The 228,079-nt window shown below is 44.7% G+C and overlaps 8 protein-coding genes, 1 long non-coding RNA gene and 1 pseudogene across 17 annotated transcripts in view; 7 read left to right on the forward strand and 3 right to left on the reverse strand.

The window, feature by feature from the left end:
* Positions 1 to 3,831, reverse strand: part of LOC136639693 (blue-sensitive opsin-like) — a 4,890-nt gene extending 1,059 nt beyond the window's left edge. Inside the window, exons 1-4 of the mRNA XM_066614105.1 lie at positions 3,444 to 3,831; positions 2,930 to 3,098; positions 2,550 to 2,715; positions 1 to 137 (exon numbers count right to left, since the gene is read on the reverse strand). The exon at positions 1 to 137 is cut by the window's left edge and continues 103 nt beyond it. Of these exons, the coding sequence (XP_066470202.1) occupies positions 1 to 137; positions 2,550 to 2,715; positions 2,930 to 3,098; positions 3,444 to 3,831 (860 nt within the window). The remainder of the gene's footprint in view (positions 138 to 2,549; positions 2,716 to 2,929; positions 3,099 to 3,443) is intronic.
* Positions 3,832 to 36,627: 32,796 nt separating this feature from the next.
* Positions 36,628 to 113,864, forward strand: MECP2 (methyl-CpG binding protein 2). Its single transcript, XM_066614414.1, has 3 exons — positions 36,628 to 36,694; positions 100,409 to 100,741; positions 103,631 to 113,864. The coding sequence occupies exons 1-3, from the start codon at positions 36,660 to 36,662 to the stop codon at positions 104,691 to 104,693; spliced, it is 1,431 nt and encodes a 476-aa protein (XP_066470511.1). The 5' UTR covers positions 36,628 to 36,659; the 3' UTR covers positions 104,694 to 113,864.
* Positions 113,865 to 122,689: 8,825 nt separating this feature from the next.
* IRAK1 (interleukin 1 receptor associated kinase 1) lies at positions 122,690 to 148,637 on the forward strand. 3 transcript variants are annotated; one of them, XM_066613810.1, is made up of 14 exons: positions 122,690 to 122,926; positions 126,972 to 127,139; positions 128,120 to 128,293; positions 132,357 to 132,454; positions 134,597 to 134,773; positions 135,196 to 135,260; positions 135,405 to 135,519; positions 135,627 to 135,739; positions 139,990 to 140,194; positions 141,369 to 141,437; positions 141,571 to 141,786; positions 143,595 to 143,808; positions 145,742 to 145,864; positions 148,210 to 148,637. In XM_066613810.1, the coding sequence occupies exons 1-14, from the start codon at positions 122,818 to 122,820 to the stop codon at positions 148,269 to 148,271; spliced, it is 1,908 nt and encodes a 635-aa protein (XP_066469907.1). In that variant the 5' UTR covers positions 122,690 to 122,817; the 3' UTR covers positions 148,272 to 148,637. The 3 variants fall into 3 exon arrangements, with proteins under 3 accessions (XP_066469907.1, XP_066469909.1, XP_066469908.1); XM_066613811.1 differs by lacking the exon at positions 122,690 to 122,926 and adding an exon at positions 123,455 to 123,523; XM_066613812.1 differs by lacking the exon at positions 134,597 to 134,773.
* LOC136643011 (5S ribosomal RNA) lies at positions 130,409 to 130,528 on the forward strand (annotated as a pseudogene).
* An 827-nt stretch (positions 148,638 to 149,464) lies between the features above and the next one.
* TMEM187 (transmembrane protein 187) lies at positions 149,465 to 160,534 on the reverse strand. The gene is made up of 2 exons (XM_066617292.1): positions 160,490 to 160,534; positions 149,465 to 152,145 (listed from the first exon to the last, which is right to left on the reverse strand). Exons 1-2 carry the CDS (start codon positions 160,532 to 160,534, stop codon positions 151,390 to 151,392), a joined length of 801 nt encoding a protein of 266 aa, XP_066473389.1. The 3' UTR covers positions 149,465 to 151,389.
* A 646-nt stretch (positions 160,535 to 161,180) lies between these two features.
* HCFC1 (host cell factor C1) lies at positions 161,181 to 185,561 on the forward strand. Of its 2 annotated transcripts, none has more exons than XM_066617606.1 (26): positions 161,181 to 161,900; positions 164,791 to 164,939; positions 166,205 to 166,365; positions 166,646 to 166,854; positions 167,036 to 167,120; positions 167,211 to 167,317; positions 167,399 to 167,578; positions 168,410 to 168,796; positions 169,827 to 169,987; positions 170,103 to 170,300; positions 170,523 to 170,750; positions 171,054 to 171,158; positions 171,512 to 171,731; positions 171,977 to 172,119; positions 172,201 to 172,339; positions 172,695 to 172,915; positions 174,724 to 176,551; positions 177,162 to 177,208; positions 178,836 to 179,364; positions 179,536 to 179,907; positions 180,484 to 180,605; positions 180,693 to 180,830; positions 180,976 to 181,161; positions 181,342 to 181,639; positions 182,721 to 182,784; positions 184,101 to 185,561. In XM_066617606.1, the coding sequence occupies exons 1-26, from the start codon at positions 161,681 to 161,683 to the stop codon at positions 184,138 to 184,140; spliced, it is 6,537 nt and encodes a 2,178-aa protein (XP_066473703.1). In that variant the 5' UTR covers positions 161,181 to 161,680; the 3' UTR covers positions 184,141 to 185,561. The 2 variants fall into 2 exon arrangements, with proteins under 2 accessions (XP_066473703.1, XP_066473702.1); XM_066617605.1 differs by having other exon boundaries at positions 161,182 to 161,900; positions 177,162 to 177,328.
* LOC136641639 (ras-related protein Rab-7a-like) lies at positions 182,347 to 194,732 on the reverse strand. 3 transcript variants are annotated; one of them, XM_066617607.1, is made up of 6 exons: positions 194,644 to 194,732; positions 194,355 to 194,423; positions 190,350 to 190,476; positions 187,008 to 187,226; positions 186,242 to 186,367; positions 182,347 to 182,989 (listed from the first exon to the last, which is right to left on the reverse strand). In XM_066617607.1, exons 2-6 carry the CDS (start codon positions 194,399 to 194,401, stop codon positions 182,894 to 182,896), a joined length of 615 nt encoding a protein of 204 aa, XP_066473704.1. In that variant the 5' UTR covers positions 194,402 to 194,423; positions 194,644 to 194,732; the 3' UTR covers positions 182,347 to 182,893. The 3 variants fall into 3 exon arrangements, with proteins under 3 accessions (XP_066473704.1, XP_066473705.1, XP_066473706.1); XM_066617608.1 differs by lacking the exon at positions 194,644 to 194,732 and having other exon boundaries at positions 194,355 to 194,626; XM_066617609.1 differs by lacking the exons at positions 182,347 to 182,989; positions 194,644 to 194,732 and adding an exon at positions 185,622 to 186,031 and having other exon boundaries at positions 194,355 to 194,626.
* LOC136641640 (uncharacterized) lies at positions 194,057 to 195,912 on the forward strand. The gene is made up of 2 exons (XR_010793899.1): positions 194,057 to 194,447; positions 195,470 to 195,912. It is a non-coding gene; the product is annotated as an uncharacterized lncRNA (long non-coding RNA).
* Positions 195,913 to 198,050: 2,138 nt separating this feature from the next.
* On the forward strand, positions 198,051 to 211,826 carry RENBP (renin binding protein). Of its 4 annotated transcripts, none has more exons than XM_066613736.1 (10): positions 198,051 to 198,298; positions 199,058 to 199,133; positions 199,641 to 199,716; positions 200,217 to 200,389; positions 202,258 to 202,482; positions 202,585 to 202,666; positions 204,125 to 204,300; positions 204,398 to 204,529; positions 207,619 to 207,706; positions 211,352 to 211,826. In XM_066613736.1, exons 1-10 carry the CDS (start codon positions 198,198 to 198,200, stop codon positions 211,438 to 211,440), a joined length of 1,218 nt encoding a protein of 405 aa, XP_066469833.1. In that variant the 5' UTR covers positions 198,051 to 198,197; the 3' UTR covers positions 211,441 to 211,826. The 4 variants fall into 4 exon arrangements, with proteins under 4 accessions (XP_066469833.1, XP_066469834.1, XP_066469835.1 ...); XM_066613738.1 differs by having other exon boundaries at positions 198,214 to 198,394; XM_066613737.1 differs by lacking the exon at positions 207,619 to 207,706.
* A 5,433-nt stretch (positions 211,827 to 217,259) lies between these two features.
* NAA10 (N-alpha-acetyltransferase 10, NatA catalytic subunit) lies at positions 217,260 to 223,824 on the forward strand. The gene is made up of 8 exons (XM_066613740.1): positions 217,260 to 217,381; positions 217,861 to 217,959; positions 219,411 to 219,469; positions 220,430 to 220,475; positions 221,061 to 221,176; positions 221,707 to 221,751; positions 222,673 to 222,757; positions 223,437 to 223,824. The coding sequence occupies exons 1-8, from the start codon at positions 217,361 to 217,363 to the stop codon at positions 223,686 to 223,688; spliced, it is 723 nt and encodes a 240-aa protein (XP_066469837.1). The 5' UTR covers positions 217,260 to 217,360; the 3' UTR covers positions 223,689 to 223,824.
* Positions 223,825 to 228,079: the final 4,255 nt, after the last annotated feature.

Genomic DNA, 228,079 nt, shown 5'->3' on the forward strand with positions numbered 1-228,079 from the left:
TGTGTCACTATCCACAATGAAAAGGAAGCATATGGCAGCCAACACACCAAAAAGCCCATCACCATCACGATTACCATCTTGGTCACCTCTCTCTCAGCCTTTTGTGTTGTGGCTGACTGCTCCTGCTGCTTGGCAACCTGGATGGGAGGGAATAAAAGATTTTATTGGTGAGAGTCACTAAAGACCAAGTGGCAGAGAGTGAGCGGCACAGTACAAGAGCTATCATATGGATGTGACCTGCATACACCTTGTTGGGGAAAGACAAGGGAGAACAACAGCACAGGGGTGGATTGGATGTGTTAGTTAAGCCTAAAATGGGCTGTTAGGTGCAACCAGTTATATAAATAGGAGTCAAGGGCTCTGCTTCTGCTGCGAAATAACCCACTACAATAAAATGCTGACTCCACTTCCATGTTGGAGCTTAGTATCCCAGCAATATATTTCTGAATGTACCATTCTTACCAGCAATCAGAAACCAGGGACCCAGTGGCTTATCTAGTTCAAACCAGGTTGTTCCTACCTACAACATCACCAAGAGATGGCAACCTTTTCTTTGAAACCTCCAAGACCATAGATTCCTCTGCTGCTTTTAGGATTGTTCCAATTTCCACTCAAAAAACCTCCCTTCTTAACACATTCCAGGTACAATCCTAACCTACTTTCCAGCACGAGACATAAAGGCAATGCCGCTCCAAGGTAAGGGAACAAACATTCCCTTATCTTGAAGAGGCCTCCATGAGTGCCACCCAATTGCAGGATGCAGCACATGTCCCGTTAGCACAGCTATGCCAAAGCTGGAAAGTGGGTTAGGATTTGGACCTAAACCTTTCTTTTCTTGTCCTATCTCATATGATACAGAGCATGATCCACTGGGAAGTTCTCCTGCACAAGCCCCGTTGAAATTAATGGGGTACTTCACAGTTGACTTGCCCATCATAAATATTGATTCTTCCTCTGCTCCCTCAGTTCCTTCAGATTTTCTTCATTGCACTTTCTGCTGTAGCCAGCAGAGGCAGAAACAGCTCAACTGAGGGAGGACAGCAGTATCAGGGGGGCCAGCTAGTGGCACAGATCTGCACACATTGGCATGCCCTCACAGGAATGTTGCATATGAAAGCAAGCACACATTGTCTCAACAAACCAGCAAAACCATCACTGTGGATGTAGGTGCTGTGCATGCTTGACAACTGTTGCTAATGTGCACCCTCTTGCCAGTTATGTGGCGACAAACAATTCAGTGCTTCTCCCCATCCTTGGATACAACCATATACATGCCCACCTATTTTCTGTTGACACCATATTTGCTTACCTCTTTTAAAATGATCTGATCTTATGTGTTTTTGATCAGGTGCAGTCCTGGAACATGCTGGAATCCCTAGCATGTATGCACTGCTGAAACAGAGACACCTGCGTTGGCTCGGTCATGTCGTGAGAATGGATGAGGGCCGAATCCCAAAGGATCTCCTCTATGGAGAACTCGTGCAAGGAAAGCGCCCTACAGGTAGACCAAAGCTGCGATACAAGGACATCTGCAAGAGGGATCTGAAGGCTTTAGGAGTGGACCTCAACAAGTGGGAAACCCTGGCCTCTGAGCGGCCCGCTTGGAGGCAGGCTGTGCAGCATGGCCTTTCCCAGTTTGAAGAGACACTTGGCCAACAGACTGAGGCTAAGAGGCAAAGAAGGAAGGCCCATAGCCAGGGAGACAGACCAGGGACAGACTGCACTTGCCCTCAGTGTGGAAGGGATTGCCACTCCCGGATTGGCCTTTTCAGCCACACTAGACGCTGTTCCAGAACCACCTTTCAGAGCGCGATACCATAGTCTTTCGAGACTGAAGATTGCCAACATGATTAACCAATCATTTTGGAGTAGAGTATGGAGCTGTCATATTTTACCCCAGAGTGAATTGGTTAATAGCACTTCCCTGGAAGGGGACTGAAACCCATACCTGTGGTTTCAAGAGGCAGTGCTCTTGACCACCATGCTCTACACGTCAGGCCGATGCAAAACATCTAAGATTCTAAACCATTCTAAAAGAGGTAAGCAAATAAGTTGTCAGCAGCATATATGTCAAACAAGCATGTGACTCCTGTTCTTCATGCAGCAAATGTTCAGTCCTTGACATTTCCCCCTTACGCATTGGTTCCCAAACTTTCTCAACTGGTGCCTCCTTTGACCTACTGGGCCATTGATCATGGCTCCCCATTAGGGCTACAGTTCTATACATTGTATAGGGCAGCAGGTTTTTCATGAGGATTCCAAGCTCCTCTGGCTGGTTTCTTTGGCTCCCAGCTCATAGTTTGGGAACCACTGCTCTAAAGGATCTCAGGTAGCAGACCTTAGAAAGATCCTATCAGAGCAGACAGTACTGAATTCAATAGACCAGGAGAAGCACCACCCATTCATATTTACTCCTATTGAGACACACTGTTTAGGTTTATCTGTTCACTTCACACACCTGTATATTTTCTCTCCTGTAGCTATGCCTTTCTTAGTACTGTGCCTCAACCTTAGGAGGGGGACTGGGAGGGAGGAGGGGTGGTACTCACAGCACGCAAAGTGAGGAGAAGACGACCATATGAGAAGACTATAACAGATAGTGGCACCCCAAAGCAGAAGCAGAAGAGGAACATCACGTAGGACTCATTGTTCCACTTGTTGTTGGTTGTATACCAGTCAGGGCCGCATGAGCATTGCAGCCCCTCAGGGATATACCTAAGGGAGTTAAACCAGACAGTACATTTCCTTGCAAACACTCACTGAACCTTTTCTACACATATCAGGCACTGCAAAGAAGTGAGAAATCTCAGGCACAGAAACAACATTGCCAACTCCACATATGCTACCAACTCACCTTTGCTACCCATGTCTCAAATCTCAACTCTTTCTGCACTCCCCTCCAAACATACCGTTAGTCTCCAACACATACCTGCTCCAGCCAAACAAGGGTGGTAATGAAGCTACCAAGCCAATGATCCATGTGATGATGCAGCCAACAATGGCATGAGTGCCTCGGAAGGTGAAGTTTCCCAGGGGTTTGCAAATAACAAGGAAGCGTTCAAAGGCCACCACTGCCAAGGACCACAGGCTCACCATACCTGATGGGAAGTGGGAGACAAGAGTCAGGGATGTCTGGCTGCCTGTGGCAGTCACAGAAACCATGTGTTGATGGGTTAGCAGATGCAGGCAGTTGCTACACACCTCTTCCATCCTTCCTTCAAACCTCGGTCTCTCCTTTTGCATCTCTGTTCTCAAGGTGCACTGTTCAGAATGATGCTGCCTCTTGCTTGCTGCCGATAAGTGGCCCTTAAGGACCCTGAGTCCTCAGAAATCCCCATCATCTCACATCATAATACTTCTGCTCTCCCAGTTCTGCATCCTTACTCTTACCCCCCCACTCCCCCCCAAGCCAGATATGCTGAATTCTTATTTTTCTTGCTTACCCCCCAAAGTGGCAGAAAAGCCCTCTATCTTGCAGGCAATAGGACCGAGGGCAAAGTACATCTGGCTGAAGCTGTAGAAGGCAGTGACAGATCCAATGCAGACCACCAGCAAGTTTGACACAGCAAGGTTGACCAGGATGTAGTTGAGGTGGGAGCGAAGTTTCTTATACTTGAAGGTGCAGAAGATGGTGAGGGCGTTGATGGGCACCCCAAGTACAACCAACATGAACATGAAGGCAGCCATGCCCATAAAAAGGCCTGGACTACCCAGGTGAGTCTGAGGTACCAGGAAAGGGCTGAGAGTTGTGATGTTGGCAACATCCAAGGGTATCGGGATGAAGAAATCATCAGGGAGGTCATCCCAGGTATCAGGCCGGCCTTTGTTCATGGTAGAGGTGAAGGATGAGGAAAAGAACAAAGTGGTGAGATTGGAGGGTTGAATAGGCAGTGGGATGCGTGTAAGATTGGAGGGATGGGATGTGTAAAGGGCTGATGGATGGGAGAGAGAGAAGGGGGAGATGGGCAGAGGGAGTCTGCTTGGGAAGGGATGGATGAAGACAGAGAAGCAGCTAAATGAGGCAGGACACAGACAATGCAGAAAAGCCTGGCTTCCCTTTACATCCCTTTGCTCCAGGTGGCATGGGCACTCAGACAGCCTGGGGTGCCACAGGAAACAGATAATGAGTCACAGAGTGGTCCTACAAGACCTTTTTATACCTTAGGGGTCCCGGGGGCTCTCCTGGCACAGCTACAAGTGAACTGTTCCACCTCCCTCAGCATTCCTGTCTTCCTTAATCGCTCTTAAGGCTGGAAAGCCTCAGCTAAGCCAAGCTTATCCTCAAGGACTGTGGACAAGTTGTAGCAAAAGGGGCTAGGAAAGACGGGTTTAGCTGCCTGCCAAGCTGCTTTGCAGGTCCATAATCAGACACTGGAGCCTGATTAACGACTCAAGGGGGGAGGAGGGCAGGTCAGATAAAGGGAGAGGCTAAGAAGCTGAGTTGAGGAGCAATGTAGAGATGCCCTTATTTTCTCAGCAATGCATCTCCAGCTGCAACTCAATTGGGTATCCCAAACCCATGCTGCAGCCCTTTGCTCTCTTAGACCCAAACTTTCTTCTGTTCAGCTGAGACACTCTAGGACTGACCCACTACTCCTCTACTATCCCAGCTGAAACTTCTTGCCTTGATGTGCGATGCACTTCTATCTTTTTCCTGGACTCTATTCAGTTCTAAGACTGGCACTCAGCTTATGTTATCATTAGTCCTACCACAGTCATACCTACATTGGCACTTTTGGGCTGCTTAGACGACTACTTCTGAAATGTAATGAGGATGACTTCCTTATTAATAACACTTCTGCCTACCAACACTAAGTCAGCAATAACGCTGGGCAAGAGTACACATATGAAGGAGCAAAGCAGGAATAAGAGAAATGTTGCTGTGGTGAAAAATTCTATTACTTCCTGTCCTAATTCCTCACTGCGGGAACTTCCCCTGGTCCCTTACAAATCAAAGGAGCAGTGAAACTGACCTGATAACAGTATTCTACTCTTCACAATTTTTCTTTGGGATTTTAAAAAGAAATGTTCTTGAGATGTGCAGCATTCCTGAGGGAGACAGAGCTTTGCATGAGTTCTCCAGTACCCTATTGTGTGGAGAATCCTTATTATACAAACATTAAACAATCTTTATTGTGTACAGTGCAAATCAGTTCCAAAATTAAAATGAGAATACATCTGTGTGCTTTATACTTCATGGGTATGTCACAGTGGGACAGACAAAACAATAAGGCTGCAATCCTAAATTAATTTATTCAGCTATAAATCACACTGAATCCAATGGAACTGACTCCCTAGTAAATGTGCTTAAGATTGTAACTTAAGGCTGCACTCCTGTGCACACTTATTTGGAAGTAAGCCCTCCTGAACTCAGTGGAACTTATCCAAGGCCAGTACAAGACTTCCTGATGGCTGAGGCAGCATGCCAAATGCTACCCCCCCTTACTCAATGATGTGCCCGTCCTCCTCCAGTCTCTACTGCCAACAAGCTAGCACCCTTCTCCCTTCCACATTTCCTCTTCCTCTCTGCCCTCTCTATCTTTTCCAATCCAGAGAGTAGGAGGAGAGGGAGGAGTAGGGGAGGCAAGTAGACTGATACAGACCAATCGGAGCCCCACCAATTTGCTCTCTGTGGTGACTGCTTCATTTGGCCTCATGGTTGGGCTGGCCCTGGACTTACTTTGTGTTGATATGCCTAAGATTGTACTGTTAGTCAGTCAGTCAGCGTACTATGGACAAGTCTACAGTATTCTTGTTACCAGTGTTTGAAAAGGTTTGGTATAGATAACTAATTCTCTAACTGTTTCTGAGACAGGATCCCCCTTTAACTTGTAACAATGGGATCCACTTTTTAAAAATAGTACAGGCATGTGCACATATCCGCTGAAGGTTCCATTCCAGAATCCACAGATATGGGGGGACGCCCCCCATCAGCGGCTTCACTAGGGGGTACAGGCTGCACCAGGTGATGTGTATTGGGGGTGACACCACTACTGGCCAAAAAATTTTAAATCATGGAATTTTTGAATAATACCATCATGTTCTATATCATTTGATGCATAATTTCATGCAGAATACAATGAAACAAGTTTAAATATCTCTATTCTATCAAAAGTTATTAAAAGTTATAGTCAAAAAGCCAGTAGCGGGCAGAGTGCTGCTACATCACCACACCGACCACCCAGGGTGTTGCCCCGCCCACTGCATGGGAGGAAGTCTATCATGGGGGTGATGTGCTGGCCTCCCACAATAGGTGACACAAACCCTAGTGCCCCCCATCCTCCAGAGACGAAGGGAACTGCGCTCACCTCCAAGGAGTCTTCTGAAAAGAAAAACACATTTTTATTGCCTTTAAGGTGTTTTGAGGCCCGGGGAAACCCTCTGGAGCAGTGTTTCTCAAACTGTGGGTCGGGACCCACTAGGTGGGTCGCGGACCAATTTCAGGTGGGTCCCCATTCATTTCAATATTTTATTTTTAATATATTAGCACACACGCACAATTAACATACCCCTGCATATACTTGTGTCTCTTATGTATGTATCCTATAATAACTTTCATTAGAGTTTGGAAATCTAAAGAATATCCTTCAAGAAAATAATGGTTAGAAACAAATGTGTCACCTATGGCAAAATGTATCACATATAGGGCGCAATCCTAAACAACTTTCTAGCACTGACATAGCTGTGCTCATGTGGCATGCACTGCAACCTGCAGTGGGGAGGGAGTCGAGGGGGCCTCCTCAGGGTAAGGGCATTACCTTACCTTGGGGCTGCATTGCGGCTAAGTCAGTGGTCAAAAGTTGGTTAGGACTGAGCCCATAGACAAGTAACAGAAGAGAGTAAAGGAATTTATAAAAGAGCAGGACATTAATTTTTCCTGCCAACTGTGCAGGCACCTTTTAAAGTGGTGTCCTCTTATATTTAGCAGAAGGAGAGCAACTGCCCCTTCTCGCCCCAGCATGGCATCTTAACCAGTGGCTGTTGCTAATGTCTCCTCTGTGTGTGTTGTTTTTTTTAAGTGTGAGCCCTTTGGGGACAGGGAACCATTTGATTTATGTAAACCACTTTGTGAACTACTCTTGTTGAAAAAAGGTATATAAATATAATTATTAATAATTTTCACTGATTCATTACAGCTCTGTTTAAACAAAGTATGGTATGTCAAAAATCTGAAATTTATGAATTGGTAAAATACATACATTATTTATGTTTTCACAGGGTTTTTCTTTTAATACAATTGCTGTTCTTTTTTTAAGCAAGAAAACAAACATAAGCTTGACTAAAATCTGAGAGATTTTTCCAAATGAACTAGAACATAACCCAGACCTAAAATCTCCTGACTGCATTGAACCTGAATTGGAAACAACCAAATTTCTTTCTTTTTTTTTTTAAAGTGAGAACTGGTTCAAAATAAGTGATTCACTAATCAGGCACTGAGTTTTCAATTGCATTATTAATGATTATTTTCTTTTTTTTTCAATTCTGTGATTTTTTTTTGCTTGCAAAATCTTTTAAAAAATTTTAAAATTAACAGTTTAAAAAATATTTTTTCAAGTTAGTTACCATTGTTTTCATTTCACAGAATTACAGCCCAATCCTATCCTCCTACCCCCCCCCCCCAACTGATGCAGCCACACCAAAATGGCTTGCACTGCAGCCTGTGGAGAGGGCACTCATGAAAGTCTTATCTGGGTACTTGTGGAGCGGTCTACTCGGATCTGCACTAGACCTGCATGAGAAATTGTTGGCGCAGGTCTGCATGGACCCAGGTTTCAGAATCAGGTCTGGGAAAAGGGTTTGGATTTGGCCGCCACTCCTGCTGCCAATCCACCTCCTTCCCAGACTCCATCTTCTCCCATTGCCTCCCTGTTCCACCCACCCCCACCCTCGTTCCGCCCTCCTCCCTCTGTCCCATTCCACCTTCCCCGCCATCCTACCTGGGTCAATATGTCTGCAAAAATTGTCTGCTGCTTGGGGGAAGATAGCGCTTCCTACCAGCACTTTGGGAGCATGCAACTCCACTTGCTGCTGGAAAGCCTTTTTCAACTGCCATAAGGCAGTTAACGTGAGCAGAACACTTGTTCTGCCAGCATAAGAGCCCAATCAGGCTGTTAGATTACTAGAAAAAGAGAGATTATTCTGCATGAAATGTATCTAGATGCGTTCAAACTAGTTGAAAATGTCTGAATTAGTTACTGAACAGCTTTTTAAAGTTAGTATCTGAACTGGAACTGAACCAGTAAACCTGTACCAGAACCGAACTCAAATTTTAACTGATTTGATTTCCTCATGTGGCCTTAGCAGGTTATTCTCAAAGGTTCAGGGTGTCTCTACAGCAGATACTGGCTGAAAACTGGTGTGCCAGTAACAGAGAATGAAACCTGCTTGTTTCTGTGGAGCCCTGTTCCTTCATCTCCATATCCCCAGCCGGTTTCTTGGTCATGGTATACCAGAATACCATAATGGTATTCCATTATGGTGTAATAATGGAATATTGACTTTTGGGACCATAGATGGATGGATGGATGGGGGGAGGGAGGGAGATGTGTAAATTCACATCTGCCCCAACTTAGACATTCCAGGAATAAATGGTTCTTTCCCAGCTCATTAGCTCAACTAAATATTTTTGGAAATGGATAAAAATTATAATTGAGCTTTGGGAATATATGTACCAATCTCCCTGACAAAGGGGATTAGCTGCTAAATCAGGAGTACATTCTACTTTGGTTTACTAAATTGAATGTTTGTGCCTTCAAAGTGGCTATTGGGATTGCTTTTGTTATTTCTCTTGTCAGAAAGAAACGGAGCAGACAGGCCAAACCCATTGACATCTAGGTAGCAATGGATTGGGTGATACTGACAGATTTGGGAATGAGCACAATGTAATGACGACAAGGTGGTTTCAGGTTGGGCTTGAATTAGGCTCACTTAGTGAATACAAGTTGCCTCCTCCATCCTTCTCCATCAAAGGTAACTGACATAAAGTGTCTCTAAATCAACCCACCATCCTATATCATTCCTGTAACTTCCATCTGCTGCTTCCTGGCCTACTTTACTGCCCCATGGGCTCCAAGCCAGAGGCTCAGGAATTAGCCATGTCGGTCAGTGCTGCAGCATGATCCATACCATTTCACCCTTCCTATGCTAGGTGGGGAACAGGAAAGGTGCCAGCAGCAAAAACTAGAGCAAGAAGATCTCAGGATTGAGGTCAGGGAACTGCGCCTCACACAGGCAAACATGCACTCACACCTCCCCCCCCCCCCCAAAAGAAAAGGAATGGCGGAGTTAAAATGACCAGGGATGGAAAGGAATCATAGGAAGAGCTGTGGTATGGGAGACCTGGTCTGCAGTTGTGAAGCAGGTTGGTGGACCAGGACAGTGGGTTTGGAAAGAAGGACACTGAATTGAAGAAGAGATCACCACCAACCACCAATAGGGGACAGAAAGTAGTGGGCTTGAGCTTCTCAAACTTCTTCTGCTTCACTCCCCTTCTCCTTTTTGAATCTAGAGAGTGGGGGCAGGAGAAGAAGCAATGGAGAAGGAGAGAAGGTGGGTATCCCTTGCCAACCCACCCTCTGAGGAGCCTGCCTCAGTTGGCTTCAGGGATAGACTTGCCCTGAATATTTGGCCCCACTAGACCTCAAGGGACTCATATTTCAGTTCTCTTAGTTTGCTCTCTTCTCAGACCAGAAAACCTTTCCACAAGTGTCATGAAAGTGGAGGGGGACTTCCAGCGACCACCCGCTAATCAAGGGCAGTGATGCCTAGTGCCAAGCACTCACTCCCTTCCCACCCCCTACTCTTCCAATCGGTTTAACGTGCAGCTTGGTGGGACCAGACCTGGTAGATCCAGTCTGCTGCCATCAGTCCAAGAGATCCAGTTCCCAGAGGGGCTCCTTGGGCAAAACCCCTCCCCAAGAATGCTATTCAGGGTCCTTAAAATGCTCTCACTCTGCCAGTAATACCTGCAGAGTGGGGAGGCCGACAAATCCACTGGGCTCATAACAGGCTGAGTTTTTCAGCAAAAAGGTTTTATTTACAGGTGGGGAAAAACATGATTTAAACAGGCTCAGTTCTTACCAATAAACATCCCCTGAATGGGGCTGGCCCTGCAGGGAAGCCTCCACTTGCAGGCCGAGAGCCCGGTCCCAACTTGGCCCAGCATGTGCTGAGGCAACTAAGAGCTCCCAACCTGTGGACAGAAAGGACAAAGAAAAATCAGACAAAACACCCCCGGCTTCTTTTGGGTCCCTTTTGTGCTTCCCTGGGACTCTCCCCAGCAGCCTTCACTCTGCTTACCAGAGAGGCTCTCCCTGCCCTGCCCATCTCAAGCATGCAGCAGGAGAGAGAGAGACCGTCTCTCTCAGGCCTGGAGATTGGCCTGCCTGCCTGCCTGGCTCGAGCCTGAAGTCTCTCAGACATTGGAAGGAAATTGGAGGGAAAATCCCACACAACTGAAGAAACTACAATTGTCTGTTCCAATCAAAGATATTTTTCCTATTCTATTATTGAAGAACCACAGCTACAAATGTTAGGTCTGAAAGATAGTTAAAAATCAGGATCAGAGGCGCAAGGCTACAAGGAGATTGGATCAGAGCTGATGGGGCACTGGCAGTGCTTGGAGGAGCAGATTGATACTGAAAGTAGAGTTGCCACCTTTTCTTCTGGGCAAGGTTCCTGTGCTTTTAACAACTGAACAATAGGCAGACATTCAAAAGATGAACACTTTCTCACCACTGCATCTCCATATCAGGAAATATTTCCACTGTTCAATTTCTGCCTGTTGTGCAGATGTCAAAGCACATGAACCCCTAAGGAAGAAAAGAAGGCCATCCTTCCTTAAAGGGTTAGCAACTCATTGACAAGTCTAACCAGTCTAAGAAGAGTAGAGGGGAAGTTACTGTAACCAAAGGAGAAATGGATTATCCTTTTCAATCCCCACAGAATGGCAAAGAACACGGGAAGAAATTAAACTTGGGGGATTAGCACACAGCAGCTGTCCCTGGTCCAATTAAAGCCTGGTTCATCCGAGCTTCACACTTCCAGGAAGGGGGGCTGAGGTTGACATGGAGGAAGCTACCCAAAGACAGAGCAGGGTCCTTTAAAATTAAAAATGGCCCTCACTTGTCAAGGGTGTCTTGAAACACTGCATTTTCAGCATGGTGTAGATGCACTATGCTCTTAAATGCACAAACAGAAAAGAACTTGTGCCAAATATTTAAATAAAACCCACATTTTGCAGTGAAAACAAAACTGATTATTTGCAAATGTGGACTTATTTTAGATCATTTGGGCTCCAGTAGAATTGTGGCCTTGTGCTGGTGGAACTTATGCTCTGGCAGCACAAGGTCCTTTATGGTACAATTTGCTTATCCTTTATCAGGACTGCTTGGGATAGGAAAGTGTCTGTTTTTTGGATTTGTCTGGATTTCGTAATAATTGCATAAATATAATGAGAAGTGCTTCCTCTTGTTCTTTTCACAGTTACCCATATGGGTGTCTGCTGGCCTCTGACATTTTTCAACAATTTCTGTACAGGTACACACCACAGAGCTGAAAACACTACACAAGTACTCCTTGTATTCACACTGCATCCACACTTGTGCCTTCTGCAGTCCACAATGTGCTGCCCACTTGGCCCCACACTTTGCCCATTTCTACACATCTAAGAGTCACAGAGTCACAGAATTCAGAGTTGCAAAAAAATCCCTGCAGGCTTGCTGTGCTGAGCCCACACAAAATTTAAACTGTCAGCTTAGCACTGAATCGTGCCCCACGATGCATCATGCGATGGTCTGCAGCCCGAAAAATTCCTTGCTTGGAGTGCACAAAAACTGCCTGCAACAGAAAGTTTACTTTCACCAGCCAGATACAGAGGGGGAAGTTTAAAAAAAAAATCTTGGACAAAAATGTCCAGATTTTGGAATAGTCCAGATTTCAGATATCTGGCTAAGGGATAATCTACCTGTAGCATGAAAGCTGAGCTGCTGTGATGTGCTGCCAGCCTGCTGCCACAAACAGAGGTGTGGCATGAGTGGTAGTACTTCCAGGAGGCTCCACAGAAACTGTTAAGTTGGTGGCAGGGGCATGGAGAGGAGGTTTGGAGGAATTCTGAGGTGGGGAGGGGAGGGCAGAGGATGGGGACTTGGCCAGAGGGGGAGGACCTCAGTGGTAAACCTGCATGTTGGATCTTATCCCTCATATTGTGGCCTGCCCTGCTCCCTTTGTCTCCTCGGACTCTCACCAGCTATATAGTGTAAGGCAGTGCTTCTGAAACTCCTATAAGGGAGTTTATATGTGTGCAGGGGAGGGGCTATGGCAGCAACACTATGTCCGGGATTGCGCTGCTGCTGAGGATGGGAAGGTTTTTTAACTTACTGGTAGCCAGCGCTGGAGACCTGGGCTGTCCTCCACACATGTAAAATAAAAAAAAATAAAAAAAAAAGGTCATTCTGGTTTCATTATGAAAACCAGAAGTGACCTTTTTTCTTTTATTAGATGCTTGGAGGCACAGGGAGTCCTGCAGAGCACCAGACATCCCAGGACTCTGGCATAGGCTGCCAGTAAGTAAAAAAACATTCCTCCCATCCCCAGCAGCAGTGCAAACCTGGAGATTGTGCTGCTGTCTTCCCCCCTTCCCTACCCCTTAAAGGAGCAGGGACAAGTGCTTTCCTGGTTAGTGGGTTGTGACCCACCAATTTGGAAACCAAACTGGTGTAAGGCCATCAGGGGGCCTACACAGAGTTAAGTAAAAATATTTTAACCTACCTCTGGCAGGAGTCGTGATTGCCCCTCCCCTCCACTGGATGCAGCATGTGCTCCACCAGCCCAGCTGCACTGGTGCCAATGATGGGGAATAGGATTGAGCAGTTACTTTGCTTTCAATATTAAGGCTTTCAAAGGCTTAATTGTTGGCTATTGAATGAGTGGGAAGAGAGAAAAATTATGATGGGGTATAGTAGGTGAAAGTTCATATACCATTGTGTAGCATAGTGTTTCCCAAACTGTGGGTCAGGACCCACTAGGTGGGTTGCGAGCCAATTTCAGGTGGGTACCCACTCATTTCAATATTTTATTTTTAATATATTAGACTCAATGTTACCACAATATGTGAACTGCATTTGGGGAAATGTTACAGATCTATACTTTTAATACGCTACTGTCTGTATTCTTTTTAAAAATGTAAGTAAATGGGACTTTTACTTGGGACTTACCCTGTGGGTAAGTGTGGGTAGGATTGCAGCCTAGGATTGTTAAAAATTTTCCTACTTGATGATGTCACTTCCAGTCATGACATCACTTCCGGTGGGTCCTGACAGATTCTCATTCTAAAAAGTGAGTCCTGGTGCTAAATGTGTGAGAACCACTGGCGTAGCAGATATTGGGTCAAGGCCCAACCTGCTTTCCACCACTGTTTACTGGAAGATGTCTGATACAGGCTGCAGAGAGTTAACTGTTAGTCAATTAGTTACTATAATTAATTTCATAGTCAAGAAAGACACCTAAAGCAGCTGTACATTTTTGCCAATGTACCCATTGATAGTATAGTCATAGGACCTATACACGTATTTATTTGTTTGCATGGAAAATTAAGAACATCAGAATCAGTGAGTAAAATAACTTGAAGAAGCTCACAAATGAGGCAGGATGACATCATGCACCGCTTGCTGTTGGTCTCCGGAGGTCATCAGAGGTGACAAACAGAGGTTCCCAACAGCTACTAATAGCCCTATCCTCTCTGGATGTATCTAATCCTTTCCAAAGCCTTTGATTCCAATGGCTCTATCAAATCCTGTGGCAATTAATTCCCTAGATTAATTATACACTGCACAAAGAAATATATTTGTCCCTCCTAGTGCCTAGTTCACTGGATGACCCCCCAACTTGTACAGCATGAATTAACCTTCTTTAGTGCCACATCAGACCAATCTTTCACTTTGTATGAGAGACCCCTTTCCTTTCACAGTTTAACCTGCAAAAATGTTAGCAGTTGGTGTGTTGTGCTCTGACTTTTGTTGTTCATGTTTAGTCATCTGATCTCCAAAGAGGACAACTCTTTTACCTTCCCTTTCCATGCCACCTAGGCTTCCTCAGTTGATTTAACAAAGCAGACCTGCATAGAGACACAACACTTCTACAGGAGTTTACTTTCTGGTTCAGGAAGCATAGGTCTCAGTCAAACACATGTTCCCGAATGAACACACACCCGGTTCTTTGGATTTTTGGAGAGGCAAACAGACAGGCGACAGGAGAATTCAAAGGACTTCTAACGTTTCACTCGTTTGCAAACGGGGCCTTCCACAAACACACACACGTGGAGAGACCGTGAACAATTACAATGATGCTGGTTTTATAGGATAGACTAGGTAGGGGAGGGGGGAACAAAAGAGCACACAAAGAGAGCAAAACACATCCATGGCAAGCATGGGAAAAATAACAGACCAACAGTCCCACAAACATTTGGCTTGGTTATCAGATCAACATCTTGATCCTCAGGATGTTCAGGAGGGCAATTCGATACGCATCGGCAATTTGTTTACAGATATATCCATTACAAAGGATCTGGTACTCTATGCATCCCTTTTTTTTGTTTATGGCTCTTATTTATGACTTTCTGTTTACCCTTGTGAACATACCACAGTTAGCCTGTTCTCTAAGAGGGATTTTTAGATGCTGGCTTTTGGTCAGAGAAGAGCCTTATGGGTGAACTGGGCATCTTGGGATATTTCTATATTGTGAGCTCAGCATATTGTTATCACACACATCCAAATATGCATCTGAGGGTGCAGTCCTAACCAACTTTCTAACACTTGTACTGCATCCTGCCGTTGGGGGATAGTCATGGAGGCCTCCTCAAGGTAGGGCAATGTTCGTTCCCTTACCTTGGAGTTGATTTGCCCTTATGTCAGTGCTGGAAAGTTGGTTAGGATTGTGGCTTACCTGTGGTGAATCTACCCTGCACTGCTTGAAAGGGACATCTGAATTATCCTATAGCTGTTTGCAATGTACTTGACTACATCTATGTACTTGGGTACAATCACTGTTAGCCTGTCTATCATTGGTTCCCAACCTGTGGTCAGGTACCACAGGTGATCTGCAAGACCCTGAGAAGTGGTTTGCAAAATCTCAGGGGGAAAAAATTGATCACTTCCAGCATGCAGATCATGGACCACCAGAGAGGGCAGAGAATGAATTGCCCACAGCCAGTAACAAAAGTGGCAACCCACAAATCTTCACTATAAATAATACATGTAATAAATCTCTAATTATTATGATTTTAATTGTATTTTTTGTGTGAAGGGGTGGGGGTTGCATACAGGACCCATTTGTACCCAGGCCCAAAAGGGTCAAAAAGGGGACCCAGGTGCGACCAGATCAAGAAAGAAACATCTGAATGTTGTGGTTTCTTGAAAGATAGAAACCTTCTTTCAAAATTGCAAAAATCCCTATGGGAATTTAATTTGCCTGCCTATGTAAACCGCTTTGAATAAAGTCTAAGGAGAAATCTGAGGACCAAGAAAGGCGGTATAGAAATACCTGTTTAAAAAAAAAAAAAAAAAAGGAGGCCCACCAGAAATTTCCTGGGATCTTATATTTTCCAATCTCACTTGGACTTGCTGCTGGCATGGGGTGCTGGGTGCATGGTGACTGCCGCAAGCCATATGTGCTGGGAAAGGAACGCACACTCCTGAACACTCAAATCTGGGTGGAAACTGGCCTGCTACAGTAGCTCTTTGGCTTGTGGATCTACTTACCATGAAAAAGTATATCAAGGACACTTCTGTGGAACTACAGCTGTTGCAGAAGTATGTTTTGGTACACACAGGACACTTTCCATTCTAGTGTGAGCCTAAATATGATGATCTAATTTTCTGTAATGATTTTCTATATTTAAAAATTTTTTAGAGACTTAGGAGTGTGTTTGGTTTTCTGTATTACTGAGCCAAGCTGCTGACAGTGTGAGCAGGTAGACCTGGGCTTCACATTGGGAAGCACAGTAAACCAGGGCTCCAAAGACTCTCCTTGCTGTTGCAAGCCTCCCCCTGCTCTGTTTTGACTCCTCCCCACCCTGTTCTGCCCACCCCTGTCGCCAACCCTGTTTCACCCCCTCCCCTTTTGGGAAGGGGCCCAAAAGAAACATTGTACCCCCTTAATAAAATTCTTCTTGGAGGCCCTGGTTGATTTTTAACAATCCTAGGCTGCAATTCTACCCACATCTTCCTAGGAGTAAGTCCCATTGACTATCATTGTTAAAAGAATATATGTAGTAGCTTGTTAAAAGTACAGTAACATTTCTCCAGTCACATACCATGGTAGCATCAAGTCTAATATATTAAAAATAAAATATTGAAATGAATGGGGAGCCACTTGAAATTGGCTTGCGACCCACTTAGTGGGTCCTGACCCACAGTTTGAGAAACACTGCTGTAATGGATTTGGGAGACAATTGGTTCTGAGGAGATGTGCCTGAGGTAAGCCCAGCCCAGGGGGAGTAATGATACAGGGGGAGGGTGAAATGAGGAGATGGGGCCAGTTGGCATGGAGAGGCAGTGGCAACCCAAGCAGCAACAGTGTGACGTCAATGATATTATGCAACGTAATGATGTCACATGGTGTCACTTCCAGGAGCACACATGTTCTCACACGGCGGCTGAAGTAAAATTCCTCCAGCCACTGTTGTGAGCTCCCATGTAGCAGGCATTCCTGTTGCTTCCCAATTTGGAAAGCGACAGGACTGAGCACACACTCACAGCAGCAGCTGGTGCCCGCCTTGAAATAGTGCCCAGGACTTGTGTCCTGGCTTGCCATACCATAGATACATGACTGGATGGGATGGAGGTCACCACAGTGGGGTACCTAGGGGGTAAATGCCCTGGGCCCTGGGTGCCACAACTGCGGGAAAGCACCACCAGCCTCACCCCCTGCCACCCATTTTTTATCCTTTTTAAAAAAAAAAAAAAGAGAGAGAGAGAGAAAGAAGCTGGAGAGGAAGGGAGGTGGACCAGAGTGATGTGGAATTGTGCTGGGAGTGGCTTCAACACCCGGCGCGATTATGGAAGTGCTTGTGGTGACATGATGACATCACTGCAATTACTTCCGGGTCAGGGCTGGGGGTGGTAAAGTGGGAAGTGGCCTTGGATGGAAAAAGCCCCAGGACCACCTCTGGGTCACCAGATCAGGCCAGGGAGGGTGGCAGGTTTGGCAGCAGCTCACTCTGAATCCCAACCCCCTTCTTCGTCCTGATCTGCCTGTATGGATCAACATGGACCTGTGCCAGTGGTATCGTCTGAGTTGACACATTGCAGCTGCTGAGGCTGGGGCAAGGAAGCAAATGTGGTGGATGGTATTGGGCAGGAAATCTAAAACCCCTTGGTTGCTTTGAACTTGAACCCCTACACAAGAAGTGGGAACAATTTTTTAAAATAAATAGCTCAATAATCAAGACACTCCATTTTCAATTGCATGAATAATTTTTATTTTCCTGTTTTGTGCCGTGTTTTCTGTATTTTATTTGTTAATCACTGTAAACATTCAAAAATTAACCATTTAAAAATATAACAATTTTTGCTAAAATGAAATAGTTATTGCTTTCACTGTATAGCATTACATTGCAAGCAAGAGAAAAATTATTCTGCTTAAAATGCATGTACATGAGAACATAAGAACAGCCCCACTGGATCAGGCCATAGGCCCATCTAGTCCAGCTTCCTGTACCTCACAGCGGCCCACCAAATGTCCCAGGGAGCACACCAGATAACAAGAGACCTCATCCTGGTTCCCTCCCTTGCATTGGCATTCTGACATAGCCCATTTCTAAAATCAGAAGGTTGCACATACACATCATGGCTTGTAACCCATAATGGATTTTTCCTCCAGAAACTTGTCCAATCCCCTTTTAAAGGCATCCGGGCCAGGTGCTGTAACCACATCCTGCAGCAAGGAGTTCCACAGACCAACCACACGCTGAGTAAACAAATATTTTCTTTTGTCTGTCCTAACCCTCCCAACACTCAATTTTAGTGGACGTCCCCTGGTTCTGGTGTTATGTGAGAGTGTAAAGAGCATCTCTCTATCCACTTTATCCTTCCCTTGCATAATTTTGTATGTCTCAATCATGTCCCCCTCAGGCGTCTCTTTTCTAGGCTGAAGAGCCCCAAACACCATAGCCCTTCCTCATAAGGAAGATGCCCCAGCCCAGTAATCATCTTAGTCGCTCTCTTTTGCACCTTTTCCATTTCCACTATGTCCTTTTTGAGATGCGATAACCAGAACTGGACACAATACTCCAGGTGTGGCCTTACCATCGACTTGTACAGCGGCATTATAATATTAGCCGTTTTGTTCTCAATACCTTTTCTAATGATCCCAAGCAAAGAACTGGCCTTCTTTACTGCTGCCACACATTGGGTTGACACTTTCATCGACCTGTCCAACCCCCCCCCCCAAGATCTCTCTCCTGATCTGTCACAGACAGCTCAGAACCCATGAGCCTATATGTGAAGTTTTGATTTTTTGCCCCAATATGCATGACGTTACACTTACTTACATTGAAACACATCTGCTATTTTGCTGCCCATTCTGCCAGTTTGGAGAGATCATTCTGGAGATCCTCACAATCACGTCTGGTCTTCACCACTCGGAAAAGTTTGGTGTCGTCTGCAAACTTAGCCACCTCACCACTCACCTCTGTCTCCAGGTCGTTTATGAAGAGGTTGAAAAGCACCGGTCCCAGGACAGATCCTTGGGGCACACCGCTTTTCAACTCTCTCCATTGTGAAAATTGCCCATTGACACCCACTCTTTGTTTCCTGGTCTTCAACCAGGTCTCAACCCATGAGAGGACCTGTCCTCTAATTCCCTGACTGTGGAGTTTTTTCAGTAGCCTTTGGTGAGGGACCGTGTCGAACGCCTTCTGAAAGTCCAGATATATAATGTCCACGGGTTCTCCCACATCCACATGCCTGTTGACCTTTACAAAGGTTTGTGAGGCAAGACTTACTCTGGAGTGATTGGACTCTTTAACTTCCCTTTCATCCTCCTTCTAACCAGCCTCCTCATTTGAGGGAAATCCGCTTGTCAGAAGTCAAGGGTTTTTGTGAGAGATTTGCCTGGTATTCTTCCCCCGACGTGCATGTTGAAACGCATCGCAGCATGATCACTGTTCTCCAACGGCTCCGTAACATTGACATCTCTAACCAGGTCCTGAGTACCGCACAATATTAAATCCAGAGTCACCTGTCCTCTGGTGGGCTCCATGACTAGCTGCTCTAAGGCACAGTCATTTAACATGTCAAGGAATCCGGTCTCCTTTTCGCGACCAGAACACAAATTGACCCAGTCAATATGAGGATAATTGAAGTCCCCCATGATTACAACTCTGTCCCTCTTTGTCACTTCTGTTTCCTCATTTCAAGGTCCCCTTCCGGTTTCTGGTCTGGAAGACGATAGTACACCCCCAGTATTACATCGCTCCTGAGGCCTGGTAATTTAACCCACAGAGATTCTATGGTGGAGTCTTCAATCTCTACTTTGCTGGATTCTATCTCTTCCTTAACGTAAACGGCTACTGCACCTCCAACACGCCCCTCCCTGTCCCTCCTGTAGAGTTTATAGCCCAGGATTGTGGTATTCCACTGATTCTCTGCATTCCACCAGGTTTCTGTTATGCCCACTATGTCAATGTTTTCCCTAGTCACCAGACATTCCAGTTCTCCCATCTTTGCTCGGAGACTTCGGGCATTTACATAAAAGCATTTGTACATGGATTGCCCCAGGATGAGCTGCTTATTAGCTCCTTTATCACCACATCCTCTCATTGTGCCAAACCGTCTATCACATCCCATCATGCTACCATTCCCAATTTCTTCTCCTACTCTGCCTTTACCTTGTTGTTTTCTAACCTCCCCATCCTCGTTCCATAGGGATGAGGAGTCCCAAACCGGATGCCCGTTGGCTCCTGTCGGCTTTCCCCCAGGGATCAGTTTAAAAGCTGCTCTGCCACCTTTTTAATGTTATGCTCCAGCAGATTGGTTCCATTCTGGTTCAAGTGGAGCCCGTCCCTCTTGTACAGGCCCCGCTTGTCCCAAAACATTCCCCAGTGCCTAATGAATCTAAACCCCTCCTCCCTACACCACCATCTCATCCATGCATTGAGACCACTGATCTCCACCTGCCTAGCTGGCCCTGCACCTGGAATAGGTAGCACTTCCGAGAACACGACCTTTGAGGTCCTGGCTTTCAGCTTCCTACCTAATAGCTTAAATTTGGCCTCCAGGACCTCCCGGCTACACTTGCCCATGTCGTTGGTGCCAACATGCACCACTACTGCTACCTCCTCCCCAGCACTGTCTACCAGCCTGTCTAGACGAGAAGTGATGTCCGCAACCTTCGCACCAGGCAGGCAAGTGCCATGCAGTCCTCACATCTGTCGCAAACCCCCCTCTCTATGTTTCTAATAATCAAATCCCCCACTACAAGAAGCCCCCGACCCCCCTCCCGCTGAGGAGTATCCTGAGTGCGTTCGGATATGGGCCTGTCCCCTGGAGAAGGGGTCCCTCCTAGGGGATTGTTTCCCTCCTCTCCAGGATGATGTCCTCCAGCCCCAAGACTTCCCACCCAGGCAGCTGAGGAGCTGCACGCCTGAGGTTGGGACAAAGCCTGATTGTCCCCGGAAGTCTCCCCACGGTCCTTCTCTGCCTGCCTCTGCTTCTCCAGGTCGGCCACCAAGGCTTCAAGGGAGCAGACGCGTTCCCTGAGTCCCTGGAGCTCCTTGCACCGAGGACACACCCATGACTTATGCCTCAGAGGCATATAGTCATACATGTGGCACTCGATGCAAAACACCGGATAGCCCCCACCCTGCTGCTGGCTGTCTGACTGCATTGTTTGTTTGTTTGTTTGTTTAGGGTTACTTAAAAACCCTTCAGTGGTTTGCTGCCCTCTTCTCAAGGGAAGAGAAGGACAGTGTCTGGGGCCCTGGCCTTCTTGCCCTGCTGCTGAACTCGCATTGAGGCTAAACTCACAGTGCCTTGCCTGGCACTTTGTTCCTGAGGCACTGGGTGTCCCAGAGGCCATGTGCGCTTCTGCAGAGGTAAACTACCTCAAAGTGAGTGAACTGGTTACTGAATCACTCTTTAATGTTCATATTTGACATATAACTGAATCAGGATATTTAAAAAAAATTCAAGAATCTGAACCACAACCAAATCCAAACTTTTAATGGTTCAGCTACCTGGATGAGAATCCTAAAAAGGTTAAGTTACTGGCATTTGCATTTTTGATGGATTACAGGACAAATCTTTCCTTTAGGAAAGAGGTACAGTTACCCCACTTGAAACCACTGCAAGGCCCCCAAAATCTTATAGGGCTTTGCTTAAAACTGTGAGTGGTACTGGACCCATCAGCAATGTTAATTCACACAGGGTGGGAATGCTCAGATGTATCTAAAAGCTGAACTTCACCATGTTGTCCTGCATAACTTTAAATAGCCCTGTCAGACTTTAACAGCAGCTATGATGGGATAATACTGCCCCCTGCTGCAGGGTTGGCTTATCAAAGCAGCAAACTGTATGCTACTACACAAACTGCAATCCTTCACACACTTTCCTGGGAGTAAGCCCCATTGAACACAATAGGACTTACTTCTAAGTAGCCATGCATAGGATTACTTTGAACAAATACATACAATTATGGGCGCAATCCTAACCCCTTATGTCAGTGTTTTCCAGCACTAAGGGCAATGCAGCTCTGAGGTAAAGGAACAAACATTCCCTTACTCTGAGGAGGCCTCTGTGAGTGACACCCAACTGCAGGATGCAGCACATGTCCCATTGGCACTGCTATGCCAGTGCTGGGAAGCACTGACATAAGGGGTTAGGATTGTACCCTAAGTCTTGTCTTTTAAAAAAAGAAAAAAAAGAATGAAAAATAACTTGGGGAGACCTCAATTTTGAGTGATGGGATAAGAAAAGAAAACATGCAAAAGTGTTCCGGAAGCTAGTTTTCTTTCTGCAGAATTCCAGAGAGCAGTGTGACTAACTAACTGTGAAAGGGCTCACTGCCCCAACAATGCCATTGCTGTTGTTTTGCATGAAGGACCCAAGAAGCCTAGAAGAGAATTCTCAGTTCGCACACCAGGTTAAGAGGGTCCTGCGGGGGTGCCTTGCACAAGGGCGTCCCAAATCCTGGAGCCAGCACTAGCCTACTGTTTACCATCAATATGAATCTGAAACTCTGTGGGAGGAAAAGCAACTGGGAAGATTTTGAGTGGAAAAATGCTGTCACTGCTATCCAGGAAAAGCTTAAGTGGTATTTCTTTCTGGCCATTCCACCTCAGCCTCCAAAGCAGCTCTTCATTTAAACAAACAAAAGAAAAACAGTAACTTCATATATGCTTGTGTGATCCATTGAGTTTTAAGGGCCCAATCCTAAACTCCCTGCGTGCTGGAATCATTTTGGCGCTGCTGCACCTGGCGACCCCGATGGAGATAGGATTGGGCTATAATAGTACTCGGCTTCAGCTAAGATTGTCTACTGTAATTGAAGCTATTCCTGAGAGTTGCTTGCCCAACATAATATAATGTGGGATACCCTTGGAGGCCCTACTGAAATCTCCAGGATTGCTTTCGGGAGACACCTGGGAATTTTCTGATTCTTCGACACTTCAACCTAATCCTGCATGTCTGGCAAATCATTGCAGAAAATTAGCATCATTGTATTTAGACTCACACTAGAATGGAAAGTATCCTGTGCATACCAAAACTTGCTTCTGCAACAACTGTAGCCTTGTAGCTGTGTCCCTGAGCTCCTATACGCTCCTTCATGGTAAGCAGATCCACAAGCCAAAGGGATACTTTAGCAGGCCAGTTTCCTCCCAGATTTGACACAGTGTTAAGGAGTGTCATGTATGCATTCCTCTGTCCAGCATAAGTGGCTTGCCAGTAGCTGCGGAGCACATTCGTGGTAGTGTCCCCAGCATCCCATGCGGGCAACAAGTCTAACTAGATAGGAAAATGTAAGATCTCAGGAAATTTTTGGGCCTCCACCTTTGGCTCCTGCATTCTCTTCTTGACTCTGGGCCTGGGTACAAATTACCCCCTTTACCCCCTCTCCTAGGCCCTGGATGAGGGAAAATTGACCTGTTCCAGCCGTAACAGTGTGAGGGTCCCAGAGCAGGACCTTCAAGTTGGTAGGGCACATGCTGTGAAGTTAAAAAAAAGCTGTGAAAGGAACAATTTAGAGTTAACTCACGTCTTTGTGAAGATAACATTGATTGAAAGGCAAATGACCCTTCCTTCCCCCTGAGCATGTGAAAGAAAGATAATCACTTTGCATTCTTTCCCAGAGTTGAGCTCTGGGTGAAGGGAAGGGTCACTGGCTCAGAGTGAAGACTTTCTAAGCACCTGGAGAGAGACTGATTGATGAATTGTCTGCCTAATGACTCTGTCTTACTTCACAAAGTAAACAAGGCTGTTTTTAAATCGCCTAGCAAAGGGACATTGTTTTTTAAATGGATTTGCTTTAATGTGATTTTTGCCATCCACAAGAGTTCTGGGAATGGAACTCTTGGAATAATGAGACTCAACCTTTATAGCTCTGATGAATATTCCCAATTTCATGGTTCATTTCCCATAAAGACTCAGAGTCCAATCTTATCCTTCCCGCCTCCACACTGCCACCGAAGAGGTACACACTGTATCCAGTGGGAGGGGACAGATTGGGAGGCTTCAGGGGGAAAGGTGGCATTGCTCCCAAAATGGCCACCGAGAGAGAGCTGCACACTCTGTTGGCAATCATTTTATGACAGAAGAACTCAGTTTTGAACTCAGAACTCAGAGAGCAGGATAGGGACTGGGCTGTAAATTATTCAGGAGTAGCCCCACTGATGTCAGTGAGCTTTACCCTCTCCATTTGGGCTGTGTGAGAGAGTGTGTCCCAGGTGATTTGCTTTTATTTGCATATAACTTCAACCTGAAATATGCAGCTGGTAAATGGTAGTTCACTACTTTTGTGCTAAGTTTCTGTCTTATGCAGGAATTTCTTCATTTTTCTTTTTCAGTGGTTTCATTTCAGAAGCTTCCTTTCATATTTCATTTAAGCCATTTCTGCCTAACATTGCATGTACGCAACAGGGACCAAATGTGTACATCTGTGGACTGGGCAAAAATGGGTTAAATAGACTCCGGTTACAATCCTAACCACACTTTCCTGAGAGTAAGCCCCATTGAACAAAATAGAACTTTCTTCTGAGTAGACCTGGTTAGGATTGTGCCCTCCAATCAATAAGTTTCAATAAATTGGTGGCATGTAATTTATCAGTACTGTACTGTAATTTGCATTTAATATTACAGTGCTTTGATTTTTAGTAATTCTCAAATTTTGATAATTTGATATTTCATATTCTGATGTTTCTGAAGCTTGTATGTCATGTTTCCAATATGTGAAATTTGCATTTATTTATATATTTATAACAAATGAAATTATTATATATATATATCTGACTCTTTCTCCAAGGACCCGAAGAGGTTATCTCATCTCCATTTTATCTTTAAAACAACCCTGTGAGGTATATCTGATTGAGAGGTGGTCACCCATTGGTTAGTCTGCATATCATATTTTGATAATGTTTTATTTTTGTGGTTCAGGAATTTAATGTTTTAGTAGTATATGGCACAATGCACAACCTATCCTCCCTATGCTGGAATGCCTTTTCCATGCCCAGCACTACTCTAAGCAACCATGCTAGATCCACCCAGAAAGCTTCATGACTAAGGGGGGATTTGAACCTGTATCTTCCACATCTGGGTCCACCTCCCAAACCACAACCCCGGCTCTAAATGGGACCTACTCCTGGGTAGGTGTGGGTAGGATTGCAGCCTAAGATTGTTTCAAATCGTCCTGCTTGATGATGTGACTTCTGGTCACGACATCACTTTCGGTGGGTCCTGGCAGATTCTCATTCTAAAAAGTGGGTCCTGGTGCTAAATGTTGAGAACCACTATCGTATTGTATTTAATTGCATCAAATCTTATAATATTGCATCGTGTCATATTGTTTCGTGTTGAATCATATCATGGGCAGTATGGTTCCTCCCTGCCTCCGGCCCATACTACAGCTGCCCTGCTCTTTCTCATTCTAAAAGGTGGGTCCCGGGGCAAAATTTGTGAGCACCGCTGACCTACACTTTTGTCCAAAACTCCCTTGGCGGAGCTTCCCTGTCATCCTTTTCCAGCTGTATTTTGTGTGGCACAAGGAGGGAAAGGGTTGGGTTGGCACATTCTGCACTGCTGCCTGACAGTAGGATGGAGGTGGGCACAGCAGGGGAGTGACTTCTATCACCTACATTTTTGTCCAAGAATCTCTTGGCAGAGTTTCCCTGTTGTCTTCCTGCTGGTTTTTAAATACATTTTTTTTTTTTTGCAAAGGGGTGGGCGTGTTTCGCACTGCTGTCTGACAGGTGGGATGGAGGTGGGCACAATGGCAGAGTGCCTTATCTCACCTACAGCTTTTTCCAAGTCTCTCTTCGCAGAGTTTCCCCATCATCCTCCTGCTGGTTTTTCAGCTGCGTTTTCTTTTGCGGAAGGGGGGGGGGCGTTCTGCACTGCTGCCTGACAGGTGGGGGGGACGATAGCAGGGGAATGGAAAGCTGAGACATGCCGACAGCCCTTTGCAGTCCTATTTCCCTTTGTGGAGACATGGCAGGCTTTTCTTGCTCAATTGCTCAGTTTGTACTCCCCCTGCCCTGCAGCCTGTGCCCTCCTGCCTGGCCAAGCTGGGATGCACCCTTGCTCCCTACCATGCCCGTGGAGTGAAGGGGGGGTGTTTCCTTTGCTGCAGCTGGTGCAGGGTCACGCGGGGGAAGTGAAGGGGTTGGTATGTTCCACACTGCTGCTGGACGGGAACAGCAGGGGAAAGTTGAAAGGCAACCCCAAAGTGCGTACACTGCCCTGCAGCAGCCCTGTTTTTTCTGTGGAGCCACGGCAGACTCTTTAATGGGGGGGGGGTGACTCGACTCGAGTCCTATTGAGTCACAAGGGGGCGACTTGGAAAGTGCTGTTATGACTCATTTTCAAGTCAAGTTGTGGGGGTGGTCACTTTAGACTCGAGTCTAGCTTGTGCTGGACGTTCACATCCCTGGATATTAGAAATTTATTATTAAAAGTAGTTATATGCTGCCTTTCCCTACCAACTAAGGGCCCAATCCTATCCAGTTTTCCAATGCCAGTGTAGCCATGCCAATGGGGCATCCACTGCATGCTGTGGTGGGGAGGTAGTCACAGAGGCCTCCTCAAGATAAGGGAATGTTTGTTCCCTTACCTCGGAGTCCCATTGTGGCTGCACCTGTGCTGGAAAGCTGGATAGGATTGGGCTCTGTGGGGGCTCAAAGCAGCTCACAAAATAAAAATAAAACAATGCTATTAAATGAATAAATGGAGCACTCAAGATGGTGTACAAAATAGAGAAAAAACCAGTAAAATACAAAAATAGGAATGAAATATAAAGTGCAATAATTGTAAACAATCTTAAAGAACAGAGTAGTAAAAAAAAATTAAAACGAAATATGGAATACACCCACAAAACCCAAAAGCAACTCACTAACAACAGAAGGCCAAGCTGAAAGTCTTCAGCCCTCACCAGAACATAATCAACAGAACCAACTATGAACAACAGTGGAGAAGCAGCTCATCTTAATCCAAATACTTGGTTTGGTATACCTATGAATATCGGGCAGGGTGCGACCATGCGGATGTCCTCTGGAAAGGAGTTCCACAAGGTAGGGGCTACAACAGAGAAGGCCCTTGTGTCACCATAGGCCTCATACCCACAAATGATGGTCTTTGCAGGAGAGTCTCCCCATAACACTATCTTCAAACATTCCAGAATGCAGGTATTTGACCAAATGATGGTGGTGAGGACTCTCTTCAGCACAGCCTCAAATTCCTCTTGCCTGTTATTTGCCTCAGGGCCAACCTTATCAAACTTTCCAGCACCGATGCAACCCTGAAGTAAGGGAACAAACATACATCTTGAGGAGGCCCATGTGACTGCCCCATCACAAGATGCAGTGTATGCCCTGTTGCATAGCTGCATCGGTCCTGGAAAATTGGACAGGATTCGGTCCTCAGATTCCTCTGTGTTCTATACGACTTGAAATAACTGAATGAATGTTTGAAAATGCACACAATCAAGAAACAAATTATTGTGAATAAAAACAAATTCACTCAAACCTTCAATTTTTTGAAGTCTATGAAGCACAAAGGGAACCTTCAGAATAAAAAGATATAGATCAGAAACTAGTACAGTACTTGATATTATAGTAATGTTTATCCTCTTATCTTTCCCCCTCAAATACAAGTTTATTTTGTTTCAGCATAATAATGCTGAGGTCTGTACCCTGTTCCCAAACTTATCTATTAAAACCTCAATTTGTTTACTACATTGTTGGTGGTTTCTATCTCCACCACTGTATTTGTTTTTGGGCCCAAACCTATCCAATTTTCCAGCGCTGGTGCAGCAATGCCAATGGGGCATGCACTGCATTGTGTGGTGGGGAGGCACACAGAGGTCTCCTCAAGGTACAGAAATATTTGTTCCCTTATCTCAGGGCTGCATTGCGGCTGTACCGATGCTGAAAAGTTGGATAGGATTGGGCCCTCAGTTTCCTATTTCCCCTACTAGCAAACATTTAAGACATACTTGGGTATCTAAGCAACTTGCAGCTCTATCCCTAACAGTGGCTATATTTTAATTATTGTTTGCTTTTTCAAAAATATACCAAGCAATTTTAAATTATACACAATATATTTCATATTACAATAGTACGTAAATTAAGGCTGCAATCTTTTATAGATTTTCCTGGGAGCAAGCCCTATTGAACACAATGGAACTTGCTTCTGAGTAGACATGCCTAGGATTGCACTGTAAGGGCCAAGTCTCATCCAACTTTCCAGTGCCAATGCAATCACAGTACAGTACCAAGATAAGGGGGCCTTACCTTGAGGAGGCCTCCATTACTATTGGCACAGCTACATTGACCCTGGAAAGTTGGATAGGACTGGGTCCTTGGTGCAGGTTTTATTTGTTTGTTTGTTTGTTTGTTTGTTTGTTTATTTGAGTGAGTGAGTGAGTGAGTGAGTGAGTGAGTGAGTGAGTGAGTGAGTGAGTGAGTGATTTTTATTCCACTTTTCTCCTTAAGGCACAGCTTACAACTAATATTTAAAAATATTAAAATATTTTAAAAATTTACAAATATCATATAGGTGTTTTTAAAAAATCATCCTCAAAACGTACATTTAAAGTAAAGAAATATAGAACAAGAAAATTTTAAAAATTATGCCTATGGCTGAGTTGTAAATACATTACCTTAGCTTTCAATTATATACGTAAATCTATTTTTCAAAGGAATCAGAAAGACTTAACCTACATGTTAATATCCAAAATAATATTTACAACAAATTTGCACATAGATCTTTCAGTTTTCCATAGGTCCTATGAACAATTTAAAAACTTGTTCTGTATATCTTCAAAGACCTCATATAAAACTTCAATCCAGATAAACAACATCATCCTCACTGGCCTCTAGTTCCTTCCAGTGTCTAAGATACATGGACCAGACATGGCCATCAAAGAGACTGTGAGGATCAGGTACTGTATATTTCCATTAATACTTTTCTGTTTACATTCATTGTATGGAATTGTTGATTAGTAACATTGGTGAAATGCATCAATCAGTGGCCTATACATCAATCAGTGTACATCAATCAGTGAAATACATCAGTCAATGTACAACAGGAAGTCTTCAACAATCAGTATATGGATATCATCAGAACTGCAGGGTCAGCCTTAGGAGCTGCAGGGCCCAATTGGAAACATTTTTTGCAGGGTCCCAGATTCGCAAGCAAAGTCTGCAGAATTTTAGAGATATAAATAAATTTTATTATAGACTTCATATCTTGATGATAGAATGCAAAGCAATCAAAATGTGCATTTTAAAACACATGTAAGTTAATGATCTAAGCAAATTGATCTAACATAAAATTGCTTATGTAAATAAATAAATAAATAAATAAATAGCGTATATGTAAGCCTACAAGTAAACAAAATGTGTAGATTATCTTTAAAAAGTCAATAGTTACAAAACCACTTGTTTTAGTGTCTGAGAAATGACTCAGGACCCAATCCTGAGGGATTGCACTGGGGGAGCCGGATGTTCCCATATCTTGAGGAGGACTCCAAGACTGCCTCCCCAGCAAAAGAAGCAGTGTATATCCTATAGGCACAGCAGCATTGACACTGGAAAATTGGATAGGATTGGGCCCTTAGTAAAAATATTAAAAAATTCTAAAGGTAAGTGAACAGCATTGCTGGGAAAAAAATTCTTTTTTGGATTTCTAAAAAATACTTAACATCAATAAATTATTCTTATTTATTTTTGCCGTATTATTTTTGCCTTTTATTATGAAAAAAATTATCTTTCTTGCTTTTTTCTCTGCAAAGTCTTTTCAGGATTTTTTCTAAGTTTAAGTTCCTGCTATTTTCAGATTCAATTGACATAATTGCCAAATTGTTGCCAAACTGTTGAAATGTTCTTGCTGAATTGTTATTTCAAGTAAGCTTTGATCAGTTTGAGCTTGGAAGAACCTATTTCTCCTGATGCTATAGTCAGTGGGACTGTCAAGAAAACCTGAAGAGCAATAAATACATTTGGAAACACAATAGATCTTTTGTTGCAGGCAAGGAATTCAAGCATTTTTATGGGGTTTTGAATCTCTGGTGGCAGCATTGGCTTTGTTCCTCCATTTTCTCACAAAGTATGTAACCATCTATATCAGCCAGTTTTTGTCATTTTACCTTTTATTTATCTGTGCCAGCTTAACATACCAATGCCACTTCCCGATCTGTCACACATTTTCTTATGGTGTCCTGGGACAAATCCTTAAAACTGTGCAATAATCCAAATAATCCATATATGTCTTTTTAACTTTTTCAGATAAATAAGTTTTGATGCTGTTCCATAATTAACATATTATGTAATTCAAGTACAGTAAAAAAAATTTCAAAATATAAATAAGTATAAACCAACATTACTGATTTTAGAGTTCTCAATAAAATCTGCAATATGTTAGGTATCTGTTACAATGAGTTGTTGTGTACAATTGACAAGACTAGATTACCCTAGTGTGTGTGTAGGTGGGGGGGGGGGAGTAATCCTTAGGCACAGAGCCCAATTGGGAGTAATTGGCCCAGCTGGTTTAAGGCTAGCCCTGCTGACCTCCTTTATAGTAGGAGATACTACTTTGTAGTAAGAGAAACACACTCCCATGAGATCATAGGATTCTCAATCTGTAGATGCACAGATTAGAAAGTAAGACACAATCCTATACACACCTGGGCATAACTCTCATTTAACTCAGTGGGGTTGATTTCTGAGCAGACCTGCATTGAAGTGAATTGTAAGTCTCACATATATTTCTATTTTCTCCAAAATTTGCGCTTTCATTTTGTTTTTGATGAAACCTGGAACTACTGCACTTGATGTTTCCAGTGTAGTTGTAAGGGGTTAACTAAACAATATGTGCAAATGTGTGTAACACAGCTTCAAAGCCCTATTGTTGTTGTTGATTTTTTAAAAGACTTGGAGGAAGGAATAATTAGGAGTATATGTACTTTACCCTATTCTTGTCCAATTTTTTTGTCCATTTCCTCACGCCCCCCCCCCCCCACAGCTTTTCACCCTGCAGGACGAACATGTCAGAAGTACAGGTAGTAATTTAATAGTTGCTTAAGGAAGATATGTTGTTATACTGTTGTTATATTTTTAATGTCCTTGATAGATTTGAATGGGGGGAAACAAGGAAGGTCAAATCATTCTGTATATGTAGAGTATTGCAAGCCAGATACTGCCATAGACAATTAAAAAAAGAAAAGAAAAAAGTAATATAACATGAAAATAAGCAACTTGCATCCCAATCCTATCCAATTTTCCAGTGCAGGTGCTGCTGTACCAATGGGGCATGCCTGCATCCTGTGGTGGAGGGGCAGAGATAGAGACCTCCTCAAAGTAAGGGAACATTGTTTCCCTTGCCTTGGGGCTGAATGATGGCAGCACCGATGCTGGAAAGTTGGATAAGATTGGGCCCCCAGATACCAAGAAGCAATTTAAATACCAAAACTTAACTCAAATAATTTTTAAAAGGATAATGGAACTTGCAAGCATGAAGTTCATTCTAATTGTTCTGTCTACTACTAAAGTTAAAGTCAGAGACTACAAGAAGTAGACATTACTGGTTGTTGTTTTTTTATTTTATTTTTTGGCCAAAATGGAAAAAATGTCAGTTTCCTGGGAAATTTCTTACAGAACTCCGGTGACCAAATTAAAGAAATATAAGACAGAAGCAACATCAATATAATCTGATAAATGTATCTGAACAATATTCATTGCATATTGAAACACTGCTTTCAAAATGTCAATTTCTGTTGATTGCAAGCAATACATTTTTACATGTAGAGATAACACAGTTTCAGTACATCACTTGAATCTCTCTCCCAAATATAATTGTCAGAATTGAAAATATTATATTAATCTATATTAACAAATGTGTATGATCCTGTACCAATGCAAGTTCATTTTCCACAGTATTCTGCTTCAAGCAAGCTTTTAAAATTTTCTTATTTCAAAGCCTCATGCAATGCTCTGTAGAGGAGAGAGCTGTGCTGAAAGTAATCTGAAAAACACTAGCTGTGTGTTTTGCACATAAGCCATGCTGCTGTATAAAGGGGCTATCTGAATTGGGGCCATTAGATGGAAAAGACACTTTCACACTGACAATGTACAATGACAGTGTGTCTTTTCACACTGTTTCCAGTAGGTAGTGTATACATGTTTTCTGAGTGCCCTCCTTATTTAGCAGGAAAAATAGCACATGCATATAAGAACAATTTTCTCTTTAGAAAGCTCTTGCCCCAATTTGCTTTTCTTAATTGGGTGGGTGTGTTAAATATCAGGTTCAGGGTGGAGCATCTCCTGAAAATTTATAATTTGTTTATTTTTTCACATTTCTCTACTGCCCTTCCTCCAAGGAGTTCAGGGTAGTGTACATAGTTTGTCTCCTCCTTTTGACCTCACATCAACCCTGTGAAGTAGGTGAGGCTGAGAGATAGTGACTAGCCCAAGGTCAACCAGGAAGCTTCATGGTTGAGCAGGGATTTGAACCTGGATCTTCCAGGTCTAAGTCCAACACTAGAACCATTACTATCCTGGCTAAAACAAACATTGGTTGTCCTCATGAACAATGCAGACATACAATAATTTAGTTTAACAGGTATTTTTTTAGCAAAGGAAAATACCACTATATATTAAAGAAGCTTTGGTTTGCTCTCTAATGAAGGACTCAGGATGATTGAGTGGCAAGAGGGCAAGCAATAAATGTTGGTGTTTTATAGGGTCATCATTAGCTGATAATTAAACATACATTTGTAATAAGTTTACAGCAGGAATTGTCAATTCAGTATTCAACATTACTTTTAATTAAGAAATCTAATAACTGGTCTGTGGCCTTCATGGTTTTGTAGAGTTCCCAAAATGACACATATCCATGTTGTGCTATAAAGTTGTGTTATTTTGGAACAAGGACAACTTTTCATAATAATGCCCCTTAAAATTAAGAGCACATGGCAAGCCTTCTCTGCACCAGTTTCTGGGTGGGGGGGGGAATCTGAGTCATTTATCAGCAGTCTTCATATTACATAAATTGAAATGCATCCTCCCCTTCAGTGCAGCAAAATGTGCTATCTGTAGACCACAATCCTGTGCAAAATAGACTGTGTAAGGGTGTTTTTTACTCATGACAAGGCAATTGAGCTGCTTTTCTTCTATTTGTGTGAATGTTTTCTTTTTAACTATGTTTTCCAGATTAATTCATTATGACAAAAATATTAGACTATCCTGCATTTGTTAATATAAAATAAAACCTAAAGGATTAAGGTTGTGTAAATATGATCTATATTACCAGTCTATTCTAGCTCATTACAATTATATTACAAAGATGGAGAAAGAAAACATGGCTTTTAAGGTTAAGCAAAAATGTACTAATACATTGATCCTGAACATATTACACAAAAGTAAAGCTCAGTGATTTTATTACAGTTTATTTAGGGCTATGGTGAAATGAATGAATTTTAACATAGTTAAAATGAACATAAGTGTGTGATGGACTGAAGCCATTGTGTAAAGACTGCATTTTACCGTAAATGTGTTATTCTGGTTAAAACATTTTCCATAAAAAATAAAAATAAAAAAGTTGTTCTTCTTGTCCATGGCAAAACTGGAAGCAAATTCATACACAAAATGGAAATATTTGTATAGAGAGCTGTCTCAATGTTTTGGTAGTGAATGGTAAGGCCTAGCACAGTCAGGAATGGGGTGTGCTGGAGAGTTAAATGCACTCAAGGAGCAACTGAACTGGATAAACTGTATTGTACAATTACATAGTATACAGTATTTGTACAGTTTTCCTCACCTTTCTTCTTTCATCACATGACATGCAGGAGCATGTGGGAGAGACATTTGCTTGGGAATTTATTTTTGTTTATTAACTCTGTCTATTAAAGTGATTAGATTTTAAAAGGGGACAAATAAGCCAAGGGGGAGGAAATGTTAAAATGTTGTAAACTGTGACTAGTTATGAAATAGGACAGATAATTAAAATACATAAAATACAATTGCTTTCATTTCCCCAAAGCCTGTGTTGAGGCAAAGTAGTATGGATACAACTGTGTGATTGTATTTGTGTGTGTAAACAGGTATTTTTGTGTGACTATAGTGTTATATTGTCAGTCCACTCAGTGACTAAGGACATGTATATGCAGAAATATAAGGTGAATCTGGCTCTGGTCACAGTGTGGCTGTGATTTTGTTGGGAAAAAAAACAATAACAACGATCTGGCATGACTGTGCAGTCACATTGGATGGAAAAGGCATAACTGTAATCAATAGGATGGCTTTGATGGCATCACTAGGATGGCAATAGGATGGCTTTGATATGTCTATGAAAATGCTTAACAAGAAAATAGAATTCCATCTCTTTTTCTAACAAGACTCCTCTGTGTTTAACAACTGTGTGACAAGCTGTTGTTTGATGGGTGAGGCTTTCCTCATATATATGGTGAAGGAAAATACCCACCTGCTACATTTATGCTTGTCACAATCTGTTAGAGGTGCAAAAGTCTTGTGAGGGGGAGAAAACATTGGGAACTGTGGCAAGGCGACTAGTGGGCAAAGGAAAATGTTGAGCTGCTTTCAAGAGTGAGCTGGAAGTACTGGGGTCAGAACTCAAATATCTAATGTGTACATCTCATTACTCTCAGTTTTAACATAATACACACCCTATCCAGAAGTAGAAGTGAAAAACCTCAACCCAAACAAAATATTGGGATAACTGCAGTTTGTTGTACGAACTATGATGGCACTGTAGGAATGGTAAGTTTTATATGTTTGTCTAGCTGTAGCCTTATTGAACAGGTCAGAAAGAAGATTTTTGCTGTACTTCTTGCCTCCATCCATAACTACAGAATATGCACTATTTCCTCTTAGACAACTGCCACCAAAGCCATGCTACCCCTGAATAACCATCATGTCCCTAAGCTTATAGTTACTTAGGTGTTTGAAAACGGTGTTATGTACTTTACTAAGAAGTAAGCCCATTGCATTCAGTAAGGCTATAATCCAATCTTACTCACTGGAAATAAATATCTCTAGTATTGGCCATCCTGATGTAGCTGGTACTGGTATACTCGGTACACCATATATATATGGTGTGTGTGTGTGTGTGTGTGTGTGTGTGTGTGTGTGTATATATATATATATATATATATATATATATATATGGCCATTCTGTTGTTTCTGGGACTTTCCAAAATTCCTATGCAGGTCAGCTAAAGTCTGCTGTGGATACATATATGTCATAGCTGTGTTAGCATTATCCATTATAAGGTGTTCTTCTTGTGGAGATGTAGCAAAGCATGGCATGGTGGAATTGGGATAATCCTTGCTATTAAGTGGTTAAGTGGCTATTTTAGGAAAAGAGAAAAAAAATTACATCATGAGGACTTAGTCCAGGGGTGTCAAACATAAGACTCAGGGGCCGGATGCGGCCCTGTGGAAACTTTTTACCCAGCCCTCAGGCTCTCAGCTGCTGAGCCATGCTGAGGTGTTACTGCTGAAAGTGCAGCCCACTTAAAAATTGAGCTCTCCCATATCTTGAATATGATCAAGATATGTATATTTTCTCTTCTGTCATTTGCAGCTAATGAGTTCCCAAGTAAGAAAAAGTGTTTATTTTTGGTCATGACCTGTTTAAAGACATCACTTCCTGCCTAATGATATCACTTTTGGCCCTCAGCAGGCCTCATGAATGCTATTTGGCCCTCTGTATGAAATGAGTTTGACACACCTGACTCAGAAGTAAGTCCCATTAGAGTCAATGGGGCTTATTCCCAGGAAAGGACTGGGCTGTGAGTCCCTTGGTGAGATCAGATACTTCTTCAGTACCACAAATATATTGTAGTAATTGGTCACCTTTGTATCATTATGAGCGCATTTCCTGTGTGGCTGGATCAGGGCGGGCAGATCCAATGGAGGGGCCTATGCCAGCGATTTCCAGGCTTTTTCATCTCAGGGCCCACAGACAAGGCACTAAAATTGTCAAGGCGCACCATCTGTTTTTTGGACAACTGACAAGGCACACTGTCCTGCCAGCAGGGGCCTGCATCCCTCAGTGGCCCAACTAGATAGATCCTCCCACCTGTGGCACAAACTTATGTGGCACACCTGCGGACCATCCGCAGCACACCAGTGTGCCATGGCGCAGTGGTTGAAAATGGCTGGCCTGCACCTTTGAGCACTGTTTAGAAGCAGGATTGTGGGCAGGTGCAGCTTTTTAAACCCTTCCACGCTGGGCTGCAGCTGCCCACACTCCCTCTTCTAGACAGGGTGAAAGGTGTGGGCACCTGCCCTCCATGGGATGTGGTCACCCTGGGCTGGATGAGTTCAGGCCTGTTTGCCCACAAGCGGCTTCAGTGAGAACCAGGCGCACTGACGGGGCCGCCTGACCCACACGCGAGGCGCAGGAGGAGGCCTGATGTCACAGGCTGCGTTGACCCCCATGGAGGGACCAGCCACCTAGTGCCGGAGAAAGGTGGCCCGGGCACCTCGGGGCCCGCACCGAGAGCGGCCTCGTCCCCCGAAGGAGCTCTGCGCGCCGAAGGGCGGCTGCCCGCTGCCCTCAGCGGAGGGAGGCCCTGCGAAAACAAAACAAAAACATGAAATCCGTTACATTTCAAAAGCCCTCAGCCCGCGCTTCGCCCCGCCCCCTCGCGGACAGACCGCTGAGGCCGCGGCCCAATCAGAAGCGGCGCGCACAGCACCCCCCCGCTCTCTCTCCATCCTTGTAACTGACAGCACTTCCCGCCAATTCTAACGGCCGCCAGGAGTGAGGCAGCCTTGCCCGTGGAGGAAAACGCTGGCCAATGGTTCCGCCGAGGAGTCCTAATCGATGGGTGTCGCCGGCCAATCGCAGTGAGGTGGGCGGGGCCTCGCTCTCCGGGTTTCCTCTCCGGTTCGGTCTCCCCCCTCCCCCCGCGGGTTCCTCGCTGCGAAGAAAATGGCGGCGGCGCCGAGCGGAGATGAGGAGAGATTGTGAGTGACCCGAGAAGAGGGGTGGGGAAGAACTGGGCCGGCCCATCGAGTCTCCTGCGCGGGGGGGGTCTTGGACGGGCCCATCTCCAGCGACGGTGACGGGGCTGCGGCTGTTGGTTTCTTCCCGCTCGCAGGCTCTCCTCCCCTTTTCTCCTGCGCGCACAGGGCCCCTGAGTGCGTCACAGCGATCCCCTTTGCCCAGCGGTGGGAGGGGCCGACCCTCGCCCTGGAGGGGGGAGGAGAGGGAGAGGGGCCGAGGTCAGAGGTGACGTGCGCCCGCTCCCCTGATGATGTCAGCTCCCCAGTGTGGCCCCACGCTGTGCCCCTTGGTCCTCAGCCTTTCGTGCCAGCCTGTGCTCTGGCCGTGCCCGTCCCTTGACAGTGCTTCCCGTGCCCACCTGCCAGCTTGTCCTTTGTGTGTCTTTACAGCAACTGGCCTGCTACATTTGTTTGCTGTGGGTCAGTGTGCGCTCCCACACTTTGGCCCAGGTGAGGTTGCCTAGGCCAGCTGCCATGAGGCCTTGGGGACTCCCTCAGGTTGTGCCCATTGTGGCTCTTCGTACCCTTTTTGCGCTTGGACTGCGAATCGTGATTGCTGCGCTCTTACTTTTTCTTGCAAACACCCTTTTGAGATGTTCGCCTTCCCATATGTGGCCTGAAATCTAGTGATGCGGTATTGCTCTTGTCCGTCTGTGGTCAGCTCCTGTGCCACCCCATTGGTGCCCGCTTCCATTTGGGCTTTATTGTTACTAGTTCTCTCAGATCAGGGGATTCAGATGTCACAACCGCAAAAGAGGACCAGGCGCCCCAAAACGTAGGCTGTCCAAGAAAAACGTAAGACATGACAAAATAAAGGCTGAAAACACCTGTATATTGATTTTGTGTGCTTAATTTAAGCGCTATATTAAATTAAAATTATTTAACTAATTATATTATATATAATTTAAGTGTTAAATGTAATTATATTACATATAATTTATTAATGAAAAGGCTATACGTTGCCCGCAGGGGCCCGCTCACAGGGGAAAAGCCTATGCACTTCCTGCAGGGGCCCGCTCACAGGGGAAAAGCCTATGCACTTCCTGCAGGGGCCCACTCACAGAGAAACGGAGGACATTTAGGGTTTTTTTCAGGACAGGATACTAAAAAACAGGACATGTCCTGGATAAAAGAGGACGTCTGGCCACCCTGTCTAATATTATGATGTCATTTTCGATTCCTTCTAGTCATCTCATGCCAGCTATTTTGTGTGAACCCAGAACTTCTGGTATAATCCCTTATTTCTCATATGAGACAGCGCCATCTGCTTTCCAGTAGCTGTTCTTTCTTAAATAGCTTCTGCCTTAAATAAAAATGGGTATATTGTTCATGTCTGTTCCTTTACCGACATATCTGATTCTTATGTGTATTATTGACATCACAGGTATATCTGTTCTCACTTGTCCTCTGCATAAAAGTCAGATTTTGGAGTATGCTTCACACCTGGGTACCTGCACCCAAAAGTCAAGTGTCCAAATGACTGGTTATCTGGCCTTACCCATTATATACTACTTTTTGCTGAAACTAAGTTTCCAATACTATTGCATGTTTACTGTTGCAGTGTTGTTTAACAGTTAATGATGTTTGTCACCTTCATCCTGGAGGTGTTTCTATAGTTTTTAAAAGAAAAACTTTAAACATTGCCGTGTACTGTATCATCTGCTCCATGCTGTTGTGCTCAGACCTTCAGGTAATCTTATGTGACTGTAGACTCTTTATCTCAGCTATAGTTTTGTACTGTTTTCTTTTGTTAAAAATTCTGCCGCACCTCATCTTGTGTTTCCCTTTGGCTTAGTTAGTAGTATGTCCTGGAACTCTTAGTTTATTGTTTGGTTGTGGTTTTGGTGTGGACTACAAGGTTGACTTATGTATGTCTAATTCCGGGGTGCCCAAACGCTGGCCCGGGGGCCACTTGCGGCCCTCAGGGATCCCCAATCTAGCCTGCGTGGAGCCCCCAGTCTCCAATGAGCCTCTGGTCCTCTGGAGGCTTGCTGGAGTCCGTGTGGGTTCAATGTGACTACTCTCAGCGTGCAGGCCAACTGTTTGACCACTTGCGAGAGCTGCGAACTCCCACTGCTGCTTGCTGTTTCATTTCTATGAAGCGGCAGCAAAGGAAAGGCCAGCCTTGCTTTGTGCAAGGTCTTTTATAGGCCTTGAGCAATCACGAGACCTTCATTCATTCATATAAGTTCCATCTCTAATATATACTTATGAAAATTTATGTGATTTAATTCAAATTTTAAATGTAAATAAAATCTTTTTTCCCTGGCCCCCAACACAGTGTCAGAGGGATGATGTATCCCTCTAGCCAAAAAGTTTGGACATCCCTAATTCATCAAATTTTTAAGGTTTTCAATATTTTTAATGCTCTGAAAGTGAGACAGAGATGAAAGAATCTATCTGCAGTATGCATCTCTTGTATGGAATGGTAATTCTTAAATTTAATCTGAACCCCATCTATTCAGGTGCAATTATGCCTTGCCTTTCATCCACTTGTCTGTTGTTGCTTTGTAATCACATTTCAAATTTTATCCACTTCCTGTACTCTTTTATCCAACCTTCAATGACACAGGCCTACAAAATTGAGGATCAGAAAGGTTTTTCCCAAACTTTATGGTGGTTTGATATGAATTTGGGGTGCCGATTCCAAAAATGGCATCCATTTTGCCCTATCACGTCTAGTTTTGGAGATAACCTCATTAGTGGTGTAGGCTTCCTCATGAGGAAGCTGCGTGAACCATTCACTAAAGAGGCTATACTATATCTCCAAAACAATTCCCCAAATATACCCAGGAATTGGTGTAACGTTTAAGGAAGCAAAATGTGTTTTGGCCTGTGTGATATTAGTTGACCTTCTCACGTATGTTTTTCTCTTATATCTGTTTATTTAGGTTTCGCAGTTATTCACATGCGTTATATAGTTATTCATGTTTTTAGCTGGCCAAAATAAATTTGCAAGCTAAATAAAGCTATGCTTTGACATTCATCAATTTTTGTCTTCCGTCCACGTTCTGGTCCTTAACCAGATGAAAGTGCAAGGTATTGCTGTACTACATTTTTGTGCGCATAGGTTTTCCTAATTTGTCTGAATGGGCCCAGTCTTGGGGAGATATATTAATGTTGTTAGGGAAATATCTGTTTTCTTCCTTTTAGCCTCCCAAACTAAAATACCTGGGAAAGGCATGATAGATGAAATTACTATATTGCGAATGTTATGGTAATAAACAACACATGTGCTAGTGATGTCATAGGGAAGCTGCAAGAGATATGAAAAAATTCTGCAACTAATTTTCTGCTGTGTGTCTGATGAAAATTGGAGGGAGGTATGTGGGAGGAGCTTCCATTTTTCACATCTCCCCAAGAATCTGGGCCCTACTACCTATGTCCCTTGTTTCCCTTTTCTTTTTTCAATAGCTTGCAATTATGCTATAGTGCCACTCATGGATACAGTTGGCTACTGTCTCAAAATATTGTCACTTCATCTAATGACTGGGGTTCGTTTATATAGGATTCATAGTTTGTTCTATTTGTCTTTCAAGTGTTGAACAGCAAATTTGTCTGTCTTGGCCTAGATTTTGGCTTTTCCTTTGAGTAAACTTACAGCCCGATCCTAACCAGCTTTCCAGTGCTGATGCAGCCTGGGATAAGGAAACAACCATTCCCTTACTTTGCAGAGGCCTCTGTGACTATTCCCCCTGCCCAACTGCAGAATGCCACATGCGTTCTGTTGGCATGGTTACATTGGTACTGGAAATTTGGTTAGGATCTTCCTGGCAAATTGGCAGAGGTCAGAGTCTACCTTTCTTCTTTCTGACTGGTAAGAAAGGAGTCTGGTAAGCTCCTGAAGCAGGTTTTCCCTCATTGTGTCTGAACTCTCATTACTAGCTGAAACTTATCAAGACTTCATGGATGTGTGTCTCCACTTGCTCTGCCCATTGCTGCCAACAGGATGAGTGACCATTGTAGAACGGCAAAGTATCAGGCAGGCTCTGGCGATAAGATGGCTATTTTCAGGTCACACCAAAGGAAGTGACCCCTGCTATTGGCCCTGCCCCCCCTCCCCGAAGAATGCATCATGGAAGTATTTAAACATTTCCACGTTGTATTCTGGGGTGGCCAAGGGAGGGTGGTTGTGGCCATGGTGCGACCTGGAAATAGCTGTTCTAATTGCCTGAGGCTGCCTGCCTGCCACTCTGACACTCTATAATGGTGATAAAAGCAGTTTGTAAATAGCATTTTTTTTTTAAAGAAAGGATCGGCAGGGCTCTTCTTGTCTGTGGTGGCCATCTGTGTTGAGTCAAATCCGTGGATGGAAAAACCATGGATGAGAAGGGTTGGCTGTAGGTGCCATCTATAGATACATTCTTCCTACAGGTATTTTCATGATGATGCCAGACCTGTTAGCAAAGGTACTGTTGACTTCTTCTCTTCCTCAGATAAACTGGCTCTTCCCATAGGGCACCTGCAGACTGAAATATATATACAGGTATGCCCCTGTGGAAGTTCTGTTCTGGAACCCCGCATGGTTAAGTAAAACGGCGAGTACCAGGGAACGCTCCCTCCCACCCTCCCCTCACCTCCAGTGCATCCTCTGGGCTCAGCAGAGGCTATGCGTGTCTGCCTGTGGCCTCTGCCAGGCTCAGACTGACTCAGAGCTATAAAAGGTGACTTCCAGTTTTTTTGAAAAACCTTTTTAGCTCTCAGAGGGTGCAATCCTAATCCCTTATGTCAGTACTTTCCAGCACTGACATAAGGGCAATGCAGCTCTGAGGTAAGAGAACAAACATTCCCTGACTTTGAGGAGGCCTCTGTGAGTGACACCGAACTGCAGGCTGCAGCACACGTCCCATTGGCTGGGACGTACTGACATAAGGGGTTAGGATTGCACCCAGAGTCAGTCTGAGCTTGGCAGAAGCTGTAGGTGGATGTGCGTTGTCTCTGCTGGGCTCAGAAGACCTTCCAGAGATGACATGCACACGGCCCTGTGGACAAGTGAATCCGCAGATACAAAATCTGTGGATACGAGGGCCCCCCCCGGGGTGTGTGTGTGAGAGAGAGAAATCCACTACACACCTATACCTGAGAAAATGAGTGACCAAAGGCTGGTCTTGTTTCAGTCTTTATTTTAGAGGCAGCCTTTGGATGGTTATATGTATGCTGATATAATTGTAGTGTGCGTATACCAATCTTGTTGACTCCCAGCTTGCCGCCATCTATACTGGCTGCTTCCTGTTTTGATTGATAAGTTGTTGTTTGAGGAGACTCCTCTTGTTGAGAACTTATTAATGCTAGTCCCTAAACAACATAGTATATAATCTGGTGCTGGAAAAATTTCTGTTTGTCAAGATGCCTGCGAATTTGAGTGTATTGTATTAGATTCTAGCGTTATTGGTCCTACTAAATTTTATGTTACTTCAGTTCCCATTGTCTGAATCCTGCAAAATACAACTTCATTGAATGTAAAAATAGTAAACAGAGGTTCTCAAACTTTGAGGGAGCCTTACTCCCTCGGTAAATCTTTGTGGGGGAGAGTCAAGGGGCGAAGGGGTGGTGCTTTCACTTACTTGGACTCAATGAGGGCTGCAGGAGGTGCAGGGAGCCCATTGCAGCTCTCCGTTGGGCTTCCCAAAGCTTGGAATCTTGAAACAGCAATTGCAATGCACCTCCTGCAAACAGGAGGTCCCAGTCCATAGGCTGGGTTCTCTGCACCTCCTGCAGCCTTCAGCAGCCCTATTGAGTCCAAGTAAGTGAAAGCACCCCCCCCTTGCCTCCCTTAGGGACACGATCCTGGGGATTGCTTCCCTGCCTCGCCTCTTAAATCCTTAAAGGGACAGGGGAAGCATTACACAACTGGTGGGTTGCAACCCACCAGTTTGAGAACCACTGGTATAGAGTATATAGAAACCATATACTGTATAAACTGTCCCGTATTTATTCCATATACTGTCTTGGGATAAATCATTTCATGCATTTGAGTTATGCAATATCATAGTGATTATATGGCACAAATAATTGTGAATCCACCATTGCAGATCTGAAAGTCACTAATCTACAAATGTCTCATGAATAGCTGTAAACTAGATATCTGTGTAGAACTAGCTGTGACTACATCCCACCAAAAAATCTTGTGTTGTTCACTTAACAGCTATAGTTGTGCAAATCTGTGACCATATGGAGAATTGCTGTGTTTCTTGCCTGAGGAAAAGCTGCTTGTGTGAATATCTTCAGCACAGATAGTTGCTCTTGTAGTTTGACAGTGGCTTCAGTGAATTAACTGACCAGTTCTCCCTCTCAACAGTACCTTATGGCTGTTCTGTAGATTTTGTGGATATTATGTCTGTTCTGTAGTTTAAGTGCCACACAAATAGGCTTTTCTTTGGCTGTCAAAATATGACACTGGGAGAGTGTACAAATCTGCATATGAAACAAGCATGAGACTACTGTTTTACATATGTTTTGAGTTTGTCCATAAGTAGAAACAAGTATTTTCTATGCAACTTACAGATACTTCAAAGTTAAATGTTTTGAGATAGAATATTGGAGCAAATAGAGGGTCTAATATAAGGTACATTATCTTTAGCACATTCTGCTCTTGTGTGTACTTAGACTATAATCTCTTTGACAGGAGCTACCGTGTGTGCCTTGGGAAGTTGAGCTGAACTATTTGAGAGTTTAGATTTTGACAAATGGTTTTAGTGAGTGAGAAACTTAATGTGGGTAATAGCTAGTTATATTGGAGCTTTAATGATGAAGTCATGGTTGTGACTTTTTCAGATGAATGCTCACAAGTGATATGAATGGTTCATGCCAAACTCGAATGCTTGATCTAGATATGTGGGCAATATTTTGCTAGAAACACCAACATTCTTACTCAAAGTGTATAAAAAGGGCTAGCCATGAAGCAGGCTGATGTAGCCTGTGTCTGTGGTAGTTGGTAGGGAGTGAGGGGGTTTGTGTATTAGCAAAGTCCTCCCCCCAAGTCTGCTGCTGCCTCCCTCCTGCCTGCAGCAGAGGCAAGCTGAATTGATCTATTTCCTGCTCACTAAAAGTGGGCAGAAAGCAGATCATCTGCTTCTCTACCATGTTCTCTTGTATGGTTTTCACAAAGCAGAAAATTTGGTAAAGCTGCCAGTGGCCCAGTAGGTCAAGGGAGTTACCAGTTGAAAAAGTTTGGGAACCACTGTTCTACAGTATTTTGGTCTTCAGAAGGACGACAAAGTTGATTTGTTGATTTGGACAATTGCTGAGCATGATGTAAACAAATACACACCAAATGAATTGTATAAAGAAGAGGTGTGCAAACCCTGGCCCAGTGGCCATTTGCAGCTCTCAGGGTCCCCCAATCTGGCCTGCGGGGAGCCCCCAGTCTCCCATGAGCCTCTCGCCGTTGGAGTCTGTGCTGGTTCATAACTGCTGGTTGCAACTGCCAGACATGAGTTGCAGGTCACATTAGAGCAAGGCATTTTATAGTCTCCATGTGTTTTCTGCTTTTCCTTGGGCAGTATTTTAACCCCCTCCCTGTTGCCTCTGAACAACTTATGTCTCCCTGTGGCTTGGTCTGTATGCTTTCACTGTGCAGGAGGTGTGTGGCAAAAAGTTGATAGTTCTCATGTGGTTCTACATGCCGGTTTTATAGTTCTCGTGTATGTTATAAATAAGCTCAGCAAAATTCATTTGTTCATATAAGTTCTGTCTCTAATGTATTCATTTATATAAATTTATTCAATTTTGAAATATAAATTCTTTTTTTTCTTGGCCCCTGACACTGTGTTGGAGAGATGTGGCCCTCATGCCAAAATGTTTGCCCACCCCGGTATGAAGAGTTGGGAAAACTTAGAAAGGCAAGCAGAACGTCTCTTCTGTTTCATCCTCTACAGTCACATTGTAGACCAATGAGTCTTGCTTTACTAATCAACTTGTCTGTTAAATAACAATTTCTGACCTTCATGTATACCAGAGTATGCCCCCCTCATATCTGTGGATCCTGTATCCTTGGATTCATTTATCCACGGTTCTCCATGTCCCTGCACCCATTACCTATTTGTTTTCCTTTACTGTGGTGCCAAGTAGTCCTGTCTCTTTCTTTGTAGAACACAAGAAGAGGAACATGACAGTCAGCTGAAATGCTAGAGGGAGAGAGACAGCCAGAATGCTAACAGAAAGTAGGATGCTTCCTACTAGAATTCTTGGTCTCCCTTTTCCAGTGTTCCACAAAGGAAGAGACAGGAGTGCTTGGTGCCACAGTAGTCTAGAGTTCCTTTTTATCTGCAGTTTCTGTATCCAGTGTGGGGGAGGGGCTGGGAATGTATTCCCTGCTAATATGAGGGATGCCTCTTTTTCTCTTTTGTCCCTAGTATTAGTGTTGCTAACAGATTCTTCTGGTAGTCTAGTCAGAATTCAGTAAAACCCAGTGCACCAGTATATGATTTAGGAATATTTGACCTTAGAAAAACCATACCCCAAGCACACTCATCCAGACTGAACTTGCTGGTAGGGTCAGGAAAGCTGTTGTTGCCTCCATGCCAAACCTTCTCCCCTGTTGCCTTCAGTTTACAATGTGGGAATAATGCTAACTTTTACTTGCATAAATTCGTTTTAAAACAGAAGTCAATACTATATTTTTGACATTATTTTCACAGCTCTTTGGATAGCCTTATAAATTACCTCTTACTTCCCATGAGTGATTAACTTTTGCCGGTGCTACTACTTAAGTAACCTTGTAACAATAGGAACAATTGAACTGGTAACTTGTTTTTTTTTTCCTTATGCTGCATCATTAAAAACATACATGTGCTTCCAAAGAGTGGATCCATTTTTCTTTCAAATGAAATGGAAGCAGTGTGGCTTGTGCCTTGTCATTGAGAAGGAAATTGCTCTGCATAAGATGTCCAAGTATTGTGTTCACACTTGTGCCACTTTTCCATTTATATGAACCTGGGAATTCTTAATAATGCTTTGCATTTGTATAGTGCTTTGCATGCTCAGTGCCTCACATGTATCATTCTTGATGATGCCCTTCCAATAACCCTATAAAGTAAGTAGCATTGCTGTGGGAGAGCTACGGCTGAGAGGGAGTAACTTGCTCATGGTTGGCTTGTGGGCTCCTGGCAAAGGCAAGACTTGATGACATCTGGATTTTTGATTTGGTTTCTTAGTGGCTATATATCAGCAGGTCTTAGACCCATGTTGCATATCTACAGAATTAGGCCAAAGGCAGAATTGAAAGAATTTGTACAGGTCAGTCCTCTAAAGGCCTTAGAACATCACTTCCAGTTTTCCCAAAAAAAACTGGAAGTGACGTTCTAAGGCCTTTAGAAGGCCTTCTGAGGCCGGGAAGGCAGCACAATGGGGAGGCCTCAGAACATCCTCCCAATGCAACTGGAGCACAGCTCTGTTCATGTTTGGAGGTCTGGCATGCCCTGACCCACGGATTTCATTATCCACGGGTTTCAGCATCCGCAGGGGTTCTGGGAACAGACCGCCCCCGGATGCTGAGGCATGACTGTATTTATCACATTTGTAATTTGTCTCTTTTCTCTCTCTCTCTAAGGAGCTAAGGGCAATATGCGTGATAGTTCTTCCATTTTATCATTATGACAACGTCGTGAGGTAGTTAGGAATGAGAGGAAGTCTCACAGAGTCTTCTGGTGAGTTTCCTGGCTGAGGTTAGAATTTGGACTCTCCAGTCCAAATCCAGTGCTCTATCCTATACCATACTTGCTTTCTGCTTGTAGGTTGTAAGTGGGAAAGCTCTCATGGTTAGTTTAGCTCTGACTGGTTGTTACGTCTAGAATAGACACTTCTAGTCCTGAAACATTAGTAAGTCATCACATACCAGAGATTTTTTTTTTTTTTAAAAGAGAGGGGCCCCCTAATCCACAAATAGGAACCTAATATTATCCATGGCTTGGAAAAGCTTTACTCTGATAATGAAAGTAGAGACAGAATTCTATGGAATTCCAAAGAGCATGTTCCACTATAAAAATGGGCCCTAGTCCATACTTCAAAACTGTGTCTTGGTGGATGTGGGAACACAAAGCAAGGCCTTGTCCACCAGTTTGTAGAAATTACCTTCTAATGATATGGATCATTGATCCATCTAGTTCTGTGTAGACTGGCAGCAGCTTCCCAAGTTCTTGGATGGAGATGTTTCTCAACCCTATTTGGAGATGCCAGGGATTGAACCTAGGATCTTTGGCATATAAAGTACATGGTCTTTCACTGAGCTTTGGCCCAGTTCCTGTGGACCTGAAGATGCCTCTCTCAAAAAGTGTCTTCTCAAATATGCAGGCCCCATGTCATTTAGGCCCTTAAAGATGACAGTGTCTTGAATGAGACTTGGAAGTAAATTGGAAGAAGCTAGTGCAGATTTGCCAGCCCAGAATAGATACAACATGGGTTTCTTCTGCACCAGCCCCACTTTTTTTCTTTGAATTAATGTTGTTGATTTATTCAGATATTTTGAAAAATCAAGATGTTGTCCCTGTCAGACTACTGTTCTGTCTCTCTCTCTCTCTCTCTCTCGTTAAAGAATAATGTCTGGTTTGTGATGATTGACTTAAAAACATGCATGCACGCACACTCAAACAAAACAAAAAAACTATACTTTGAATGGAATTGCAGCACCAGGCCACCTAGTTCACCCTGGCAAACAGTTGTTGATGCACCTGCCTAAGGGTGTGGTCTGTGAGACAGTTGGTGACTGGGTGATGTCTTGCCTTTTTGCATTGCCTTCTCTGCATTTTCTGTATACACAGCTAGTACTATGACCTGCTACATAGTCTGTCCATCCTCAGCTGGAATTTTGCCTTGTGTGTCGTATCATCCTCTTTGCTTCGAAGCAGGAGTGTGCACATCCATTTTTGAAAAGGAGTTTTTTCTTCAGTAAATAACGTTTGTCCTATTAAAAAATAGTCTGATAAATGAACAGTCAATGGTGGGATTACTCTGACTGCAAAGTGGAAACAATAATTAAGGAACCAGTTGCCATCTGGGAACAGGAAGGCAAGGACAGATTTCAAATAGGTGACTTAGAATGCCTATGGGGATGGGCACTGCAGAACCTTTGTGGGGGAATATAATGCCATTTGGAACCACAGTGTTAATTCCTTTTCTGGTTGGTTACAGATACTTAGTAATGCTAACAGATCTTAGTGAACCATTCTGAGTGCAACTTCCTTGCACCCCTTCTTTTAGAAAGGATTTTGCCAAATGGAAGTATCCAAAGTGCCCTCAAGGGCAGGTTGATATAGAGCACATTGTAGTGCTCTAATTGGGAGGTTATTAAAGCAATGACAGATACTGAATGAAAACATTGGAATAACTAAGGGTACATCTCTGGCTTTCTGCTTGAGGCGCATGCATGCCTAGTTCAGCCAGGATTTTACATTATTGAGCCTTGCAGGAATCTGTTCTAAACATGCTCATTATGTTTGTTTGCCTACTGCTTCATCTGCTTGTTTAGGCTACTATGTTCTTAATGCTTTTTGGAGAAGGAAAAGCTCCAAAGCTTAACAGCATCAATAAAAACTCCCAAGTATCAGAGATGATAAAGTACAGTGTGTGTTTTCTTTGGGCAGTGAGATGACATTTTGCTGTTAAAGGTGGCTGGTTAGCACACTTGTTCTCTGGTTTTTCAGGATGGTAGTTCAAATTGCAGTATACCTGACACTTGTCCTCTCACCCCCCATCACATGCCATTTCCCATTGCCTTTTGATTCTGAACACATTTAGAATGAGAGCTCTCTCGCAGCCATCAGTTCTTAACAGGACAGTGTAAAAGTTAATATGAAGAGAAGGTCATTTAAATGTTACAGCTTGTCCCTGAGAGGTTCAAATGAGAAGAGGCGGTGGTTCTGACTTCTAATTTAGTACATTCCTACTGGGTTGTTTTGACACCCACTTCTGCATGTGTGACGCATGTTCCTTGTGCTCATGTTCATAACCATTATCCCAACAAGGGAATGCTAACACTTAAGATCTTACCCATCTGATACTTGAATTACAAGGAACTGGCTGAAAAAAATAGCTCTGTGTTTAGATCAGGGATAGGATGAGTAGAATGTAAACATTGATTCTAGTTTCTAGTGTAAGTTTGTATAATGTAGTAGCTGAGGACAAAAGTAGATGTAAAGGCATTCACTCCTTGTATTTAAAGATGGAATTCCTGCAACTGTGTATAAAGGGAATGTAAGAAATCTTATATATTTAGTGAAAGAACTGTGCTGTTGAGGGGAACTAAGGCCTGTTCCCTTCCATGGCTTGTCTCCCTGCAGACCAATGTATATATGATTTTTTACCATGATCACTTACAGCAGTGGTTCCCAACGTTTAGGAGCCCATGGATCACTAAGACAAAAATTGGAGTAGTTGTGGACCACATGCAACCCCCAACGCACACACAACATATAATTGAATTTGTAATAATTAGAGAAGATTAATTTGATTCAGGAGCACTCACTTGATGAGATACTAGAAGTGACCAAAGGTAATCTTTTTTTTTTCTTCCCCTGAGACCTCATGGTCCATTTCGCAGGGTCTCATGGACCACAGGATTGGAGCCAATGACTTAAAGTAATAGAGCCCTGCGTGTGACATTAGAGGGCCTAGTGGGAGAGCATTTGGTATTATGTGTGTTTGCTTTTTGCTTTTAAAATCAGAGCCTTCTGCTCCCGTCTTTTTATATGACTGAGTTAGTTTTTGTGTTTTAATGCAAGGTACTATAGGCGGGGCCTCGGTATCCGCAGAAGATCTGTTCTCAGGCCCCTCGCTGTTACCGAAAATTGCAGATAATCAATTTTGTGATTTTTTGGCTCTTTTCTCCCTCCAAAGGGGACCAGAGCTATGCTCTGGAACCCTCCGAAGGACTTTCTGAAGCCCACAGAGGCGGCACGTGTCCGCCTGCTGCCCCTGTGGGCACATGAGTGGCCTGGAGAGGCAAAAAAAAATGCCTCTTTTGGCTTTTGAGAACGTAACTTTTTTGCCATTTAAGGCATTCTGAGGCCTGGGGAAGCCTGGGGAACCCTGGCCTCAGAATACCTTATATGGCAAAAAAAAATATCACTTTCAATTTCCCTTGGGAAACCGGAAGTGGCTTTTTTATTTTTATTTTTTTTTATTTTTATTTTTTGCCTCTCTGGGCCATTCTGAAGCCTGCAGAGGCAGCAGAGGCTCTGCTGCAGAGGCAGCAGGTGGACGTGTGCTGCCTCTGTGGGCTTCCTCTCCAGTCCCCTTCAGGGGGCTCAGGTAGAGCTGAGTCTAGCTCAGTGCAGGGACTCATGTCCGCGGGACCTACGTTGAGCCAGGTGAAAAATCTGCAGATAAACAGGCTCCACCTGTACTGTTTCTGCATCTGTCTTGGCCCTAAGAATGAGCTAAGACAGGGTTGTCAAGCTTATTTTATATAGTGAACCAAATACCCTTCATGGCATATGCTGAGGGCAGGAAATGATATCATTAATTGATGTTACTTAAGCAGGTGATAATCACTTTTTTCTCATGTAGGAACACATTAGCTGCAAATGATAGAAGAGAAAATATGCAAGTCTTGATCATATTTTCAAGATATGAGACAGCTTAATTTATTACATTGGCCACCCTTTCAGCAGCACTTCTTCTGCCAAGTCATCACTTCATAGCTCAGCAGCTGAGAAGCTCTGTAAAGTGACACCTCAGCAGAAGCATCATTACCCAGCCACTCCATTCCTTGCCCTCTGAGGCCTCCTGTCTTCTCTTCCCTACGCCACTGCAGAAGCAGCACTGTTGAAAGGTAGTGCTGGGAGAGCCTATGGGCTGCCCTTTCAGCAGAAGTGGCGCTGTTAAAGAGTGACCCTGACGATAATTGGGTTCTCTCACTGCCACCCTACCAGCTGTGCCTCTTCTGTCCATGTGTTGCTTTGAAGCTAGTTAGTTGATTGCAGCTAATAGTAGTGCTGGGAGAGCCAAGTTATCATGGGGGGCCAGATTAAGAGCTTCTTTGGGCTGCGTACAACACACAGGTCTTATGTTTGACAGCCTGAGCTAGGAGTTCCTTGCTTTGGTTATAAATTTAGTTGGTGGCTTTAAGTAAACTACTATGCTTTCAGTCTTGATCCTGTATAATATTTCACCTACTTAATATTAAGGAGCTATTGTAAGGATTGTTCAGTTAATATAGGTGAAGTATTCCAAGTACCATTTGAATTATTATTTAGTAAGGCTACAATCCTGTATGCATGCACTTAGGAGTAAGTCTCACTGAAATCTATGGAAATTACTCCTGACATGCATAGGATTGTGCTGCAAAGCACCTATATAGGGTTCTGCATAACAAGTACACATCTTTCTGTCATCTTTTCCTGAATGTCTTAGCTGGTCTCCACAGAAAAATACCATGGGAATGCCTGGACCAGGTAAGTAGTTTATGCAAAGTTAACTCAAGTGTTTGAATGTTCTTGAGCTTTAGTCAAACTGTAGGAAGTTTATTCTCTTGTGCTTGTGTGTGTTTCGTCTCCCTGTGATATATCTGTCTTCCCCCCACCAACTGGGAGGTAAAGAAATGAGGTGGCATACTTTTAAAACTTGTGTTGGTATTCCTTAAAAGATGACTTGCTGTAAAATTAGGAGGGGACAACTGATCCATGCCCATATAACCCTGATGTTGCTCCTTTTATGGAACTAGCTTGATATTGAATTAAGGCTTGCCAACAGATGGAGAATGCAAAGGGTCTGCAAAAAATCATTGAGCCCATAAGAGCATATTCCTGTGGTGTTGTGAAAGTGCTGAAGTACAATTGCTTGCTTGGCTGTTCAGCTCAGTTCCAGAAGTCAAAAGCTTTCAAAGATTCAGTAGTCAAAAATGAGCCTCTGACTGCAAGTTCGTATGTTTCAGAGAAACTCCAGGACTTACACATAACTGGAAGGATATTGACAAAATGCCTACAGCGAAAATATGAAAGACAGCAGTTGTCATGTTGGAGATCCAGCAAAAGAGCTGGTAGCATCCATTTCAGCTTTTTTTTTTTTAAAAAAGGCAGTTTGTTCTTTGGCTTCAATTAACAAGTTGCTGTTGAACAGCTTTATTATGACAGTTCAACAGTACCTTCTTTTGAATTCAGTCATTTAAACAGTGTTGAGCTGACCCTAGGTATCTGTCATAAATCTGCCTTTTTCATTATAGTTTGAATTATGGGGATGCTTTGCAGGAGGACTCCCACATTGTCTGTTTAGAACCAAATAATGCAGTGTTTCCCAAACTGTGAGTTGGAACCCAGTGGGTTGCAAGCTGATTTTTTTGGTGGGTAGTGGAAAGTTTTTGAAACATTAAAGAAAAATCGCAGCTTTGCAAACATCCTTGCCTGGTTTGCAGAAGAAAATCTTTAACTGGAATACTAACCTGTGCTATGATATAATCTTTGTATCCTCCATATTAAAATGTCACATTTTGAAATTTTCTTTAGTAATTGGCATGCCAGAGATGTGAACCAAGTTTTAGCCTTTTGTCTGACCTGGAAGTCCCTAACTGCACATCTTGCATTCTAGTTCAACCTTTTGGGTGCCCTGGAATGACTGTAAAGGTTTTGGGGAACAATCCTTGAACTCCATCTATAGCAAGAGCCTAGCAAATGTGTACACACAAACACACTACATGTAAGGTGAGCCTTGTGAGCACAGGATCCTGATCACTTAGTAATTATTATTATTAATAAATATAATTTTGTTCTTGATCTCTTTTTTCTAATGAGTTGGGATAGATTGACATTTTAAAATGTGGGTTCCCATGCTAAAAGGTTTAGGAAACACTAAAATAGTGTGTTGAGATGCTGCCTTCTGTGGAACAGCATCTACATAACATTGAAACTTGCACTGAGACTAGCAGTGGAATCTGTAAAGGGCTTTCATCTTCCATTAGAAATGTTTAAGGGTTTGACTTTTAAGGACAATTGGAAACCATTCATGGACTTTCAGCACATGAAGGGGAAATTTAGTCTAATGAATTATGGATTTGATGAGTAGATAATAGATATAGAGAAAATCTTTTGTTGAAAATAAAATAAAGAATTGGTAATTGATATAGAGAGGAATAGGGAAAAAGGTTTTTTAGTTGAGAAAGTATTTTAGAAATAACCAATAGACTGTTAAAGATATGATACTTAGTGTTATGTGATTTTGCAGAACTAAATAATTTAGATTTAGAACTCCACACTTGCTACATAACTTTCAGTATATGTTTTTATTTTTGATTTCTATTTTTTTTCTCTTGTCTCTTTTTTGTTTTAGATTTGCTAAATGTACTATTGTTTGTACAAGGTTTTCTGAATTTGTGTTTCTAAATTTTTACTGCCTTAAAATAGGAAGGTAAAAAAGTGTTTAGGGTTTGGATAATAAATACTGTTGGGGCCTGAGAATGGGGTATTTATATGTGGCTTTTGCATCTGTGTTGCAAAACAATTGTGGGGGATTGCAACTTTGCCTGAAGTTTTAAAGATCAAGCTCCTACAATCTGAACTTTCCAGATTTAAACCTTTTCCTTAACCCCCCCTCCTATTTTTGGTTTCTTTTGCATCTTTGTTACAGTCTTCTAAGCTGCATGCGTGACTTTCTTTGTTCAAATGGCTTTCTCCTTCCTATTTTTTAACAGTTTTATGTCTCTGAATTGGGGTGACATTATGATTGCACTTGTCATGAGAGCAACGGTTAACCCCAAGTTTGAGGTTTAAGTAGGGAAAATTACAGTGTTTAAGTCAGCGATTTTCCAACCTTTTTCATCTCAGGGCACATTGACAAGGCATTAAAATTGTCAAGGCATTCCATCAGGTTTTTGACAATTGACAACGCACACCATGCTGCCAGTGGGGGCTCACATCTCCCATTGGGCCTAGTAATAAATGACCTTCCCCCCCAAATTCCTGTGGCACACCTGTGGACCACAGGGCACAGTGGTTGAAAATTGCTGGTTTAAGTTATAATTTAGGATGTTTTTGGAAACGCACAAGTTTTTCGAAAATGTGCTTCTAATGAAGCTGCGCTTCTAATGCCTGCCTTCCATTTCCTTTTTTTAAAGAGTCCATTTGTCTTTTCAAGCAGAGGGAGACGCTGAATCACATTTTCTTTCATTATAAGTAAATAAAACTTTAGCAGAATAAGTGGTGCAAAATTTTACAAATGTTATAGAGTTTCAAAAAATACTGTTGGCATCCTTCAGTCTTGGAAGACTCTGGTATCGCACTCTGAATAGTGGTTCTGGAACAGAGTGTCCTCTCCAGTGCGTGAAGCCTGGGTAAAGTAGATATGGAGGATAGACTGTTACCCATGCAGCAAAGCCCCCCTCTCCACATCACTGAAATGGTCCAATGGAAAGGCAGAAGCCAATACTGTTGGTTTCAGCGGCGTTGCAGGAGTTGCCAGAATGTGACTGTGGCGGTCTCGAGGATTTTGCGTGACTGTGGAGGTCTCGAGGAACGTGACTCGAGGATTTTGCCTCGAGGTTGACTCCTGAAGCCTTTTCCATATCTGGATGTAGCCATGAGGCAGTGGAGGTTTGGGATCAGAGTTTTCCTTCTCTCAGATGAGCTGCCTTCCCAGGCTAACGAGTCCCATCTACCCTGTGGCTGTTTAGTCGCCTCTTACGACAAGTACAGCCAAACCGAGGGCCTATTCTTATCCCCAGCCCCCAGGGGAAAATTATTCAAAAAATAATACCCTGCAATACTTAAAATGATGTCATTGTAAGAGATTTTCCTTTATGGTAGTGATGGAGGAAGAGCTCTATAGTATAAAGCCATCTTATTTCCTGCTTCTGACCTGCATCAGTAGCAGAGATCTGCTAGTCACTAAAGCTTGCTTAGCAGCACTATTGATATGATGACTCACCTTCTAAATCAGAGATGTACCTCTCCTGATGGACAGAAGTTTTTTACTAGCAGCAGTTAACAGTATGTTAGCACAGTAGATAACAGAAATGAATTGCTGTGGCACCTTGCAGGCTAACTTTGTGTTGTAGGCTTTTTTAGGGAGACTGAAAAATGGTATATATTGTGTCTTCTGAATAGAGGCATGTAAGACTCCTGAAATGTCAGGTAGATGTATGCTTATTGTCAGGGTGATATGTTTTTTGTTGAAAGGAAAAAAAATGGGAGCTGAACTGCCCAGACTTTTCAAAATCACAAAAGTAAAACAAATCAGCATATATTTGCTTAGTTTGCATAATTTTCTGCAGCTTTGGTTTGTCATGAGAAGGGGCAAGGAATGATATTAGGCACTGAAGCCCCAGTTTCTTACAGCTGGTGTCTAGTGAGCTCCCTCCCTGACTCTGGAAATGTCTGTGAATGTTACCCACATATTTTCAATCTCATTTTACAGGCATATGTGCTAGAAACTAGTTGTAAAAACAAATAAAAAAGTTGAGCTTTTCAAGATCCTGCGGCCAATCTAATACTTTGTTGTGTTTCTGCATTTGCACAGAATACACACAGCCATGCTCATTGCCTCATATTTGTCTTTGTAGACAAATCCTCTGGAGTAGCCTCCCTATTCCAGCTGCCTGTAAACAGTCATGTGCATGAGAGAGGTTCAAAGGATAACCAAATTTTGCCCTGTGGGATTCTATCTAAAAATATCTATTTTTATCTCTTGGGCACATGCAGTGCATGTCTATAAAAGAACCAAATGATGTTCGTAAGAAGTGCCATATGTAGAAACAAGACTGCAGGAATTTCTGTTTAGGAATTTGCATGACAAAAATGCACTCAGTAATATTCAGCTGTGCCCAATCTCTCTCTCTCTCTCTCTCTCTCTCTCTCTCTCTCTCTCTCTCTCTCTCTCTCTCACTCACACACACACACACACACACACACACACACACACACACACACACACACACACACACACAATGTGTATACAGTACGTGAGGGTTATGTTCCGAGGTCAGCTCATAAAGTCAAAATCACATATAGTCTAAACTCCCTTAAAGCCAACAAATACTGTCACTTTAAGAACTGAAAGCACATTATGAGACAGACACAAAGCAACTGAGGGAACAGCCTAAAGATTCAGCATTCTCCAGTGGTTCCAGAGTAGCTCAGTCTTTGAATGGCAAGCTCTTCCTCTCTCTGCAGGCAAGAGCAGATTTGAAGAACTCCAAGTGAAGTGGCTTCTCCTACTTCCTCATATTGACCTTTCCTGATCTCCCACCCCCTCCCTCCCACCAAAAACCCCTGGGGTTTCTAAACATTGCTTTACATTCCTACCTTCTATAAATGCCTAGAGCAGTGGTTCTCACATATTTAGCACTGGGACCCACTGGGACAGAATGAGAATCTGTTGAGCCCCACCGGAAGTGATGTCATGACTAGAAGTGACATCATCAAGTAGGAAAATATTTGACTATCCTAGGCTGCAATTCTACCCACACTTACCCAGGAGTAAGTTTCCTTTACTATCATTGTTAAAAGAATATACATAGTAGTTTGTTAAAAGTACAGGTTTATAACATTTCCCCCAATGCAGTCACATATCATGGTAGCATCAAGTCTAATATATTAAAAATAAAATATTGAAATGAATGGGGACCCACCTAGTGGGTTCTGACCTACGGTTTGAGAAACACTGGCCTAGAGAATGCAGAGGGGAAGGAACAAAGAATGGCCTTGTCGGGATTCCCTTCAACATCTAAGGCCAGAGACCTGGAAGGCAACACCAGTCCTACTCCCTTGGGTTCCCTTCCGGTACACAACTGTTCAAGTATAGCCTGTCTCAACAGCCCCAAGCTTTACTAATCCAACCAACATGGATTCTTCCTAACAAGGTTTCAACACTGGTCTCAAAGGAAGTCCAGGACTCTCTAGCCTCTGGCTTTGGAAGTGGTGACAAGACCAAATACTTGGCTGAGGCACTGGGCCATAGACCCCAGTTCTAAGCATGTTTAGCAAGCATCATTTTCATCAGGGGCAAACTCTTTAGAGTAGTGGTTCTCAAACTTTTAGCACCGGGACCCACTTTTTAGAATCTGTCCAGGACCCACTGGAAGTGATGTCATGGCCAGACGTGACATCATCAAGGAAATTAAAATGAATAATTATAAATAAAGTAAAACAAATAATTTGACAAGAGGAAGCCAGCCCTGTTCCACTAAGTGAATGTTCTCTTTAGCCTGCCTGCAACAAAACCCCCTACACAAAAAAATCAGTAAGATTTTCAACTCTAATCAGTGCCCAGTTCAATTTAAATTCTTATATTTAAACCATATCACTATCAGGACCCACCTAGCTTTATAAGTCTATAAAAGAAAGAAAAAATCATCTTACCAGCTCAAGCCTCTGTTTTATCCTTTTTATGGGGGGAGAGGCTGCCTTCTGGAGTATTTGTTGAGCTCCACTTTCATCAGATAAAGACCATTCTGGTGGCTCTTTGCCTGACCACGAGCCAAGGCACAGTTGCTTACTTATGAGTAAACATGAGCCGGTAGCTTAGTTTTGCTTTCCTTAGGGCTCAACACATTTTTCAATTTGGAGGAATTCCTTCTTGTGTGTTTTTAGAGGCTGCGTTCATCTGATCAGGACCGTTCTGGTGTCATTGGATTCCTCTCAGCCTTCCCTTTCCATGGACTAAGGCAAGTTTGCCAACATGCAATATGGCTCAGTTTCACTTTCTATCAGACTCCATACATTTGCCTTCCCTACTATCAGCTAAAGCTTCAAGACCCACCAACAATCAGGTCACGACCCACCAAGTGGGTTGTGACCCACAGTTTGAGAAATCCTGCTTTAGAGATTCTCTGAACCCCATCTTGGTGGAAACCATGGAAAGGTAAAAAGTGCTACCTGCCAGAGTGCAGAAATCACTCCATTAAGGGTCATTATTCTTTTGGGGTTCTATGGGATGTTTCAAGCCCAAAGTCCAGGGAGGATGTCAAAGTGGCAGTCAAGTAAACCTGCCTCCAAAAACCAATCTCAACTTCTTCTTCTGGTTCCGGAGGACGCAAGCAACAAACTGAGATGCTACAGCTGCACTGTGAGCTTAGAGCAGTGGCTCCCATTCTGTGCACCACAGTGTCTAAGTGCATTGTGGCAAACTCACAGGGTCACTGCAGATTGTCTCTGGCGGCCTCTTCTTCTGTTTGTCCTAGGTGCTAACATTTTTTATCATGCAAGTTCTTGAACACTCCAAGATGGCAACGATGATCTTCCCAGCTCTCCCTGTCACTGCCATCTTAGTTAGTGTAGATCTCTCTTACTTTCTTTTCTTTCTTAGCTTGATGAAACATTTTTGCTATTGGCTCCACACCTGCTACTCTTATCACCCAGGTGTTGTTCCTTGTTCCCTGATCTACTGGTACCAATCTCCTCCTATTTCTTTGAATCTGAGGGTCAAGAGACCTGACAGTCCCAACTACATATGCATTTTGGTAATACATTTTGACCTATTTTGTAAGAATGAGACTCATTTGGTCCTGTCATTTGTTTGGTGCCTGGCATTTTAGTTGGGTCATGTTCCTTCTGCTGAGTTGTTAGTCTTTCCCCCTGCTGTTCTTTGCCTTTTCTTTTGTGATTTGATTTTGTGTGGTGGTTTAAAAAAAATTGCTGATATTGATTATATTATGTGCTTCATTTTGATACAATGTTTGAAGTATTCTGTGTTGTGAGCCACTGGAGGAGGTCATTTGGGCCTAAAGGCAGGAAATAATTTTTTAATAAATACTGTTTTTTTGTGTAAAGAACAAAGTGAAGCAGTCCCACGCTTGCATGGGCACACAATATATACAGTAATGCTCTCAATTGCTTGCCTGCTTATATAGGATAAGGTCACTTATGCAGTTGACAACATATCTTCTCAAAATGTGTGCACAAGCTGTTAAATAAGAAATCTTGACACTTCTTGTCTGAGTTCATTCTTCATCAGGGATGCAAGAAACCTTTGCACCAGCCAGGTCCTAGTCACAGGAGCTGTTGAATTAGGGATAAGGGCCCACTGCTAAAGTGGAATGCAGGACCTGGTTAGAGATGTAAACGTTACTGAGCCATTGGGGAACAGTGATCATGCTGCAATCCGTTTTGACATGCACGTTGGGGGAAGAATACCAGGCAAATCTCTAACAAAAACCCTTGACTTCCGACGGGCGGACTTCCCTCAAATGAGGAGGCTGGTTAGAAGGAGGTTGAAAGGGAGGGTAAAAAGAGTCCAATCTCTCCAGAGTGCATGGAGGCTGCTTTAAACAACAGTAATAGAGGCCCAGCAGAGGTGTATACCGCAAAGAAAGAAGGGTTCCACTAAATCCAGGAGGGTGCCCGCATGGCTAACCAGCCAAGTTAGAGAGGCTGTGAAGGGCAAGGAAGCTTCCTTCCGTAAATGGAAGTCTTGCCCTAATGAGGAGAATAAAAAGGAACATAAACTGTGGCAAAAGAAATGTAAGAAGGTGATAGGGGAGGCCAAGCGAGACTATGAGGAACGCATGGCCAGCAACATTAAGGGGAATAATAAAAGCTTCTTCAAATATGTTAGAAGCAGGAAACCCGCCAGAGAAGCGATTGGCCCTCTGGATGGTGAGGGAGGGAAAGGGGAGATAAAAGGAGACTTAGAGATGGCAGAGAAATTAAATGAGTTCTTTGCATCTGTCTTCACGGCAGAAGACCTCGGGCAGATACCGCTGCCCGAACAGCCCCTCCTGACCGAGGAGTTAAGTCAGATAGAGGTTAAAAGAGAAGATGTTTCAGACCTCATTGATAAATTAAAGATCAATAAGTCACCGGGCCCTGATGGCATGCACCCAAGAGTTATTAAGGAATTGAAGAATGAAGTTGCGGATCTCTTGACTAAGGTATGCAACTTGTCCCTCAAAACGACCACGGTGCCAGAAGATTGGAGGATAGCAAATGTCACGCCTATCTTTAAAAAGGGAAAGAGGGGGGACCCGGGAAACTGTAGGCCGGTCAGCCTAACATCCATACCGGGTAAGATGGTGGAATGCCTCATCAAAGATAGGATCTCAAAACACATAGACGAACAGGCCTTGCTGAGGGAGAATCAGCATGGCTTCTGTAAGGGTACGTCTTGCCTCACGAACCTTATAGAATTCTTTGAAAAGGTCAACAGGCATGTGGATGTGGGAGAACCCATGGACATTACATATCTGGACTTTCAGAAGGCATTTGACACGGTCCCTCACCAAAGGCTACTGAAAAAACTCCACAGTCAGGGAATTAGAGGACAGGTCCTCTCATGGATTGAGAACTGGTTGGAGGCCAGGAAACAGAGAGTGGGTGTCAATGGGCAATTTTCACAATGGAGAGAGGTGAAAAGCGGTGTGCCCCAAGGATCTGTCCTGGGACCGGTGCTTTTCAGCCTCTTCATAAATGACTTGGAGACAGGGTTGAGCAGTGAAGTGGCTAAGTTTGCAGACAACACCAAACTTTTCCGAGTGGTGAAGACCAGAAGTGATTGTGAGGAGCTCCAGAAGGATCTCTCCAGACTGGCAGAATGGCCAGCAAAATGGCAGATGCGCTTCAATGTCAGTAAGTGTAAAGTCATGCACATTGGGGCAAAAAATCAAAACTTTAGATATAGGCTGATGGGTTCTGAGCTGTCTGTGACAGATCAGGAGAGAGATCTTGGGGTGGTGGTGGACAGGTCGATGAAAGTGTCGACCCAATGTGCGGCGGCAGTGAAGAAGGTCAATTCTATGCTTGGGATCATTAGGAAGGGTATTGAGAACAAAACGGCTAGTATAATGCCGTTGTACAAATCGATGGTAAGGCCACACCTGGAGTATTGTGTCCAGTTCTGGTCGCCACATCTCAAAAAAGACAGTGGAAATGGAAAAGGTGCAAAAGAGAGCGACTAAGATGATTACGGGGCTGGGGCACCTTCCTTATGAGGAAAGGCTACAGCGTTTGGGCCTCTTCAGCCTAGAAAAGAGATGCCTGAGGGGGGACATGATTGAGACATACAGAATTATGCAGGGGATGGACAGAGTGGATAGGGAGATGCTCTTTACACTCTCACATAATACCAGAACCAGGGGACATCCACTAAAATTGAGTGTTGGGCGGGTTAGGACAGACAAAAGAAAATATTTCTTTACTCAGCGTGTGGTCGGTCTGTGGAACTCCTTGCCACAGGATGTGGTGCTGGCGTCTAGCCTAGATGCCTTTAAAAGGGGATTGGACAAGTTTCTGGAGGAAAAATCCATTATGGGGTACAAGCCATGATGTGTATGCGCAACCTCCTGATTTTAGAAATGGGTTATGTCAGAATGCCAGATGCAAGGGAGGGCACCAGGATGAGGTCTCTTGTTATCTGGTGTGCTCCCTGGGGCATTTGGTGGGCCGCTGTGAGATACAGGAAGCTGGACTAGATGGGCCTATGGCCTGATCCAGTGGGGCGGTTCTTATGTTCTTATGGCCCAGTGCTGACACTGAGCCCTAGTGCTGGCGCTGGGTGCCATAAATGTGCTGTAAAGCACATTTTGGATGAAACAATTCGGATAAGGTACAGCCGTCAGTCAAAGAACAAATCCAAAAATGCAGGCTTATGGTTTGGCCATGTCTGCAGAATGAACACCAATTGGCTGTCACGCAAGCTCCTCTGGCGAGAGCGATCTCCCTATTGAAGGGTTCAGTGGGCAGCACCAAAGAAAACATGGCTCGCACATCGAGGAAGATCTAAGGAACCAGCAACTGACCATCAACAAAGCTTTATTGTCAAGAGTGAACATGTATCGTAAATGATATAAGAATTTCACTGGCACCTACAGCAGCATATTGGTTGGGAGGATGACCTGCTCCCCAAGCACTAGCTAAGGGCTAAAGAAGAATTTACCTCATTTATAGAAACTTCTTGCCACTTATTCAGCAATCCTGCACACCTAATTCTGTACTGGATTGTGGCCCCATCTTTAAGTAAGTGATCTTATTCAGTGTTCTTGACATGTGTAGACAACCAAACAGAAATTCTTTAGCTTCACAGTTTGACCCTTTGGTCTCCAAGCAGATTTAATTGTGTCATCTGAATGGCATATGGACTGCATTACTAAAGGTTCTGGATTATTGTATAGGTTGTATAAAGGCTTTATTTAGTTGTGTTTATAACAACCAGTTAATATGAAATCTTTTGTTCAGGAAATGTATGGATTACAAAATGAGGAAATGTATGGATTACAAAATGAGTGATTTAAATCCATTTTTAAAAAACTGACCTTTTCTTGGTAATTTAAATAAATCCACCTTGTATCCTATTCTGTAGAAATCCTCACTGAACCATATTCTAATCTTTACTTCACCTTTTTGGCTCCATTGTGGATATGCTCTCCTTGGATGTTGCCTATATTAAATGAATCCAGGTGGTTTGGTGTGGACTGCAAGATGAGCTGATTAACATTGATGTACCAGAAAGGTTGAAAGGGGGTGGTGGTGGTGGTGGGAGATAGGGCAGTTGTCTCTAATTGTATCTGAAATCCATCAGTTGGTCAAATTTTGAAGATGAAAGATTAGAGGTTTGCCAATGAGGCAAACAAAAAAGGAGCTTTTAAAATGCAGTATTTTTTTGAAAACCAATCTGTGGGTGTGTTAAAAGAGAGAGACTTGAGTGGTCTTAAACCTAGACTGTTTATCTCTGAAGCATGGTGGCTGGGACAACTTCTGACTTCTGTTATGCTGTGATTACGAATAGTTGCATTACTAATATTTCATGCAGCAGTAGTGCCTGCCTCTATACTTAGCCATTTGTACAAAGCCAGGTAAGATGATCTTGACTATGTTTAGCCTGGAGTTTGAACTGAATGATTATAATCCCACTCCTCCCATTTTAAATTGTGGCAAAACTTGCATAGATGTAATTGATTTCTTTCTCCCTGTTATAGGTTGGGTGATGTTGTCATACCTGTGGGACAGTATATCAATAGTACATAGATAGTGGGGTATTTTTTGTTTACCACCAATATTAATACTGCCTTTTTATCTGCTCTGGCATTTCTGGAGAAACAAGGTTGCAGAGTTGACACTAATGTGTTTCTGCACTGCTCCATGTGATCCCCGCCATCCTTCACAGCTGGCTATATATCTGGATAAGGACAGATGCCTGGAACAAAATAAGCAACACTGACAATAGGCAAGCTGAAAGGGTTGCCCAAAAGCCAATGTATTCCACCCAGTTCATGCGATTGTAACTTACTGCTGAAGGAAAAACAGCAGATGGAGAACTATGCCATTTGTGGGCTTCTTGGTGGCCTTTGCTGGCCATTATTGGAAACCAAGAAGTTGATTCCCTTGATCTGATCCTCTGACTCTCTGTTTATGCTTTTGGCAGACGAAGGGCTCTCATTCCCTGCTTCTCACTAAAGTTTAATGAAAACTCCAATATTGGCCAACCTGCTCCTTAGTTGGTTTAGGTTAATGTAGCATTGTACCAACTTAAAAAAATTTGTCATAACAGAAAAGTTCAGCTAAGGATATTGAGTTAACACTGTTTATATCTTTGTTTTGATAAAATACATGTGATTTCAAGCAGGCCATAACTTTGGTTAAAGATCTTATAAAGGCTTTCAAATAAGTGCTATCAAAATAAGGGCGCATTTTTGGAATTTTCTGCCACCCACAGTGGCTTTCTTTGTCTTCTTAGCTTTGAATTTTAAAAGAAAACACACAAAGCACTGGGTTTTTTCCAGTATAGGTGAACATCGCTTAACCAAGTTCTGATCAGCAACGGACCGCATACATGATAGTCTGTCACTGATCCCTGTCTCCCTTAAGCCTCCAGAGGCTTTTCTGAGGTTACGCACATCTGCCTGCAGCTGCCCTCTGCTCTGGAGCCTTTAACTAGGTGACAAGCAGAGGCCCGACAAGCACCTGGTGGAGATGCTCTAGGAGGCTTCCCTGCTACAGGCAGGGAGTTGGACTAGATGACCTAATAGGCTTCTTCCAACTCTATGATTCTATGATTCATTGATCACCACAGGCATTCAGCAATCTTAAATTAAGTTCTGTAAATCATGAATTACATAGTATATTCCATAATCTTGTTAGGATTGTGAGTCTTGATCATGCAGTTTCTGTTCAGATCATGCATCCAAGTTTTATTCTTGTAACAGTGAGAATGAGGATCTTATTTATCTTTCTTTTTTTCTCCGTTGAAGTTGCAATTATTCCAGCAATTTTGAACTCTTGAATTCAGACAGCCAAGCCAAGCCACCCACTAGAGAGTACACTTTATGGGTTAATAAACATTTATGCATGTCTTGCATGTCCTGGTGACAAGATTTAGAGTCCAATCCTATTCATAATGAGGTCTTATTATAGCCAATGAGGCTTACTCCCAGGTAAGTGTGGATAGGATTGCAACCTTAAGGAAATAAAATCTGGTATGGCCTGCTAATAGGGTCTTGGCCTGCTAATAGGGTATTGGGTCTGAGTATTATCATAATTATAAAACTGGTTTGCTGTCTGTCCAGGAGATAGCTAAATCTATTTGAATAGAACAGTGGTCTCCAAATAGAGACCACTGCACAGTGGGAAAGGCATCCCTGGCATGATTGGCATTTACCTTTCTGCTGGAGAGCCTTTCTTTCCTGCAACTGATCTCCCCCAAAATGTGTCCCAGCTGTCCATGTCTGCATGGACATCCAGGTGCAGTGGCTACTGGGGCGACAGAACCCGGAAGCAGCAGGCCGGCGTGCAATTCGGAGGAGATGGGTGGCAGGGAAGAAAGGCTCCCCTGTGGAATGGTAAGCGCTGTTCACGCAGGGGAAGAAAAAGAGAAGGTGACAGATTTGGCCTGTGGGCCAGAGTCTGGAAAACCCTGGAATAGAGTATGCCCTTCCAGTGCACAACTGGTAATCTTATTTACAAGCTGTAATAATCTTTGAAAAAACTTTCAAGAAAATTCATAGTGTGTACTTGGTAACAAACTTCTTGATTCTGCACCTTGTGTTGGTGGCTGTCAGTCTGTTTTCGAAACAGCACAAGGAGTCAGTTCTGCACAGAGGACTCATTTCCTACAACATTCTCAACTGAATTTTGTTTGGCGGATGTGGAGTCTGCAGTTGTGACATGCTTTTGTGGAAAGAAGAACTCAGCCGACTGTCTTGTCTTATAAATAATGATTGGAATTGAGAAACTGTCTTGGCTGGAAACTGCCCTTGGTAGTGGAAAATTTGGAGTCAACTTTAATGTTACTGCCCATAATCAGAGATTCTTACCTGTATGAACCCTCTTGGGGAAGGGTGACAACTTTTAAAAGACATTTTACACCTGCGTGCTAATCTTGACTTTCTCAGACAGCAGTTATGCTCATGCACGTACCTTTTCTTAACATTGTTAGTGCCAAGCATTGATTCACAGCAGCAACTTTTCATTCTCTTCCTCACTTTCCCCATCTTAATTAGTCAGGGAGATGTGTGTTGGGGCAGGGCTTGTCCTGGGTTCTCCACTTGCTATTCCTGCACTGTTCCCAAGGAAAGATGAAGAATGAAACTCTGCTGCTACGGCTTTAAATTTCTCTGATTAGACCATTTTCTCTCCCCCCCTCATCACCCCTCCCTATAACAGGGAAAGCTCAAGTGCAGTGCCCAAAGAATGTAGTAAGAGAACCTGTACTGAACTGGTCCCCAAAATCTGTGCATCTTCCAGTTGTAGTGGGGACAGTGTAATTGTTCCTGAACTTTCTGTGAACCACCTGCCATCTATCTACCATATTTCCTAATCTCAGGCAGGAAGGTCCCCTCCCCTTGATGTTCTTTGGCATGTCACCCTGCCTGGCTACCAAGAGGAGGAGCTTCCTGGCAATACTGACTGACCCATCACAGAATCGCAGAGAAGGGGAATTCACAGGTAAGCTCAAATTCCCGTCTTGCTTCTTGAACACTAATCTGCCATGCCACATAGGAAACCACATTTCAAATAGAGAGGCTTTTAAAAGCAGTCAGTGATCTGGCATGAGGGGGCCTGCTCTTTCAAGTGCAAAATACAAAACAAAACTCTAAAATCATCCTGAGTTTGCTTGCCTTGGGGAGGTAGCTAAGTAACTCTTTGGATCCTGGCCATTATCTTAGCTGTTGCATTGCACTGCAAGACTATATTCTGGTAGATTTTTTTTTTTTTTTGTGAGCCTCAACTGTAAGAAGTAATGTAAAAACAAACAAACCACAACCTGTTTGGGCTAGGAATTGATGGCTTCCGCTATTCAATTACCTGCTTATATTCTATGCTTGTTGTACCCCCCTCCGTACAACATGTTTGTCTTTGGGTGTCTTCTTGCCATACTTCTATATCCAATGCATATACGGGCCCCCATATCCACAGATCCTTATCCAGTTCCACTTAACCGTGGATGCGGAAGGGGGTGCCCCCTGCACCCTCTGAAGGCTCTTCCGAATCCTGCAGAGGCCATGACGTCTGCCTGCTGCCTCTGTGGGGCCCAGAATGGCCATTTAGGTTGAAAAATGTCAAAAATGTTTTTTGGTTTTATTTTTGGTTTTTATGAAAAAAAGCAACATTTTTTGACCTAAATGGCCATTCTGAGCCCCACAGAGGCTGCAGGCAGATGTGTGTGGCCTCTACAGGCTTCATAAGAGCCTCTGGAGGCAAGAGGAACACACCTCGCTTCTGGGGGGGGGGGCATCTCTGGTATCTGTGGATTCAGGCATCCACGGGGAGTTCTGGAATGGAACCTCCCATAGATACCATGGCATGCTTGTATCTTTTTTTTTATCTCTTCCATTATGCTTAGTGCTTTTTGTCATGCTGGGCCCTTTGGGCTGACCATCACTGTACCTGTGTAGAATTGCATTTCTGTCATTCTCCTGGTCATTACACAGCTTTAAAAGTGTATGTTGGCAACACAGTCACAGATTTTGCAAGGTGTTTTTTTTTTTTTTTGCCTTGTACATGACGAAGTGTCTGTGCATATGCATGTGAAGTATGCATATCTTGTTGGAATACAGTTACGTTGCTTTTGGATTGAAAGATGTGTGCATCTATGTCTAGCTCCAACTTCACAATGTTTTATGAAAGGCAGAGAATCACCTTTGCCATGCAGAATTGCTTTTATGATGGGGCCCTAGGGTTATCCTATTAGTCCTGAAATACCCAAACTGACCCAAGGTTCCCAAGCCAAGGGAAACTAGTCACTATGCACTTAAGGGGAGTGGTGATCTCATGGCACAATCTGCAAGAGTACATCACTGTGTTGAAAAAGAGGTGTGATGTAACTTACTGTAAGCCATCTGGAGGGTGCGGACCCCTCTGCAGGCCTTCCTGTACCTAAGAAATGCTCTATAACATGATTGTGACCCACTTCTGGTTTTCAGATGAGAACCTGCAATGGCATTTTCCTTCCATTATTCAATTTTTGTGTGTGTAACCTATGGAGGTATGTATGTCCCAGGTTGGGAACCACTGCTCTAATGTAGGTCATCTCTCTTTGACTAAGCCATAGGGAACAGCAGATATTGCTACTCTACTTTGTAAAGGGCTTGGTGCACTATGTTTACTGTTGTAATGTTGCAGTACATCTGAACATGTTTCCATTTGTGCAGGCAAGTCTCTTCCAAACTGGATCAAATAATGACTGTTTGGGTGACTGAAAGAGTGAGTGTGTCGAAAAAACAACTTTTCCCTCTTTTTTCCTCCCCAAACCTGCAAGACACCTGCTTTTAATTGCAGCTATTCAGCAAATTGATTTATTTAATGGGTGATTGTATGAAATTCTTGCTTCAGTGGGTCATCCTTTTATTGTCTGACATAGTAAGTAAGCAGTTTAACTTTCACAAATTATAGAGAGTTTTGAATGCCTTTGAGATTTTCCTTCATGACGCTTGTGGGAACTGTAGTCTAAGAGGGCTGCTGCTATTAAGGTGCTGTAATGTACTGCATCCCTCCCAAAGTCTACAACTCTCATAAGTGCCATCTTGGTATTTTTTTTTAAATTTATTTCTGTTGCTGCTTCAGAACAATTACTGGTAAGCCCTAAGTTTTACCCTCAGTTTAATCCATGAATCATACCAAATTCTATGCTTTTTGGCTTAAAACATGCCCTCAATTTATCCATGAGATGGACTTACTGTTTAATTTTTTTCCCTTTTCCAAAAATAAAGGGGAAATGTGAAATGGCTTGAAATCATAGCAGGGTGAATTGGTGGGGGCTTTAGCACTTAGTCCTGTTGTGTAGCACTTTAGCCCAATTGTACATTCTCTGTGTGCTATTAATAGTAGACAGTATTTAAAGCCAATAGAAGGGTGTGGGTGTGTGTCCGCATGTGTATGAGAGAATGATTGGGCTAGGAACCACAGCAAGGGCTAAGTGCTAAAGCCCCCTTACCTGGCTGCTTCTGTTTTGGGCTATTTGGCACACTAATCCATCCATGCTATTTGTACAAAAAGTCAAAAACTAAAGGGTCACACATTTGCATGTGTTTCTATTTTGACCCTTATTCTTCAAGACTCAAGAGGAATTAGTCTATCCTTTTATCTGTTGAGAGGATCTTGAGTTGAGTAGAGAGGTAAAACCTTTAGAAATTCTGTAGGCATGAAGGAAAAAGCAGGTTGTGCAGTATTTGGGCTTAAAAATGATATATACTTCAGCATTACAGTGCAGAAGTGGAAGAAGCTTTCTATAGAAAAGTCTGCAAAATGAAATCCCTGTGTGTATTCATATTTTGTAATATTAAGGACTTGAAGTAAAATCTTGGTATTTAGCCCAGGTTTATAACAGCATCAATGACAATGAACACTCTTTTTAATAATTTTTCATAATCACATACTGCAAATATACCACAGAGATAGCAAGATGGGGGTGCATGTATTTGTATACATATACAGTATATTGAAAATACTGTAGTTTAATACAGTACTATAGATTTTCTTGAAGAGAGTGTCTTCATACTGAATATTTATAATTGAGGGGCACCTCTAATTGGTGATTTCTTTATAATTTAGCAGAGTAAGAGCAATTTCCCTAATCATTCCTGCATAGTATACCTCCCAGGGATGTGCCAATCTACTGCAATTTGACTTGAGTCTAACCCTGCCCCCTTTGACTCGTACTCGAATCTTAATGGGCAGCCATAGGAACTTGTCCAGACCATTTTTGGGACTCGGTTTGACTCAAGTGCGAGTCTTTTCGGCAAACAAGTCAGGAGCAGCTTCATGGAAAAAACAGCTGCTGTTGGGGTGTGTGTGTGTCTCAGAGTTCTTATTTACCATTCTCCTGATGACCCTATCCCATCTGTAAACAAAAGCTCTGCTGTTCTTCGAGTGAGGGTAGCAGTGCAGAAAGCGCAACTCATGACTCCTGATTCTGCCCTCAGAAGGAGCGCCAAGCACAGACAAATCTACAGGGAGGGGGGAGGAGGCATCCCAGCTTATCAAGTCAGGAGTGGACAAGCAGCGCAAGTGAGCAAGGGGGAACAGAAGTGACTAGCGGGTAGATTGCTCACCATAGCCAGGAGTCATACGACCCACTCCTTTGCAGCTCTGTTTAGACGCTGGAGTCTCATTGTGCTGGTCAGTGGGGCTTCCTCCTAGGTAACTACTGTGGAGGATATGAGTGAGTGGATATTTATTCATTGCAACCTAGCCTACTGCACTCAGGCTGAGGCTAACATGGGATGGAGGCACACAGGCAGTCTAGGGGTAGGCGGGCAGGTTTAACCTCATCAGAGTGATGATGGGGTAGCGTGTTGGCTGAGTGCATGATGGCAACATCAGCAGCAGCATAGAAGGAGACAGACATCCAGTCTCCCACACCCGCTGGAGTGGCTGCAAGCTTGCTGGAAGGACACAAACCCTATGGGGGGGCAGGATGACCCACCTCTCTCCTCCATTCCAACAATAAGCAGGGAGGCCACTTGCTTGTCATCACTGTGACCAGACACTAGCATGGGCGGAGTGGGTAGCCCTGCTGCTGGCATGAGATGGTGGCATGATGATGAACTCCACAGACCCTCAGAGAGGCATGTGAACCAGCCAGGCAAGGTCAGGCATATATATAGCATGCTCACTGATTGACAGTCTGTCATTTTTTGAAGACAGGAGGTGTGTTCTCCAAGATGTAGGGGGTGTCCACAAATTGTCAATGAACCAAATAGGGAGAAACCAGCCACTTGCATATTGAGGTGGAATGCCCAGTGGCTTCCCAGACTTCCACCTCCTGGCAGCAGACCAGCACTGTAAGGCCTTACAGGCAGCCTGTCATTTCTTAAAGACAGGAGGGGTGTTCTCTCTGAAATGTATATGGTGACAACATGGGGATGCGAGTGAGCAGGAAGGGCACCTGCCACCAGTGAGCCCACACCCCATGGCAGGAGAGGCCCAGCGAGGACTGTCTTTGAGATATGCAGTCCACCTCCCACAAGTTCAGGGTTTACTTCTTCCCAGGAAAATGTGAATAGAAGTCTCCCAGTCCCCCTTCACAAGAAGGAAATGAACCCTATGGGAGGAGGAGAGTGTGGGGCAGGTTGATGCACCCACTCCTTCCTTCACTCCAACAATAAGCAGGGAGGCCACTTGCCACCAGAAAGCTTCTGAAGTAATCTTGGAAAATAAAGCATCTGTAAAACCACCAGGGACCACCAGGAAGTCGTAGGAACGAGGAAGGCAGGTCTAGTATGATCAGAGATACAGGCAGCCTGTCCTTCCTTGAAGACAGGTGTACTCTGATACTTATCATGGCATGAGAGGTGGAGTGGGCAGGGTGCCCAGGCCACTTGCCACCAGCAAGTCCACTTGGAAGTTTCATCCATTGTGAATGTCTGCAGTTAGGGTTGTGCAATGCAGCAGCCTAAACCACAAAGGGAGGACACCAGGGTCAGGAGCTGGCACAGGCCAGAAGTAGAGAGAGTCAGGCACTTTGGAGGACTCAGGACAGGCAGGGCTGATGTATCAGTGGATGTCACCATGAGTGGATGCTGGGCACCAGCTCCAGGAAGTAGTGAGTGAGTGGGCCTAGTAGAAGCAGCCACTAAGAAATCACTTCCACCAGTGGAAGTGCCAGCAGCCAGCCAGGCACCCCCCCCCTAAACACACACATCACTATATACCACCACAGAAGGTGGCATGATGCTGACTGCCAGGGACCCACAGGAAGGTATCAAAGCTGGGACAGGCCAGAAGGCCAAACTTTATTGGAGTTGTAGGAGGTAGCCTGTCATTTCTTGAAGACATGAGGGGTGTACTCCGAAATATAAATATGGTGGGTTGAGGAGGAGGCGGCAGGGAGGCCAGGCCAGTTGCCAGTATGCTACCAAACTGCAGTGAGCAGTGAAAATCTTCCCCATACATGCCACCATTCTGCCTGCAGAGGAGCTGACTGACCACATGAGAGAGGAAGATAAAAACCCTTGGAAGAAATCTCACAATACCTGCATGCGTGCAGGCTGAGTAGGAATTTTTTTCTATTACCTGAATTGTCTGTGGATGGCAGTTTTTTTGTCTTCCCAAGACTGGCGAAGGAGGGACGGTGTGTTCAGTAGGTTTCACGATTTTAAAATTGGTCATTTGTATTTAATAAAGTGACCGAAGTTAAACCTAAGACACAGTCTTGGGTGTGTGTGTGTGTGTGTGTGTGTGTGTGTGTGTGTGTGTGTGTGTGTGTGTGTGTGTGTGTGTGTGTGTGTGTGTGAGGGTAAATAGAATGCCAGATGCAGGGGAGTGGCAGTGAGATGCAAATATCTTGTGTGCTTTGTGAGACATCTAATGGGCTGCTGTGGGATACAGGAAGCTAGACTAGATGGGCCTTGGGCCTGATCCAGCAGGTTCTGCTTATGTTCTTAAGTGGGGGTTTAGCACGGCAGCCTTGAAATATATGTAGTCGTGGAACTTGAGCAGCTTATTATCCCCATGGCCCGGTGGCATGGGCAAGCAAACAGGCAATGGCCAAAATGCAAAAGAATCTGGCTTCCGGGCTCCTCATCAGAGCCACCACCATCGAGGCCAAATTGTTCCATCTGGTGCAGGTGACTTGTGGGACACTCACATGTGGCCCAAAGCTTCTCTCAGAGGTGTCATTATTTTGCCGGTGCACAGCAAACTGCAGACTTTGGAGACCTTGACTTGTCCTTCAGACTGTCACTCATACACAGCTGCAGGGTATGCGCAAAGCACAGCAGCCTCTTCAGAGGGCATGTCTGCTCTGTAGGAATGGCCTACCGGACACCAGAACATCTTCCCCCAGATCCTCCCAGTACTCCGCGTTCTCCAAGGTAGCATGCTCAGGTTCAGGAATGCTTGCTTCTTCTTCCCACTTTGCCTGGCTGTCAGGCCAGTCTTCCTCAGAAGGGAATCTGGTGGTGAAGGCTTTCACTATGCTCCCTGTATTGTCAGTGACCACGTAGTGCACCTTCTCTGATTCTGAAAGAGGCGCACACATCTTCAAAGACCTCATAGACGTTGGCGCCAGTATGGCGCATGAGGAATTGCTTACATGCCAGCAACCGGGTCTTCATTTCAAAGGTGCACTGTCATGCTGAGGAAGATTTGATGGTCAGACCAGATGGCAAGGGTCAGGGCTACACCTTGACCTTTTCCAGAAGTCCTGAGACTTTTTCTTTTGCACAATATACAGTGCCTCTGTTTCCAAGCTCAGAAGTTTTCTGCTCATCACTCAACAACAAAGACCTTCATTCATTCATACAAGTTCCATCTCTAATATATTCATTTATGTAAATTTATTCAAATTTGAAATGTAAATTAATCTGGCCCCCTACACAGTGTCAGAGACACTTTTTGGCCCTTCTGCCAAAAAGTTTGGACACCCCTGTTCTATATCAAAAAAAATGCCAGCCCCTATTTTCCCCCATCCTTTACCCCCTACCTGGCCTATCCAGGCGTTTCGTTCTTATCAGAAGAAAACTCTCCTCCCTTCATTGAGCTCTTCCTTCTCCCTCATCTACAGAAAACATACAGCCATCCATTTGGCTAATGGATGGTCCATTCCTTCTGAGATGGACAGGGAACCCGTTCTCTTCCCCTCCCCCCCCCGTCCTGGCTGCCCTGCCTTCTTCTCATTTCTCCTCATGTCCCAGCCTTTCGCAGCCCTGAAAACAAAACTTACGTCTCTCTCCCTCCCTCCACCCCGCCTCCTGGAGCCAACCTATTAGCCTCTCTCTTGCATGCCGGTTTGAATTCGGCTTCTGGGATCGCCTATGAGATCCTTCAGGGCACCGAGGAAGCAACAGAAAATCATAAGCAAGCACACATACACAGACACCAAGCAGAGTGGCAGCCCAAAAGACTTGAATTTTTGAGTTTGTGATTCCACTTGTTCCTGAGTCAAAGTCCCAGGTCACTTCCGAATTCAAAACACGTTAACATGAGTGCACCCAAGTCTAGGGTATAGCATAGGGTATAGCATAATTTCCTAGCATAAACACTAGGATCGTAGGCTGGATAACAAGACGGTGTAATGCAGAGAAATTCCCTTTTGCTTACAGAGGAGACTGAGAAAAAGATAGCTTTCAATAAAAGATTATGGTTTATTACAAAAGAAGAAAGGTAAAAATAATGCACATAGAGAAATATATTTCTGGGTACCTAGCTTTCATGGTGGTTGCATGTGAAGAGTATTTGGTGCATCTACGGGAAACAGATAAGGAAGGGGCGTTGTAGGGAAGGATTTTAGGGGTCCCTGCCCTGCCAACCCCAGCTGCTAACTAAAGATGGGAAGAGAAGGGGAGGAAAAGCGGGGGGGGGGGAGAAAGAAAAGAGTTCCAGGCGGAAGATAGTTACCTGTAGATCCAGTTGGGGTGGGGGAGTCCTGTGGAGAGGACCCTCCGACACAACACAAATGTATTGGGCCTTGGAGAGAGAGTGAGAGGAAGCCGTCTTTTATAAGGGGCGGGGAGACAGTGCCTACATGCTGAGCTGGATGGTAGCTTGATTGCTAATACAAGGCTGGGTGCATGGAATATGTATACATTTGAATAGGTATCAGGATGTATGTATCAGTTATCAGCAAAATTCTATAATAATAATAATATTTATATACAGCCTTTCTGGTCATTGGATTACTCCTCTGACTTTATTCAAGGTGGTTTACATAGGCAGGCATTTCTAAATCCCTCAAGGGGATTTTTACAATCATGGAGGTTCTCTTTCAAGAACCAACAACATTTCAGAATGGATCTTCCTGGTTTGGTCTCACTTCTGGCCTTCAGTTCTCCCATGCAGTCTGACAAGCAGCTCCATCTCTCAGATGGAGGGCAACCAAGACGCTTCTTGCTCACATCAAGAGCAGGTGGAATCGCTCAGCTTGGCTTGTCAGCTGCTTCAAGGTCTTGCCATTCTCAGCCGTTCAGGGAGCTGCCAGTGTCTTCGAACTGGCGACCTTCTGATGTTATCTTTGGGCTCTACCCTCTAGACTAGACCTCCTGCCCCAATCAGAGGTTGATGGTGGGTTTCCTAGAAGGGGGAACTTAACAAAGACTGTGGAAAACTTCAGGTACAATGCAAAATCATTTGCATACAGCAGGGGTGCCCAAACCCCGACCCGGGGGCCACTTGCGGCCCTCAAGGCCTCTCAATGCGGCCCTCAGGGAGCCCCCAGTCTGCAATGAGCCTCTGGCCCTCTGGAGATTTGTTGGAGCCCGCACTGGCCCGACGCAACTGCTCTCAGAATGAGGGTGACCGTTTGACCTCTCGCGTGAGCTGTGGGGTGAGGGCTCCCTCCACTGCTTGCTTTTTCACATCTGTGATGCAGTAGCAGCAGCAAAGGAAAGGCCAGCCTTTTATAGGCCTTGAGCTATTGCAACACCTTCATTCATTCATATAAGTTCATCTTTAATATATTCATTTATGTAAACTTATGTAAATTTATTCAAATTTTAAATGTAAATTCATTCCCCCCCCGGCCCCTGACACAGTGTCAGAGAGATGATGTGGCTCTCCTGCCGAAAACTTTGGACACCCCTGGCATACAGTAATGTAGGAGATGCCATTTCCATAACCTTTATTGGCATTAAAACAGTAAATAGCAATACAGTAGCCAGCATAGTGGCTATGTTGCTGAGAGAGAAAGTTGCAACAGGGAACTGGTAAGGGAAGAAGGGGGGGGGGAAACAAGGGAGGGAGTAGGATCAGGGTGGGGGTTTTAGCTTGGCAACTGCGGAAAGAAATTCTGCTACTGCATTGGTAATGGCCACAGAATTGTCACTCAGGAGGACAAGTAAAGGATCAATAGAAGTACCCGAGAGAGAAGACAGCAAGGGTTTCAAATGTATGTCTCGAAGAGATTGGTGAGCCGGGCAACAGAGTAGTATGTGGTCCACTGTGTTCGATTCTAGGGAACGAAAAGGACATAATCTGCGATAGCGATATTGGAAAATCTGCCAAAGTGAACAGCTGAGGGGAAGATGTTGAATCTCGTGAGCATGAACGCTCTCCTCTGGGTAGGGTTAATCAGCTCACTGAAATAGTTACAAGGATGACCAAGTGAAGGGAGAAGGCCAAAAAACTGGGGAGAACAGGTAGGGTTGAGATTTGAGGAAAGTTGGTTAAATTTGGATTCCCAAAGTTTAGATTTGATAATTGAGTGGGCCCTGTGGGGGGTCAATATCTGCAAGGGATTCAGGAGAGAGGTCTAATGAAAGAAGCTTAGAATCAATAAATTTGAACCACTTGGAAAGGTAAGAGTCCTTTAATAGATCTTTTAAGAGGGACTCAGAATGAATACCTAAATGTAAGCGGAGCCAGAACTTGAAAGTGAGGGACCACGCGATGGTAGAAGGGAGGTGGTTCCCTAGTTCGAGCATAATAGTAGATAATCTAATCAAATTGGGAACCCCCAGAATTCATCTGAGGAAAGAGGCTGCCAATTGATCCAGATCTTGGTTCGCAGCCTCTATCCAAATGAGGGCACCGTATAGCAGTTGGGAGAAAATTTTAGTTTTAAATATAATGTAGGAGATGCTTAAACTGTGATTGACTTAAAACACAAGATTTCCTTGCATTGACAGACAAAGTCTGTCAAATAAACACAGTGTCAATTCACAGCAGCAGTTATTGGTGAGACAAGCTAGCTATGCAAAGTTGTTTAACCCACCTATGCAACAGGAAACCATTAATCTGATTCAATCTAAACTGAATTTATCAAGAGATTTTATTCTAATTCTGGTTTGATGCTATAGTTTGCCTTTGAAGTTGCTTTTTTGAAGCATAGTGACTTTGAAGACAGCAGCACAGTGTCCTGGGAGATTAAAATGTTCACTTAGTGAACATTTCTGAATATTGCCATTTTGTAAAATCAGACTTGTGTCCATGTACTCTTGCATAGAGGCTTACTGTTGACAGGTGATAGGATAAGTCACGTTGAAGGAAGTGCAGGTGAATGAGCCATGATAGTATAACAGATCCTGTTGGATCTTGTAAAAGGATTGCCTTAGTGAATATGGAGATAAGAGCTGGCATGGTTTGAAGCAGGGTTTGGTCTCTGTTTGTGTGTATGTTTCTACTATGTGGCCTCTTATTGCTGGTGAGTAGTTGTTTAAGACTGGGGTGCTGACTTTTAAGTATCCAGAGCCTGTAACAGAAATGTCAATATTGATTATAGTGTTGGAGTGGTTCTGACAGGTGTGGTTGACAACCAGTGGTGTTGTCACTCTTCTGTCACCAATTCTTTTGGTGAATTATACCTGGGTCTCAATTTGGCCTCAGTTTGTTGTCATTTCTTTGGGTGAGTACTTCGGTTTTAGGAATGCATAGTGTAAATTTTGTGTGTGTGTGTACCTCTTGCCTGCTGAGCTTGAACAAATGTGGTTGTATTGTATGGCTTGGCTATAGAAAATGGGATTGTATGGTCTGTTTTGGGTGACACTAGAAGCATGTAGATATATGTAGTAGTTAAGGGTTTTCTGGTGCTTTGGGCCAAACTACATATTATACCAGGCATATGAGTTTGGCTCATTTTTTTTTCTTCTTCCTTTAAAACAAAAAAACAAAAAATTGTAGAGGGGGGGTATGCAGACTTGTCATTAAATCATGGCACTGCTGCTGTTTGTATCCTGATCTACTTCAGCCACCCAGCCGTAACTGTTTATTTCGTACAGGTTTATTTTTTATTAAAAGCTTCAATTAGAAAACCAGAGTCCGCTTTGGGGGTGGGGAAATGCACAAAGTTCCTCTCCCCTGCTGTTGTTTTACAGAGTGTTATGCACAACCTAGTGCTATTCCTAGAAAGAAAAGGGCGGGAGGCCAAACTTGCATATTCTTTGTAATGTATGGTTTGGCCTTTATACAGTGTGCTCTGGTATCCACAGGGGTTCCATTCTGGAACCTACCCATCCACCCTCCTGTGATTAACTGAAACTGCAGATACTGACAAACGCCCCCATCCTTCAGAGCAGGGATGCCCAAACCCTGGCCCTGGGGCCACTTGCGGCCCTCGAGGACTCCCAGTGCAGCCCTCAGGGAGCCCCCAGTCTCCAATGAGCATCTGGCTCTCTCAAGACTTGCTGGGGCCCGCACTGGCCTGATGCAACTGCTCTCACCATGAGGGCGACTGTTTGACCTCTTCCATGAGCTGTTGGATGAGTACTCCCTCCACTGCTTGCTGTTTCACGTCTGTGATACAGTAGCAGCAGCAAAGGAAAGGCCAGCCTTGCTTTGTGCAAGGCCTTTTATAGGCCTTGAGCTATTGCAAGAACTTCATTCATTCATATAAGATCATCTTTAATATATTCATTTATGTAAACTTATGTAAATTTATTCAAATTTGAAATGTAAATTAATTATTTTCTTCCCTGGTCCCCAACACAGTGTCAGACAGATGATGTGGCCCTCCTGCCAAAAACTTTGGACACCCCTGCTCCAGAGGCAAGGAGAGTTTTACTCCCCTCGCTTCTGGAGGGTCCTCTGAGCCCAGCAGAGGCCGCAGTTGTCTGTCTGCAGCCTCTACTGGTCTCAGACTGAGACTCTCAATGAAAAAAGTTACTTCTGGTTTTTTTGTAAAACAGAAGTGACTTTTTTTTTTTTTTAATCAGGGGGTGCAGAGATTCACAATGGGTGAAGCTGGGCTGCAAACATAAGCAGAAAATCAAAGCAATTAACATGTGAAAAGCTTCCAGTGTGAGTTGATGCTTTTCTTGTAACTTTGGTAGGGGTTGTATGTAGAAGAGCTGTGTGCACATTTTAGAAGTATTTCATTAACTATGGTAGGTTGAGGCACCTTTAAGTGGTGAGTTTCTCTTATATTTAGCAGTGGGAAAGCAACAATGTTTATTTACCCCAGCATAGCATCTGGCACAATAGCTATTTGCTGGTATCTCTTTGTGCCATTTTTAGATTGTGAGTTCTTTTGGAACAGATAATCATTTTTTATCTCACTTTGTGAACTTTTGTTGAAAAGCAGTATATCAATATTTTAAATAATTCCTAGGACATTGGATCTGTTGGTGTAACTATTGGATATGTTTTAATGGCAAAAGGTAGCCTGCAAATTAGTGCCTTGTTCCTTCATCTCCTCTGTTTTGTTGTGTAGGTCCATCACAGAAACAGAAAAGTATGCCAGTGAGGGACCAAACTTGAAGCAATTTAACAGATCCTTGATTAGGATCTTCCATGGTATGTGTCCAGTTTCAGTTTTTGTTTTAGTAGTCTCACAAGGCTTTTCCAAAGATTGGGGGTGATATGGGAGAGGATTTTAATCCTTCCCTTCCTTGCCCTTTCCATGATTTTGGTTCCCTCCCCCAAGTTGCTTTTAGCTGCAGTATGTGGAACTGTCTCCCCACCCTGAGTGAATCTGGGTGGGAGGAAGAGGTGAATTTAAATGTGTGACAGAGTGTTTTAATCCTTACTTCCTAGAACACCACCAAGTAAGACAAAAACACAGATTAACATCACTGTAGGTCTCCAGTTGCCCTGGCTTTGGAACGTAGGGCTCCGACTCCAGGGTTGTAGTGCCATCTTGTGCTGCAAATCTGAACTGCAGTCGCCCTTTTAATGTTTCTCTTTACAGAGCTATATTTTTTCCTGTCCATAGGTGATGCTGAGGTTGGTTGTGTTTTTTTAAAAAAACTAAAAACCATTTGCTGCAGTTAACCAAGCAGTTGGTGTTTCTTTGAGATAAACATTTGTTGGCATGCCTGTATTCATGCTTGCCTTGCCTGCATTTCTCCTGTTTGTAAAAAATATTTTTAAGCCCCCTTTCAGATAACACAGGCCAACACACATTTTGCTTCCTTAAACGTTACACCAATTCCTGGGTATATTTGGGGTGCTGATTCCAAAAATGGCATCCGTTTTGCCCTATCACATCTAGTTTTGGAGATATAGTATAACCTCATTAGTGAATGGTTCAAGCGGCTTCCGTATGAGGAAGCCTACACTATGGCTTCCTCAGGGGGCTGCAGGGGCTTGGGTGCACTTACCCAGGGTGCACTTACCAGGGTGCGGGGAGCCCGGCGCGACCTTCTGCTTTAGCGGAGGCAGAGCACGATCGCTCTGCTTTTACTTTCACAGCTGCGGGGAGCCCTGCAGAAGGTCGCACTGGGCTCCCTGCACCTCGGGGGGGGGGCTGCAGGAAGCTTAAGTAAGTGCACCCAAGCCCCCTGAGCTGAGCCCCCCTGCCCCTGCCACCTCCCCCCTGCCCCCTCAAGCACTTACAGTGGCTCAAACTCTCCACGAGAGTTTGAAAATCACTGCCCTATCTCCATGTCACAGTCCCAGTGATGATTGGATCCGTGCACGTCTGCTATTTTTACTTCAAAATAACGTCCTCCTTAACTAGAGGATGACACATTTAAAGTTTCTATTTCTGACCCGTTCTAACTTTTGGGGATTTTTTACATTTCAGGGATGAAAGAAGTGTTTCATTTATAATAGAAACTGGATGAAATGTGGGAATTCCCCTTGGCCTGTTGAACAGATACATTAAATTTTGCTACTCTGTTTCTTCTGGAGTTTCAGTTTTGGCTGGTGTTCTCCGTGACATTTGTTTTACTGACAGTGGGCTCTTGCTCTACTAAGTTCTTGCTCTATTGTGGCTCTGATATTGTCTTGTTCTGTTCTTTGTACTTGTACTTTGCAGTGCTTCCAAAATAAGATGTGACATTTCTGGTTTTTTTAAATCTGTCTAGGAGCAACGGGTGTGTGTGTGTCTTTAGAAGGTATTTACCTAATTTCTCTATCTCTCTGTTTTAAACAATGAAAACTTCACAAAGTGGTTCACAAAAAGTAGTTTCAGTTTCAGTTTCAGTAGACCTTTATTGGCATAAAACACAAAAAGTAGGAAAGAAACTACAAAGTAGAAAGGCAACAATAAGAAAAAAAAAGCAGAATAAGAAGAAGCAGGGAAAAACCCCATTAAAAGTAACAAAACTGTGTTAAAATTGACACTGAAAGTCAGACAGAACAAAAATATGTTCATTCCTCGCTACCTACTTCATTCCTTTAAAAGTAGATGTTGTGGAGGCCTTCCCCAGTGGCGTCACTAGGGGGTGCAGGGGTGTGGGCCGCACTGGGTGATGCACACGGGGGAGGGTGTGACATGATAAAATTGCGGTGGTTAGGAGTAATACCATCATGTTATATACAGCTGGATGCGGAATTTCCAGCTGAATGCAATGCAGAAAACCAGAGTGAAATATCTCCTTTCTATTAAAAGTTATGGCCAAAAAACCAGAGAACAAAAAATGCATAGAGCCCTACGGAAAGTGAAAATGAGCTGTATCATGCATTTACCTGCGAGTAGGCGACCTTGCCTTAGTCTGTTGAGAGAGCAGAGCTTGAACGTAGATCTGAGAATCCAGTCAGGTTCATATGGGTGGAAGTAGTCCTTGAGAAAGCCTGATCCTAGACTGTATAGGGTATCACCTGCACTTTGAATAACCACCTTGAGGGTAGATAGAATGTTGGTGCAAAATGATAGGCAAACCGAGTACTGTAGTTCTTCAAATGTGGTGGTTTCTCATTTTTTGTGTGTCATTTATTTATTGATTTAACTATAATAAACATAAAATAGAAAAACAAATACATAAACAAAATTCCAATAAAGCAGCACAAGCGAAGCCAAAACATTCCCATACTTATAATCCAAATACATACAGTCCAAACATTAACAAATGTTAATCTATACCACTAATACTTCAAAATTAATCTTCAAATCCAAAATACCTCAAATCCCCATCCTCTCTCTGATTCAAAAAATCAATAACTGGACTCCAATTCTTCAAAAAGGTTTCTGTTGAATTCTCCTTAAGCAAAATTGTTAATTTATCCATCTCCGCATAATCCATAAGTCTTATCCACCATTCCTCCACCGAAGGTATATTCATAGTCTTCCAATTTTGAGCATAAAGTATTCTGGCAGCACTTATCATATACAAAAATAAAACTTCATTTTTTCTTTCCACATACTCATCTGTCATACCTAATAAAAATACTTCTGGCTTCAATTGTATATTTGTTTTTAAGATCAACTGTATCTGTGCATGAATTTGTGACCAATATTTTTTAACTTTTGAACACGTCCACCACATGTGGTAAAATGTTCCCTCTTGTTTCTTACATTTCCAACAACTATTGGACATAGTTTCATACATTTTAGCTAATTTACTTGGTGTCACATACCAACGATAGATCATCTTATATATATTTTCCTTAATGCTAACATTCAAAGTAAATTTTGTCTGTTTTATCCATAATTTCTCCCATCTGTCCATTGAAAGTTCATAACCCACATTTTTTGCCCACTGGATCATGCATTCTTTAACCTGTTCATCTTCTGTTTCAAACTTCAAAAGCAATTTATATATTTTAGATATTACCTGCTCATCTGATCTTGTTTCTCCAATATTGCCTCCTTCTTCATAACCATATAATTTTTTATCAATTTTAAATCTTTCTAATAATTGTAAATACATAAACCATTGGCAGTCAAAACCCTCTACAATCAATTCCTCTCTAGACTTCAAAATACATTGACCTTGATTACATTTCAATAAGTTCTTATACAATAACCATTTATCTCTTGGTACAATTCCCAAACCAAAATGTGCTTCTTGTGGTGAAGTTAAGAGTGGAATTTTGTTGTAAAACCTTTTCTTATAACGATTCCATATCTTCCACAATGCATGTCTAACATAATGATTCTTGAATTCCATATTCACTTTCAACTTATCATACCAAAGATATCCATGCCAACCAAATCTTAAATCATATCCTTCTAACTTCAACAATTTTTTGTTTTGCAACAATATCCATTCTTTAAGCCACAGAAAGCAACATGATGCATAATAAGTCTTCAGATCAGGCAGTCCTAAACCTCCTTTCTTTTGCATCTTGCAAAATCTTAAGTTTCACTCTTGGTTTTTTCCCTTGCCATATAAAACCTGTCACATCTTTCTGCCACTCTTTAAAAGGTTTATCAGAAAGTAATATTGGTATATTCTGGAAGAGAAAAAGCATTTTTGGTAGTACATTCATTTTAATTACAGATATTCTTCCCAAAAAAGATAATTTCAACCTTTCCCATCTTGCAAAATCTTTTTTAATTTCACCCCAAACTTTAACATAATTATTTTGAAATAACATACAATTCGTGTTTGTCAAAATAATACCTAAATACTTAATCTTCTTCTCCACTTTGAACCCAGTCTTATTCATCAACTTCGATTGATCTTGTTCATTCATATTTTTAGATAAAATTTTAGTTTTCTGTTTATTTATCTTAAATCCTGCTAATGATTCAAACTTCTTCAACTTAACCATCAACAACTCTATGCCTTTTAAAGGTTTTTCTAAAATCAAAACCATATCATCTACAAATGCTCTTAATTTAAAACATTCATCTTTAATCTTTGCACCATGTAGTCTTTCATCTTGTCTAATATCTCTACACAACACTTCTAGGGCAAGTATAAATAAAAGTGGCGACAATGGACATCCTTGTCGTGTTCCCTTTTGAATCTCAAACACTGTTGATAGTTCTCCAGTTACCACTACCTGCACAGTTTGTGATGTATAAATTGACTTTATCCATTGTATAAAGTTCCCTCCAAAGTTCATCTTCTCTAAGACAGCAATCAAGAAAGTCCAACTCAAATTGTCAAATGCCTTCTCAAAGTCCAAAAAAATCAATGCTAATTGTTTCTCTATCCTTTTATCATAATATTCCAGCAAATCCAATACTATTCTAATATTATCACCCATATGTCTTTTCGGTAAAAAACCACATTGATCTTCATGTATAAGATTTTGTAATATCTTCTTCATTCTGTTTGCTAAAATTGCTGTAAATATTTTACAATCATTATTCAACAAGGAAATAGGCCTGTAATTTTTTATATCCATCAAATCCTGTCCTTCTTTAGGAATCAAAGTTATATTTGCTGCTTTCCATGAATCTGGCATTTTCCCAGTCCGCAAAATATCATTCATCGTGTTAAGCAATGGTAAACTTACTTCTTCTTCTAAACATTTATAGAATCTACCTGTTAAACCATCTGGACCCGGAGCTTTATCTATATTAATCTTCTTTATTGCCTCTACAACTTCACACAGAGTTATTCTATTATTTAAGATTTCCCTTTGTTCTTCAGACATTTCTGGTAAATTTTGTTTATCCAAGTAGTTCTTTACTTCTACTTGATCTATTTTTTGACTTTTGTATAAATTAACATAATAATTTGTAATTTTTTTTATATCCTCCTCATCAGTATACATTTTTCCCGCCTCCTGCAATTTTAAAATTACTCTCTTCTCTCTCTGCTTCCTCAATTTGTAGGCCAACCATTTCCCTTGTTTATTGGCATGCTCAAAATATCTTTGTTTCACAAACTTTAATTTAATTTCCATTTGATTCACCATCATCAAAGATAATTGATGCTGTAAATCTTTTATTTGTTGTACTATTTTTTTATCTCCTGGGACTTCTGTTAACTCATATTCCTTCTTTTTAATTTCCTCCTCAATTTTCTGAAACTTAATTTGTCTCTCTTTTTTCCATTCTATACTTTTCTGAATAAAGTATCCTCTCATAAAAGCTTTACTAGCGTCCCAAACTATCCCCATTTCTGTTCCCTTATTTAAATTCAAATTAAAAAATTCCCTTAATTTCTGCTTAGCATCCTTTATTATAACCTCTTTTTGTAACAACAATTCATTCAATCTCCATCTATATGTTGTAGGTTTCTTCTTAATACTCATAGTTATTGGATTATGATCTGAAAGAGTCTTTGATAGAATTTCTGTTTTAGAAGTTTTTATTGCAATATCCTTTGTCACCCAGAACATATCTATTCTTGAAAATGATCTGTGTCTTTCTGAATAATAAGTAAACTCTTTTATATTTCCATTCATTTGTCACCAAATATCTACAATCCCTAAAGCTTCTACCAAATCAAAAAAAGTTTTTGGTAATTTCCCTTGAGAAATCTTAATCTCCTTCTCAGATTTTTTGTCCCTTTGTGGTGACACAACTGCATTCCAATCTCCCATCAAACAATAACTTGAATATGAGTAATTTAAGAGTACATTCAATAATTGCCTAAAAAAAACTCCTCTTTCTTGATTTGGAGCATACAAACCCAAAAGTAAAGTTCTTACTCCAGAAATTATAACTTCCACAGCCAACCACCTGCCTTTTTCATCTGCAAACACAAGTTTTGGTTTTAAATAATCTTTAACATACATAACCACACCATTTTTCTTCTTTGAATTTGTTGAAAAAAAATTCTTGTCCTAACTTTCTCTGTATTAAATAATTTGTATGACCTTTTTTAATATGCGTCTCTAAAAGGCAAATCACATCTTTTTTAAGTTTCTTCAAATAATAAAATATTTTTTTCCTCTTATTTGGAGCATTAGCTCCATTAATGTTCCAAGATAAAAACTTATACTCCATAGCTAATCTTCTGAACTAATTATTTGAAAGTCTATTTGGGCTTGTTGCATATCCTTTAGATTTTCCTGTTCTCTTCTTTCTCCTCCTCCTTCGAATTCCTTCATAAAATCTTTAGCTTTCTGAACTGAATCTATTCTATACATTCTACTCTGAAATCTAAAGGTAACTCCTTCCAATTCACACCATCTAAAGATAATTTTCTTCTGTTTCAAAACATCCACCAGAAAGCCATATTCTTTCCTTTTCTTTAGAATTCTAAGTGGAACCTCTTTCATCACAATAATCTGTACTCCTTCTACTGTAAGCTTCATCTTTGCATGTTGCTGTAAAACCCTATCTCTTGTCCTTTTTCTTATGAAATGCACTAATATATCTCTTGGAAGCTTTCTCAACCTTGCAATCCTTGTATTTACTCTGTAGACTCTATCTATCTCCAACTCCATCTCATTAGGATCACTTTTCAAGCAAGTTGCCAAGATTTCTCTCATCCTGGCTCTTATCTCCTCTCCTTCCTGTTCTGGTATAGCTCTGAATCTTATTTTCTTTTTGCGCCTGTTCCATCAATGCCAACATATCCTGATTCCTATCATCTCTGACTTCTAAATCCTCAAATTTTGTCTCATGAACTTTTATTCTATCATTTATCCCTTTTATCTTTGTCTCTGTTTCTTCCCACATTTTATCCCAACGTGACATGTTTGTTTGCATCTGTAAATTCATCTCCTGCATTTCTTGATGTAATATTTCGAATCTCCCATCCATCCCTTCTATTTTTTTCTGCAAACAATTTTCCATCTTCATTAGTAAATCTTGAATAGCTTCCAGATTCAACTGTTTCCTCGATGATCTTGGTGGGGATTTCTCTTTATGTATCTGTTCCAACGTATTACGTCTCCTGGTGGACATTTTCCCTTTAAAAATCTCAGTCTATCACAATCCGCAGGTAATGAACTTAAATTTCCACAGGTGTTCCAATCTGTAACACTTCACAAGTAATTATCTTAATTTGCCACCAGATATCTGTATACTCCTTTATACAGAAAGCTCAGCAAGCAGCCTTCTAGTTTAATTCTATTATTAATGTTGGTAACTTAAATAAAGTATTGCAACCATAACAAACGTCTCACTTCCCAGAAGAGATGGTAAACACAACTGATATGCTCAGGGAGAGAAGAAAAAAAACTTTTTCAACACAACAACAAAAAAAGAGACTGTCTTTCTTCTGTCCCACACACAGCAGAGTTCTATAAGAAAAAAAAACTCCAAAGCAATAAACTCCAAAAGTGTTCTATAAAAACTCTTCTCTTCTCGACAGTCTCGATCCCAGCTTGAAAATCCACCTAACTGGGCATTTAATTCTTAGTCCTTTAATTATTTCTTATCTTGTTAATGTTGGTCCTTCTTTATCTTTCAAATCCAAATATTTCTTGTTCTTTCCCAACTCTGTTCTCCTCTACGTGCCCCAGAAAAATAAAGCTGTAGGAAGGGGGGTCAGGCCTACACTTACGTCCATGGCTGAGCTCGATAGTCTCCAACTCCTTCGCTCTAAAACTGTTTTACACCCAGAGCCTTCACCCCAGGAAGACAAAACAGGAACGTTTTGGAGTTAATTATGGTCAATCTCACGCCAAGACCCCTTTCAATCCAGGGGTGTTTAAATTAAATCCACAGACGTATCTGCTGATAAGCAGAGCTTCCAGCAGCCGTCAGCCCGCCATGCCTCCCTAACTGGAAGTCCGTGGTTTCTCATTTTTTGAGGAAAATTCATTATTCCCTGGTGGAAGCATTATTGATGAGTAAGTAATTATTAGTTGTCCTAATGTAGTGTAATCGTCCTCCCCCCTGGGGAAATTCTTTTCAGTTAAAACTGATCATAATTGATTGGGTGATAGTGCTAGTACTATTAAAATTTACTGGTGCTGTCCAGGATTAAAGAAATCTTGAATTCAGGATTTCATCCAGGGTTGGCAAACTCCCTGTTAACACTGTGCCATGGCTACTTCTGGAGAGGAAGGTGGAGGTTATTCATGCACTCCACAAGGTGTAAGGAATGCAGAAGCTCATAGCTAGGATGTGTGTGTGTGTGTGTTGGTGACCAACACAGAACGCAAAATAATGAGAATTTCTACTCAAATCAATATATAAAATTAAGATAAAGGAATGTCATGCACCAGAGGACCAGGGTAGTAGGGAGCCTGGCAGGAGTAGCTGAAAGAAGAGAGGGGGAAGAGAGCATCAGAAAGAGTGTGGCAGTTTAGTGGAAGACAGATGCTTCACCAAAGTAATTGGGGCAGCTGTAAAGCAGTCATAATAGTGGGAGCCTGTAGTGTGTCCAGTTGGGAGGGGCTGCAGTGTGGATACTGAAATTTGTCAGATGGTCTTGGACATGCATAATGTTAGAAACCCTTTCAGCAGCACTAACATGTGTGGCATGTTAGTACAGGTTGAACCACATTGTTCGCGTGGATTCCGTTCCAAGCAAAAATGGATGGCAAAAAATGCACTATAGCAAATCAATTTTAAAAACGTTTCTTTGCTCCAGTGATTTAAAAACAGCCTTGCTGACCTTTGTGATGTAAGATAACAGTCATTAAGAAGACAATTCATCTATCAGTCCTTCTCCAAGCCCTTACCAAGGCATTTCACTCAGTCCCTCCCTTCACCAATGCAGTGATCACCTTTCTTTCACGTGCTCAGGGGGAAGGAAGGGGTCGCCTGGAGAGAGGAGGATTGATGGATTGTCAGCCAGCTACCCTCTCTTTCTCACTTTAAGGAGGCTATTGTTCAAGGACTGTTCAGTTTTTTCAACTGTGATTTTAAAGGGATACATTTTTCCCCTTCTCCAGGGATCAGCACATTCCTTCTCATTTGCAGTGGCCATTCATGTTGAGTCAAATCCGTGTATAAAAAATCTGGGTATGGACCTGTATTGCCCTGCATATTGCAGATAGAGGACTGAGGCTAAGAAAGTGGTTTGCCTAATGTTTTGAGTTCACGGCTGGGCTGAGGGGTGACTTTCTTGTTTTTGTTCTTAACCACTAAGTCCCCCCCTTTCATTAAATCACATGAACTGTTCCATTTGCTATACCATGGAAATATATATAACTGTCCTTGATTCTAATTGCTTTGCTCATAAAAAAACCTGACCACCTCTTTCCTGTTCCTCAGCTTAAAGACAGTTCCTTAAACTGCATTGAGTACCCTATAGCAAAGGCCATGATCTCAGTGCCATGATCTCGGCTCATTCATCAGCTCAGCTAGAGGAAAGGGAAGTTCCCAGAGTCTGAAGTCAGAAGCTAATTTGGAAGGGAAAAGGAACCCTGTTACAAGAATGTGTTCTCTAAATAATACTCTTGTAAGGAGACAGATTTCAGGCCTCATACTCCTGCTTCTAGTACCTCAGAGAGCAAAACGTTTAACCCTTGCATTGAGTTGCTCCAGAGAAATTGTCATGCCACTGTGTTCCGCTGCTGTGCCCTCCTTGCACTAGATCCTGGCTTTCCACCTGGCACAGATTACAGGTGACCTAGATAATGCCAGCTGAAACCATCAGCTCTCTTTCTTGGCATCTTTTCTGACCCAGCTGCTGCCAAAGTGACCTTATTGCAAGTCTGCAGCTAAGGTTCCAGGCACTGCCAGTGCACTCAGATGTACTTGCTCACTGATCATGCTAGAGCCAACAATTCCTATAGTTGAGAGTAATAAAGATTTTTGATTGGGTCATCCTTGACCCAATGTGTGAGCATGGCATATTCCATAATTATCCAGATTCCTGGATGAGACCTATTTCAGTCCAGCTTTTGACCTGGGTTTAGTGTTCATCAACTAAAACAATGTTTTAGTTGATAAACTGTTCCTGGAATTAGATGAATGCATCTCTGATTCACTGTATTTATTTAACTATTGTACTGTTGGGGGGGGGGGGGGGCTCTGCAACTGCCAAAAGGTAGGGTACAATTGCTTGGAGTAGATTCACAGATAAATAATTTATCTGTCATGGCTGATAACACTTGACTAATTTCTCTATAAACTTGTATTTCTTTGAAGTCTTCCAAGCTAGTGGTAATCTGTGAATCTTGTGGTAGTGAATTCTGTAAGTTACTTATTTTTTTTTTCTGGAGAGTCCAGAAGATTATTTTTAGAAACAAAGCCATCCAGTCAGTTCACCCTAACTTCTCTGTTTAGAATGGACATGTGTATACAGGTTGAGTCTCATTATTTGCGAGGGTTCCGTTCCCAGAACACATGTGGATGGCAAAAATGAACGAAAGCAAATAAATTTAAGAAGCAAAGTCTCTTCCCTCAGGTGATTTAAAAACAGCCTTGCTGACCTTTTGAAATGCACACAGAGGCAATCAGTCTCTCTCCAGGTGCTTAGGCTTCAATAGGAGGCAGCATTCCCTCCCTTCACCAGGAGCCCAAGCAAGGGGGAAAGAATGAAGAAGGATAATCATTGCCATTTATCCTTCAGGTGCTCAGAGGGAAGGGAGGGGTTTGCCTTGTGCCTGGAGAGAGAATGATTGATGGATTGTGAGCTGGCTGCCCTCTCTCACATTAATGAGGCTATTGTTAAATGACTGTTTTCCTTTAATTTAAAGCAGGGGTCTCCAAACCCCAGCCGGAGGCCAGATGCGGCCCGCGGCGAGCCTCTATCCAGCCCCACAAGCACAACTCTGATCCCGAGAGCCTCTGGCCCAGTTGACCAAACACAACCAGAGTTGTGCTTGTGGGGTGGGGGAATGGGGGTCTGTTTAAGTGTGTGCTTTGGGCTATGTTGGTGTTTGGAGAAATCCTGGACATTTGAGCCCATTTATTCATTCATCTAAGTTCCATCTCTAATGTGTTTATTTAAATTTTATATTTAAATTTTTTTTCTGGTCCTCGACACTGTGCCAGTTGTTTGATGCGGCCCTCCTGCCGAAAAGTTTAGAGACCCCTGATTTAAAGGGAACTTCTCATCAGTGTTGAGATAGAAAAATCTGTGGATAATTAGGTTATACCTGTAATCACTTGCATGACTATCTCTCTACAACAGTAAAAAGCAGTTTTTTCAACTGTGTTTTTAAAGGGATGAACTTTTTCCCCTTCTCCAGGGATCCTTTCCCCTTCCTTCTCAATTGCAGTGGCCATTCGTGTTGAGTCAAATCCGTGTATAAAAAATCCAGTTATAACAAGGTTGGACCTGTATTAATAGTGATTGGGATTCCGTTTTTATACCACAGGAGAAGGGCAGATCCTGATATGGGCCATGCCTATGCCATCCTCTGTATCAACTGAATTCTAGGCATTGTCAAAGCCCACTTCATGTTAACAGCTGTTATTTTTACGAGATTCTCTTCTAGCTGGTGCTCTTCCTTGACTAGATTTGAAAAAGGAGAGATCTTACATTGTCTAAGTCAGATCCTAGGTTTAGAATGACAATCTGTCTGGGACCCACCAGAAATGATGTCATTAACCTGGAAATGATGTCATGGCCGGAAGTGACTTAGGATGCAATCCTAACCACACTTTCCTGAGAGTAAGCCCCATTGAACAAAATAGGACTTACTTCTGAGTAGACCTGGTTAGGATTGTGCCCATAATTAAACAGGAAGTGCTTTCCTGAGAATCTTGCAAGCACTGAAATTGCCCATAGCAAGCACTGAAATTGTGCCATTTTCCCTAGATAGGCAGGCTATAAATAATTAAATAAATTAAAATGAATAATTAGAATTAATTAGAATTAATTAAAGTAAAACAAATAATTAAATAAGGGGAGATGAGATGAGGAAGCCAGCCCTGTTCTACCAAGTGAATTCTTTATGTAAGCTGCCTGCAAAAACCTCAAACCCGCCCCCCCCCCAAATTCAGTTTCCAACCCTATCCAGTATCCAGTTCAATTTAAGTTCTTTTATTGCAACCAGTTCCGTGTGATTTGGGACAAAATCAATTTTAAATTTCAAAGTTCTGGATTGTTGTTTGAAGGCTTTTTTGTGCTGGATGTATGCAAACAAGCTGAAATTGAAACCTGATAAGACAGAGGTTCTTCTGGTCCAGAAGTCCAAGATCCATGTATTAGACTATTGTCCTGCTCTGAATGGGGTTAGACTCCCTCTGAAGGAGCAGGTCCGCAGCTTGAGGGTGCTGCTGGATCTGCAGCTGCTCCTGAATTTCCAGGTAGCGGCTGTAGCCAGGGGAGCCTTTGCTCAGCTTCAACTGATTCGCCAGCTGCGACAATACCTGGGTTGCTCAGACCTGGCCATGGTGACCCATGCCCTAGTGACATCGAAATTAAATTACTGCAACGCGTTCTACGTGGGGCTTACTGTGAAGACGGTCAGAAACTGCAATTAGTGCAGAACACGGCTGCCCATGTGGTTTCTGAGACTCATTGGTTCAACTCAGTTGGGCTGCTGCTTCAGCAGCTACACGTTGCCGGATCATTTCCGGGATGAATTCAAAGTGCTAGTTTTGGCTTTTAAAGCCCTATATGGCTCAGGTCCAGGGTATTTAAGGGACTACCTCCTTCCATACAATTCAACCTGTCCTCTCAGGTCATGAGAGGGAGCCCTTCTAACTGTGCCGCCACAAGCGGAGGTGAGGGGGGTGGCGACAAAAAAGAGGGCCTTCTCGGTGGTGGCTTCCCATCTGTGGTATTCCCTCCCCCTGGAATTGAGAATGGCTACCTCTTTGGAGTCTTTTCAGTGGGGTCTTAAGACCTTTTTATTCAGGGAAGCCTTTTTATGCTGACCTGGGGGCATGGCGCTTTTTTATGAATGTATTTTAATCAGGATCCAAGTTTTATTGTGTTTTATTGTTTTTAAATATCTTATATATTGTTTATATCAATGTTTTTAGTATTGTTTTATTTGTATGCCACCTTGAGTGGAATAGAAAGGGATATCCCTTGGTGGGATAGAGAGGCAGGAAATACATACATACACCTTTTTTTTTATTTGGGCTGGATTGAGATCCTGAACTTCCCTCTAAAAAGCATTAAAAACCCTAGAGCATTGATTCTCACACATTGAGCACCGGGACCCACTTTTTAGAATGAGAATCTGTCAGGACTCACCAGAAGTGATGTCTTGACCGGAAGTGACATCATCAAGCAGGAAAATTTTTAACAATCCTAGGATGCAATCTTACCCACACTTACCCAGGAGTAAGTTCCATTTACTATTATTGTTAAAAGAATATACATAGTAGCCTGTTAAAAAGTACAGGTCTGTAACATTTCCCCAAATGCAGTCACATATCATGGTAGCATCAAGTCTAAAATATTTTTAAAAAAATATTGAAATGAATGTGAACTCACCCGAAATTGGCTCGTGACCCAATCAAGCAATGGTTTCAAGCTTATTAGCACTGGAACTCACTTTTTAAAATTACACACCATCAGGACCCACCTAGATTTACAAGACCAAAAAAAGTTGTCTTACCAGCTCAAGCCTCTTTTTACTGTACTATGGTGGGGGGGTGGCGGTGGCGGCTGCCTTCTGGAGAACATGCTGAACTCCACCTGAATAGGATCAGGACCATTCTGGTATCCTTGCATTTCCCTTCCACACCACTCAAGGCACATTTGCTTACTCATGAATAAACATGACTGTGTGGCTTCAGGCACAATCCTAAGCAGATCTACTCAGAAGTAAGTTCTATTGTGTTCAATGGGACTTACTTCCAGAAAAGTGAGGATAGGATTGCAGTCTAAGTTTCACGTTCCATAGGACTCAGTGCATTCGTCAGCTTGGAGGGATGCACTTTCTTTTTGGGTGGGGGCTGCGTTCATCGGATTGGGACCATTCTGGTGGCGTTGGATTCCTCTCAGCCTGCCCTTTGCATTGGATCAAGGCACATTTTTCTACTCATTAGATAATGTGTAATATTGCTTCACTTTCATAGGGTTCAATGCATTTTGCTCATCTCCTATCATTTTGTCAGTTGCAGCTTCGCAACTAACCCACAGTTTGAGAAACCCTGGTCTAAACTATAGATTCAAGACTTCAGGTGTCCAAATTACATATAAATGTTGCCTTGACAAGTTTTGTTGTATGACCAAATCCATTACAGTATAACAAACACAACTGGTAAAATTAAACATATAACAGAATGCAAATAATCTGGCTGTTGCTGAATCCATCCCATTTGCTGGCTTTGCATTTCAGCATTGTGAAGACTACATAATCTTAGTGGCTTGTGCACCTTTAAGAGTAATGTGTTTCTCCCTGTCATCTAAATTTAAAACGAAACAAAAAGTTATGAAATCCTGCATCAAGTCAAGGAAAGGGCCTAAAAACTCCCTTCTAGAAATGTTATGTAGGCAACAATGTAAAAAAGAATGGTTGAACTTCAACTGGTTACTTCACAAAGGCAGGTCCTCTTAGCATGTCGAACATTGTTAAAATTTCCCCACATCATTATAGCTTCCCCTGATTTACTGAAAGTGGAATGAAAGAGGAATAAATGGTTGCACTGAGTTAAGAGTTCAATTAAAATGTGAGCCCCTTGAGGACATTGAACCATTTATTTTTCTATGTAAAACTACTGTGTGCACAACTTTTGGTAGAAAAGCAGTATATTAATAACAATAATTGTTTTTTCCAATGATGCTTCAAGCAAGAAAAAAAAATTATGTGGGTTTTCTGGAAGCTTGACTTAACCACTTGATCCTCCTCAAACTCACTATTTAACAGTCCATTTTTTAATATGTACCATAGTTGGGTTGTTTCTTCGAGGCAAACTTTTTGCAAAATGCTAATGAGGAAACTGCATTTGATCCCACAAGGGTTTAGAGCAACTGTATATCCCACTAGAATTTCAACTCTACTAAATGATTTATAAAGCTATTGCTACTTTATAAATTATATACTGTATTCCTTTTTACATTTGTACTAATAAGTTTGTATTAATTTTCCAAATGTTCTTGGCAAGTTTAGTGTTTTAACTGTTGTGTATCAATCAAATTTTAATGTTGTAGTTTGTTACACTGCTGTTTTAAAAACCAACAACTTGGATGCAATACATTGCCAGAGTGTAATGTAGAGGTTTCTTCACCTGGGCACAACCTACACAAGACTGGGTTGGAGTGCATATGAGAAATTCTCTGTGGGTGGAGAAAACAATAGGTGATGCTGTCTAGGGGTTCGGTGGGCAATTTCCACGAAAATACAAGTCTGTTCCAGACAGGACACTTGTGGAGAAGACAGTGGTGTACCTGGAGGGGGGCAAGTGGGGCAAATTCCCCAGGTGCTAACCCTCTGGGGGCGCCTCCGTGAGCCTCACCTCCTCTGTCGTCCATTTGCCTTTTTTCTTTAAAGGGAGAGAAGCCGGCAGCTCCACTGGCTTCTGTCCCTTTAAGAAAAAAAACCTCCTCCCGATAGAGGAGGGGTGCCCAGGATCGCTCCTGGAGGGGCAGCGAGAAGCTGCCTCTCCGGCAGTGCGCCGGACTTAGAACAAAAATGCATGGAACCCTATGGAAAGTGAAACTGAGCCGTATCACTTGTTGACGTGCAAGTAGGTGAACTTGCATTAGTCCTTTGGAAAGGGCAGGCTGAGAGGAATCCTACGGCACCAGAATGGTCCTGATCCAATGAATGCAGCCCCCAAAAACACCTGAGAAGGAAGTCCCTCCCTCCAAGCAGACGAATGTATTGAGTCCTATGGAAAGCAAAACTAAGCCTCACTCATTTATTGTGAGTAAGCAAATGTGCCTTGGCTGGTGGTGAGGCCAGGCAAAGGGGAATGTGAAACCACCAAAATGGTCCTGAACTGATGCAACTGGAGCTCAACAAATGCTCCAGAAGGCAGCTCCCCCCCCCCCCACTAAAAGGGATCAAAACAAGCTTCAGCTGATAAGGTGAACTTTTTCGAGACTTGCAAAGCCAGGTGGATCTTGACAGTGATCTGGTTTAAACAGTAGTTATTAAATTGAACTGGGCACTGTGTAGGGCTGAAAACCTTACTGATTTTGGAGGGGGGAGTGTTATAGCAGGCAGGCTACAGAGGAAATTCACTTGGTCGAACAGGGCTGGCTTCTGCTTATTTAATTATTTGTTTTACTTTAATTACACTGGCCAACACACATTTTGCTTCCTTAAACGTTACACCAATTCCTGGGTATATTTGGGGTGCCGATTCAAAAAATGGCATCCATTTTGCCCTATCACGTCTAGTTTTGGAGACACAGCATAGCCTCTTTAGTGAATGGCTTCCTCATGAGGAAGCTGCTTGAACCATTCACTAATGAGGCTATACTATATATACTATACTATATCTCCAAAACTAGATGTGATAGGGCAAAACAGATGTCATTTTTGGAATCAGCACCCCAAATTCATATCAAATCACCATAAAGTTTGGGAAAAACTTTTCTGACCCTCAATTTTGTAGGCCTGTGTTATTTATACTTGTTTATTTTAATTTGCCTGATGATGTCACTTCCACCGTGACATCACTTCTGGTGGGTCTTGGACAGATTGTCATTCTAAAAAGTGGGTCCTAGTGCTAAAAGTTTGAGTGCTGCAATAAGGTGTTAGTGACACCCGGGGGGGGGGGGGAGTGTGTGAATGTGACACCACTAGTGACCAAAATCACTAAAATCAGTTTGGAGGAATAATACCATCATGTTATATATCAATCAATGTGTAATTTCATGCAGAATGTGTTCTATCAAAAGGTACAGGCAAAAAACCAGTGGGGGCGGAGTGATGTTACATCACCACACCCACCACCTGGGGTGTTGCCCCGCCCACTGCATGGGGGGCGCATGCTGGCATCCTGCACTGGGTGTCGCGAACCCTAGTGACGCCACTGCTGACAGATTCTCATTCTAAAAATGTGGGGCCCAATGCTAAACATCTGAGAACCTCTGCATTAGACAAAAAAGAAAGATATAGAAATAAATAATATTTTATTATTAAAAAATAATAAATTAATAATACTCAGCGTACTCCTGAGCCTGCTAGAGCTCTTACATCAAGTATGTGTATATAGACCTTTGCTGGACTCTCCTTTGAAATAGAACTGTCCCCCCCAAAAAATTTACAGTCATTCCAAAGCATTCAGAAGGCTGAACTAGAGAACAGTATGTGCTGTTAGGAACTTTCAGGCCAGACAAAAGGCTTAAATCGGGTTCACACATGATCTACAGCACACCAAAATCAGAAAATGTGAAATTTTAATTTGAGGGTATGAAGATTACTTCAGACCAGCTAATGATTTTTTCTTGTAAACTGGACAAAGGTGCTTGCAAGATTTTTTTAAAGGTTTCAAAACATTTTTGTGACACACCAGAAGTCGGCTTGTGATCCAATGGTGGGTCCCATCCCACAGTTTGGAAAATGCTGTTTTAGCACATAATGTGACTTATTAGTGAAAACTGCTGGATGGTTTTCATCTAAGCCCAGTGGTTCTCACACTTTTAGCACCCACTTTTTAGAATGTGAATCTGTCGGGACCAACCAGAAGTAATGTCATGACAGGAAGCGACATCATCAAGCAGGAAAATTTTTAACAATCCTATTCACACTTACCCAGGAATAAGCCCCATTGACTATCATTGTTAAAAGCATATCTATAAGTGCCTGTTAAAAGTACAGATCTGAAATATTTCCCCAAATTCAATCATATACCATGGTAGCATCAAATCTAACATATTAAAAATAAAATATTGAAATGAATGTGGACCTACCTGAAATTAGCTCACGACCCACCTAGTGGGTCCCAACCCAATGGTTTAGAAACACTGATCTAGCCAATAAAAAGCCGATTTTTTTTACTGCTTTCGTAGATTTATTAGTAAGTTCTTAGCAAGGCTGTAGTTTTGTATCCTAATTGCTTGTTATGACATCTGCATCAGACAGCCTGCCATTGAGGTCCAGTTGGTGAGCACAAAAGTCAAGACCTTCTTCCCCACTGTTGTGGAACTCCCTTTGTGGAGGGACCCATACAGCTTTCATGTTTCTGGTATTTAGGAAGAAGCTAAAAATGTTATTTAACAAGGCCTTTCTGACTCTGTTTACGGTTTTAATGTTTTACTATTTATTATTGACATCTTTATGATTTAAAAAAGAAAGTTCTCATCCATTTTTTGTAAACCACTTTGATCTCTAGGAAAAGCAGGCTAAGGCTGAAGTAAATAAATAAGGAAGCGCTCCTTGGGCTGGCGCAGGTCACTTGTTCTTGGGGCCTCTGTTGCGCTGGATACAGTGCAGGCCTCCTGGCCTGCCTGTTCTGGAGCAAGATAGGATTGTGCTACACAAGTCTTATAAACTACAAGTACAGTACTTACAAGTACAAGTACAGTACTATCCCCTGCTAACTGGGCAAGAGACACTTTTTCAAGTGGTGTTCCTCTTATATTCAGCAGGGGGAGAGTACGGTAACCGTCCCTCTTCACCCCAGCAATGTCTTTTCTAGTGGCTGTTTGCTGGAGTTCTTCTGCATCTTTTTAGATTGTGAGCCCTTTTGGGAGAGGAAACCATTAGATATTTGTTTGATTTTTCTCTATAAACTGCTTTGTAAACTTTTTGTTGAGAAACTATATATAAATACAGATGATGATGATAAACTGCAAAGAAAGCTTTGCTTGCTGAAAACTATTTCAAAAAAACTGAGTGGTTCTAAATTAGCAAAGAACTGTTGACTTGAAACCTACAACTTTCCATGATGTTTGGTTGGCTTTTAAAAATTTGTAGCCTGAGTTTTCTGTAGATTGCAATAGAAAGTGACTCAAAATAATAAAATGCATTTTCTTGTTTGCTGTAGGAAATGTTTAGTATTGTTAGTATGGGGGTGCTTCAGTTCCCCCATCTGTAGAAAGTGTACTTATAAGTATAAGAAAGTACTCCTTATACACAGTACAAGTGTATGGTAGTATATTTAGTGCATCCATTCCTTCTCTCCTCCTGCCTTATAATGTTGATAATGCCAGTTTTATTTATCTGAAGTATTTCTCAGGAGGTTGCCTATAATTCCCTGGACTTTTTACTTCTTTTACTCCAACACTAGTGAAAATACATTGCCAAAGATGTGGAGCTTTTTTTTTAATCTATTATATCTTTATTATAATAAAAGAAAGAGAAGAAAAAGAGAATACACAATAGAATGAAAAGAAAAACAAGCAACATTAGAAAATACGTAAAAAGTACAGATTTTAAAAAGTGTAGCATGGGCGAAGTTGAATATTCTAATTACTTATACCTTTATATCTTAATAAGCTAAATTTCCACCCATATATGCATTATATCTCCAACAGCCCTTTTCAAACTGTATAATCTGGAATAATATTTTCTATCCCTTTCATTTTAATCTTCAAATCCACAGCTCATTAACTCATCATTCTCTCATTCATGCAGAAAGTCAATAATTGGTTTCCAGCTCTTCATAAAATTTTCTGTTGATTTCTCATTAAGCAAGGTTGTCAGTTTATCAATTTCTGCAAAGTCTATAACTTTCATCCACCATTCTTCTATCACACAAAACTTCCAGGACAAGTATAAATAACAGTGGTGATAGGACATCCTTGTTGTGTTGCCTTTTGGATCTCAAAGGCCTTTGACAATTCTCCATTCACGACCACCTGCAGTTTGTGATGTATAAATTGATTTTATCCATTAAGAAAGTTCTCTCCAAAGTTCATCTCTTCTAAAACCTTAATCAGAAAAGTTCAGTCCAGATTGTCAAATGCTTTCTCCAAATATAAAAAAATCAAAGCTATTTGTTTCTCTCTCCTTTTGTCATAATACTCCAACAGATTTAATACTATTCTAACATTATCACCCAAGTGTCTTTTTGGCAGAAAACCACACTGATCTTCATGTATAAAATTTTGTAGTGTCTTCTTTCTGTTTGCTAGACGTGGAGCTCTTTCACGTACCACCACTGCCATTTTGAAATATCTCGTTCCGTCAAAAGCACACTTCTCTTTTCAGTTTGTGAACGAGTAACATCTCTTCTCTGCAATCATGTAGGGTATGATTCCTGCACTGCCCTTGGATAAATCAAAAATGCAAGCTGCCAAATGCTGTTTCTTAAACTTTTTTTACAGTTTGAATTTCTGTAACAGAAATTATAGTTTGGAGAATTTAGGCACTTCCTTCTGATTGCCTCTGGTCTTCAGGGCTGTGACCTCTTCCTTTTGAAGAAAAGTATGGTGGCAAGTTCTGACATCTGTAAGGTAGTGTGCTGAAAGAGTGTAGGAGACTTCTACCTTAGATCTGGCTATGTGAGTAGCCATAGTAGTCAATAATGCCTGTATTTCTTCTATTCTAAGAGTATTTTAGGCTGGTTTTCTTAGATCAGTGATTTTCAACCTTTTTCTCATGGCACACTGACAAGGCACTAAAATTGTCAAGGCACACCATCAGTTTTTTGTCAACTGACAAGGCACACCCATTGACAGCAGGAGCTTGCATTTCCCAGTAGCCCCACGAACAATTACTCTTTCCCAAACTCTCACAGCACACCTGCAGACCTGTGGCACACCAGTGTGCCACTGTACAGTGGTTGAAAATGGCTGTCCGAGATGGACATTCTATTATCTAGTTGACAAATGTGCAAAAAAGGAGAAAAAAATTCAATTTGTAAGGTCAGAATTTTAGGAGTCAGTGTTGTGCCAGGACTGAGGAAAGACCTGCAGATTCTTAGGTTCTTGGTAAACAGGTGTCAGCCCTTTTGTTCATTCCCTGGAAAAATGTCCCTGAACCGCTGCCTGTTGCTTCATCCCCTGTGCAGCACTAGGAGATCATTAGAAAATTGCACATGTTCTCAGTACACAATGCACTGCATTGCATTGTAAAAATCCATTGTTTTAAAATGGGCAGTTTCTATACCATCCTAATTTTCAAGCGTTTGAAGTGCAGGTTGGGCATCCCTTATCTCAAATTCCAAAATTAATTAAATTAATTAATTAATTAACAATATTTATATACCGCTTTTCAACTGAACGTTCACAATGCGGTTTACAGAGAAAAATCAAATAACTAAATGGCTAAATAACTAAAATACGAAGTATTCTGAAATACAAAACTTTTTTTGGGACCAGAGAGAGAGAGAGAGAGAATGGAAACACACAGTATAGAACTAAGCATTAAGAGGTCCCCATCCCCCTCCCTTACTTATTTTTAGAGTCTATGCCAGGGGTGTCACTCGTTTCATACAGAGGGCCGGAGTTGGCATTCAGGATGCCTGCTGAGGGCTGGAAGTGACGTCATTAACCGGAAAGTGACGTCATTAAACAGCTTATGGCCAGAAATCGGCACTTTATTCTCATTAACTGCAAATGACAGAAGCGAAAATACACAAATCTTGATTATATTTCAAGATATGGGAGAGCTCAATTTTCATGTGGGCTGCTGTTTCAGCAGTAACACCTCAGCACTGCTCAGCAGCTGAGAGCCTGAGGGCCGGATAAAAAGTTTCCGGGGGCCACATCCGGCCCCAGGGTCTTATGTTTGACACCCTTGGTCTATGCCATACTTCTGTTTATGTGAACTCTTCCATTTCATAGGTTACAGGCTCACATTTGGAGGCAATAATGTAGGATTAGTGCTTATACCATTCTACATTTCTGAGGATGAAAAAATATATTTCATGCATCTCATATTAGTGCTCTATTCCAAATGATCTAGTGCTTATATATAATCTTAAAACTGAATTGGACTTCTTTGTCTCATTCTGTTGAAACAATAACAGACTATTGTTCCTCTTATGGTACATGAGGGTTCCCAAGTTTCTTGTTCCTAGTTGTTGAATCACTAGCAAGTGTGTCTTTTTGAATGTGTGGTTTTGGTTTTATTTGGCTGTAGTTGGATGAAGAGTTTCCCCCTCCCCCAATCATTTAAGTTTTGTTCTTGTGCTTAGCACTCAGGTGGGCTTTTTCCCCCTCTTTCCTTGCAGGGAAGAAAAATCTGAGGACCAAGACTTGCAGGGTCTAAAAGACAAGTCCCCCAAAACCAAAAAAGTCAAGAAGGAGAGGAAAGAGGACAAGCAACATGAGCCCTCACAGCCTTCTGAAGAACCAGCTGAGGCAGGCAAGGCAGAGATGTCAGAAGGAGCTGGGACCGCTCCAGCTGCTCCTGAAGATTCTGCATCTCCAAAGCAGCGCCGTTCCGTCATCCGAGACCGTGGTCCCATGTATGATGATCCCACCTTGCCTGAAGGCTGGACCCGCAAGCTTAAGCAAAGGAAGTCTGGCCGCTCAGCTGGGAAGTACGATGTCTACCTTATCAAGTGAGTGACTGTGTTAGCAGTGTGTTGCTTCTAGCACACATTGCTCTTTAAGGTGTGGAACAAGCCAGTGCTCACCATAGTCTAGTTCCAGAACCTGACTTGTGCCAGGGTCCAGGCCAGGAAAATTATGAAGAGAAGTACTAGGTGATTTAGAGGTCATGCATTTATCAAGTTTATATAGATGCATGGGGGGCATGGCTGAATGGGGGCTTTAACCCTACTCCCTTCCATGCTCCGGATCCCATGGCCTGCTCGTGAGTGCTGTTTGCTTGGGGCAGGGGAACTGTTATTGGTGCTAAGGGGAGCCATTTTTCTCAGGGCAAACAGCAACAGTTTGGGGGGAGGGGCATAATCTGGATCATGAATGTGGAGGGGCACAGTCCCCTTCTCCCCCCCCCCATTATGAACCATTGTCCCATATGGCTGCTATTTACAGTTGAAAAATCAAACATGCATGATAGGTCCCACTCACAAGATAGGACTGAGGGTCAACATAAGTCTAATCTTGTGCCCTTGTTTGCAGTCTTTCCTCAATCCTATCTCTTCACTGATATGTACGTATTGCCTATTATTTGATCCCATTGTGTATGTGGTGGTGGGGTTATCTTGCATTTCAATCTCATTTCAACATTTAAAACTGCAGGTGGGACCACAGTTTTAAATTTCCCCTTACATGGATAACTCACTTCAAATAGAAAATCAGCACAAGTGGAAAGCTGGGCTAGTACCTTTTCATAAATGTGCTAGCTTCCTAGTTGTAGGGAGAACTTTTTTTAATATGAGAGAGCATTCAGAAGTAGTACACCTTACTTGTAGTTGGGAGTTGTACCATTTATTCTCCTACTGCATCATGTTCACTCTGCTGAAATCACCCCTATTGATAATGATAGGGAGCAAAATATGGAGCAAGTATTGGTGTTGTTACCAACCTATTGTTTTATAAAAACTGTATCATAAAATCTAAGTTCAATTCTCCATGATCTGGGCGTGAACAAAACATGTCCAACAAAATAAGTATTAGTGCTTGACTGATTTCCACACATTATATTCTTGTGTTAGTTTCCAACTCTAAAAGGTTGACTTGTTTAAGACCGTGTCAGATTGAGACCGTGTCTACTATATGTAGAAAGGTAGAAGTCTTTGTTCTTCCCAGTAATCTACCACCTTGACCTTCCCTCTTTGAAAGTAATTAATAGGGCAAAGACAGGGTTAATTCAAATAAGTCTAGAATCTTACGGATTTTAAATAGCTATATTTTATTAGTGGATGCCAGTAGTTGTTATAACCACATTTGCCTCCAAGCATAATGAAAAGGTTATTTCATCCTTGGAACAATAACAGGTTATGGAACAGGAACATACAGGTGCCTAGCACAGGGCATAATTTTGGGCAGATGGGGGAGCTGCATGACCCTTGTGTGACTCCCAGCTGGGCCGACGTGGGCTGACCCAGAAGTAATTAGTGGTGATGTGATGATGTCATTGCCAATTACTTCCGCGTTCTGAGCCACCAAAGTCATTCAGCAGGCTCAAAGCGGTGGTGAGTGCTGTGGGGCTTTTCAATCTCCTTGTCCCACCATTCCGACCTCTCCTTCTTCAAAGGAGAAACTAGAACAGTGTGGCAGGGAGACTGAAAAGCTGCCAGCTTGCCCCGCCCCACTCCAGCTGACAAGCGTGAAGCATTCATTCCACAATGCGTTCATCTGCTTGAGCCAGGTGGGCATGCTGGTGATGGGGGACTGCATGCCACCAGAGGATGGGGGGGGGGGAAATGGGGCTGCATGCCATCTGAGGGCTGCCAGAACAAGCCTCACGGGCCGCATATGGCCCATGGACTGCACATTGGATCCCCCATCCTAGTAGAACTACTGTTGTCTCATTCCGCTGGGTGGCAGTTGTAATTCCTCATCCCCAGGGTATCTTATTGAAACTACGACCTCTTCAACACTTCCCTTCTAGTTTTGGGAACAATATCTTTTTATTTCTAGGAACTATAATAAACTGATTAGGTATATTGCCCATTTTTTCCTTCTCACCCAATTCCAAGTTTCTGTAATAAGTTGGTAACAAACTTTCCATAATTTCTTTTCTGTCTTGGTGAAAACAAATTGTACACTCAGGTGCTTTTGAGAGGGAAAATTCCAGTCACAGTTCCAGCTCAAAAGAGGTAACATATTTTCCCCTATCTTGTCCTCAAAACATTAGGAAAACTTTTTGTAATCCTTTCCTCATAAAATCTTTGTTTGACCTCCTCTGGAAGAGTAATTATGGTTCAGATGCGGGATCTAACCTAGGAGTTTAGTCAACCACCATGTTTAACTAACATGAACGTGATGTCTGAAGAGAAGCTTTATTTACACAATGCAAAATGGCTGGCCCTCGTATCTGTTAGGAAGTTTCATCTCTCCTTTTCTTCTAGGGGCTTTAAAAGTGCAGAAACAAACTACCCTTAAAAATAAAACATCAAATAAACTTTTAATCAGGTAATTATTTCATCTAGTGGGGGGGGGGGGAATCCAAAGTAAAATGGACAGCCCACCCTCCACTCCATGATTCAGTCAAATTTCACTGTGGATCCAGTTGTATGTGTCTACAGAGAAGTGAAGGTATGGGAGCAGCAAAGCTCCTCTTGCAGAAACCTCCATCCTGTACCTGCTTTTGTTTCTGTGTGCATCTCTCTCCAGTCAAATATGCTGCCAACCTGGGATTATTCGGCCAGAACCCGGCAAGTTCAAAGTTGCCCACTAAGAAATTTCTTGTCCCTTGCCCTTCAAGCTGTGTTCTAATCTAACATGTGGAATCTGTAGTGGAATGCCATTAATTCTTCTCTCTCTCCTCTTTTTTTTTTTCTTTTTATCCCTTTCCATACCTTTGGTTCTTGTACCTGCAGCCCCCAGGGGAAGGCCTTCCGCTCCAAAGTTGAGCTCATTGCCTACTTTGAAAAGGTAGGCGACACCTCTCTGGATCCTAATGATTTTGATTTCACGGTGACTGGGCGTGGGAGCCCTTCGCGGCGAGAACAGAAGCCTCCCAAGAAAACCAAAACCCCTAAAACTTCCAGTACAGGCAGGGGCCGGGGCCGGCCTAAGGGCAGTGGCTCTACCAGGCCTCGAGGAGCTTCCTCGGAAGGTGTACAAGTGAAGCGGGTCATTGAGAAGAGTTCAGGAAAGCTGTTGGTCAAGATGCCTTTGCAGTCCTCTTCACCAGGAGCAAAGGCAGAAGGCACAGGAGGGGCCACCACCTCGGCCCAGGTCATGGTTATCAAGCGTCCTGGGCGCAAGCGGAAATCTGAATCGGACCCCCAGGCTGTGCCCAAAAAGCGGGGACGTAAGCCAGGTAGTGGAGCAGCAGCAGTAGCAGTCACTGAAGCCAAAAAGAAAGCAGTCAAAGAGCCAGTTGTCCAGGCTGTCCGGGAGACTGTCTTGCCCATCAAGAAGCGCAAGACACGTGAGACTGTCAGCATAGAGGTGGTCAAGCCAACCCCACCACCTCCAACCAACACTGGGGAATGGAGCCCCAAAGGACAGCGAACGGCTGCCAAGAGTCCCGGGCGCCGCAGCAAAGAAAGCAGCCCTAAGGGGCGAGGTGGCAATACAGTGCCAACCTCTGCCCCTTCCTCCTCCCCTGGCAAGAAGGATCAGCATCATCTTCCCTATCAGCCACCTCCAGACCCCCAGGGCAGCCCCCCAGCCCAGTCCCCAGAAAGCCCCAAGGACAGCAAGAGTCTTTCAGCTGAACCCCAGGACTTGAGCAGCAAGAGCTGTAAAGAGGAGAAGGCTCCAGAAAGTGATGGCTGCCCCAAGGAGCCACCTAAGACTCAACCTGGTGGCACGGCAGTGCCCTACAAACATGAGCGCAAAGACACTGTGTCGTCCTCCGCGGCCATGCCCCGGCCCACAAACAGGGACGAGGCTGTGGACACCAGGACGCCTGTGTCAGAGCGGGTCAGCTGACTTTGAGGGGGTGAGTGAGCAAAATGAGCGCCAGAGGAAACAAAAGAGAGGGACAGGCACTCCCCGCCCCACACACCCAGATGAGACTCCAGGCAGCTGCTGGGTAGGACTTCCCTTTCCCCACAGTGCCCCAGCTTTCAACCAATCAGCTTCCCCAAAACTCTTCTTCCTCTGTTCCCCTCCCTCCCCCATTTTTAATACAGACAAGCACAGTGTGGGGTGCAGAGACATGCCTCCGAGGGCTGGAAGCCACTTTGCACTTTTTCTACAAAATGGGGGCACCCTCTTCCCCTCCCCACCCTGGCCCCTTCTGCCAAGCTTTGCTGCATATACTACTGACAAGGCAAGCTGTTTGGCAGGGGAGGGGCAACTTCAAACTCTGGCCTGTTGTCCCAATCCTGCTTGTCCTCCATATAACAGAGGCCCTGTGGACAGATGAGGGGGTAGGGATGGGGGGGGCAGCGTGTGTATTCCACTCCACTTCCCTAGTGCCATGATGTAATGTAGTTGTCCAGTCTTAATTGGAGTTCTGTAGTTTTCAGTAGGATGTGTGCGTGTGTGTACACGTGAGAGAGAGAAAGAGAGAGGGGGGATTGTTGTGCAATGTTGGGAGAACCAACATCTCCCATCTGCCAGTCAGACCAGCAATTAGGAAGGATCTGTCCCCCAAGGACTGCCGCTAACTGACCACTGGGGAAACAGGGGCAACTTTGAAAGAATGTTTTCCTTCCTCATGTATTCTGAAAGGAGGGTCCTTTGATTTCGTTAAAGCAATCTGAGTGCGCTGAAGCGTGTGTGCGTGTTTGTGTGCTTGTCCCATGCTAAGAGTTAAAATGAGAAGTTCTTCCAGTTATTGTCAATGATGTTAGCTTAGGGAACTGTTTGCACTAATGGAGGCCTTTGCCCACTTGCTGTGAGGCAGTGGCATGAAAGCTGTATGGAGTGTGCCTGTGTATATTGGGGGTGGGGCGGGGCACTTTGACCGAATACTGGCTCACCTCTTCACCTTCTGGGGCAGGAAGGGAGCTGAATGTGTGTAAAACTACCTGTAATTCTGTGTTAGGATTGGCATGTGGCAATGGCTGAACTGAGATGCCTAATATTTGTCATTTCTAAGAACTTTCGTATGGTTGGCAACCAAGCTCTTCCACGGCAGTTGAGCACACCTACCCATTCTCCAGGAAAGCAGGGCTCCAGCAGAAGTGTAGCTTATACTGGGAAGGGGGCTTGGTCTTAAACTGGTCTCCATTTTCCCCCTTTCTACAAAAAACTGCAGAATTGAGCAGGGGGAGCACTATTCCCCCCCCTGTTCATTGTTTCTAGTGGCATATGTAGCACAGATAGGATATGTGCTCCCCATCCTGGGCAATGACAAAGTACCCAAAGAACAAGATGAGGAGCACAGGTCCAAATCAGAAATCTGGGCAGAGTATAGAGAGTGCTCTTAAAAAGCTTCCACACCTTGTGATGAGGTGCAAGGATTAAAACGAGCCCCATCTTGTGCTCTGAGTCTTTGGAGGGCAGACAATTCTGGAGATCTGTCATCTTAGGAGATCAATCTCCTAATGGTGGTTGTTGTTTTTTTAACCTTTTAAGACAAGCTCAGGCAGTTCTAATTTTTATCAGGGCAGAGCGGTGTGCTAGGGACAGGATATTTAAATCCTTTCCTCATTCTAACCTCACCCTAACCCCAACTACTTATTAGCTCTGTTGGGGGAAAAATATGGGTGCCTATATAGGTGCTTTTTCCCTCAGTGATGCTAATAACAACTAACTGGGATGCAGGGTTGATTTCAGATTGGGAAAACAGTGATTGTGTGAAGGGCAATACACCTTCCCTTGGCACTGCCATTCTGAAGCCACTTTAAAGTTGGGGTGGAAAAAATTGCCAGAGTGATCTATGTCACCTCTCAGAAGGCTTTATGTGTTAGTTGTTTCTACACCAAAATTATTTTTTTTCTTCTGCCTGTCAGCTGATTATTGGAGCAAAATGTCCTTTCACTGCTGATACACATGGAAGGAAATGTTTACTTGCAGTTATTAAGTGTAGATATGGGGTAATGCACTGATTGTCATAGACTCCAATGTCACAAGTGGAGGATTTGTGAGAATCGGTTTTGCCTTGATTGCAGAAGCTTGTAGGACTCCCTTTTCCCTGGGCTTCCTATTTTGCAACCAGGACCAAGTTTTTTTTAATTTCCATTCTGTCCCAAGTGTATTGAGTTGCTCAGTGATTTGCAGTAAGGTTTTGGGATGACTTGCAATTTCTATCAAGAGTAAAACCAATGTCTCCTATTAGACTGCATTAGAGTAGTCTGGAGTCTGCTGCTAGTGGCTGATGCTAGAATTCCCCCCCCCCCCATGAAACCTGTTGGAAAACCTGCTTGTCCTTGATTTGATGGAAATGGCTGTCTTTAAAATTGGAAGTATGACATAACATTTTAAGAAGCAGAAAAGAAGTGGGGGGAGGAAATGACCGCTGTGGTAACGTAAAAAACAAGCAAACTCCTCTTCATCAAAGGGCTTTTCCCTTATGTTAAAAAAAGGCACGACTATCTGGGTGTGGAGAGAGCAGAGTTAATCAGTATTCAGGCTATGGAAAACCCAGTATGGGTAAAATAGAGTTCTTTTGGTCTCAGGTTACATTGGGAGATCTTTAGTCTGCAGCCTCTGCCTCTGACAAATCCAGGATAAATTTGTGTCCCCCTTTCTTTTCAGTGTTCAGACTTCCATTTTGCATGGAGAACACTCCCCTTTCCCCCACCCGTATTAACTTGCTTGAGTTATATGAGGGCTTTAATAAACTGGGAGCAGATCAAAACCGTGGACGTTTATTCTACTCCTGGGCCACTGCTTGTGCGATATCTTTCTTACACCAAACATGTTCACAGTCCATGTATGAAAATGGTCTGTGTATTATTTCTAGCTGCAGTTAAATGTAGTTGGAATCTGCAGTGCACTGCCATTCACAATGTGTAATCACAGCTGTAACATTTTTATATTATGAAATTTTCCACAGAAAAATGTTTTGGGTGAAGCTGTCGCTTGCCTGCTGCTCACCTGAAAGAGAACGCAAAATCCGGTGGTAACATTGGAGCAGAAGGAACAGTGGAAAAAACGACAAGCTTCTTGTTTTGTTTAGAAGATGCTTAATGGCAATGTGTTTTTTTCTTCTTAATTAAATAGAAGTGGATCACAGCTGTGGCATAGGGGAAGGGAGTCTTTAACCTTTTGTCCCTTGAGGGTCCTGGTCCAGATCTGTTTCCTTCTGTGGCTGCTATTTTGTCTTGGAAGAGAACCTCCCATTAGTGTCAGTGGCAATTTCACTTCCAGATAAACATAGGGTGACCTGATCTGGACTGGGACCATATCAAGGGCAAAGAGTTAAAGCCTCCTCCCCTGCACTTCCCAGTCCACAGGGTCCCCAGGTTAGCTCCTACTCTGTTAAGAAAAAATGTTATTAACTATGTGCTTAAAAAGGTCACATAGTTAACCTTAAAAATAGCAATCCTTCCTATCTCAACTGGCCTTCTCTGTTGGCTTGATGTAGTGAAAGCAAACCTGTGTGGAGCATACCCAGATTAAAAACAATCATATAAAAATGGGGTTGAGAAGTGGGATGAGGTGGGATGTGAAACTCTCTACACTCTGCCTCGCCAACACTCAGTACTTTTCTTTTCAGCAGAGCTGAGCTCTGGATACTGTCAGTCAGATTGACTCCAAGAAGCATGCTTGGGGAGGTGGCTCTAAGCAGGTATGGGAAGGCTTTAGTTTCCCTCACTTACACATCACTTTTTTTCTAAAACTTGGGCATTACACCCACACCCCACATTGTTTAAATGCAGGTCTTCCATGATCACAAGTGGATCTCTTGCCATCACATTTGTGTACCCTTTTTGAAACCTTCCCAAGTACAGTGCATTATTGCATTCCAATATCTTTCTAGGATTAAGAACAATTTAATCTTTAAGCTACAAAATGGGGATCTGATTTTGTAGGAAATGTTCACTGCATTATGTTCTTTCAGATGGCATACCAGCTTGTCATACCCTTGGACAAACCTTCAGCAGCCTGTAATGGGAAGCCAGTGTGGGCAACATCTGGCCTTGTAGGTGGCTCTTTGGGCTTTCTGAGCTATTTGGTACAATTAGAAAATGCAGTTTTTGCTATCACATGGCTTTACCTCTAATGGTACACCAATGTTTTCCCTATCACCGAGCTTCAAAATGCACAGGTGTCCTTTGCCATCTTCCCTTCCTAATAGAGCTGCCTCTTGATGTTGGAAAAATAAGATGCTTTGTTTAGATAACTCCTTGCCATATTGATTGAAAGCCTTCCCTTTCATGTGTTAGTTATTTTTCCACTTTGGATAGGATGATGCACTTTAAAACTAACTGAGAAAAGTGTTTCCCTCCTTGTTAGGTAGAAAACATGGTTGCAGAACAGAACCGCAAGCCCATCTTAACCTACAAAGTTTTAGCAGTGCATCTCGGGCAACCTGAGGGAAAGTGGGTAAGCTCCCTATGTAAGCAGTTAGGGAATCCATATGGATCTCTGTTAGCAGCTGTTATTTGGATTACCTAAATGCTTGTCTTTAGATTCAAAATGCGCCTAGGATCAAGTACTGCTCTAAAACATCTTCACATACAACTGCTTATTCTAAGCTATCCTTGTCTGGGTTTAAAGAGTTTGCAAAATGATGGGGTATTATCCCAGTCTTTATCTTTCAGACAAACAAAAGGAAGGTACTTTCATGTCACTTATTTCCTCCTTGGCCTGATGTAGGGCTCAACATTAAAGAGGAATAGATTTTTGTTAGTAACATAGGACCAAATTAGATGTTTGGCAGACTCAGGTTACTGCCAAACTGCTACAAAGCAGTAGAGAAAGGACACTGTTTTCATAGAGAAGTGATGGCAACTAATTCTAACCTTTCCTGCCTGCCTCTTCTCTCTTGCCATAACCCCTTTTTCTCCCTTATGTCTTGGCTGCAAATGGCACCCTCCCCACTCTACAACTGTTCCTCAAACAAGGTCTTTTGCCAGATGTCTCCTTCAGCTCAAAGAGAAGGAATTTATGTGAAATGAAGGGGTTGATAATGGGGTGTGTCATAAAATTGGGCCTCTCCCCACCATCCTTTACTGATGTAATTATGCTGTTGGAGCTGGCTGCTTCTCCAGGGCAAATTGCTCCAGTTGTAGCTTGGCAGTTTCGGTTCCCCTTTCTACTGGGATACAGAGTTGTGTTTCAGAAGTGAATTCCTTGTGCCCAGCTCTGCCCACCCAGCCTGGCCTCAGAGACTAATGCAGACTGTGCCTGGTATTTTGAGAGACTGCAAGAGGTTTCTACCTTATTAGCATTGTGAACCACCCAATGTTTCTGTGTCAAGTGAAAATAAACTTCTCGTCGGTTTCAATTATTATACAATAATGTGTAGAGTTTAACGTTAGGTCTAACTTTTTTGTTTGGGGGTTTAATTTCTGTGTGTGTGCGCGTGTGTGTGTTTTTTAAGGCACCAAGTAGACACAGAAAAAATGGTCTAATTTTATATATCTGTATATTGCATTATGAGGGGCTGCTTTTTTTTTCCTGCTTGTTGCACCACTACCAAACAAAAAAAATAGATTAACAAGCAAGGAATGATATGGTCTGTTGAGAAATTACTATGTTGCTTCTTGGCCATTATTCCTGGTCTCTGATATCATAGGACAAGGGGAAATAAAACCGGCCCATGAAACTTGCCTGTCTAGTAATTTTTTTTTCCTCCATAATGGAGCTGAATTGCCTCTTCAGCTCTGACTGTTCTACATTTTTGAAAGGGGATTTCCTTTGTCTTGATGAGGGGAAAAATGAATGAGGTAGTTGAGTCCAGCCAATAATTTGATTTTGTTTTTTTGCACTCAGTCTGCTGGGCAGGGGGGATGGGACTTGTTTGTTTTGGGATGAATAAAAAGAGGTGGGATGATACAAAGGAGTAACATGGAGGGTTTTTTTCCCAGTCCAGACTCAGACTGGGTTCCATAGAAACCTCCCATGTCAAACTGGACTTGAGATTAAAATATAATTAGCATGATTTAATGGGCATTTATGGCCACTTCTGTAGCAGAACTATTTACTGGTAGTGTGACCCTTTGAAAACTACTTTAGGATCTGAACTCAGCTGCCTGATGCTCTTCCTCTAGAACACATATTTTTTCAGAAATTCTCTTCACCGCAAGAACTGCCTCTTCTTCAGTCCACCTCCTTGATTTTAAGAGCTAATCTGTGTCCTACAGCCCCTTTTAATTGTGTGCCTTGTATCCCAGCTGGCATAAATTGGCAACACTCCACAACAGGAGTGGTTGTAGGAAGCAACCAACTGAAAACTGCCCTATTTTCCCCAGTTTAGCACAAGCCCAAATTTCTATGACACTGCACCTTTTGTCTTTTGATGTTGCACTTTTATGGGCCGTTTTTCTCCTCTTGCATGCAGAGGCAGCTTCAGGGAGGAAAGGGGGACAGTAGAGGCAAAAAAAGGCAAGGTAGATTTGCAGGGATGGTGATGGTTGAGCTTTGTTTTGGCTGTTACAATCTTCCTGAACAGTAACGATTATGTGTTTCAAAACCTATGTTTTTAATTCAGACAGGTTAGGCAGGCAATTCTTCATACAGGCATTTGTTCATCCCCACTTGCAGTGCTGCCTGTGCTTGCATGAGTGTTTTATCTGGGGGGGGGGGAGGGTGGTGTTAGACAATATAACATTTCCAACTGCTGGACATATCTGTGGTGTCAGAGCCCTGCTAACATTCATCTGATCAAACATTGATACAGTTGACAGGGAAAGTAGAACTTGGGATCAGCTTGCCAACACTTCACTAGCCAGTCCTCGCTACATCCTGTAAGGGACCATTAGGAAGAAGACTGTGTATGACAGATGCTCTCTACCAGCTTGTCTGCAAGTCACCAAAATCAGCAATATATGCTCGGGAGGTAGCAGCTTAAATTTGCCGTTCTTCCTAAAGCAAAGATCACTAGACCAAGTGCAAATTACACTTCTGTAGAGATGCAAGTGCAACTATATATTCTTCCTGTTTGGAGTGAGGAGAGAGTTTTTCCCAGTTTGTAGGCCAACTTGCACCAGGTTCTCTTCCAATCATGGGCCTGGCATTTCTTTTCTGAGCTGTGCAGATGGGAAGCACTTGTTGCAGTTGTGTGTATCTGCATGAGGGATAATTGGGAGAGTTGGAAATTTTTATCATCTTGGTTTTCCTTTGAGCGCAAAAAAAATAAAATAGAAGAAAAAACCTTGGCAAACTCCCTCTTTCCTTTCTTGTACCTGGGAGAGGGATGGGGACACTCCCTTTACCCTGCTTCCATCTGACAACATACTGCTAACAACAAACCAACTTCCTTCTGCTTCAGAACTCAGTAGTGATCACCATATGACCAAATACTACAAGGACTGTTATTAAATGTATGCTGAGTGCTTGCTACCTTGTACAGCTCTTGATCCTCACGTAGCCAACTCTCTTTCTCTCTCTCTCTTTCTAGCCAGTGGTGTTCCTTTCTCTTCCTGACTTTTTCAAGTCTTTCTTTTTTGTTTTTTCTCTTTTTAATTCCAGAGACACAGATTTGGGGGGAGGACGTGTTTTTTGTTTTCTTTTCCCTTTCTACTAGTCTTTTTTCTGAAAAAAAAAAAAAAACTGTGGTGTTTGAGACTCTCATTGTGCGTAGGGTTTTATCACCCCCCATCCCCTGAAAAAAGGAATGTCGGTGAAAACCTTCTGTGTGTGTTTTTGATGGTCCACAAGTACGTATTGTGAACATTTCTGTAAAGTAATTGTTCCAGGCACAAACGCTTCAGATTTTGGGGTCTGTTTCAAACATTTGTACATATTTTAAAAGGGAGGGAAAAGTGTCTGCTCTTTGTTTTTTATTTTTTGTCTTGTCTGTCTGCAGCAAAGACAAAAGGGAGGTTAACTGGGGATGTGATCGATGGAATGTTTTTAACAGGCATTTTCAGGGTATTTTGTACTGCTTCTATTTCTAACCATCCACCACTAGCACATGTTGTTACAGGCAAGTGAGATGATTAGATTTCTTCAGGTAGATACTCATTTGGTTGTGGAACAACAACTAGAAGGAACTAGCACCATCAGGGCAATTAAAAGGAATTCTATGAAATGTTATGCTATGACGTGTGATTCAGAGTTGAATGAGCATCCCATGAAAGAGGCTGTCTGCACCCCCCACACACACAAAAAACAGCCCATTAATTTTGTTTCTGAATGCCAGGAGGTTGCTACTAATCCATATTGATGGGAATGTTTGCTTCAGCCACAGAAATTTATAGAAATAAAAATTTATCAAGAATCCTCCAAATTTTATATTGGGATTGGATAGAAGCAAGGATTGTAGCAAATTCTGGAAATCAATTTTTAAAAGTTTTGTTTCATTGTTCATACCTGTCTTTATAGACACCCCAGTCACCCCCAGTCTTTCTGATTGCACCTTGCATTTGGTTGATGCGTTTTTGGGACAATTACTTTTAAGAACTCTGAGTAGATTGTTTAATAAAACTTTAAATTGATTGCTCTTTTTGTAGGTTTTGTGTACAGCCAAATAAATAAATAAATAAATAAAAGACTGAAAGCACTGACTATATTTAAAAAAAGAAAAAAAAAGAAATTTATTAAAGGAAAATTTGTATTTCAGTATGAAAATAACAAAATCCGTCTGAATGTACATGTATATGTTTAAAAGAAATCCACCAACCCCCCTCCCTACCCTTGTATCCTATTTATTATATAAAAAGTTTGCCTTATAAATTTACAAGAAAACAGTCCTTTCTTTATGGGTGTCTCTATCTTTTTGGGGGGTTTTTTAAAAAATGAGAAACTTTATTTTTTCCCCCTCTTTTGACAACAAAGACAGACAGTGGCAACTGTTTTTATATGTAAAGTTATTTAAAAGAAACAAATTATATTTTTATGTTAAAAACAAAGAGGTTCACTCCCAGGCTTAGCACTCAGCATGCATTCGACACAGTAATCTACTTGCATCTCATGTTGGTAAGTACTGTATTTGTGCTAGAACTGAATTATAAACCTATGTAAATGTTACAGATTGTTTGAGCCTTTCATTACCAAGGTAGAAATGTTCTGCCCTGCCATTAAAATATAATATTTTTTTCTCTGTTGTGGAAGAGAATGTCTTTTAGTTCTGAGTTGATGGGGATGGTGACCATCTTGTCAAGTGGGGCCATTTTAACTGATGCGAACTTTGCGTAGATATTTGAGCTGGGCAGAATGGACAGGTTTTCAGCTAGAGAAAGGCAAGCGCATGCTAGCTTACTTATTAACACAATTTTTTTAGTCGCTTTGCAGAAGTCCCAATCAAATGGTACAAAACACTGGACACAACCACACAAACAACCAAAGATTGCAGGTATAAAATGGGAGATACATGGCTTGGCAGCACTACATGTGAGGTGGATCTTGGAGTTGCAGTGGATCACAGGATGAACATGAATCAGCAGTATGATGCAGCTGCAAAGAAGGCAAATGCAATTTTAGCCTCCATTAACAGAACCATAACTTCCAAGTCACGAGAAGTTGTGGTTCTGCTTTACTCTGCACTGGTTAGACCTCACCTGGAGTATTGTGTCCAATTCTGGGCACCCCACTTTAAGAAAGATGCAGCCAAACTGGAGATGGTTCAGAGGAGAGCTACGAGGATGATCAGGGGGCTGGAGGACAAGTCCTACAGGGAAAGATGGAGGGAACTTGGCATGTTCAGCCTGGAGAAGAGAAGGCTGATATGATAGCTCTCTTTAGATACTAAAGGGCTGTCATATGGAAGAAGGGAATAATTTATTCTCAGTTGTCTCTGAAAGCAGAACTAGAACCAATGGGTACAAACTGCAAGAGAAGAGATTTTGATTAGACATCAGGAAAAAATTCCTGACAGGGCGTTTCAGCAGTGGAACAGATTGCTGAGAGGTGGTGGTTCTCCCTCTCTAGAGATATTCAAGCAGAGGCTCAACAAGCATCTGTTGGAGGTGCTCTAAGAGGATTTCCTGCCTAAGGCAGGGGGTTGGACTAGATGACCTATTAGGCCCTTCTAATTCTAGGATTCTAAAACTACCAGCTGACATGTTGGGTTGGAACTCTAATAACATCTTACTATTTTATATTATTGATGTGCAAATGGGTCCAGGCCTGGGGAGGCACAGTCATATGAATATACATGCACTCACTCACTCCCCCTTCCTACTTCTTAAGTTCCTTGAAACATATACTCCAGAAACAAATTTTTAAAAAACTCACCTCTTCTTTCCCCACTCAGAGAGAGCTCAGCAGCACACCCCCAAGGCAGCTCAATAGCTGCCTCCCCTGGTGCTTTAGAAAGCCTGGTCCCTTTTTGCAAGCTCCCTGGTGTTTTCATGGCTTTCTTAAGAACAAAAAGGAGGAAACTCCTGCCTGTTTTTAATTTAAAGCCCATGCCCTTCTCTCTTTTAATTGGAAGTCAGCCATGATTGCAGCCCAACCAGTGGAGGAAGTTCACTGTGGCATCCCCAGTGATTGCTGATGCAGGTATCCTACCTCTTTTTCACTGGAAATCAGCCATGATTGTAGCGAATTGGCTTTTAGCTGCTTTTCTGGGCATTTTCACATGTATGTGCTATTTAACTCAATGTTCTGGAGAAGAAAGGAACAGCATGGAAAAGCAAGGTACAGTACTGTTCTTGTTGGGTCTGATGAGGCTCTGCCTCCCCTGACTGCACATCACTGTTATATATATGCTGCTATAATAAGATGACAACTGATTCCCATTATTCATTTTATTTCAACGCCTTCGTACATGTTTGCCTCAAATTAGCTGGTAGCATGGTGACAAGCAAGGCCATAGTTCGAGTATAATGAGTACAGCTGTGGCAAGACAGTGAAGTCCCAGTGACTGTATCCAAATATCTCTGATGCTTACCTGCCCTGTGGTTTTTCTGTGTTTGGTTTTATCCAGAAAGGATGGAAGGGTTCTCAATGCAGAGATGGTATGAAAGCCTGTCACCTTGTACCATACTGGAATTTCCCAGAAGAGAAAGGAAGATTGATAAATTCAGACATCATCCAAAGGTCTGCACGATGTGAAAGATGGGATGTGGTTTTTTTGAAAGTGCTACTATGCTGACCACTGCAGAAAACATTTGAAAGCAGTTTTTTTTTTTTGTGAAGGGTAGGAGTTTGACACAGACAGCCCACTCCTAACGAAATCCTTGTGCAGCTATGCAGTGGTGTCAGCATGGCTTCCACTGTATCCCGCAGGGGTGTTTTGGTATGTTGAGGCTTCCTCAGGATAAGGGAACATTTGTTCCCTTGCCCCAGGGTAAGCTCCAGCAGTTGCCATGAGTGAACTTGGAGTTCAACTCCAAGTTCGCATTGACCCATGAAGGCACATCAGACCTGGAAAGGGAGTTAGGATTTGGCAAGCACCACTACTGCTGAACCCTCACCCTACCTGGGCCCGATTCATCCTCCTCCTCACCCAAACTCTTCCTCACCACATCTCCTCCCCATTCAATCCACCCCCTTCTTGCCTCCCTCCCAATCGCTTCACTGCCTTGCCTGCTCCGGTGGGCATCCGGCATCTGCCATAGCACGGACCTGGCTGCTTGCACTGGTGCTGTTGCGTTTGTGACAACCATAAAGCTGTTTACATCGGTGGAACATGCGTTCCACCAGTGTATATGGCCAATAGGATTGGACTATCAAATGATTTAGGCCAGTGGTTCTCACACATTTAGCACCGGGACCCACTTTTTAGAATGAGAATGTGTCAGGACCCACCAGAAGTGATGTCATGACCAGAAGTGACATCATCAAGCAGGAAAATTTTTAACAAGCCTAGGCTGCAATCCTACTCACATTTACCCAGGAGTAAGTCCCATTTACTATCATTGTTAAAAGAATTCACATAGTAGTTTGTTAAAAGTACAGATCTGTAACATTTCCCCAAATGCAGTCACATCCCATGGTAGCATCAAGTCTAATATATTAAAAATAAAATATTGAAATGAATGGGGACCCACCTGAAATTGACTTGCGACCCATTTAGTGGGTCCCAACCCACAGTTTGAGAAACACTGATTTAGGCTGCAGTCATATCCACACTTACCTGGGAATAAGTCCTATTAAATTTTTTAGACATGGGTCAATACAGTAAATAAAGCTTTTAAGAGAAGCAGAATGTAGGGGGAAGATGAGAAAAGGAGCAATTTTATGTACCAATAATTATTCTGAGGCAGCAACACAATGCAAACAAAAGAGTATCCATTTTAGCTTCTCCAAAGAGGAAGAGAAGTGAAGATGCTTATGGGAATTATAGGCTGTATGAGGGCTGCTGCTATGGAAGTACAACACTACTCACAAAGCCTACAACTCCCATAAGACCTTCATCTCCCATCCTATTTGGAGAAGATATAAAATTTTTCCTTTGTGGCTTTTTGCTGCTGCCTCAGAACAATTCCTGGCAAGTCATTTTCAAAGAATTTTACACACCCCTAAGTTTTACCCTCCCAAGTTACCTGAGGCTCTTAGAAAATTTCATCATTCAAAACCTACCCTTGACTTCTCTGAGATTGACTACGAGTATTTATGTACATCTTGAAAAGGGGCAGTCCAGCCATTTGTATCCAACTCCTCCTCCAAAGAGTGCGGCATGATGTCTCCCCTGCCCCCTATCTTATCCTTACCACAAAACGTGTGAGGTAGATTGGACTGAAAAGGCATCAATCTACCAGGTGACCACTGAAAGCACTCTTGGTTGCTTAAACAGAGCCTCCAGGAATTTCCAAGTTATACATTTTCTGCCATCTCACCCATCCCATCTTATGTTTAGGGAGTGGCTAGGGAACAAGCTGCAAAATCTTACAATGCTCCTAAATACTTTATAAAGTTTCAAAATCAGTGTTTTATTTTTTAGCAAAGTAGTCACACAGAGGTGTTGCTTTTGTATCAGTTACCTGGGTAACACTGGGAAGAATCTCCAAGTTTTTAAATAAACAGGAAGTGTGTGCCCAGGAAACTGGCTGATTAGTGCAAGTCAGTATGTGAAATTCAGTGTTTCCATCCCCTTCTTTTCTGGCCCTCTTAGGTCCCTTGGCTTTGTCAGGTGAAGGAGTAGAATGGAGGCTATAACTGACATGCTTGCCCTATCCAAGACTAGCCTCTGAACCTGATTATTTCTGTATACCACCTTTCTTTTCCTTTGATTTCTCTTCAGAAGCTGGTTTGCATACGCAGGCTTATCTTACACCCATAAAGGGTCTTACAACATACTGAGATACATACACACACTCCTTCTCCAGATGTTTCCTTCAGAGTCAAGTTCTCTTTCTTAGCTGCACAAGACATTCCTCAAGCTTCTACCAACTCTCTCTTTCTCCTTGACTCCAACACTCAATTTCCTTGGGTTTCTGGTTACTTTCTCCTCCTTTAGCACTTTCTCTCTCCTCCTTTAGCAATGCTGGTCTGCTTTAGACAATATCTTCTCCCTGCCAAACCAGTCCCATGTAGTTAATAAGTGTCTGTGTACACATCTTGGCCCTTCCCCCATCTTCTGGAAGAACTTTTTTTCAGATTGAAGGCCAAATTACTGTTGCCACACATGATTTTTAAAGTTGCTCTGGCAGGTAGGGGAGGGAGCAGGATGCAAGTGCATAATGTATGTAATTGCATGAGTTCAGTTTGCTTGTGCATGCATGTCTATATTGAGTGGGGCCAGCTTGGTGGGGAGGTGCCAGGGGACCTCCCAGGGGACCTTTAAGTTCTTGTAGTTTGCCAGTGATACTGTATAGGCATTTTTAGCTGAACTGATAACTTTCCTCTCCATTAGATTGTAAACTGGTCAGATCTCTGAACATTTTGTGCTATCTTACCAGGTTAGGTAAGTAGCCCTACCTCCATGTGCACATTACAGTATAGACTGAGGGACCAATTCTATCCAACTTTCCAGCACTGGTGCAGCTGCAGTACAGCCTCAGGGTAAAGGAACAGGATGCAGTGCATGCTCCATTAGCACAGCTGCACCGGCACTGGAAAGTTGGATGGGATTGGGCTGTTAGGGTAGAGCAGGGCTGCCCAAACCCCAGCCCAGGAGCCACTTGTGACCCTCAGGGACTCCCAATCCGGCCCACAGTGAGCCCCCAGTCTCCAATGAGCCTCTGGCCTTTTGAAGATTTGCTGGAGCCTGTGCTGGCCTGATGCAACTGCTCTCAGTGTGAGAGCAACTGTTCAACCTCTCACATGAGCTGTGGGACGAGGGCTCCCTCCACTGTTTGCTGTTTCACGTCTGTGATACAGCAGTGGCAGCGAAGAAAAGGTCAGCCTTGCTTTGTGCAAGGTCTTTTATAGACCTTTGTGCAAGACCTTCATTCATTCATATAATTTCCATCTCTAATATATTCATTTATGTAAATTTATTCAAATTTGAAATGTATGTTCTTTCCCCCCCCCCCTGACAGTGTCAGAGAGATGTGGCCCTTCTGTCAAAACGTTTGGATAACCCTGGTATAGAGCAGTAGTTTGCTATTCTAATGTTTCCTTTCAGTGCAATTGGAAAGAAGGGTAGAGCAATTCTTTCTGCACCATATGCTCCATTTTTGAAAAGTAGTAGGAGAAAAGGCAAGGCAGAACAGAAAAGGCAAGGTACCAAGCTAGAGGAGAACAGATGCCCCTCCTCCAAAGGTCAAAGTACCTGGTTTTATCTCATCTAGAAGCTGTAGAGGATCACCAATGTCCTCTGTTTCCAGGACATGTCATCTTTTTTTAGCCTGGTGTCCTGAAAAGGAACTTAACCTTTTCGCTGTGAGCAGGCAGCACATAGCCTTCTTGCATAAATTATATGTAATTTAATTTTAAACTTAATAAGTAATATAGTGTTTAACCACACTAAATCAATTAACCACACTAAATCAGCCACACAATCAAAGGTGTGTTTAGCTTTTATTTTGTCATGTCTTATATTTTTCTTGGATGTCCTACATTTTGGGGTGTCTTGTTCTCTTCTGTGCTTATAACATCTGGTCATCCTGAGACACTGAGCACAGGTTCCTGTTCAGATCAAAATGGAGATGGCAGCACTGCTGAGACCCCTGTAAGTTTCAAGGCTGACCCAGCTCTAGTCTATGCCTTCCATTGCTATGTGCAGCAAAAGACTTAATGGGGGGAGTACTGTGCAATGGAGTATCTACCATCTGAATCTTTTTTTAATGGTAATTCAATGCAAATCCCACAGTGATCTTCAGCCTTTTTTGTGCCTTGCCCCCAATAAAGTATGAGAATGGGGACCCATCATTGCTCCTGTCCCCTCTTGAGACCCTACCCCCCACCCCTACCCCATCACCCTCCTTGCCCCCCCCAGCACTGTTCACTGTAACCAAATATTCTTATTAGAATATGGGTTCCCAACCCATGGTCCATGGACCACAGGTGGTCTGCGAGGCCCTGCTAGGTGGTTCAGGAGGTCTTGGGAGAAAAAATAACAAAGGGCCCCCCCCCCCAAAGAAAAAAGTGTTAGCACTTTTCAGACTGCCTTTCTTGTTAGCAGCTCCCCAATTCAGCGCCAGTATAGAGGCTTCTCCTCCAAAGTAGAGGCAGAGCTGCAATCTCCTAAAGTGCCACCGAGCAGAGCAGCAGAAGCAGAGACAAGTCTTGGTGCTTGGGTGGTGGAGGGGCAGGGAACCAAGCTTGCCTGGTGATGAGCAGCAGGGAGATGAAGTGCATTCACAAGCTGAGCGTCTCAGAGCCCAGTCCTATGCATGTCTACTCAGAAGTAAGCCCCATTATATCAATGGGGCTTATTCCCAGGACTGTGGCTAGGATTGCAGCCTAAGAGCCCAATCCTAGATATATCTATTCAGAAGTAAGCCTCATTATAGTAAATGGGGCTTACTCCCAGGACAGCGTGGCTACTATTGTTGCCTCCCTCTCCAGCACCTGCAGTGGATGCTTCCCCTTGGGGACTTCAGCTGTGAAAAGTCCTGGCATTGCCTTCTTTGCAATGGCATTACCTTCTTTGCAATCCCGCTCAGCCTTGCTTAAAGGTGTTTCTCAGGAAGCACAGGCTCTTTATTGACCTGGAAGTGGCAGGGGGGGGGAATCCCTACAGACGCTTAACACTGATCTGGGCTGCCTCCTGCTCCTTCCCCCATGCAAGTTTGGCTTTGCTGGAGTTTGCTAACACTGAACTGGGCTCTCCCCCTTCTCCTCCCTCTTTTAATTGCTTTTTTCCCTACTCCCACTCCAAGTTTGGCAACTTTGGCTTTGGCTCTCTTTATAGCTAGGTATGTACTGGCTATGCTCACTTACTCAGGACACACTAGTTGAACACACTGGGACTTACTTCTAAGTAAACATGCATAGGATTGCACAGCAAGTGTATGTAAATACCTGCATGCTATATTTGTGACCCTCACTGTGTTTCTATTTTCCTCCTTTTATCTCATTAACTGTCTAAGCTTAGATTGGAAGATTGCAAAGACACTTATCACAGGGACCTGCTTTTTTTTTTTTTTTTTGCTTCTCTTGTCCTGAAAAGTGCCATTTACACTGATGTCACATAACAGCAGCAGCTGTTCTTGTAATTATGGAAAGTGATGCTGTGAGGATCTGAACCTGGACAAAAGAGGACTCTGGTCTATATGTCAAAGATTGAGGAGTGCTAATTTATTAACATTATCCTTCCCTGCATGCTAGTTGCATTGTAGCATGCTTCTCAGTACTTGGGAAGTGGAACAATCACATTAATTATTAATCAATTTTATTACATATTTATTTTTTGTGTGCAGGAGTGGTGTTAATTAATTGACTAATCTTATTACAAACTTAATTGTACTTTTGGGGGTGGGGGAGCTGCATGTGGTCCACAACATTCCAATTTTTGCTTCATTGGCTCCTAAAGGTTGGGAACCACTGTATTAAGAGAGCAGAAGAAGTTACCATGCTACTAGTGAACTAGAGGTGCAAGCAAAAAAGTGGGAGTAAGTAGAGATGGGAAAACATTTTATGCTTGTAACGAGTAGTGCTTTAAGGTGATGCTGGAAGCATCCTATCACATCTTTGCTGTTTTTTCTCTCAGGGTGTGGAGGTATCAACTGTGCCCCCCCCCAACCACCAACAATTAATTTTGGAGAATTTTTACTTGTTCCAAGCAACACTGGTAAAGAGTCATCATGTGAGAAATAGATCCTGACAGCACAGTCCTATCCACGTTTACTTGAAAGTTCTACTAAGGGCAAAGGGGCTTACTTCCAAGTAAATGTATATGCTGTATATCAGTGGTTGTCAAACATTGAGCACTGGGACGCACTTTTCAGAACGAGGATCTGTCAGAACCCACTGGAAGTGGCATCATCAAGCAGAAACGTTTTCACAATCCTCGGCTGCAGTCCTCCCCACGCTACCAAGGAGTAAGTCCCATTGACTACCATTGTTAAAAGAATACACATAGCAGCTTGTTAAAAGCACAGGTCTGCCCCATTTCCCCAAACGCAGTCACAGAGCAGGGGAGCATCGGCTCTAACCTATAAAAAATAAATGAGTGAAATGAATGAGGATCCACCTAAAATCAGCTCGCGACCCAGCTGGTGGGTCCCAACCCACAGTTTGAGAAATACTGCAGTGCTCTGCGCCCCGCCTGAACCTCCGTCCATTTATTCGCTAGGAGCGATTCTGTGGAGAGAAAGCTCGCGGCCTTCGAGCTGTCAACTCCACCCGTCCCGGTGGAGCAGTCAGGCGGCCGAGGGCAGCGCCGAGTGTGCAGGGACGCCTGGCCTGCCAAGGTGCTGGCTCCGCCCCATCATTGGCAGTCATCAGCCCGCCCCCTCGGGACGACTGGGGAGCTCTCCAATGACGGCTATTGCCGCACCCAAGATGGCCGCCTGATGTGTCTCACGCACGCCACGCCACGCCTCGGTTGGAGCGCGAGCGGCGGGCGCAGGCGCAGAGCGGCCGGGGAGGCGTGCCCGGCCACCCCGCTCCACTTAAAGGGGAAGTGGCCTTTTTGAGGGTATTGCCCCCTTCCCCCTGACCAGCCCTCCACTGGCCCGGTCCGGAGCGCTGTGCTCCTCAGGCAGGGCCGCGGGGCATGGCCTGCCCGGGAACGTCCCGCTTCCTCTACGACTTGCCGGCCTGGGTCATGAGCAGGTTCTACGAAGTCATGGATGCGCTGGGCCGGGAGGAGTGGGAGCGCTTCGGTGAGTGGCCCTCGCTCGGTCTGCGCTCCGCCTCGGCGGCGCTCCCTCCGGCGGGCCTGCTGGCGAACGAGCGACTGCCGCGTCCATCCAGCCCGCCCAGCCCGGGCCCCGTCGGGAGGCTCCCGCTCTTCGCCGTCGAGCCGGCCGGAGAACGCCGCGGAGGCTGAGGAGAGAGAAACCCCGCTGCTGGCATTCCTGCGCTGGGCGGGGGAGGCGGCCCTCTTGCGGCGGACAGGTGGAAGCGGCGGGGGGGCTTTGCCGCCAGGTGGCGCGGCGAGGGCGCGGGTCGCTTCCGGGGCGCTGGGCAAGTCCGTCGCAGAGCAGGCCGCGTTCAGGAGGGGCGTCCTCTGAGCCGCGGGCGCCCCAGACTCTCGCTTCTGCGGGGAGCAGCGTCGGGAGCCGGGGAGCGCCCCCAGAGCGGAGCTGGCGTGGAGCCCGGGTCTGCCTGCCAAGTCCAGGCTGGAGCCCGGGTCTGCCTGCTTGCTCGATCTGGGCTCTGCAGTCAAGAGAGCCTCTATACGTGAGATATAAAAAGACCTACAGTGCTGAGAATGCTCCTTGATAGATTAAAACTCATTTCCCATGGCCCAGGCTTTTGTGAGCAACACTTTCTCTGGGTTCATGAATTTGAATCTAGAGGACTGTAACTGTTAGTTGGCTGGGGAATCCTTGAATATTATCCGTGACGTTTACAGGCTACTAGATGGTTTAGCACAAAATAATCAAGCATAGTCTTGATGGGCACCTGCCCAGTTCCGTGCATTTAAAAGTGGGGCATGACCCCTAATCATTCATGCAGTGAGGGTGTGTGTTGCCACTGGTGGATTTGCAGCCCAGTGGAAATCAGCTGGAGGTGCTAATTGAATGAATAGATGCCTTCATATGAGGAGGCTTCCACTTTTGCAATCACACCACAACCAACTGGTGGTTGTGGGAAGGGGGGGTGCATCAGCAGTCCTCTTGTGGAGGCAGTCGTTCAAGCAGTGGCTCCACACGGTCCCTGCCAGACAGTGAACCCACTAGCAACCTTGTGCGTTCCCACAATGCAGTGGTTCCTAAACTGAACTATGACTCCCCAGTGAGCCACAGCCAGGGGAGTCATAGAATCCTTATGAAACCCTCCTCCATATACAGTAGTTGGCAACCTTCAGTCTCGAGAGACTATGGTATCGCGCTCTGAAAGGTGGTTCTGGAACAGCGTCTAGTGTGGCTGAAAAGGCCGATTCGGGAGTGACAATCCCTTCCACACTGGGAGCAAGTGCAGTCTGTTCCTGGTCTGTTTCCCTGGCTATGGGCCTGCTTTCTTTGCCTCTTAGTCTCAGACTGTTGGCCAAGTGTCTCTTCAAACTGGGAAAGGCCATGTTGCACAGCCTGCCTCCAAGCGGGCCGCTCAGAGGCCAGGGTTTCCCACCTGTTAAGGTCCACTCCTAAGGCCTTCAGATCCCTCTTGCAGATGTCCTTGTATTGCAGCTGTGGTCTACCTGTAGGGCACTTTCCTTGCACGAGTTCTCCATAGAGGAGATCCTTTGGGATCCAGCCATCATCCATTCTCACGACATGACCGAGCCAACGCAGGCGTCTCTGTTTCAGTAGTGCATACATGCTAGGGATTCCAGCACATTCCAGGACTGTGTTGTTTGGAACTTTGTCCTGCCAGGTGATGCCGAGAATACGTCGGAGGCAGCGCATGTGGAAAGCATTCCGTTTCCTCTCCTGTTGTGAGTGAAGAGTCCATGACTCGCTGTAGTACAGAAGTGTACTCAGGACGCAAGCTCTGTAGACCTGGATCTTGGCATGTTCCGTCAGCTTCTTGTTGGACCAGACTCTCTTTGTGAGTCTGGAAAACGTGGTAGCTGCTTTACCGATGCGTTTGTTTAGCTCGGTATTGAGAGAAAGAGTGTCGGAGATCGTTGAGCCAAGGTACACAAAGTCATGGACAACCTCCAGTTCATGTGCAGAGATTGTAATGCAGGGAGGTGAGTCCACATCCTGAACCATGACCTGTGTTTTCTTCAGGCTGATTGTCAGTCCAAAATCTTGGCAGGCCTTGCTAAAACGATCCATGAGCTGCTGGAGATCTTTGGCAGAGTGGGTAGTGATAGCTGCATCGTCGGCAAAGAGGAAGTCACGCAGACATTTCAGCTGGACTTTGGACTTTGCTCTCAGTCTGGAGAGGTTGAAGAGCTTTCCATCTGATCTGGTCCGGAGATAGATGCCTTCTGTTGTAGTTCCAAAGGCCTGCTTCAGCAGGACAGCGAAGAAGATTCCAAACAAGGTTGGTGCAAGAACACAGCCCTGCTTCACTCCGCTTCGGATGTCAAAGGGGTCTGATGTGGAGCCATCAAAGACAACAGTGCCCTTCATGTCCTTGTGGAAGGATCTGATGATGCTGAGGAGCCTGGGTGGACATCCAATCTTGGGGAGAATCTTGAAGAGGCCATCCCTGCTGACCAGGTCGAAAGCCTTCGTGAGATCTATGAAGGCTATAAAGAGTGGCTGTCATTGTTCCCTGCATTTCTCCTGCAGTTGTCTAAGGGAGAATACCATATCAGTGGTGGACCTGTTGGCTCGGAATCCGCACTGTGATTCTGGATAAACTCTCTCTGCAAGTACCTGGAGCCTCTTTAGTGCAAATCGGGCAAACAACTTTCCTACAACGCTAAGGAGAGAGATGCCACGGTAGTTGTTGCAGTCACCCCTGTCGCCTTTGTTCTTGTACAGCGTGATGATGTTTGCATCCCTCATGTCTTGAGGTACTCCACCTTCTCTCCAGCAGAGACAAAGGATTTCATGCAGCTCAGTGACGATGATCTCTTTGCAGCACTTTAGGACTTCAGCAGGGATGCTGTCTTTTCCAGGTGCCTTGCCAAAGGCAAGGGAGTCCAGGGCCACGTGAAGTTCTTCTAGGGTTGGTTCACTGTCAAGCTCCATATACAATATATAGGATTATAGCCCTAATGGAGAGCTGCAGTCAATGGCCCAGTAGGTCAAGGGAGCTGCTAGTTGAAAAAGTTTGGGAACCACTGCCATTGTGTTTTTTAAATGTTTGAACCAGAGCTATATTTACTTTAACAACAAGAAGTTGCAGGTTATGTTGTCTAAAATTCTTAATGGAATTCAATGCTAATTTCTGACTTGATGATTCTGAATTTACGAATCATCTTCATAAAGGCCACAGGTTTTAGAAAATGTAACTTGCAACTCATCTAAGTTGAGGTATTCTTTGTTGCCTGTGAGGTTGCCTTGGGGTGAAATGTGAATACTGAAGCCTAGTTAAAATTGCCTAAATGTATTCAATTTTTAATAGCACTGAAATGAAACAACATTGAATACCAAAAGGATATGAGAACCAAGAGATCAGGCCCACATGTGGCAGAGATTTTAAGCTGGAATCCTTGGGCAAGAGAGTGACTAGATCAAAGCCTGCAGTAAAGCGTGAAGTGTTTGTTACCAGGGTGAACAAGCAGGCATTATTTGTCCTGGTAAGCAACTAATTTTTAACAGGTGTCACTGTTTGAACTAAAACTGAAGAGGCAGAGAGGTTGACTCGCTCCCATGGAGACCAGACACAAGCAAAGGACTCTCTCGCACAGTGGTTTCCGAACTGTGACTGTGGCTCCCTCGGGAGCTGTGGAATCCTTGTGAAAAATGTACCACCCTATACAATGTATAGGGTTGTAGCCCTAATGGGGAGCCTTAGCCAATGGCCCAGTAGGTTCAGGGAGCCACAAGTTGAAAAAGTTTGGGAACCTCTGCATCTAACCCCTTTCTTCCTTGTGCAGCAATTTGAGGCTTGACTAAGCCCTGCTGTTTGCACCTTGACTGCCTCTTCCCTGTACCTTGGTTCCAAAAGAAGTGTGAGCAGTCAAGTGTTTACCGGAAGAAACTTGATGGAGCAACTCTTGTGTTATAATTACATTTGGCAACTTCTGATTTCAAATATAGCTCAGAAAGAAAGAATTCATCTGAAGCCAACATTTCGGGGATTACACAGCCCTGCAACAAATGCCTCAATCACACCCACATTTTTTCTCTCTCATTCCAGCCTCCAGGATTGTACGAGATCAGGTGGAGTTGCGTCTGTGTGCAAAGACAGAAGGACGGACACATAATGTCATGTGGTCCTGGATGAATCGCAATGCCCGTGTCAGCGACTTGCTCCAGATCCTCAATGACTTGCAGCTCTACCTGGCACGTGATGTCATCACCTCATGTGAGCTTTAACTCTAGCTTTGCTGCTCCCCCGCCCAGTCTAGGTGTTCGCTGATAGCACTGGCAGAATTAATGTCCTGGAGGAATTAAGGTAATAGGCTCAAGTGACTTTTTTGTAGCCTCTGCTTTCTGTTGAAGGAAGTTTTCAAAAGTTGGGTGGACACACGCTGCCTTCACCCTTCCCTTTCTCTGTCCCTGCAGCTGCGGGACTAAAAGTTCTGTTCCCAGAACCTCCCTGCCTGCAGTTTCATTCTTGACCCCTCTGCTTATGAACATGTTTTCTATAACACCAACCGAACAGCTAGACTGGTGCTTTACATCGCAGTTTTCCTTTGTAGTGTGTACAGCTTGCCTTGCATTATAGGTTTCTTTGTGTTGTAGTGCACCCTACGTTAATCCAATTGCTGGGTGTGGTGACACAGCCAAATGGTAAACAATAATCCAAATAATAGTAATGGTTCTGAGTTCCTGTTCCCCTTGTGAAAAACAACTAAGAAGACACTGTGCTGATACCCAAATGCATTGCTGTAGTGGGTATACAGGATCTTCAGGCTTTCAGGGTCTGCTTTTTTTGGACTAGAACCTCATGGTCCTTCAACCAGAGCTAAGTGCAAACTAGTGGGTGGGAAGCATACACTTTAAGGAAAGGAGTGCCACTGAACACCTACTTACTTCCACATATGTGGATAAGAACATAACAGTCCCACTGGATCAGGCCACAGGCCCATCTAGTCCAGCTTCCTGTATCTCACAGCAGCCCACTAAATCTAGTCCTGAAAATGTGTGTGAGTTCTTGACTAACACTGGGTGCTCATTTGCTGGGGTCAGTCATCCCAGCATGTTTTTGCCTTTCTCAAAATGGTGCTGGGAAAAGGGAGGAGGCACCCAAGATTGTGAAATCAAAGGGAAGTAATATAGTGATAGCTTGAGTATAACCCTAACTTGGATACTGTCTGATTTTCTTTTTCTACATTCTTCTAGGGCACCCATCAGTGGGCTCCCCAAAGCCCAGTGCCTTGTCTTGTCATCTTCCATCTGCCCCACCTGAGCCTGAGCCTCCACCTGCCCTGTCTACTCCAGATCCTGGTGGCAAGTGCACCAGGGTCAGTACAACAACCTGGGAGCCCCAGAAAGGAACATCCCTACCTGCCACAGGTAAAGTTCTCCATATGTGATTGCTAGTGGAAGGTGCAGTAAAAGTATGCCCTCCTTTCCACCCTCATCTTCACTACCACCAATATGAAATACCAAAAGCTTTCCACTCTTTAAAGCCTCTCATCTGAGAAAACAACCCCTAAATGTAGGACTTCTGGACAGTGAAAGGCAGAGTGATAACTCAGGAAGCACTCTCATGAATCTTTGCTCTTTCATAGAGTTGTTAACAGGACCATGTGTGTTATATTGTTCTCTGATTGTGTCAGCAAAACATAGTGTGGCAGTGAGGTTCCTGCATTGATTATGCATTATGTGGAGAGAGTAAAAATACTTGTTTGTTAGCTCAGACCCTACTGCCCATCAGTTTTTTGGGTGACCCCAAGTTCCAGCACTGTGAAAAGAGGAAGAAGAATTCCCCACACTGTGTATGTACTTGAAGAACATTTTTTAATGCCACTGTTTCTTTTCTGAAACAGTATTTGGGTGAGAAGACCATGGTTGTGACAAAGAATTAGAATCCATGTTGTTGAAAAAGTCCAATATTTTGTTCTGTTTTTTCAGAACTTCATCAAGGAGAACGCACCTAGACAGGACACTAGAGAGCAAGCCAGAAACCTACGAACATATATCGTTTATCAATTTGTTATCATTGGGCAGCAAACCAGAAGCCATGTTTTGAAATGGATTTGCAAACATTGTTTGCAAAATGGATTTGCAAACATTCCCTGATTGTGGAGTTTTTTCAGTCCCTCACCAAAGGCTACTGAAAAAAACTCCACAGTCAGGGAATTAGAGGACAGGCCCTCTCATGGATAGAGAGGGCTGGTTGAAGGCCAGGAAACAGAGAGTGGGTGTCAATGGGCAATTTTCACAATGGAGAGAAGTGAAAAGCGGTGTGCCCCAAGCTTCTGTCCTGGGACCGGTGCTTTTCAACCTCTTCATAAATGACCTGGAGACAGGGTTGAGCAGTGAGGTTGCAAAGTTTGTGGACGACACCAAACTTTTCCGAGTGGTGAAGACCAGAAGTGATTGTGAGGAGCTCCAGAAGGATCTCTCCAGACTGGCAGAATGGGCAACAAAATGGCAGATGTGCTTCAATGTCAGTAAGTGTAAAGTCATGCACATTGGGGCAAAAAATCAAAACTTTAGATATAGGCTGATGGGTTCTGAGCTATCTGTGACAGATCAGGAGAGAGATCTTGGGGTGGTGCTGGACAGGTTGATGAATGTGTCGACCCAATGCGCGGCGGCAGTGAAGAAGGCCAATTCTATGCTTGGGATCATTAGGAAAGGTATTGAGAACAAAATGGCTAGTATTATAATGCTGTTGTACAAATCTATGGTAAGGCCATACCTGGAGTATTGTGTCCAGTTCTGGTCGCCGCATCTCAAAAAAGACATAGTGGAAATGGAAAAGGTGCAAAAGAGAGCGACTAAGATGATTACGGGGCTGGGGCACCTTCCTTATGAGGAAAGGCTACAGTGTTTGGGCCTCTTCAAGAAAAGAGATGCCTGAGGGGGGACATGATTGAGACATACAAAATTATGCAGGGAATGGACTGAATGGATAGGGAGATGCTCTTTACACTCTCACGTAACACCAGAACCAGGGGACATCCACTCAAATTGAGTGTTGGGAGAGTTAGAACAGACAAAAGAAAATATTTCTTTACTCAGCCTGTGGTTGGTCTGTGGAACTCTTTGCAACAGGATGTGGTGATGGCGACTGGCCTGGACGCCTTTAAAAGGGGATTGGACAAGTTTCTGGAGAAAAAATCCATTACGGGGTACAAGCCATGATGTGTATGCGCAACCTCCTGATTTTAGAAATGGGCTATGTCAGAATGCCAGATGCAAGGGAGGGCACCAGGATAAGGTCTCTTGTTATCTGGTGTGCTCCCTGGGGCATTTGGTGGGCCGCTATGAGATACAGGAAGCTGGACTAGATGGGCCTATGGCCTGATCCAGTGGGGCTGTTCTTATGTTCTTATGGCTTGTGGTAAACACATTTCATATTTTGTGTAGTGTCTGAACAGACAGGTCATGATGGATCACTTTGCTTTTGGAGGTTGCTACACAATGGAAGAGTTAAATTTTGAGTCTAAGTGTTGAGAGGACAGCAGCAACTGTTACCCTGCACATGCCCAATCTTGTCTGATCTCAGAAGCTAAGCAGGGTCAGGCCTGGTTAGTACTTGGATGGGAGACCGCCTGGGAATACCGGGTGCTGTAGGCTTATACCATAGTCTTTCGAGACTGAAGGTTGCCAACCAATTTTTGTTGAGAGGACAAAAAACCTGAAAGCGGGTAAGAATCTCCAGACCATGGGCCTCCAATTTCCAAGTGATGGGCCAGATCCATTGCTCCCAAATAATTATTCTGGGTGTGGCATGGCAGTGGTGAAGACTTACCATTCCACCCTGCAGCCAGCAGTTTTTGTGCCTGAATGTTGCCAAGCCTCACACCAAGGAGCTGCTTTCCCAGGAAATCAGTACATTCTGGGGTGATTTCCTGGGGAAGCAGTGCCCCGGCATGAGACTGCTAGGTGTGGTGAGCTTGTGGCAAATTAGGGCTGCATGTCTTCTGCACTACAGAAAATTTCAGTGTTAGGTCAAGGCAGCACAAATTCCATGTCAATAAAAGTGTAGTTACTAGAAACCTGCTTTGTGACCATCCAGTTGTTCTCTAGCTGCTGAACTGTCATCGGCTGTTTCCTGTTGCTTTCTGTGTTGGCAATCTTAAGGGCTAGGAATTTGCTCTTTCCTTAAAAATAAAAGTAAATATTCTCAGAATGCTGACTGCTGTGTCTGTCTGCCTACTTGTCACCTTCCTTTGGGCCTCTCTGCCAAGAATAGGTGGAACCATTTCAGAGTGGTGTGAGGACATTTGTTGGGACCAGTGGTTCTACCACTAATAACAAATAGTCATGAGCTTTTGGGGATATAGAATTTCCTTCTGAAGCAGCTTCTTTCACACTGTGCCAGTTTAATCTGTCTCCTTCCAATTTATTTCCTGCCCTTCTAATTCTTTAGAATGGTGGTTCCCAATCTGGGGTACCTGCCAGGACCATTAGGGGTACTCGGAAAAGAATTGAATAATGACAGGAAAAAGCAGGTTTGTATTAAAACGACTTGTGGGGTTGGCAAGACAGGAAGGAAGCCAGCTAGCTGGCTGCAAAAGCCCCACCAACTGCTGGTTTTTGGTCATCAATTTATCAGATATGGATCATTGTTTGAAAACCAGCAGAGTAAAAGAGCTGAAACATAATGTGGAAGGTGATCAATCACCAATAATTTCTCAGGACACATCTAACACTTTGGTGCAAAACAGTGAAAAGGCATAGTTTCAGTTCTTCAGACAGGTGAAAAGAGACAATACTGTGATGAATACATGAAGAAAGAGTTTTCATATATAGGAAGTGAAGACTGTCCTAATCCCCGCTGTGTAGTGTGTGGAGAAGTATTATCCAATGTTAGCAGAGTAAAGCATGAAACCTGCTTTACTCTTGTGCCATTTACAAACAAAACATGGTAGCTTTACAAACAAGAAAATGGAGCTTGTGGAGAGGGCCTTCTCTTCTTATGCCTTCATAAAAAATAAATACCAAAGTTGACTGGATGCAGTTCAAAATTTAAGACTGTATCTTACATCGGTGGAACCTGATTAAAAAAAACTTTGTGCTTCAAAACAAAACTCAAGGATAACACTGGGCATTTTTTGCTTATAAAATATTTGTTGTGTGTTTTTATAAAATTTATTCTGTTGCTTTTAATCCTATTATTGGGTCATTTATTTAAAGTTATAACATATAAATTTGAAATAACAGCAACTATGTTAATTACAGACCTTTTGCTAATATGAGAGGTTTGGTTTATGGAAATAGGCTGCCAAAGGGTATGCAAGTAAAAAAAAAAAGGCTGGGAACCACTGCTCTGGGCTGTGGAAAAAGAACAAGGTTCAAAAGGAATAAGATACCTTTTGATACAAAAGAAGCAAGATACAAAAGGAATACCCCCTTTGGTATCAACAATAACATCATTCTTGCTTCTTCCCCCTTCAAACAGAGCCCTCCTGTCCTTCGTTCCTTCTGCCTGGCTTCTCTCCCAGCAGCCATATCAGCCACAGCAGCCCACCTTTGCCTCCCAGCCCCCCTGATGTTCAGGTATGGACCTAACCCTGTTGGCTGGCAGAATGGTTGCACTCTGACTTTGCATGGTAGAGGCACGAGGAGAGATGTAGAATGCTGTGGTGGCAAGCTGGGTTAACTTCTAGTCATCCTGGTTTGTAACGCAATCATTTGTCTAGTTAGGCAAAGCAAGTAATAACTGTTGAAGAGTTAGGAGCTGGGTCTTTTGTGCCATGCATGGCTATGGCTACCTGTTTTTTTCCTCAGTCGTATTCTTCTACTACTTAGTTTCTCTCACACTGTTCTTCTTGCCTTCTTTAAATAGCGCTCTTCCTCTTTCAGACTCTCCTCTGTGCCCCTCCTGCCAAGCCATTTGGTTCTTCCACTTCTTCCTGTAAGCCACTCTCTTCATCACTTGTGTGCTCACTGTGGTGCTCTCTTCTGCTCTTTAGAAGTCCTTCCCTGATCCTCTGCAGTCGATAATCTTTCTGATATTGGATGGTTTCTTAGGTGACCACACTTCTTGGCTTTCCCTCTCCATTCTGGTCCTTCCACTATTCCCCTTGTACTTGGTTACTCTGTTATTCTCCTCAGGCTAGGAACCTTGGTGTACTTCCCCATTCCTCTGGTATCTCATAGCTCTAACCATTTCTGTTAAGAATATTTACAACCTTTATTGTCTTTTCTATAGTGTGGTATGGTGACTGAGTATATGAGCCATGAAGAAGTCCTCATTCAAATCTGACCTTTTGTCATGAACTTATTAGGTGGCTTTGGCAAGGCTCTCTCTCTCTCTCTCTTTCTCTCTCTCTCTCACACACACACACACTCACAGCCTTAACTTCCCTGTTCCTAGTCTACAATATGAGGATAATGCTGACCTGCCTGGTACAGATGTTGGAAAGGTTTGTAGAGCCCAGTCCTGTCCAACTTCCCTTGCTGATGCAGTCCTGAGATAAGGGAACAAATGTTCCCTTACCTTGAAGAGGCCTCAGTTACTGCACCTTTTCTGTTGGATGTGATACATGGGGCACACCTGCATCAGCCCTGGAAAGTTGGAAAGGATTGGGCCTCAAGAGAATCTGTTTAAGGAGCTTTAAATGCTATTGGCTCTTTCTCATGTATCTGGTGGGGCAGTTCCTGAGTCAGGAGATTCTAGTAAGAAATTTTTCAATGTGTAAATGTGTTAAAGAAGAATTCTTGTAAACCACTACATTCTTTTTTGGGTTATCTACATTATTTTGTCAAATGAGGGCATGCTGTCATAGTATCTAATATGACATCAATCACCAGGATTATGGTGGCTAAACATTAGAAGCAGCAACCATTTTCATCAATGGCTTTTTGGATCAGGAGGTCATTGTCTACTGAGCTAACGAATGACTTCTTCTGCATGGTGATTCTGTGAAAGCAGGCCCCAAAAGCACAGTCAAATTTTGTTTGCTTTAGTCTTTCTTCTTCATATACTGGAATCAATTTCATCATACTTAAGCAGCTAAACAAGATGCCTGAGTTCTAATCTGAAGGTTAAATTAGGTTAGAATATTGTCAGGATCTGCTGCAAACTGTGTGTATCTTTCAATATAGTGGTCTCACATCATTGTTTGTATTTTTTCTTTTATCTATCATTGCTTGTTTTTCTAGAATTGGATTGAGTCTGAAAAGTACGCCTGAGGCTTGACACTGGGGCTTGTCTAATTTTTCGGCCCCTCACCTTGATTATCTTGCCTTTCTTTCCAGTTTCATCACAGGCTTTCTTTTCCATATTCACTTGAAACTTCTGCTTGTTTCTTACTTATCTTCCTTTTGTGCCTTCTAAATTTTAAAACTAAAGCATTCTAAAACTAAACTTTTCAAGAAACTGGCTTTATTGCTTCCCTTGCACCCTTCTCTGCCACCTGAATTCCCTTTTCCCTGAAATTAGGCAAACCACTTCCATGACTATGTTTTAAATGGTGGCTGACAATTTTTGTTTGACAGGTTTCTCCCCCCCTCCCCCCAGGGTAGTTTTTTTAGAGAGGGGAAACAGTTGGGAGACATGAGCAGCAAGACCTTGCACAAGAAACTACAAGTTGAGAAAACACCTGCTGTGGGGGTAGCAACAGCTTGGCTACATTGAGGTGTGTGTATGGAGGTGGGAAAGTGCCCCTTTAAAGTAATTCTATTCTCCCCGTCCAGGGCAATACCTCCCATGATTCTCTGTGTCCTGCCAGTCCCTTTGAGTGGCCGTTGAAGGAATTAGTCCAGGCCACCAGTAACTTCTCTGAGCACCTAAAGATTGGAGAAGGAGGCTTTGGCTGCGTCTACCAGGCTCGACTGCGTAACACTGTGTATGCCATCAAACGGCTCAAGAAGGTACCCACAGGGGGATGGAATTGTCACTTTTGAGCCTCACTGTTTCATTTCTGTTGCTTCCTTCTACAGCTACCTTGCCCTCTTCCCTGCTGAGCTATCGAAGGATGGGTCATGACTGTGCTTTGCATGTTTAAGATTCCAGGTTCAATTCCTGGCTCTTCTGGCTTTAAGAAGCAGGACTGGACAGTTTGGAGTGCCACTTGGGATTAACAGGACTGGGACTTTTGGGAACCTTGGCATAATTAGACTTAATGGGTTCATTGTTCCCCGTGTGTTCTTTGCTCATAGTTGCCTGGGGTGGCTGTTCTGCTGTTCTGCCTAGGATGCAGATTTTCATCTGTCCTGCTTGACCCTGGTAGTTCTTTTGAGGCGAAGTGTGTTCCTGATTGTGACTTTGGGCCCTCTTTTAATCTGACTGACAGGAAGCAGAATTGGAATGGAGTGTAATACAGAACAGCTTTACTACAGAGGTGGAAAAACTTTCCCGGTGAGAACACAGGGCTGTGAATGTACCTGGGAGGTTGTTGGGAGCAGAGTGGGAACTGGGATGGTGGGGAAGGAATCCTAAGGTGGTGGGGCATTGGGCTCAAGCTGGAGCTATTGTTTCTTAACATGATCCCTCCGACCCCAGGTTCCGCCATCCCAACATTGTAGAGTTTGCTGGTTACTGTGCAGAGCAGGGGTGCTTCTGCCTTGTCTATGTCTTCTTGCCCAAGGGCTCCTTGGAGGACCACTTGCACAGACAGGTATCTGTCTCAGCCTTTTCTGTTCTTTTCTGAAGGGCGGGGGTTCCTGAGAAAGAAGCCTTCCATACCTCCGCATTCTCTGGTCTTGTTCTTTGTTTGTTTCTCAGGGTGGTCCCTGCCTTTCCTGGGCCCAGCGGCTCCACGTGGCAGTTGGTGCTGCCAGAGCCATTCAGTTCCTGCACAGTGACTCTCCCAGCCTCATCCATGGGGATGTCAAGAGGTGAGACGGGCAGGGCGATAGGACATGGTGATACTGATCCCCACTAACTGGGCAAAGGGGTGCCTTTTAAAAGTGGTCATTCTCATAGAAAGTGAAAAGTGGTCATTTGCAAGGGGGAGCACCTATAACTAAGGGAGCCAATGTGATGTAGGAGTTAGGTCAGTGGTTCCCAATTTTTTTTAACACCAGGACCCACTTTTTTGGAATGATACTCCGTCAGGACTCACCTAACTTTATGAGACTAACAGTGCAATCGTGAGCTGCACTTGGGCTGGCGTAAGTCTCCTCGGTAGTTGTTGCCACCTCAGGAGTTGGCAAGGCTGGCATACAGAGGTTTATCGGCCTGTGGAGGCTGGAATAAACCCCTGCGCCAATGGAGACTCTGAGTCTTGCATCAGCCAAGCTGGGCCGATGCAAAACTCTGGGGTGAGCAGGGAGGAGGCAGTTATGCCGGATCCCAACCCCCGTTCCTGGGGAGTTTGGAGAAGCTTCAAGCTGCTCTCCTCTCCTCGGACTTCTGCCACTTCAGGAGGTGGCGCAGATCCGAGGAGACCCATAGGGGCCAAAGTGCCTTACCCCTTACCTAGTTTCCCCTTACCTTAAAAGTTTCCCCTTACCTCTGGCCAAGCTGCTTTGAGCCCCTATCCTGCACTGCATACAGCACAAGTCTCTTGGCTTGCCTGTTCCAGCGCAGGATAGGATTGCACCCTAAAAGTTTCATCTTACCACTTTTTTTTCCTGTTACTTTTTTTGTTTTTTTTCCTGTTCCTTTTTACTGTGGTGGTGGTGGTTGGGGCCTTCTAGAGCAGGGGTGCCCAAACCCCGGCCCTGGGGCCACTTATGGCCCTCAAGGCCCCTCAATGCAGCCCTCAGGGAGCCCCCAGTCTCCAATAAGCCTCTGGCCCTCCGGAGATTTGTTGGACCCCATACTGGCCCAACACAACTGCTCTCAGCGTGAGGGCAACTGTTTGACCTCTCGAATGAGCTATGGGATGAGGGTTCCCTCCACTGCTTGTTGTTTCATGTCTGTGATGCAGTAGCGGCAGCAAAGGAAAGGCCAGCCTTGCTTTGTGCAAGGCCTTTTATAGGCCTTGAGCTATTGCAAGACCTTCATTCATTCATTCATTCATTCATTCATTCATATAAATCCATCTCTAATATATTCATTTATGTAAATATATGTAAATTTATTCAAATTTTAAATGTAAATTAATTCTTTTTTTCCCTGGCCCCCAACACAGTGTCAGAGATATGATGTGGCCCTCCTGCCAAAAACTTTGGACACCCCTGTTCTAGAGCATTTGAGTTCCACACTCATCGGATCAGAATTGTTCTGGTGGCTTTGCATTTCCCTTCAGACAAGACATTTTGTTTACGCATGAGTAAATGGGCACTTGTGACTGAGTTTCACTTTCCAAAGGGCTCAATGCATTTGTCAGCTTGGAGGGGTGACTTCTTTCTTGAGTGTTTTTTTTTGGGGGGGGGCTGTGTTCACTGAATCAGGACCATTCTGATGGCCTTTCATTCCTCTTGCCTGGCCTTTGAAATGAACTGAGGCATGTTTGTTTGCCTATTCATTAGTAGCACAGTGTGGTTCAGTTTCACTTTCCATTTGTCAGCTATCAACTAGTCAGTTTCAAGACTCACCAACAGTCAGGTCGCAACCCACTGGTGTGTCCTGATCCACAGTTTGGGAAACACTGGTAGGATGTTGGATTTGGACCAGGATGATCTGGGTTCCAATGAAGCTATGAAGTTTCCTGAGTGACCTTGCGCCAATCACTGTCTCTCAACCTAATGTGCTTCTTTGTAGTGCTGTTGTAAGATTAAAAGGAGGGGAAGGAGAATAAACAGCCCTGAGCACCTTGGAGGAAGGTGGTACAGAAACGTGTACAATAAATTGTTGCCACAGTTTTGTGTCACTGTCAGTGGCTCATGCCTGTTGCATAGCTGAGGCGGGGTCACAGTACACCAGGCAGCAGTCTTCTCCCTCACCGTCATTTGCGGCCAGCCTCGTTTCAAAGCAGCATGCAACTACACTGTGAGAATGACTGTGGGATCGGACAGGTTCTTCTGCCTGCCCCTGCAGCCTTTCTTGGCACAGTCAGAGCAGAGCTGGGCACTTCCAAAGAAGTGCCCAGCTTTGCTCTGACTGCACTGGAAGTAATTGTGGTGATGTCATTACGTTACCGCAATTACTTCCAGATTGGAGGGGAGAGCAGGTTTACTGGCGTGCCCTGGGCTGGGGTCAGCTAACACAGCTGGCTCATGCTGATGATTTCCTTGTTTTTCTTCTTAGACTGCGTGATCCACTTTGAGACAAGGAGCCACCTTCTCATCCCTGTTGCTGTATAAACTGCTTGGGGAACTTTTTGTTGGAAAAAAAATGCTGTGATGTTTAGATACTTTGCAAAAAATAGAGAGGGGCATGGCTTTGATCTGGAAGGACTGTCACTTCTGGCAACAAGGAGGGAGGACATTCCACTGCTCTTGAGATCCTCTACTCTTGATGTAGCATGGAATTTGGTAGATGGCACATCCAGGGCAATGTGATCTAGTCTGTTACAGCACAATGCATAGAATGTGTCCAGACTGCTAAACTCAGCTTCCTGACAATCCCAAGTTTTTTAAAATCCGTTTTCTAACAGACAGTGTTGTCCCTATGATGGCAGCGGAGCTTGACTAGATTTGGGGCCTTGGCATGGGGCAGATCAGGGAAAAGAAGGGAGGCAACAACATAATGGCCCCCTCTCCCTGAATCATCACAGAAGCTTATGTGAGTTCTTAATTGAGAAAACACATTCTGGAGGGAATAGTTTCTCAGAATGGCAGCAGCAAGTAAACTGTCAAACGTCCACTTGTAATGTACAGCCATGAGGGCGAGTGTTGGTGTGTTATATTTTGTGCTCTTGAGTTCATACAGGTCAGTGATGTGAGGCCCAACAGGCCTAGCCAGTGCTCTTTGTAAATTGACCTATGCATCCAGATTATGTCCCAAACTTTCTGTAGCACACTGTGTCTCTGAGGCAGATGTCTAGGAGTTTTTTTACCAGATGTAGTGATGTGGAAAGAGTTCCTGAAAGTTTGAAAATCCTTGACTGTTGAACTTACAGGATGTTTACAACAAAATGGTCTGCAAGAACATTCATCTTTCAATTTTGATGAAAATTTGTTCTGCAGTTTGAACAGTTAAATGTGAGGTCTGTAGTCATGTAGATTTAGACCATGGTACAGACACTACAAGGGACTCAGGATAGGGTTATTGTTGCTGAGTGTGACCAACCACACTTTCTCCCAGTGAAGAAGTTTTTGTTGTTTGAATCTTCTGCTCCTCATCCACAAAACTCCATCCAACACCCCTAACACCTTGAACTATCCTTCGTTCTAACATTATGCTGTCGTTTTGAGCTCTGTCATCTTTCAGAACATGCTGGCTCCATAAGAAAACTAGTCACACTTTTTTTTGAACTACAGGAGCAGGCAATTGGGGGGGGGGGAGAGAATGTGAGGCAAGTGATTCCAGATCTTTGGAAGGTGCAGACAGGTGAGGGGAGGGACCTGCAATTATGAGATGGGGGGAATGTGCCCAGTGGGGGAGAGGAGGAGAGAGGAGTGCCAATTGCCTGCTCATGTATTTGAGAAAAAAGAGTGCAACCAAAAGCCCAATTCTAGGCATGTCTACTCAGAAGTAAGTCCCACAGGCACATTTCCCCCCCCCAATGTCCCCCCCCCCAGTCTTTGGCTGCAATCCTAATCACACTTTCCTGAGAATAAGCCCCATTGAACAAAATAGGGCTTACTTCTGAGTAGACTTGGTTAGGATTGTGCCCTTTGTCATGTAGTAATTTAATTGTATTAATTATATTAATTAAAAGCTAATTGTAATGTAGTAATTTAATGTACGTAAAAAACTGGGAGTGTACCTTGACAATTTTGGTGCCTTGACAGTGTGCTGTGAGCTGAAAAAGGTTGAAAATGTCTGCCTTAGAGTCATGAAAAGGTAACTTGGAAAGTGTCCCCTTTAGGACTCGTTTTCACGTTGAGTCACAGGCAGTAGTGACTCCAAACTTGACTTGATTCATGTCGAGCTGGATTTTCCCATCCCTGGTATAGATAGCTGGAGTACAATTCAATCAGTTCTTCCATAAAAGATCTTTACTTGGCCTATTTCAGCAGTGGGAGCATGAGAGGGTGTGTCCAGAGACTGAATGCAACTTTCTTCCTTTCTTTCTCCCGCCTACCATTTGCAGTTCTAACATCCTCTTGGATGCAGCACTGAATCCCCGGCTGGCTGATTTTGGACTGGCACGGTTCAGCCGCCGGCCAAAGCAGGGAGGATTGAGCAGCTCCTTGGGCCGGACCCAGACAGTACGGGGTACACTGGCCTACCTACCCCCCGAGTATGTCCGAACTGGGATACTTTCCACGGCTATTGATGTCTTCAGCTTCGGTGTGGTGAGGAATTTGGGAATGGGAGGGACGCAATAAGGAGTATATGGAGACAGGAAACTCTCCTTCCTGCTTGTTTCTCCCAGCTTTTAAATTAAGGTGTCCCCTCTCAGGCTTGCTGCTGTGCTTCCTGAAGCAGACCAGCCTCATCTGGGCCTCCTCAGCACCCTTTCCAAGGCCCATGTTAGAGACAGGCTATCCCAGAGAGAACCTTCTGGAGAATGCAACCAGTTTGAAAAGTTTACTCTGAGAGTTCAGTGCTGAGTTAAGAGTCGGAGGTTCTGAGGCTTTAACTTGTGTATTGCCTATACACACCAACTGTGACAGGGTGTGTCCGTCACACACCCCTTCCCCACTCCTTCTATAGTATTGTTCAGAGGCAGAATACATTGAACTGAGTTTGGAAATAACAGACATTGTCTGCTTCTCATATACATTTTGCACATGCATGTGTGCATTGTCATAAATGCATTTGGCTTTAACCTATTTTTGTCTGGCTCACAGGTAGGTATACACATTTGGTCCCTGTTGTGTATATACAACTTTGGGCAGAAATGGCTTAATGGACTTTCAGAATTAATGGACACCACTCCCCCCCCCCAATAGTCCAGGGTTTAGTGTATGTAAAATATGGGTAGCAGCAGGTATCCAAGAAGTCCACCTAGCCTGCTGCAGAACATCTGATCCCAAGTCCTTCTTTTGTGTTTGGCTTTATGCCTTCTTGGGGACACAGGCAAAGTTCTTTTTTAACCCCAGCATGAACTGGAGCTGAGTTTTTAGAAGATTTCCTCATTTCCTTTATGTGCTTTGACTGTCTTGTGTTTAAACTGGCAGACAGAAGTGAGTTACTAAGGTGCAAATAGAGAGAGCTTTACTTGTGCCTTGGTTGCTTGCTTAATTCTGAAAAGGAGAGGGTCTGGCCATGTAGGAGTGAGCCCTGATGCTGCTAGTCCTCCAACCCTTGTTGTGTTAAAGATACAGCTGGGATTATCAACAACCCAAGGTTATTATCCCTGGACGGGTCCAGGTCATGTCACAAAGTACTGATTCTTGGTCACCTTGAACCAGATTGTGGAAGAAAGAGGGAAAGTTCTCCTGTTTTGAGTTGGCAACACCTCTTTTTTTCTTCTTCCCTTGCCATATGTACCAGTTGATTATAAACTCCTCTCTTTCCCTCCAGGTATTATTGGAAATCTTGACAGGGAGACAGCCTATGGAGATGGATTCACATGGACACAGCAAGTACTTGGTGAGACGCTCTCCTGCCCCCTGTCTACATACCTTGTTCCTTCTTGACACCAGTCGACGCTGATGCTGCTTCATCCCTGCCAGCATCTCCACTTGTTGTTTTTCTGATGGATTGTCCACCTCTCTGCCTTCAGAAGGATCTGCTGAGTGAGGAGGAGCAGGAAGCCCAGTTGCCATCTGCCACAACCACTTGCAGTAACTCCCAGGCTTCTCAGCTCGGCATTCATCTCTACCAGAAGCACGCGGACTTGCGGGCCGGGCACTGCCCAGAGCAACTGGGTACAACACTTGGTAGATTGGCCTGCCAGTGCCTTCACCAACGGGCCAAACGCCGCCCTCCAATGACTGAGGTGAATGAAGTGAAGGTGGGATCTGGATTATTTGGGCCATTTTCCTAAAAGCTACAGCTGCTACTGATGGACTAGCTTGGGCTGCAGTTCTGCTACACCACAGACTTGCTAGGCAACCATGGGAAAATTCCTACCTCTGGCCTCTATTTCTCATCTGTGAAATTGAAATAGCTTGGTGACCCATGGAAATCTGTGGATGTAGTGGTGGGGCATATGTAATTCCTTCTGAGGCTATTTTTCATTCATATATGCTTACTCATGTTAATTTCACAGGTGGGTTGATGGGTGTGTAAAGAACATATATGATGCATTATTGTAACATATACACAACACTTTAATAGTACTATCTACCCTCTTCTGTTCTGCCAACCCCTTTCTATTACGAACTGCACGTGATCCCATCTATGTTCTTGGTCTATAAAACTTCTTACAGCCGGAATATTCATAAACTTTTCACAACAACCAAGTCAATGGTTAGTGAGTGTTCACATCAGTCAACTCAAGTCAGGACCCAAGAATGTTTCATATAATTCAGCCTGCATTAGCTTCAAAACTTTCTGATTTGTAGTGGGAAACAATGACTGGCAAAATCATTTTCTGTCAGTCTTAATCTGACATTTCATCTGTTTCTCTTGGACCATAATGAGTGCTCAAAAAACAAATCTCAGAGGTAGCTTTGATATTACAAGTACATGTATGGGTGACCTGAATTTAATGTTGGTTGTGAGGGATACTAGCAGTGATCGCGTTGATAAGAGGATGTTCATTATTTCTTACAATTGCTGGAGAGCAAGGAAATAAGGGATATTGCTTGTTGCATCACAGTTATGGAATCCCTCCATCAGAACATATGAAGATGTCTTATAATGGTTTTTGGTTCATATAGCTCAGTACTTATCTCAGTACTGTCTATGTTGGCTAATGGCTTCAGAAGATGGTTTTTTCCAGATCTACCTGGAGTTGCCAAGGATTGAACTTGGGACCATCTACATGTGAAGCAATTGCTCTACCACTGAGCTGATTTAAAAGTCAATGCTTAGACATCATTCAGAATTTTTTGGCTTTTGGGGAGCTCAGGGTTGAGTCGGCAAAAGCATGTGGGTTTTAAGACACTCGGACTGACTGAATTGTATTCTGAGTGGAAATAGATACATTTGTTCATGATGTGCTCAAATATGTGGACGGGCCATTAATTTGAAGCAGTGGGAAACCACAAACATTCTTAGTGGGAGGAAGGTGACAAATAGGGAGGCAAGATATTTCCTTCTCCATTGGGCCTGTAGCCAGAGGTATCTGGTATTAGTTGCTACTAGCATAAGGGTACTCTGCCCTATGAAATTCTGGAGTTCAGGAGCAACAAACCCATAATAATGGCCTGCATATGAACCTGTCAAAAAATTGAGTGGGGATAATGATCTAGCAAGTGACCTAGAGGCACGCCATCTTCTTGCTAAATATTGAAGATCCTCCACTTGGCGATTTCTCACTGGTAGCCACTATAGCAGCAGCCGCTGATGGGCAACTGTGTTGTATTTGCCACCACCTTTATATGTGGTAGCCATTCTAAAAAGACCTGTATGTACAGTGGCAGACTGGAAGGGGGGAGAAATGCCCAATCCCATGTTCACACAGTATAGTTCATACTGTACTATCAGCAGTGGCCTGCGTCTGCTTAATGCTAAGGCCAGCATGGAGTGGGCAACAAAGTGACTCGAGAAGGGCATAGGAATAGGTGGGCAAAGTGGCCCATTTATTGGCTACTGCAGTAGTGCAAGCGGGCTCATGTTTCTGTTCTTTCTGGCTTGCAGGTGTACCAAGAGCTGGAAGAACTGCAGCTATCACTGTATGAAGAGCCAGGTGCCTCTGTGCCACCTCCAGGACAGCTGCATACTCCACAGGAGGACTCCTACCCCTCCCAGCCTCTCAACCAACCCGAGGAGAGTGATGAAAGCTTGGAAGCCAGCTTGAGGTTGCTGAGCTGCAGAAGTGTACCCAGAGAAAGCGACTTTGCAGGCCAGCCAGGTAAAATGCCCTTTGGCCACCTTCCTCACCCAACCCTGCATCCTGAGTCCTCTTCTAGATAGGTTTGGCCGATTTGAACAGTCCACTAGTTGGTAAATAGTTGTCAAATTGATGATTTATTTTACTATGTAAACCACTTTGTGTACCATTCCTGTTGAAAAGTGGTATATAAACATTCCTAATAGCAATAACAAGAATAATAATAACAAGAATAACAGCAAGAACAATAACAGTAATAATAAAGCACTGATTTACATGAGTGGAACACATATGCATCATACATTAACTATTGCGAAACAACAAAATTCTAAATATTTGTAGCTGGCTACTTATCACTAACCATCTTATGCAGATATAAATATTGGCATTCAAGAGACAGAACCATTCTTTTGGTTTTTATTTAGAAACCCTAGGGATCATCACAACAGTCACAAATGTTGTCTAAAAAGAAAATGATGATGTAATGAATTCACAGTAGTTAGAAAAGGAAGAAATTTGTTTTCAAATGTAGTTGTGACTATAGCCTAAGGTAGGGGTACGTATTTTAAAGCAGGGGTGTCAAACTCATCCAGAGGGCTACAGTTAACATCTATAGTGCCTGCTGGGGGTAGAAAGTGATGCCATTAAGCAAGCGATGACTAGAAATTAGCACTTTGTTCTCACTTTGGAACTTATTAGCTGCAAATGACAGAAGAGAAAATATGAACATCTTGATCATATTTTCAAGATATGGGAGAACCCAATTATCCTGCAGGCTGCCCTTTTTCAACAGCACTGCTTCTGCAAGGCAGTGTTCCCTCCATTTTTTTCCCCTATCGTGCAGAGCAGTACATAACCACTATCATCTTAGATGAGCAATGGCCAGTCTGACCATACCACCCACATCATCCCATTCTCCCTCGACCAGCACTCACCCTCTAATACCACCTCCCTCAGTCACCACACCTTAGTCCTAAGTTACTGGGGCAGGAGGTCTGGTCTAGAGGGTAGAGCCTCCATTTGCCTGAAGATAACATCCACAAGGTCGCCAGTTCGAGGCCACCAGCACCATGCGACCTTGAAGCAGCTGACAAGCTGAAGCTGAGCTATTTCCATCTGCTCTGAGCGTGGGAGGATGGAGGCCAGAATGTGAAGCCAGATCAGAGTGAAACACCTGGACTGTTGTGGTTCTTGAAAGATAGAACCTTCTTTCAATTGTAAAAATCCCTACGGGAATTTAATCAGCCTGCCTATGTAAACCGCCTTGAATAAAGTCTTGAATAAAGACCAAGAAAGGCGGTATATAAATACCTGTATTATTATTATTATTATTATTATTATTATTATTATTATTATTACTGATTTCCTTAGAAGCATCACTTCTATCAGCTATCTGCACACCTTGCCAGGTTTCTCTCCAGCAGGCAAAAGGAGAACAAAGGACAGAGCTACTGAAGTCCTCACTTCACAACTCAATTGTCACAAGCCCAATTATCCCACTGGCTGGATAAGGAGTTGGGGAATGGGGCTTGTCAGGCCTGTGGCCTTATGTTTGACATCTCTGTTTTAGAGTGTGTGTGTGTGTGTGTGTGTGTGAGAGAGAGAGAGAGAGAGAATACAATACGCACAATACAGGAAGTTCTGCAAGGCTAGTGAACTCTTGTTCCTCCTCCTTTCTGCCTGATAAAACCAGAAAGCATTTAATAGGGAGGTCCCCACCTACAGAAGAGCATTTTTTACCTTGTAGAATTACACTGGACTATGATTTTATCAGTTCAAACCCTAAGTTCCTCTTTTGCCATATATTTGCCAGCTGTTTGGCTGCCTTTCTGGTACCTGCAGCAGGTGTCTTTCCCTTCCTGGTTATCTTATTTTGTGGTCTCTCCCCATCCCTGGCTGCAACAGTAAGTCTGCCTCAGTGAATCAGTTCAGATTGGCTACATTTGCTTGGCAGGCTACTGTGTTCCTCGGATTATCATCAACTCGGCACGGAGGCGCATGATGGAACGGCTGGAACTCTACAAAGATGGGGCACTGGACAGCCTGGGTGTGCTCAACTCTATCCCCTCAGGGGAAGGTAACAGTCATGCTGTCTCTCTCTCTGGTGCTGCAGATGAAGGGTGGCTATCGTTGATCCTATAGAACTGCAAGGAAGACAGTTAGGTTTCACCATCACCCTTCAGTTTTTCCCCCTGCAGTTCACATGCTGAACTTTCTCCTTTCAGGACACTACCCTTTTGCCCTTCGAAACAAAACTGAAAACCTTAAGCAGCTGTTATGTTGATGGGGAGAGCTTTTGTGTGGTGCAGGAGTGGGATTACCCCTGCCTGAGTCTTGTACACTGTACATCATGTCTTGCATAGGCAAATGCAGATCTGGCCAGAATAACATGTGCCCTGGTCACATCAAAATAAGTCTACTGTAATGTGCTCTACATTGGGTTATCCTTGAAAAGCATTTGGAAGCTTCAGCTGGGCCAGAATATGGCTGCATGGCTTCTGGTTGAAACCCAAGTTTGAGAACATGCAGCTCTCTGTTGCATCTGTGCTGGCTACCGGGTCCTTTCCTGCCTCAATTCAAGATGTTGATTTGTAACCTAGTCCCAAACTATTTAGGGCTTTAATCATCTGAGAGACATCCCCTTGTTGTGAACTTTCTGTTGAAAAGCAGTATTTAAATAATAATAATAATCCCCTCCCAGACAAATCTATCTGTCCCTTTAGTATTTCATTATCTGAGGCTCTGCTCCACATTTCTCTGCCATCATTGGTTTGGTTGGGAATAACATGGGGTTGCAACCCCAGGTTGTAGAACTCCCTGCCCTTGAAGGCTCATTTGAGCCCCTGCACTATTGGTGTTTCAGCACATGCTGAAGACTTGGTTTTGTTTTTTCACCAGGCTTTTCAGTCATGTGGGTCTTCTCCATATTGAGTTGGTTAATATTTTCCTCCTATTCTTTGTCCTGTTTTAAGTAGTATTAAGATATTTTGTGTATTAACTCTTATAATATTGAGATGTAAACATTGTTTTGTGAGACATTGGGGAGTGTCCTCTAGGGGCCGAAGAATGGGATAAAATTCCCCAAATAAAAAAGTACTGTACATGTTTGCTTAGAACTCCATACATGTTGGGATCTGAATGCTCAGATGTGGTTGGGGTTTGCCAATCAAGACTGCACACAGGAGGCTCTGTGCAGAGGAAATGCCCAACCTGAGAATGTCAGGGAGGGGCTGTGGCAGTGGGGGACACAATTCTTCTCCCTCTTCCACACACAGGTTACTAGCATCAGATGCAAAGTCTTTGTACAGTTAACCTCTACCCAGGTTGTGTTTGTCATGTGATTCTATAAATGTATGTTCATCATGGGGTATATGATACAGGATGCCTGAGAATCCAACAAAACGATGCAGAGTTGAATCTGAGCATATTTTCTAGGCCTCATATTTGAAAGAGCAGAGACTCCAGGGGCTGGAGTTCCTTTGTCCTGTATGGCTAGCCACCCCTTTCTCCTGGTACCTAGTCATATTTACCCACCCTCAGTTGTTCCTGCTCTTCATTTATCTCCACCTCTCTAGCTGTGACTGGACTGTGCCCTGCCCAGCACTCCAACCTCTCAAATCCCTGAAAAGAAACCAGTCAAACTGAACATCATTTGAAAACCTCTGAAATAATTTGAATTGTGCCATTGTGCTGAAAGCTTGAATCCTGAAACAAAATTTATGTAAAATTGCATTTGCTCACAGTCGCCTCAAATTTATTAGTACTTGTATCTTTTCCCCACCCCTTCCTCTATATTTCTCCAAAAAGTGGGCAAGAGATTGAAAAGTATAGACAAAATTGATCTGCAAGCATACAGGCAGAGACTTATTCCAGTGTTTTGTTGAAGGTATTTTTTTTTCTTTTTTTCTTTTTTTTTAATCCAGCTCTGCAACCATGCAGGTTGGGAATTTGGGTTTCATTTATTTAAAGATAGCATTTGCAGGATTTTGCATTGTGTAGTTCAGCATCCTGTTCCCCACAGCAGCCAACAAGGTGCTCAAGGAAGCCCATGGGGGCAGGGCATTAATGCAATAGCCCTCTCCTACTCTTGCTTTTCAGTAGCCAGGTTTCAGCAGTATATCTGCTCCGAAAGTGAAGGTTCTCATGCATCTGTCAAGGGCTATTATCTGATCCCCATTTGAAATGGATCATAGTGGTCATTACTATGTTGGGGCAGCGAATGCCACAAATGAATGGTGTGGGTTGGTGCGAAGAAGTCCTTTCTTTGGATTGTCCATGCTTGCTGTGCCAGCATGCCAAAGAAGTCTCACTGAGACGGAACATTCCCAGTTGGACTGCCTCCAGACTTTTAACTGGGGTGCCAGGGACTGAACCTGGGCAAATCTGGTTAAGATTTTTCTTTCTTTCTTCCCCTCCCCCCAGTCCCAGAGTGCATTGCAGGGCCCTCACGTGAGCCTGAAGAGAGTGATGAATTCGAGGGCTGAAGCAGACCCACGGACATGGAAGGATTAAAGTTCTCACAGCGCTGATGGCACTTTCCTGGTTACAGGCCTCACCTTCCCTCGGGTGGTTGCACACACACATTCCTTAGCTGGTACTGTTTTCCCCACAGAGCTGCAACATGAGAAATGGGTTCATCAAGTCTGGCACCACATGACTGAAGTGAGGGGTGGTATTTGGTGTAACTTGAGCAGGATTCAAAAGTCCACACCAAGACTGGAGGGGGTCGGAGGAAACAGTGATTGGGGTGATCTTAAACCCTAAGACCTTACCTACAAAGTCTGCTCACTACATAAATTGTTTTTTCTTGGTCTGGTACAATAAATAAAAATTTTTATATATATTTGTAACCTGTCTGTATCCTTCTGGATTGCAGATTTCTGTTGGCTATTTTTAGAGATCTATTTTATTTTTTACTAGCTGATGAGATGGTTGTGAAGCAATCAGCCAGGCTCTCCCCCCCCCCCGCCCTGCCCAATGGAATAAGATCATAGAACCTTGGAGGTCATCCAGTCCTACCCCCAGGCAACTGCCACATCTCTGACAGGTGGCCATCCAGCCTTTGCTTGAAAACTTCCAATGAGAGAGAACCCACAACTGCACAATTCAGTCTATTACTGTGCCACGTTAAGACATTTTTCATATCAACCCAATGGTTGAAAATGCCCTTGGGAAACACGGGGCATAAGTTCTTCCTTTCTGTGTGACAGCTCTTCACGTACAACAGTGATCATATCTCCTCTTAGTCTTCTCGAGTCCAGGCTAAACTAAGAACTTCCTCCTCTCTCAAAACGTTTTTGTTCCATCTTGGATTTGTGTGATGTGGTGTTGTCTGTCCCCTGTGTCTATAGCAGTACTTTGGTTTAAATCAGGGGTGTCCAAGCTTTTTGGCAGGAGGGTCACATCATCTCTCTGACACTGTCAGGGGCTGGGAAAAAAGAAATTTACATTTAAAAATTTAAATAAATTTACATAAATGAATGTATTAGAGATGGATCTTCTATGAAGGTCTTACAATAGTTCACGGCCTATAAAAGGCACAAAGCAAGGCCGACCTTTCCTTCCCCCCTGCTGCTGCTGCTGCATCACTAATCTGAAACAGCAAGCAGCGGAGGGAGCCCTCGGCCTGTAGTTCACGAGAGGTCAAACAGCCACCCTTGTGCTGAAAGCAGTTGTGTCAGGCCAGCACAGGCTCTAGCAGGTCTCTGGAGGTCCAGAGGCTCATTGGAGACTGGGGGTTCCCTGCAGGCCAGATTGGGGGTCCCTGATGGTCACGAATGGCCCCTGGGCAGGGGTTTGGGCACCCCTGTTTTAAATAGTTAGCCTCTTCCAAGTTGTTTTCCCCTTTTAATTTTTTAAAAAATTGTTTTATATACAGGTATTGTACATTTTTAATCTTGAATTGTGAGCTGCCTTGAGCATTTGCAGGGTACAAATGCTTTTAAACATTTAAACAAAAGGAAAAGCAGGATACAAATCTTCTAAACAAATATCTGTGATATCCTACAGCAGGATAATCTTATTCCAGTACCATTATAAAATTCCTGGAGGTCCTGTCCCCAGTGCTATGTTGGGGGCTGGCAATTTGCTAAATAGCACTAGGGAAAGAGCGAAGGCAGCCTACTTCTTCCTCCTGCTCTCCACTGCCTCCCAATAAATCTCCCCATTGGATGTCCCACTGGAAAAGTAGATGAATGAGAATCCTTCATTACTACCAATATAGCTGTAGATGATGACATCCTGGAGGATTTGCATCTTGTATACTGTTTAGTTCCTGGACACTGGAAAGTACATGCCTACTATCCTCTCAGAAATTGTGGAGGGAGCATGCTATTGGGCCCCCCCCCCCCAAGCTGGGGCTACCACTGGAAAGAAGCAATTGTACTTTACTGACCTTGTTGGATCTTCTGGTCTGATATGGTTGATCATAAGGCATTGATGGCTTAAAAACTGCAGGACCCTAGCTGGAAATTATGGGATAGTTATAGAGATTCCGATATGGTTTTGACAGGAAATCCTAGAAGCTGAGGAATGCCTCCTCTCCCCAGGATCTAAGAAGGAAGCATCTTGACCTAAAACTTCATGTCAAACCCTGTCACCTGGCTATGCCATCAGTCTTTACGATCACTCAGAAGCACCATTCTGATGGCGCTATCTGTAGGATGCAGTTCAGTCACCAGAATATGTAATATTGCTTACCTACATCTATGGAACCCTTTCTTTAGTGTTGATAGGCAATATGTTGCACAAGCAATTGGAAACTGGTACTTCTGAACAGGACTGCTTGTGAGCCTAACTGTGGTACAGAGTCAGAATTCTTCCCTATCTCTGTGCTGCTACTGTGTTCAGTAGTCTAGAAGTAAAACCATGCCACAGCACAAGAGCTGTTGCCTAAGTACTGTGGTGTGATCTGCAGTAGTACTATTTTATACTTGGTTATTTACCCAAAGATGGAGACCACCATTGCCTTGGAGGTTCAGCTAAAATCAGAGCATTGCTTACAAATCTTCTCTTTGGGAACTGATGATACTTATTCTTTGATAAAAGCAGTGTTTCCTGTCTAAAGATGGCTGATGGAGGTAATCTCTGATGGCAGTTTGGTGGAGGCAGCAGGGCAGGCGTTGGTCCATGCCCACCAGCTGTTTCTACTGTCCAGCCTCCATTTGACATCTCCCCTACCTCATGACACCTATGGTGTAGCACCCCAACTGCCACACCACTCACTACTGCTGATCCTCCTCTTCTACTCCAGTCCCCTCTTCTTAAAAATTCAGAGACAGGAGGGAAGAAGAGCATTCTATGGCAATGGTTGCAGAGGGGTGGTGGATATGGGAGACAAATGGGTCAGGTTGCCAGGTAAAGTGGGGGGGGGGCTTACCATGCCATTGGGTGGCAGGAGGGTCTAGGCTGGGAGGAAATAGAACTCTGGAAATTGTACCCAATACCAACACCCCTATTGCTGATTTAGATGAGCCAGGACAGTTTCCCTCCCCCTGCTTTTTAAATTAGCTTTAAAATCCAACAATATTGCATCCTTTTGTCAATGTTGCAGTAGTTTCTGTCCCCTGGTAGAGCTCTAGTTTGTGAAGGCTGTAGGTTAAGTCACTGAGACTTGAGCTGCTGTCTGCCCAGTCGGGTGAAGAAGAGAAAGGCACAGTGGAACTGCAGCACATCGCAGATCTTTGACCAAAAGTGTCCAGTGAGTCGACGGAAGAGCATCCACTGTGCCAGTTTCTGATCCCAAAGTTTGAGGCTTACAAAACCCAAACAAGAAACCATTCCCAGTGCCATGATCCAGGCAGTAGTGGCATTGCCCAAGCGCCTCTGTAGCTTCACTGCTTTCCATAAGACTATGAATATATGTCCAGCCAATGCCAGCTCAAAACCTTGGGGGTGAAGCAGTGCCAGAAGATAGGTTGCCAGTGATGTTGTTTCTATGGCCAGAAAGGTGCCTGGTAGCCACCCATGTTCCAGAAAGTTGCACCAGACAATAGCCCAAGCAAAAATTGGCAATGTCACCCATTGGTCTAAGACAGCTGCCCACTGATGCTGTGTCCAGAGCCGGCCCCATTGGACAGGCCCGTATGCAAGTGCCATGAGGGCAAAGACCTCCTGGAAGTAGTGTGCCTGCCCTTTTTTGCCTCCAGAAGGCAGCCAGTACCAGCCCAGAAGTACATAGGCCAGGTTGACCAAGCAATTGGCAGGCATAGCCAGTGCAGCAGGAAATCCCGGCATGGTTGGCTCAGCATAGTGCTCATAGCCAACGTCAATGTGAACACCATCAAAGATTCCTGAAGTCACAGCTCCCACACAGAGCACCAAAGCGCCAGCAATGTGCACAAGTGGCTCTCTGTCTAGCTTCATCGCAGTCCTTTTTTTTCCTTCTTGCATGAATTTTTACACAGCTGCTGAGCTGCCGTGACTGCTTCGCAATTGTTTCGTCGTTCCAGACACTGCTTCCTTGTTTGCATAGAAGTGATGAAGTATATGTGGGTGTGCTTTGAATTCTCCTCCTCCCAAACGGAATTTCACAGAAGGGGAGAGAAGAATATTAAGCAGAGGGCGGATCTTGGAGGTGTCTGCTTTTGAACTTTCTCTCCCAGCCTGGACTTTGATTTTTCTCTCACTAATGGCACAAGAGGGAGTATTCATGACAATGAGAAAGTTGCAGCATTAACCTGCCAATGCCCTCTGTCCAATTAACCTGTCCAATGCCCTCTGGTGCTAACCCACCCCCCTTTCCCTTATCTGCACCCTCCCCCCCCACTCCTGCGAGCAGGCTTGCCTATGTAGGACTGCGCAGAAGCACATGCCTAGTCTGGCTTTTCTTTAGCAGCCACTCTGGTCACACTAGTTCCAGTGTTTGCAGTTATGAAACAACTGCAGTGGCAGGATTGGCTGTTGGTGACATCACTACACAGTGGGGTGGAAATAAGGTTGTTTCTTGCCAAGATCTTGTGTTTGTAACCATGGGGATAGCAAGAGCTAGGATCTGTTGAGATGTTCCCATGGCCCTAGGCCGGCAAGAAGACATCCTGTCCTTCAAAGCACATGCTATTTATTTCAGAGGCATTGCTACCAACTGCTTTAAAAGAACTATAGTATGTACATGACTGCTCAGCATAAGCCACCCACGGCAAAGCTGTGCGCTCCAGGGAGGAATATAAACCAGTAGTAACAGTGGCCAAAAATAAACAGACAATATTTGGAAGCTGATCCTAAATGTTATACAGGAAATTCCTGAAAATGCAAAGCTAGTACTATTTGGAATTTCAGGGCAGGAAGACATATTGCCTCAACAAACACATTCCCCAAGCTGTACTTGTCCAACATAGGGCAAACGCTTGGTAGGTACAACATACAGTATGCGCAGAAGAATCCTTAGCTAGGAAAGGGAAAGCTAAACTCATCCTCTACCAGCTGTTTCTCACCTGCAAATAATTCTTTCAAGCTTCACTGTATTTCCCATCTCTGAACTGCTGGGGAGGGGAAAACAGAAGGGATAATGGCAAAGAGGGGAGAGTTGAGCACTGTCGTAAACTTAGGGGGGTTTGGGGTGCTCAGAGTTCTTAGTTCTTGAACCCCAAAGCCCTCAAGGCCCCCCCGTCCAGTAGTACTGCCACCACCCTGTATGTGCCAGTGCCTCAGTCCAGGGACATTGAGACCCTCTAGGCTTAAATCTATCCCTTGCAGACACTGAGCTCTTTCTCCAATTAAAGCTTCAGTCCTCAAGTTACTAGACCTCAACGGGCACTCGGTAGCTTGCTGACCGGCTAGGCAGGATTCTGAAACTTTGTCCCCAACGGACAATGAAACAACTTGGTAAAAGATATTTTAGTTTATTAAGTACATAAGGTTACATAAGGCAGCAAATGCTAGAGGCATAAACATCTAGGAAACATATCAGCAATAAAATAATAAAGCTAACTGGCTGTCTCTATTAATACCTATCTCTCACCTGGGTCACTCTTGTAGATCTCTTATCTCCAGGCTACCTGTGAGGCCAGATGCCCATGGTGGACAATCGAGCTCACAGCGTGCAGGATGTTGCACCCAAAAACTCTACCCAAGAAGAACTCATTATTATCCTTCTTGTGCTAATAGTAAGGAGGTGACTTCATACTTATTTAGACTGTCAAATCAGAAACTTTTGAGGTCAGAACCTTCTAGAAGTGGGTCTGGTTGCTAGTCCTCCTAGTTCTTACCCCTCCCCACTGGAGATCCATAGCTGCATTCCATTCCGCTTGATCAGGCACCCCTCAGTCTACTGAGCTGTTCTTGTTTGTTTACTCACATTCTTGCAGCTAGGAACTGCTAGCCACTTCTCCGTTACTGACTTAGTTTGGTTCAGGCTTTACATGTTAACCTAGGCCTAAACTGTACATATTCATGACAAGCACCCCCTCCCGCCTGTTGCTTCTCTCTTGCAACCCCCTCCCTTCCAAAAAACTTTGTTCCTTGTTCTGTGTAGTTTTGCTCTCTGACATTTTAGGGGAAACACAGATTTGGAGTTTAGATAGTGCTTGGTTTCAGAAGCTAAACAAGAGTATAGCCTACCACTGGGGGGGGGGGGGAAATCATCTGTACTTAAAAGTATGATTGGTTCTTAAAGAGCTGGAAAATGCAAGTGACACAGAAATTACCACATTTTGTAATACAAGTCCAGACTAACTTATTATACATTTGAAACAAGCTCTTCATGGCTTCTTGGAACTATCTACTGCTCCTCTACATGTAAACTAGTCTTGCTTCTCGTGGGCTGTGTCCTTGGAGCAAAATTTTTCCCCCTTCTTCTTTCTCCACGGAAAGAAGACTCCCCCTTTGCCACTGAGAAGAACTGGCAGAGGAGAAATTGGCCTGGGGGAATACACATGTACCATGTGGGCATTTCTACTGAGCTGAGGGGGGCATGGTTGTCCACCTACAAATTTTTCACAGGTTTATTTGTGATAGCACAGACATAATGTTATCTGAGTAGTCAGTGTGGCTATCCTCTAACTCAGGTTCACTGCTTGTGTTACACATGTACCGTCGTCTGTAAATGCATAGTTGTATTCCACCTGTTTCTTCCCCATACACCTACAGGTTAAATAATTTGCAGGGGGGCAGCTTAAAAAAAACCAGTTAGATAACTGAGAGGAGTATGAAGTATTCCCACTTCAAAGAGGTGCATGTTGCTGCTGTTGCTCCTTCGGTCAGACTTCACGTGGGTTGTCAGACCATGTGAAATCTTTTGGAATATATGTTCATCCAGTTTTCCATTGTTCTTTGAATTTGCTCTTGGTCTCATATATATAGGATGAAAATCTACTATTGCCATTTTTAGTTGCTACTGCCTCTTCAGTGTGGATTGTGCCCCTCCTTTCCCTACAGTGGCCACAGAAACACAAGAGTCCAATGAGGAGGACGTTTTTGTGTGTGGCTGTTTTTATATCTTTTTTTACTATCTTTTGTAAGCTGCCTTGAGGGCCCCCAAAGGGATGAAAGGATGGGGTAGAAATCTTTTAAATATCAGTCAGAATCTTATCAAAGTTCTACACAAGTGACAAATTAAAAAAATAATGGGGCACTAGGGAAGGATGATTCTCTTTCAGGAATTTATGTGCACTGAAGCATACAACCACCTAATTTTCTTTTTTAAACCAAAACTGAAATACAAATGTACTCAGAAAGTGCAGGCAACTAAACCCAAGCAAAAAGTCCATGCGCAAACATTTGAAAATGGCAGCTGTGAAAGAGAGGAAGTGAATGAGGAATAAAACACTGAGATGTAGGGTGGGATTGCATTTGAAAGCATGTTCTTTGCAAGGCAGGTAGTAGTAGTAGTAACTTTATTGTCATTGTGCTACAGCACAACAAAATTTATACACCTTTGAGATACAAGCATAAATATATACAACAATTCCAACAGTCACACTCTACACACTCACCCACACTTTCTATACAACATGCATCATAATATAAAAACAGTATAACAGACCATAATGCCCAGGAGCATGGTAACAACTATATTGCCTTATTCAACGTAATTATGGCTGTGGGATAAAAACTGTTCAGGAATTGTGTGGTGCGTGCTCTAATCGTTCTGTATCGTCTACCCAAAAGCCCAGGCATGGCAAAACCACTGCCCGTGAGCCTGCATGCGAAAAACACTAATAGAGTGAAAAAGTACATTTGTATTGAACAAAGAAAGTGCAGTCATATGGTATTTGTTACAAATAAAACATTACAGTTGTATAATCCTCTTGTGATGACCACTTCAAGTCACTTAACTTTTCTGGTGAATTTAGTGGAATAGACACAAACATATTAAATGTATACTTATTTTAAACAATAAACATTTCCTCCTCCCAAAACAGTGCAGTGCATGGCCCAACACATTTGGGGCCTGAGATGGAAAATATAACCACTGACTCTGCCATTGCAAATTCACACCTCACTTTATGACCCCACCCCTCCAGTGGCCTGCTGTCCAGCTGCATTCTGAGTAGGATCCTGAGTCTGGTGAAACAGCAACAAGTTCTCTGACAGTAAAGGATAGCTGGGATGCAACAAGTATGTGGGAGTGGGAGACAGACTGTAACATTTTCTCCCTGCATCTTATCTCTGCTTGCTTGCCACCTGCTACCCAACAGCTACCCACAGCTGCAGAGTTGAAGATGCCTCCACATCTGTTTCTCAACTCCACAAGCTGGGGCAGGAAACCCACAGTTGTTTCAGATGCAGTTAGGTATGGCTTGGCAAAACTGCAGGGGGGGGAGGCCTAACTATTTGACCTATTTGATGCCAGTTTATCAAAAAATAACAATGTTAGATTTTATTTTTGAGTGTATGCAGCATGAAATGGGCATCATTTAGCTATAGAGTTGCACCTTTGGACTGTTTCAGTGCTTTTAACAGTATTTAACAGGCTGGTATTGGCCTGGTATTTAAAAGACAGAGTCTTTTCTGGGACAGAGATAAGTATCTCTGTATCAGGTTATGGTTAAAAACTCAGAAGCAGAACCAAGGAAACAAAAAAACTGTGGTGCCATATCAGGGACATCGTGACAAAATGAGGTGGCACTGGTTCTCACTACTTTGTCACACTCTAGCATGAACATGTAACAGAAGCATACCACAGTGGCTACTATAATCTGAGGCAGAGACAAGTTCAGCCTTTACTTCAGTGGCATTTCCAAGTACACCCTTTTATTTTCTTCCATGTAAATGAATTGTTGGCATTCTCTCTTTGAAGAAAAGTAAAGCACCCGAGGACACTGTTGCTGTGATGGACCAACCCTCCAAAATGAACAGTAGGTGACTCAGCCCTCATTGACCAGGATCCTGCAAAGGGTTGTAACACCAGACTGTTTTACAGCCAGTGACAATGGCTGGCATCAATGGACAGCTGCCCAGACCCCTCAAAAAGGCTCACAGCTTATTCCAAGACTCTCTGTGTCCACAGCCTTTGTGTGGTGGTGACAGAATTACTATCTTTATGCCCAAACTGATAGGAAAGGGTTCATGAGAGGCAGTTTGCCAATTCTCCTTTGAAGTCTGAAATAGGTCCCGTGCTGTGGGTGAGGAGGGTATACAGGCCCCAAGGTCACTCACCCATGTGCCACCAGTCACAATGCAACTTTCTGTTTGTCTAATAGAACTTGTTTGCAGGTTCCAGCGGGTGAGCTGTGTTAGGGCCAAATACTATCCAACTTTCCAGAGCTGGTGCAGAAGTGTCAATGAGGCACGCACTGTATCCTGTGGTAGGAGGGTAGCCACAGAGGTCTCCTCCAGTAAGGGAATGTTTGTTCCTTTTCCTCAGGGCTGCACTGTAGCTGCACCAGCACTGGAAAGTTGGACAGGATTGAGCCCTTAGTTTGTTATAGCAAAAACAACAAAGAATTTTGTGGCAACTTTATTATAAACTTTTGCAACTTTGGGGTAGAATCCATAGCTCTCAGAACATGCTTTACATGCAGAAGGCCCTAGCCAGGTTCAATCACCAACACACCTAGGTCAGAAAAAACTGTCTGCAACCTTGGAGAGTCACTGCCAGTAGTATCCAATTTGCCAGCACTGATGCAGCCATGCCAAAGGGGCATGCACTGCATCCTGCAGTGGGGGGGGGGGCAGTCATGGAGGCCTCCTCAAGATAAGGGAACATTTGTTTCCTTACTTTGGAGCTGCATTGTGGCTGCATTGGCACTGTAAAGTTGATTAGTATTGGGCCCAATGTCACATTACTGAGCTATTGGACCAATTGTCTAATTAAAGGTACCTTTCTAGTTATAGTCCATTTCAAGAAGCACTAGGATTTTATTCAATTGTTTATATACATGCAGTATTTGATCTAATTATTGCTATGCATTTGATAAACAGGACTGTAGTCGTCAAAGTTTATACTACCATAACTTTGGGCCCAATCCTATTCAAGTTTCTAGCACTGGTGCAGCTGCAATGCAGTCCTGAGGTGAGGGAGGCAACATTCCCTTATTTTGTGGAGGCAACCATAACTACCTCCCACCACAGGAAGCAGTGCACACTGGTGGTGTAGCTGGAAGGGTGCAGAGCAGTCCCTCCCTTCGGTGCCATTCCTGGCAAGGGAGCAAAACGGAGCCTTACGACTCTCCGCCAGACTGGGTGCTCCACCCCCTTCCAGCTACACCACTGGCACACACCCAAATGATACAACTACACCAGTGCTGGAAAGTTGGATAGGATTTGGCCCTGTGCCTGTAAGCTAACACAACAGTCTTCACTGCACCAGTTCAGCCTCAGAAGTGTGCAGATGTTGAAAAGCAAGGCAGCTCCCATCCATTTTTCTTGTGACAGTTTGTTTTCTTTGAGTTCAAAAATATATGATTGCAATTAGAGCATGGAAAACAGGGCAACCACCACTTGCCCCTTACAATTCAGTTACTCTGTGTGTGTGTGTGACCTGTTTTGCCCTCACAACAACCCTGTGAGGTTGGGGAGGCTGAGAGAAAGAGACTGGCCAAGGTCACCCAGGAAGCTTCGTGGCTGGGGGGATTTGAACCCGGATCTCCCAGGGGGGACGGAGGAGGCAGCCGAGGCCCCTACGGAGCCTTCCGCGCCGCGGAAGCCTTGTAAGCCGCGCTGAAGGCTCCGTGGGGGCCGGGAAGCGGCACGTCTCCTCCGAAGTCGGAGGGAGCGCGTATACCGCTTCCCCTGCGCCTCGGAGGGACACCCTCCAAAGCGCAGGAGGGGCGACCCGGGCCGGGAGGCTTCCCCTGCGCCACGGAGGGACACCCTCCGAGGCGCAGGAGCTGCGACCCAGGCCGGGAAGCGGCACGCGTCGCCTCGGACTTCGGAGGGGGCGTGCGCCGCCTCTCAGGGACGCCCTCAGAGGCGGAGCAGAGCCGCCCAGGAGCGCTCCAGGTCTCAGCCCACCTCCCAGCCCACTGACCACCTAGCTCATTTCCCCCCGTTCTTTTACTCGAGCGAGGCAGGCGCTCTGGCTCAGCTAGGCGGCGTCCGCGTGGTGCACGCGCACAGGACCGCGCACGACAGTTGCTGCTGCGCCGTGCGCGTGCCCAGCGGCACGAGGAAGCGAGTTTCTCTTTAAAAAAACGAAGAGTCGCAGCCGCTTCTCCCCCGAGCGGCGCAGCAGCCCACAACACAAGCCTGCTGGCAGGGTGCGCCTGCGCGTCCTGAAAAGTGGTTGTGAAAATCACGGCTTCCCCGCGCAGGCGTTTGAGCGAAGCGGCTCCAGTGCAGCGCGGAAGAAAAAGTATTAACCATGTCTGCGCTCGCGCGCCCCCCTCGCACTCCTTCCTGACTTGAGGAAAACTGAACTGCGTTCAGACAGCCCGAGGTCTGTCTCCTAGCAACCACATTGGTTTCCAAGCGCCATCTTGAGTAGGCACATCCGGGTAGCGCACAGCCGCCATCTTGAGCGACAGCTGCAGACCACCTTCGGTCGCCATCTTGGAAAGACTCGCGGCGCGTTCCAGAGTTTTCGTAACGCGCCATCTTGTTCCCGCCTTCCACATCCGGGCAACGCGGCGCCATCTTGTTTGACTCTTCATCCGGGCCATTCTCGCAATTTTGGAGCCATTTTGAGAAGCGCCAATCGCTGAGGACTGGGGGTGTCACCATTTTGGCGAGGCTCCCCCCTGCGCGGGGCAAGGAGCGATTAGGCCGCCATCTTGAATATCCGGGCATTCAGAGCCACGCCATGTTTAATTTGTCACGAGACGCGAGCCACATCCGGGCATTTATTACGGAGGCTTCTTGAAACTGAGGGAGAAGCCATCTTTGAATGGTGTTCCTCCCATCCGGGTATTCAAGAAGCAGCCATCTTGGATGCGTATAGCCCTCGAAGGCTGCTCAGTGGCCATATTGAATCGCCAATGCTACGGGACATCGGCATACGGGCATTTTGTAAAAAACGCCATTTTGGTCTCTGTTTCAAAGGAAGGCAGCACATCCGGGAATTTCGTGACTCCATCTTTGTTTTGTATTTTGTGGGGGTGGGACCAAGATGGCGGCTTCCAGGAAAGCATGAAACCTGGAAGTCTTCATCAGAGGGAGGACTGCAAACAGTGTGCTCTAAAGGCCCTTTCAGACCCTCAATTAACTGCGGGAGTCGCAGGCTGCGCAATAAACCAGGGGCGCATTCAGCAGGGGGCGAGCTCCTGCAGTCGCTCTGAGGCGCCCAGAGACGCTTACTTTGTCCCCCCCGCAGGGCACCTCCTGCCTGCACACGCAAAGCCCGGGCTGGACCTGCCCAGAGTCGCTCCATAGTCCTGTTTGCGGGGAGGGAAGCGCACGGCGCCTCCCCGTAGAGGGCTCGTGATTGGAGGGCGTCCGTTTGAAACAGAGGGTGGAGTTTCCCCTCAACATGGCGCTGCCCACGCCGTGTCTTGTTACGCAGCTGAACGTGGAAACGACACCACGAGTAACACTGCGGCAAATGCCGCTGCCACCTCCGTCCCCAGCATTTCCTAACGCCGCCTACAAAAGAAAGAAGGCTGCGAGCCTCCACCAATATGGCGCCATCCAAGCTGCCCTGCCCACTTCAAAATGGCGGCGCCCTGGTGGGAGGGGTTCCGTACAGAGCTTTGGCTCCGCCCATCGCCGCCGCCGAGGAAGAGAGACTCCTCACAGGCGCAAGATGGCGGCTCCCAGGGCGGCGTGAAGGCGCCTGGAGCCCGCAGCTTGCCCGTCGGTGCCGTACAGCGGGGGTGGATCGAGCGGCCCGCTGTGCCTGGAAGCCCGAGGGAGGGAGCCCTGGCCCAGGACGCCGGGGAGGGAGCAGGCAAGATCGAAGAAGGAGAGGCGCCGGGTGGGGGACGAAGGGGAGGCGGCTTCTCCCTCCCTGCGGCCGCCATTTTCCGTCCGGGCACACAAGATGGCGGCTCCCAGGGCCGGGCTCTGAGCGGGGGCCGGAGGGGGGCGGCAGAGGGGCCCGGCTGCGCGGGGGGAGGAGTAACTGCCCCACGCGGGGCAGTTCCCTCGCAGGGGGAATTAGCGTAGTTTTCCAAAAGGGGAGGCGCCGAGGGGTGTTCTGCGCAGCCCCCCTCCCTGCAAGGGGGTCCCAGAGAGGAGGCACGGGCGGCGGGGCGGGCGATCCACGCCGCCTGTCCGCGGCCCGGGGTCTGCAGCTCCTGGGCAGAGCAGGGCCTCGTTCTGGGGCTGCAGTCGCCCCACGTGAAAAGAGGCAGGTCTTTGCCCGTCCAACGGTGCGGTGCCGGGAGCGTCTCGGCATCCCTCTCGCAACTGCTCTGCACGGGCTGCCTGCCTCCGCCAAGTTCCCATCCAGGGTCTTTGGCCCCGGGAGAGTGGAGGCGCCGCCGCCCCCCGCTTGGGCAGGGTCAGCCTGCGTCGGCCGCTTCAGAGGGTTGGTTGCTGGAAGGGAGACTTCTTCGAGAGTGGGGAGGAGCTTCCTATGGCTGCCGCTTCTCCCGTCGCCCCGAGCGGGGGCTCCCCAACAGGTGGCGGGGCCGCGCCGGGGCTGCTGCAGCCCCGCTGGAAGAGAGTGGTCGGGTGGTCGGGCCCCGTGCCTCGTCCCCGGCATGGACACAGAGCCGTGGCCATCAAGGAGCTGATCGTGGTCTTCGGAGGGGGCAACGAGGGCATCGTGGACGAGCTGCACGTGTATAACACAGGTAGGGGCTGAGCGGCAGCGCCGTCCGCGGGGGGAGCTGCCCATTGGTGTCCGGGGGGAAGGCGGTTGCCCACAACTGGTCCCGTGAGTGTGGAGGAGGAACTCCGGGGCCTCGCAGAGAGGAGGGCGCCTGCAGGATGGGGTCTGTTATGTTTTGAACACCGGCGCTTCCCGCACCTGCAGGCGGGAGGACGGTGCCGGGCAGAGCCAGGCTCCTCGCTCCAGCTCTGAGCGCTCTTCAGCCCTTTGGGGTGCTGACTGGCGCCCGCCCTCCTGCTGGCTCCGTTAGGATTTCCCGTCGGGAACTTTCCTGCGTGGGGGCGGCTGATGGTTCAGCGAAGCCTCTTGCTAAGAGGGCGAGCGAGCGGTCGTCTTGACGCAGCCGCAAGCCCCCGTCATGGGTCCCGCCGGGGGGCCGGAAGTGGGCTGGCCAGAGGAGGGTCCCGGCCAGACTGCAAGGGCCCGGCCTGTGGGGACGCGGGTGAGTCTAGCTCAGAGCGCGGCGCGTCGAGCGCAGCTTCTCTGCTCGCGCTGTGCCCGCACTGCACTTGCGCGGCAGGCGGCGGGGCGCCGGCGAAGGAGCTTTTCCTCCCCAAGGGCTTGGCGCGTAAAATTCAACTTTCGAACGCTGCAGCCTTTAACTCCTTGCTGCCCGGTCGACTCGGAGCGGCGCGCCTGTGCGATGCGCTGGGGGTGGGGTGGGAGGGGAGGCACGCGGGAACGTTCCGCCCGTCGCCGGCGGGGAAGGGCGCAGACCCTTATCTCGAGTGTCAGGCGCGGGCCGAGGCAGTTCCTAGTCCTGGGCTGCGGAAGGGCTGCGGGCTTTGTGCCTGTACTCCCAGGGCGCCACAAGCACCGTCCCGGAAGACTCCAGTCCACTGGAGTGTGGGGGCTGCTGACTTAGTCGTTCAGCCAGCTCTCAGCCGTCTGGGGAGCACCGACTGCTGAGGCAGATGCGCAGCCTGGCAGTTGCGGGACTGCTGAAGGAAGGTTGCAGAGCGCTGCTCCCCGCACTGGGAGTGCTGCATTGAGAATTATGCTGAAATGAACTCTGAGGTGCTGACTGAGAACAGCCTTCCCTTTTAGTGTCTGGAGCTGGAACACCTTGAAGGCTTTCTTCACAGCAGCCCTTTCTCCATGCCTGGTGTCCTGTCACCTGTGCGAATGTTGTAGCTTGGAAAGCTTTTTTCCAACTTGGTGAGAAAATGGAGCAACCTCCAGTTGCGGGGTCTTTACACTATGAACTGCCTCTTTTGTAACACCTGCATGAAATGAAGAAAAATAGTTTTAAGACAAAAATAATGGGGTATTTTGAAAAGGGCAGATGTATAATAATAGTCAACACGTTTTCCATTTTGGAAGAAGAAGCATAAATACATACATCAAGGAACACCAAGTGGAGAATTTTTTCTCAACTAAACTATCACTTTAACTTTACCCCCAAATGAGCAATTTGGGAATTGACAATTTTTAAAAAATACCATCGAAACCTGGAAATATGCTTTCTTCATAGAAGAAGAATTTGAGTCCAGGTGTTTTGTTTTTCTACTTTCCCAATAGTCTAATTGCAAACACAAAAAGTGGTGGTGGGGATTCTTTGCAGCAGGAAGGAGACTTTTAGGCATCTTGCTGGAGTTGCTGCATACCTTTCAAATAGAGATGTTTGTGGTGGAGCTTCCAATCTCTTCATTGGGGTTCAAGATTCTTTCAGACCTCCCAGCCAACATGTGTATCTATAATATTATTATTATTATTATTATTATTAACAGTATTTATATACCGCTTTTCAACTATAAGTTCACAAAGCGGTTTACAGAGAAAAATCAAATAACTAAATGGCTCCCTGTCCCAAAAGGGCTCACAATCTAAAAAGATGCAAATGAATACCAGCAGACAGCCACTAGAACAGACACTGCTGGGGTGAGATGGGCCAGTTACTCTCCCCCTGCTAAAAAAAGGAGCACCCACTTGAAAAAGTGCCTCTTATCCAATTAGCAGGGGTTAATTATCTATATAAAGGGGTTAATCTGTATAATTAAGATTGTTAAATTGAGTGGGAACACAGCGTTGGTTGACTTCAGATTGTGTAGGATGAAGCTTTGTGTTGGATTTGCCAGGATGTGTTGGGGGTGGTGGAGGAATTATATCTTCTCTCTGTTTCTCATCAGTTTTGGTTATTGGATCACTTAAAACAGTTCTGTGCAACCAGAACTGGGCAAGAGGGATGGGTTCTAGTTTCCTGATTGGCGGCTGCTGCCTCTCTCAGATTTCCCTGATAGGCTGCTTCCTTCTGCTGTGTTCACTGTAAACCATTCTAGCTGGCAGAGCCCCCCTGTTGCTGGATCCTGCCCTGGTCTCAAGCACTGAGGGAAGCCTTGACCCAGACTGGGAAGGAACACACTGTTATTCCTCTGTTCCCTCTGTCAATCTCTTTCTCTTTTGTATGCTGTTGTGCTTGTAGGTACTGTTGCATTTGCTGCTTTATCTGCTCAAGGCAGACTGTAGCCTCAGCATGCTTCATGCTAAACTCTGTGTTGACAGGCTGTCCTATTTGAGAACAATAAACGTAGAGCTTAATTGTCAACTGAGAGAACAAAAAAAGGGGTGTTACTAATGACAGCAACCTAATTTTGGGAACAAGGGAATCTGTCATTGTAGTGAATGCATACCACTGTCTGTTCTGCCTTCCGATCAGATACAGTGTGCATCTTTGCTTCACTGTTGCTAAGCTGAAAGAATGGGGAAAGCACCAATCCCATTTCCATGTCATGGCTTCATCATATAGCATCCTGAGGAATTATTTTTTTTCTCCAGATCAGTCTTCTACCCCATTTGCAACCACATGCTGAATTTAGAATGGCCCTCCTAACTTCCCTTTGCTTCTCTTCTAGCTACAAACCAGTGGTTCATCCCAGCTGTGCGGGGAGATATTCCACCTGGTTGTGCAGCCTATGGCTTTGTTTGTGATGGAACTCGCCTGCTTGTGTTTGGGGGGATGGTGGAGTATGGCAAGTACAGCAATGATCTCTATGAATTGCAGGTGAGTCATTGCAAGGTACAAGGCTGTTTCTTCTCAGTTACGGAAAGCAGTGGTGGCCAGAAGGTTAGTCCAGGGATCTCCAAACCCCGACCCGGGGGCCAGATGCAGCCTGTGGTGAGCCTCTATCTGACCCACGGTTAGCCTCTGGCCCACTTGTCTGAACACGACTGGAGCTGTGCTCCAGTCATGTCTGGAGGGTATTCTGAGGGCCAGGGAGGCTGTGCGCCTCTGAAAAACTGGAAATAACCTTTTGTGCCCTCTGAAGGCCTTAGATTACTTTCTGAGGGTCAGGGAGTCCTCCCTGGCCCTCAGAGCACGCTTCAGGTATTTCCTGTGATGTGCTGTTTCTGAGGTATTTACTCCTATATATTTAAAGTGCCTTATTTCTGTGGTGTATGCTGGTGCTTGGAGAAATCCTGGAAATTTGAACCCATTCATTCGTTTATTCATTAATCTAAGTTCCAACTTGAATGAATTTATTTAAATTTTATATTTAAAATTTTTCTTTTCTTGCCCTTGACACCACGCCAGGTATTTGATGTGGCCCTCTGGCTGAAAAGTTTGGAGACCCCTGGGTTAGGCAAAGGAAACTTGTACTGGTAGTACTACTGGTCCAATGCCAAGATTTGTCATTTGTTTATTTAAATGATTTTTATCCCTCTTGTTCCTCTGAATAAACAGAGTGCTCAAGGCAATGTACAAAATGAACAGTAAAATGCAAAAAAAGATCAAAATATATAATATGATAATTGTAAACAATCAAGAATAGTGCAACAAAAAATTAAAACAAAACACAGAATATAATAAAAAAACTTAAGCATTTAAAAAGGGAAGGTCAAGCAGAAAACAAAAGTTTTCAGTCCTCCCTGGAAGGCTAACAGGGAGGAGACTGTTCTTAATCTCAGTGGGTAGAGTTCTATAATAAAGGTGCCACAACAGAAAAGGTCCTGCTCCTTCTTGCTATCAATCTGGCCTCTGCCAGAGGCAGCTCACGCAGCAGGCCTCCCTCCCCCCCCCCCCCCGCTGACCTTAGGGAATTGGTCTGTTCCTATGGGAGGTGGTTCCTCATCTAATTGATTCACCCAAATGATACTGAATGAAGCCATTGGGGGTCTGTAGAATTTCAAACCTCTAGAAGTCCCTTCCTGTGATCATTCTTTTTCCTCCCCAGCAAGCATACTTGCCATTTATGTGTAGAATGTTTTTGACATGAAAGATCCTGCATTGCTCACTTGCTTTAGCCATGTACTGCTTGGTTACTCTAGGCCAGCCGCTGGGAGTGGAAGAGACTGAAGGCAAAGACACCCAAGAATGGACCACCACCCTGCCCACGCCTTGGCCATAGCTTCTCATTGGTGGGCAACAAGTGCTATCTATTCGGGGGACTGGCCAATGACAGTGAAGATCCAAAGAACAACATTCCCCGGTATTTTGATTGTATCTTGCCTTGTATTGTGACTGGGCTGCAGTTTGGACTTGGGTTTAAACTGTACTGAAATAAGCCACTAGTGTTGGGAATTTGTTTGTTGCTGTGGAGTTTACTACCTCCCCCCATTTTTGGCCCATTAAAAAAAAATTCTGCCTTTAAAGAATGACCTGTGTGGGCCCAATTGTTTGGATAAGCAATTGAGAAACCAAGAGGTGTGATTTCTGACTTGGCTTTCATACCTTCATTTCTTGGTGTATTTGTGTTCGATTTTCTACAGATACCTGAATGACCTCTATATCTTGGAGCTGCGTCCAGGTTCTGGTGTGGTGGCCTGGGATATCCCCATCACTTATGGTGTGCTTCCTCCACCACGGGAGTCTCACACTGCTGTGGTATACACAGAAAAGGACAACAAAAAATCTAAGCTGATCATATATGGTGGCATGAGTGGTTGTCGGCTGGGTGACCTCTGGACACTTGACATTGGTAATGGCATTGGGAATAGAATTTTAGGGGTTGGGGTGAAGTGTTTGAAACAGATGTTGAGTTCTCAGCAGAGTAGGTTCTTTGAGTCAGGAGAAGGAAGTGTTATCTGTGTGCATCGTAAAAAACTGGGAACAAGGGTTAGGTACTGCAGTAATCTCTTCACTATGTTTTTCCTCTTCAGATTCTCTGACATGGAACAAGCCAACCTTGAGTGGTGTGGCTCCCCTTCCACGCAGCCTGCATTCAGCCACAACCATTGGGAACAAGTAAGCCCTGTGCTTGACATGCTTTAGTCTGATGCTATACTCCTATGAGTTGTATTCAGCTTGTGTTCATCTCCTCTGTTTTTCTGGCAGGATGTATGTGTTTGGGGGTTGGGTGCCCCTTGTCATGGATGATGTCAAAGTAGCCACACATGAAAAGGAGTGGAAATGCACAAATACTCTGGCCTGTCTCAACTTAGGTATGTGAGGAAATCTACTCTACCTTTTCTAGTTTCTCCAACATTTCTGACTTTTGATTGGTTGGTTGGTTCTTTCTGCAGACTCCATGGCTTGGGAGCCTATTCTGATGGACACACTGGAGGATAATATTCCAAGGGCACGAGCTGGGCACTGTGCTGTGGCCATCAATACCCGCTTGTATATTTGGAGTGGTCGTGATGGCTATCGCAAGGCCTGGAATAACCAGGTCTGCTGCAAGGATCTCTGGTATCTTGAGACAGGTGAGAGATTTGAATGTAGAATGAATATACTGAGGTCCAATACAAGCAGGTGAAAATTGTGTATGGAACAACCCTTGCTTGACTATTTGCCTTTAAAATCAGCTTGGGGGAGCACTCATTCTTCCACATATGGGAAACTGCATGCTGATCTCCCACACATAGAAAACTTTACACGTTAAATTAGCCTTCTTAAGATTTTAACTTTCCACATGAGGGAGATTCTGATAAGAGAAAAATTTAAACATGTGGAATGGAATGTGTGTACCATTATAGACTGCAGGGTAAAATGGCAACTGTTTTGAGTTCGCTTTGCATTAATTCTCTATGTTGAAAACTAACATCAAGGAAAGAAGGCTAGGCTAAATTCTGACATAGTAGTCTTTCACGCAGAGGAGAGTGATCATTTATTCTTGTTTAACTTGGAAGAGTGTTCAAGCATACAATTCTTCCACCTGCAGGAGTAAATGGAGCAGGCAGAGAAGGATTTACACAACACGACACATGAAGCTGTAGCATTCCTGTCAGAAGTGCTGCTGATGGTTGAGGATGTGATTATTTGCTTTGGTTGGCTTGCTCTGTGTTCAGTTCACTGTGGAACCATTAGTTTGTCTCCCAACTTGTACTAGGTTCATAGGCACCCTCATTTTGCCTCTTTACTCCAACAAATAGTATAAATTAAATAGTTTCCTTGCTTTGTGTGTTTAGAACGAACATGTAAAATAGTATAGAATAGCATTATCTAAGGAGCATGAGAAGATTGAGATTTTTTTGTAGGGTACCCCAGGAATAATCTTCCTAATGCCACCTGCTTCTCTCATTCTTCCCTTGCAGAGAAACCTCTGTCGCCTTCACGGGTGCAGTTGGTTCGTGCTAACACCAACTCACTGGAAGTGAGCTGGGGTTCTGTTCCAACTGCTGACACTTACTTGCTGCAGTTACAGAAGTATGATATCCCAGCTGCCACATCGCCAGCTGCCAACCCTGTGCCCTCAGTGCCTGTCAATCCTCCTAAGAGCCCTGCTCCAGCGGCAGCTGCCCCTACTGTGCAGCCACTGGCGCAAATGGGCATCACCCTCCTGCCCCAGGCTGCTGCTGCTGGTGCTGCCTCTGTTGCTGCCGCTCCTGCCCCACCTACCACAACCACCATCCAGGTGTTGCCGACTGTGCCTAGCAGCCCATTGCCAGTTCCTGCTGCTGCTGCCGCTCCTCGCCCGCAAGGTAAGGGAGAAATCAGAGAGGGAGGCAGGCAGCATAGTGCCCTGATCTGTATAGTCATAGTTGCATCCATTCACTTGCTCCTTACAGCCACTGAAATGTGTGGTACTTGCTCATGTGCATGCATAAAATATCCTCTATTGAGGTCTGATGGGAGAGCTGTGCTTAGAATCCCTTCCCTCTTACAAGGTGTGCTTTCCCATGGTCCTCGGTCTTGGAAAAAGCTCACAATGGGGTGCTATGGGACTTCTACCCAATCTTTATTGTATAAGAAAATGCAAAGCACATCTCTTAACATTGAGCCTTTAGGGATATGATATGTTAGTTTGGTTACTACTCTTGCTGTTAGATCTGAGTGCACTTTTTTGGTATGGTTTTTTTAGCTTTTAACATAGGATGTGGCAGAGGAGTAATAATTCTGAAACAGAAGTCAGATTCTAGACTTCTAACCTGAAAAAGAGTTAAGGATTACATTAAATGTGCAGTGCGGTCCTAGCCTGCTTTGGTTTCCTTTTGTTAAGTGGCAAGAGGGGGAGGGAATCCAGTTTGTAGTAGGGGCAAAGGATTCAGTTCCCCAATTCTCCCCCCCCCTCACACAAAAGAGTGCCTTGACCAAATGATATGTGTAACATGTCATTTGATCCCAAGAGGACTGGTTTGTCTAACAGTCTGCACTCTAAGCTTGGGGTTGTGGGGAGATGGAGCTACACTGGCCAACCTTTTGGTGTGCTTTAGGTTCCCTGCACTAGTTATCAGTGCAGCAGTCTATTATTGAGCAAAGGACAGAGTACTCAATCTTGTCTCATACTAATTTTGAGAGCAATTTGGTGATTTTTGCATTGTGTTTCCTAGCCCTGGGACAGGTGACCAAGGAAAAAAGCTCTGGTTCCCTGCCCAGCTATCTGCAATTAGCTAGGAATATCGGGCTTTGTTGTCTGAAAACCATAGTTGTGGCCTGCTGACTTGCAGTAACTGGGATTTTTGTGATCAAAGTTCCTGCCTCATTGTGTTTGCCCTCCCTTGTCTCCGGCAGCTGTCCCAGCTGTGCTAAAGGTTGCAGGCCCACAAGCTACCACAGGACCTCCTTTGGTGACAGTGCGTTCTGCAGGGCAGGCTGGAAAGGGCCCAGTGACGGTAACTTCATTGCCAGCTGGGGTGCGCATGGTGGTGCCCACCCAGAGCACTCAAGGAACGGTGAGTACTGCACACATAGGGGGCCTATGTTGGAAGGAGTATTCATATCACCCTGGCTTTGCTAAGGCAAGAGCATCTACATGTTAACTCCCTGACTGTCTCCTCTACTCTTCAGGTGATTGGCAGTAGTCCCCAGATGAGTGGCATGGCAGCTCTAGCGGCGGCGGCTGCTGCCACTCAGAAAATCCCACCATCCTCTGCTCCTACTGTGCTGAGTGTCCCTGCGGGCACCACCATAGTTAAGACTGTTGCTGTTTCCCCGGGCACCACCACACTGCCCACCACAGTCAAGGTGGCTTCTTCACCAGTCATGGTGAGTATCTGCAGTGTACTCTAGTGAAAGCAGTTTAGAAGTCTGCAAGCACTTCAGTGGGGTAAGAAGGGGATAGCCTTTGTTTGCAAGTGGAAGTGCAAACAGAATGTTGGGAGTCCTTGCTGCTACCCTACTTCCTTTTTTAAAGCTATGTAGTTTTTGTCAGGGTTTTCTAAGATGTCCATTCCTATTTAATATGGATCCTGTTTCCTAAAACACAAGGTGAGCAACCCAGCTACCCGTATGCTGAAGACAGCAGCTGCCCAGGTTGGCACTTCCGTCTCTTCATCTACCACCAATACACCTACCCGGCCCATCATCACTGTGCACAAGTCGGGCACTGTCACTGTAGCACAGCAGGCCCAGGTGATGACTACTGTGGTTGGTGGGGTGACAAAGACCATCACGCTGGTGAAAAGCCCCATCTCAGTGCCTGGAGGCAGTGCATTAGTAAGTATCAAAGTGGAGTAGTGGAGGCAGGTGGTTCAGAAAGTGGCTATCAGTCTTATCCTCTGTAGAAGTACAATTATCCTCTGTAGTATAAGACTCTGCTTTATGTGATGCTCTGACTTCTCTGAGCTGTGGATTTCAGACATGGCCCTCCTTTAGCAATGAGGAATGACTTTGGTGCTCTCCAAGAAGTCTCTACTCATAAGAGAATAACACAGAGGGAAGGGACTGGTTGCTTCATAGTTGGAGGTGTTGAGAGCGGTTTTGACCTGTAGATAATCTCTTGTGTTGTCTCCTTGGCAGATTTCTAACTTGGGTAAAGTGATGTCTGTAGTTCAGACCAAACCCGTTCAGACATCAGCCGTGACAGGCCAGGCATCTACAGGCCCTGTAACTCAGATAATCCAGGTAAGAATATGTGATAAGGGAGTGATGGCCTTATTTGCACCATGCTCTTGTACTGGGGTCAGTGTTGGTGCTCCCACCACCTTTTCCAGTCTGCAGGTGGAGCTTGGCCATTGTGGTTCTCAGCTGGTGGAAACTAGAAAGACTTTAAAATTCTTTTGATACTAATGCTCTCCACTTTTGAGGGGGTGACCCATGGTAGAATGGCGAGAAGACTGAAAAATTAAGAGAAGAATTAAGATTTCTGCTCTTTTAGTTGTCATCTTTTTTATGGCTTAGTTCTTGTTTGTTGAATATAAGACTTCTGAAACTCTCTTCCTAAACAGTTTTGGGGGGGTCTTTCTCTATTTCCTTAGACCAAAGGACCCTTGCCTGCAGGCACCATCCTGAAGCTGGTGACCTCAGCAGATGGGAAGCCCACCACAATCATCACCACCTCCCAGGCAGGTGGTACAGGCACCAAGCCCACCATTCTGGGCATTAGTAGCGTCTCTCCCAACACAACAAAACCTGGCACAACTACCATCATCAAGACCATCCCCATGTCAGCTATTATTACCCAGTCAGGTGCCACAGGTAGGTAGTTGGAATGCAAGCGTGGCAGCAGTCTTCATCGTGCAGAATATTGCAAACGTGCATGGTGCAGACATGGTGCTATCATGGTGTGATAGCAAGTCTAACCTAGGCATGGATGAGCAGAGCAGTGTAGCAGCCAATGGGAGCACTAGCAGGATGGTTGCAAGGGCATGTCAAGATGTGCGTAGAGCAGATTGTGGTGGCTAAAGCCCCCAGACAGCTCTGCTTCACTTTGGTTCTTCCAGGTGTCACCAGTAGCCCTGGAATTAAGTCTCCCATCACCATTATCACCACAAAAGTGATGACCTCTGGCACTGGCACACCTGCCAAGATAATCACAGCAGTACCCAAGCTGACTGCAGGTCATGGGCAGCAAGGTGTGACACAGGTGAGTCAGCTGGGCAGAGTAAGAGGTATGGGGGGTGCACCATCCTATTTTATTTTAACCTGTCAAATTGCACCTTCACAGGTGGTGCTTAAAGGAGCACCAGGTCAACCTGGCACTATCCTGCGGACTGTCCCTATGGGTGGAGTGCGACTTGTCACTCCTGTCACTGTGTCTGCTGTCAAGCCTACTGTCACTACCTTAGTGGTGAAAGGAACCACAGGTAAGTGATGACTTAAGTTAGCTACTCACATGAGTGCATTCACTTTCCCTTACAGGACCTGCAGATGTGGGGAGGGTGTCTGATGAATTTGCTCTGCTACTGTGCCCAGCTCCAGGGTGAATGCTGTCTACGTCACAGCTCATGTGATCCTATGCTTGTTACACAACTGGGTGCCAGGAGCATGTTCTTTCCACTATGCAGATTATATGTCCTTAAACAATTTGCCCAGGGTCCTCAGAACTCTTTTGTCTGTGTGATGCTAGGGAAACAAAATGAGTTTCTGAGCCTTAGAAATTAACACACTGTTCAGGTTACCAATCAACAGGGTTCTTGCATCTGTTCTATTTTTGTTTAGGTGTCACAACCTTGGGCACTGTAACGGGTACGGTTTCAACCAGCCTAGCTGGGACTGGGGGACACAATACCAATGCATCTCTGGCTACACCTATAACCACCTTGGGCACCATTGCCACACTTTCAAGCCAGGTCATCAACCCAGCTGCCATCACTGTCTCAGCAGCACAGACCACCTTGACAGCGGCAGGGGGACTGAGCACCCCCACCATTACCATGCAGGTATGGAGTGGGCCAAATAATAATTTTGGGGTTTTTCCTGATAAACGTGTAAAGTCTTTGAAAGGGTTATTGGTGTAATTGATGGACCATAGAGTCAGAACAGATGCAAAAGGGGTGATGGCTTTAAAATGTGATAAGACAAATTGATGGAGGAAGGATTGGACCAACAACAGATATTAGTCATGATAGCTAAATAGAATCCTCTATTTACCTGATGTACCTCGGAGCACTAGTTGCTGGGAAGGGCTGCTGTTGTCTTGCCCTCTTCCTAGGGATGTTTTTAGCTGTAAGAAACAAAGTGCTGAGCTGGATGGCCCCCTGTTGGAGAAAAGGATCTGGGGCCCTGATTGTCTGAAGAGTTTGGATTCCATCAGGGGTTTAGATGAAGAAGGGACGTGAACATTTCCCCTCGGGCAAAGCAGCAAATAGGAATCTGAGAACTGTGACTGTGAGGAAAAACTTGACTTGAACACCCCCATTTATAACACAGCAAATGTTCAACCGTAAAATAAATTGCCCGCATGTGCTCCGTGGCCATAGATGCACTGAATGAACTGTTTATTGCATTGGATGGGAGTAGCAAACAGCTCAGGAAATGGAGGTATGATGTGGATGGAGTGGGCTTGCTGCTTCTACCCATCTCTTATCTCTCCATGTGTCCAGTGGACTCTGGGAGCAGTTTATTGCTTACCACAGTCCTGTCCTCTAACTGGCAAAGTGAAGTTATGTATGCTATGTTCTTTCACCTGCATCTTTAGTCCTTTTGCAGATTTTCTTTATACTGAAGAGCTGGTGTACTGTAGTGGCTAAGAGACTGAGCTATGAATCAGCAAGTGCCCAGTTCAAATCTTGCCTCTGCCACAAATTCACAAAGTGGCTTGAGGCAAACTTCTCCCTCTCAGTTCCCCAGCTATAAAATGGGGATAATAATACTTGTCTTACAGGATTGCTGTAAAGATTACAAGACAAAGTCATGTGTTGACCTTTAAGTGTGTGAAGTGCTTATATAAATACTCATAGATTTCCTGAACACTAATCTAGTACTGTATCATAATATATGAAACCAAATCAAGTAGGAAGGTAGACTGGCTTTGGGCCTTGTAGTGCCACCTTGACTTTTGAAGTATAGTGTAGTGCCACCTTGACTCATTTCTCCCACGAGAGCAGAGCTGCTCTCTTTTTTCTGTTAGCAAAATAAGATCTGCAGAATGTGATGGAAGGTTGTGGTGGTAAAAATTCTGGTCTGGTGCCACTTCAAAGTGGGGTAGCATAATTTTGAATGCTTGCCTGCCCCCCATCCTCTTGCATATAGAGAAAATAAGTGCCTCAGAGAGAAGGCTATATTAAATCTTTCTCCTTGATGTGCTAGTTTCACCATGCAAAAGAATATTAATGTGAGGAAACATTCCAGTAAGGTGTAGTCCACCATCTGCAGTCTGATGTAGTATAGTGGTACCATTTCATTCTGTTTAATTGCTCAAACTGTACTATGTATGTCTAATCAGAAGTTATTTCTATTGACTTCAATGGATCTTTCTCCCAGGTACGTGTATTTAGGATTGCAGTCTAAGAGCCCAATCCTATCCAATGTTCCAGCCCCACGATAAAGGAACAAATGTTCCCTTACCTTGAGGAGATCTCTCTGACTGCCTCACTGCAGGAATGCAGCGCACCTCCTGTTGGCACTGCTACATCAGCACTGGAAAGTTAGATAGGACGGGGCCCCAAGTCTCATTTCTTTGTAATGATTTAACAAAGTTGCTCTGACTGAGGTATTTTGTTAACCTGCGTGTGTCTGTCTCTTTCAGCCTGTCTCCCAGCCCACCCAAGTCACCCTGATTACGACACCTAGTGGTGTAGAGGCCCAACCGGTGCATGACTTGCCTGTCTCCATCTTGGCCTCACCCACCACAGAACAACCCACAGCCACTGTCACAATAGCTGAATCGGGGCAGGGAGACCCACAGCCAGGCACAGTCACTCTGGTGTGCTCTAATCCGCCATGTGAGACACATGATACTGGCACTACCAACACAGCCACAACAACTGTAGTGGGCACTTTGGGTGGGCCAACCCACGTGCAGTTTGTGTGTGAAGGGCAAGAGGGTGGTGCGCTCCAGCCTAATGGTAGAGTGGTACGTGTCTGCTCCAATCCACCTTGTGAAACCCATGAAACAGGCACCACAAATACAGCCACCACTGTGCGAAGCTCTGGTCAGAAGATGTGCTCCAACCCACCTTGCGAGACCCACGAAACAGGCACCACCAATACAGCCACCACCTCCAGAACGGAGAAGGCACCTGCTGACCCACCGTGCCAAACTTTTCAGACTAGTGCCACTGTCACTACAATGACAGTGAAGCCCATTGTGGGCACAGGTCAGCTAGTGTGCTCCAACCCACCCCATGAGACCCATGAGACAGGTACCACCAATACAGCCACCACCGCCACCTCCCACATGGGCAGGGAGCAACCTGATGGTGAACAAAAAGAACCAGCCAGCAATTCGTGCCAAACAAAGCAGACAAATACCACCAGCACCACCATGTCAGCAAAAGCAGATGTGCCCACAGAGCAGCCATGCCTGGTCCAGATGGTAAGCTTGACACCACAGAAGTCAGATACTGGTTCGCTCAGTGTTGCATCTGACCTTGCCACTGCACAGACTTGTGAAAGGCAACCAGTCCCAAAAAGTCTCAAGTGTGAATCCCATCATACCCACACCACCAACACTGCCACTACAGCTAGGTCCCTCATGGGCCGAGGGCAGGTTGATGGTGAGTGGGTAGGATCCACCAACCCTCCGTGCCAAACACAGCAGACCAACTCCACCAGCACCACCATGTCTGCCAAAGCAAATGTACCTATGAAGCAGCCATGTATGGTACAGATGTTGCCAGACTTGATCACAAGGCCAGCATTCTCAAGTGCACCTTGCACACCCCACAGAATGGACACCAAGGACAAAGGCGCTCCTGTGTGCTCCAGTCCACCTTGTGAAATTCATGAAACAGGCACCACCAACACAACAACTGTGGCTGCATCAAATATGGGCACTACTCAAAAGGCTTGCTCCAATCCACCTTGTGAGACTCATGAAACGGGCACCACCAACACAGCTACCACAGCCACCTCCAGCATGGGCACAGGGCAACAGGTATGCTCCAATCCACCATGTGAGACCCATGAAACTGGCACCACCAATGCAGCCACCACCACAACATCCAACATAAGTGCTGGGCAACAGGTGTGCTCTAACCCACCTTGTGAGACTCATGAAACGGGCACTACTAACACAGCTACCACAACAACATCAAACATGGGGGCCGGGCAGGGTGACAATGCCCAGCAAGCTCCTGTGACTCCACCTTGTGAAACGCAGCAGGCAAGCTCCACTAGCACCGCCATGATGCCTGGCATTGGAGATGATGGCACCCAGCCTTCCAGCTCAGCTCTGGCACAGGGAGGAGGCTCTGAATTGGGAAAATCCCCTCAAGGAGAGGTCACAGGACCTGTCCGGACACCACCACAGAGCCCAGCACCCAGAGTGTGCTCAAACCCTCCCTGTGAGACTCATGAGACGGGAACAACCCATACAGCCACCACAGTCACCTCCTCCATGGGGTCCAACCAAGGTAAGAACAAGTTGGAGAGCTTTGGGAAGTTTTCTCATTTTAAATAGTCTCCATCATTTTTACACTGGGTGCTTTAAGCCATTGATTTTCAGACTGCTTTAGGTGAGGATCCTCAAGCGCTTAAGGGGGGTCCTCAGTGAAATTGAGGGGTTCCTGTTATTTGATCAATAGCAGACAAACTTACCTGAAAGGCAGCGTGTTTATTGCTTGCATTCTCTTCCCCCCTCCCCTTGCGGTTGTGTGTGTTCTAGATGACATTCTCTGTCCACACAAAATAACACTGAGGATGAACAGATCTTGGATGAATTGCACATGTGCCTTAATCTCTCAGAATCCTTTCCAGCGTGGAAAGTCCTTAGCAGATGAGTTTGTTGAAGGATTCTCTTAGAGTGGGAAACCTTGAAAAATGCTACTTCGGAAGACACCAATTCAGATCTGCAGGCCCAGCTACTCCTCCTCCTCTACAGAAAGCCAATTCTGATAGTGCCCTGGTTTGAGTAATGGGGACAGGCCCCACTAGAATCTAGAACTAGAATCTAGAACTCTTGTTCTCGTTGGGCAAGAGCTGTGGTCTTGTCTTTGCTGAGTAACCTATTTTCCTTTTTTGCAGATCAACCACCTGCTACCAATGGTCAACAGGGAGAGCCTGAGACAACTGTAAGTGAGAGCACTGCTGCTAGCAGCCCCAGCACTGTTACAACTACCGTCCCCTCCACGCAAACTAGGGCAGTCACCACCGTCACGCAGTCCACACCCCCTCCAGGACCCTCTGTGCCGGTGAGAGTTACGGAGCAGGATCTTGGTCTTAAATTAACTTCCTCTTGCTCTAGTGTCTGTCCCATTGGTTTGCCAGGTGTTGGAGACGTGGCACCTTGCAGGATACTCTGACGTTCACAGAAAACTGTTAGAATGGGTATGGCTATTTCCACCTTGTTAATGCTGTACCAACTGAGAGCCCAATCCTGTGCTTGGTGGCAAGGCTTCGTGCCATAAGGCATGTTTGCGAGGCTCTCCACCAGGCTTCCGCCCGTGCTAGCCCAGCGCCGGCCAGTGCTGGGCTAGCGCGGGGCCGTGGCCCAGCTTCCTTGGCTTGGTGGTCTCCTGGACCGCTGAGCCGTGGCACAATAAGCAGGGGCTGGGACAGGTGGGGAGGAGGCATTCTGGGGAGGGGGCAAAGAGAGGGCATCGTGAGGCATGATGCGGGGAGGGGCCAGGCTGGAGGTTTGCCAGGGGGAGGGAGCGAAGTGGGTCCATGGAGCTCTGCTCTGCAGAATCCAAGGTGCTCATTGAGGGTTCCGCGCCCTACATGAGCGCTTTTACTTTGTGAGCCTGGGTGTCCCGGGCAGCTCAGGACTGGACTGGCTGTTCCCTTGGAAATCATTCCTTCGACAGTAAATGCCACAGGTGAAGTTTGGGGTGGAGGACTTGCCCCTCCCCCATTGCTTACCTGTTCACCCGCTAATACCGTATTCACTGTGCACATTAACCATAAAGATGGAAAGGAAGAGAAAAGGGTTTTTTCTTTATTTTGCATCTTAAAAGGGAAGATGATGGTGCTTCTCAAAAAAGAAAAGTAATGAAAAATATTGAAGGAAGAGAAGGAGAAGCTGGAGTTATTTGCCATGATCGAAGCACTCAATTCTGGGTGCAAGCAATGAGAATTTATTTTTAAACATTTTTTTCCGTTGCCTTTTCTGCTCTAGGAGAACTCAAGACAGCTTACAAATCAGAGGAACATCAAACAGTAAAATGTTATGTGGGGGGAAAAAATTGAAGCCCCTACCACAAGCCTCATCCCCCTCCAAAAGCTGAGCAGAAAAACAGGTTTTAATTTTTTTTGAAGGAGTGCACAGTAAGGGCCAATGAAACTTGGTGGAGAGCATTTTGCAGGATTATTTTGCAGTCACCACTGAAGGGCCCTGCTCTTGGTGAGTGCCTATTGCACCTGTGGGGATAAAGGCACTATGAAGCAAGATAATCGGAATGATGGGTCTCCATTTTGCTCTGCTCTGCACTCCTCTTTTTTCTTGAAGGCATTTGGTTGGCGTTTAGGATTGGAGTATTGAGCTAAATGGATTCTCAGTCTGCTGCAGCATAGATGGTTCTATTTTATCTTCAAGGTTGCTTAGAAGCTTTTTGTAAACCATGTGAGAGGTACACACTTGGGAAATCATTACTAGGAGGGGTGCTAGACAGCCCTTGCTCTTCCCGTACATGCCCCTTTGCTTTCAGGTCCAGCTTTCCCATCATCCAGGCTTCTAATTCTTCCTCCTCCCGGTTGCAGAACATTTCATCACTGGCTGATACCCCTGCAGAGAAGGCAACTCCCCCTGCTGAGGCTCCTGCCACCACCAGCACAGATGCCCTATCTGGAGCCCCTGAGCCACTTCGGCCTTCTAATGAGATGCAGATGGCAGCATCTGAGCTCCAAGAGCAAACCCAGGCTGCACCAGCAGGCACTCCACCCACTGAAGGTCCACAGGCTGAAGCTGCTTCCCAGCCAGAGCTCCAGAATGCTGTGGACGAAGCACCACCCACGACCCCTGCCCAGGAGCCTGTGGCTGTGGTGGTGTTGCCACCACCAGCTCCTCCTGCTGCTCCACCCCCTCCAGAAGTAGAGCAGTTAGCCTTACCCCAAGAGCTGATGGCTGAGAGCCAGGCAGGCACCACCACGCTCATGGTGACGGGCTTGACACCGGAGGAGTTGGCAGTGACAGCTGCTGCGGAGGCTGCTGCCCAAGCCGCTGCCACAGAAGAGGCACAAGCCCTGGCAATTCAGGCAGTCTTGCAAGCTGCCCAGCAGGCTGTTATGGGTGAGTGATCCTCAAGAAGCTTTTGGACGTGAGCATTCCTGTCCATCGTCTTCTCTCCCTGTGCTATAATCTACCTTTTTCTTCAGCCGGTTGAATGGTTACTCTAGCAAGTTGAGGCTCCTGGCATCTTTCCTGCGGCCTGCTCAAAAGCCTTGTTTTCTCTTTTTACAGGCCCTGGAGAGGCCATGGACACATCTGAGGCGGCGGCGGCAGCCCAGGCAGAATTGGGTCACTTGGGCTCAGAGGGCCCTGAAGGTCAGACTACCACAATTCCCATTGTGCTCACACAGCAAGAACTGGCTGCCCTTGTTCAGCAGCAGCAGCAGCTTCAGGAGGCTCAAGCAGCAGCTGCAGCGGCTGCCGCCGTGCAGCAACAGCAGCAGCAACATCCACCTCAGCACTCGCTGCCTTCCCACTTGCCTACAGAAGCCCTGGCCCCTGCCGATAGCCTCAACGACCCAGCCAGTGAGAGCAATGGTCTCAGTGAGTTGGCCAGTGCAGTCACCAGCACTGTTGGACTACTGCCCCCCACACCCACTGAGAGTAAGTGATGCTGCGGGGGTGGGGACAAAGTTCAGGATGCATGAACAGGACATATTGGTGATGGAGGACCAAAACAAAAAGGTGTCTGGTGGGGGAGAGAAGCGGTAGTGTTCTGCTTTGTCCTTCAGTCCAAATAGTCACTATCTTTGAGAGAGATGTAGTTGTCTTCATCTACATCTTCCGTAGGAGGTTTGCCTTTTTCTGTACCCACCATGTTCACTTCCTTTTGATGCACATTGTTCATAAGCAAGCACATGTTGTATGGAACTCGCCTTCTCCATCAGTGTAGAAGGGTATCCAGAGTGGGTTAATCCTTCTATTTGTCAGAAGGCAAAGTTTTTTTCAACTTTCCAGGGGGAGGAACTCCTCTGCATATATCTCTAGTTAGGATTGCTGTTTTGGGTGAGGTTTCCTGTCCAGGCAATCTTGCTGTAAGATACTTGTTACCCTTTTGATTCTGGATTATTTCACTCTCTTGGTTAAGGTAGAACTGAAGATTTGATCCAAACTTGGGTTTGTTCTCTAGCTCTGGAGACAGGGGATCTGGGGTCTTCATTTAGTGTCTTCCTCTTCCAGGTCTTGCTCCATCTAACACTTTTGTCGCACCTCAACCTGTAGTGGTGGCGGCTAGTCCAGCAAAACTGCAGGCAGCTGCTGCTCTGGCTGAGGTAGCTAATGGGATAGAAGCAGCTCCAGTGGTAAGTTTAGGGAGATTGGGGTAGGGAATGCAGGGGTGAGTTTTCAGCTCCCTAAAGCTTACACCCTGTTTTCCTCACCATGCCTAGAAACTAGAGCCTCCTGCACAGCCTCCAAAGGTGCTTGTGAAGAAGGAAAATCAGTGGTTTGACGTGGGTGTTGTCAAGGCAACCAACATGATGGTGACACACTACTTCCTGCCTCCTGATGATGCATCTGCCACAGAGGTGGGTGGTTTGGATATACCTTTTGCCCCCTTGATGGTGCACTCAGCTTAAAGATCCAAGCCACAGCACATGCTTCCCATTCTCAGTTGTGGCCACACTAGGATAGTCCTGAAGTCCCTTTTTTATTCTTGTCTGTTCACTGCAGGATGACTCGGGCACTACCCCTGATTATACTCAATTCAAGAAGCAGGAGCTACAGCCTGGCACTGCTTATAAGTTCCGAGTGGCAGGTATTAATGCCTGCGGTCGGGGCCCTTTCAGTGAAATCTCGGCATTCAAGACCTGTCTGCCTGGCTTCCCGGGTGCACCCTGTGCCATTAAAATTAGCAAGGTAAGTGGTTCCTCTTTGTGCCCAAGCCCTGCTATCCCAGTGGTCTCTTCTTGATAGCTGAAGTGACTCTCCTAGTCTCACCTGTTTTTAGTTTATTTTTCCTGTTGTGGTATGGCAGTTGTTTACAAAACTGCTCCAGTCTTCATACTCTCCTTATTTGATATTTTGTGTCTGTCTCAGAGTCCAGATGGAGCCCACCTGACTTGGGAGCCACCTTCAGTCACTTCTGGGAAAATCACAGAATACTCTGTGTACTTGGCCATCCAGAGTGCCCAAGCAGGCGAGCCCAAGACTGCAGCCCCTGCTCAGCTGGCCTTCATGCGAGTTTACTGTGGGCCCAGCCCTTCGTGCCTGGTGCAGTCAGCTAGTCTCTCCAATGCCCACATAGATTACACCACGAAGCCCGCCATCATCTTCCGCATTGCTGCCCGCAATGAGAAGGGCTATGGCCCTGCCACGCAAGTCCGGTGGCTGCAAGGTGAGTGGAAGACGAATTAGAAGCTTAGGGTTGCAGACAGTCTCCTGTTTGTGATCTTATTCCCTGAGGGAGAGAGAGCAAAATAAATCCAGTATGTGTATCCCCATGTATATGAGTTACCAGGACTCATTGGTTCTTGTTCAGTGTAGTATTTTGTGCCATGAAATCTCAAAAGTTGGACATGTTTATACCAGTTTCTGTCTACCACTGCAGTCTCCAAAGTGGAGACCGCTGTATGATGGTAAACTGGTCCCCAGTGCAGACAGCGCTGACTGTTCCACTCTGAGGGGGGCCTCTCTTTGGCGCCACAAATCGTCTCCAATCTTTGCACCAGCCAGCTGTGCATGCCTGGAAATCCAGACACAAAGCCAGCTGGGGCAAAAGATTCCAGAAGCACAAGTGAGCTTGAAGGCTGGGGGGTTCTGCAGCATGAACAAGAGGCTTCCCCACAGAGTGGTAAGTGCCATTCACATGGGGGAGGGATTCAGCAGGGCACTGACTGGATCCAGCCCGCTGACTGGAGAGCCCTGGTCTACCAGTATGTAGGATGAGATCTTCCTGGGGCTGAGTGCCCTTCAGTTAATTTTATTTGAGCGCGAAGGGCCTGCCAACCTTTAATTGAAGTCTGGGTAGACGTGTTCTTTAAGTTTCATTTGTAAAGAGAATTTCAAAAGTTTGGGCAATATCACTATTTGGTGTTGCATGTCTTGATGGGTTTTATCCATAAAGTCTTTTTCTACCCAGAGCTCAAGGGCTCAATATTTGTAAAGCTCCCTATTCTTTAAAAAAGGTACAGCTTGAGTTTTGAGAGATGTCAGTTGTGAGAGGGGCCAGTTTGCAGCATATTAACGTCCTCACTCCTGCATATAAACACTTGCTCCACTGTTTGAGAAGAGTGGTCGGCTAAAAAGACAGAAGTGGTCAGTCAGTCCTGGATTATTTAGTTGGAGACAGGTGGATTATTTATCCACCTCTTTGATGTTTGCTAGAATCTGGTTTAGCCCACTTTGGGCATGAGAGGGAGGTTCTCTGGAAATGAAGTGTCATCTCCAGGTCACATAACATACTCTTCTCTTTGCAGAGTCCAGTAAGGACGGCTCCATGATAAAACCAGCCAACAAGCGGCCGCTTTCTTCTCCTGATCTGTGAGTATCTCCTTAATGGTGCCTTGCTAGAGTTGGGAGGGATGCTGATAGGAGAGAACACTTTATGGGACATCAGGTTATCTTCTTCCCTCATTCCCCTCCCAAGTCTCTATTCCAGCTGGCCTGAGCCCTTTCGACAGCGGCCAGAGGTGCAGGTCTCCTTTCTGTTCCAGTAGCATCTCCTTGGAACTTTTCTGAATAGATCCTGTGGATTGAGTGGGAGACTGGGATTTAGTCTTGAGAGAGTGTGTATGCTTGCACAGATACAGCTTCAGACACTGGCATTTGAATTGACATGTCTGGGCCAAGGCAGTGAAATTATTAACTGGGCATTGCTCACACACATTCTTATATTGCCAGCCCCACTGAAGTGGGCCCTGTGTCTCATGTTTAATTGTGGGGGGAGGGGGAAGCTGTGCCCTTCAGATTTTCCTTCGCATGCATGAAAATGTCTTCAGTCAGCAGTGGGTCTACATTTTCCCTACTTGTCACTCTCTAGTATCCAAAAACTGAGGTGCTTTCTTCTCATCCACTAGGAGGCAGAATCTGTTGTGGCTAGACTAGCAAGCATTTCCATCAATAGGCCAGTCCTCTTCTGCCTCCTCCATACAGACATAGGTTATTGTTCTGGTGAAGGGGCCAGTTAACATTGGCTTGTTCTTCCGTGACCAGACCACCTTACTGTAAAAGAGGTTTTTAGCTTTTTTTAAAGAAGTCAAGCAATCACCAAAAGTCAGGCTCCAGTAGGATGATCACAAGCCAACTTTGTGGCTGAGTCTTGTCTTCTGGGCAATGAAGAACACAGTCAAGGGGGTCCAGGTTGATGTGCAAACTGACCGGTGTTTATGGTCTTCTGATAGAGGAAGATAAAGCTATGATCCTCCCCCCTCCCCCAGTTTGGAAATGAATAGGCCAGTGTTTCTCAAACTGTGGGTCAGGACCCACTAGGTGGTTCGTGAACCAATTTCAGGTGGGTCCCCATTCATTTCAATATTTTGTTTTTTAATAGATTAGACTTGATGCTACCATAGTATGTGACTGCATTTGGGGAAATGTTACAGACTTGTAATTTTAACAAGCTACTATGCATATTCTTTTAACAATGATAGTCAATGGGACTTAATTCTAGGTAGGATTGCAGCCTAGGATTGTTAAAAATATTCCTGCTTGTTGATGTCACTTCCAGTCATGACATCACTTCTGGTGGGCCCTGACAGATTCTCATTCTAAAAAGTGGGTCCCGGTGCTAAATGTGTGAGAACCACTGGAATAGGCTATAGGGAGCTGGATCTCACTGTTCTTCCTTCCTCTTTCAGGAAAACTGCTCCAAAGAAGCCCAAAGCAGATGGGCAGTGAAGGGCGCCCCCAGCTGTCCCCTCTTCTTGCCTGCTCCACAGCCTCTGCCTGAACCCCAGCCAGTCAGCCACCTCTGTGTGTGGAGGAAGATGGCACCACAGAAAGCACATTTCACACACTGTGGGGCTGGACTATTGGGGGGGGGGGGAGAAGAGACACAGAGGCTCATGCGACAGGGGCCATCACTGTGCCAGGCCCCATCCTAGGAAGGGGGAAGAAAGAATGGAGCTCCTCCTCCACCCCTTGCTGCAGCCCTGTTAACATGGACACTTATGTTAGGGGTGTGTGTGGAAGGGGCATTTGTTATCCGGGGAGGGGGGCTGTTGGGGTTTTTTTACAAGTTGCAGTTACAGGAATGAAGTTCTTTTTGTATTCCCCAGCATCCTGTGTGTTGGGGGTGGGAGAGCTGTTCTCCTTGCCTCCAGTTCTTGCCTCTGTACAGACCCCCTTCCTCAGTTTAGTTTTTAGTGTCTGAGTTAGTAATGGAGAGGAGTCTGTGCTATTGAGGGGGGATGTAATGTGGTTGGACCACAAATGCAGCTACTTCGATCGTTGGGGCGGGGGGGGGGGGAGTGCAGTTCATTCTACAGCAGCTGTTTTAATGCTCAGCCCAGGGTGCTTGTGGCTTTGACCCACTGACCTACTCCCTCTTTCCCCTATACAAGCAGCAGTCCCTCCTTTGCAGCACAAGCCGATTTTTTCCCTCCGCTCATCCCTTTCCAAGCCACAAGGTGGCATTGTCTAGGCAGGTGTCTTGCCATTCCTCTCCATTATTTTGTATAAAACATTTTTTAGGAAAAAAAAATTAAAAAAATGGTGGTGGGGGGCTGTAGCCTGACTTACTGGGGCAGGGCTATAAGGTAGGAACAAGGCTGCAGGAGAATGTTTCTAAGTGCAGCTATCTTTCTCTTCCCCATCTGAGGCAGGAATCTAGGTTCTTCCTTGGAGAGGGGGCAATATGTGCATCTTCTTTACCCCATCCCATTCTGGCTGCCTCTCCAGACATTCCATAGAGAAGAGCAGCCTATGTGTATTTGGCAGAGATGTGTACAAAACCCAAAGGGTGCACACCAGTTGCCCTGCCCTGCCCCTCTGTTTCAATGAGCTTGCCAGGCAAAGCAGCCCTTAAAAACTCATAAAAATTCCCACCACCACCCAGGAGCAGATCTCCCCTCCCTCCCTTGCTCTGTGCCCTGGTCTTTTGTATTATAGTGTATTTCGCTGTGTCCCCTTCCCTGTTCAATCCCTATGATCCCTTCCTACCTCTTTGCCAATTTATTTTCCATTGAGACAGGAATAGCCCTCATAGGAGTTTCCCGTGGCTATCCACCCTTTCCTCTACCCCAGTGCTGCGTATCTGTCGTTTTTGTGCTATTTTGAACAATTAAAGTCCTTTTTTTTTTTTTTTTTTTGAAACAAGACTGTGTTTGCAAAATTGGATCCTTCTTTCACTCCCGTAGGAGTTTTGGGCAAAATTTGGGAGAAGCGTCTTTTTCCGGGGGGGGGGGGGAGAGGAAGGGCTGCGCTATAGCTGTTTGTACCACAGAGAGGCATGAGAGAAGAGTTCATGTTTATTTCCAAGGACCTTAAATGCAAGCAGGCCAGCATACTATGTGGCTCACCTCTTGGGTGACTGCCCTTTCCAGAGGAACAAAGGTGTGGACTATGGGGTCAGCTACACAAACTATGCTGTCATCTTGCCACCTGTCCTTGGTTGAGTCCTATGGGGTATGCGCCCCCCCCCAATTGCAGTGCAAGTGTATACAGAAAAAAGAAATCTTCCCATCTGAGTTTAGGCTCATCAGCAGCCACACTTCTGCTGGGGTGCTCCTTCTGGTGGCCTGGTCTCCAGGTGAACTGAGTCAAGTGGTGGCTGCTCGGGCACCTTGCGCTGGGGTGAGAAAGAGAAAAAAGCCATGAGGTGGCAAGATGATGGATGCTATTAGGAATGGAAGCAGTGACTCCTGGGGCAGAGCTTTGCTGTAACGTTATGGAAATGCAGAAGGTAGAGGGCTATTTGGAGCTTATTACCATGAGGGCACATGGTCTGGCTAGGGTCTATTTAGGTTTTATTGCTCTCAAGATACGACTGGTTTCTTACATGCTTTAGTACGTTGCGTATGGCCCATTCAAACACATCTTGCACATTTGTGGCTGCTTTGGCGCTGGTTTCAAAATATGTGGCTTCATGAAGCATGCTCCATTCCTCAGCTTCCTCTGAAAAGACCTAGACAAAAACAGGGTTTGTGTGTGCTCTGTGCTCCCCTTTTTCTGTAGTACTAAGAGCTTGAAGCTTGTGCTTTTGGTCTATACCAGGGGTAGGCCAAACTTGCTTAACAAGAGCCGTATATGATAAACTTCAGAGATTTGAAAACCACAAGTGACATGTTTGAGAGTCACAATATTTAAGCATTTAAATTCTTAGATATATTTACTTATCCTGAACATTAAACTTTCATTTTAATCCAGTGGATTCTCGGTTTATACTTGAGATTTATAAAGCTTGGGGAAAAAATTATCTTTTCTATTAATTGTGATGCCAAAAGGAACTCTGCCATTTATTCCTGCGAGCCACACATGTGAAAGCAGCAGTTTGGCCACCCCTGGTCTTATACAATGAAAACAGACTCTTCAGATGACTTAGTTCTTCACCAGATACCAAACTGTTCTTTTTGGTATTCTACATGATGACAACAGTGTGGAATCCATATAACCCCTAAAGCTTGTTATTGGCTTATACACAGCCCACCTACTGTAGTTCTGTGAAGAAGCTTCATTAGTCTCTGCCTCTACCTGGATTAGGTGCTATAAAGATCTGGAGTTCTGTTTACTACATTCCTTTCTTTTGTCGCATATTGTAAGCCCACCTCACGGTTCTCCAGGTCTGTCTTGTTTCCAATGACAGCAACAGGAAAGCTTGCCTCTTCCCCTGGCTCAATCTGCCACATGAGCTGCTTGTGCCACTTCTCCAAGGCTTGAAAAGAACTGGAAGATGTGACATCAAAGACGAGGAGGCAGCAGTCTGACCCCCGGTAAAGGGCAGTCCCCAGTGCCTGGAACCTTTCTGTGCCAGCGGTGTCCCAGATCTAGGGGCAGGAAAGAGGCAAGAGGCTAACTTTAGGCAAGAGGCCCTGGCTTCAAGACATAATTGGGCCCTTTTATTCTAGTAGTGTAGTAATGGGCCATTTGATGGCAGCAGGGATGGATTCTGTCCTGTCCATCTCCCCCCCCCCCCCCCCCGGAATTAGGGGTTGTCATAGGCTCAAGATGGTGTGAATTTGTGGCCCCTCCTATCATGCTATTAGGGAGATTCAGTAAACAATGGAGGAATCTAGTCAATATTTAAACAGGACTGTGTGAGCACATGCCCCAGGTGTGTGGAAGTATGTCATCTGACTTTAGGCAAAACTACTCTGTTACCTGAGCTGACTACAGTTCAGGACAACTTTTGTTCTAAAATCTTGAAGTGGATAGGAAAAGACTTTCTCCTCCCCCATTCTGCTGAGAGACCAGAAATAAAGCGGGTTAGGTGAGAAAAGCTGGAAGTGGCATTAGGTAGAAAGAATTTATTCCCATCCTACCAATCCTCCACAGCTAACCATTGAGAGTTGAGACATGGGCAGCATGTCTGCATGGGCATCTGCTGCCCATGTCTCAGCTCACAATGGTTAGCTGAGGAGGATGTCTGTTCAGAATATCTTGCCTGAAAGTGTGTGAGCAATGCCTGGTTAAATCAGGACTGTACCCTGACACTTCCCTGCTTCTCTCTGGGACTAAGTGAAAACTAATTTACACAGGTACCTGAACTCTGCTTTTCTTAGGGCAGAGGACATACAGTCCTGAATATTACTTCCATAGATGGAAATAGTACTACTACTACTAGCTTCCATATGTGGGGAGTCAGGAAGGAGTTTTTTCCTTGGGCCAACTAAGCTGGTGTTGGGGCAAAGGATTGTATCTGGCTTTGAGAGGGGCCATCCCATCACTCGCATCCGGACTGCTGCTTGGCCTCTATGGGATTGTTATTCAAAAGTGGCTGGTTCTCTACTTTTGCTGTGATGTTGGCTTTGCTACTGTTCTAGGAATGTGCAGCCCTCACATGGAATAATTGCTGAAATCCTACAGTGTGGTCTGAAGGCACGTGATGTAGTTTCTGATGCAACTGAAGCTACCATAGATACTCGCCTATAGTAGGTGAAACTTTTGCCAAGTAATCAAGCTCCAATTCTCACTTATCTCCGGGTCAATCAGAGGGAAAAGCCTTTCAACTCTGAGAAGTTTTGTTCTTCTCAGAACAAAGGCACCAAGTTTCTCAAGCAGCAGGCAGGCACAGCTCCTCAGAAGCAATTTGTTAACCTTTTATTCTCTTTCCTTCTGCTGCAGCCTGGTTCTGCTTGGCAAATGCTTGCAAAGCAAGTCTGTTTTTTGAAACACCAAGATGGGAATCCTCCTTTCCAGCTGAAGCAGGCTACAATTCAATGCACCCTTACTTAAGAATAACACCCATGGAAAGCAGTGGGTCTACTTCTGAGTAAAAAGGGTTGCAAATATATGTAGCTGCATCTCTCTGCTGTGAATTGAATTGCACACTCCCAGTTATGTGTTATGGGTTGTATGTTGTACGTAGAGCTTCTGGCTTAACACACCAGACACCTTAAAGGTGGATTTGATTCCTGGTTCTCCTGCAGTGGTTCCCAACCTTTTTCACTTGCATATCCCTTGGCAGCCCATTTCCATAAATTGTACCCTTCATATTAGCAAAATGTTTGTAATTAATAATACAAGCCTTCATCTCCTCCATATGAAAACCCAGACTTCATGTTTTCATCAGATATTTTCTCTTTTCATCTGTTTGAAGAACTGCCTTTGCACTGTTTTGCACCAGAAGTGTGCTGAGAAATTCTGGGTGATTGATCACTTTCCATATTATGTTTCAGCTTTTTTACTGTGCTGGTTTTCAATCACTGGTTCATAGATGAATTGATGACCAAAAACTAGCTATTAGCTTTCACAGCCAACTAGCTATCCCTCTTCCTGCCTTGCTGGTCCTGGTAAGGCATTCCTGTCTTGCAAGGCATTCTGGAGCATGACCTGCATTATGCCATTCTTTTTCAAGTACCCCTAAAGGTCCTGTTGAGTGTCCCTGGGAGTACATGAATACCAGGTTAGGAACCACTGTTTTACTGGTATGTTGTTTACATACCAGTGCACTTACTCTGATAGTGCTTACAAAAAGGTGAAGAACAGAATTTAAAAAGAATAAAAATGTATTTTATGATCTTTTACTATGTTTTTAATAAATTAGAGACTACAGTTCTTAGGTAACAATTAGTGGTGGGTTATTTTTCAGGATCTGGCCTCAAGTAAAATCAGACAAAACTATAGTCAGACACCCCCCTAAGTTTAACCCCCAACTTATCCGAGGGTCATAGAAAATTCCATGATTGTTGGCTCAAAACCTGCCCTCGACTTGGATCGACTTATAGGCGAGTATCTACGGTGAGTTGGCCTAGGTTTGGTAAACATGCTTTGATGGGAAATCATGGGGGAAACATATGTAAGCTTCTCGTGGGAAGAATGAAGGCTGCAATCCTAACCAACTTTCCAGCACTGAGGTAAGGGCAATGCAACTTCGAGGTAAGGGAACAAACATTGCCGTACCTTGAGGAGGCCTCCATGACTGCCCCACTGGCACAGGTATGCCAGTGCTGGAAAGTTGGTTAGGATTGCGCCCAAAGTGTTTTAAGTAAGTCTTACAACTCAAGAGGGCTGAAGTGGGTTTCTAAGACTCTGAAGTGATCTATAACTTATTTGGGGTTATGGAGAGATTTAAGAACCCTTGAACTGCCTTTACACAAATTGCAAGAGGAAACAGAAGTGGAAAACTGCTTCTCTGTTGTCAAAGATAATTATGAAGGGGTTGGTTTACTGCAAGAAACACAGCAGAGACCTGTGGTGCCTCTTCAGGCCTAACAAATTTTTATTATGGAGAGAAGACTTTATGTATGAGATGGTTTGAATGCACAAATGTTTGCTTTATTCTGGACACTCATTCTGGCTTTAAAATGCTGCAAGGCTTTGTTTTATCTTGAAGGCAAAAGAGTGTGTGTGTGTGTGTGTGTGTGTGTGTGTGTGTGTGTGTGAGAGAGAGAGAGAGAGAGAGACAAATGCATGAAAATGGCAATGGGTTAACCTTAGCTTGAACTTACCTGCACTGTTATTGTGCGTCCATCTATGTGTACTTCTTTGCTGAGGAAATCTGCTCCAATGGTGGCTCTGTAGCGGCTGCTGAAGCGGTTGTTAACATACTGGTTCATCAGGGCTGACTTGCCTACCCTGTGAGGAATGCAGCAGTGTCAACATTAAATCCTGTAAACCAGTTAGTGCCCTCTTTCCTCCCTTTAGCCTTTGAAAGGCTGTGTTTAGAGCTAGTCCTCTCCTGGTAAAAGAGAAGTTTCCTTTCCATTTTCCAACTCCATTACTGCCTCTGTATATGCACTGTGAGGGAAGTGGAGAAACCCTATAGTATGCTATAGGGTGCAGAATTCAGCAGCTGAAGAACTCCAGCTTTTATTTTTTAAAAATGATATTGACTATTATGATTGCAGGGGGAACACATAGGGAAGCTTGGACTAAAAAAGTTAAGTGCCAAAATTCAGTACCTCATATCGTTTCCTGTACCTCCCTATGACTACCTAAGCATACTACAGCAGCTCTCAAGCCTTTTGGTCTCCAGAGCCCTTTATGCTCCTAAGTGGACTCTCCAGGAGGCTCCACACATGTGGCACAGTGCTAAGCAGATAGCAGCCACTTAATGGTGTACTCATGGAGTCGCTGAAAGGGTCTCAGGAAGCCCCATAGCTCCTTGGAGCACACTTTGAGAAATGCTGTTATACTCTATGACAGCATGTCTCAATCCAACTGGGTCAGGACCCACTAAGTGGGTCACAAGCTAATTTCAGGTGGGTCATGTACCACCTAGTTCAGCAACCACTGAAAATACAGGGTACAGAGCTGCAGGGCAGGATAGAGAGCACTAGGGTAGTAAGGGGGGCAAGGGGGCCAACAGCCCCGGGTGTCACCCTTGGGGGGGTGATACCACTAGTGAGCAAAATTGCTAAAATCGCGGTGGTTAGGAATGACCCCATCATGCTGGACATTGAATGTGTACTTTACAGTAAAACACAATGGGAAAAAACAGTGAAATATCTCTATTCTATCAAATGTTATGGCCAAAAAACAAAAATGCAACTGTAACAAATGACAAATGCATGGAGCCCTATGGAAAGTGAAACTTAGCCATATTGTGCATTTGCATGCAAGTAGGCAAGCTTGCCATAGTCCATTGGAAAGGACAGGCTGAGAGGAATCCAATGGCACCAGATTGGTCCTGATTCAATAAACGCAACCCCCCAAAACACGCAAGAATGAACTGTATTGAACCCTATGGAAAGCAAAACAGCTACATGTTGGTGTTGACAAATAGCAAAGGTGCCTTGACTCATGGTTAGGTCAGGCAAAGAGGAATGAAAGGCCACCGGAATGGTCCCGATCTGGTGAAAGTGGAGCTCAACAAATGCTCCAGAAGGCAGCCCCCCCCCCCAAATAAAAGGAGTAAAACAGAGGTTTGGACGGTAAGGTGATTTTTCTTTTTCTGGCTTATAATGCTAGGGGTGTCCTGATGGTGACATGGTTTAAATCAGTGTTTCTCAAACTGTGGGTTGGGACCCACTAGATAGGTTGCAAGCCAATTTCAGGTGGGTCCCCATTCATTTTAATATTTTATTCTTAATATATTAGACTTGATGCTATCATGGCATGTGACTGCATTTGTGGAAATGTTACAGACCTGTAAGTTTAACAAGCTACTATGTATGTTCTTTTAACAATGATAGTAAATGGGACTTACTCCTGGAATTGCAGCCTAGAATTGTTAAAAATTTCCCTGCTTTATGTCACTCCTGGTCATGACATCACTTCTGGTGGGTTTTGACAGATTCTAATTTTAAAAAGTGGGTCCCAGAGCTAAATGTGTTTAAACCAGAGCTAAACCACTGGTTTAAATAGAAGAACTTAAATTGAACTGGGCACTGGGTAGGGCTGAAAATCTTAACTGATTTGGGGGGGGGGGAGTGGGGCTATGATTGCAGGCAGGCTACAGACAAAATTCACTTGGTGGAACAGGGCTGGCTTCCCCTTGTTTTATTATTTTTGCTTTACTTTAATTATTTATATTTATTTTAATTTCTTTGATATCATGTCCAGCCAAGGCATTACTTCAGGTGGGTCCTGCACAGATAATCATTCTAAAAAGCAGGTACCAGTGCTAAGTGTTTGAGAACCACTGCAGTAAGAGTAAGGTGACACCCAGGGGTTGGTGGTGACACCACTAGTAACTGAAATTGTGGTTTTTAGGAATAATATCATCATATTATATACCAGTGTTTCTCAAACTGTGAGCCAATTTCAGGTGGATCCCCATTCATTTCAATAGTTTATTTTTAATATATTAGACTTAATGCTACCAAGGTATGTTTCAGCATTTGGGGAAACGTTACAGATCTGTACTTTTAATAGGCTACTCTGTATATGCTTTTAACAATGATAGTGTGTGGAACTTACTCCTGGATAAGTGTGGGTAGGATTGCAGCCTAGAATTGTTAAAACTCTTCCTGTTGATGATGTCACTTCTGGTCATGATATCACTTTCAGTGGGTCCTAATAGATTCTCATTCTAAAAAGTGGATCCCGGTGCTAAAAGCTTGAGAACCACTGTTATATACCATTTGATGCGTAATTTACAGCTGAATGCAATGAAAAAAAACTGGAGTGAAATATCTTCATTCCATCAAAAGCTATAGCCAAAAAACCCAGAAAACAAAAATGCAACTGTCTTATGTAACAAAAAGTACATTTATTTATTCAGAAAATGGATCAATGAGACTGAGTGTTTGAAGATGATTAGCTAATGGAACCAATAAGATGTTAGTAAGGTGACAGCCTTGGGGAGTGGTGACACCATCAGTGACCAAACTTGTGAAAATTGTTGTTTTTAGGAATAATACTATCATGTTATACCATTGATGCATAATTGACAGTAGAATGCAATGAAACAAACTGCATTGAAATATTTGTGTTCTATCAAAAGCTATAGCCAAATAACCAGAAAAGAAAAATACAACTGCCTCATGCTACAAAAAGTGGATTTTCTTAACTCAAAACTGACCAAAGAGTCCGAGTGTTTGAGAGCTAATGAGGTGTTATGATGACACAGCATGGAACCAAGAAGCTGTTATTAAGAGCCAGTTCCCTTTTCCCATGTATCAGAGCTAATACTACGATTCAGTGGTGTGAGTATCATCCAGCTGGCCACTTTTTTTTGTTGGTGACTGGTTGGGTAACCTGTACTGCTCTATAGTGAAATAAAGTTAATGGGGGTTACACCATGAGTTATCAGACCAGGTGCCACCAACCCTAGTGATGCAGTTGGTTGGAGGGTTGTATACTGGCTTAGCTTACTTTTAAAGTGGGTTCTAAACGTTGGCGGTGGACTATGTTCTATCAGTGGTTATTAACCATGATAGCTACGTTGAAGCTCCAGATGCAGGGGCGTCTGTCGCAGGGACAGGCATCAGCACTGTCTCAACTTCAGAGCCCAGGTCAACCAGGTAGGTAGAACTGGCCTCCCACCTGAACTTGACTTTTTTATTGCGGATGTTTTTTTTAAGAAAGCAGCCCATTTCTGCTGCACTACCCAGTAGTGTGCAATGCAGCAGCAGCAGCAGCACGCACCCCCTTCCCTTCCGGTCTCGACACTCGCGGGGAGAGTGAGGACTGGCAACTTGAGCATCCTGCTGGGCGCCGAGGTGCGCGTGCGCAGCTCCGAGCGGGGCTCCGCAGCTCCCTGCGCACAGGGCAGGCGAGCGGGAAGGGCCGAAACCAGAACTGGCTTGCAGGCAGGGCTTGGGGCAGAAGCCAAAGGGCGAGAGCGGAGCCTGGACGCCGGAAGGGGAGTTGCACCTCCACTCGAGCCCTAGCGGGTCCCTGGAGGCGGGAGGTCACTGCTACGCTCGCCGACTTTCGCCTGCAAGCCCGCCCCACCTTCTGGGTGCCTTCCAGGCTGGGCAGCTGCAGCAGGTGCCCGAGGCCGCCCCCGCCCACCAGCGCTGCCTGCCCATACCGGGCACCGAGTGCTCGCTCTTCGCCTTCCTTACCCCGAACTCCCAATCAGGAGGATCTTCAGATGCGAACGTCTGAACATAACGGGGCGCTTCCGCCAGAACCTGGGAAGGAGAGACAGAAGGAGGGTGAGGGCAGCAGGAGCGGGAGCAGGCCCCTCCCCACGCCCCGCTTCGCCGCCTGCCCCGCAGGTGCGCCTTCCCTTGCAAGGGCTCCGGAGCTGCTTTGGCTGCCCAGCCGCTTGCAGCTCCTGGCTGTGCCCTCGCGGCAGCAGGGGGACTTTCGCAGGCTCCTCCGGCGAGCTCCCGCGGCTCGCATTCCTACCTGGCTTATCAGAGCTGAAGGGGCGGAGAAGGAAAAGGGAGCTGCCGAGGTGCCTTTCAGCTAAGCCTGGGAAGAGGCAAAGGGGCTGGGCTGGGCTGGGCTGGGACGAACCGAAAGCACCGCCGGATCAGCAGTGCGCAAAGGCTTCAATTGTCCAGACCGAGTCCCGGAACTAACTGAGAATGGCTGATGTCAACCCTGGAAGAGTGCCTCTGAGCACATGCAAAGGGCATGCCTTCCTCCTCGCCTAGGAACGAGCACAAGATAAGGGCTCGGTTCAAGGGGGCGCTTCCCGGGTGTCTCCAGCACCAGGCGCGGAATGGAAGACCTGCTGGCAAGACTGAGTAGCAGAGGCTCTCAAGAGAATTCAGACGCAGGGCTTGAGGGCCTCGCCTGGGACATCGGTTTTGCAAGACAGTCCATTCACATTTGACATTCGGATCCTGTGCGGCTGCTTAAATGGGAGGCCCAGACCAGCTGCATAGACAACTTCATAATGCAAATAGACTTTCAGTGCCAACCCACGCCTGTGTTCAATGGGCCTGTGTTCAATGGGACCCAGATAAGAATGCATAGGACTGCAGCCTTAGTGCAAGATATTTGAGGTTTTTGTTTTACCACCTATGAATATATACACATACAGGGTGTCTGTAAAGTCTGTGTGCACTTTAAAAAATTTATAACTTTGTAAGAATTTGTGCTAGAAAGAATCTGTAAAAAGTATTAGAAAGCCTAGTGTACCTAGTTTTTAGTAAAGTTATTGAGCATTTCTTCAACACAATATTTTTAACAATTTTGCTAAACTTTAAAAACTCTTCATTTTCAGAATTACTTATGACCCATGGCTTCAACAGAAGAAAAAGTAAACTGTGTCCTTTGGTTGGCTGAACTGAAATCTACTGTTGCTGTACAAAGAAAGTTTAGAACTGAATACAGTAAAGAACCACCTCATAGGAACTCTATTACCAAATGGATGAAGAAATTCAAAGAGACAGGCTCTGTCCATGATAAGCTGCGGTCTGGCCCCCACGTTCGCCAGACTTGACTCCATTAGATTTTTTTTATGGGGACATGTGAAAACAATTGTGTATGCAAGTAAACCTCGTTCATTAGAAGACTTGAAAGCTAAAACAACTAATGTGGTTTCAGTCATTACTGTAAATCAATTGGCAAATGTGTTTAGAGAACTGCAAAATTGTATTACCTTTGTATTACTAATGGTGGTGGACATGTGGAAACTTAAAAAGTACAATAAAACAATAAAAAATATAGATTTTCTTCTTTCTAATACTTTTTACAGATTCTTTCTAGCACAAATAAATATATATAAATATATATATATTTATAAATATAAATAAATAAATATAATGTCTTTTTTTCAAAGATGACATAAAACTTGAAAAAAGTTCATATGTAGAAGTCCTTTGTAATGTGAGGCTCTAAGTGGCAGCTTACTTAGCTTGGGCATAAATCTGGTTCTGGGGACATCTACCAGTAGTTACCAACATTTTTTCACTTGCATACCCCTTAGCAGCCAATTTCCATAAATTGTACCTCTCATATTAGCCCCACAAGGCACTCTAATACCTGCTCTGCAAGGCATTCTAATACAGACCTGCCTTTTCCCACCATTATTCTGTTTTTTTCGAGTACTCCTAAAGATTTTGGCAAGTACCCCTGGGGGTACACATACCCCAGGTTGGGAACCATTGATCTACACCAGGGGTCTCCAAACCCCGCCCCGAGGACCAGATGCAGCCAGCAGCAAGCCTCTATCCGGCCTGCAGCCAGGCTCTTGTCCCCTGAAAGCCTCTGGCCCACTCAGCTGAACACAACCAGAGCACAGCCAGAGAGGTTGAATGAATGAGCCCATTCATTCACTCATCTAAATTCCATCTCTAATTTATTTATTTAAATTTTATGTTTAAATTTTTTTTTCCAGTCCTCAACACCATGCCAGATATTTGATGCCAAAAAGAGCCCTGATCTACACCATGGCTTGGTGTAAGATTTACAAATGTTACCTTGCTATGAACTCACTAGCTAGCCTTAGTCAAAGGCTTGGAAGATTACTTGGAAGATAGTCTCACTGTGTGATGGTGCTTATACCTATGTAAGTGGGCATAGGATTGCAGCGTAGAGTGCTGTATACACGCTTAAGAACAATAATGATATGGCAGGATGTCTTGAAGCCAAGGTTGAATGAACACCCTGGTGGGCTCAGTTTTGGAACAATATGAGGTTGTGCTTAAAAATGAAAGAAATAAAATCAGAGTATTTTTTTCCCTCACTATTAGTCTGGAAGAGAGGAAGAAATTTCAAAAACAGTGAGTGGGACATGTCTTATTAGTTTTGATAGCTATACTGTGTAGCAAATGTACAAGAAACTTTATAGAATAAGGTAAGAAAGGACTTTCCATAGGGTTTCACTTTCCATAGGGTTCAATACATTTATCTGTATAGTGCAGTATAGTCCTTATAGTATAGTGTTAGTGTATATGCAAAACTAACACTGATCTTCACATAAAAAATCTGTCTTATATACATGATCAATTGCAGATGAATACTAGCCATCAGTAGTAATCCCATAAAAGAAGAGGGGATTTGGAAAGGGCAGCTTGTCATACCGTCAGTGTGAGAAAAGCTGCACTTGTCAAAATTCTCTTCTACCCAAGGGTTAAATGTAAGTGAGCCTAACCTCCTTTGCCTGGAATCACTGTAGCTGTGATGTGGCCTAAAGTATGTTCTGACACCAGTTCTTTCCCTACCAGCAAGATTCTTTTGGTGGCAGCAAAATATCTGGCTTCATTGCCACATCATTCCTGTGGAACGAACTTTCCTCCGCCTTGTGGCCATAGTCAATCCCTCCACTTTACCCAACAATTTCTCTAGAGGGCACCCTTGACTTTGGATGATGGTGGCAGCTACTTTTATTGCTGCTGGGGTAGATTGCTCACCTGATGCACCAATGACATTCCAGTGTCTATGCGCTATCATTTCTTGTGACTCCCACTGATGCAGCCACCTCTGCTGTGGAGTCAACTGGCATATCTACTTCATAAACTCATAAACTCACTAAACAGCATTTGGCAGACCACTGTTCTTGTCAGCCTCAGCCCTACGCCTACAATTTTATAACTCTAAACTAAGACACAGGGTTGTGAGGGTTGTTAGGATTATTGAGATTATAAAAACGTTGAATGTTGAACAACAACATTGTTGTTGTCCTGTTATTCCTCCAGCTAACTTCCAGAACAGATGTCAGCATTTATTGGGTTAATGAGAAACTTCAAACTACTGAAAACTTGGCAAATCAGGGTCTTCCCTCCCCCAAGAGGAAGAAAGTCTAGCATCAGGTGACTTGGACCATCATATGACCATACGGTTCCCTAATTAGCTCTGAACATTTTGCAAGACTTTTTCCCCCAGTCTCCTTAGTTCCCAAAAGTGGGGGGCTGGGATGTAAGATATCCATTTCCCAGAAGTAGTGCATTTGAGTCTCCGTCTTCTCCACACACTGCAGTGATCCCATCTCCATCAGAGAAGCAACAAGAATGGATTTGCAAGTGCTTCAGTGCTGGCACAAACGGATCTCTCAAGAGCTTGACGTGGTGATGGATTTCTGGCTACGGCATTCACATGATGAGGAATATGGGTGATGGACTCTTTATTGTTTGTATATTGTATATCCATCTTCCACAGAGCTGAAGGCAGGGTTTCATCCATTTAATCCTCACACTGACCCTGTGAGGTAGGCTAGCTGACAGATGGTGCTTAGCCCAAAGTAGTGAGTGTTATGGCTGAGTGGGGATTTGAACATCTTCTAATTTCATGTTCTTGGGAGGACGGGCAGTATATCCCCCTGAGATATGGGAAGATACTCCCCCCCCCCCCCACAGCTGCCATAAATCATGATGTAGGAAATTTGCCTTCCTAAAATTGCCTTCCTAAATCATGATGTAGATGTTTCTTCCCTTCCTTCCACTTTTTAACATGGGGGCACAGTTCCCCAGGAAGTTCTACTGCACAAGCCTTATTGAAATGGAGGGGAGGCTTGCCAAAGGTTGCATTCTCTTGAGCAGTCCAGTTCCAGTTCATTTCAGTTTGGCTTGCCCAAGAGAATTTTCTGTTTGGACTATGCTCAGTGGGTCAGATATGTCCCTTTTAGTAGCATGTATAACTGGCAACCTGAGGTAGCTACTTCCCTCAGTCTTGTGATCGAATGCCTGTGGGTGTATCCATTCAATCCTACTTCCTCTCAAAGCTGGGAGTAGATGCCAAGTCAGCATTTCTGCTGCTGGTCTTTCTGCTTTTTTTAGTCGCTTAGTAGATTCTTCCCTCACCCCTTTTCTCCCGAATAAATCTTGGTTCTTACCCCTTGTGGCTTTAACATCTGTATTTTCTTTTTCTCCAGGGGGTTCTTTACTTGTCTGAGCCAGGATGGGAAAGTTTATGATGATTTGAAATATGTTTGGTTGCAAGGGAGACAGGTAGGAAGGTGCTATGCGTTTCTGAATGGTCTCAGAAGTTGTGCCATCATCCCCATTGTATGACTGGGCAAATTGGATGCCAGTGGAGCCCTGAATAATGTCATGAAGCTCTTTTAGGCAAGGGTAAATCCTAATTCTAACCTGAGTTTACCTTCAACTAGTGTTAGAACCCAACTCCAGTACTGGGACTTCAACCCTGGATTGTGGGAAGTAAAAATAATGTTGCCCTCTGAGCATGTGCACAATAATCTTCTCTTTACACTGAGGAACCTTAAACAGCCAGTTCTCTCCCCAAAACTTCTGGGATTAAAGGAAAAGTTTCATGGCAGAGTATGACTTCCAAGCCAATTGACTGCTCTCCAACACCTGTGGAGATTTTGTCTTCTAAAAACCAGAAAAGATGCGCAAATGCAGGCCAGACCAGGCTAGGCTGTAAGTGATGGAGGATGTCTCAGGTGAGAGGAGAGACCCTAATTTGACTCCTCCATATGTCATTCCCCACCACAGGTGTGGATGTACAGTCGGTTGTATCGAAAAGTACCACGATTCCGACGCCCTGAGCTTCTTCAGGCAGCCCAAGCAGGTACTGTAACTTCCTGCCCCACCATACCCCATTATATGTAAAAGTGGATGGATGAAGAGGTGCTGTTTGGTGAGAGGGGGAAAGAAAAGGGGTTGGAGGAAACCTACAAAGTCCTGATGCTTTGGAACGGAAAATGAAAATACTACTTGGTATTTAGGGCTTTTGGAGCATTCAAAGGATGTGGCCTCTTAATTCAATGATCGTTATAACACTCCTGTGTGATAGCGCAATGTTGTAATAATACTGCGTGAGACTGCAAGAGAGACAGGTTTTGTCTAAGGATGCCTACTGTATTCATAGCAGAGGTGAGAGTTGAAGCAGGGGCTTCCTAGTTTACAACTCCATCTCTTGGCTGCTAAGCTGCTTTTGCCCTCTGTGAAGAGGCAAGTGTGGGGACACAGTAAAAAGATGGGGATAGGTATAGAGTGCTCAAGGCCACAAACAGTACAGGGAAACCAATGGGGGAGGTAAACTTTTTCCAAATCTATTTCTCCGCCAAGGTGGGGAGTTCCTGCTGCGGCATGCACGAGTGTCCCCAACGTCCCAGAAATGTGCTTTTGCCCTGACTCGTGATGGGCGCCCAGTGAAAATCCAGCGTACCATCTTCAGTGAGTGCTTCTATGTCCTTGGGCTGGATGAGCTTGGACGGGCAACAGGGGAGCTCCGTTATCAGGTGAGGCCAGGAGAGTGGAATAGATGTGCCTGATCATCCATCCCCTGAGGGGAAAACTGTCTGCCGAGCCTGTTCTCTCCCACCCATCCCTCTTGGCAAGGTCTCTTGGCAAAGCATCTTGTCCCAAAGCCCATGCTACAGTCTTAGTGCACATTGATAAATAACAGTGATGGGTTTGTCCCAGAGCCGAGAGACTTGTTTGTTACCTCATGGTGCTGCAGTCAGGGTCGACCTTCCTGTCTCCATGGATACCAGGGTTCTATTGATGGAACTAGATACAGAATAACCACACTCTATGGCTGCGGTTTTCAAACTCTCCCAGAGTTTGAAACCCGCAGTAAGTCTTTGCGGGGGCAGGGGGGGAGGCAGCAGGGGCAGAGGGAAGGCAGTGACGCGATCCCCAGGATCGTGTCGCTCAGGGGGCTGCAGGGGGCTGCAGGGACTGGGATGCACTCACCAGTCCCTGCAGCAGCCGTCCCTTTGTGCAGGGAGCCCTGCGCGAGTGCCTGCAGGGCGTCCCAGGTCAGGGAAAGGGAGAGTGGAGTGATCTGCTCTGCCTCCAGAAGCGGAGTGCAGTCACCCCACTCTCCCTTTTTCTGACCTGGGGAGCCCTACAGGTGCTTGCGCAGGGCTCCCCACACACAAGGACGGCTGCTGCAGGGACTGGTGAGTGCACCCCAGTCCCTGCAGCCCCGTCAGAAGGGAAAGCGGAGCGATCGTGCTCTGCTTCTGGTTTTGCGGAGCGGGGCGCGGTCACTCCGCTTTCACTTTTCCTGACCTGGGGAGCCCTGCCAAAGGTTGTGCAGGGCTCCCCGCACCCCCTGGAGGCTGCAGGAGGCTTGGGCAAGTGCACCCAAGCCCCTACCGCCCCCCAGTCTCCTGGCTGCCCCTGCCCCTTAAGGGGGCAGAGGCCAGGACCCACAGGCTGGGGCGTCGCAACGCCTTGGTCTGAATACCACTGCTCTATGGGAAGGGGCCTGTCAGTAGGCCAAGCCTGCTTTTGCACAGTGGGGATGCTTGTTCAAAATATTGGGCCTAGCTGTAGGGGCTGGCAACAAAGGTTGGTATTTTGGGGCAGCTCCCCAGGCTCCCCAGAAGAGCCCACTGCTGATTTTAGAGACCACCTATGTGCCCATTGCCTTTGTGCAGTAGCAGCAGAGCAGTTCTCTTAGGGCCTTTCAAGGAAGGAGTGGCCCCACAGGGGGCAGCTTGCCCAGGGCCCCTTGAAACCAGCCTGGGCCGGTTGCTGATCTCTCCTAGAGGAAAATAGGTGGAAAGTCCAGGGCAGTAGAATGCGGTCTTTTTAAGCCACCCCCACCTGTGACTGTGGCACTACGGTGCCTTGACTTTAATTCAACCATTTTGTATCTGGAGAGGAAGGAAGATGCAGTTGCCTAGGACCTGCACTTCATAACTCATTCCTAATTTGAAGAATATGTTGGATGGTTGGTTCCTGGGTTGCTGTCAGTCATGCCTCCCCATCCCAAAACAGAATGGCCTTGAAGCCCTAGCACTGCGGCTTGACCCAAGCTTGTAGAACTAAATTCCTGTCTTATGACTCTTGGAAACAGAGAGTAATTCAGGAGTGAGAAGCTTAGTGCTGGGGTATAGATACAGTTAGGGTTATCAACCTTCCAGGACTGGCACCCGTATCCTGATGGTTACTGAAAGTAATCCTGGAGATGTTAATAAGACTTCCTTAACCATGACATTGTCATGTTGGGGAGAAAAAAAATCTCCAGGAATAGATTGGCAACCTAAGCTGCAGAGGCCAACCCTCTCTGTAACCCAATGTGAGGAAATTGCCATGGGTTAGAATGGAAGAATATAATGGGACTCTTGGGTTTTAATCATGTTTCCGTTGGCAGAGGGAAGCTCTGACAATGATGGAGGCCATTGTGCATTGGGTAAGGGAAGATCACTCTGAACTGGGACGTCCAGACTTGACAGGAGCTGTCCCACATGATTCAATGGCTGTTCCCATGATGCTCCTCAACCTCGTGGACCAGCTATCAGAAGGAGATGCTGAGACTGCAAACCGATTCAGCGAGCTGGGGAGCTGGTCTGCCCAACGAATAATCATGCATGTTCAGGTACTGGAGAGGGAGCTGCCATTGCCCAGTCTTGGTCCCAGATGCTTTGTTTATGCTACATTTGGTCTGAAGCATAACCAAATACCTTTTATCTCCTTACAGAGGAATGGCACTGCTGTGTTGGAGAATGTTTCTGAAGATGGCAAGGAACTGCCAGGGTGTATGGGAAGGCAGCAAAATCCTGGTAGGCAGGCAGTAGTATGCTTAGAGTTTCTTCTATGTGAGAATACATTCAGAATTGTACCACAAATCTACAGCTGTGCAAAGTACGGGTATATACAAGCCCAGTATTTTGTATATTGCCAAGAAACTTAGTAAAATCCCAGGTACCGTGACATAAGCTCCCTAGGTCTTTGAACCACAGAGTAAAGTTTGAAGATAACCTATTGTGAACTCTTAGATGTCAGAGGAGTCCTGAATTAAAAGAGGTAATGTGTAATGAAGAACAGGTGGTAGAATTTTGCATTGTACAGACAGCATATATTTGAATGTTCCTTTATGTGAAATGCTTCTTGTGTGTAATAAACACAGATACCAGGGCTATGCTCAAACCTTTCTTAGTAGTGTGCTAATTTACTTCATTTACATATTATGCACAGTGAAGTGATGGAATTCCAGACTGTCCTACTTCAGGTTGCAAGTGGCTGTGTCATATATTTGAATGGTTGTCCTCAATCTACCTACCGGGTAGATGGGACTCGTCAGCCTAGGAAGGCAGCTCATCTAAGAGAAGGAAACTCTGACCTCAAACCTCCACTGCCTTGTGGCTACATCCAGTTCTGGAAAAGGCTTCAGGAGTCAACCTCGAGGCAAAATCTGGAGCCGGAGTCCCTTAGGCAGTTCATGGCTGAACACAGTCACGTTCTGGCAACTCCTGCGACGCCGCTGGAACCAACCGTATTGGCTTCTGCCTTTCCATTGGACCATTCCAGCGACGTGGAGAGGGGGGATTTGCTGCATGGGTAACAGCCTATCCTCCATACCTTCTTTACCCAGGCTTCGCGCACTGGAGAGGACACTCCAACTTCGCCATACGGCGTCGGCACAACACGGGAAGCAGCAGTTTATTGTCACTCCCGGATTGGCCTTTTCAGCCACACTAGACGCTGTGCCAGAACCACCTTTCAGAGCGCGATACCATAGTCTTTCGAGATTGAAGGTTGCCAATACAATGTCCTCAATAGCCACCTGCAACCTGAAGTAGGACAGTCTGGAATTCTATCACCCTGCATAATGTGTATTTGGATCTTTGCACAGCTTCTTGTCCTTCCCACTGCTCTTTATTGAAACTTGCCTCCAAAACCCACTTATCCAAAGTCTCTGTACCTTTTTCTTCTTTCACTCCCAGTTTATGTAAATAATAAAACAATTTGAAATCAAATTATCAAATCAAATTATTTTTAATTTTAATCCGTTTTAAATCAAATTATTCAAAAATCAGAATTTTGGAAGAGGCATAATATGTATATAAGCAAATGTGCGTTGCTCTGATCAGAGAATTTTGGTTTTCTTAGGGTAGAACTTGAATCCCAACCCTTGCAGAATAAGCAGCGCACGAAATAAGTTCTTCTGAGTTGGGAGTCAGGTGCAATCAAGACCTAAAACTGCTGGGTGATCTTAGTTTCAATCCTTTTTCTCTCAGGTCATGCAATTGAGGCAGGCTGGTTCCTGCTCCGTTATGCTCAGCGCCAGCTAGACTCTGCCCTCCTATCCCAGGCTGTGGAGAAATTCATGAAGCAGCCATTCTATTCAGGCTGGGACTCTGAACATGGGGGACTCTTTGCCTTCCAGGATGTCAATGGGCTATGCCCCACGCAGGTATGGGCGTTGTGCCCTGACACTTACTCTTATCATGAATTTGATCACACACAATTAGGAAATTTATTTTTTCAAACTTTCTCATCCTCTTCTTCAGCTAGAATGGAAGATGAAGCTTTGGTGGCCACACACAGAGGCCATTATTGCATTCCTAATGGGCTTTGCTGAGACTCGAGACCAAGAGCTCCTAAAGCTATTCAACCAGGTGGCTGAATACACTTTTGCCAAGGTAAGAAGACTGGTCTGGAAATATCATGGTTTGAGGTTTAGAGGTAGATGGGGGGGGGGAGCAAGTTATAATAATAGGGTAGCTAGATGGATTTGTGGAACGCAATAGTGTTGGAATATGTTCCAGACCCAGTCTGAGCATCTCTTCAACAGTAGGGCTGGGAAGACCACTCTCTGCCCAAATCCTTGGGAAGCCACTGCCTGCTGTTTCATAGGCTCATATGACTTCAAGTTCTCTTTCCAGCCTTTGGGAAAAATGTCACAAAGTTGCATGGCTGAAACCTGCATGGCTGTAAGTCTGCAGTGCAGAATTTTTCAGTGAAAACAAAGGCTGAAAATCTTGATTTCCCTTTAAATGTAGTTGGGTTTCTAGCCTTCTTGGTCCTTGTGTTGAGGAGCCTCAAAAATGCATGGGTTGCTGCTGAAGTTGCAGAAAGAATTTGGAGGTGGAATTTCCAGTGAATATTGGACAAGATTTTGATATCTTGCATGCAACTTTGTCCCTTTCACTCCTCAATTTCCAGCTGTTCAGGGCCCAATCCGACCCAACTTTCCAGCACTGGTGCAGCCACAATGCAGCCTTGATGTTAGGGAACAAATGTTCCCATACGTTGAGGAGGTCTCCATGACTGCTCCCCCACCACAGGATGCAGTGCATGCCCCATAGGTGTGGCTGCACTGGCAAATTGGATAGGATTGGGTCCTTAATGTGTCTCTCTGTAGACACTGATCCCTCTACTGCTTTTCCACAGCCCTCATGCTAATGACACAAAGCACACAAAGGTTAGATTCACAAGTTCTTGGTGGGACTCCGAATAGATACTGAAGAACAACCGAGTTCTGTCGGTGGAACTTCTTTGGTTCAAAGTTTGGTACTACTAGATCTAAATTATCATGTGGTCAGTTATTCTTTAGTTGGCTTTAAACAGTGAACAACCACTCCATAACAAAGGATCATTAATATTATTCATTAACCACAGATATCTGGTACCTCCCAATTTGCTAACTTAGTGAATTAATGTTTCCCCAGCTTGTACATCAGAAAAGGTTTACTTTTAGAGCCAAACTGCATGTTCTATTAAGCGCATTATTAGAACTCATGGACTGCTTCTTCCTCTATTTTCCTCTCTGTCTCTAAATAAAAGTTGTGGGGATTCTAATCTGGGTTGGGACTATGGCATTTAGAAACAAAAAAGGAAGCATATCAGTTGAAATGATGTGCTTAACATAATGTATAATTTGCCTTTAGAATGTGCAGGAGTAAGAATGACCTGTCCCCTGTGTTTCTGTGTGAGTCACTGGTTTGGGTATGCATTCTGATTGGAAGAAGGCAAGCTTCATGTAAGTGACTCTCGTGGAGACCCAAGCCATCTCCTCCAAGGACAGGTGTTCCACTGTGTCTCTGGGTTGGAAGAGACTAGTTCCTCCAGAAGCATCTTATGCCAAGGTGTGGCAATATTAGCCACCTTGGTGGAGGCTGCCTGGAAGGATGTAAAGCCTGAGCACTGTATTGCCGACACAGCCTCCTCTGCAGGTATTCCTCCCCCTCCCCCCCCAGCTTTCAATTGCTGAATTTCTTGCAGCACATCAGTGTTCCTTCATGACACATAATTTGGGAATTGCTGCATTAACACATACAGGATATTCTGTGAGATGGCAAAGAACAAATTAGCAAGAATAATCTTGAATTTGGAGCTCAGCTTTGGCTCTCAGTAATGTACCTGGGGTAGATTTTTGTAGGAAAACTAAATTTCATTGGAACATAACTTCAGATTCTGCATTGGTTGTGTACAAGTGATGATCAGAGTTGCACATTTTAGCACCATCAGAGGGAAAGCAGGTGACAGAATTTGGCTACCTGAAGAGCCTCTGCTCAGCCACCTACAGTAGTTCTCCTCAAAGCAGTAAGTGGCCTCCATCTCTCAGACTGTGTCACTCGCCACATCCTGAGCTGGCCCATGTAGGGCCATTTTTGAATGTTGAAGTGCTACAGGAAGTGTAGCAGGCTGTTTTGGGGAGCAACCAAACAGGTTGCTAGATGTAGGTGCGAGAGCAGAAGCAATGAAAAGTCAGACAGAAATCAAGAGACAGCAGGCATATTGAGGGCTGAGAGTGCAGAGAGAGAGAGAGAGAGACTGTTTTTACAAGCCTCTGACTGCTCTTTTATTGTACTTTTGCAACATTAATTCAAGTTACATTCTGTTCCTAGATAGTGCCACATTGGAATCACATACAGGGGCTAAGAACAATGAGTGCCTTTTTCTAAGTGCTGTATCAGCTATTTTCACATTTCAGCCTGGGAACTAGCACCCCCTTCGGTGTGCCGTTGGGGGGGAAGGTTTGCCTTGCCATATCACCAAAGCCTCCGTGCTCCTCTGCATAAGCACTAAAACACCACAAGGAAGTAGTTGTGTCTAGGACCCTGGACTCTTTTAAATGGTATGAAGAAAAGAGCTTGTGTGAATGGTTGTGGCAACTTCTGCTTATGTAGATAATTTAAAAACCTGTGGAAGAATAAACTCCTGCTGTCTGGCTAAGAGAAGTGGGTTTTCTGGTTGATGAGTTGTTACTTAAGTACTTTGAGTGAGATGTTATCCTTCTTATTCTTAAGTGGTTGACAGTGGTGGGGAATGGCTGAAGAACAGGTTCTTGTTCCTGCCTGTACTTTGCGCTCCTATTTAAGTCATGTGAATTTATGCTTAATAGAACATGTTGTTTGACCATAAATGTAAACCTTTTCTGGTTTATAAGCTGGAGAAATATAGCTCTATGGCTTGGGTAAATTTGAGGGAAGAGTTACTCTTCTGTGGTGTGCGCCCTGTGAATCCTGAGTGCAGAACAGCAGATGATAGGTTATCATTTTGTCTGTGGAAAGTGAGACTGAAACATCCTGCCTTACCCAAGGCCATCCAGTGAGCCTTAGTCTCCTGATTCAAGTTCAGCATTTTACCTGCTACATCACACTGGCTCTCTGATCCCTCCAGGTTACCAACATGTGGATCATCTTCTGCTGTGATACAACGTTTTTTTTTTAATGCCATATATACCAGCTCTTGACTCACCATTCTTGCTTGTTTGCTCTCTTCCTAGTTCAGTGATTCAGAGAGACACGAGTGGTTTGGCTATCTGACCCAAGAAGGAAAAGTGGCTCTCACAATCAAAGGAGGGCCATTCAAAGGTAAAAGGATAGAGGCAGGGGCTTAGTACTGATGGATGGGGGCACTTGGAAACAGGGCTTAGTGAGTGAGTGCTTCACCAAGGCCAAGCTCTAGAGCCAGTTTCCTACACCATGGATCAACCCTAGAACACAGCAAGTAATAAAGAATACTTCTGAGCCCTATACAAACTGTGTATTCTCCTTACCACTGAATACCACAGTCCATTCCCTGATATTTAGAATTAGAGGGTCCAATCCTATCCAACTTTCTAATGCCATGCAACACAGCCTCCAGGAAAGAGAACAACAGTGCCTTACCTGGAAGAGGTAAGCCCCCCGTGACAGCCCCCCTACTGCAGGATGCCCCCCTTCCGTGACAGCCCCCCTACTGCAGGATGCAGTGTGTGCCCTGTAGGCATGGCTGCATGTGTGCTGGAAAACTGGATAGGATTTGGCCCTAAGATATCTAGGCAAGGGGAAAGAAAAGAGTAGATAATCTTCATAGAATCATAAAATGCTAGAGTTGTATGGGACTTTGGAGGTCGTCTAATCCCAGCCTCCTGTTCAGTTCAAGCAACTGCTGCATCATTCCTGATAGATAGCCATCCAGCCTTGGTTTGAAAACCTACAATGAGGGAGAGCCTACAACTGCATGAAGCAGACTGTTCCAGTGTTCTTCTAGCCTAAATCTACTTTCTTTCCCTTTCAACCCACTGAGTCTAGTCCTGCCCTCAGGAACTATCAAAAGCAAGTCTTCATCTCTTTCTGTGTGACAGCCTTTCAGATGTGTGAAGGTGGCTATCACATCTCTCCTTAGTCTTGGCTTCTCTTTTCTCCTCTCATCTTCAGTAACATTGTGTTGGCCGCAGGTCTGGGGCTCACTTGTTTGGAATCCATCCCCACAGTCAGCTTGCAGTCCATTCTCGTACTACAGTAGGGCTTGGGGAACAACTACTTCTGCCTTCTAAAATCTAGTTACCTCTCTAGCATTCTTGTCTTCCTAGTTTGTTAACAAACTTTGCTTGTTATTTCTTTTTATGAGTATATATCCTGCCTTTCCAATCCAATGAGAGCTCAAAGAGGCTCACAGCATGGCTTACAATCACACAAGTAAACATAAGAGAAGTTACTACAATACTTAACAGCAAAAAATAGCAATTTTGGAAACTGCCTTATACTTACAGGCAGTCTAAAACTTACATTTTTTCATGAATGGCAATGTTATCCTAAAAAAAATAAATGCTAAAAGTGGTGTTACATGTTTTTATTGCAAATTTATATTTTAATCAATTTTAAATCATTTTTATGAAGTGTAATTGCTGCCATATAGGTGGTAAATATGCATTTTATGCCTGTGGCTGTCAGCAGACATAGCCACAGGAATAACACCAACATAAAACACATTACACAAATTTCCCCGAAGAACACAGCTACTTAGTCAACTACTTGAATTACGGTTATAGGAGCCATTTAAGACTTGTATGAACAACTAAAAGAGCCTAATGCTACCAAAAACAAACAAAGACATTGCCAAATTAAAACATTGAGAAGATAGCAACTTGAACCTACAGAATTGAACTTAGCATTGAATGGCTATGGAAACTAACAGGTTTTAAAGTGCAGGGGGGAAAAAACACAACATAGCAATATTTGCATACTTGCATGTAAATACAACTGTGTAGCCCAGTTTCACTTTCCATAGGGTTCAATACATTTATCTGCTTGAAGGGAGGGACTTCTTTCTCAAGTGTTTTTGGGGCCTGCGTTCATCGGATCGGGACAGTTCTGGTGGCACTGCATTCCTCTCAGTCTGCCCTTTCCAATGAACCAAAGCATGGTTGCCTAGTCATGAATAATTGCGCACGGTGGCTCAGTTTCCATAGGGCTCCATGCATTTTCCTTGTCAGCTTCTGAGCATGCTCAGAAAAACTCTACAGCCAGTTAAAGCAACAGGGTTTTAAAGGAGTTAAGGGGTTTCGAAACACAGTCAGAAGCACTTGGGTTGATCCAGAAGCTCCACAGTCACTTTAATAGGTACGTGTTGTTGTTGTTTTGTTAACTGAGCAGGATATCGCATTTTTTCAGCCCAACTTTGCATTACAGCAGTGTTGTTTCATTTTTACCATTTTAGATTGCCCTAACTTATACTGAGTCAGATCATTGGTCAGTATTGTCACTGAATCAACAGCAGCTTTTCAGGGTTCCAGGCAAGGGGCTTTCTCTGCCCTACCTGGAGATGTCAGGGATTGAATGTGGAACCTTCTGTGTATAAAGCAGACACTCTGTCACTGATCTATGGTCCTTACTTTAAATACAAAATCACCAGATACAGATCGAAGTACTGTATGCTTTTTCTTCTGAACTATTGTTTATTCATAAGCAAAGATAATTGAAACTGTGATGATTAATAACCTAAAACAGTGGTTCTCACTCCTTTAGCACCGGGACCCACTTTTTAGAATGAGAATCTGTCAGGACCCACTGGCAGTGATGTTATGACTGGAAGTGACATCATCAAGCAAAATATTTTTTAGCAATCCTAGGCTACAATCCTACCCAGGAGTAAGTCCCACTGACTGTCATTGTTAAAAGCATCTTCATAGTGGCCTGTTCAAAGTACAGGTCTGTGACGTTTCCCCAAATGCAGTCACATGCCTTGGTAGCATAAAGTCTAATAAATTAAAATGTTGAAATGAATGGTGAGCCACCTGAGATTGACTCACGACCCACCTAGTGGGTTCCAACCCACAGTTTGAGAAACACTGATCTAATACATCTTTAATCAGGTGATAGCCCTAGTTCCTATTTTATGAGTGACTTTCTCAAAGCATTTAAATCCTCCCTGTTTGATAAACCTAGTTTGGCTGGTTCAGGTCCAGAATGACAAAGCAGTGCTGACTCTAAGATAATTTTAGTGCCATTTAAATCCAAATAGTACCCCCAGTCCCCTGAGAGGTTCTGCACTGCAAGCCTCACTGAAATGAATGGGAGGTGCCACTGATGGTGTCTCATATCTACTGCTTGAGATGGCCACCTCGCCTTGCCTTGTGGCAAGACTGTGTCTGCTATTAAATGACAATAGCTGTAGCTTGTTTTTAGATATACCTATATAGTCCACGATGCCTTAGGCCCCATGAGAGTGTGTTATGTAGCTGGTTAGAGAAAGGAGGGTGTCTGGGGCAGGAGGTCTGGTCTAGAGGGTAGAGCCTCCGTTAGCCTGAAGATAACATCAGAAGGTTGCCAGTTAGAGGACACCGGCAGCTCCCTGAACGGCTGAGAATGGCAAGACCTTGAAGCAGCTGACAAGCTGAGCTGAGTTCCATCTGCTCTTGGTGTGAGCAAGAAGTGTCTTGGCTGCCCTCCATTTGAGAGATGGAGCTGCTTGTCAGCCTGCGTGGGAGAACTGGAGGCCAGAAGTGAGACCAAACCAGGAAGATCCATTCTGAAATGTTGTTGGTTCTTGAAAGAGAGAACCTCTATGTTTGTAAAAATCCCCTTGAGGGATTTAGAAATGCCTGCCAATGTAAACCGCCTTGAATAAAGTCAGAGCAATCCAATGACCAGAAAGGCGGTATATAAATACCTAGTTGTTGTTGTTGTTATTTGGGAGCCCTAATCCCTATGTTCTGCTTCCCATTTTTCAACCTCACATTTCCCTTTTTGCAGGTTGTTTCCATGTGCCCCGTGCGCTTTATATATGCGAAGAAATTCTGGAATCGCTCATAAGGGAGGCTGAATCTACCAGCCATGACTGAATCCTTTCCCTGGCTCTTGTATTAAGTCAAGGGCTAAGTCTTGCTTTAATTCAAGTCAAACTTCTCTTCAATCATGATAGCAAATGTAAAGGATTTCATCCACCTCTCACTTCAAATCCTAACAACCATTTTCCACCAATGACCACACTGGAGTTGGCAGCACATAAATAATGGAACCCTGCTTGTGCTGCTCTGGTCAGATAGCTTATAGTAGCAGAGTTAACAGCATTTTGCTTCCTGGCAGTTTCTGCAATGCACAGATAGTTGTTATGCCCTCATTCTCTCCTTAGTCAGGGAGCCTGCCCCACCTCCTGCTTTTTCTTCCTGAAGGCTGTGGATACATTATAGAATTAATTAAAATATATATGCTGAAGGGAAAACTGGACTGTGCTTAGATTTGTTATGCTTATCTTTCTATTTGATGTAGAACCGTACAAGGAGAAGGACTATGAATTCCAGAAAAATGCCTGGTTTTTATGCAAGTGGAAAACCTGTGCTTAGGCTGTTTTGCATGTGAGACTACAGTCTCACATGCAGAAGACTGACATGACTGAACGATCTTCTATACCAGGGGTGTCCAAAGTTTTTGGCAGGAGGGCCACATCATTTCTCTGACACTGTCTCGGGGGGGGGGGGGAAGAATTAATTTACATTTAAAATTTGAATAAATTTACATAAGTTTACATAAATGAATATATTAAAGATGAACTTATATGAATGAATGAAGGTCTTGCAATAGCTCAAGGCCTATAAAAGGCCTTGCACAAAGCACCGCTGGCCTTTCCTTTGCTGTTGCTACTGAATCACAAACCTGAAACAGCAAGCAGTGGAGGGAGCCCTCATCCCACAGCTCACGCGAGAGGTCAAACAGTTGCCCTCACACTGAGAGCAGTTGTGTCAGGGCAGTGTGGGCTCCAACAAATCTTCAGAGGGCCAGAGGCTCATTGGAGACTGGGGACTCTTTGAGGGCCACATTGGGAGTCCTTGAGGGCCGCAAGTGGCCCCAGGGCTGGGTTTTGGGCACCTGTTCTATACCACCAACATGCACCCCCACATCATTCCATATAGAAAACTGGTAGGGAAGGGAATTCTCCCTGACACATCAGTTTTATTTGTGCAGGGAATTGTTTTAAGTGGAGGACCCTTCAGCCATGTGAGCCTGTACCAGTAGTCCAGTGGTTCCCAAACATTTTTTTTTGACCCATGGCTCCCTTGACCATGGCTCCGTTACGACTGAGACATCCCCTCCAACGGCAGCGAGTACGCACCAAGGCTTTGTGCGTCCCCCTTGGAGTGACCTTGATGTGAGGTTGAGCAGAGCAGGCCATGGTGGGCCAGTATAGCTTCCCAGCCCCATGCTGGGCAAGTTGGTGTGCTGTCTTGGAGGCTATGAAGGCATTCTAGCCCCAGAATATAGGGCCAGGCAAGGAAGAGTGCAGCTGTGGCCCTCTCAAGAGGGCCCCTCTCAAGCCCAGGGGCAGTCTCCAGGCTACTGAACTGCTGCTTCTGCCAGGCTTTGGCCCCCATCGCCAGTCAGTACACCTCACCTAGCCTCCCACGTGTGCCAGACACCACTATGTCTTCTGGACCCTCAGTTCCGCTGATCTCACTCTTCTCCTTGACTGAGCCAGGTGGAGCTAGCCAAGCCCCCAAAACAAAGCTACTTCTCTCATGCTAGAAGGCAAGGCAGAAGTATCAGAGTGCCTAAGTGGAGATTTGGACAGTCTCGGGGCCCACATGACCCTCAGCTCACTGCCATGCGTGCTCTCTGCCAAAGCCAAACAAGTCATGGTCATCAAATACCCATCCAAGCATTTGCTTCGTGACCTCTCCTCCCATCTCACCCTAGATTCATCCACCTGACTTGGGAAGGAGATGCGATGTAAAAGCTGTTTGTAACGCGATCCTTGGTATGGTTGCAGGGAAGTACCCAGAGTGCGATAATTCTGTGTTATATTATGAATGAGAGGATTCCCTGGTGCCCCAGGGAGCCATGGCACACAGTTTGGGAACCACTGTTGTAACCTGATATGGTGAAGCCCAGACATAATAGCAATTTCCTAAGAGATTCCCAATCAAGTATGCATGCGTAGGATAGCTGCCATAAGCATAGACATGTAGACCCAAAGAGTATATTTTTGCCTTAGAATCTGCCACTAGGCAGGTACACATTTTGTTGTGAAAAGGCCAAGCTTCTGTCTTGCTAGGTTACCTTACACTTCTAGTCTGACAATCCAATGAAATGTGAACGCTTGTGTTTTTATTACAGTTCTTTCTGTCCTATCCATCTTATTCAGAAGCAAGTCGGAATGTTGCCAGATTATTGAATGAAAATGAGGGGAATGGATTAATTTTGGAGTGATCCTGGTCTTTCTAGTCAGTTTCCTCTCTGATTTGTCTTGCATCTGGATAAGTGCCCTGGATTTAGGATAGAAAATCTCCTAAAGCTTCTCAGGTTTCTAGGGTTGGTGATAAGCCTGAGAGGAGTTTGAATGTAGCCATTCTAGAATTAGAAGTCTGCTGCTTTAGAGAGATGTAGACAAAAGCTTGCCCAGCCCAGTTTGGAAATCAGCATGATTCACTGGAACTTTGGTTACTGAAGGAGCATGCGACACAGCCAGCATTTGTATTGAGCATTTTCCTATCCTAGTTCCCGTTATGTTTATTGCAGATTTATCAGCATGGCCTTTTTGTGACATAGCTGCCTATCTGAACTCTCTTCCTTTCAGGAAGGAAAACTGTGCAAAAATGGTATTTTTAAAAAATAAACAATGATGCATTAATTTTGGTTCCCCCTAATTAATTAAATTAATTAATTAATTTTGGTTCCCAGATAAGATTAGGTACTGTAGACTACAAACTGTCTGACTTGCTTTCCTAGCATTTGAAGAAATTTGATTATCAATATTTCTGGACATGCTAGAGAATCTTTGAATCTTCTGTTGCCTTGTAGTTGTGTTGTAAGAATATCATGCTGGGCTCGTCCAGCAGGAAATGAATGACTTTGCATTGCCTTGCTTCATGTCATATCCTGCTCTATGTGAGTTTGCTTGAAGTCTTATTGGGTTGTATACTAAGAAAGTTGTCTCTTTAAAATTAATTGGATTTAAGTTGGCTCTGTAAATGACTAACTTGTAACATATATTTCAATGGTGCTTAGTCACGACTAACTTTTCAAGAATACGTCCCACTGAGTCAAAGAAGCCTTAATCTCAGGTAAGTGTGCGTGGGATTGCAGTCTTAAATTGTCTTAAGATACCATATTGATTCTGCATTTTTAAAAAAAATGTCTGGCTGCTGCAGTTGCTGGATATTGACAAGGCAAAGAGGAGTTAGCGGAATATTTTATTTGCTTGAAAGCTATCTAGCCCCCTTATCTCTGGAGTCCCAAGTAGGGTGTACTGCCAGCAGGTTAAGCTTTTCATGGCAAATAACTAAACATTATCTACTGGTAATAACTGGAGATCAAGCAACCATTACAGCCAGTTATACTAGCCAGATGAAAAGTTGGTTAGCCTAGTGGAAGCACAATGTTTTTATATTATTCCCTATTACTACTCAGCATTTGTATAACACTTGAGTATGGCATTTAAAGTGCTCCATATACAGTATTTTGTTTAGTAAAACAACTCTTTAAGTTAGGGTGGTATTGTCACCCCCATGTTGCAAACAAGGAAATGCTGAAGCTATGAGAGATTTCCCAGTTCCTAGCAAGTTCATAGTAGAGGCAAAGTTTGAACTACGGATTATTTTATATCTAGAGCATTCTCCTAAGTCACTATGCTACACAAGTTCCCTATCATGATTAATTTGTTTAAAGGGCATTCAAAATGATTGCTGCATCCAAAAATAGTGTACTGTACATGCAATGCAATCAAGCACCAGGAACCAACCCTCCCTTTTTTACAAGAAAGAATGGTTGATAAGATTTCTGTTCTCTCTCTCTCTCTCACACACACACACACACTTTGTTCTATACGGAAGAGAAAACTTGCTCAGACCAGTTGTGCTTAAAATACTTCCTAGGTATTTTTAGTGCATATAAATCTGGTATTGCTGGTGAAGGTAACTTGCACTGATAATCAACAAGCTGTTGATGCAAGCTGGTACTCAGTTCAGGAGTGCAGATGCAAATCTTCCCTCCTCCACAATAAAGGCTAAGCTTCCACTAAGCCCAGAGCCTCATGCTGCAGCGCCTTAAAAAGTTCCATAACTGCCACCTACTGGACATAGACCTTGTCACACCTCCATGAAACATGTTTTTATTTGGAAGACTTTCCCCTCAACTTTAACAGGTGCCCTTGTATCATAAAGTAAAACCACAAAAAAAGGTAAATAGTAAGCAGTAAGACAAAAACAGTAGCTAAAACTAGTTTTTAAAAGTCTGCATCAACAGGATGGACTTTGCCTTGTGTACTTAAAAATTAGCAGTGAAGCTGCCAGATGAACAAGGCTTGGAGAGCACCGAGTTTGGATGCAGTCTCTCTTTGGTAGCCTAACTCCTGATAAAGAAGAGCCTCTGAAGATCACCGAGAAGTAGGTTCATATGTGAGAGTTAGACCAGGGGTGTCAAGCCCGTTTCATTTAGTGAGCCGAATAGCATTCATGATGCCTGCTGAGCGCTGGAGGTGATGTCAAAGCAGGAAGTGAAATCATAAAGCAGGTCAGGACCAGAAATAAGCACTTTTTTCCTCTTAGAAACTCTCAACTTCGAATGACAGAAGAGAAAATATGTAAATCTTGATCATATTTTCAAGATATGGGACAGCCTAATTCTCATGTGGGCTTCCCTTTCAGCAGTGACAGCACAGCAGCCGACACTGGGAGAGGCTGACAAACCGGACAAAGAGCTTCTGAGGGCACAGCTGGGCCCCGGGCCTTACATTTGCCACCCCCGAGGGCTTTAGATGTCAAACACAGCGTGTTGAACCGGGCCCAGAAACGAAGCGGGAGCCAATGAAGATCTGGAATGATAGTCACGGCAGTCAAGACATGACCACCTGCACCAGTTAAAGTTTCTGAACCTTTCTCAAAGACAGTGCAGGCCGAATGCACGATGGTGTCTGGCAGGGGTAACTGGCCAGGGCCTCTCCAGCAAGCTGCCACAGCACTGCCACGGCACCCATCACTGAATCCAAGGAACGCCCCAAGCGCTTCTGCTTAGTCCAGGAGGCCCCCGAGTCACCAGACCGCCGACTGCCCTCCTAGTGCTGAGGCTCAGACCAGCTTCCCGAGGACGGTCGGTTCGTTCACCGAGCGAGGCGCCAAGAGCCAGGCTGCCCCGTGGCCAAAGGCGAAGGGTCAGCCTGCGGCTCTGCCTTGACGGGCTGCCCTCTTCCTGAGCTGAAGGCGCTTCCAGCGGCCCGTGTAGGCGGCCCTTCCTGCGCCGCCGCAGGCTCTGCAGCTGAGCGTCCCCCAAGGCGGGAGCCGGCGCGTGCAGCGACAGTACTGCGCAGAGCGTGCTATCCTCTCTCAGCACACGCGACTTCTCCACTGAGCACGCGCGGGAGCCTTCGCAGGGGGCTGGGACGGGCTCAGGATTCGACGCAGGGGATTGGTTGGCCGGCCGTCCAATCGGCGTGGCCTGGTAGTCAGGACGCCGGGCGGAAGGAGGAAGAAGAGGAGAAGTGTAAACCGCTCCGTGGTTGGTCAGAGCAACCAAATCGTAGGTGCGTCCTGATTGGCCTGGGGAGGTCTTGCTTGGTCCGAGTTTTTTCTGGAGTCGGGACAAACAAGGAGTGTTGTGCCGGGATTGGCTGGAGCGTTTTCGTTTGTCCCCCACCATTGGCTGCGGGGCGAAGATGGACGTGCCCTTCATCGCTTCCTCCACCCCTCGCTCTTTCCTCCGGAGGTGGGTGTCCTGATTGGAGCCGCCGCGTGAGCCGAGGAGAGGGTCGCTGTCGCTGCTTCTGCCGGCACCATGAACATCCGGAACGCGCGGGTGCGAGTCCTGGGCTGGGCTGGGCTGGGCTGGGTGGGAGGGTGGGAGGGAGGGGGCGGCCAGGCCAGGCCAGGCCAGGCCAGGCCAGGCCAGGGGCAGAGCGGTGCAGGCCCTTCAAACCCCCCCCCCCCGTTTATCTCATGTCAACGCCTGCAGATTCTTGTGGCTGAGTCAATAAAAGCGGAGGTGGGCTGAGACGCGGGAGATCCGGGTTCGAATCCCCCCCCAGCCACGAAGCCTCCTGGGTGGCCTTGGTCAGTCTCTTCCTCTCAACCCCACAGGGTTGTTGTGAGGACAGAAGGAGTGCAGCAGCTCTTAGACGTAAAGCGCCCGGCCCGGTGGACTAGAGCTGGTGCTGCTTCTGAACATGGAGGCTCCCTTCAGCAGGTGCGACTGGGGACCGCTGGCAGACTCCTGGCAGACACTGCTGCTGTGTCTCCTTTAGCTGTCTCTTCTTCTTGTCTCTTCCCCACTGCCAGCCCGAGGACCTGATGAACATGCAGCACTGCAACTTGCTTTGCCTGCCGGAGAACTATCAGATGAAATACTACTTCTATCACGGACTCTCCTGGCCCCAGGTGACTCCAAGACCTCTGCGTCCCCCAGGCACTAGAGTGGTGGAGGGTGTGGGGAACGATGGGCCGGAGCAGCGTGACCATCCTTCAGAGAGGTCTGGCCGCCTCCGCTCTCTCTGCAAATTGCTGCTCTGTACTGATAGAGAGATTTTTGGGACTTGGTTTTTGGGTTAAAATGCTAAGCAAACATAGACTTTTTTAAAAGCATATAGAAAAATTTATTTACATGTTATTTATAGATTAAGAATAGATTAGGATGGATACAGGTTCTAAGTTACCCCATGGTGGATCTTTGATTTCTTCTCCGAACTACACCCAAAACTCCTGTACTTGTACTCTATGAAAACAAGTGACCCATGTGATATTCATGTCACTTCCCTCTCCTTATTTGGCATACTGGTGCATGGTTCTTATGATTTAGGGACATATATGTTTGTTTGAACTTCAAACTTTGTTTGAACTTTGTTTTCAGCCCTTCACCCTGAGTTGCCACCTGCCCAAGCACCGGTTCTAGCCCAGGACTCTCCAATTGCTGACCCCATTGTATGCCTCCTCCCATTGCTTGCAGTTGGGAGAAAGCCACCAGCCTAGATCATTAAGCCTTCAGATGACTCCACTGAGCTACAGGGAAGGTCTTGCAGGCTTCTCTTTTCCTTGAGTAACATTCAAGGCTTTGTTGACTTCTCAGAATCTCCTTTGCTGCCTTTGGCTGTTTTGTCATGAGGCTTGGCCTGGAGCAATGTGAGCTAATTAACAATCATTATCACTTGGAAAATCAAGAGTGATTGAGCATGGTGTTCACTGCATTTGCTGCAAAAGACTGGGGTTGGCTTAGCATTGGGGAATCCCTGAGTCCACTCTCACCTTTATCATAAGTTCACTAGGTGACCTTAGGCAAGCCTAAGGTTCTACCCGGACAACATGTGGTGGATTCCCAGAGGTAGCAGTGACTTTTCCTTATGCTTTGTCCCTTCCCCCCAGCTGCCTGCTTTGTAGTACATTTGAAATCCTGCTAGCTGTAGGGCAAAATGAGCCTGCCATGTCTCCCCCTATAGTGGAGTATGGTGGAGTAATTAAAACCGTATTGCACATTTAAAGCTAACTTCCGGAGGGAGTATAACTGAAGCACTCTGAATTCTCATAACTATGTAATAATACTTCAGTATTTAGACTGTTTTTCATTGCTCCCCTTTGGTCCTGCTTCCACATAAAAGCTGCTCCTTCTCAGAAAGCAAAAGGTCTGTTATGCCTGTGGATAATATTCTCAGTCTTTGCCCTGCCACAAGTGCTCCTCTCTGGCCTCTGTTATTATTATTATTATTATTAACAGTATTTATATACCGCTTTTCAACTAAAAGTTCACAAAGCGGTTTACAGAGAAAAATCAAATAACTCATGGCTCCCTGTCCCAAAAGGGCTCACAATCTAAAACCACTGTCTTACTCTCCCCCCAGCTCTCCTATATTGCTGAGGATGAGAATGGGAAGATTGTGGGCTACGTGTTGGCTAAAATGTGAGTAGGAGAAATGACTGGCTGGCTATAGGATGACTGTGAATGAGTTGTGAGTTGGTTCAAACCTTCCTCAATCTGTCAGTTTCTGCTCCTTGGCCTTAGGGTGCAATCCTAACCCAGCACTGGCATAGCGGTGCCAATTGGACATGTGCTGCATCCTGCAGTTGGGTGTCACTCACGGAGGCCTCCTCAAAGTCAGGGAATGTTTGTTCCCTTACCTCAGAGCTGCATTGCCCTTATGTCAGTGCTGGAAAGCACTGACATAAGGGGTTAGGATTGCACTCTTAAGCAAGTTGCTGTTGTCTTGGATTCAACTGCACTTCCACCATATGGAGAGAATAATACTGACCTGCTTCACATGGTGGTTTGTGGGTTTTTCAAGAAATGCCATGTTCTTTGATGTATTTCTGGGTTGGGTATGTTGTATTATCCTTACTTTTTAATTTGAGTTGGAAGGTGTGAATGTTAGAAAAAACAGCATTACAGGCTAGGTCAGTGATTTTCAACTAGTGGTACGGTATGACAGGTGACGCTTGGCTCCACTGCCATGGTGACCTGGCACTGCCGTGACCCTACTGAAAGTAGAGGTGGCTGGGGTGTAGTGCTTCAGTGAGCAAGATGGGATCTGTTTCAAAAGAGGCACAGTTTGGAAAAGAAGGGTATCAAGTGAAGGCAGAGACAGCTGTGGGGCAAATTACCCACTTCTGTGTACAGCAGCTATCTTTAGTGGTAGTCATGGTACCTTCAAAAGGTGGTGCTTGAAAAATTGGTACTTGCAAAAAAACAAAAGAAAAAAAAAAGAGGGATGGTGAAACGTTGGGGTCTAGGTGTGGGGTAGTGAAGTGTGAAAAGTCAAGAGACTTCGGCGGATGGTGGTTTTACTGCAGTATTGCTAGATATGTTTGTAGTGTGTGTGTGTGGAAGGTTTGAGTTATGCTGATATCCCTGTTCTGTCTCTAGGGAAGAAGACCCTGATGACGTCCCCCATGGACACATAACATCACTGGTAATAATGCCCTGTCCTTGGTCTTCTATTGTTACTGTTGTGTGACAGGTCAAACATTTAGTAAAGAGCAGCGAAAGTTTGGGAGTGGCTAATCAGCCATCTATTAGGGCCTGGATTCTCAGTCTGTGGGGTGGGTGGGACTCCTAAAGGGTGGAAAGGATCTCTTTGCCATCTGTGAACCTCAGCAATAACTTTTCAAGCAGCAACTGAAGTGCTCTGTTTCTGCCATTCAGGTTAACACCCAGAGCAGCTTGGAGCACCTCTTTGCCAGGCAAGGGGGTTGATTAGGGGATAGCATTCCTACTAGAATGATGTTTAATTTCCATTCACACTGAGCAACAAACTCATGTGTGCAGTGGGAGGGGGGTTCATGTCTCTTCGTGTGAGAATTTTGTCACAGAGATGGTTGGTGTAGCATTGGAGAGTCCATCCCAGAGGACACGACCATTTTTTAGACAAATATTGGCTGTGTCCTGAGTCAACAAAGCTTGAGAGATTCTTTTTAGAAAGAGAGAAAAATTCTTCCTTGGAGACCAACTTTCTATGACAAGTCCTTCCCTCCTAACCACTCTTCCCCTTTGCCAGGCAGTCAAGCGTTCCCATCGACGCCTGGGCCTGGCTCAGAAGCTGATGGATCAGGCTTCCCGTGCCATGATTGAGAATTTCAATGCTAAGTACGTCTCCTTGCATGTACGTAAGAGGTGAGTGTCTCTTTTTCCTTGTTCAGCTCCCCTGCCAGAGAAGTAAAGTGCTGTGTCATATATGTATTACTCGGGACTAACTACAAGACTGCCAAATGTCCGCACCATGGATACTGCATACACCTAGTATGCACAAAGGGAGTGTCCATCCTCCTGTGCAATTTGTCTCTGATAAATGTTTTCAACCCGTGTTGCTTCCTTTTGCTGCATATGTCAGAAGTGGGGAGCTAACTGCTTTTGGTCCTCCACCTCTGTTTTCTGGGGTTCCTGGTCCTCTGCCCAGCACTCACTTCCATGGCTTCCTTCCAAGTTTTCTTCTGACTTAAGTGGATCATTCTTCATTTAAACTCCTGCAACCTCTAGCCCCAGTTGAAGATATTGTTTACAAGAACGCTGTTCTGCTTAGAAAGGAAAGGGTTTAGAAAGGAGGATGAGAACCCTTGAGACCCCCTGATCTTCTTACAGTGTTCCTATTCCTCAGATTAGTCCCATGTTCACAAACTTGTTCAACTTTTTATCTTGCCTTGCAGTAACCGAGCAGCCCTGCACCTCTATTCCAACACTCTCAATTTCCAGTGAGTATCATGGGGGCATTGGTGGCAAGGTTGTGTTGGAAGTGTGGTTAGACATGTGGAAATCTGAATGGAGATGCTGGTGACTCAGTGCCCTTCATAGGATTAAACAGGCACATTGAGCAGGTTTGTGCAGGGCTGGCCTGAGCCCAACTGAAGTAGTCGCCTCAGGCAGCAGATTGGGGAGGGACACCCATATTAGTGGAGCATCAGGCAGTGGCCAGCTGACCTCTGACCAGTGCCAGCCCAGCTTGGGCTTGTGCTAAGCCTGCTCTGGCGCTGACTGCCACAAGCGTGCTTTATGGCACGTTTGCAACTGTGCACACTGGCAGCGGACTGGCGCATGTCGAATAGGATTGGGCCCGAAATCTGAGTATTAAGCTTTGGCTATTTCTAAGGCAGACTAACACACCAGAAATGTGTTTCAGAGACTGGAAGAAAAAAATGCAGCTAATAAAATACTTGGATGTTCTTTATGGCAATAGAACGTGAAGGTGTTGAAGGGACCCCAGTGCTAGAAGATAAAAGCAACATCTTTCTAACCTGCTCTTTAGAACTGACAGGTGTTTATACAATTCCTTGAAGCTTTTTTTAGCCACCAGCAACATTCTCAAAATCCTCAAATTGCTATGTAACATTTCTGTAGTGCTTTCTGCATGTTGAAAATTAGTAATCTTAACAAAGACCTTGCAAAAGTCAGTATTATCCCCCATATCAAACATGGTGCCCTGAGGCTTGAGAGAATAGGAAGTTGCCTACACTTACTGCAGTTACAAACTCCTGAAGAGAGATTTGAATTGGGGGCTACGCAGCTCCAAACTCCTAGCTATTATATTGCACCAGCCCTGTGAGTTTGAAGCAGGTTTATGGGACTGGACTGTAAGAATTTTCAAGTGATGTTAGCATTCCTCCTCCTTTCAATAGGATCAGTGAAGTGGAGCCCAAATACTATGCTGATGGAGAAGATGCATATGCTATGAAGCGAGACTTGACACAGATGGCAGAAGAGGTGAGCATGGGCCCTGCTGATACCCTCTCAATGCCTTGTCCATCTGTCCTTCATATCCCAGACCTGAGCCTTCCACTAAACTGCTCTTCAAGCTGTTCAGAATCTTAACTAGGGCAGACATTGGCAGCCTGTCTTCTTTCATCCTAACAAAAGTGACCACATGTGAGTTGGCTCTTGACTTTTCGGCTCCTTTAGAGACTGGCAGAGATACCTGGACAGGATCACTGTGTTGCTGTGTTTATTCCTCTCTAGCCCTAAAGGGGGGGAGAGAAACAATTGAAGGCAGGCAGCCAAAAGCTTATTCATCCATGTGTGTATATTTGCCTATGATCTCCTCTAGCATTTGCTATGTTTCTGGGGGAACATCCAGAATTCTCAGCTGTCAGCCTGGCTTACAGAAGGCCACTACTCTCATGATGATTGTAATGTATAGCCAGACTGTTAGTCACGATCAGCTCAATATTTCAGAAACTACAGTCTTGCTTTAGCATTTTGTGCATGTCAAGGGACTGATTTTTAGCTATAAAATTCTGAACAATCAGTGTCTCTGTGTACATTGGAGATGGTCTCCACCCTTCTGTTCACCTTTAATCTTGGCCATCTAAGAAAATGCTCCCCATCCCTGCAATCTGAACAAAAAAACCCCAGTCCAACTAAATGAGTGCATCTCTCTTGGCAGCTGCGGAAGCAGGTGGACTTGAAAGAGAAGACAAAACATTCTGTACTGGGCTCCATCGAGAACAAGGCTAGTGATCACAAGGCTAACCATATGGGCGAGTGCTGCCGGGATGAGAAATGCTCAGGAACTGTGTTAGGCACTGGACCTGAGGCCGAAGATAGTGGGGACAGCAAAGATGTCAGTGAGGTCAGTGAGGCCACAGAGAGCACAGACATCAAGGACAGCTCAGAGGCCTCTGACTCTGCCTCGTAGCAAGGGCTTCTGCTCTACTCTGCACTCCAGCTGAAGGATGTGTCCTGCAGAGGGTCATTGTCCTCTCTAGCTAGGGAGGGTCACTGTCCTCTCTTGCCCCTAAAGATGGATTGGAAATAAAACATATGGAACAAGAGGCTTGTGTGTCTGTTGGGCTCCCTTGTATGGGATGTGGAAAAGATCTCCCAAAGAATCTCATTTGTACAGAGAGGCCAGCAGGCTGTGGTGCTCCTGTGTGTGGCATAGTTCTATGGCTTATCCCAGACCCTCTTTGCTCTCCGTTACTTCAAGCAGTGTTGCATGGCTCATATTCTAAAGTTGTCCCCTTTTACACAAGTCACAATAAGAGTCCTACTGGATCAGATCAGAGTCCTGTATCGTTCTGCATTCTACCTTCCACTGCCAGGTGCCTGCAAGCAAGGCATGAAGGCTACAACCTCTCCCATGTTGTTGCTCTTTACATTAAGTGGCAAATAGCCCCTTAATCTGGAGGCTTCCTGTAATCATTACTAATAGCTAAAGGAAGTATAGAATGGTTTTATTTTTTAATGGATGGTGGTGTTATCATAAAAAAAGAGGGCTGAAAGCAGTGTTATATATTTTTATTCCAAGTTAGTATTTCAATCAATTTTAAAGCATTTTTATCAAATGTAATCAGGGTCATATAGGTGATATATATGTGTTTTTTGTCTGTGGCTGTCAGCAGACATAGCCACAAGAATAAAACAGGCATAAAGCACATAGCACCCACACACCTGAAGAGCACATCTACATAGTCAACTAATTGAATTAAACTTATGGGATCCAGTTAAGATTTGTAGGCTACTTGTATGAACAACAACAGTGAAGCTAATGCTGCCAAACACATTAAAAAATTCAGAAGATAGCAACTTGAACCAACACAATTGAACATAGCATCCAATTGCTATGGAAACAAACTGGTTTAAAGTACAGGGTAAAAAAAACACAGAGACATAGCAAGGAAACAATAAACATTTGCTTACTCATGAGTAAATGCAAACATGTAGCTCAATTTCGCTTTTCATAGGACTAAATACATTTATCATCTTGGAGTTAGTTCCATCTCGAGTGTTTTTGGGGCCTGTGTTTATTGGATTGGGACAATTCTGGTGTGGTTGCATTCCTCCCAGCCTGCCATTTCCAGTGGACCAAGGCATGGTTGCCTAGTCATGAGTAAATGCACACTGTGGCTGACTTTCACTTTTGATAGGGCTCCATGCATTTTTCTTGGCAGCTTCTAAGTATGCTCAGAAGACTCTACAGCCAGTTTAAAACAACAGAGCTCCAAGGGAGTTGGGGGGCTTAGAAACACAGTCAGAAGCACATGGTCCAATCCACAGACACTCCTCAGCCACTTTAATAGGTACATTTTGGTGTTATTTTGTTAATTGAGCAGGATATCACATTTTATAAGCCCAATTTTGTGTGTTATTGGTGTTTTGTTTTTACCATTTTAGACTGCCTCTGCTAATAGCTGTTGATATAGCCTTAGCCTCCATGAATTCATCTGATCCCCTTCGAAAGGTGTCAAAGCTTATGGCCACACATTGTGGCTGTCAGTTCCCTAAATTACACTTTAATCTGCTCCCCATATTGATAATGATCCAGCAATGTGTGTAGGGGAAATGTAGCAGCACAGAAGGTGTCTGCTCCCTAATGAGCATAATTTTGACTTGCTATTGAGGACACTCTTAAACATGCATGGATGCCACAGTGAGTGTCATGCAGTACATAGAGCCAAACTACCAAGGTGTCATAGGTACCCAGGCCTCCTGTTGCCAAGGAATCTTTCCCCCTTTCATGCAGTGAGGTAATTGCTTGTCACTTTCTATACTTAGGAAGGGGGATTGCATTTTTTAATACTCCTCTTCCCCTTGCTATATAGTTGCATATAAAAGTGTCAGGTTGTGCTATAATTGTATATAAAAGTGTTAGTTGCATCTAACTTTCTTCTGACATGCTACTTTTCTTTGTACAAGGAGGCTGTGTGTGTTTTTTCCTCGTGGGTGGGGTTCAAACATGTAATCGCTCTTCCAACCTAAGATTTAAAATAGAACAAAGCCTTACCATTTGATTCTACTAGTTCTATTTACTGTCTGTATGGTGCAGCTGTTATAATGTACTTAATAGGTATGCCTTAATGAGGACTATAATCTATTCATATAAAAATTTTAAAAAATGGATTGTTCGTGTTTTGGGAACTCTAGTAACAAAAAATTAAAAAAAACTGCTGTGGAAAAATATACAGTACTACTTGTGAAAATAGAATTGTATGCCCAAGAAAACTTTTAATCAGTTGTTTTCTGTTTCAGAATTGCTGTTCTGAGGATGCTGTTAGTTTAAAAGAAAAAGAAAAAGGCAGTGTTCTGTTGAGCACATGCAGAGTTCCAATTCCTACAGCATGAGGTTTTTTTTAATGTTCTGTGAGAAAATGAAATCTGGTGTCTTGTTCTTCAACTGTCCTTTCTGAACTGGTGGCAGCTCCACAGGAACTGTGCTATTTGAGAGATGGCAGGAAGTAACATGACTAAGGGGACTAGGGCCAGTTCTACATCTGTAACAGGAAGTTATGGTAGATGCTGCTTCCAGGTGCTGTGTAGCATTTCTGAATATCCCCCCCCTTCTAAAAGACACAGTAGAAAACTATGCCAGTTCTTGTATTATAAAGAGGTGGTTTGTGCTCTAATCCACAGGGGAACAACTGAAAGAAAAAAGTGACTCCCCATCTGTCACCTGGTACAGTCTATACTTTCACCACTGGACTCAGTCATTTTATTTTGTTGGCTGTGTCAATTGGGTCATGGGCTCTGCTGTGGGCTGTTTGCCTTGCCTGCGAAGTAGCTGATTTTCTCTCTTTGTCTCTCTCTCTCTGTGTGAGTGTGTGAGAGAATGAATACAGAATACTGCTTGCCTCCTTGCTTCTCTTGTGAAGACACAAACATGTGGTAGTCTGTTCCCAAAGTGCACAACCTTGGCAATATGCTTTAAAAGTACTTTCATGTCAGTCTACTGTACAGCTGCATGTTTTCCCCTCCTGGCTTTGTTGTCTTCAATTCTGGCAACTGTCCAAGAAGATAACATTCTTTTCAGGCTGGTAGAATTCTTGGCTGGCTGGCAATCTCAAGAGGAAGCAAAGTGCAATAATAAAGTATCCTCCTTTAGGCAGAGACAAATTGTTTATTGTTGCTCACACATAGGATTGCCAAATTCTCCCCCCTCCATTATATTACTGGAGTCAAGGTTACTGAGATGCCCAATTTCAATATTGCAGCCCACTAAGATAGGAAGTTAAACCTACCACCGGTCTATGGTTGCAATTTCCTTGTTCGCTTGCAAAAAAGCCAAAGAAATGGTTAGTGATGGGACAGTAGTCTTGGTTCAGAGCTGGAACCAAGTACACCCAAGATGCAAACCAACAAGCCCCTTTTATGGTCCACACTTTGTTCTGCATCCTCCATTTCAATTGGTTGCTTAGAAGTGGGAAATCCTAGGCCAGCCTCCTGTGTCTTCCTTCTGCCAAAGTGAGGTGCAGGAACTTGGCCAATAACAAGGGAGATGCCAAACTCAACAGTGTGCTGTTTACCTCCTGGCACTTTTTTTCAACTAGGGACAGGTTTCAGTCACACTGGTGCTTTCAATCCACTTCTCAGCTGAGCTGTTCCTGCAAATGAACATAATAGGCTAACATCATAGCTAGTGCCGTTACACAGGAAAAGGGGAGGAGGGATTCTGTTCAGGTAAAGGGTCCTCCCCACAATTTCAAGGAAGGGAAGAAACTGGTGTAGTGTTAATTTGATTGTACAAATATCCCTGACACTGAAATGTAGGAGGATAAACTGGCTAAACCCCAGCTCTTAAGCTCGGCAATATGGGGTTAAAAATACTAGTCTCTACCAGAGACTTTAATCTGTGAGACCTTTTTGACAAAGCTGTACACATTTTAAATATTATTAATTAATAATTAATATAATTTAAGAACCAACTATTGTTGCTATTGCTGCTAACTTTTGTTCAAAGGCACCACAGATATGAAGGCACAATTAAACTTTTGATCTAAGTTTAATAAAAACTAATACAATGGAAAGAGAGTCATAGTTATATTGTGACTAAGTAAATAAGCCCCTCAATGTTAGGCAGCCGCACAGGCTTACTCGCAAATACGTTCTACTGGCAACTTGTAGTCTAGCAAGGAAAAGTGGGGGCCCAATCCTATCCAACTTTCCAGCCCTGGTGCAGCTGCAGTGCAGCCTCTAGGTAAGGGAACAAATGTTCCCTGACCTTGTGGAGGACTCCATAACTACCCTCCCACCGCTGGATGAAGCACAAACCCCATTGGCACGGCTATACCAGGGCTGGCAAGTAAGATAGGA

This window comes from Tiliqua scincoides, chromosome 2, assembly GCF_035046505.1.
Source record: "Tiliqua scincoides isolate rTilSci1 chromosome 2, rTilSci1.hap2, whole genome shotgun sequence".
NCBI classification, from domain to species: domain Eukaryota; kingdom Metazoa; phylum Chordata; class Lepidosauria; order Squamata; family Scincidae; genus Tiliqua; species Tiliqua scincoides.

Excerpts from the sequence above, each read along its gene's own strand:
- MECP2 (XM_066614414.1), top strand. The coding sequence starts at position 36,660 with ATGGCGGCGGCGCCGAGCGGAGATGAGGAGAGATT. Across the intron at positions 36,695-100,408 it reads AGCGGAGATGAGGAGAGATT|GGAAGAAAAATCTGAGGACC; the intron begins GTGAGTGACCCG and ends CTTTCCTTGCAG. Across the intron at positions 100,742-103,630 it reads TACGATGTCTACCTTATCAA|CCCCCAGGGGAAGGCCTTCC; the intron begins GTGAGTGACTGT and ends TTGTACCTGCAG.
- IRAK1 (XM_066613810.1), top strand. The coding sequence starts at position 122,818 with ATGGCCTGCCCGGGAACGTCCCGCTTCCTCTACGACTTGCCGGCCTGG. Across the intron at positions 127,140-128,119 it reads ACGTGATGTCATCACCTCAT|GGCACCCATCAGTGGGCTCC; the intron begins GTGAGCTTTAAC and ends ACATTCTTCTAG. Across the intron at positions 128,294-132,356 it reads AACATCCCTACCTGCCACAG|AGCCCTCCTGTCCTTCGTTC; the intron begins GTAAAGTTCTCC and ends CCCTTCAAACAG.
- TMEM187 (XM_066617292.1), bottom strand. The coding sequence starts at position 160,534 with ATGGAGCGACTCTGGGCAGGTCCAGCCCGGGCTTTGCGTGTGCAG. Across the intron at positions 152,146-160,489 it reads CCCGGGCTTTGCGTGTGCAG|CTAGACAGAGAGCCACTTGT; the intron begins GCAGGAGGTGCC and ends ACTGCGATGAAG.
- HCFC1 (XM_066617605.1), top strand. The coding sequence starts at position 161,681 with ATGGCTGCCGCTTCTCCCGTCGCCCCGAGCGGGGGCTCCCCAACAGGT. Across the intron at positions 166,366-166,645 it reads CCAAAGAACAACATTCCCCG|ATACCTGAATGACCTCTATA; the intron begins GTATTTTGATTG and ends GATTTTCTACAG. Across the intron at positions 169,988-170,102 it reads CCCAGAGCACTCAAGGAACG|GTGATTGGCAGTAGTCCCCA; the intron begins GTGAGTACTGCA and ends TCTACTCTTCAG.
- LOC136641639 (XM_066617607.1), bottom strand. The coding sequence starts at position 194,401 with ATGTTCAGACGTTCGCATCTGAAGATCCTCCTGATTGGGAGTTCGGG. Across the intron at positions 190,477-194,354 it reads CTCCTGATTGGGAGTTCGGG|GGTAGGCAAGTCAGCCCTGA; the intron begins GTAAGGAAGGCG and ends CATTCCTCACAG. Across the intron at positions 186,368-187,007 it reads CAGACCTGGAGAACCGTGAG|GTCTTTTCAGAGGAAGCTGA; the intron begins GTGGGCTTACAA and ends GTTTTTGTCTAG.
- RENBP (XM_066613736.1), top strand. The coding sequence starts at position 198,198 with ATGGATTTGCAAGTGCTTCAGTGCTGGCACAAACGGATCTCTCAAGAG. Across the intron at positions 199,134-199,640 it reads TTTGGTTGCAAGGGAGACAG|GTGTGGATGTACAGTCGGTT; the intron begins GTAGGAAGGTGC and ends TCCCCACCACAG. Across the intron at positions 202,667-204,124 it reads GGGAAGGCAGCAAAATCCTG|GTCATGCAATTGAGGCAGGC; the intron begins GTAGGCAGGCAG and ends TTTTTCTCTCAG.
- NAA10 (XM_066613740.1), top strand. The coding sequence starts at position 217,361 with ATGAACATCCGGAACGCGCGG. Across the intron at positions 217,382-217,860 it reads TGAACATCCGGAACGCGCGG|CCCGAGGACCTGATGAACAT; the intron begins GTGCGAGTCCTG and ends CCCCACTGCCAG. Across the intron at positions 221,752-222,672 it reads TCCAACACTCTCAATTTCCA|GATCAGTGAAGTGGAGCCCA; the intron begins GTGAGTATCATG and ends TCCTTTCAATAG.